At 40.6% G+C, this 288,358-nt stretch overlaps 5 protein-coding genes, 1 long non-coding RNA gene and 1 pseudogene across 16 annotated transcripts, besides 3 other annotated features; 2 read left to right on the plus strand and 5 right to left on the minus strand.

The window, feature by feature from the left end:
• Positions 1-17,978: 17,978 nt before the first annotated feature.
• On the minus strand, positions 17,979-23,612 carry RPTN (repetin). The gene is made up of 3 exons (NM_001122965.1): positions 23,568-23,612; positions 22,136-22,293; positions 17,979-21,344 (listed from the first exon to the last, which is right to left on the minus strand). Exons 2-3 carry the CDS (start codon positions 22,271-22,273, stop codon positions 19,128-19,130), a joined length of 2,355 nt encoding a protein of 784 aa, NP_001116437.1. The 5' UTR covers positions 22,274-22,293; positions 23,568-23,612; the 3' UTR covers positions 17,979-19,127.
• Positions 31,940-33,139: an enhancer, noted in NCBI's record as "P300/CBP strongly-dependent group 1 enhancer chr1:152140032-152141231 (GRCh37/hg19 assembly coordinates)". NCBI's record gives its function as "activates an origin of replication core promoter dependent on BRD2, BRD4, P300/CBP, MED14 and CDK7 cofactors, with strong dependence on P300/CBP, by STARR-seq in HCT116 cells {active_cell/tissue: HCT116}" and the evidence as "EXISTENCE:reporter gene assay evidence [ECO:0000049][PMID:35650434]".
• CCDST (cervical cancer associated DHX9 suppressive transcript) lies at positions 53,687-231,076 on the plus strand. Of its 11 annotated transcripts, none has more exons than NR_186761.1 (8): positions 53,687-54,039; positions 113,279-113,396; positions 116,037-116,142; positions 196,967-197,132; positions 199,723-199,823; positions 202,373-202,473; positions 205,471-205,594; positions 228,371-230,052. It is a non-coding gene; the product is annotated as a cervical cancer associated DHX9 suppressive transcript (long non-coding RNA). The 11 variants fall into 11 exon arrangements; NR_186764.1 differs by having other exon boundaries at positions 53,687-53,892; NR_186765.1 differs by having other exon boundaries at positions 53,687-53,865.
• Positions 60,693-61,193: an enhancer, noted in NCBI's record as "H3K27ac hESC enhancer chr1:152168785-152169285 (GRCh37/hg19 assembly coordinates)". NCBI's record gives its function as "activates a minimal SCP1, AML or CMV promoter by ChIP-STARR-seq in naive H9 embryonic stem cells {active_cell/tissue: H9 hESC(naive)}" and the evidence as "EXISTENCE:reporter gene assay evidence [ECO:0000049][PMID:30033119]".
• Positions 76,460-88,577, minus strand: HRNR (hornerin). Its single transcript, NM_001009931.3, has 3 exons — positions 88,527-88,577; positions 87,500-87,662; positions 76,460-85,874 (listed from the first exon to the last, which is right to left on the minus strand). Exons 2-3 carry the CDS (start codon positions 87,635-87,637, stop codon positions 77,460-77,462), a joined length of 8,553 nt encoding a protein of 2,850 aa, NP_001009931.1. The 5' UTR covers positions 87,638-87,662; positions 88,527-88,577; the 3' UTR covers positions 76,460-77,459.
• FLG (filaggrin) lies at positions 166,549-189,623 on the minus strand. Its single transcript, NM_002016.2, has 3 exons — positions 189,573-189,623; positions 179,703-179,861; positions 166,549-179,131 (listed from the first exon to the last, which is right to left on the minus strand). Exons 2-3 carry the CDS (start codon positions 179,838-179,840, stop codon positions 167,084-167,086), a joined length of 12,186 nt encoding a protein of 4,061 aa, NP_002007.1. The 5' UTR covers positions 179,841-179,861; positions 189,573-189,623; the 3' UTR covers positions 166,549-167,083.
• On the minus strand, positions 213,119-224,390 carry FLG2 (filaggrin 2). Its single transcript, NM_001014342.3, has 3 exons — positions 224,340-224,390; positions 223,131-223,290; positions 213,119-222,031 (listed from the first exon to the last, which is right to left on the minus strand). The coding sequence occupies exons 2-3, from the start codon at positions 223,266-223,268 to the stop codon at positions 214,994-214,996; spliced, it is 7,176 nt and encodes a 2,391-aa protein (NP_001014364.1). The 5' UTR covers positions 223,269-223,290; positions 224,340-224,390; the 3' UTR covers positions 213,119-214,993.
• Positions 242,145-242,315: a silencer, noted in NCBI's record as "fragment chr1:152350237-152350407 (GRCh37/hg19 assembly coordinates)". NCBI's record gives its function as "represses an EF-1alpha promoter that drives an FKBP-Casp9 reporter gene in an ReSE screen in phorbol 12-myristate 13-acetate-treated (for megakaryocytic differentiation) K562 erythroleukemia cells {active_cell/tissue: K562(+PMA)}" and the evidence as "EXISTENCE:reporter gene assay evidence [ECO:0000049][PMID:32094911]".
• Positions 263,847-268,067, plus strand: HMGN3P1 (high mobility group nucleosomal binding domain 3 pseudogene 1; annotated as a pseudogene).
• CRNN (cornulin) lies at positions 273,627-278,647 on the minus strand. Its single transcript, NM_016190.3, has 3 exons — positions 278,598-278,647; positions 276,480-276,630; positions 273,627-275,327 (listed from the first exon to the last, which is right to left on the minus strand). The coding sequence occupies exons 2-3, from the start codon at positions 276,615-276,617 to the stop codon at positions 273,978-273,980; spliced, it is 1,488 nt and encodes a 495-aa protein (NP_057274.1). The 5' UTR covers positions 276,618-276,630; positions 278,598-278,647; the 3' UTR covers positions 273,627-273,977.
• Positions 278,648-288,358: the final 9,711 nt, after the last annotated feature.

Consider the following 288,358-nt stretch of genomic DNA (forward strand, 5'->3'; position numbering starts at 1 on the left):
TTGAAGAAATGGATACATTTCTGAAAACACACACCAAGAAATAGAAAATCTGAACTGGTCAAGAAGTGAGGAGATTGAATCAGTAATTTAAAAAACCTAGCATAGAGAAAAGCCAAGGACCTGATTGCCTCACTGGTGAATTATAACAAACATTTAAAGAAGAATTAATGCAATCCTTCTCAAACTCTTCCCAAAAATTGAAGGAAAGGGAACACTTCCAACATCTTTTATGAGACCAGTATTATCTTAATACCAAACCGGATAAGGACACTGCAAGAAGAGAAAATTACATGCCAAAATTTCTGATGAACATAGAGGTAAAAATCCTCAAGAAAATACTAAAAACCCAAATTTGCTAACACATTAAAAGGATGATACACCATGATTAAGTGAGATTTTTCTTTGGATGTAAGGATGATTCAATATATGCAAATCAATGAATGTGATACACCAGATTAACAGAGTGAAGGAAAAAAATCACACAATCATCTCAATAGCTGCAGAAAAAGCATTTGAAAAAAATTCAACATCCTTTCATGGTAAAAACTCTCAACAAAACTAGGTATAGAAGAAATGTACCTCAACACAATAAGGACCGTATAAGACAAGCATTCAGCTAATATCATACTTAATGGTGAAAAGTTGAAAGCGTTTTCTCTCTGATCAGGAACAAGACAAATGTGCTTACTCTCGCTACTTCTATTGAACATAGTATTGGGGTCCTATCTAGATACATTAGGCAAGAAAAAGGAAATAAGAGTAATCCAAATTGGAAAGGATGAAGTAAAATTGTCTCTGCAGATGATATAATTTTATGTATAGAAAACCCAAAAGATTCCACCAAAAAAAAAAAAAAAACTGTGAGAACTAATAAATGAATTCAGTAAAGTTGCAGGATACAAAATCAACATACAAAAATCAGTTGCATCTCTGTATACTAACAATGAACTATGGGAAATGAGGAGGTATTTGTCAAAAGGTACAAAGTTTCAGTTATGCAGGATGAATAAGTTCTGAAAATCTAATGTACAGCATGGTTCGAACATAGTTAATAATACTGTATTGTATATTTAAAATTTGCTAAGAGAGTAGGTCTTAAATGTTCTCACTAGAAAAAAGGTAACTACGTGAAGTGATAGATCTATTAATTAGCTTGATGGGTGGTGACCATTTAACAAAATATACATATAACAAAACATCATGTTGTACATGTGATATTCTGTAGAGTCATGTTATTAAATTTTACACCTGTAATTGGTTGTTTGCAAGCATTCCAAAGTGTGTGTGTGTGTGTGTGTTTGTATGTGTGTATTTGTTTGATTTTTCCAATTGGATTATAAACTCCTTGAAGACAGAAATTATATTTTGTTCCTTTTCTGACCCTGTTTAGCTTAGTGGTCCCTTGTGATTCTTAGGTAGCCACATAACATTGGCTGGCTCATGCTGGTTAACCAAGTGCTGCATCCCTGATGATGTTGCTCCTAGGTGACGGGACCTCTGGACCTTTGAGCAGAACCAAGGGTCAGATGACAGCCTGCAGAGGCATGAGATGTCACTTGAGTCAGTATCAACTCGTCCAGATCTGTAGGCTTCAAACACATAAGGGAAAATCCTAGGTGCAGGAAATGGAAAAGGTTTGAGGCAAAACCACCTGATGACTTTTCCCCTTGCTTTGAGGAAAATCTGAAGCTCTTAAGCCAACCAGACCCTGAACAATTAGTGGGCCTGCAGAGTTACTTTTCTTACCTCATGTCCTGTGACTACACCCTCACTCCCTTTATATTCACTTGCCTCTTTGCTGTTCTCTGAACACATCTGGCATGCTACTGCCTTGGGGCCTTTGCAGCTGCTCTCCCTTCTCCCTGGAATGTTCTGCCAGATATTCCTTTGGTTCTTTCTCTTACCTTCTTCAGATCTTTGCTCCAATGTTACTTTCTCAGAAGACCTTCACTGGCCATCTTAAAGTTGTGACCCTCAACAGTCCTTATTTTCCTTCATTGCTTTATTATTTTTTCTGTAGCATTTATCATTATCTGACATAATATGTATTTTACTTATTTATTTCCTTCTATCTCTTCATTAGGATGTAAACTCTATATGGACCATGTTTTTTGTCTCTTTTTAAAAATTGTTGTATCCCTGGTGCCATGGTTCTTGGAACATAGTAGGCACTCAATATTTATTGAATGAATAACTTAACAAATAAATGCTGAATAAAGTATACGTATCAATGGCCAGGATATTTCAAGCTGGTAAAGACCCAGTAGGTTGTCGAGGAGTCTGACTCCTTTCCTTATACTAGTTTCCTGTTGGTTTCTTTATAGAGTTTTATTTCATCAAATTGTGGTGAAAAGTCTTCTTAATTTCCATGGAGAGATGGCTCTTCAGCTTTCTGGCTTTTTTTTTCCTCTCAAAGGAAACAAACTATAAAGAAGAGGAGTGTTTAGTAGTTCACTGAATCTTATTTCAAGCTGCTGAATGTGACTCCTAGTCTTCTGGAAATTCCTATCTTTCTTGGGAGCAAATTTTATAAAAATAGAGGACCCTTTCTTTGAACTTCAAAGACAAATGAAGGGAGAAGAATTAGACCATTTTAGCTTGTAAATGTGGGGAAATAACTCTTTGAAGAGGTTGGCAGCATTGGAAGTATAGATGTTTCCCAAAAGAGCTTGGCTGAATTTTTTCAGAGCAAGCATATGGGCAGTGGCTGCATAGACCATTGGACCTACTAGGACAGCATCCGTGGTGTGATTTACAAGCCCCTCAGTGCTCTGCTCAGACACGTGGAGGGATTAGGTATCAAGTGTGACTGCTTCTATTTCTCAACTACTCACCACAAACTCATCTGGCTATACCATAAGTGGGAGTAAGATACATAGTGAAAATATCCCATAGCTTTATTATTTTAAAACTACGTTCTGGCAGAAGCTGGCAGACCATTTGGCAATGATGTCAAGGCAGAGATTTCCTGGTTATGTGGGAGGTTGCACTAGATGACCCCTTTAAATCATTGAATCATGGAGTTGGATCATCTAGTTTAACTTAGAAATCATCTAACTCATGTGCACAACGTGCAGTTTTGTTACATATGTATACATGCTGGTGTGCTGCACCCATTAACTCGTCATTTACATTAGGTATATCTGCTAATGCTATCCTCCCCTATTCCCCCACCTCATGACGGGCCCCGGTGTGTGATGTTCCCCTTCCTGTGTCCAAGTGTTCTCATTGTTCAGTTCCCACCTATGAGTGAGAATATGTGGTGTTTGGTTTTTTGTCCTTGCGATAGTTTGCTGAGAATGATAGTTTCCAGCTTCATCCATATCCCTACAAAGGACATGAACTCATCCTTTTTTATGGCTGCATAGTATTCCATGGTGTATATATGCCACATTTTCTTAATCCAGTCTATCATTGATGGACATTTGGGTTGGTTCCAAGTCTTTGCTATTGTGAATAGTGCCACAATAAACATACGTGTGCATGTGTCTTTATAGCAGCATGATTTATAATCCTTTGGGTATACACCCAGTAATGGGATGGCTGGGTCAAATGGTATTTCTAGTTCTAGATCCTTGAGGAATCGCCACACTGTCTTCCACAATGGTTGAACTAGTTTACAGTCCCACCAACAGTGTAAAAGTGTTTCTATTTCTCCACATCCTCTCCAGCACCTGTTGTTTCCTGACTTTTTAATGATCCCCATTCTAACTGGCATGAGATGGTATCTCATTGTGGTTTTGATTTGCATTTCTCTGATGGCCAGTGATGATGAGCATTTTTTTCATGTGTCTGTTGGCTGCATAAATGTCTTCTTTTGAGAAGTGTCTGTTCATATCCTTCACCCACTTTTTGATGGGGTTGTTTGTTTTTTTCTTGCAAATTTGTTTGAGTTCTTTGTAGATTCTGGATATTAGCTCTTTGTCAGATGAATAGATTGCAAAAATTTTCTCCCATTCTGTAGGTTGCCTATTCACTCTGATGGTAGTTTCTTTTGCTGTGCAGAAGCTCTTTAGTTTAATTAGATCCCGTTTGTCAATTTTGGCTTTTGTTGCCGTTGCTTTTGGTGTTTTAGACATGAAGTCCTTGCCCATGCCTATGTCCTGAATGGCATTGCAATTATAGTTTGCTGTCTTCCTATTATGATTAGAATCAATGAAAGCCCCAGCCAAATCTCTCATACCTATTGTTGTTAAAGCTGATGACCATTTTTCCTCCTCACTCATATTTGCTTCTCTAAAGCCTATTCATTCTCAAAGGCTCAGGTCAAATTCTTCTTCCAGCAAGCGTCCCACTAGTATTCCCCAACCAGATGTAATTTTCTCTTTACCTGTGCTCCCCTGGCCCTTGTGCTTGATTATAAGCCTAGCACAGTATTCTTTGAATTAAATGTGTGATTTAAATATACTACATCTCTTAGTGGGCTGTGAACTCTGAGGGCAGGGATGGCATGATTCATGTTTGTGCATCATGTCTTATGTGTGGCTGTTCTATCAAAGACTTGGCTTGATTTAGTTACATACAAGACTCTACTCCACGGATTGCAGGACCCATCATGTAGGCTCTTTTCATTGGTTTGGGAGGCAAAGAAGGGATTTAGAAACATAGACTCCTGAAGTCAGACATGGATTTGAATGATTTTTCTCTCCACTTAGAAGATATTTGACTTTGGGTAAGTTATTAATCTCTGTAAGCCTCAGCTTTCTCATCTGTTAAATGGACATGATAAGAAGCACCTAACTTACTAGAGTTCATGAGAGGATTATATGGAATAAGGATATACCTGGCACTCAGTATTGTGCCTGCCACACACTTCGGTGCTCAGGGAAAGCTAGTAGTGGTTATTTTTTTTACTCCTATTTATAAATAATTGTTTTATTCTTTTGGATTAATCACATGGAATTGTGATTGTCTTCCTGCTCATAGATTGTGAGTCCTTGATAGAAGACATCCGGCATCTGTACCCCTAGTGCCCAGCACAGTGTCCAGAAAATTGTTGTCATCAGCGTTTGTTGAATGAATGCATGAATCTAAGGCTTTTGAACTGCAGCCCGAAGGTACATATGTAAGATGTTGCTGTTATTAGCAGGCATTGCGTTGCTGAGCCTTAAAAATGAATAAGACCAATGCTTTCCTTGGCTTTAGGGAGATTATGATCCAGTATGAAAGGCACACTGCAAGTTACTTTTTAAGAGATTGTATTTTAACACTAGTACTCAGTAAGTGCTCAATTCAAGTTAGGCTCCTACTGCCTTAGTAAGTCTTGTAATAAGTTAGCTAATAAAAATGGTGCAAATTCATTTTCTGCTTGGTTCTCAAAGAAAACAGGAGACATGTAGGTGCTAGCCTACATGTTAGGTAGTTTTGATTTGCATTTTTCTAGGAGTTCTATGGTTTCAGTCTTACATTTAAGTCTATTATCCATTTCAAGTTAATTTTTGTGAGTGGTGTGAGAGAGGGGTTTTGATATTTGTTTAATTGTTGCTTTTAGTGCATTATGAACTTTAAAATAAGCAGAATGAATTAGAATTCCACAATAGAGGATTGAGAATAATAGGAACAGAAAGGTGGAGTGGAAAAGTTGATGACTAAGGTAGGAGTAGGGAATGACTTTATGGAGATGAAGTATGAAGTGAGATTTTAAGGACAAGGACAATATTAATCTGTCTATTTAAATTCTTATCACTTATTAAAATCCTGGACAGATGCCTTCTCTACAATGAAGACACTTGTTTTGCCCCACCTCAAGTGATCTGCCCCTTTTTTGAACCTCCATGGCATTTTCTTTCTTAGGGTCTTACCATCGTCTGTTACAGCCCTGGGTGTACATGAAGTGATCAGCAAATATTGTTACATTGAATCATTGTTACATTGCATAGCTAAGCACCTGCCTCTATCCCTGCCTAATTGCAAGCTCTTTCAGGGCATGAGTTGTGTCTTCACAGTTCTCTAGTGCCTACAACACACCAGGTTCCATGCCAGGCACCCCACAAATCCTTACAGGCAATTGATAAAGAAGATATCATTGAAAATTTAAAGTCAGGAAACCAAGGCTGAAGTCACACAGGATGTTAAGTAGGTGGGCCAAGATTGGAATCTATTTCTACTGGACTCAAAACCTCTGCTAGTAACTTCGTAGCACACTACATCTGTTTGCACAGTTAGGGAATCTAGTAAAATGCTCAATAGCTATTTGGGATTGAATTTACTGAATGAACTGAATGTGTCTCATTCAGTGGCAAGCAAAACTAGAGCAAAGCCCTACAATAATTGGGCTTGGGGTAGTGATATAAAAAACCAAAAAGACAAACAAAAACAGTTGCCAGGGACACCCAATCAGGCAGCCACCAGCACGTGTCCCTTTTCACACAAATTAACTGTTTCAGCAGAAACTGGTGACCAGACTATACAACAAAAGTATTACTTGTTCACTGGGCAGAGAGTGCCAAATTGTGACCTGTTGTTTTTGCAACAGTATTTGTCACTTTGCTTAGATATCTATCTCTTAAGGAGGGAATGTCTTAAGGAATCCATTGACCAGCAGGCGGCACTAGAACTGCATGGAATAGTTTCCTCCAGTTTGCATCCAGGGTGTTTTCAGCCTCTGGAATATTTACTTAACCAGGCTAGCTGATTGATCTAGACATTTAGTTATGAAATCATAGCATTACAGTCTTGAAAGAGACATTATAGATTGCATTGTTTCAGCTCTTCATTTTAAGGATGAGAAAACTGGAGCACAGTCTGGTGACACACATGACCCAAGATTGGATGTGGTATTGGTAACAGTGCCAGAACTAGAATTCAAGTTTCCTTACTCCCAGTCCAGGGCTCTGTCTCTCTCTTTGAATGATGCTACTTAAAAAATCTTTTAAATTGTATCTTAAATTTAATTTTTCCTCCTTCACTGAAGTATAATTGATAAACAAAATTATATAAATTTAAGGTGTACAACCTGATGACTTGATATACATATGTATTGTGAAATGATTGTCATTATCAAGTTAATTAAAGCATAGTTACCTTTTTTAGAATTGGACACTGTCACTTGCAGCAACACGGATGGAACTGGAGATCACTATGTTAAGTGAAATAAGCCAGGCATATCGCATATTCTCTTATTTGTGGGATATAAAAATCAAAACGATTGAACACATCTCCATGTGTATAAGAGTATAAGGATGGTGACTAGAGGCTGAGAAGGGTAGTGGGGGGGGTTGGGGGGAGGTGGAGATGGTTAATGGGTACAAAGATATTTTAAAGAATGAATAATACCTAGTATTTTATAATACATCCAAATGACTATAGTCAAAATAATTTGATTGTACATTTAAAAATAACTAAAAGAGTATAATTAAATGGTTTGTAACACAAAGAATAAATGCCTGAGGGGATGGATACCCTATTTTCCATGATGTGATTATTAAGTGTTGCATGTCTGTACTCAAGTATTTAATGTACCGCATAAATATATATGCCTACTACGTACCCATAAATATTAGAAATAAAAATTGTTAAAAGTTATCTTTTTCTTTTGTGGTGGGAACATTTCAGATTTATTCTCTTAGCAAATTTCTTTTTTTATCAGAATATCAGCACATTTCGAGTACACAATACAGTATTGCTAAGTACAGTTGCTATGTTCTACATTTAGATCTCCAGAACTTATTAATCTTAGAACTGAAAGTTTGTATTCTTTGACCAATATCTCTCTATTTCTCCACTCCCCAGCCCCCAGCAGCCACCATTCTACTCTCTGTTTCTATGAGTCTGACTTTTTCAGATTTTACATATAAGTGAGTCATACAGTATTCGTCTTTCTCTAACTGACTTATTTCCCTTAGCATAATACCCTCAAGCTTCATCCATGTTGCTGCAAATGGCAAGATATCCTTTTTTATGGCCAATTACAGAACACACACACACACACTCTCTCTCTCTCACATACACACATACTCTCTCTCTCTCACACACACACCCCCCACAATTTTTTTTTTATCCATTCATGCATTGACTTACACTTAGATTGTTTCCATTTCTTGGCTATTGTGAATAGGGCTGCAATGAACATGAGAGGGCAGACATCTCTTGGGAGATACTGATTTCATTTCCTTGAGATATACACCCAGAAATGGTATTGCTGCAGTATGGTAGTTCTATTTTTAATTTTTGAGGAAATTCCATACTGTTTTACATAATGGCTTTACTAGTTTACATTCCCACCAACAGTGTACAAGGATTCCTTTTTGTCCATATCCTCCCCAACACTTGTTATCTCCTGTTTCTTTGACAGTAGCCATCCTAACAGGTGCTAGCTCATTGTAGTTTTGATTTGCATTCTTCTAGAAGTTCTATGGTTTCAGTCTTACATTTAAGTTTATTATCTGGTTCAAGTTAATTTTTGTGAGTGGTGTGACAGAGGGGTTTTGGTATTTGTTTAATCATTGCTTTTAGTGCCTTTTCCTCTTAGGAATGCAAGTTACTTTTTAAGATATTGTATTTTTTTTCTTTTTCTTTTTCTTTTCTTTTTTTTTTTAGTATTTATTGATCATTCTTGGGTGTTTCTCACAGAGGGGGATTTGGCAGGGTCATAGGACAATAGTGGAGGGAAGGTCAGCAGATAAACAAGTGAACAAGGGTCTCTGGTTTTCCTAGGCAGAGGACCCTGTGGCCTTCCGCAGTGTTTGTGTCCTTGGGTACTTGAGATTAGGGAGGGGTGATGACTCTTAACAAGCATGCTGCCTTCAAGCATCTGTTTAACAAAGCACATCTTGCACCGCCCTTAATCCATTTAACCCTGAGTGGACACAGCACATGTTTCAGAGAGCAGGGGGTTGGGGGTAAGGTTGTAGATTAACAGCATCCCAAGGCAGAAGAATTTCTCTTAGTACAGAACAAAATGGAGTCTCCTATGTCTACTTCTTTCTACACAGACACAGCAACAATCTGATCTCTCTATCTTTTCCCCACATTTCCCCCTTTTCTATTTGACAAAACTGCCATCGTCATCATGGCCCGTTCTCAATGAGCTGTTGGGTACACCTCCCAGACAGGGTGGTGGCTGGGCAGAGGGGCTCCTCACTTCCCAGAAGGGGCAGCCGGGCAGAGGCGCCCCCCACCTCCCTCCTGGACGGGGCGGCTGGCCGGGTGGGGGCTTCCCCCCACCTCCCTCCAGGACGGGGTGCTGGCCAGGCGGGGGCTGCCCCCCACCTCCCTCCCGGACGGGGCGGCTGGCCAGGTGGGGGCTGCCCCCAACCTCCCGGACGGGGCGGCTGCCGGGCGGAGATGCTCCTCACTTCCCAGACGGGGTGGCTGCTGGGCAGAGGGGCTCCTCACTTCCCAGACGGGGCGGCCAGACAGAGACATTCCTCACCTCCCAGATGGGGTCACGGCAGGGCAGAGGCGCTCCTCACATCCCAGACGGGGCAGCAGGGCAGAGGTGCTCCCCACATCTCAGACGATGGGTGGCTGGGCAGAGACGCTCCTCACTTCCTAGATGGGATGGCGGCTGGGAAGAGGCGCTCCTTACTTCCCAGACTGGGCAGCTGGGCAGAGGGGCTCCTTACATCCCAGATGATGGGCAGCCAGGTAGAGACGCTCCTCACTTCCCAGATGGGGTGGCGGCCGGGCAGAGGCTGCAATCTCGGCACTTTGGGAGGCCAAGGCAGGCGGCTGGGAGGTGGGGGTTGTAGCGAGCCGAGATCACGCCACTGCACTCCAGCCTGGGCAACATTGAGCACTGAGTGAACGAGACTCTGTCTGCAATCCTGGCACCTTGGGAGGCCAAGGCTGGCGGATCACTCGTGGTTAGGAGCTGGAGACCAGCCCGGCCAACACAGCGAAACCCCGTCTCCACCAAAAAAATACGAAAACCAGTCAGGCGTGGTGGCGCGCGCCTGCCATCCCAGGCACTTGGCAGGCTGAGGCAGGAGAATCAGGCAGGGAGGTTGCAGTGAGCCGAGATGGTGGCAGTACAGTCCAGCTTCGGCTGGGCATCAGAGGGAGACCGTGGAGAGAGAGGGAGAGGGAGACTGTGGAGAGAGAGGGAGAGGGAGACCGTGGGGAGACGAGGGAGACGGAGAGGAGAGGGAGAGGGAGAGGGAGAGGGAGAGGGAGAGGGAGAGGGAGAGCGAGAGCAAGAGCCAGATATTGTATTTTAACAGCAGGTACTCAGTAAATGCTCAATTCAAGTTAGGCTCCTACTGCCTTAGTAAGTCTCGTAATAAGTTACCTAATAAAAATGGTGTAAATTCGTTTTCGGCTTGGTTCTCAAAGAAATCAGGAGACATGTCAGCTTCTTAATGACCTTATAGCTTTTTTTAAGGAACAATGAAATACATAACAGGAACAACGGAAGAACACTTGTATATGCTGACATCAGCAAGCAAAATGCATACAGTTCAGCCAGTGATTCACACTGATGAAAATCAACAGTAGAAAGAAGGGTTTGTCATTGAGGGATGATTAGAGAAGATAAGTTTTAAATTGGCCTTTCAAGGAGTTGATGGTTAGGAATTGTTGGGTTTGAACTCCAAGGGAGAAGAAGAAGTAAGGAAGTGTCTAAGGAGTGAGAAAATAGAATGGTCACAACCTGGGATCCTACAATTCAGGGAGGGCATTGGTGGTGCTGAGGGGAACCTAGCTACCATTTAGGGGTGTTTAGGGGCTTGTTGGTATGCAGTGCACAGGAAATCTGAGAGAGAAAAATGTTGGGTACTGTGTTTTGGGAGAAAGTGAGGTGAATGAAAGCAACATTACCCGTAGGATATGACAATGGGCATAGAATGGTGGTGCCGGGCATGGAGGAAAAGAGTCATGATGTGATGGAGAGAGTCTGTTCAGTTGAATTTGATTTGGCAAGCATCCACCAAATATTTACCTGAAATATTCTAGGTGATACAATGAATAAGGCATGAACCTTTTCTTGAAGAAACGTGTATTAGTTTTGTGTTGCTGTAAAGGAGTGCCTGAGACTGGGTAATTCATTTTAAAAAAGAGGCTTATTTGGCTCATGGTTCTGCAGGCTGTACAAGCAGCATGGTGCCAGCATCTACTCTCTTTCTGGTGAGACCCTCAGGAAGCTTACAATCATGGCAGAAGGCAAAGGGAGAACAGGTGCACCACATAGCAAGAGAGAGAGCAAGAGAAAGAGGAGGAGGTGCCAGTCTCCTTTAAACAACAGCTCTCACATGAAGTAACAGAATGAGAACTCATTCATTACCTGGGAGGGCACCAAGCCATTTATGAAGGATATGCTCCTGTGACCCAAACACCTCCCACTAGGCTTCACCTCCAACATTGGGGATCACATTTCAGCATGAAATTTGGAGGGGACAGACATCCAAATCATACCATTTTACCCCTAGCCCACCAAATCTTGTGTTCTTCTCACATTGAAAAATATAATCTTCTCTTCCCAACAGCCCCAGAAAGTCTTAACTCATTCCAATATCAAGTCCAAAGTCCAAAGTCTCTCATGAGACTCAAGACAAGTTCGTTTCACCTATGAGCTTGTAAGATACAAAACAAGTTATTTACTTCCAAGATATAATGGTGGCATAGGCATTGGGTAAACATTCCCACTCCTTGGCTGGGTGTGGTGGCTCATGTCTGTAATCCCAGCACTTTGGGAGGCCAAGACAGGCGGATCACAAGGTCAGGAGTTTGAGACCAGCCTGGCCAACATGATGAAACTCTGTCTCTACTAAAGATATAAAAAATTAGTTGGATGTGGTAGCGCTTGCCTTTAATCCCAGCAATTCAGGAGGCTGAGGCAGGAGAATTGCTTGAACCCAGGAGGTGGAGGTTGCAGTGAGCCAAGATCATGCCACCGCACTCCAGCCTGGGTGACAGGGTGAGACTCCATCTCAAAATAAACAAATAAACAAATAAATAAATAAATAAATAAATAAATAGATAAATAAAAATTCCCACTCCAAAAGGGAGAAATTGGCCCAAAAAAGGGGCAATAGGTCCCACAAAAGTCTGAAACCCAGTAGGGCAGGCATTAAACCCTAAAACTTCAAAATAATCCTTAACTCCATGCCCTACATCCAGGGCACACTGATGCAAAGGGTAGGCTCCCAAGGCCTGGGGCAGCTCTGCACCTGTGGCTTTGCAGAGTGCAGCCCCTGTGACTGCTCTTGTGGGTTAGAATTGAGTGCCTGTGGCTTTTCCAGGCTCAGAATGGAAGCTTCTGGTGGCTCCACCACTTTCAGGTCTGGAGGACAGTGGCCCCATTTCCCACAGCTCCACTAGGCAGTGCCCCAGTGCAGACTCTATGTTGGGGATCTCCAGCCCAATATTTCTCCTTGGATATTCTCTAGTAGAGTGTCTCTGTGGGGACTCTGCACCTCTGGCAAGCTTCTGCCTGGGCACTTGGGCTTTCCCATACATCCTCTGAAATCTAGGTGGAAGCTGCCAAGCCTCCTTAATGCTTGCATTCTGTGCACCTGCAGGCTTAACACCATGTGGACACCTCCAAGACTTATGGCTTGCACTCTCGGGAGCAGGGCCCAAGCTGTACCTGGGGCCCTTAGAGCCCCAGTTGGAGCCAGAGCAGCCTGAACGCAGGGAGCAGTGTCCTGAGGCTTCATGGCACAGCAGTGTCCTGGGCCTGGCCTTTGAAACCATTCTTTCCTCCTAGGCCTCTGGGCCTGTGATGGGAGGAGCTGTCCTGAAGACTTCTCAGATGCCTTTGGGACTTTTTTTCTCATGGTGTTGACTATTAGCAATTTATTTCCATTTAGGCATTCAAATCTGTTTAGCAAGTGGTTGCTCTGCAGCCTGCTCGGATTCCTCTCCTGAAAAGCCTCTTTCCTTCTGTACTACAGGGCCAGCTAGCAAATTTTCTGATTTTTTATGCTCTGATTTCCTTTTAATTACAAGTTCCTACTTTAAGTCACTTCTTTGCTCCCATATCTGATCATAGCCTGTTAGAAGCAGCCACACCATATCTTGAATGCTTTGCTGCTTAGAAATTTCTTCTACCAGATACCCTATGTCATCACTCTTAAGTTCATGCTTCCTTAGATCCCTAGCAGCCAAGCTCTTTGTAACAGTGTAACAAGGGTGACCTTTGCTCCAGTTCCCAAAAAGTTTCTCATTTCCATCTGAGACCTCATCAGCCTGGGCTTCACTGTTCATATTTCAATCAGTATTTTGGTCACAACCACTTAGCAAGTCTTGGAGAAGTTCCAAACTTTCCCTTATCTTCCTGTCTTTTTCTGAGACCTCCAAATTCTTCCAGTATCTGCCCATTACCCAGTTCCAAAGCTGTTTCCACATCTTCAGGTATCTTTATAGCAACACCCTACTCTCAGTACCAATTTTCTGTATTAGTACATTTTGCATTGTTATAAGAAATAATAAAAGACTGGGTAATTTATAAAGAAAGGAGGTTTATTTTGGATCATAGCTCTTCAGATTGTACAAGAAGTGTGATGCCAGCATCTACTTCTGGTGAAAGCATTAGGAAGCTTTTAGTCATGGTGGAAAGTGAAGGGCAAACAGGCATGTCACATGGCAGGAGAGAGAGCAAAAGAGAGAAGGAAGAGGTCCCAGGCTCTTTTAAACAACCAGATCTCACATGACCTCATGGAGTGAGAACTCACTCATTACCACAAGGACATCACCAAGACATTCATGAAGAATCTGCCCCTATGACCCAAATACCGCCCACTAGGCCCCACCTCCAACATTGGGGATCACACTTTAATGTGAGATTTGGAAGAGACACATACCCAAATCATATCAAAATGTATTTGTTAAGCTTCTATTAAAATAATGTAGGAGAAGAAAAGATAATGCATACCAAGTAAATGAACAAGGAGAGATCAGATTATAAATCACTTTTGTATATATCATCTGTATTTATCTCTAAGAAACTTTAGAATTTTTAAACTTTGGAATTTTTTCTTCAGCTTTTATTTTTAGCTTTAGAGGGTACATGTGTAAGTTTGTTACATAGACATATTGCGTGACAGTGAGGTTTGGGGTATGAATCCCATCATCCAGGTGTTGAGCTTAGTACCCAATAGGAAGTTTTTCAATGTACACTCATTTCCCTCCTTCCCCACTCTAGTGGTCCCCAGTGTATATTGTTCCCATCTTTATGTCCATGTGTACTCAGTGTTTAGCTCCCACTTATAAGTGAGAACATGTGGTATTTTGTTTTCTGTTTCTGCATTAATTTGCTTAGAATAATGGCCTGTAGCTGCATCCATATTGCTGCAAAGGACATGATTTTGTTCGTTTTTTATGGCTGTGTAGTATTCCATGGTGTATATGTACTATATTTTCTTTATCCAATCCACCATTGATAGGAATCTAGGTTGATTCCATGTCTTTGCTATTGTGAATAATGCTGCAATAAACATATAAGTGCATGTGTCTTTTTGGTAGAAGTCTTTATTTTCTTTTGGGTATGTACCCAGTAATGGGATATAGCTCTGTTTTAAGTTCTTTGAGAAATCTTCAAACTGCTTACCATGGTGGTTGAATTAATTTATATTCCAACAACAGTGTATAAGTATTCTCTTTTCTCCACAGCCTTGCCAGCATCAGTTATTTGTTGACTTTTTAATAATAGCCATTCTGACTGGTGTGAGATTGTATCTTATTGTGGTTTTGATTTGCATTTCTCTGATGATTAATGATGAGCATTTTTTCATGTTTGTTGGCTGGCTGCTTGTATGTTTTCTTTTGAAAAGTGTTTCTCAAGTCCTTTGCCCATTTTTTAATAGGGTTATTTGTTTTTCTCTTGTTGATTTAAGTTCCTTATAGATATTGAATATTGGACCTTTGTTGGATTAATAGTTTGCAAACATTTTCTCCCATTTTGTAGGTTTTCCATTTACTCTGTCTGTGGCTTCTTTTGCTGTGCAGAAGCTCTTTAGTTTGATTAGGTTCCACTTGTTAATTTTTGTTTTTTAAACTGGATTTTTAAACCCCATTTTACAGATGCAAAAACTGAGACTTAAAGAGACAATTTTTTTTAAGATCATAAAATTGGTAAGTGGTGAAGGCAGGTTTTAAATATAAGTCTTTTAAAAATTTTAAATCTCAGCTTCATGTATGTAATTGGTCAGTCACTGTGCTCGATGTGAAATATACAACTGTGAATAAGATGCAATTTCTGACTTCTGGGACCTTACTGCTTGGTGGGAAACACATGGGTTTAAAATTTACTTCAATGCAATCTGATAAGCTGTATGCTGATGATAGGTGCAGAAGGTGGTGCCAGTCCCAAGAATGGGTAGGATTTTGGCAGACAAAGATCAGGACAGCGTTTAAGTGGAAGAAATTGTATAAGCAATGACGTGGAGGCTAGGAAGTTGTCCTGTTAAGTTGGAGTCTAGGGGCATTGTTGGAAACTGAGTTGGAAATGTACACTGAAGCCAGATCATGGAGGGCTTCTATGAGCATTCAACCAACACTTATTTATTGGATGTACATCATGACAAGCTATTGTCCGAAATGCAAGAGAACAGCAGCAAACAAGACAAACAAAATCCTTGTTCTTATGGGCCTTACATTCCAGTAGGGAGAAAAAGATAATAAATGAGTAGCATAAAAACAAGGTATCAAACATGAAAAGTGTTAAGAACATTGGCAGCACAAATGAGGAATATATGGTAGAGGCTGATTGGGGTGATACTTTTTTAAAATAAATGCCAGAGAAAGCTTCTGTCACGAGGTGACTTTTTAACTGAGACCTGAATGAAATAAGGATTGAGCCACACCAAGATCGAGAAGAAGACTATTCTGATCAAAAGAAATAGCTGGTTCAAAGGTCTCCCGGTGGGGATCAGCTTGTCCTGCTAGAATCATGGAAAGAAGGCCAGAGTGATTAGAAAACAGTGATGCAGAGGACAATGGTGAAAGATGAGACTTTGCAGGGCCCCATCCTATAGGAAGGTCCTGAGAACAAAGCTGGATTTTATTCTCAATGTGGAGGGAAACTACTGGGAATTTCATGTAGGGAGTGGCACAATGTGGTCTACCTTTTTGAAAGGGATGGGGAGTCCCATCAGGAAGCTGTGTTCTAGGAGAGGTGACCTGGACTGGGATGACAGGAGTAGAGATGAAAAGAATCATGGATTTGGGCTGTTTTGTATTTTGAGATAGAAAAAAAAAAAAAGGATTTAGCATGTAGATGATGCACTGAATGTTGAGCAGCTTCCAGATTTTGAATTCTTTCACCCTGATTCTCCACCTTCTCATTTAGTTTGCTGGAGAGAGTTTAAATTATAGAGAATATTTGTGAAGGAGACTCATCTTACACATGAACACATATGTCATATAAACAGCAGCCAACATATGGGCGTTCCTGTTGATCTTGAGGCCCAGGACAAGCCATGGCCCTTTGCATTTCTCTCTCCCCCAGGATCACAGTCCTAGCTTAGATGCCTTTCTTCTAAGTCCGTCTTAGGACTCTTTCTCAGTCCTTCTAGGTATAGCTACTTACTCCCTTGGTGTCATAACAGTAATTTTTTTGTACTTATGACTTTGTGCCTTGCATAATGGTTGTTTGCTGTATATATTTGTCTTACTGTATTTTTATTTCCTTCAGGAAAGCAGCTGTTGTTATGAGTTATTATATTCTTCCTATGGTAAATACAATCTGATGGCCCTCAGCATCCATTCCTGTCTCCTTCTATATTTCCTAGACTTCTTTGCAGCTAGAGTTCTAGATGTGAATTAAAGTTTTTCAAATTAGGCATATTTGCATGATATTTGGAAGGTGAAAGTGAGTTAGAGACAATCATACCAAGATTTTGGCTATTTTTTTTTTTTGCAGATAAGGTTATAGAGACATGTTGATAGACAATTTTGGCAGCAATGTCAGAGACTTCTGAATCACATGTTTCTGATTTTTGGATTGCAAGTCTGGTGATGTATTGAACTCAATAGTCCCAGGGATTGATTTCTAATTTCTAATAATTCAGCCCTTATTGTTCTAGGCAGTAAAGCCCTTATTGTTTAAAAGACCTAAAAATGTTACTGTTTCATTCCTTGAGCCATAACTAAATGAGGCGTTAATTCAGTCTCTCTTGTTTGTCCCTTTGTTTTATATGCAGTAGATGTCCAATTAATGTCCAGTTGAATTTATTACAAAGCCAGACTTATTTCCTCCATCTGTCCACTTATTCAAAAACAATGGGTACCACTAGACATCACTGGCTGTATTAAGTGCTGAGCAGTACAAGGTTGAGTAAGATATGGTCTTATTCCTAGTTTTCCAGGAGAGAAAATTACCATAGAGTGTGGGCCAAATGATATAACAGAAGTGAGTGTGAACTTAGAGAAAGCAGAGTTTGGAGTGTCCAGAAAGGCTGCTTAGAAGAGGTGATGTTTTAGTTGGGATCCAGAGGATGCCTAGGTTTTTGTCAGGCAGAAAACAGCGGGGAGGTATTCCATGCTGATGGGATGGCATATTCAAAGATATGAATTCATGAAAGATCAAGTGTACCAAGAAAAGGCCAAGTCCTTGGTGTGGCTGGAGCATTGGATGCTCCTGGGAGGGGCCTGTCATGTGAGTAGGCTGGGTAGGTCATCTGATCAGATAGTGAGGCCTATGTGCCACACTGAGGGATGTAAATTTTTTTCTCAAGTCACTGGGGAGCCACTGAGGAGAAGGGCCATTAAGGCAGTGGAGATGGAGACGTGAGAAGAGATTCAAAAGTTATGGGGATGTAGAGTTGGGAAGACTCAATGACAATTTGAATGTGGTGGTGAGGGAGTGGTAAAGGTAAAATATGACTCAGTAGAGGGAGGAGGAGCTGAAAATTATATTTAGATAAGTTTCATTTAGACTCTTTATTATTTGTTTTGTATTGATTCTTATTTTTTTTCAGTGCCCAGGAACTCAGGGAACAAAGACATTTTAGAAGTCAAGAAATAAGGTGTTATTTTTGGAAAATGGCTCAAAAGTGAAAATAGTACAACCCCACAGTGAAGAAAGGAGTCATGACAGTTATTGCTCATCAATTATTTATTAGATATTTTAATACAATTCATAATCTGCACATAGATTTTCTTGAGAAGAGTTTTCAGGTCTTAGGAGCTATGAATCAATAGTCTTGATCCCCTGGAATTTGCAAACATATGACATATACTTTCTCTTTATTTTATATAATCAGAAACTAGAAAGGTATTGAATTGGAATGGGTCCATTCAGCTCTAGTGATAGGCACTAATGGACAGTCCCTCTGGTGTGGAATAAGAGCCTGGCATGGGAGATGTAGTAAACATCAGAGATGCACTCTATGTTCTCGGCTCTTGTAGCAGCCTTGAACTGAGTTTCATTCTAGTCTAGACTATGAGGCTTGAAATTCCTGATGTTTTATCCACAGGAGCCAAAGCTCACCAAATCTAGGGTTCCTTGAGGAGTGGAGATGTAGTATAATCCTTGGATGTAATGTAAATCTTCAGAATATCTTTTCTGTTTCTGAACTTTAGGGAGAAGTGTTCTACCTTTCAATGATTCAACCAGGTCTCATCTACACAGAGGGCAAAGCAGGAAATGATTTAAATACCCAAACTGATCAACATTAAGATATGATTATTTCACCCAATTTACCACCTAGATTTCACTGAATCAGAAAACCCTAGAATTGCTGCTCAAAGAACCAAAAGCCCTTACGTGAATGCTAGTACTCAAAAACATCCTTGCAGGGAGATACAGCAGAGGATAGAGGGAAGAAATACATTCTCAATCTCTTAAATCGAATTAAAGGTGAACTCGACATATAGGTTTCTTTTTTGGCTTTGTGTTGCTTTACCTCTGGTGCTCACATAGCCTAGTATGGGTAGGATTTCTGCTCTTGCACATAGTCATAGGGGGGGTTGGGAACAGTAGCTCCCTTGGCAGGGTGACCACGCTGTTCTCTGGTTTGGGGCCTCCCACTGCTCTGGGTTGGATAGAAGGATGGTTCAGTGTGTCTTTTCTGTGAGCCTTGGCTCTGGTCATCCTCTTTCATGTGGAATTTTTCTCTGTTAGGACAGCTTCTGTGGGTCACTTGGGATTTTTGATTCTGAGATCCTTGATACCTCTCTTTCTCCTCATAGTTTTGTCTATTATGTTGTTGCTGATGGTTTTGATCCTCTTCATGAGTTTGCCTGTCTCATCTCTGATGGTTCTGCTCGTCTTCATGGGTTTGCCTGTCTCGTCTCTGACGGTTCTGCTTGTCTTCATGGGTTTGCCTGTCTCGTCTCTGATGGCTCTGCTCATGTTCATGGGTTTGTCTGTCTCGTCTCTGATGGTTCTGCTCATCTTTATGGGTTCGCCTGTCCTGTGTCCCACATGGACCTTCCTGACTCTCATGGCTGTGTCTATCCCAAGTTTGATGGCCCTGCTCTTCCTCTGCCCAGTGGCTCAGCCCCTCACCATGACTCTGCCTGGTCTGGGCCTGTCTGTGGCCCTGCTCACTACTGCATGATTGCCAGTCTCTCCCTTTGTGACAAAGTGGTCTTTCTTGTTGGATTTGTGCTAAGAGTTTGTGTTGGTGATGTTGGCTATCCTCTTCAGGCTCCCATACCTGGTGGCCGTTCTGCTGTGAGTCCCTAGACTGGAATCCCTGTCCCTGGTTTTGGTACCCTTCCTGTCCTGGAGTCTGTTGACTTAGCCTCCCTGATCTTCCTGATTGTTCAACATAAGAGGCTTTTCTTGTTCCTTCAGTCCCTTGGAAGTACTTATTTTGCCCTTGTATTTCCCCAGTCTGTGATTGAATATAGTGGGAACTCTGGCCTTGTCTGTCTGTCTGACCATAATGATAGCTCTGGCCTTGTCTGTCTGTCTGACCGTAGTGGGAACTCTGGCCTTGTCTGTCTGTCTGACCATAGTGGGAACTCTGGCCTTGTCTGTCCATCTGACTGTAGTGGGAACTCTGGCCTTGTCTGTCTGGCTGACCATAGTGGAAACTCTGGCCTTGTCTGTCTGTCTGACCATAGTGGGAACTTTGGCCTTGTCCGTCTGGCTGACCATAATGATAACTCTGGTCTTGTCTGTCTATCTTACCATAGTGGGAACTCTGGCCTTGTTTGTCTGGCTGACTGTAGTGGGAACTCTGGCCTTGTCTGTCTGTCTGACCATAGTGGGAACTCTGGCCTTGTCTGTCTGTCTGACCATAGTGGGAATTCTGGCCTTGTCTGTCTGGCTGACCATAGTGGGAACTCTGGCCTTGTCTGTCTGTCTGACCGTAGTGAGAACCCTGGCCTTGTCGGTCCATCTGACTGTAGTGGGAACTCTGGCCTTGTCTCTCTGTCTGACCATAGTGAGAACTTTGGTCTTGTCTGTCTGTCTGACCATAGTGAGAACTCTGATCTTGTGTGTCTGGCTGACCATAGTGGGAACTCTGACCTTGTCTGTTTGGTTGACTGTAGTGGGAACCCTGGCCTTGTCTGTTTGTCTGATCATAATGATAACACTGGCCTTTTCTGTCCATTTGACCATAGTGGGAACTCTGACCTTGTCTGTCTGGCTGACTGTAGTGGGAACTCTGGCCTTGTCTGTCCGTCTGACTGTAGTGGGAACTCTGGCCTTGTCTGTCTGTCTGACCATAATGATAACTCTGGTCTTGTCTGTCCGTCTGACCGTAGTGGGAACTCTGGCCTTGTCTGTCTGTCTGACCACAGCCTAATTCCTGACCTAGCCTCTCAGACTGTCCACAATAAGAGCCTGATTTCTGTTGATTTGTCTGGTTAAAGTGAGAGGCTTGTCCAAGTGTTTCAGATTGTTGTGTATGTCTTTCAGACTGACCATAATGAGAATCCTGAATTGGTTTTTCACACCGATTTAAGGCAAAGATATGTCCCTGCCATTTAGCCTGGCCACTGGTAGATTTGTGACTCACTTTTTTACCAGAGCTGGAGTCTTGACTTTGTCTCTCTGACTGATCAAAGCTGAAATCCTTGTCTTGTCTCTCAGACTGATTGTGGTGAGAATCTCTGTCTTGTCTCTCAGGCTGACTGTGGTGGGAATCTCTGTCTTGTTTCTCAGACTGACCATGGTGGGAATCTCTGTCTTGTCTCTCAGGCTGACCATGGTGGGAATCTCCGTCTTGTCTCTCAGGCTGACTGTGGTGGGAGTTCTGCCTTTCTTCCTCGTGCCTCTGTCTGTGTTGTCTGCCTGTGTTTCCTGGGAACTTACAGTCTTGTGCTCCTTCCTGCCCCCTTTCTTGCTGTGAGGTCCTGCCTCCATGTGACTTATTGTCTAGCTTATGATAGCAGGCTTGGACCAACTGGAACACCAACAAGAGGTACTCATGAAAATCAATATGTCCATCTCGGTCTTGATCTAAGAGGTTCAAGATGGTTTCCACAGTCTCTGGGTCATTTGGTCTCTGTTAGGAGATAAAACAAAGAGCAAAATCAGATGCTGTCTTGTGCATACTAAGATGTGTATCAGTGTTCATGCCCCAATCCATTCGGTGCTGCACGGACCTTCCTAGGTTGAAAAACCATTAATCTGAAGTGGTGTGGACTTGGCGCTAGTCTTTGATCAGCTGGTTCTCAGAACCTTGCTGGATCAATGGGAGCATGACCATAGGGAGTAGATACATTTATTTAAAATCATCTCCATTAGTAATTAATTTGATTCATTTCAAAGTTATCCCATTCCATCACAGGCTATATCCTAGTTGTTTAGCCCCTTTTGTTTTTCACTGCACTGTGAGATCCTAGAGGGAGGGGGAGCTGATTTTATTCATGTTTGTATCCCTTGTGCCTAGGGGCATAGAGCAGGTGCTCAGTGACTCTTTATTGGTTGAATGAATGAATACATGAAAAGATGTGTGGATAGCACTAAATGAATACATTAAAAGATGTGTGGATAGCACTAAATATAGAAATCAAAGTATGAATCTTAGGTTTTCTTCTGAGAAATTATTCCCTGTTACCTTGAAGTTATACTCTCTCCTGTTCAAATTCAGATACAAGGAGGTGTGTGTGTGTGTGTGTGTGTGTGTGTGTGTGTGTGTGTGTGTATGCTGGGAGAGAACTACTAAGGAGCTGCCTGAAATTCCTTTTCTTACAGGGCAGAGCAAGCCCAAATAAAACAAAGCATCCAACCCTGGTGCAGGTGTCAGAGTCATTCACACTTGATCTCATGGGGCTGTGTGTCTGTGTATCTTACCTGGAGGATGTCTCCAAACTCAGCCAAGAGCAGTTGTTTCAACTCTTCCTTGCATAGTAAGGCACAGTCCCCATTCCCTTTGGCATATTTGTGGAATACGTCAATCACACTGAGTATGCTATTCAGGAGTTGAGCCATTTTGACAAGTACGGGTGAACCTAAAAGAAGAAACAAGATTTCTCCTGCCGTTAGGATAATGACCACGAGACAGCATTTCCAGAGGGAAAGTGACCCCTCTGGATCTGGGAGAAAGTTTAAGAAGTGAGAGAGCCCCTTCTTAGCTGTACCCCTTCCTTGCCCTGACTCACAGTCGGGGACCAAATCTCATTGCTATAGTGGGAGATGGTGCAAACTTGGTTCCCTTGCTATAAAAAGAGACAATTTCTTAAAAAACAAAAAATGCATTGCAGGTGTTTTACATATCCCATCCTCTACTCCAGACAGGATTCACCTGATTGAAAATCTCATATTAGAACAAAAGGAGGGGAGGCCAGGAAGCCCAATAGAGGCAGGAATAGAAGCCAGCATAGTAGGGCATAATTTTCGACTAACAACTAGCAAACTGGAGGGGGCACTAAATAGATCCCACTGAACAGGTTTCAGTCTTGTAATGAGCCTTTCTTAAGCAAGGAAGAAGGCTGAAAGTCTCTCTTCACGGTCTAAGGAAGCTTTCTGGGAGGCTAAATTCCAGCAAATGCTTCTGGCCTGGATGGTTTTGGGACATGCTTATAAAATGAAATCAATGAATATAAAAGCTGTTACAGATAAAAATAGCAAGTGGGTACATAGCCAAATTAAGGGCACAGATTATAGGAGGTATATATAATCAGTTAGGTCCACATTGGCCATGCTGGGAGACTTGGGTCTTTTGGGATCTAAATCTCAATTACATTTTTTTTCTTGTGGAATGAAAATTCCAGTTAGTGGGTTTATAGGCCTCCAAACTGAAGCCCTATCTGCAGAGCATGTTGAATTGCCAAAAGCATACAAACAGTGATGTCTATAAGAAAATAAGTGACAAATAATGGATCACATGGGACAAGCTGAGTCCCTTGTTGTAATTCAATGCAATGAGACTTGAGCATTGCTGGGCCCATGGTCCAGAGCCTTGGCCCTAAACTATTCGGTCTTTCCTAACTTGCACAAAAAGTAAATGCTCCACTATGGGAGACTAAGCTATTCATCAATTGTTCTAGCCCTCAGTTTTGGGATGCCTAGGACACATTGAAGTGAAGGCATTTGCATTTTACAGACACAGAAGTAGTCCACCCCAGCTATTGTCATATTCTCAGATAGAGCCAGAAAAAGGAAGCAGAAGGTAACCAAAGCTGTTACCCACAGGAATTAAGTCTCAGACCTCCCCAGCCTGGTGCATTATAGGGCTCTTGAGAGCCTTGTAGATACTACCAATGCTCCCCTATGCATGTCTTACCTGCTTGAGGAGGAAGGAGCAGAAGATTCAGGAGTCAGAGAGGATACTGGGGACCTAAAAACTCATCCTATTTATAGGGGTTTTAATTATCCTACCAGGCCATCCCAGGAGACACCCATTCTGTGGCAAAGCCTGAATCACTCTGGTCCCAGCCCAGCTCAGCCCAGCTTGACCTCTCCCTCTGCAAACTGTTTGGTTTATTTACTTCCCCCACTTGCTCATGAACCTGTTTGTCACTACAGTAGGTGACGCTGTTTAAGTCCCAGTCCCATTTAATTAAGAGAATGTGTGTGTATGTGTATGTATTTGTGCTGTGAGGGTCCCAAAAGACAGAGGTGTTGGCTGAGTTCATCCTTAATATATGTCACTTGCCAATACTAATAGAGGGCAACAGTCAGCTCATACTGAAGAATGCTATCTATGTGGTCACTTACAAACATATGTCAAAGTTGGAACTAGAGATTCTATTTATTTGGCCAGAATATAGTTCCTGGAAGAGGTTTCTTTTAGACTAACCTTTTTCTTGTGCTGGTAGATATTTGGCTATTAACCTATTAACTTATTTTGAATTACTATTATTTTTTCATTTAACAGCTCCACAGGCTAGTTGGGAGAAGTAGATACATGGTCAGTTTTGGGGATGAGGGGCTCCAATGGTGCAACTTCTACCACTTAAGCCTTCTAAGACTTACTACTAAAAAGTTTGAATTGAGGGACATCATGGAAGTTTATGATATCTGTGAGAGAGAAATGCTGCTAGAGACCCCAGCTTCTGTTCACTTCCCATCTCCGTGCCCTTGGATGCCAGCACAGTGTCTTGAGCATGGGAAATTCTTAGTGAATATTTTTGGGGTAAAGGAATTATTGGATTATGGAAGCACTGAAGAATTGTATGTAAGGTGCAAAAAGCTGTAGACTCACCTGTATTTCTACGTTTGTCTCACATCTAGATCCCTGTTTGGACTTTTTCCTATGTATCCATCAGCCAATCCATTATTATTAATAACACTAACTATTACTTACTATGTGTTCAGGATTCTACAAGGGAATCACAACAGTGCAGAAAGATTTTAGTTTAGTTGGAATAAAGAAGCTTCACATAGAAAAATATTTTGAACTCCAGGGATAGGACATGCTAAGTGCTGAGTATTAGAAACCTAGGCGCATGTGGAGTCCTCATGGCTGGGCCTGGACGTCCCTTAGGAGGTGAGCTTCATGTTGTTCCTGAAAGGATTCAGGTGGGCAGAGAAGAAAGCAAAGAACTTCTGAGTGGGGAGAAGGGAAGAATCAAAGGTACTAAGGTGAGAGTTTGGATTCGAGTGAGCTGGTAAGTCTGTGTTGAGCAGAGGGATTTAAAAGAGCAGAGGGATTTAAAAGAGTAGACTTAGAAAATTTTGGAACTGAAAGGGAAATCTAGCCTCTTAATTTTACAGATGAGGAAACTGAGGTTCAGCTAGATTGACTGTATTTGCCAAGGGTTTCACGGGCTATGACTAAAGCCAGGCCTGGTTTACTTGTTTCCTCACTCCAGACCGATATGCTTTCTGAGACATTCTCTGAGGCAGATTTGGGGCCTACTTTAGGGTTTATTTTAATGAGAAAGCAGAAGTAGGGTTTTGGCTAGGAAAAGTGACATAATCAAAGCATTATTTAGAGGAAGAATCTAATGGCTCTGTTGTAGTTGGTCAGATGTCTCAGTTTGTCTGGCACTAAGGAGTTTCCCAGGACATGAGACTTTCAGTGGGATAATTCTGGGCAATCTGGACCGAGTTGGTCACCCTAAACTGTGGTGTACAAGATAAATTGGACAGAGGAGTACTGGGCAGTGAGACCAGTTAGGAGTCTATTATATGGCATGGGTGAGAAGTGACAAGGACTTCGACCTGGACGCAGTAGTTCAAAACTATAGGAAGGTAGATGGATAATAGCAGGGATAAAGGGATGAGGTCTGGGGACAGATTAGAAGAGGGGCAGGGAAAGTGGGAACATTAGGTGAGATTCCAAGTCTTTAAGTCTAGATAACTAGTAGAACTATGGTACACTGAAGAAATGTAACTTCTGAAGGGGGACTGCTGGGTCTAAGATCTAGTGCTTCTATTGGCATTTCCCAGGGTCTCTGCCTTTTGTAGTCTTGTTATCATCCCTCCAGCTTGCATCCTTGGCTGTTTGGGGTCTCCCAGCACAAGTCAGGACTTTCTTAAGTCTATTCATAAATTCTGAGGGCTGGGTCACATTAAGGTTCTCCTTATACTTTTGCATCTCTACTTAGTGCTCTTCAGTTATGTCTCTTCTCACCTGTTAGAATAAAAGACCTAGAGAAGATTTGGTTGTCCCCAGAGGCAAATAAGAGGAGTAGGGGTGGGATGGGCAGGGGTTGAAGACAATAGCCATCAGGAAACAGAACAACAATGCTGTGTCCCCTTTCTCTTGGCGTGTTCCATGGCTCTCTAGCAACTGTTTCTTTTGGTTAGACAGGCAGTTCTGTTTGTTTGATGTTGCAGTGAGAGAAAGATTATGTTCTTAAGAGTAGGATCCGCTATGTGTGCATTCATTTAACACTTAATACACTCCGATAGAATAGGCAGAGAACTATGTTGATCAGCCAATCAGTTAATCAATTAGTATTTGTGACCATACAGAGGGCGCCCTTTTGTGGGCACTGAGATAAAATGTAGTCTTTGTCCTTAAAGAACTTTCAATGCCACTGGGATTGAAATAAAACACCTTTGAAGGAATCATGAAATGTGACCTTTGTTTCTTTATCTGTAAAAGGAGAGGGTTGGAGCTTTATTTTGGTGTTGGCATTCTGAGATTCTGTCATGCCAATCTTAAGGTTAACAGTGGCTTTAGAGGTAATATTTAAACATTGCTCTATTCAGATATTCGATAAAGGCCTCAGAATTTGTGCTTCTCAGTCTTTCTCTGTGGAAAATGGAGAAGTCAATTATGGGTATCCTGTTTCTTCATTAACATTTATAAATTTCATGAGGACCTACACTATTTTAAAAAATTATTTTTCAGTGTGTTTTGCAGCTTAAATGCAGTCATGTTGTAGTGTGACCTTTGGTCTCAAAGGCAAGATGTTTTTAAGCTACAATTTATTGAAATCTTATTGTGTGCTAGGCTCTGCATTAAGCATTTTATATATATTATCTCCTTAAAAATAATTTCAATTTTTATTTCATATTCCATGGGTATATGTGAAGGTTTATTACATGGGTATACTGCTTGTCATTGAGCTTTGGGATATGAATAATCCCATTGCCCAGATAGTGAGCATAGCACCCAATAGTTTTTCAATCGTTTCTCCCCTTCTTCCCCCTTCTAGTAGTCCCCAGTGTCTATTGTTGTCATCATTATGTTCCAGAGTACCCAATGTTTAGCTCCCACTTATATGTGAGAATATGTGGTATTTGGTTTTCTGCTCCTGTACTGATTTGCTAGGATAATGGCCTCCAGCTGCATCTTATGCACCTGACAAAGGTCTAATATTCCAAATCTATAAACTTATTATCTTGTTTAATTCCCACAAAAACTCCATGAGGCAGAGAATATTGTCTTCATTTTTCAAACAAAGATACTGGGGCTCAGAAAAGGATAAATAACTTGCTCAAGGTCACACAACTTGCAACTGGCTGAGCTGAGGCTTGAACCCATGTCTTCCTGATTCCAAAGCCCTTGTTTGCAATCCCTATGTTATGTTGCCTCTTTTGGAACAGGACTGGTGATTACTCCCTCCCCAATGAGAGAAATAACTTTCCACATAGACTGAAGTGAGTAAGACCAGGGTAACTTCCTTATGACATACTGTGAAGGAATCTGACCTTGAAATGAGAATCTCCTGACCCTTAACCAGTCAAATATTTATTATTTTCTTATGCTTCTCCAGAACTTAGATGATTTCAACACTAAAGGACTTTGTAATCTATTTGGGGAGATAAGACAGATGCTTCTATTTACAGAAACAAAACCCACGGAGAAAAAAAATACCCTTCTCTCTTTACAATTGACAGCTCTGGGCACTGGTTTGACATGAGACTGAAGAAGTTCCACTTGTTGCACATTCCCTGCAGTTCTTGATCCTACTGTAAGCCTTTGCTGTCCATTTCTCTTAGGATGCAGATGTGCCTAGTGGGTGTGACAGGTACTGTTTTGAGCTAATAGAGTTTTCAGGGAGTCTCCTTGTCATATTTTGGCCAAATCATTAAGGATAATTATCATGAAACTCTCAGACTTCCTTTTTCCTTCTTTTGAGATGTTGGGTTTCTATTGAGATGAATCCTACAGGATCCAGAGGATGGCTATTTTATTATAAGGGAAGACCCCTGTGTAACGCTGGGGCAGGCACTTTTTTCTTGATTAGCCCTTTGGCATTAAGCAGGTGGATAAACTGCAGATGGGGCAAATGAACACCTTCCCCTGGAGAGGAGCACAACTAATTAATAGACATAAAACTCTTTGAGATCTCTTGATATTGAAAGGTAATTTATTATCAACTGCACAAATAAGTTCCCATTTAAAAATCTTTTCTTGTAGGTGAATTACTGCCCTGTTAATTATAGGCCATTTCGCTTTTAATAACATCTGTGGGAGTCAGTGGTTTCTGAAGGTGACGCTGATATCAGCGATATTTTTACTCCGTCAGAAAATGTGTTCTGAGCTGAAGGAAGGAAGCCTAGGTTTCCTGGGGATTGAGTGCACAGGTTTCAGCGTGGAGCTGTGCTCCCCCTCCCCAGCTTGCAGCCCAGCCTTTTCTTCTACTGTAGGCTTTTGTTTTTGGATACAAGAGCCAGCATTGCTCCTCTCCCCAACATCACAGGCCCTATCTTCCCCACGATAAAAGGAACTAGAAAATGTCAGAAATCACTGCTAACACAGCCCATGGAATTTTAGGTAATTCCTAGCACATGGTTAATAAGGCTACAGACCAAATCTGAGATCTTCAAAGTGGCTGACCATGGCAGAATTTGGATCATTCAGGTCAGGTTTCTGAGTTTCTTCTTTTACTTTTTGTTAAAGAGCTTTATTGAGATATAATTCACATACCATGCAATTCACCCATTTAAAGTGTACGATTCAATGTTATCTAGTATTGTTCAGCCATTGCCAAGATCCCCCTGTAAGAAATTCTGTCCCCATTAGCAGTAATCTGCCATTCTGCCCTCTTCCAGCCCCTGGCAGCCACTAATCTGTTTTCTGTCTCTATGGATTTACCTATTCTGGATATTTCATGCAAATGAAATCATATAATATGTGGCCTTTTTTTGGACTAGCTTATTTCACATAACATAATATTTTTAAGGTTCATATATGTTGAAGCAGGTTTTAGCACTTCTTTTCCTTTAAGTCTGAATAATAGTCCATTATAAGAATAGACAATGTGTCACATTTTGCTTATCCATTCATCCATTGGTGGCCATTTGGGCTGTTTCCTCCTTTTGGCTATTTGAATAATGCTGCTGTGAACATTCATGGACAACTTTTTGTGCGGATGTATGTTTTTAGTCCTCTGCAACTAGGCCATGCACCTAGGGGTGGAGTTGGGTCACATGGTAACTCCGTGTTTAACTTTTTGAGGAACTGCCAAACTGTTTTGAGTTTTTTTAAAAGAAATTTCTGGAGCAGGGTGGTTGGTTTAAAAGCCTTGACTTGAGGATACCAACAGGCTAAACCTGCCTGGCCAAGACACAGCTGGGCAGAGGCAAGGGCTGTGGAGTTGAACTGTGGCTCTGAATCTCCCAAAGGTCTTGCACAACCTTATGATCCAGCAGCTGCCAGAAAACCCACAGTAGTAGGCACCTGATAAAGGTTTGTTGACTAAAGGAATGCATATGTCTTGAGGTAAAGTGGGAGTGGAGGAAATGGGGTAGGGAAGATAGGTAAATAGCTTTGTAATCTGTGATGTTCCCATTGTATTTTAGGGATTCTTAGCAATTCCTTTGGGGTGCCATCAGTGTTTTCAGTTCTCTCACTGCCACCCCTCCCCTGGTCAATTCCATCAGGAAGGGAAGAGGTGAATTTAGGGATGATGGTATGTGGAAGCCAATGTTCAGGCATTTGCCTGTTCCCCTTTCAAGAACAGTCAGGTCTCCTGCTGATTTTCTTTGTAGCCCTTCCTGGCCTTTCCTCACCCTGGTGCACCAGAGATCCCTTGAATTGAGACTTGGAAGCCCTGGCTTCTCTCCAGGGCCCTGAATTCACTTTCAAGTGAACTTGGGAAAGACACTTCCACATTGTGACTTTATTTCCCCCCTTATCTATAAAATGAGGAAGAGGTTTGAAGTCACAGCTGGATGAACTGGATGACTTCCGCCTCTGAAAGTCTTTGTCTCCAGAGGTCTCTCGTGCTCTGAGATTCTGTAAAAACTTGTTTCATTTCTCTCTCCCCTCGTCATCTTTATTCCTGCCATCTCTCAGGAGAGGTCCTGGTTACTATTTGCTTGGACTTTTGTGTAAGTATCAATAGATCTTCCTGCCTCTAATCTTCCTTTCTAATTTATTTTCCACACTATTCTCAGAGGAATTCTCTCTTCTCAAGAAGGGTTATCGTGTCCTTTAAGAATAAAGGGTTATAATTTTCCATAAGAATCAAGCCCCAAAACTTTAACATGCTATTCAAGGCCTTCCATGGCAAGCAGATTTTTTTCAGTGATGTATTCTTCTTTCCAACCACACTGGACTTCTTGATGTTCTCTAAGTCAACCCTCCACTTCCTGTTTCTGTTTTTATTCACTTGGCTTCTTCTTCCTGGATCCTACTCTCCCTATCTTCTATCTAAATTCTAGCCATGTAAACACATCTAAATACTTACCTTTTCTATGAAAACACTTCTGAGTCTTCCTAGTCAGACTCTCCTCTTTCTTCCTGCATCCTCTGCAGTCATTTCATGGTGTTTATAATGCTCTATTTTGTATTCTTATAGATGGCTGGGTCTCTGCCTGTCCATCTCACTGGACTTGAGCTCTATTGTTAACAGTGGAGGGTGTCCAGGTTCTTGTCATCTTGAACAAAGAATTGGACAAAATGCACAAACAAAGCAAGGAAGGAACAAAGGGATTTATTGAAAATGAAAGAACACTCCATAGTGTGGAGCGGGCCTGAACATAGGGGCTCAAGGGCCCTGTTACAGATTTTTTGGGAGTTTAATAACCTCTACTTGGGGTACACCCTATGTAAATGAAGAGGATGAAGTAAAGTTACAAAGTCATTTACTTGGTGTATGCACTATGGAGAGAATATTTCCTCTCATAGCTGAAGTGGGAATCGGCCTTATGTTCCCTGCCTCCAGACCACATTTTTCTTCCTCACTATGAAGGAAAGATTTCTCCTCCTTTCTCTCTCTGTCTCCTATAAGCTCTCTTTGTCGTCCTCAAGGTAGGTGTTCTTTAAATGTGAGACTGACTGGCTCTCTCTAGCTCCAATGCCTGTGGTAGACTGAGATTCTAAAACATATAACTAGGCTTTTATTTCTTGTGGCTCTTTAGCACTCTCTGTTGTTGCCTATGTATAATTCTTGCCTCTGAATTAGATGACGAATTCTCTGAGGGAAGAGTCCTTGATTTCTCCTTCTGATTCTCCCATGAGCCCTGCCATAGTGCTGGGACCCCAGTAGGTGACTGAACTGGATGATGTTTCACCTCCACAAGTCCATGCCCCCTGAGCAGTATTCTTTTGGGATTTAGAACTTATTTGCAACTTGTTGGCTCTTGGAAATAAAAAAGAATAATGTGTGAAAATTCTAGAGCCTTACAGAGTATGGGGCAGGAAGATGGTGTTGGTAGATGAACCAGTGGTGGGCTGTGATAATTTCAGGAGGTTTGGGAGATGGCTGCTGGTATCTTGAAGAGTTTACATGCAGAAATAACAGAGGAACTGCTTTAGTTTCTCCAGAAATATCTGGATGCTAAAGTTTCCAGGCCAAACTGAGAGGTGGGACTTGAGGCACAGCCCAAGAGCCCCAGCTGTCACCAGCAGGGAAGCTGAATGTGGTCATGTGTACCGGGAGCAGCAGGCAAGTTGAAAGCAGTGATTGGTCAGAAGCAGATTCATCAGGGCTTCTAAAGATCATCTTGCCCTGCTTCTGACCCAGGTAGGTCAGTGCCCAGTCCATTCTTTGTAGGTGTCAATTCAAAGACTCCCCAGAGGAGCAGATGGCCCACTGTCCCCAAGAAGCTCATGCCTGTGTCTTATTCCCTTAGCTGTCAGGCATAGTAGGATGCCAGATCCAGGCATCTGGCAGGGATGAGAAAGCAGGCAGAGAGAGCAGGGAGAGAAAATCAGGTAATGCCAGGGAGCTTTCATGAGGGATTGAGTAAGGAAAGTAATCCTTCTGAGGTCTTTGCCAGTAAAGCACAGCGAGAGTAGTAGAGGCTACTAGGGGATGGTGTAAGGGCTTTGGTGGAGATTATCTGGGACTGGGGAGGGGTGCTGTCCCCAGTCCTCTGTGGTTTATTGCCTGGTCCCATAAGTGGGGGCAGTTGATGCTTGCATAATACACCTACTTGTCATGTCCACCTAGCAAAATCTTGGTGTAGTCAAGAAACAAGAAGATATGATCGAGGGGTTGGAAATCAAGTAAGAGTTTTCTCCACTGGTTGCCTAGTTCATTGATTCACTTATTCATTTATCTTCCTGACGAATGCTTAGTGAGGAAGATAGAACTGTTAACAGTCAAAAGGATTCTGGGAAGAGCTTATGGCAGAGCTGCAGCCACGTTGGAGTAAGAACAAAATTTCATCATCATCAATTCTTCTCACACAGTGGGACTAGCCCAGACAAGTGCTCTCTCTTCTGCTGCTCTTGCCCCTGATGCTTACACCACAGTGGCTTCACACCCTTCTGCATGCCTGAGCCATGACTTGGCTAAATTACCACACCACTTTGCCATGGGAATTCTGCCTAATCATCCTCCTTTAATCTTCAATCTCTTTATTGTGGTCACAAATGCTCCACATGGCCCCAGTCACCCTGCAGAAAAGAAATCATCAGCTTTCTGCAGCATCAGACTTAGCAGCATCTTCCTGTCCCAAGAGAAGAGGGGATGGGAGGATGGCATGGTTCAGGGCTTAGGGGAGGATAGGGGAGAAAAAGTGGAAGCAAAGGGAGAGGCCCAGGAAGGATTTTGTTGCGACATGTTACCTGGGCTGCACCTGCTGTATGCAAGAGAAGAGGCTGGGAGTCCCCTCTGCAGGGTGTTCATGCCCCATCTCTGTGCCACGAGGAGTTGGGCTGCTGAAGGTGAGTACAGGGAGGTTCCCTGTCATCTCAAACCTCTCAGGCTCCACAGTACTGTTTCAAGTATCCAGAGCTTTCCTGCCTTTGAAAAGCAAAAAGTTGTCTCAGGAGAGACAGTGTGATTTTTGCAAGGTCATGCAGGGTCACACAAGTTAATAGCAAAACTATAGTCAGAATTCAGACTTTCTAACACAAGCATATGACATGTATACTTGTCCCAGGACTCTATGTTCTATGTTTTCCTCTTGTCACATTTATGGATCCAGTCCAAGGCAGAGAGAACATGACTCTGAGGTCAGGCAGATCTGCAAGGGAATAGCAGTTCTTCTCAGGATTGTTGAAGAAATTAAATGAGCTCGAATATGTGAGTGCCTAGCCTAGTACCTGGCATGGGGGGTTATGCATTCAGTGTGTTGCTCTCCTTCCCTTCCAAGGTAGCCTGGCTGTTATCTCCTTTCTGGAAACTCATTGAGCATCAGAGATCTTGACCTCCTTGGGCACACTCCTGAGTTTATTTAGGCCTACATTTATAGGATGTGTCAGGAGCTCAAGTACTTTATGAACAGAGATTAATTGCTCTTATGATTTAATGCATTGGCCACCCACACTGGTGAGATGCTCCCTGAACTATGCTATTTGAGAAACAATGAAGGAACTTTGTGAGGCTAATAAGATTTGTGCTGTTAATTTAAGTCTTGAGGATGTGGACTACAGAGAGTATAACATTTTATAGAATTTGTTTAAAGCTACACTCTCATCTTTGCCATAACCTGGCCTTTCATAATACATTCCCGTGGCCACCTAGCATCATGGGTAAGGCTCTCATCAAATGCTTCTTGGAGAGCAATGCATCTTGCAGAACAGGAGGTGGGAAATTTCCACAAGGGAATGACTATGAATGGGGTGGGAGAAAGACAGGGAAGCAGGGGAAGATCATTTCCATTATTTGTTCAGTGGTGATTTTGGGTGAACATCTCTCTTTAGTCCAGAATGGGCAGGAAAATGATATGAATTGTAATTGTTGGCAAGTGCGAAATAATATATTTAGTGAGGAATGTAGTGTGAAGCACATGAAACTGCACTGTCAGGAAGAGAAGTTGAATCTGGGGTCAGAAGAACTGGTTTCCATTCCTGGTTCTGCAAACTGCCATCAAACTTGAAGGACTCATTCTGAGGCAGAGAATGAATAAATCATTACCTTTGTGAAGCATCAGAATCAGCAGCACTTTCCTGTCCCAGGAGAAGAGGGAAGGGGAGGATGGCACGTTTCAGGGCTTAGGGGAGGATAGGGGAGAAAAAGTGAGAAGGGAGGCTGACAGAAGTGTTGCAGACACTGCAACACTTGCATACTTAACACTGTATACTAAAGTAGATGTTAACCTGCGCTGCAATCTGTATATGCTGATTCAGCTGTAATCCAGTCGCTCACTTGTTACACTCTTACATTTTCACCAGTAAGTAGTCCTTGTGCCTCCTTGTATGGGTGGCCCAGTCTCTGATACTAGATCAGCAGCTTCAGCTTCATGCAGAGTCCTTCCTTTGAAAAACCAGCTTTTGCTTGATTTTATTATAGGATCTTGGTCTCATGTTAGTGTCTCTCTACCTCAGTCTTCCCAGAATGTAGGAATTCTTGCCCATAATATTAGGCCAGTACTTTTGTTCTAGGCTTATCTCAACAGACCTGATATCCACCTTTTCTCTTCCTATTACTCAGTAAGCATCCATCTTTAGATTGTGAACATACAAGACGCTGGCCTTTATAGGGCCTCTTATCTCTGTCACAGCATGGAGTTTTCATGAAAACAAGGGGCTGAGAACTCTGCTGGCACATAGTAGGCACTCAGGACAGGTTAGCTGCTTTCAATATTATTTTTCTGTTCGTAGATGTCTTAGCATGATTATTATTTTTACTGAAACCCACCCAAATTATCCATATGGAACAGTGGGCTCTGACCCAGGAAAGGGGGGCCCAGGAATTACTGTACTGCCTGTTGAGCACGTGCCTTAGTGTGTCCATCTGTCTGCTAACCTCTTGGCTGTGTCTACCGGCACTGTGTTGCCACCTCCTGTGCAGCACTCATCCTCTGTGCTGCTCTCCTGGCTTGCCTGTCCTCCATGCAGAGCTGTGGCCTTCCTAAGGGCTCCATTGATGGTTTATTCATCTTTGTTTGCCCAGCTCACAGCTCAGCTCCTAACGTACAGCATGCTCTGGGAAATGCCTTCGGGTGAATAACTTAAAAAGGAGAACCAAATGATGGATGCCACTGAACTGTGTACAGAAAATGAAACAGAAATACTCTTAGCTAACTTGGCTCTAGAGCCAGACTGCCTGGGTTTGAATGCTGGCTCTGGTGCTTATGAGCTGGATGAGCTTATACAGTGACTGGCACATAGTAAGCCCTCAATGAATGTAAACTATGATTATTTTTTATCATCATCATTATAAAAAGTCTTTAGTGGACTGGCTTCTTAAATACTGAGTGCAGTTTTGGCCTCCAAAACCCATAAGTAAGAAGTAATTTTGAAATATTAGAAAAAGTTAACTAGAAGGTGATGACAAAGAATCTCCTACTTCAAGGCCTCTGTAGTTGCTGTTTCCACAGAAATACTGTTCCCTCAGTCACATGATTTAATTCCTCATTTAATTCAAGTATTTACTCAAGTGTCACCTTATCAGAAAAATTTCTGGCCATCCTGTAAATAGCAAACTTTTCCCACTAATTCTCCATTCTACTACTCTGCTTTATTTTTCTTCTTGGCACTTATTACCGTCACTTGAATTAGTACATATTTGTTCATTTATTATCTCTCTCCCCCACTAGAAAGTAAGCACCTTGTAGCCTCAGTGCCTAGGACAGTGCCTGGCATGGTGGGTAAATGTTTGTTGATAGGATTGAGTGGTAAAAGCAAGTCTCTTCATTTAGAGAGGATGACAGCAGAGAAAAGGTTAAGTGGAAGACTATAAGATCAAGAAAGGCCTGTATTATATGAATATAGTTATAATCACAATTACCTAAAATACTAGAATAAGGAAGTCCCATCTTTTTAAGGCTTGAAAAAGGTAAGATTAAGACAAAGGGAAGGAAGTTTTATTTTACACAACAGGGCATAGTTTAGGGGAATTCCTCGATCCAAGAAGTGGTGCCTTGTGGAAAGTAAGAATCTGTTCATAGATTTCTGGAACATCTGGGTACCTTTCTAGCCATTTAGCCTTGGGGGTTTCGTTAGCTTTCTTGCATTCTGCTCCTGGGGCCTCAGTTAGAGGCAGGCTCTTGTCTGAAGACACATGGGGCTGGTGTCAAATTGGCCATTTTGGATGTTTCTATGAACCAACATAATGAGAGAGAGAAGTGAGAGGGCAAAGAACAGAGGTTGTTAAGAGCAAAGAGGAGGGATGGAGGGTTGGAAAGAGACCGAGTGGAGAATAAGGGATTGGTATTTCCCCTGGGTCTTCACAAGTGGGAGACACAGGGAAGAAACCCTGGCAGAAGTGTTTACATTTGAAAAGTTTAGAGGACTACCATAGACCTTGGGTTAGAAAGGTTCATGCATTCTATGGTTTCTTCATTTAACAAATGTTTATTGATAACCGACTATGTATCAGACACTCTTCTAGAGATGGAGTTTGCAGCAGTGAAATCCTGCCCTCATACAGCTTTTACATTCTAGGCTGGGGATACATACAATAAACAAAGAAGTAACGTGTGTATGTCAGTGCCAAGTGCTATGGTGAGAAAGATACAGGGAAGGGGACAGGAAGTGCTGGATGGTGGGTGGAATGGGGGGCAGGGACAGGTTGTGATTTGTAACTGGGCAGGTGACCAGCGAAGGCCCCTCTGAGAAGGTGACATTTGATAATGGCCTGAAGGAGGCGAAGTTTTCTCTCTGGCTTCAACCAGAGGCCTCCTTGGTCCTGGGCAGCTGGGTTATTTATGTTTAACTGTGTGCTCCTGAGTCTCATTTCCTTCCCTGGCCCAGGCTCTCTAGTTTCCTTTACCCAGTAAATATTAGGCGCTGGGGACACACCATGAACAAGACAGAGAGGCTCCATGACTCTGTGGACCTTTCAGTCCAAAAAAAGGAAATAGGTAAATGGTTATTACCCAACAGTGTGAGGGATGCTGCATTAGGACATTTCCAGCTCAGAGCAGGGCATTGTTCTTACTAGAGGGTGATTAGGAAAGGCTTCCCAGCTGAGATGGAATCTTCAGTTGGAGTTTGTCTTTTCTTCATTTCCAGTCCTTTGTCCTTGTCTTCTGTCCACTCCTTTCTTTGCTGAATATTTCCTCAGATTTCAAGTCCCATCTCACATTTCTTGTTGTGTTAGACATCATGACTGATTTTTCCTTGGCCTCTACTTCCCAGTTTAATGAAGATAATAGCTATTGCCACCCACATACTCATAAGAATGCAGAAGTGTTACAGGGGATTAATGGCATTTTAGGATTAAGGACATGATGGTAGTTTAAAAGCTTTTAGCGCCTCCTAAATTAGGAGATCTACCTGACATTGCTAAGCCTCTCAGATTTCGCTGTGGCAATAGTTCTGTTTCTCCTTAGGCTCACACTAGCTACTGTTTGGAAAATTTGGGCACAATTGTCTTGGGTGTTAAGTCCTTGTCCTTTGGACCCCACCTCTTTCCCTTATAGGACTTTGTGATAAGAGAGCTTAGTAATGTGGCACTTGATGAACTTACAAGGGATGTGACAGGTGTCAGGGAAGCTTGATGATTGTCAGCCACAGCCACAGTGGGAACTGATGCAGACTTCTCAGTAGTTCTCTTGTTCTTGTGTCACAGACCCCACTGATCTGGGTGGGGGGGGCACCAGAGGCCTTAGAAGCAGGACACCTTTCTCTATCTGGGTCTTCATAATCTGTCCTGTCTTCTATTTCTGACTCCATCTCCCCTTCAAAACTCCCCTGCTCTACTTAAAATGATCTCTTTGCCTAGCCTTGGGTGCATTTCCACATCTCCAGTAAGGTGGTAAGTCCTCTGAAGTAGGTTTCATTCTCCCCTCAATCTCTTTAAATCTACCCATCCTTCAATGTCCACTCCCAACAAAACCACTCGAGTTCTTTAATCTCTCTCCAACCTGCACTTGGGGATCACATCTTATCTCATAGAGCTTCTTTGGTTCAGATCAACATCTACCTCCATATAGAGTCGTCAAGCTGGAACAGACCAGCACTGCTTAGCTCTAATCCAGTATTTTTCAAACTGTGTTCCTTGGCACCTGTCAGGGGCTGAGCTGAGCAGACAGGATTCTGCTGTTTATCCCCATTCAACTCACTGCTTTTATCTTTAAAACATCTGAAGCTTTTCCCTGAGGAAAGGATTCTGCAGTCAAAGAGTTTGAAAACTATAATATCAAATTTGATTTGTTTGTAAAATGGAAATAGAGGCCCATGTACACAATGGCACATCGCTAGGCAGTGCTGGAATCAGCACCCCAGGATCCCAAGACCTATGCTTCCTATTAACAGAAAGTATCAGTGGAGTTGTGATGTGCTCTGTTGTACTATCTAGAGTGAATTAGAATCTCTTTGAAATCATAAAATGTCTTATATATCCTCGTTCTTTGGCACAATGCCTTGCTCATAGACGCTTAACAAATATCAGCTGCCACTGCTGATGGTGATGACAAGGGTGACACACATCTAGCAAGCCCCCTGAGAGTACCCTGGGTGGCTTTCTTGGCTTTGGCCCTTCCACTGATGTGCTTATGGCAGTGGCTGGGCCCTCAGTTCAGGCAAGGCACCTCATGGGGATCCTAACTGTGCTTTTAGTTATCTGCAAGGTCAACAGGAACCAACTCTGCCTTTATTCCTCATCCTTTCACCACTGGCCTTAAAGCTGCTTCACCAGGAAACTGGAATACTCCCTAACAAACAAAGTGTCCAAGCTTGTGTCTGGCTCCCTTGCCTGAACTCCTCTTTCTACTCTGTCTACACATGTTTTTAGTTTAGTTTAGTTTAGTTTTTTGAGACAGGGTTTGCTCTCTCCTCCAGGCTGGAGTGCAGTGGCGCCATCACGGCTCACTGAAGCCTCAACCTTCCAAGCTCAAGTGATCCTCCCACTTCAGCCTCCCATGAGTAGCTGGAACTACAGGCATGCTCCACCACACCCAATTAATTTTTGTATTTTTTGTAGACATGGGATTTTGCCATGTTGCTCAGGCTGATCTTGAACTCCTGGGCTCAGGTGACTCTCCCACCTTGGCCTCCCAAAGTAGTGGGATTATAGGCATGTGCTACAATGCCTGGCCTATACATGTTCTTTTATGATCCACCTCCTTCATGAAGCTTTCTGTAATTCCTCAGGCTCCTATTTATCTTCGTGTCTCTATTAATCACACTTTTACCAAATATTTATCGAGCTCTTTAAACTATGCTATGTACTTTACATCCATCCTCTCATTTGATGCTTACAACAAGCTTATGAGATAGATAATATTATCACTCTCATTTTATACATGAGGAAATTAAGGCTAAAAGAGATTAAATTATTTGTCCAAGGTCATAGAGGTAGAAAATAGTAGTGGTGAGATTTATATCCAGGCAGTCAGATCCCAGAACTTATGGGCCTAACAGTTGCAACCATACAGAGCTCCTATTTGGTATGGAGACAGCCACACTTTGTATCATTTACCCACAGATTCCTTCACCCAATATTTCCTAGATACTGACTATATTCAAAAGACCTTAAACAGTTTTAAAAGTTTATGTTAAAATTGCCCCATCTTCCTAGTGTCCCTGTGTGGAAATCTAATCTTGTCAACTTGACTGCAAGCTCCTTGAGGGTAGCTTCTTTATTCCTATCTCTCTTTTACCCTCTGCCCTTTTATCCTGTCCCAGTATGCTGGATGTAGATGCTCACCCAACTGATGGTCTTGATTGGATTATAGCACCTATAGTCTGTGACATGTGCAACAGATTCTCAAATTGGGGGAGAAGTTAGAAGTCTTCTGGTGAACTTCCCTGATTCCAAGTAGCCCCAACTACAGCTACAACTAAACCATTTAAGGCAACACAATAATTTAATTCAGGGGTTGGCAAATGATGGCCCATGGGACCAATCAAGCCTGCTGTTTTTGTAAGGCCCACGAGCTAAGAATGGTTTCACATTTTTCACTGATTGAAAAAAATCAAAAGAAGAATACTACTTTGTGACACTAAAAATTATATGAAATTCAAATCTTAGTGTCTATAAATAAAGTTGTATTGAAACACAGCTTTGCTTATTCATTACATAATATTGTATATGGCTGCTTTCATGGGACAACACCTGCTCAATGTTTCTGGGTGGGCTGAAAATTGCAGTACTGCTATTGTAATTTGACACCATTGGGAGTGCCACTTTATAGTTGTACCATAATGTTTTATTTTACTTTTTAATTACTAGTGCATGCCCATCATGTCAAAACAAAAAAAGAAGACAGAAATGGACTTCAAATGTCACACTTTCAAGGCAGGATTCTTTTGTTTGTAATGAATTAGATGGCAAAGCATTATGTTTATCATGCAATGACACTATAGCTGTGTTAATAGACTATATGTTGAAATGATCAGACTAAGCACTAATCACAATATTTCCAACTCACAGGAAGCAACAGTTAGAAAAATTAGGAAATTTAAAATAAAATATGTCATCATAGCAGAATTTCTTTATTAAAAAAATGAAAATGAGACTGCAACTAAAGTAAGTTTCTGAGTGGCTCATTTGTTAGCCAAACAAGTTAATCAATGGTGCATTAATTAAATCACGTTCAATTGCAGCAGCTGAAGAAATGTGTCTAGAGAAAATAAACTTGCTTAAGACAACCAGCTTTTGGGTGAAGAGTGAGGGAGGACATTGGGCTCAACATCAATAGTCAATTAAAAAATAAGGCACATGATTTTGAGTGATTTTCCTTGGTTCCTGATGAATTTACAGGATGTTTTTGACACTGTTTAGTTGTTTTTTTTAGGAATTAATGCTGAGTTTGAGATGACTAAATAATTAGCTTCCATAAAACGTTCATGTGGAACAATTATGTGCAGAGATGTTTTCAAAGTACAGAAAATACTAATTTCCTGAAGTGAAATCTAAGAAATGTTACAACTGATGCTAACATACATGTGGAGAAGAAAAAGGCTTTTGGAAAATGTTCAAAGCTTGTGAACATGCAGTGTTTAAAGCCTGTGATTGTTCATTGTACTATCCTTCAGCAGGTACTTTGCAGAAAATAGTTGAATCTTTCATATGCATTGAACCAGTGGTGTCAATGGAGAACTTCATTCACTCTTGTGACTTAACTATGGCCAGTTTTGTGATTTTGTTAATCAGATCTAGAAGCTGAATATCCTTACTTGTTGTACAGTGCAGCAGTTTCATAGCTTAGCAGTTGTAAAGTTTTACTGTGATGTTTTGAGCTCAAGGCTAAGATTGGATTTGTTTTTTGTTTTGAATGAGAAGAATCACCCTCATTCACTATTTTTTTTTTCTTAAACTTTCATTTTAAGTTCTGGGGTACATGTGTAGGATGTGCAGGTTTGTGACACAGGTAAACCTGTGCCATGGTGGTTTGCTGCACAGATCAACCCATCACCTAGGTATTAAGCCCAGCATCCATTAGCTATTCTTCTTTATGCTCTCCCTTCCCCCACCCACAAGGCGCCAGTGTGTGTGGTGCTCCCTGCCATGTGTCCATGTGTTCTCATTGTTCAGCTCCCACTTATAAGTGAGAACATGTGATGTTTGGTTTTCTGTTCCTGCATTAGTTTGCTAAGGATAACAGCTTCCAGCCCTATCTATGTCCCTGCAAAGGACATGATGTCATTCCTTTTTCTGGCTGCATAGTATTCCATGGTATATATGCACCACATTTTCTTTATCCAATCTATCATTGATGGGCATTTGGGTTGATTACATGTCTTTGCTATTGTGAATAGTGTCTGATGAACACATGTGTGCAAGTATCTTTATAATAGAATGATTATATTCCTTTGGGTATATACCTAATAATGAGATTGCTGAGTCAAATGGTATTCCTGCCTCTAGATCTTTGAGGAATTGCCACACTGTCTTCCACAATGCTTGAACTAATTTACACTTCCACCAACAGTGTAAAAGTGTTCCTTTTTTTCTGCAACCTCACCAGCATCTGTTGTTTCTGGACTTTTTAATAATCGCCATTCTGACTGGCATGAGATGGTATCTCATTGTGGTTCTGACTTACATTTCTCTAATGATAGTGATGTTGAGTTTTTTTTCATATGTTTCTTGGCTACATTCATTCACTATTTTTGCACACTAAATCGCTTTGGAAGTTAGCTTATGTGGCAGACTTAATAGTATTTCTTAATAAATTCAATCTAAAATTGCAAGGCAGAACAGTGCTTAAATGTGAAACTTATACAGTGGTAAAGTTATTTCAAAGACAACTAACATTGGTTGAGTAACAAGCAATGTTAGAGTGTTTTATATATTTCTTGTGCTGTCAAAAGTTAAAATAAAAAGTGGGGCCGGGCACGGTGGCTCACACCTGTAATCCCAGCACTTTGGGAGGCTGAGGTGGGTGGATCTTGAAGTCAAGAGATCAAGACCATCCTGGCCAACATGGTGAAACCCCATCTCTAGTAAAAATACAAAAATTAGCTGGGTCTGGTAGCGCGTGCCTGTAGTCTCAGCTACTTGGGAGGCTGAGGCAGAAGAGTCGCTTGAACCTGGGAGGTGGAGGTTGCAGTGAGCCGAGATTGTGCCACTGCACTCCAGCCTGGTGATAGAGTGAGACTCCATCTCAAAAATTAAATTAAATTAAATTAAAAAACAATAAAAAAATTAACAATAAAAAGTAGAATTTTTAAGGCTAGGCGTGGTGGCTCACACCTGTAATCCCAGCACTTTGGGAGGCCGAGGTGGGTGGATCACAAGGTCAGGAGATCGAGACCATCCTGGCTAACATGGTGAAACCCCGTCTCTACTAAAAAACAAAACAAAACAAAAAAAAGTGAAATTTTTATTCCACAGAAATTTTAGCTAATATATTTTTTGAGCTCAAATTATAGTTCCAGCAGTGTTTCTTGGACATCAATGCAAATGCAAAGCAAATTTCCATATTTCAAAATTCATTGCATTGTAATTAAAGAGCTTTCCCCCAACCTTCAATTGGAAGTGATTTGTCTTTAGTGTAATGACATGTTGTAAGGCAAATATCAAGTGATGAATCTTGTAGAGTTCTAGAAAGACCTTCAAAGTGATAAATATGCTCAAGTAAAATCAAATGTTTGTGGATATCAGTATTTGGCAGTATCTATCTGTGTGAAAAGACATTTAAAAAAATGGACTATGCGTTACTTATCAACATTAGCAGATGAACATTTGCAATAGATTTTGATAATAGGAGTTTGAGACCAGCCTGGACAACGTGGTGAAACCCTGTCTCTACTAAAAATACAAAAAATTAGGTTGCAGTGAGCTGAGATGGCGCCACTGCACTCCAGCCTGGGCAACAAGAGCAAATCTCTGTCTCAAAAAAAAAAAAAAAAAAAGATAATAGGGACAATGGCTTTGAACCCCAATTAGATGATATGTTACCCTCCCACCCCCCCAAAAACAGAATTCAATTTTTCTCATTGGTAGACCTGTATTACAAAAACATTGTATTCAATTATTATTATATTTTGGATTTTGCCAATAAAAATTGTGGAAATTTGTTTTCTCTCATCATATATAAGTACTTTTGTAATATCTTTGGTTCACAAATACTTAAAATCTTTACTATCTGGCTCTTTACAGAAAAAGTTTGCCTGCTCTGATTTATCAGAACAACAAACAAGCAGACAGACAATAACTCAAAGATTCCATTTTTTTATAGTTCACTTCTTGTCAGGAAATATATCCTTGAATCCCAGTTAAATCCTTAGTCTTGTGGTTTTAGTGATTTCTTTTTGTACTGCCATGCCATCCGTGAAAAGCAAGGTCATCACGCCATTGTGGAAATCAGTTTTAATTTGCTCTGAGTCAGTTCTATGTAACATAATAATGAAATAATGAAACCCTTTATTTGCAATAAAGATTTAGTTTCCTGAATGGGTCAAGCTGGTTCTTGATTTATGGGAACCATCTCCTCTAAAGTAGGGATGGGAAGGGTGGAGGTTGAGGATATCCGTTGTGCTTGAAGTGGTTGTGGATGGTAGTGAGTTCAGAGTCCCTTGAGCTACTGGGAGCAATGGAGTGAAGAGAACAAGAGGGAAGCCTCCCAGTGCCAGGAAGGAAGACAGGGCTCTGTGCAGGGATCAGGCATGGCCAGGACTTGGCTCAGTCCTCTTCCTGGGCCAGAGCTGCCAGTCTCTCTCTCTCTCTCTCTCTCTCTCTGCATTCCACTCCCTCCTCTTCCTATGTTCTTTTGCAAGTTTGTGTTCAGGAAGGGGAGAATAAAGAAGAGTAGCTCAGTTTAGGCCTGCCATATGGTGTGACTAAATGGTGAGCTATCTGAAGACAGAGACTTGACCTTACATTGCTTTGCATTCCCACTTATGTCTAAAAATAATAATCACAATAATGCTACATCCATAGTACTTTACATTTTACAAAACACTCTCATATTTAGTATTTCATTTGACCCTGTGAGGTACATGTGAGTTTTATAGATGAAGTTCAGAGAAGCTAAGTAATTAATCAAGATCGCATAGTCAGTATAATGCAGAGCTAGGACTTGAATCCAAAACTTCTACCTCCCAATCTGGTGCCCATTCCCCCTGCCTAGCACTATGCTGGACATAGATAGCTTCTGAGCCCTTGTTGGTTGATTGATTGGAGGACATCTAAGACTTTACTGCTCAAATGCTATTGTGCCAAAAGCCCTACCATTATATCTGCACATTGCTTTGTTGAGGCACCCTCTTTCAAAATATGGATTGACATATTAAGGCATTAACACTTTTAAAGTGAGTTCTTTTCTTTGCTTGCTTGCACCCAGAACAAGAATGTGAACTTTAGGAGTTTTGCTAGTAGAGAGAATAAGGCTTCTGAAAAGGTTAACAAGGTTGGCTGTCAGATTTTTCCTCTTTCACAGTTTTTCCTGGGGTCTTGCAAGACTTATATCACATGAAAACTTGTCCTTTTGTTCTCCTGGAGCATGGGAGAAACGAACTTGGAATCTTCCAGGTAATCTCAGTAACCGGTCTGCTGGCTGAACCTCTTGCAAGATGCAGGCCCACCTTGTCCTGCTCCTGCAGGGTGGCATCCGGCCTCTGCATGACCATTCAGTCTGATGGGAGACTGAATAAACTGTCCCACCCTGGGACAATTCTAGCCATGGGGTATATTCATCTGCTTGGAGCTACAATCTGCCTGGGACTTTTGCTTCTTGGTTCCCATTCTGCCTTCTAGAACAATGTAAATCAAGTCTCATGAATGCTTTCTCTGTGTGACATCAGGAAACAATAGGCCAGTCTCTTTCTTACACATCCTCATCTCAGTCTCTATAGCCTCTGTCATTTCAATCCTTTCTCACATAAGATCTCAAGAACATTCCCAATCCTGGCTGCCATCTCTGTATATGCTATAGCTTCTCAAATCCTCTCATAAAACATGGTACTCAGAACTGACTGGTACTCATTTGTTCATATGTTCATTTATTCAACATATATTTATGGAGCTTACTGCATCCCAAACCCTGGGCCAATTTCTATACAAGATCAGATTCAATTCCCGACTGTGGTGCTTAATTTAAGAATCAAATCATCACATGCAAAAATAATTACAAACTGTGATACATCCTGTGAAGAAGAAATGCAGCACATTTTTTTTGGGAGCTTCTTAACATTAGAAGTCAGCATTAAAGGAGAGCCTAGTGCTTCTGGCCTATGGAGACAGAACCCAGAGCTGCAGAAGCCCTAGAGGAGATTTAGGATGGCAAGTCCTGGGCTTTCAAGAGGGACCTAAGCACACTTTTTGACAACTCACTTCCAAAAAGTGAGGAGTTCCAGGTATTTTCAGATCTGGTGGATTATACCAGAGTCATTCTCTCACCTGTGGTCTCTCTGTCTCACCTCCTTTTCTTCTTATCTGTTGGGAAAGACACAGGGAGAGACAGGCCAAAGTTGCACAAGAAGTCTTGGGAAAGGTTTTGGAAGAGTTTTGAGCCATGGCTCCCTAGGTTCAGCCAGTTCTGGGGAATGCTATGTTTCGGAAAGCCTTTGTTTTTGTAGACATCAAGTGCTGATTCTCAGCAGAGGCAGGGCTACATCCCCTCTAATGTCTTTCCTTTGCCAGGATGGGCAAAGGCTGGCTCAGTCATCCCAGGCTGGCCTTCTGGCTATGCCTCCAAGCTCTGGATGTCCCCTCTGGCTGGGTGAATGGCAAAGGTCAGTGTGGCTCTTCCTGCTGGCCCTGGTGCAGCAACTGTCCTGGGTACAGGCTGGATGGCACATGCCACAGTGAAGTGAGGCCCTGCTCTGTAGAAACCTAGCCTCCTTCCCTTGTCTCATAAGTGACAAGAGACCATTCAATAGCTGCTATTGTTGCTACTCTTGTTTCTCTATTAACATCATTGCTGTCATTACTGCACACTGACTATTCTAATCACTAATAAGAGGAGTTTTATTTTACCCAGAAGCCTGATAGCTTACCCAGGTCAGAAATAGTCAGAGGCATTATAAAAGGGCTTGTCCTGATTGCTCTGCCTGTGGAGTAGTCATCGTTTTATTCCTTTACTTTCCTAAAGAACTTGTGTTCACTTTAAAAAAACAAGAAACAAACAAGGGATTGTCCTGAAGACTAAGGACCCCTCGAGTGACACAGCCAGAGCCAGTGACAGGGTTCTGACCTTCTAGAAAACGAGGCACATTGGGATGATAAGGCTGAATGGTCTCCATCATAGACTTAAATGGAGTTTAATCCCCATCCATGTGGTGGACCAGGGAGGAAGGGGCCCACTCCCAATATTCTCTTTTGCTCTAGGCACTAAAGACCAGGATTTGGAGTGTGACCTCATTATTAAAAGGCAAGGAGTATATAAGGCCCAAAGAACTTGAGATCTGGGCCAACAAAAAAAGAGGCAAAAAGTCTGGAAGAGAACACAAGAATAGGAGTCCTCTTTGAGGCTAATCTGAAGTCACACATTATGAAGGTGACTTGTTTTCCCTGCTTGCTTTACCGAAAACCTTCCAAGAAGTAATTTCTCCAGCTATGCTTTGGGGACAGTTGAATGAGTCTATAGTGCCTCCTTGAGGAAGCACCTGGAAACAACCACCCTGAAATGAAATCAGTGTAGATTCATCTGTAGGCTTGGAAATTATAGTAAGTGATAAGCACTTGTTAACATGTTGTTGGGGGATGTTGGGGTAACAAGGACTAACAAAAAAGTCACCACGCTGTTTTTCAAAAAGGAGAGTGAAACATGTTTATTTCCCTTAGCAGTATTCAGGGAAAGGACATTCTGGTTCTTTAATTTAAAATATCTCTGAAAGTGAAAAATTCTCTGTCCTGACCCTCTGTTCCCCTGTAAACTTCTGATACATGGTGTAGACATCTGCGTGATCTTGTGCATTATGACAGGCACATCACAGTGTCCCGGACGGATGATGAGGCCCAGTGTCTATTACATGTGAATATTGGTGTCTGGCTTGCCAGGGGATGCTGAGTGTGGCTAGTGTGAGTCAGCATCCTGGAGCCCTGAGTCCCCTGGGTGAACCCATGGGCTGGCTCCTCAGCAATCAGCTTACCAGTGGAATAAACTCAGGTCAGATTATTCCACTGAAATGGCAGCTAGTTTGTATGCTAGCTTTGCAGCTTTCTGGGTGAACCAACTCTAGCTTCAAGTTGCTACAAGTTCACTGTTACATTTGGCATTGTGTTAAGGAATCAGGCACCACTGAGTACTTGTAAGAGGAATGTTGTAATAAGTGTCAGAAAAACTGGGCTCACATCCCAGTCCTTTCACTGATCAGCCATATATTGTTGGGCAGATCACTTTACCTCTATATTTTCTAGTTTTCTCAAATACACAACAGCTAGGGGTGGGAAGAAAAAAAGAGGACATCGTTCCCATTCAAGTCTAACAATCTTGGCACTAAGGTGCCTTGGGCATGGTCTTGGCAGTGCCTTGGGAGTCAAAGGAGATTACCCATTTCTCCATACTAATCACAGGCTCATGGAGTTGCTCTGGAATTTGGCATTTCCAGTGTGTTTTGCTCTAGGCCCTTCCCCTGTGGTCTTCATTTTATGCCAAGTTTCATCTCCTACCATTATGACCAAAAGTGTAAATAAAAACGTATAGTTGCTCACCAGTTCCTAAAGAGACCCCTTTGCAGAGGTGTCTGAGATTTTTATTTCTCAGATCAGGGCCTAAGCTATGAAGGAAGTGAGTGGGAAGAGCCCCTATGTTAGAGACAAGGTGACAAAATAGCTGGCGAAGCTATTACCAGAGTAATTGGACCCGCAGGCTGGGTAGATTTGTGTTTGGTTGCTTTTTAGTTGTGACCTGGCATAGAAGGCAGTTCAGCACCTTGCTCAGAGCTGATACTCAGTGAAGATGTGTTGAACTGAGACCAGGGCAGCAGAATTGGCAAGATCATGTGCTCCCAGGGCATAAACCTACTTCAGGGTTGTATGTTTGTGTCTCCCCCAATGGTGGTGAAGCTGCTGTACTGTCATTGAACTGTGTATGGAGTAGGCACTTAATGGCTTCTAAAGTGGGCCTGGGGCCTGATGGTGTTCTGACTGCCTTCTATAGGAAGTGTAGGCTCCTAGGCTTTTTGACTGGACTGGCCTGAAAGTGGCAAGGTGGGAGGCAGGCTCCTATGGAACAAGATGGGACTGGTCCTGTCCTGGGAGGCTTGGTGCAAAGGACAATGGAAGCCAGCGTCTGGGAGGCCAGTGACTTATTGAATGATGTACACCAATAAGACCAGACAGAGGTACAGGAAGAATCTTCTCCAAGAGTCCTCACTGGTGCAGAGTGCTTTAGCACAGATGACTCCAGATGCCATTGCCTTTGAGCTGTCCTTGAGCTCATCTCGGGAACTCCTTTAGGAGGACTCTGAGTCTTAGGTATGAAGCTCTGTTTTTGTTCATTCAATGCAGGGAGATGGAAAAAAAGAGGAAACATGGGAACGATGGAGATGGGAGGGAAAGGGGAAGTAAGAGGAGAGAGCAAAAGGGGCAAAGAGGGGAGCAGAGAGATGGGGAGAGAGAGAGAAAGGTGGAGGGAAAGCAAGGGGAAGAGAAGAGATGAGAAGGGGATCTGATGACACCCTAGGGCAGCTATAGAGTCAGGGGAGGTCCAGGCTATGGAGGTTTCTGTACCCATGTCTCCCTTTGCTTTCTTAGTTTTGTTCAGCCTGAGCCTCATCCCAAGATCCAGGGTCCTGTGCCATGGATTATACCACCCATGTGTGTCTACACCCAGAGCCCGTATTGCCACTGAGGAGACAGACATATGCCATTTTTCAAAGTAGGAGCTCCTTAGGGTAGGGGGCAATGATCTAACATGAACATAAAATCCCACATACAGAATCCACACAAGCCTCTCAAATTTGTCACCACTGGGGCAAATTCAACAAGCATTCACTGTGTAAGCTGCCATGTGTAGTGCTGGGAGGAAAGCCAGAGTTCCTCCCTCAAGGAACTTATGATTTAGTGGTGGTGGGGTAGTGTGCCCTTGTGTAAGCAAGAGAAATACATAGGTGTAGTGCAAGTGTGAACATTCTTTGTGTCTAATGATGGACTCCATGCTATAAGTACTCAGTGTTTACCAAGAAGAAAGATGCATATAGTTACCTCTAGGTTTGTTAACAGCTAGATCTAAGACAGGGAAGAGAGGATGTTTGCATTTGGGATCCCTGCTCTGCACTGAATGCTGCCCAAACTACTTCTGTGCTCACCAGGAGAGGACCATTAAAGGCAAAGGGAAGAAATACATCTGGGCTTGCTGGTCTAAGCTGAGAATTTCAGGGCTGACATCTGAAGGCAGAGCCAAGAAAAACTTCTAAGCAGTGAAAAACGCCAAACCCTGGGCTTGAGCTTCAGGGAGACTGAGGGGCAATTTAAATCTCTTTTCTGGTGGAGTAGAGGATCCTTTTATGGTTGGGATGGCTCGTGTTATCCTTCAAGGAGGCAGAGGTATGATGGTATGTCAGGTTCCTCCTGGGCCTGATTCTTTCTTTGAAATTTGCTTCTTCTATCCCTGAGGCACTTTGGAGTTGAGACTGAATAATAACCAGCCACACAAACCTGGGTTCTACCACAGAGTTCATCGTTAACAAACCGCGTGCCCTTGGGCTGGTAACTTCTTTCTCAGTTAAAGTACCCATCTGTTGACTTAGGAGCCAGAGGGTGTGTGAGTGTCTGTAGACACCTGGTGGCAGTTTGGAGGAATTACGTTCAGTATCATCAGGGAGCAAATCCCTGTGCATGCTGTTCAGGAGTGTCCCAAGTGCCCAAAAGAGCTTCCTGGGTTTGGAAGCTGAACTAGTCAATCTGATATCAGTTTGAGGAGCTCATCCTGGGAAAAGAGTCCTGTTTTTAAAGTCATGTTTGTCCAGAAATTCGTCCTTGTTACTGGCCCAAATGTTTACATTTGATTTAATTTTACCATTCCCACGGCCTCTGCAATCAATTTCCTTTCTTGGTTCTATAGATTTTATTCTAGAGGCAAAGTCCTGGGGGATTTAGGAGTAACACAGTGTCTTACACACAATAGAAGTTTTATGGTGCTTACCAAGTGTCTTTCAAGTTCTTACTATTATCCCCATCTTGTAGATGGAAAAATTAGGGCACAGAGAGGTTAAACAACCTACCCAAGGCCACACAGCTAGTCAGGGACATCAGCAGGATTTGCACCCAGACAATTTAACTCCATAATCTCTACTTTTAACTTTCTTAACAACTGTTGACGGATGAACAGACGGGTGTAATTTGAGAGGCCCTGAAAAAGGTCTTACTCCAAAATATACTTTCCACTGAGGTAGTATAGTTATATAATGTCTACCATAAAGCACTGCCCTTTTTCTGTTTCTTATAGTGCTTTTTAAAGTATAAATAGCCTATGAAGGGTTATATTAGCCCTTTAGTGTGAATTTATTCATTAGATGTTTTATATTGTCTTGTTTAATAAGTGCTAGAAAGGGCTAGAAGGAATTACTGTGTTCTGCAAAGGGATCTCAGTAAACGGAACTGTTTTATTTCTTTGCCCTTGTTCTGAACTGTACTGAAAAATAGAAAGAAAATGTGGTGCTCAAAATGTCATCTTTTTTATTGATAGTGATTAAGTAAGACATTAGTAGCGCTAGGTCTGCTAGCTGGGGCTTGCTCATACTAGAACTGAGAATTAGGCTAACTTACCCACCTAATCATGACAGGCCTGGGCATCCTTGCCTAAGAGTAAGTCCCTATTATGCCATAGGGATCTCTGCAGTTCCCAAGTAGAAGCAGAGTAGAGCTAAGCCAATTATTCTTACAAAATTTACCAACCAGTTAAGTCCTTCTACCATCTCAGGGGCAAGGAGAAGAAAGGAGTGAAAAGAGGCCAGGAGTGGGGAAAAGGCGCTCACCTCTAGTAGAGACCTTAGACATCACCTAATCAAGCCTTCTCATCATACAGATACAATGGAATTCCAGAGAAGGGAAGGGACTTTGATAAACTAAGGTTGCGAGCTGTGAAGGGGTTGAGTCACGACACTGGATATGCTGATTTGGCTGCCAAGCTCCTTCAACATTCCACCACAATGCCCTTTTCCAGGAAGAGTGAGCAGTGGGAGTGCTTTAGAACCTGGCATCCAAGGGACCTGGTGGGAAGGGGGAGTGAAGAAGTAAAGCTACAGCAATATGCCCAGTGAATAGGTCCTAGGGTGAGCCCTCAGCACTTTGGATACTGGAGTCAAGCCCTCTTTCTTCTGCTGTCCTCCTTGAAGCTCCACTCAGTGTCAGAGAGGGAAGACTATTTAAGATCACCCACCATATTAGTAGGATTTCTCAGAAACAGAACCAACAGCATGTGTATTTATAGAAAGAGATTTATTACAAGGAATTGGCTGATGTGAATATGGAAGCTGGAGAGTCTAAAATCTGCAGTGTAGGACAGCAGGCTAGAAACTTGGGAGAGCTGATTATACACAATCCTAAGGCAGTCTGCTGGAGAATTTTCTCTTGCTCAGGGATGCTAGTCTTTTTGTTCTATTCAGGCCTTGAACTGATTGGATGAGGCCCACCCCATTAGGGAGGGCAATCTGCTTTACCCAAAGTTTACTGATTTAAATGTTAATCCCATCTAAAAATATCCTCTGAAATGTGAAAGGGAAGTTCACTATGCCAAAAGAAAAAAATTAAGCAGAAGGTAAGTCATGCAAGCAACGGCCTTTCCTTTTGTTCCTAGGCCCATAGCTACTGATAAAAGATTAAATATCTCCACTCTATGTTCACCCTACCTTGTGTAAAGCACCGATTTACTGAGCATGAGACGGAAACATAATTGACTATTCCCTTACCTTCTTCTCCTTTTATCTTGCAATATGTGGATTTAGTAATGTGACCCTACCCTCCCTATTTCTTCTCCACCCTGCTTTCACCCTTTAAATATTGAAGTCCTAAAAAATTATCATTGGGGAAAGCACAGACCTGTTTCTGGAGTGGTCCTTAACCTTGGCAAAATAAACTTCTAAGGTGATTTGAGACCCGTCTCAGATAATTTTTGGTTTACAAAATTCACACATAAAATTAACTACCACACCCGTTTTTTCCCTTGATTGACTCTGTGAGACTGAGTTTTCTCCTTTAGTCATCTGAGTACCACCTTCAAGATTTTTGCAATATCTGTGTATATATAATAATAATATTCTTATTTATTTATTTAGAGACAGAGTCTCGCTCTGTTGCCCAGGCTAGAGTGCAGTGGCGCGATCTCGGCTCACTGCAACCTCTGCCTCCAAGGTTCAGGAGATTCTCCTGCCTCAGCCTCCTTAGTAGCTGGGATTACAGGTGCGTGCCACTATGCCCGGCTAATTTTTGTATTTTTGGTAGAGACGGGGTTTCACCATGTTGGCCAGGCTGGTCTTGAACTGCTGACCTCATGTGATCCACCCACCTCGGCCTCCCAAAGTGCTGGGATTAGAGGCATGAGCCACAATGCCCGGCCTAATATTTTTGAACCAATGTTAACTACTCACTTAAGAATTTAGCCTTACACTAATATTTGAGATAACCGGTTTGTTGGGCTGGTTTTAGTATTTTCTAACACAAATAAGAATAAATACTCAAACATTCTTAAAAAGTGCATGTAGCACTTAAGACTATCTTGGTACTCCATTTGGGAAACCATGTAGCCAAGGCTGTTGGGGCGAACCAAGGTGGTGGGAGTCCGACGGGCCAGCAGGGGGCGCACTTGCAGGTCACCTGAAGTCCTTATTTACGGGATAAGGTGGAGGCTGAGGAAAGTCTTTCAGAGGCCGGACGCTGGCACTGGACGGAGTAGGGAACCCTAGCCGTTATCCCACCAAAGGGTCCCAGCGCCTAGAGGGGCTGCGGAAAGCTCCTACAATACGAGGAGCCCTTGGAGCCCAGAGCGGGATCCTGCGAGCCGAGGCCCCGTTCTCTGTTAGGATCACGGGGACTGCCCCAGGCAGCTGCTGGGCCCGGTCGCGGACCTCGGCCAGAACATCCTCCCAGAACACAGAGGAATCTGACATCAGTGGCCTCCCTTGGTAGAGGTGGGGAGCCGAGGGGCGGCAGTGTGGAAGGGCCATCGGCCTAGGTCTTTCGTATCCCCTCCGGCCTCTCGGGGCTGTGCGTTCGGAAACAGCGAAAGGAACGGCCTCAGGAATCTGGCCTCAGCCGGAGCACTGGTGAACACAGGCTCCCGTCGCGCCAAGGGAAGTAGGAAAAGCTGCTTCCGGGCGGAGGGGCTGCACTTCCGGGGCCCGCGTCCCCCGGCGGCTTCGCCGAGAAGGGGCTTTGGGAGCTTAAGGGCGCCGGCACGCGTTCCCCTGGCGCAGAGCTCGCTAGCCGGGGCGCGGGCTGCCTCCTTGTTCTGGTGTGATCCGAATGTAACGGAGCGGACTTTGGGATCCAGAACCCCGGACTGAGGTTGTGCTTGGCTTGAGGGGCGGGCTGGTAGGTCAGCCCCCTTGGGGCGTCGTTGGTCCTCTCCAGGCGTGTCACATTCTGCCCGCACATGGTGCCTTGGTACTCCCCAAAAGTCATGCCTTGATTTTTCTTACTAATAATAGTTTACACTGTTTTACCGCTTCACTGCTTCACGTAAGTAAAGTAATTATTTCAAAAGGAAATGTTGGTCATTTATAAAATGGTGGTAAAGATGGTACAGCGGATTAATGTGAGGATTAAATGAGATGATACATGAAAGTGCTTAAAACAGTACAGGGTACTTACCGTTATTATTGTTAAGTAGAAAGTGAGTTCTGGGAAACAGTGGGTGTATGGTCCTTCACAGCAGGTTTTGGAAACGTCTGATTTCCAGCCTACCCTCCTTCCTCCTGTTGCCGTCTGTTGCCTGATTGTTCTCACTGGCTGAAAGGAGATAATCCCTGCCACTCCATTCATCACTGAAAATTCTTGTCAGTTTGGTTGCTTAGGTACCTACTAAGAGTTGCCAGCAGGTGGCCCCAGAGCACGCGGTTATGTTTGTCTTTTTGGGTCCCATGTTTAATTAGTAATTTAGTAGGGACGTATTGAATACTTATTCCACACTATGGTACACTGTACCAGGGGATATAGGGATGCCTGAGGGTGTGGGAGGCCGACCCTGGTCTCAGGGAGAATATAAATGATTTATTATTCTGGTCTTTCACAAGATTTTGGCCTTTTTAAAGATCGATTCATGTATTCATTCAACAAATATTTATTGGATGTTTACTCTGTTCCAGTTTCCACTCAGAGATGTGAAGTATATCAATGAATAGAATAGACAAAGATCTTTGCCTTCATAGAGATCACATTCTAGCACACAACAATAAAGATAATAAATTATGTAAAATGTTAGAAGTGTTATGAAAAAGAAAAAATGTAGACCAGTGTTTGTGTGTGTGGGTAGGGTTGGTGGGATGGGCAGGTTGCAGTATGAAATAGAGTGGTTAGTATTAAATAGGCTTCATTAGGAAGGCAAGATTGAGCAAAGATTCAAAAGATGTGAGGAAATTAGTCAGATCTGGCGGGAAGTGTGTTCTAGATATGAAAAAATTGGAGTTATTACATTTACTCCTTTAAAGATGAGGTAATTGAGGTTCAGATAAGTAAAGTAACTTGTTTAGGGTCTCATAAGAGGTTTCTAACAAAACTGGTCTGGTTTCATGTCCTCATTTCCAGTCGTGTTCATTCACCAGATCACATTACCACTTGGTGTTTTTAGGGTGATGGAGACTTCACAATACATAACTTGCTTAAATCATGACTAAGGTTATCTTGGCATACTTCCCATCATTGGGTAATACCAAATTCTCTGTGATCTTTCTTTTTTTACATAATCAGTAAATATTTATTTTGCTAACTGGTGTGGAGGATAGAAATGAGGCATAAAGCCTGTCTCCTGCCCGTAAGGGACAAATAATCTATACATAACCATTTTGGCCTTCATCTCTTTTTCATCTACTTTCCCCATTTCCCCCAAGACAAGCCCACTGATAATCTGTACCTACAGCTTAGAATTAGGTCAGGTCCTTAAACTTGGTCACCCATTCTTGGTTTGTAGGTTCCAGAATTTCACTGGATTCCTTTTGCTGACAGTTGTTGTGCCTCTGGTTATCCCCCAAGTCTCTACTCCCTTTATCCTGTGTTGAACTTGTCTATGAGACTGAGCTTATGCTATGCTTTTCACTCCTCAATTAGATATCCCATCTGGATCCTTAGTTCCCCTCTAGAACTGCCTCCTTGTCTCTTGTAGTCTCAGTTGTTGATCTTTCCACTTGAGTGGAGACTTTGCATTGCTCCTATTTGGGAGTTGTGCCCCTTGTTCGCTGTGCTTGCTCCCCTTGAGCTGCCTCTCTGAGCCTGAGTCAGTTCTCTTCACCTCTGGCCCAGGGAACTCTGGACATGTGCCACACCCCTTTCCCTTCATGCCTACACTTGCTGGGAGGATATTGTGGTGCCTTGTGTTAAAAGTCCTGGGTTATGGCATATGTGAAACAGCCGCGAAGGACAGAAGACTATTTTTACGTAATTAATTGCCTGGGAACTAGTTGTTTAAAGGAGAAGGGTGTTCGGTAAGCCTGAGTGGGTAAGAATGAGGAAGGTGGAACTTGAGCCTGGTCTTGAGGGATGGGTAGAATTAACAGGTGTAGGGGAGAGAACAGGGTTGGGGGTGAACTTGTTATGTTGTGAGCCAGTAAGGAGATTAGCCTAAGTGGAATGGAGAAGATGTGTTTGGGAGTGGTGGTGGGAAGAGGATAGATAGGCAGGGCTGGATTGGAGCAGAGCCTGGAGCATCAGCTTGAGAAGTTTGCATTACAACATCATAAATTATTTTTAAATATTTTATGGTTCTTGGGAAGCTGGCATGAAGGCACAATGACAATGTGTCATTAAGATCTGTATATCTACCTGCCTATCTTTGATCATCTCAAATTTGCTTTGTCCCTGAATGCCCCATATGAAAGAGGTTCCCTTGGTTATTTTTTCACAGCATTGTGTTCCTTACTTATTTACTTTTTCAGTTTTTTCTAGTGTGCCCTAGAATGAATGTTGCCAGGAGGCAAGGACTTGTTCTGCCTCCTTGTTGAATGCCCAGAATGTACAACAGTTTCAGATACACATTCAATGCTTTAAAAATATTTGTTGAATGAATGAATGCCCTGAGCTAAGTTTATTTCTTTAAACCTGATCTATTCTACCTTCTGAATTCTTGAATTCTGTTAGTGCTAACACCATCCATTTGGTCTGCTAAGTTGGATACTTGGAGTCAATTTTGATGAAGACATGAGTACAGGTCTTGACCATTCTTAAACTTTACATGAGGATTGTATTCCCACTGAAGCCTTGTTTTTTACTCCATTATGCCAAGTTAACACAATGTAACGTGTTGCATTTTCAATATGAAGACAGAAAACATCAAACATGAACAGTGAGGCTAAAGGAATGAGAAGTTATTGGGAGCCAGGGCCATGGGCAAATTGTAAACTGTGTGTATCTAAATGTAACCATCATATTATCTGTTCTGTCCTCTTCCAAGGGGAAGAATCATGTAATGGTTAAGAACATGGTCCCTGGAGTTAGGCTGCCTGGGCTCAAATTCTGGCTCAGCCACTTACTAGCAGTGTACCCTTGGGAAAGCTGCTTAACTTCTCTGTTTCTCAGTTTTCTCATCTATAATATATGGGTAAGAATAATACTTACAGAGTTATTGTGAGGATTAATATGTGGGAAGTTCTTAGAGCAGTGCTAGCATATAGTAAATGCTCATCAAATGTTATTATTAGCTATATTAGCTATTATTAGCTGTTAATATTTAGTGGGCCATTGAAACAACATAGGCTCTATTGCCATTTGGGCTGCTGATCTGAAACAGGTGGCCAGACTTCATTGAGGGATGACCTTTGCAAGGTGTGATTGAGGGTATGGGATTGAAGGAAATTTGGGATTTTTTGAGTGAGGACTGAGTTCCTGCAGGAGATATAGTCACCCCAAAGGGAGTTACCAGGTCCAGATGGAATTATTTCCAGTGGAATGTGCACACAAATTCTTTGACACAAGTAAGGAAGTATTACTACTTAGTTATCTATATGTGAATCTGCACAGAAAACTGAAAGAACTCTGTTGCTACCTTGCTTTTGCTTTTTTGAGGGAGAAGACAATCAAGTGTGAAGCCAGGCAAACCTTTGAACATTGTTATTAAGGCAGAAAAAGCCTTCTTCCTCTACTTTCCCATCCTCTCCTTCCTCACTGTCTGTTTCTCCCTCTCTGTAAACACAATGGGACATTTCATTTCAAGAGTGTGTCTTGTTGAGGTGGGGCAGAAGGGTTTGGTGGTTTTATCAGACTGTTTAACCATAAAACGTTTTTCATCCCTGTGTTCCTGTGCCCCACCATTTCAGGCACTTGGTATTTTTACTGCCTCACCCCCATCAACAGAGAAAAGGTGGATTTGATGTCATTTATTATATACTTTAAAGTAATTTTATTTTGCTGAATTTGTAAATACATGCAAATGAAATATTTTAGAGCTACAAAAACAACCATGGCCAGATATGTATGAACGAGGTCTTTCCCAGTCCCCCTCTGGGTTTTGCACAGATTTATTCTGAGGGTCCCTTAGTCCAAACTGGGGGATCCGCAGACAAAGAGATCAATATTTTTCTCTTCTAAATTCAAAAGGCAAGGTGCAGGTATGAGACATTAAAGTTTGAAAGAAGACGCTACTGGGAACATTTTTTTCCTTCTACTCCACCCCTATCCAGAATAGAAAAAAGACCATCTAAACAAGAGTGGAGAGGAGTTTGGAGAAAAAGTAGAGTAGGTTGTAGTGTATGGGCTGGGCCTGTGCTCTTCCCTTGCCCCAGACTGAGTGTGAGGAGTGGTGAATAAGAACACCACAAACCTGTCTGTACGTATGGGAATCCCAGAGCTGAGAGGACACGTGTCTCCTTTTCTTAGTGTCACCAAGATGACTGCAAACCCTGTAGAGAGGCCCTTCAGTGCTGTGGAGTGGAAAACTTGGTTTCACATGTTTGGCCTTGCTTGTTGGAGAAATTCAGACCCCTGAGTTTCTCTTAGCCCTAAAATGGCATGAGAGGACATCTGAAATTATCAATTATTCTTGTTCCCTTCTTAGATTCTTGCTTGTCTTCCTTTTCATCATTCTGATCTATCTTTAAGAGAGGTCACTTTTCAAATTCTATCTTTAAGAGGTTTTAGGTCTCAATATATTGGGTTTTCCCTTCAATATGGGTCCATTTTGGACTCTAAACCTCAAGTTTCCTTTTATGTGGTTCCCTCTTTACATTTATTCCTTGATACTTTCCCAGACCTGTTTCCAGAACCAAAACCATCTCTTCATTTAAAATATTCTGAAATTTCTTTATCTACTCCCTTAAGTCATTTCACTCTTTCTGAGCCAATTTGATTTTCCAAGATTTTACTGATTGGCCCTTAGCTTTGTGATAATGTCCTTCAGCATTCCTTCCTCTTTGGTGCAGTTGGCAGTTTCATGTCCAATATATTAGGGCCCCAGTCATCACTGCCATTCTTTTCTTTTCTCTTCTCTTCTCTTTTCCCTTTCTTTTCCTTTCCTTGCCCTGCCCTCCCCCATCCCCCCTCCTCACCCCTCCCCATCCCCCTCTCCCCTCCCCACCCCCCCTTTCTTCTTTTCTTTTCTTTTCTTTTTTTTTTTTTCCTCTTTTGAATATTTAATTTGGAATGAAATTGGCAATCATACAATATAACAATTGTATATGTTCAGGTTTAAAAGATAGAGTCAAACACTTTTCCAAATTGATGGTAACAGTTTATGTTCCCAAGAGCAGTGTATGAATGTTCCAGTTGATCTACATTCATGATGTTTGTCTTTTTTATTTTAGCCATTTCAATGGATGTGTATTGGTATACTATCGTGGTGTTAATTTCCTGTTCTCAATTGACAAGTGAAATGGACTACATTTCACATGCTTCTTAGCCATTTGGATATCTTTTTTGTGAAGTGCCTGTTCAAGGTGTTTGCCCATTTTTCTTTTTTCTTTTTTTGGAAAGGAAAAAATAAATCTCTCTTTGCTAGAAGATTTATAATCACCTATATACAAAATAAAAAAACTATTTAAAACGCTACTAGAAATAATAAGTGAGTTTAGGATAATTTGAGGATAGAAACTCAATATACCAAAATCAATTATACTTCTACATACTAACAGTGAACAATCAGAAAGTTTAAAAGTTTAAATGCTATTTACAATAGCTTCCAAAATCATCAAATACATAGAAATAAATCTAACTGAATCTGTGCAAGATTTGTATAATGAAAATTACAAAACCCTGAAGAGAGAAATTAAAGAATACTTAATAGAGAGATATACTATATTATTGGATTAATATTGGGAAGATGTCAATTCTGCCCAAATTGATCTTTAGATTTCTTTCTTTCTTTTTTTTTTTATTGATCATTCTTGGGTGTTTCTCACAGAGGGGGATTTGGCAGGGTCATAGGACAATAGTGGAGGGAAGATCAGCAGATAAACAAGTGAACAAAGGTCTCTGGTTTTCCTAGGCAGAGGACCCTGCGGCCGGCCTTCCGCAGTGTTTGTGTCCCTGGGTACTTGAGATTAGGGAGTGGTGATGACTCTTAACGAGCATGCTGCCTTCAAGCAGCTGTTTAACAAAGCACATCTTGCACCGCCCTTAATCCATTTAACCCTCAGTGGACACCGCACATGCCCCAGCAAGCACAGGGCTGGGGGCAAGGTCACAGATCAACAGCATCCCAAGGCAGAAGAACCCCTCCCAGTACAGAACAAAATGAAGTCTCCCATGTCCACTTCTTTCTACACAGACACAGCAACAATCTGATCTCTCTATCTTTTCCCCACCTTTCCCACTTTTCTATTCCACAAAACCGCCATCGTCATCATGGCCCATTCTCAATGAGCTGTTGGGTACACCTCCCAGACGGGGTGGTGGCCGGGCAGAGGGGCTCCTCACTTCCCAGAAGGGGCAGCTGGGCAGAGGCGCCCCCCACCTCCCTCTTGGATGGGGTGGCTGGCCGGGCGGGGGCTGAACCCCCACCTCCCTCCCGGACGGGGCGGCTGGCGGGGCGGGGGCTGAACCCCCACCTCCCTCCCGGACGGGGCGGCTGGCGGGGCGGGGGCTGAACCCCCACCTCCCTCCCAGACGGAGTGGCTGCCAGGCGGAGACGCTCCTCACTTCCCAGACGGGGCGGCTGCCGGGCGGAGGGGCTCCTCACTTCTCAGACGGGGCGGCTGCCGGGCGGAGGGGCTCCTCACTTCTCAGACGGGGCGGCTGCCGGGCGGAGGGGCTCCTCACTTCTCAGACGGGGTGGCTGCCGGGCGGAGGGGCTCCTCACTTCTCAGACGGGGTGGCTGCTGGGCGGAGACACTCCTCACTTCCCAGATGGGGTGGCTGCCGGGCGGAGGGGCTCCTCACTTCCCAGACGGGGTGGCTGCCGGGTGGAGGGGCTCCTCACTTCTCAGACGGTGCGGCTGCCGGGTGGAGGGGCTCCTCACTTCTCAGGTGGGGCGGCTGCTGGACGGAGGGTCTCCTCACTTCTCAGACGGGGTGGCCGGGCAGAGACACTCCTCACCTCCCAGACGGGGTCGCGGCAGGGCAGAGGCGCTCCCCACATCTCAGACGATGGGCGGCCGGGCAGAGACGCTCCTCACTTCCTAGACGGGATGGCGGCCGGGCAGAGGGGCTCCTCACATCCCAGACGATGGGCAGCCAGGCAGAGACGCTCACTTCCCAGACGGGGTGGTGGTCAGGCTGAGGCTACAGTCTTGGCACTTTGGGAGGCCAAGGCAGGCGGCTGGGAGGTGGAGGTTGTAGCTAGCCGAGATCACGCCACTGCACTCCAGCCTGGGCAACATTGAGCACTGAGTGAACGAGACTCTGTCTGCAATCCTGGCACCTCAGGAGGCTGAGGCTGCTGGATCACTCGCGGTTAGGAGCTGGAGACCAGCCCGGCCAGCACAGCGAAACCCCGTCTCCACCAAAAAAATATGAAAACCAGTCAGGCGTGGCGGCACGCGCCTGCAATCGCAGGCACTCGGCAGGCTGAGGCAGGAGAATCAGGCAGGGAGGTTGCAGTGAGCCGAGATGGCAGCAGTACAGTCCAGCTTCGGCTCGGCATCAGAGGGAGACCGTGGAAAGAGAGGGAGAGGGAGACCGTGGGGAGAGGGAGAGGGAGAGGGAGAGCGAGAGCTTTTCTTTCTTTCTTTCTTTTTCTTTCCTTCCTCCCTTCTTTCTTTCCTTTTCTTTCCTTCCTCCCTTCTTTCTTTCCTTCCTTCTTTCTTTCCCCTCTCTCTTTCCTCTCTTTCTTTCTTCTTCTCCTCTTCCTCCTCCCCCTCCTCCTCCTTCCCCTTCTCCTCCTTCTCCTTCTTTCTTCTTTCTTTCCTCTTCTTCCTTCTTCTTTCTTCTTCTTTTTTCTCCCTTCCCCCTTCCTTTTTCCCCTTCCCCCTTCCTCCTTCCTTCTCTCTCCTTTCTCCCTCTTCTCTTCCTCCTTCCCCTCCTTTCTTCTCCCTTTCTTCTCTTCCTCCTCCTCCTCATCTTCTTCTCCTCCCCCCTCCTCCTTTCTTTCTTCTCCTTCTCCTCCTCCTCTTTCTTTCTCTTTCTTTCCTTTCTTTCCTTTATTTCTTCCTCCTCCTCCTTCTCCTCTTCCTTTCTCCTCTTTTCTTCTTTCTTTTTCTTTCTTCCATTTGTTCTTTCTTCCTCTCTGTCTCTCTTTCTTTCTTTTGTCTTTCATTCATTTGTTCTTTCTTTCTCTCTCTTTCTTTTTTCTCTCTCTTTTTTTTTCATTTGTTGTTTTCTTTCTCCCTTCCTTCCTTCCTCTTTTCTTTCTCCCTCCTCCTCTTCATGATCCTCCTTCTCCTTCTTGTTCTTTTGGCTTATTGGTAAAATCTACTGCTCCTTTCTGATTGAACCCATAGCTTTGGGTCAATGAATTACAAAGTTAGAGTTTCAGTAGGATTTTTGAAGTAACTACCTCCTCACCTTAACCGAAACTAGACTTTTCCTGAATGATACTACTTTTCAGCAGTTCCAAGTACAGGTTACACATTCTCCCTCTGTTGTGTTGTGGCTAGAGGTGCGTTGAACATGATTTTGTTGCTCACCACTGTGGCTTCTTTCAATAAACACTCCTTCATTGATGCACATACATTCCACCCTCTTTCCATCCTTACTTTTTCCTTGACTGATCTCCTTCCCCTATAACCACATAATCTTCAGTGAAGACTTTGGCAACTGTCTATTTCTTTCCACCCTAGCTATTATAATCATTCTGGAAAACTTCAACAGTCATGTTGGTGATGCATCTGGATCCATCATTTCTTACACTCTATTGATCTCTACCTCCACTCTACCTCAGCCAGCTATTCAAATGACCACCCCCTGGACCTTGTCATCAACCATAACTGCTCCACCTCTGAAGCTGTGAACCCTGAAATGTCACTCATTGATCACACAGAATGGCCTTTTAGCTCTCCTACTCTTAAGTTCCCACTAAGCCTGTTCTTAAAAAATAGTCTTTTTATTTTTATCTTGAGTAATTGCATGGCTACCATCTAGAGCTGACAGTAGTAAACTTTTTGTTGTATTTGCTTCAGGTCTTATTAAAATGAATAAAACATTGCAGGTAAATTTAAGTCTCCTGTGTTTCTCACCCCCAAGTTCTAATCTTTTTTTTTTCTTATCAGAAGTACCACCAAAATTAATTTGGTAAATATGTGTGATGTATGTGTATAAATATATGTGTATATATATGTATAAAATATGTAACTACATTTTAAAATTTATGTAATGTAGTGTACATATTAATAGTTTGCAACTTGATTTTCACTCAAAGTTATTATGTTTTTAAAATCTATGTGTATATATAATAGTTATTTTCTTCTAGGTGCACTGTAGCTTTCCAATATAAGAATATAGTATACTTTATCCATTTTCCAAATTCACTATTACAAACAATGCTGTATTAAACACCCTTGTAAATGTCTTCCCAAACAAAATAGGTCAGTGTAGTGCCATGGCTAAGGTAGCACCACAGCTAGACTATATGGCACCTTTGTGTGAATAAGAAAGACTTCCTCTTTTTATGGACCTAGTCCTCTGAGCTCACAGCTTGGCAAATAGAAAGTGCCTGGGGCAAAGATAAAAGTACTGAGGTGGATGTAGCTTTTAACTAGGTATGCATGGATTATTAACTGGGACATGGATTGGATTTCTGTGCCAACTTGCTTCCTCTTGGCACCACTGGGACAGTGAATGAATTGCATAGCCACATGTGGTGCCCTGGGTTAAGAACAAAAACTTTAGAGTCTCATTGCTTGGTTTCAGTAGCAGCTATGTGACCATAGCAAATTACTTAACCTCTGTGCCTCATCAGTAAAATGGTGATCTGGAATGGTCTATCTCCTAGGGTAATTGAGAGAGTTATACATAGTAGTGCTTAGTGCATAGTATGTTTTATATAACTATTAGATATTATTATCACAAATATAGATAAACCTTGGAGATATTGCAGGTTCAGTTCCAGACTACTGCATTAGAGAGAATATTGCAATAAAGTGAGTTACATGAATTGTTTGGTTTCCCAGTGTGTATAAATGTGTGTTTACACTGTAGAGTAGTCTCTATTGAGTGCTCAATAGCATTATGTCTAAAAAAGTATACATTCCTTCATTGAAAATACTTCAATGCTAAAAAATGCTAATGAACCTTCAGCAAGTTGTAATCTTTTTTCTGGTGAAGGGTCTTGCCTTGATGTTGATGGCTGCTGGCTGATGAGGGTGGTGGTTGCTGAAGGTTAGGGTGGCTGTGGCAATTTCTTAAAGGAAGACAACAGTGAAGGTTCCTGTGTTGACTGACTCTTCCTTTCACGAGAGATTTCTCTCTAACATGCAGTGCTGTTTGATACAGTTTTACCCACAGTATAATTTCTTTCAAAATTGGTCAATCCTCTCAAACCCTGCCACTGCTTTATCAACTAAGTTTATGGAATATCATAACAGTGTTCATAGCATCTTCACCAGGTGTAGATTCCATCTCAAGAAATCACTTTCTTTGCTCATTCATAACCAACTTCTCATCTGTTTAAGTTTTATCATGAGATTGTAGCAATTAAGTCTTTAGGCTCTACTTTTTAAAAAAAAATTTTTAATCAATTTGTTTTTATTGTTTTTTATTTGACTTTTAAGTTCTGGGGTATGTGTCCATGATGTGCAGTTTGTTACCTAGGTAAATATGTCAGGCTTTACTTCTAATTCTAGTTCTCTTGCTATTTCCACCACATCTGCAGTTACTTCTTCCACTGAAGTCTTGAATCTCTCAAAGTAATCTATTAGGGTTAGAATCAGCTTCTTTCAGACCCCTGTTAATATTGATATTTTGACTTCTCTGTGAATCGTGGATGTTCTTAATGACTTCTAGAATGGATAATCCTTTCCAGAAGATTTTCAATTTTCCTTACTCAGATCCATCAGAGGAATCACTATTTATGGCAGCTGTAATCTTCCAAAATGTATTTCTTAAATAAGAAGACTTGAAAATTGAAATCACTCCTTGATCCATGGGCTGCAGAATGGATGTTGTGTTAGCAGGCACAGGAAAAACATCGTTGTACATTTTTATCCGAGCTGTTGGATGACCAGGTGCATTGTCAATGAGCAGTAATATTTTGAAAGGAATCTCTTTTTTCTGAGTAGTAGGTCTCAACAGGGGGCTTAAATAGTTAGTAAACCATGCTGTAAACAGATGTGCCATCATCCAGGCTTTGCTGTTCCATTTATACAGCACAGAGTAGATTTAGCATGATTCTTAAGGGCCCTAGGATTTTCAGAATGGTAAATGAGCATCGGCTTCAACTTAAAGTCACCAACTGCATTAGTCCCTTACAAGAGAGTCAGCCTGTCCTTTGAAGCTTTGAAGCCAGAGAATTGACATCTCTGTAGCTATAAAAGTCTTAGGTGACATCTTCCTCTGATAGAATGCTGTGTTATCTACATTGAAAATCTGTTGTTTAGTGTAGCCACCTTCATCAATTATCTTAGCTAGATCTACTGGATAACTTGCTGCAGCTTCTCCATCAGCATGTGCTGCTTCACCCTGCACTTTTATATTCTGGAGATGGCTTATTTCCTTAAACCTCATGAACCAACCTCCGCTAGCTTCAAACGTTTCTTCTGTAACTTCCTTACCTCTCTCAGCTTTCATAGAATTGAAGAGAGTTAGGGCCTTACTCTAGATTAGGCTTTGGTTTAAGATAATGGTGTGGCAGGTTTGATCTATCTAGATCACTAAAACTTTCTCCAAGTCAGTGGTAAAGCTGTTTTGCTTTCTTATCATTCATGTGTTCACAGGAGTAGCACTTTTAATTTTCTTTAAGAATTTTTCATTTGCATTCACAAACTTGGCTAACTGGCACAAAAGGCCTAGCTTTTGGCCTCTCTCTGCTTTTGACATGCTTTTCTCACTAAGTTTAATCTTATTTATTTATTTATTTATTTATTTTTGAGATGGAGTCTCGCTCTGTCGCCCAGGCTGGAGTGCAGTGGCATGATCTCGGCTCACTGCAACCTCTGCCTCCCAGGTTCAATCAATTCTCCTGTGTCAGCCTCCCGAGTAGCTGGGACTACAGGTGCCTGCCACCACGCCTGGTAAATTTTTGTATTTTTAGTAGAGACAGGGTTTCACCATATTGATTAGGCTGGTCTTGAACTCCTGACCTCAGGTGATCTGCCTGCCTTGGCCTCCCAAAGTGCTGGGATTACAGGTGTGAGCCACCGTGCCCAGCTCTTATTTTTTATTTAAAGTGAGAGACATGTGGCTGTGCCTGGTGGCTCATGCCTGTAATCCCAGCACTTTGGGAGGTCGAGATAGGTGGATCACTTGAGGCCAGGAGTTCGAGACTAGCCTAGGTAACATAATGATATCCCATTTCTACAAAAAATTTAAAAATTAGAAGGGCATGGTTGTCTGTACCTGTAATCCCAGTACTTGGGAGGCTGAGGCATAAGAATCGCTTGAACCCGGGAGGCAGAGGTTGCAGTGAGCCGAGATCTTGCCACTGCACTCTATCGTGGGCAATAGAGTGATACTCTGTCTCAAATAAATAAATAAATAAATAAATAAATAAATAAATAAATAAAATAAAGTGAGAGACATGTGACTCTTCCATTCACTGAAACACTTAGAAGCCATTGTCTGGTTACTAACTGGCGTAATTTCAATATTGTATCTTAGGGAATAGATAGGCCTGACTAGAGGGAGAAAGAAAGGGGAGCAGCTGATCACTGGAGCAGTAAGAACACTCATTTATCGATTAAACTCTCTGTTTCATATAGGAAAGGTTTGTGGTGCCCTCAACAATTACAAGTGTAACAGCAAAGATCACTTATTACAGATCACCATAGCAGATATAATAATAGTGAAAAAGTTTGAAATATTGTGAGAATTACCACAATGTGACACAGAAACATGAAGGGAGCACATGCTGTTGGAAAAATGGTGCCGATGGACTTGCCAGACAGGGTTGCCTCAAACCTTCAATTTGTACAACACACAGTCTGTGAAGCACAATAAAGTGGAGCACAATAAAATGAAGTATGTCTGCATGCAAACTCCTCTGAGGTATACGAGTAGGAGTAGAACTGCTGGTAGACAGGGTATGCACATTTCAAAGAAATCTGTTCCTTATCCTGTCTCTATTTTTTCAGTCTGCCAGTCCCCTTCCTGCCTTCTTTCATATCTATCTAGGATTCCATCATCACACTTTTGAAGTTGTGGGCCTCAATCATGTTATAATGCATTGTGATTGTTGTCAGCAATTGGTAAGCATCTCAAAAAAGAACAAACCAAGTCACCCAGATCACTCCCCAAAGTGGGCAGAAGAGAAAAGGATTGGGTTAAAGGTTGCAATAACAGTGACCCCCTCCTGCCAGGCATGATGAATCTTCCTATCTAGACAAACTTGCTTTAATCTCCTTTTGTTTCCCACTCTACTTCCTTTGAGAGATGTCAGAGATAATGATGGTGAGTGGGCTAAATTCACTTTCTTCCTCTCACTTCCTTCTCCACTTGGCTCTTAGCTTCACCTCCACTACTCCCCATGCACACATGCCTTCAGATATAATATTTACAGCTACTTATTGCCTTTTATTTGCTGTGCTCTCACTGCTAATTATCCTACATTATGTTTCATTCTCTTTGGTTTTGTTGCCAAGAAATATCCCTATATCCTTACTCCCTGCCATCCCTTGCTCTTAGAAATCTGGTTTTCCTTTAATGATGCTGTTTTCCTTTTTCTGTGAAGTGGAGCCTGGCTGTTCTGGTGAAGTCACTGTGGGCTAGTAGATTGAGAATGAGTTCATAGTCACACTTGAGTTCAAATCTGAACTACATCATAGGTGAGCTGTGTGTCCTTGGATTTATAACCTCAATTTGCATACTGAGGAGAAGTTTAAGGATCTCTGCATCAAAGAGTTATTGTGAAGGCAAAAAAGGGGTAAGTAATGAGACATTGGTACATAGCTCCTAGTATATTCCATATTGTTAGTTTTATTTTACCTGAAAAGTTGCTACTGCTAACAAGGCCCATCTTTCCTACAATAATGGAGTCGAGAGTGTAAGGTCTTGCCTAGGGGAAATTTGGCTATAAAATTATCCGTCCCTTCACACACATATAGTTTGGGCCAAGGAGGGGGCCTGTAAGGGAGCAATTCCCAACCTTTTTGGCAGCAGGGACTGGTTTCATGGAAGTCAACTATTCCATGGATGGGAGAACAGTGGGGGTGGGATGGTTTAGGGATGAAACTGTTCCATCTTGGATTATCAGGCATTAGATTCTCATAAGGCACATGCAACCTAGATCCCTCCTGGTGTAGTTCACAATAGGGTTCGTGTTCCTATGAGAATCTAATGCAGCTGCTGATCTGACAGGAGGCGAAGTTCAGGCAGTAATGCACGGTGGGCTGCCACTCACCTACTGCTGTGTGGCCTGGTTACTAACAGGCCACAGACTAGTACTAGTCTGTAGCCCAGGGGTTGGGGACCCCTGCTGTAAGGGTTTCTGGTTTTTCCTCCCATACCTATAACCTTCTCTACAGACCATTATGTGTCCTTGGACCCTTCATTTTTCCTTGTACCTGCCCTGCCAGTCTCAAACCTGGGATTAACCTAATTCCATTTTTTTTTTTTTTTGGCTTCTTCTGCCAGGCTGTTAAGATGGCAAATATCACATACATGGTGCCTTAGCTTATTTCTACACATTTATTATATTAACCTTGCCCACACTCTGAATATTGCCTGGCAATCCCTTTCATCATACCTAGGTGGTTTCTTTTACCAGACCCCTCAGCTGGAATTTTCAGACCTTTCCCTTTTCAGATCTTTCTAAGCCTCCTGCTTCACTCCCTCCCCATCTTCCTTTTAGTAGATCACTTTACTTCCTTCTTTGTTAAGATTGGGAAGTGATTCAAAAAGAATGAGGAGTCAGGCTACCAAGATTACAGTTAGTCTATTCATGTGGATGAAAAAATTTCCTCCATATCATTATCATACTTGTAGGTGTCAGTGTTGCAAAAGTCAGGGATGAAGTTGTTTACATTAGAGAGTTAGCAATTTATAGGAAAGGGCTCAAGGCTTCATTGATTTGGAAGACTAGGTAGAATCTTCTTCCTCATTTTTAGCTTATCTCAGGGTTGTAAAGATTTTTGTTTTTCCTCTCCAATGGTGCGACTTTATATGCTTAGTCATAATGGTGGTTGGGCAAGGAGTCAGTTTTGTTGTCTCCATAGGGGCCAACGGATGTGAATTCTCCTAACTTTGTTTCTAAAAGGAATCAACTAGGTCATGGACCACTAACATACAGATTCCTGGGTCCCATCTACTAGAAATTTGGATTTAGTTGATCTGGGATAGAGGCCATCAGTTTGCTTTTTAAATAATTACCATAGGTGATTCTGATGCAGCTCATCCTAGGAACCTCTTTTAAAAACATGGAGGTAATTGTATTTTTGCTGAATTTTAATCTCCTTTTTGTTTCAAGAGTATATGAGGTATTCTTTTCCTTTCCAAGACTGATTTCTCTATGTGTATATTTGATTCAATTTCTGTCATTCCTTCTAGGTCCTTGATCCAACAACGATTCCTTTCTCTGTATCAACAGATTCTTACTTTCTATAAATCACCTTCCACTTGACTTAGAACTGTTATTCACATTCAGTAAATTTTTATTGCATGCTGCCTGTGTTTCCAGCATATATTTTAATTTCTTCCTTTATAAAGGATTTTTCTTTCTTCCTTGCCTACTCTCTTATTTCCTCTTTACTACAAACTTTTTAAAGAATCTTTTCACACTGATATTTAATAAGAATTATAACAACAAGTAGTAATAAAGATAGCCACTAATATTTATTAGATGATTACTGTGGACCAGACACTTTTCTAAGTACACTATATATATTAACTATGTAGCAGACAGTTCACAAATTAATTAAAAATATATATATTAGGATCTGTTTCTGGGCTATTTATTGTTATATTGATCTGTATTATCTACTCTTCTGCCAATATGCTATCTGGCAGAAGAGTATTTATAATAACTTTATAAAATGCATTTTATCTTCCATTACTTAGTGAAATTCCCTCTCTTTGGGTTCTAGAACACCATTTTCTCTGCCTCTCCTCCAACTTTGATTCATCTTTATCAGTGTCCTTCACTGACCTTTCTTCTCCGCCTCCTTCATGTGATTCTATTTAAAGCCCTTTACAGCCTGCCTCCAACTTGCTTTTCCAGCTGCAGTTCCTGATACTGGTTTTTCTACATGCTTCAGCCAAAGACATATACTCTTTGATCCCTGAGAACACTATTTCCTCAGTGTCTTTGCACATGGAGTTCACTTCTCTGCTTGTGAAGTCTATGAATATTGCATGGCTGATTTGTCACAATTTTAAGTCTTCAACATCTGGAGTGTTCTGGCAAGAATTTGTAGGTAAGGACAAACCAAGGTGGGTGGTGATGCTCAGGAGCCCTTTGTTTCTAGGGTAGAGCACACAGAGTCAGGGAGTCTGAGAGAACAGGAGGGGTAGAGGAAGAGGGCTGAGACAGGCTATTGAAGGAATTGGGTATCAGATACTTATCTTTCAAAAGATACCAGACTGTGTGTGATTGTTTATTATTAGTCCCTGGTGACCTACAAAGTAAGGCATGCATTAAGGAGGTCAAGTCAGAAAATGCCACCCTCTGGAATTGAAACTAATGAGAACTGTTAAATGTGATGAAATAAATAAAATGTGAAGAGATGAGTTATCTGCAGCAGGAGTCCACCCTTGGAAATTAAGTGCTGCTAATGAGCAGGGTGTTCCTCAAGTCTCTCTCAAGACATTAAGTTTGGTTGCATTGAAGCAGGAAAGGGGGAGTCTGAGGATGAGTACTAGTTGGTGTGTCTCCAGCAGTGTCCAGAAGAGTGGATTGCACCAGTCCTAGTTGTTTGACTGTAGTTGTTTAGAGAAAAATATTACTGAAGCACAAGACAGTGTTATGTTAGCAAACACATATGTTTTGGAGTTAGACAGATTTAGGTATAAAACCTGACTTTACTAATATAATATACTTGACCTTTTAAAGTCTCAGTTTGCTCTTCAGTAAAATAACATTTATAACCACAGGGTTGCTATGAGAATGAAATTAAACAATAAATAAATATATGTCAAGTATATAGCACATAATGTAATGTTCCCAGTTCATAAGATGTTCAATAACAATGCTGCTTTTGTATTTTTCTATCCCTTTTAGGAAAAATTTTTGAATCATCAGATTACCATAGCACAACCTTGGAGAATAAAACTCTTTTGCTCTGAAGCTCATCTAATAACCTGATATCTCTCAAATGAATCTATCCAATGACAGGGAATACCCCATGTTAAACAGCTGATTCTTGTTCTGAATACGTTTATTATCTTGTAGTTAGTAAATAAATCAATTGGACCCTTAAGACTTTGCTTAGAGTGAATCTGTCTCCCAGAGCTTGATCACATTTGAATGTACAGACAAAAACTAACAAAAGTGAGATCCATCTGGGGATGAGGTATTGGGATTCTGTAAGATCCTGCCTGAAACAGCCCACCTCTTTCTCTTTTCTTATTTTAGCTGTAACATTATGGTTCTTAAGTTTCTAGAGTCATAACAAGGAAAAGAGAAACATTGTGAAAAACTTGGCTTAACTATATAACTAAGCATTTATTGGGAATTTGTTTGCTTTCTCTTATTAGAAAAATTTTCTTGCCCCTTACCCCTTGGAAGGCAAAGAATAAGGTTGGGGTGTTGCCCAGAAAAAGGGTCAGGGTTTGGTTCTCATTCTTATATACCCAGAAATGCACTCATATCAGTGCCCCAGAGTTGATCAGACTCAGGAAAACTGTTTCATTGTAACTGAACTCATCAGGGACTGAAGTATAAAAACCAGAGTGCCATTTTATTAATTTACAGTCAGAAATGCATTATCAGAAACACTGGGTATTTATATTAATCTTGCTGATGAATGCTTTCTCCTTTTGGGAAAATTATGGAAAGCCAAATTTTCTTTTTTTAAAAAATTTTATTATTATTATACTTTAAGTTTTAGGGTCCATGTGCACAACGTGCAGGTTTGTTACATATGTATACATGTGCCATGTTACTGTGCTGCATCCATTAACTCGTCATTTAGCATTAGGTATATCTCCTAATGCTATCCCTCCCCTCTACCCCCACCCCACAGCAGTCCCCAGTGTGTGATGTTCCCCTTCCTGTGTCCAAGTGTTCTCATTGTTCAATTCCCACCTATGAGTGAGAATATGCGGTGTTTGGTTTTTTGTCCTTGCAATAGTTTGCTGAGAATGATGGTTTCCAGCTTCATCCATGTCCCTACAAAGGACATGAACTCATCATTTTTTATGGCTGCATAGTATTCCATGGTGTATATGTGCCACATTTTCTTAATCCAGTCTATCATTGATGGACATTTGGGTTGGTTCCAAGTCTTTGCTATTGTAAATAGTGCCGCAGTAAACATAATGTGTATGTGTGTCTTTATAGCAGCATGATTTATAATCCTTTGGGTATATACCCAGTAATGGGATGGCTGGGTCAAATGGTATTTCTAGTTCTAGATCCCTGAGGAATCGCCACACTGACTTCCACAATGGTTGAACTAGTTTACAGTTCCACCAGCAGTGTAAAAGTGTTCCTATTTCTCCACATCCTCTCCAGCACCTGTTGTTTCCTGACTTTTTAATGATTGCCATTCTAACTGGTGTGAGATGGTATCTCATTGTGGTTTTGATTTGCATTTCTCTGATGGCCACTGATGATGAGCATTTTTTCATGTGTTTTTTGGCTGCATAAATGTCTTCTTTTGAGAAGTGTCTGTTCATATCCTTCACCCACTTTTTGATGGGGTTGTTTTTTTTTTTCTTGTAAATTTGTTTGAGTTCATTGTAGATTCTGGATATTAGCCCTTTGTCAGATGAGTAGGTTGCAAAAATTTTCTCCCATTCTGTAGGTTGCCTATTCACTCTGATGGTAGTTTCTTTTGCTGTGCAGAAGCTCTTTAGTTTAATTAGATCCCATTTGTCAATTTTGAGAAAGCCAAATTTTCTAGAAGGCCCCTTGGTGTGTTTGAAGTCTGTGGCAGAGGGTGTGTTGTGTGGTTCAGCTGATGAATATCATTAGGCACTCATGTGGTGAGACATTTATTTAAAAGACTAGGACATGCTGGACCAGATACACCAGTGGACTAGCTTGTCAGAACACTCTCCCTTGAGCAGTCCTTGATGGGCATTCTAACATTGTTCTTTGTGTTCTCCTTTTTCTTACAAAATAATTTAAGATTTACAAGTAAGTGTAGATTTACAAGTCAGTGAATGATATAATGAATACCATCTTCTTAAGAAAACTTTTGGTATTGTTTACTCGATCTCAGTTCCATTTTCTTCCATCCTTCCAGAGGTACACACTGTCTTGAATTTGCTGTTTATCATTCCCATAAAGATTTTTACATTTACCAAATATGTATTAACCACAAACAATATATGGTATTGTTATGTATATTGTAAACCTATATAAATGGTATCACACCATGTATACTTGTTTTGCAACCTTTTCACTTGGCATTACACTTTTGGAATTTGTCCATGTTGATATATACGTACCTGTAGCTCATGAATTTTAACTGCTATATAGCATTTTAGTGTGTGGGTATATTACAATTTATCCATTCTTCTATTGAACTTTTAGGTTGTTTGTAACATTTTGCTGTTACAGACTTGTCTGTGGTTGCCAGATTTCCTCTTAATTAGGTATCAGTTCAGACTCCTGCTGCTCAGTATCCTCCCGACACTGGATATTGCCAGACTTTAGTTTTTTTCTGATCCGATGGGTATGAAATGAATTTCATTGTGTTTTAATTATCTATTTCCCTGAGCATTGTTTTAAAAATGTCACTTTGCCATTCAGATTACCTTTGGTGAATTTTCTTTTTATAAGTTTTGCTGTTTCTTTTTAATTTTTAATTTTTATAAATTTTGGTGAATTTTCTAAGTTTTGCTGTTTTTTAAATTTTTAATTTTTATAAGTTATTTACATAATCCGGCTATTGATCATCTGTTGTTTATAGGCATTTCAAAAATGTTCTTGGACTCTGTGGTTTGTCCTTTTTACTTTTTGAGATTGTCTTTGGATTTACAGACATTTGTAATTTAATTATAGTAAAAGTCATGAGTCTTTCCTTGGTGGTTTGTATATTTCTTGTTTAAAGAATCTGCACTTATTTCAAAGTCATAAAGATATTCTCCTATATTTTCTTTAAAAATTTTTAAAAGTTTGGCTTATCACAGTTAGGTTTTTATTTACTTGGAAGTGATTTTTGTAAATGGTGTGAAATAGAGATAATTTTTTTCCTATGGAAAATTTATTACCTTGGCACCATTTATTGAAAGAGTTGCCTCTCTCCACTGATAAGCAAAACCACTGCTCTTGTATATCAAGTATGCATGGATCTGTTTCTGGAGTCACATTGCTCTGTATATCTGTTCCTACAACAATACTGCACTGTTTTAAATCATATAACTTTGTAATATATTTTGATATCTGATGAGATGAAACTCCTCCCCTTCTGTATCTTGGTGGCTCACATAATGCCAGCACTTTGGGAGGCCGAGGCGGGCAGATCACCTGAGGTCAGGAGTTCGAGACCAGCCTGGCCAACATGGTGAAACCCTGCCTACTAAAAATACAAACATTAGCTGGATGTGGTGCTGCCTGCCTGTAATCCCAGGAGACTGAGGCAGGGGAATCACTTGCACCCACGAGATGGAGGTTGCAGTGAGCCGATATTGTGCCACTGTACTCCAGCCTGGGCAACAGAGTGAGACTGTCTCAAAACAAAAAACAAAAAACAAAAAACAAAAAAAATTCGTGTGTCAAGTTGCACAGAAAGCCTTTAAACAATCAACTTTATTGAGATATAATTTCCACATAATATGTACGATTATGTAAGTTTTGACAAAAGTATATATATATGTAACTACCATTATAATCTACATATAGATTTATTCCATCACCCTAGAGTGTTCCTTTGTGACTCTTCCAGACAGTTCACAAGTTCTACTCCCAGCCCTAGTCAACCACTGATCTACTTTCTATTTTTATAGATTAGGTTTGTTTTAGTAAGTTTCATATAGATGGAATCATAAATATGTACTCTTTTGTGGATGGCTTCTTTTGATCAACGTGTTTTTGAGATTCATCTGTGTTACATGTATCAGTAGTTTATTCTTTTTTTCCTTGCTAAATAGAATTCCATTGTATAGCCATACCACAATTTGTTTATCCAGTCATCTGTTCGTGGACATTTGGATTGTTTCAAGTTTGGGGCTATTATTAAAGCTGCTATAAACATTCATGTAAAAATCTTCAATGTAGACATACGTTGTCATTTCGCTTGGGAGTGGAATTGCTAGGCCCTATAGTAAAGTACACAATCGTGTTGCTTAACAATGGGGGATATGTTGTGAAAAATGCACCCTTAGGCAAACATCAGAGAGTGTACTTACACAAATATAGATGGTATAGCCAATAAACAACTAGGCTATATGGTATAGATTATTGCTCCTAGGCTACAAACCTATACAGCATGTTACTGTACTGAGTACTGTAGGCAACTAACACAATGGTAAGTGTGCATCTAAATGTATCTAAACATAAAGAAGGTACAGTAAAAATATGGCATAAAAGATAAAAAAGGTACACTTGTATAGGGCACTTACCATGAATAGAGCATGTAGGACTAGAAGTTGCTGTAGGTGTCAGTCAGTGAGTGGTGAGTGAATGGGAAGGCCTAGGACATTACTGTATACTACTGTAGAGTGTGTAAACACTATACACTTGAATTACACTAAATTTATAAAAGAATTTCTTCCTCCAGTAAAAATTAACTTTAGCTTACTGTAAATTTTTAGGTTTATAGACTTTTACATTTTTAAACTTTTTGACTCTCTTAATTAACACCTAGCTTAAAGCACGAACACATTGTATAGCTGAACACAAATATTTTTTTCTTTACATCATTATTCTGTAGGCTTTTTTCTGTTTTAAATTTTTTTAAAAAACTTTTTTTGTTAAAAATTAAAACTAACACTAAAAAGTTTTTGTTAAACCAAGACAAATATCGCCTTCTACCTCCATATGTTGTCTCCCTCTAAGGGCTTCAGGGACAATAAAATGTATGGAGCTGACAGCTCCACATTATTGTGTGTGATTTTGGTGTCATATCAAAAAAATCATTGCCAATACCAGTGTGATGGAATTTTGATCATTTTAAAATGAAGTAGTTTGTCTTATTGAGTTTTAAGAATGCTTTATCTATTCTTCATTGTGAAAAATAGAATATTGGGAAATCGCTGTTTGGTTTGGTTTCTAGGATGACCATCTGTATGTAAGAAGTGAAATGAAGCACAGATGAGAAAAGTCTTAGTATTTAATCAACATTTATTTATTGTCAATTTTAATACAATCCGGTTGTTTGAATCCAAAGACTTGAAACAAATGTGTTACAGTCAAATTAAGGAACTATGTAGCAGTGACAGATACTCTTCCTTTTCATCTGGGCATGGATGATATTTTTTCAGGTGGAAACGTTATTGAACTACAGTAGTAGGTGGAAAGCATTGTATTTCCATGGAATAACTCCTCAATATATTTCCCAATATTGAGCAGCCTCTTAGAAATAGGGAGCAAGATCTTTCTGCTGAAAACAAGCTAAAGCCCACATTTGAATGTTTTTTTTTTTCCTGAAATGATAAATCCCTATTCTTTATGAAATAATGCTCTTGCTCACTGGCTTGGGAAAAGACCCTGATGCTACTTTTTTATGCCACTAATTAACTTACTGATTAAATATATACCCAAGAAAAAGGACTTGATGGTTTTGATAAGTAAAGACACTACCGCTGCTGCATCTTTGCTTTCAGAGCCTTCACCTTCTGCCACAATACCAAAAATTGGGACACACCAAACTTGGGGCACACTAAAAATTAGGGTACACTAATTGCTGTAAAACAAAGCTTTGTATCTAGGACTGGTAATGCATTTGTAATATTTTGCTTCTAAGAAATGTAAGGTTAGCTTTGGCACCATCTATAAATGAATGATGAGCTCTCAAAAAGACAACTCCAACTAAACCCAAAGCTCTTTAAAAGCTTTTCATTATTCCTCAAAGTTTAACCCTCATTCTAACAAGTTATTCCACTCAGTATTTTCTAACAAAGTAGCACAAATGCCTAACAGTCTTTGGAAGGAACCCCATAACAAGATATATGCTACAGTTTTAGGCTCTAAAGAAAGAGACAGAAATGCATTGATTCACTTTTAGAACGAATTTCATGATGGATTGCTTGTCTTTCATGATGAATTCATAGATGACTTTCCTATTTCTTAAATTGCTACTTGAGTAAATTGCATTTATGTTTATTATTCACTGATAAAAGTAGCACCTCTGCTCTTGGACATATTCATAGGGTGAAGTGCTACTAGGAAAACTGAGAAAATATGAGCCAGAACTTCCCCCATCATGGTTACTTCCTCCTTTGCAATAAGAATACCCATCTTGCCCTGAGCCACTTCCATGCTGACTATAACCAGAGGACTGTCCTGAGCCAGACCCATGTTGGCCGTAGCTGGAAGACTGCCCTGAACCAGACCCGTGTCGGCCGTGGCTAAGAGACTGGCCAGATCCAGCCCCATGTCGGCCATAGCCAGAAGACTGACTGGAGCCAGAGCCACGGTGGCCATAGCTGGAAGACTGGCCTGTGCTAGATCCCTCCTGGTCAAAGGTTGATGACTGTCCTGATGTAGAACCATGCTGTCCTTGGCTACAGAAGTGCCCTGAGCCACTACCATGCTGACTGTAAGCAGAGGAATGTCCTGAGCCAGACTCATGTTGACCAAAGACAGAAGAGTGACCCAAGCGAGACTCATATGGGCCACGGCTGGAAGAACGACCTGAGCCAGACCCATGTTGGCCGTGGCTGGAGGAGTGCCCCAAACCGGACCCATGTCGGCCGCGGCTAGGGGACTGGCCAGATCCAGACCCTTGTCGGCCGTGGCCCGAAGACTGACGGGAGCCAGACCCATGCTGACCATAGTGGGAAGACGAACCTGAGCTAGATCCGTGTCGTTCACCCCTAGATGACTGTCCTGATCTAGAGCCGTGTTGTCCGTAGCCAGAGGAGTGACCTGAGCCAGACCCATGCTGACTGTAACTAGAGGACTGCCCTGAGCTAGACTCGTGGTGACCAAAGCCAGAAGACTCGCCTAAGCCAGACCCATGTTGGCCACTGCTGGAAGACCGACCGGAGCCAGACCCATGTCGGCCGTAGCTGGGAGACTGCCTTGACCCAGACCCACGCTGGCCGTGGCCTGGAGACTGGCCAGATCCAGAGCCCTGTCGGCCATAGCCAGAAGACTGACTTGAGCCAGAGCCATGCTGACCGTGGCTGGAAGACTGACCTGAGCTAGCTCCATGTTGGCCACAGCTCGATGACTGTCCTGATGTAGAACCATGTTGCCCATGGGTAGAGGAATGACCTGAGCTAGATCCATGTTGACCGTAGCCAGAGGACTGTCCTGAGCGAGACTCTCGGTGACCTAAGCCAGAAGAGTGACCGGAGCCAGACTCATATGGGCCACGGCTGGAAGACCACCCTGAGCCAGACCCATATGGGCTGTAGCTGGAAGACTGCCCAGAACCAGACCCATGTCGGCCACGGCTAGGGCTAGGAGACTGGCCAGATCCAGACCCATGTTGGCCGTGGCCCAAAGACTGACGGGAGCCAGACCCATGCTGACCATAGCTGGAAGATGAACCTGAGCTAGATCCGTGTCGTTCACCCCTAGATGACTGTCCTGACCTAGAGCCGTGTTGTTCGTAGCTGGAGGAGTGACCTGAGCCAGATCCATGCTGAGTGTAACCAGAGGACTGCCATGAGCTAGACTCGTGGTGACCAAATCCAGAAGACTGACCTGAGCCAGACCCATGTCGGCCACTGCTGGAAGACCAACCGGAGCCAGACCCATGTTGGCCGTAGCTGGAAGAGTGCCCGGAACCGGACCCATGTCGGCCGCGACTAGGAGACTGGCCAGATCCAGAGCCCTGTTGGCCATAGCTAGAAGACTGACTTGAGCCAGAGCCATGCTGACCGTGGCTGGAAGACTGACCTGTGCTAGATCCCTCCTGGTCAAAGGTTGATGACTGTCCTGATGTAGAACCATGCTGTCCTTGGCTACAGAAGTGCCCTGAGCCACTACCATGCTGACTGTAAGCAGAGGAATGTCCTGAGCCAGACTCATGTTGACCAAAGACAGAAGAGTGACCCGAGCGAGACTCATATGGGCCACGGCTGGAAGAACGACCTGAGCCAGACCCATGTTGGCCGTGGCTGGAGGAGTGCCCCGAACCGGACCCATGTCGGCCGCGGCTAGGGGAATGGCCAGATCCAGACCCTTGTCGGCCGTGGCCCGAAGACTGACGGGAGCCAGACCCATGCTGACCATAGCGGGAAGACGAACCTGAGCTAGATCCGTGTCGTTCACCCCTAGATGACTGTCCTGATCTAGAGCCGTGTTGTCCGTAGCCAGAGGAGTGACCTGAGCCAGACCCATGCTGACTGTAACTAGAGGACTGCCCTGAGCTAGACTCGTGGTGACCAAAGCCAGAAGACTCGCCTAAGCCAGGCCCATGTTGGCCACTGCTGGAAGACCGACCGGAGCCAGACCCATGTCGGCCATAGCTGGGAGACTGCCTTGACCCAGACCCACGCTGGCCGTGGCCTGGAGACTGGCCAGATCCAGAGCCCTGTCGGCCATAGCCAGAAGACTGACTTGAGCCAGAGCCATGCTGACCGTGGCTGGAAGACTGACCTGAGCTAGCTCCATGTTGGCCACAGCTCGATGACTGTCCTGATGCAGAACCATGTTGCCCATGGGTAGAGGAATGACCTGAGCTAGATCCATGTTGACCGTAGCCAGAGGACTGTCCTGAGCGAGACTCTCGGTGACCTAAGCCAGAAGAGTGACCGGAGCCAGACTCATATGGGCCACGGCTGGAAGACCACCCTGAGCCAGACCCATATGGGCCGTAGCTGGAAGACTGCCCAGAACCAGACCCATGTCGGCCACGGCTAGGGCTAGGAGACTGGCCAGATCCAGACCCATGTTGGCCGTGGCCCAAAGACTGACGGGAGCCAGACCCATGCTGACCATAGCTGGAAGATGAACCTGAGCTAGATCCGTGTTGTTCACCCCTAGATGACTGTCCTGACCTAGAGCCGTGTTGTTCGTAGCTGGAGGAGTGACCTGAGCCAGATCCATGCTGAGTGTAACCAGAGGACTGCCATGAGCTAGACTCATGGTGACCAAATCCAGAAGACTGACCTGAGCCAGACCCATGTCGGCCACTGCTGGAAGACCAACCGGAGCCAGACCCATGTTGGCCGTAGCTGGAAGAGTGCCCGGAACCGGACCCATGTCGGCCGCGACTAGGAGACTGGCCAGATCCAGAGCCCTGTTGGCCATAGCTAGAAGACTGACTTGAGCCAGAGCCATGCTGACCGTGGCTGGAAGACTGACCTGTGCTAGATCCCTCCTGGTCAAAGGTTGATGACTGTCCTGATGTAGAACCATGCTGTCCTTGGCTACAGAAGTGCCCTGAGCCACTACCATGCTGACTGTAAGCAGAGGAATGTCCTGAGCCAGACTCATGTTGACCAAAGACAGAAGAGTGACCCGAGCGAGACTCATATGGGCCACGGCTGGAAGAACGACCTGAGCCAGACCCATGTTGGCCGTGGCTGGAGGAGTGCCCCAAACCGGACCCATGTCGGCCGCGGCTAGGGGACTGGCCAGATCCAGACCCTTGTCGGCCGTGGCCCGAAGACTGACGGGAGCCAGACCCATGCTGACCATAGCGGGAAGACGAACGTGAGCTAGATCCGTGTCGTTCACCCCTAGATGACTGTCCTGATCTAGAGCCGTGTTGTCCGTAGCCAGAGGAGTGACCTGAGCCAGACCCATGCTGACTGTAACTAGAGGACTGCCCTGAGCTAGACTCGTGGTGACCAAAGCCAGAAGACTCGCCTAAGCCAGACCCATGTTGGCCACTGCTGGAAGACCGACCGGAGCCAGACCCATGTCGGCCGTAGCTGGGAGACTGCCTTGACCCAGACCCACGCTGGCCGTGGCCTGGAGACTGGCCAGATCCAGAGCCCTGTCGGCCATAGCCAGAAGACTGACTTGAGCCAGAGCCATGCTGACCGTGGCTGGAAGACTGACCTGAGCTAGCTCCATGTTGGCCACAGCTCGATGACTGTCCTGATGTAGAACCATGTTGCCCATGGGTAGAGGAATGACCTGAGCTAGATCCATGTTGACCGTAGCCAGAGGACTGTCCTGAGCGAGACTCTCGGTGACCTAAGCCAGAAGAGTGACTGGAGCCAGACTCATATGGGCCACGGCTGGAAGACCACCCTGAGCCAGACCCATATGGGCTGTAGCTGGAAGACTGCCCAGAACCAGACCCATGTCGGCCACGGCTAGGGCTAGGAGACTGGCCAGATCCAGACCCATGTTGGCCGTGGCCCAAAGACTGACGGGAGCCAGACCCATGCTGACCATAGCTGGAAGATGAACCTGAGCTAGATCCGTGTCGTTCACCCCTAGATGACTGTCCTGACCTAGAGCCGTGTTGTTCGTAGCTGGAGGAGTGACCTGAGCCAGATCCATGCTGAGTGCAACCAGAGGACTGCCATGAGCTAGACTCGTGGTGACCAAATCCAGAAGACTGACCTGAGCCAGACCCATGTCGGCCACTGCTGGAAGACCAACCGGAGCCAGACCCATGTTGGCCGTAGCTGGAAGAGTGCCCAGAACCGGACCCATGTCGGCCGCGACTAGGAGACTGGCCAGATCCAGCCCCATGTCGGCCATAGCCAGAAGACTGACTGGAGCCAGAGCCACGGTGGCCATAGCTGGAAGACTGGCCTGTGCTAGATCCCTCCTGGTCAAAGGTTGATGACTGTCCTGATGTAGAACCATGCTGTCCTTGGCTACAGAAGTGCCCTGAGCCACTACCATGCTGACTGTAAGCAGAGGAATGTCCTGAGCCAGACTCATGTTGACCAAAGACAGAAGAGTGACCCGAGCGAGACTCATATGGGCCACGGCTGGAAGAACGACCTGAGCCAGACCCATGTTGGCCGTGGCTGGAGGAGTGCCCCAAACCGGACCCATGTCGGCCGCGGCTAGGGGAATGGCCAGATCCAGACCCTTGTCGGCCGTGGCCCGAAGACTGACGGGAGCCAGACCCATGCTGACCATAGTGGGAAGACGAACCTGAGCTAGATCCGTGTCGTTCACCCCTAGATGACTGTCCTGATCTAGAGCCGTGTTGTCCGTAGCCAGAGGAGTGACCTGAGCCAGACCCATGCTGACTGTAACTAGAGGACTGCCCTGAGCTAGACTCGTGGTGACCAAAGCCAGAAGACTCGCCTAAGCCAGACCCATGTTGGCCACTGCTGGAAGACCGACCGGAGCCAGACCCATGTCGGCCGTAGCTGGGAGACTGCCTTGACCCAGACCCACGCTGGCCGTGGCCTGGAGACTGGCCAGATCCAGAGCCCTGTCGGCCATAGCCAGAAGACTGACTTGAGCCAGAGCCATGCTGACCGTGGCTGGAAGACTGACCTGAGCTAGCTCCATGTTGGCCACAGCTCGATGACTGTCCTGATGTAGAACCGTGTTGCCCATGGGTAGAGGAATGACCTGAGCTAGATCCATGTTGACCGTAGCCAGAGGACTGTCCTGAGCGAGACTCTCGGTGACCTAAGCCAGAAGAGTGACCGGAGCCAGACTCATATGGGCCACGGCTTGAAGACCACCCTGAGCCAGACCTATATGGGCCATAGCTGGAAGACTGCCCGGAACCAGACCCATGTCGGCCACGGCTAGGGCTAGGAGACTGGCCAGATCCAGACCCATGTTGGCCGTGGCCCAAAGACTGACGGGAGCCAGACCCATGCTGACCATAGCTGGAAGACGAACCTGAGCTAGATCCATGTTGTTCGCTCCTAGATGACTGTCCTGACCTAGAGCCGTGTTGTTCGTAGCTGGAGGAGTGACCTGAGCCAGATCCATGCTGAGTGTAACCAGAGGACTGCCCTGAGCTAGACTTGTGACCAAAGCCAGAAGACTGGCCTGAGCCAGACCCATGTCGGCCACTGCTGGAAGACCGACCGGAGCCAGACCCATGTCGGCCATAGCTGGGAGACTGCCCTGACCCAGACCCACGCTGGCCGTGGCCTGGAGACTGGCCAGATCCAGAGCCATGTCGGCCGCGGCCCGAAGCGTGATGGGAGGCAGACTCATGCTGACCATAGCTGGAAGATTGACCTGAGCTAGAGTCATGTTGGCCGGAGCTTGATGACTGCCCTGACGTAGATCCATGTCGTCCCTGGCTAGAGAAGTGACCTGAGGCAGAACCATGCTGACTATAGCCCTGTCCTGAGCCAGACTCGTGTTGCCCAAAACCAGAAGCCTGGCCTGAGCCAGACTCATAATGGCCACAGCTGGAAGAACAACTTGTGCCAGACCCGTGTTGGCCGTGGCTGGAGGAGTGCCCTGAACTGGACCCATGTCGGACACGGCTAGGAGAGTGGCCAGATCCAGACCCTTGTCGGCCGTGGCCCGAAGATTGATGGGAGCCCGACCCATGCTGACCATAGCTGGAAGACAAACCTGAGCTAGATCCGTGTTGTTCACTCCTAGATGACTGTCCTGACCTAGAGCCGTGTTTTCTGTAGCCGGAGGAGTGACTTGAGCCAGATCCATGCTGACTGTAACCAGAGGACTGCCCTGAGCCAGACTTGTGACCAAAGCCGGAAGACTGGCCTGAGACAGACCCATGTGGGCCATTGCTTGAAGACCAACCGGAGCCAGACCCATGTTGGCCGTAGCTGGAAGAGTGCCCAAAATCGGACCCATGTCGGCCGCGACTAGGAGACTGGCCAGATCCAGAGCCCTGTTGGCCATAGCGAGAAGACTGACTTGAGCCAGAGCCATGCTGACCGTGGCTGGAAGACTGACCTGAGGTAGCTCCATGTTGGCCACAGCTCGATGACTGTCCTGATGTAGAACCATGTTGCCCATGGGTAGAGGAATGACCCGAGCTAGATCCGTGTTGACCGTAGCCAGAGGACTGTCCTGAGCGAGACTCTTGGTGACCTAAGCCAGAAGAGTGACCGGAGCCAGACTCATATGGGCCACGGCTTGAAGACCTCCCTGAGCCATACCCATGTGGGCCATAGCTGGAAGACTGCCTGGAACCAGACTCATGTCGGCCACGGCTAGGGCTAGGAGACTGGCCAGATCCAGACCCATGTCGGCTGTGTCCCAAAGATTGACGGGAGCCAGACCCATGCTGACCATAGCTGGAAGATGAACCTGCACTAGATCCTTGTCGTTCACCCCTAGATGACTGTCCTGACCTAGAGCCGTGTTGTCCGTGGCCGGAGGAGTGACCTGAGCCAGATCCATGCTGAGTGTAACCAGAGGAATGCTCTGAGCTAGACTCGTGGTGACCAAAGCCAGAAGAGTAGCCTGAACCAGACACATATGGGCCACTGCTGGAAGATCGACCAAAGCCAGTCCCATGTTGGCCGGAGCTGGGAGACTGCCCTGACCCAGACCCACGCTGGCCGTGGCCTGGAGACTGGCCAGATCCAGAGCTGTGTTGGCCGCGGCCTGAAGAGTGACGGGAGGCAGACTCATGCTGACCATAGCTGGAAGACTGACGTGAGCTGGAGCCATGTTGGCCAGAGCTTGATGCCTGCCCTGACGTAGATCCATGTTGTCCCTGGCTAGAGGAGTGACCTGAGCCAGAACCATGCTTACTATAGCCAGAGGACTGTCCTGAGCCAGACTCATGTTGCCCAAAGCCAGAAGTCTGGCCTGAGCCAGACTCATAATGGCCACGGCTGTAAGAGTAACTTGAGCCAGACCCGTGTTGGCCGTGGCTGGAGGAGTGCCCCGAACCGGACCCATGTCGGACGTGGCTAGGAGACTGGCGAGATCCAGACCCTTGTCGGCCGTGGCCCAAAGACTGACGGGAACCAGACCCATGCTGACCATAGCTGGAAGACGAACCTGAGCTAGATCTGTGTCGTTCACCCCTAGATGACTGTCCTGACCTAGAGCCGTGTTGTCCGTAGCCAGAGGAGTGACCTGAGCCAGATCCATGCTGACTGTAACCAGAGGACTGCCCTGAGCTAGACTTGTGTTGACTAAAGCCAGAAGACTGGCCTGAGCCAGACCCATGTGTGTCATTGCTGGAAGACTGTCCGGAGCCAGAGCCGTGTTGGCCATAGTTGGGAGACTGCCCTGACCCAGACCCACATTGGCCGCGGCCTGAAGACTGATGGGAGTCGGAGTTTTGCTCACCATAGCTGGAAGACTGACCTGAGTAGGAGTTATGTTGGCCAGAAAAGTCTCTTTGAAAACTCAGTCTTCTGGATATGGATTCAGTCCCAGGTTTAAGACTTCCTCTGACGTTTCTGGAATAGGAATCATTCTCTCCTGCACTCCAACTTGAATGACTAAAAGAGGATTCTTGCCGTTTGTTCTCCTCTTTTTCAGTTTCTTCTTGTTCCTCTTGGTGCTGGTGAGTGTCATCTCTCAGCTTTGACCCTGAAACTTGGCAGTAATCTTTGCCAATGATTTTATTACGAGCCTGAACCAGCTTGAATATCATCAGAAGATACTCAGTAAAATCCACTTTCTTGTTATGGTCTCGATCCAGACTTTGCAAGATGATATCCACAGTATCTGGATCGTTTGGATTCTGTATAAGAGAAAGGTACAAAGAGTAGCTCTGTTAGTATGGACAATACATCTGGCTAACGAACTGAAGGAAAGATGTGAAAATGTAAATGTTTGGGTTATTTATATGGAACTCATTCACACAGTCCTTTAGGCTGCATTTCTGTATCCTGAGCAGAAAGAGAAAAAGGAATATGGAATGAATAATGTGGTGGGAAACAGCTAGAATAGGATGCAACTGGAAGATGAAAGGAAACAAGAGGGCTGATTATTTTTGGTAAAGAATGGGTCAAATATGAATGATTAGCTAATTTATAAGTAATATGTTTTTATACCTACATTAATTATATCAACTTTATTTATCCAATTAAATTAACTAGCTACTTAATTTACTCACTGAACAAAGATTTATTATTTTACTAGTTGCCTACCATTATGTCATATGAGAGTATAAAGAAGTGAACAAGTTTGCTTCCTGAAAAAAAATGGAATTTAAAGTTTAGTTGGCCAGATATACAAACTTAAAATTATAATTTATTGTGGTAAGGTTTCTACAAGAGTACATCAGAGAGGAAACATTGGGGGTCCTAGAAAGGTTAATGAGAGGAAATGATGCCTTTTGAAGGATGGATTAGGATTAGCCAAATGAAGAAGTAGGAAGAGAAAGAGAAGGGGAAAAGATTGTTCTAGGCAGAGGGAATTATATGAACAAAGGGCTAGAGGTGAGAGAAGTTATGGAGCATTCAAGGAACTGAAGGAAATTCAGGATTGCTAGATTTAGAGTTTGAAGAGTCAAGAAATGTGGATAGAGAGACAAATAGGGACTAGATTATGACTTTTAAGTTATGTTAAGGAACTTTGTACTTCATTTTAAGAGCAATTGGGAACTATTGAAGGATTTTTAGCTGAGGAGTGAAATGATTATATTTGCATCCAATGCTGAGAGTAGAAGTAGTAGGTGGCCTGAACCAGAGGACTAATAATAGTGATGAAGAGAAATGGGTTGTTTTGAGAGATTATTGATGAGTTAGATGGAGGTTAGAAGGTAGTGGTGTCTGCTGAGAGAGAGACAATAAAAAATGACACCAGGTTTTTGCTTTGGGCAAAAAGATGAAGGAAAAAGGTTAGTGGGGAAGATTATGAGATTCATAGCTGACACACTGAATATCTGACATCTGATATCTGAATATCATATCTGAAATCCACAGAAATCCAAATTTAAGGAATTGAAACTCAGGAGTCTGATATAAGGTCCCAAATATCTAAGCTATCAAATCTAGACCTGACAGTTTTAAGGTGGTGGACACATTCTTTTGTGATTCAGGAGTAAATGCCAATTTCCTGAACTCAGAAATCTACTTCACAGTTTTTCTGAGGACTGTCTGGGTTTGTAGGAATTAGTCACTTAGATAGGACATTATTTAACCTGTGGGTTTTGTTTGTTGTTTAGTAAGGTCACTTCCGTTAGTTATGCTATGGAAACCATCACGGATCTGCTTTTGACCTTATCTCAAACTTTTACCAAACCCTGTTCTCTCTCACCAAGTAAGGACAATCCTCTAGGATGTTTGACATATGTGACAAGAAGGTGGAAAGGGATAAAGAAGAAAATTCCTGCATAACTCCATCCTGGCGTGGAGTTCTTACCTTCAGAATTTGATGAAACTCATTTTCCAGAAGTTCTTTCAGCTCTGCCTTGTTCAACGTATCATACTCCCCATGCTGGGTGGCATATTGGTAGAAAACATCGATGACAGTGATGACGCCTTGTAGGAGTTTAGGCATTTTTTTTTTTGCAAGTTTGAGTAACCTAAAGGGAGGAAAAAGAGAGACCAACCCCTTACTATTCTTATTTCTTGTTTAAACACATAAATAGTTCTAATTATTTATAATAATTGTTCAGAATTAGTCAGTCATGATTAAATTCATTCTGTTGTAATCAAGAACCAATTCAGAGTTGAATGACTTGTTCAAGCCATGTAGCAAGAGAGTGATGAAATTAGGAATATAATCCATAGGTCTTATTTCCATTCCTGAATGAATGTAGGAAAAATGACTTTCTGTTTTTGGCTTCCTGCCATTACCAGGGATAATATTAGCTTTGTTCTGGAGCTGTAGAAGTCCTGAGTGTTCCACTTCATCTGCTTCCTCTTTCTAGGTTCGAAGCATACTGTGGGCATAGGTCCATCATCTACATGACATGCCTTACTCAACCTAAGGAGCATCAATGGCTGAACTGAACTCTCAAGACTTCTAGGTCAGAGAAAATAGACAATGTGAGCAAAGCCAACAAGCCTAGGTGATATGAAGCTAAGGGTAACTGCTATTAGATCCAGCTTCTGTTCTCATTCTCCAAGCAGGAAGTGACCCTCAGACCTTATTACACAATAGAGAGGAAAAGCTCAGTTGTAAAGAAGGCAACCTGCCTGTGGATAATTAGAACCCCATGATATCCATGTTATAAGGGAAGCGACCTCAAAGAAAGGAGATAATATACATAGTCCTAGTCTTTGTTTCATTTTTCTTTTCAGTAAATTTAAACTTATACCAAAGTTCCCCAGAGTATACTAAAAAGAAGCCTTGTATCTAGTGCCTCTTTGCCTTAGAGCACATCCTGGACTTTCATAATTTATAGCCCTAAGTACCCTTGAGCGGAGTTGAACTGCTCACTTACCTAGCTCACCAGAGGAACAAGTAGGGTAGAGACAGAAACAGCTTTCAGGGTGCTGCGAGTTGGGCAGAGTGGCCTTTTTATAGAGGGAATAATGGTCCCTCTTAGGGAGGAGTTGCTAATTTTGAGATGTCCTAATTTACTCCTAAACAAGCCCATCTCCACCTCTATCTCCACCTCCCAGGTGTTTACCTTCTTCCTGACTTCCTTACAGGTTCACCTAAGATTGCATTAGCAGTTCCCAAATCTGGGCTACTCTCAGCCCCACCTGCCAAAGGGTCAGGACACTGCAGAAAGGCCTGTTTTTGTATTCATCAAACTATCTAGCACAATATATTGACAACAAATTGTGTGGATTTTAATAGAAGTTGAATGGAGTGTGTGCAGGGACATCATGGCCCAAATGTCAAAAAATCATGGAAATTGATGATTAAAAGGACTGTAAAGATCATCTAGTCAAACTCTCCCATTCTAAGCTAAATGTTCTTAAATGGTATTCCAGCCAAAGTGTCATCTTTGGTATTGTTATTACCTTTTGAATTGGATAATGGCTCCAGGCCATCCTTTAACTCATTAAGTACCTCAATTTACCAGACCCCTTATTGGCCATTCATCACCATAGCTTTCATTTCAAACACCATATAACCTTAGGAAGAAATGCGTGCTTGTTAGCATGGTATCCATGGTTCCTCATGATCTGGGCTGTGGCTTTTTTCCAGCTCCATTTCTCCCCTCCATATTTCTCTTTGTACTCCAACAGTAATTAACTAGTAATATTTCAAACTTCCTCAATATACCATGGGATATGTTATTTCATATTTTTTCTTAGAATGTCTTTCCTCATTGTCTGCCTAGTGAACTAATTATTCTTCAAAATCCAATTTAGGCTTCCCATAGAAAATCTTTCCTGAATTACTCAAGAGGGAGTTGTAATTGTGTACCTTATTCATATTTATTGTTGTATCAATCATACTATATTGTAATCTTTAAAAATTGTTTTACTATACAATTATTGTTTAATATAAAAATTAGAAAATATTGATAAGCAAATAAGATAAAATCAAAATACCTTTAAAGCCACTAGCCAAAAATAACTACTGTTAGTTATTTGTTGTATATCCTTGCCTTTCACAAACACACACATTCACACACAGACACACACATTTGTCTATGGGCTTATTTCATTTCTAGGCTATGAGCTCCTTGAGAATAAGGAATGGACATTATTTATCCTTATGTCATTTGGAGACCTAGTATACTGCTTGTCACATAACGGTCTCCAATAAATGTCAGTTTGAATTCATTTGAAAGAGAAGCAAGGATCAAGACTATAGTCCTCTGCATTGGCCAACTTCCATCTTTTCACAGGAGGACTAGGGTCTGCCCTCTCTCTTGCCATCTTTGCCTCAGAGGACATGATTTTACCTGAATATAAACGGAATCTTAGCATTGAGAATCAATGAGTGGCTTTCTGCTTTTTTCTGAGGCCCTCGCTCTGCATTTCTTCCATTGTGAACATATAACACAAATTTCACTGAAGGTGTGTGAAGTTACATGGACTTAAAACTTGTGCAATATGGTCATCAGGATTTGAGAAGGTGTGGTAGCAACTGTTGGCAAGTGATAAATTACATGATTCCAAATTCAACTATTGTTAGGCTATGTGTTTTCTTTTAAGAATTGCCCAGAGGGCTGCAGAGTCAGTATCCATTCTGTAGCCGTGTTTCCTCTGGACATCTGATTGGGCCAGGTTTTCATGCTTCATCAGAACAATGACTTTTTAAAGGTGTGGCTGAGACTGTGGGAGTAAAGGGGGGTGGAATTTGCTGAGTGAAGACTGATTTCCTGCAGGAACCAGCTGTTGTCACGAAGGGAGGAGAGGGTTGTGAGAGAAGACTATTCCAGGTGAACGTGCTCTTGGGGCTAGTGTTCTCCTGAAATAGGGGCCAGCAAACTTTTTTTTTTGTAAAGGGCCAGATGGTACAAAATATTATCTCTGCAGGACAGATAGTTTTTGTTGCAACTACTCAACTCTGCTATTGTAGCATAAAAGCAGCCATAGATGATATGTAAACAAATGAGCATGGCTATGTTTCAGTAAAACTTATTTATCAATACTGATCTTTGAATGTCATATAATTTCACATATCATATATTTTTTCAACCGCTTACAAATGTAGAAAACCTTTTTATCCTGTAGGCTACACAAAAATGGATGACAAGCTAGCTATGAACTGCAGGCTGTAGTTTACCACTCTTTGCTCCTCTTCTGTATTTGCTTTTCAGGAAGATTCTCTGGGAGAGGAGGATCTGAGAGAAAAGAAGGGCTGAAAAGTGTGGGACATCAGAACCACTAACTCTTGCATGAGAGAACAAGAGTGAAGGTGAATTTGTAAATATCAGCATGTGTGGGGTGGTGGGGAAAGGGAACAGAACAAGGGACCTTTGGCTGCTCGTAAAAGGGAGATAAATTTTGATTTGATGTAAGGGAGAAATATTTAATATTTGCATTGACTGAAAATGCAGTGAGCTCTTTGTGAAGTAACTGAATTTATTGTCAAGTATCATATGAATAGTTTTTTACTATTAAAGAAAAAATTAATTCTTTCATTACGTTGTTTTCTGGATATGCTCACCAACTAGAATTTTGTTGGGCTTTTTTTCCTCGTTTGTATCATGAAAATAAGAAGCATATTACATATGCGTCTTGGTCTCTTCTCTCCCCATTGAGAATTACTTATTAAGAGTAGGACTAGATTATCACAAAAGTCACTTTCAAAACAGTTTCTTGTTTTTTTTAGAGTGTGTGCTCCATAGTAACAGAGTTGGACATGAAGATTCCTCCATCATGGGTTTGGTTAGTGGTTTTTCCACTTGGAGATGATAGGTTTCAGGAGAAAAGCTTTTCTATGGTATGTGCCATGTTCTAGGTTTTTGAGTGCCTTTCTCTGTGTGTTGGCAGAAGAATGAAAATTACATTCCTTTTTATGACAAGCACAGTGCTTTGTGTGTGGGTGTACATTGTTTCATTAATTCTTACAACAACCCTGTTATCTAGATATTATATTTCCATTTTGCAGATGAGAAAACTGAGGCTCAGATGAAATCTGTAACTTGTTTCAAGTCACTTAGCTGTTAAGTGGAGAAGACAGAATTCAAATTCAAATCTGCTTTTTCCTAGGAATAGTCAGCAAGTAGGGAAATATTCATGTCTTGGTAAAGGAAGGGTTTTGGAAACAGTTCTTCAGGAATGGAGTGTTTCACCTAGGAAAAACAAACAAACAAAACTAGCAAGGATAAACAGTGAAGTTCCAGTACCATCTGTGTGCACTCATTTTTTTCTGCCTGTCTGGAAGGCAGAGTAATGTGCCTATTGCACCATCTGCTGGGTCATAGGGAAATTCTAAAGCAGATCTTTTCTTCATTGCCTTTTCTGCCCTTTTTCCTTACAGAAATTATTTCATGGAATTTCTATAGTTCTTTGTAGCCTAGTCTCTATAAATGAGGAGACTATGTAAAAAATAGGGGTATGTATATAAGAGAAGGTTGATGGTCATGATTTTGGGTAAATGGAATCAAAAGAAGTTAGCTATAATATGAAACTGGTTAAATAGTGCTTCCTTCTATATCCTCTTTTGAGTCCTTTTTACTGTTATCTCAAAAAATAAAAAATGGATTCGATATAATTTTACAGCTTAGTATATATTCCCTGGGGATGAGACAGGCATGGTGACATATCTTTCAGCTTCAGACCCACACCCTGGAATATATTCTGCTTCAGTACTGGTCTGCCTATTGAGTTGTTTCTTTCTCCCTTAATATCCTCCATTTTCTCTTCCGAGAACTCCAAAATGCTTCAAATGCTGGGAATCCAGAGCTCATTCATACATGTATCCTTTTATTTATTCCATCAGTATCTTTCTCTAATATATATATATATATATATATATATATATATATATATATGAGAAAAAAATATATATATAGTTTTTTTTTTTGGGTCTCACTGTTGCCCAGGCTAAAGTGCAGTGGTGCAACCATGGCTCACTGCAGCTTCCAACTCCAGGGCCCAAGTGATCCTCCCACTTTAGCTTCCCGAGTAGCTGAGATTATAGGTGTATGCCACTGCATCTGTCTAATTTTTATATTTTTTTGTAGAGATGAGGTCTCACTGTGTTACTTAGGCTGTGTGTTCTTATCTTGATGTTTGATGCTCTTACTGGCTTGGTATTCATAGTCTCTATCCCTTAGTTCCTACTACCTGAAACATTCAGCATGCAGACCTGGTCCATTAAAGTGGACAAATGGAGAAGAGTGACTGGAAGCGATTCTCACAAACACTTCAAGTGTTAGAAATGGTACCAAAAAAAAAAAAAAAAAAGCTGAGATATAAGGACCTTGATTGTTGGAAATCAAATCCAGAACATTTGCCTTTCGATGTGCATGCGTGCGTGCGTGCGTGCATGTGTGTGTGGCAGGGGATAGTGGTGGGATAGCAGATAGAGAAGGGAGAGTGAGGCATTGTAGTATGAATGTAATGAGTAGCAAACTGATCAGACCTCTGTTTCCTTTCTGGCCTCATCTTTCACCACTCTCTCCCTTGTGGTACCCTGCTGAAGCCATATTAGCTTCCTTGCTATTCTCCAAAACCTCCAGGCATCCTTCTTTTTAAAAGAATTTTTGCCAGAAATGCTCTTCCCCTAAATGTCCATTTGGCTATATCACTTATCTCCTTCAAGTCTCTGCTCAAATACCACCTTCTCAATAAAGCCTACCCTGACCCTTCTATTTGATATATACTTCTAACATACCATATGGTTGGCTTATTTACTAGGTAAGGTTTTGAGCAGAGGAGTGGCATGATCTGACTCACTGCTATGTTGATACTAGACTGAGAGGTAAGATAGAATAAGGAAGATGAGTCAGAAGACAGATGAAGGAACGGAAGTAATCAAGGCTTCTGACTTGGATGGCAGTATGTATGGTGGTAACATTCACGAAGAACAGCAATACATTTTTTGCATTTTTAGTAGAGATGGGGTTTCACCATGTTGGCCAGGTTAGCAGGGCGTGGTGGCATGCTCCTGTAATCCCAGCTACTCAGGCGGCTGAGGTGGGAGAATTGCTTGAACCTGGGAGGTGGAGGCTGCAGTGAGCTGAGATTTTGCCACTGCACTCCGGCCTGGGCAATAGAGCAAGACCCCATCTCAAAGTAAATAAATAAATAAAAAGCAAAGCAATAAATGAGAAAGAGAAGGTATGAGATGAGGGGAAATAATGATGAATTATCATCTAATTTATTTCTATCATCCATTTCCATCTCTTAATAACTGAACTCCTTAAAAGAGCAGTCAGCACTCCTTGTCTCTGACTCCCGTAACTTTCACTTACTCTTCAACACTTTATAGGTTGATTTTCACAGCTTCTTTCAGGCTTTTTGAAGGGCTTTTCTTCCATGGTCTGTGCTTAAATGTTTTTACTCTCCAAAGCTCCATCCTTAGCTCTTTGCCTGTTTGGATCAGTTTCCAGTCTTACCATTTATAAAGTAGGGTAATGGAGCAGAATAGAGACAAGACACATTGTTAATTCATAAATTTTTGTTGGCAATATTTATGCAATTGGAATGTCAAAACTAGAGCGTTAGAAGCTCTGTCTATAAACTCAAGCATATTGCAGTCAGTCACAGTGATCTGATGATACTATAAGACTTAATACATTTCTGTACAAGTTATGTAAAATATAAAATTTGGCAGAAACTTCAAAACTTGAACTTTCATATTTAATGCTCTAGTTGAAACCCAACAACAAAATTTTTCTTTAATATTAAAATTTAAACTTACACCACTTACATATGCTAACTGAGGAGGGCAAGTATGCACTGTCCTTTAAAAGAAGATCAATATTAAGTAGAAGAATTAAGGTAGGATTACATTTTTAAAGAAAAGGTTAGAGCCAGATAACTTTGTCCTCAGAAAGAACTTGTCACAATAAATTCCTGTTTTTTATGTTTTTCTTCTCGTCTTGGTTTTTGAGTTAGTTCCTCTCCTGTTGGTGTCTCACTTATTAAGGTAATGGTCACATTGCTTGTCGATATATTTTTAGAGTGTAGCATTGTTATAAAAAATAGTAAAAACTTGTTTTTGCTTGCTTTCATTGTTACTTGCCACAGAGCTTTTTTTTTAAATTAGTATCTTCTGTGTACATGTCAATGTGATTTATAGATATTTAGACATTAACTGTTCAAATCCTTAGGTGAAATATTAGTATTTCTGTCTTACAGACAGTGAAATTGAGGTTTGACGATGTTAATTAACTTGCAAAATCACATCAATACTAAGTGGCAGAAGTAGAATTTGAACTCAGGTTTCTGACTTTAAATTAGGACTCTTAACTCTTAAAAGACTCAACTCTTAAAGTGACAATTACACTGGGCAAGAATATTTAACACATGCAGAATGTTAGTCTGAATCAACAGTATTGTGTATGTGGAATTGTGTAATTATACATGTCTTATAAAACTATCATAATTAATGATAATAATAGGCTTTATAATTATAATTTACTAACCTAAGTTATATAATATAAATATGGAGTTACTATTTGATTAGCAAAAATGTTAATTCCAGTTGTTTTTGCTTGCTTCTTTTTATGGTGTTGGAATTTTGCAAGGCTCTGTTTTAGATACACTTAGCTTTTTTTTAATTTTTAAAATTGATACCTAATAATTATACATATTTATTAGATACATGTGATATTTTGATACATGCATATGATGTGTAATAATCAAATTAGGGCAATCAGGGTATTTATCACCTCTAACTTTTATTATTTATTTGTGTTGGGAACATTCCAAATCTCTTCTAGCTATGTTGAAATAAATAATTAATTATTGTTAACTATACTCACCATAGGATGGTATCAAACACTAGAACTATTCCTTCTAGCTGTATTGTTGTACTCATTAACCAATCTCTCTTTATCCTTCCTCCTTTTTACCTTTCCCAGCCTTTGGTAACCATCATTCTACTCTACTTCCATGAGATAAGCTTTTTTAGCTCCCACATTTAGTAAGAACATGCAATATTTGCCTTTCTGTGCCTGGCTTATTTCACTTAACATGTCCTCCAGTTTCATCCATGTTGCTGCAAATTTCATTCTTTCTTAATGGCTAAATAATATTCCATTGTGTATATATACCACTTTTCTTTATCCATTCATCCTCTGATGGACACTTAGATTGATTCCATATTGTGACTATTGTGAACAGTGCCACAATAAATGTGGGTATGCAGATATCTCTTCAATAAATTGATTTTCTTTCTTTTGGATAAACACCCAGGAGTGGGATTGCTGGATCATATGGTAGATCTATTTTTAGTGCTTTGAGGAACTTTCATACTGTTTTCCATAGTGGCTGTACTAATATATATGCTACCAACAGTGTATAAGAGTTCTCTTTCCTCTGCATCCTTGCTAGCATCTGTTATTTTTTTCTTTTTAATAATAGACATTTTAACTGGGCTGAGATGATACCTCATTGTGGTTTTCCTTGATAATTAGTGATGTTGAGCATTTCTTCCTATGCATTTTGACCACTTAAATGTCTTTTGTGAAATATCTATTCAGCTAATTTGCTCACTTTTTAATTTTTTTCTTTGCTGTTGAGCTGTTTGGTTTCCTTATAAGTAATGGTTATTAATCCCTTGTCAGATGGATAGTTTGCAAATATTTCTTCCCATTCTGCAGGCTGTCTCTTCATTATGTTGATTGTTTCCTTTGCTGTGCAGAACTTTTTAATTCAATATAGTTCCATTTATCTATTTTTACTTTTGTTGCCTGTCCTTTTGAGGTCTTACCCCCCAAAAAATTTGCCTAGATGAATGTCTGAAAGTGTTTCCCCAATGTTTGCTGTCAGCAGTCTCCTGGTTTTAGGTATTACATTTAAGTCTTTAATCCATTTTGAGTTGACTTTTGTATATAGTGAGACATAGGGGTCTAGTTTCATTCTTCTGCATATGGATATCCAGTTTTCCCAGAACTATTTATTGAAAAAGATATTCTTTCCCCAATGTATGTTCTTGGCACATTTATGAAAATGATTTGGCTATAAATATGTGGATTTATTTCTGAGTTCTGTATTCTGTTCCACTGGTTTATGTGTCTGTTTTTGTGTCAATACCATGCTGTTTTGATTATAATAGACTTGTAGTAAATATATATTTTTAATTATACTTTAAGTTTTAGGGTACATGTGCACAATGTGCAGGTGTGTTACATATGTATAAATGTGCCATGTTGGTGTGACTTGTAGTATATTTGAAGTCAAGTAGTGTGATGCCTCCAGCTTTCTTCTTTTTGCTCAAGATTGCTTTGGCTATTTGGGGTCTTTTGTGGTTTCATACAAATTTTAGGAATGCTTTTTTCTATGTCTATGAAGGATGTCATTGGTATTTTCATAGGGATTGCATTGAATCTATAGATTTCTTGGAGTAGTATGGACATTTTAACAATATTAATTCTTCTAATCCATGAGCATGGGATATTTTCCCATTATTTGTCTCCTCTTCAGTTTCTTTCATCAGTGTTTTATAGTTTTTATTGTAGAGAACTTTCACTTCTTTGGTTAAATTAATTCCTAGACATTTAGGGTTTTTTTTGGTATTATTATAAATGGGATTATAAGATGGATTTCTTGGTTTCTTTTTCAGATTGCTTGCTGCTGGTGTATATAAATACCACTGAATTTTCATGTCGATTTTGTATCCTGCAACTTTACTGAATTTGTTTATCAGTTCTAAGAATTTTTTGGTAGAGTCTTTAAGTTTTCCTAAATACAAGATCATGTTGTCTGCAAACAAGGATAAGTTGATTTCTTCCTTTCCAGTTTGGATGCCCTCTGTTTTTTTCTCCTACCTAATTGCTCTGGCTAGGACTTCCAGTACTATGTTGAATAGGAATTGTGAAAGTGGTCATCCTTGTTTTGTTCCAGAGCTTAGAGGAAAGCCTTTATTTTTCCCCATTCATTATGATGTTAGCTGTGGATTTGTCATATATGGCCTTTATTGTTTCTTCTATACCCAGTTATTGAGAGTTTTTATCATGAAGCAGTGTTGAATTTTATCGAGTACTTTTTTTAGCATCTATTGAAATGATCATGGCTCTTGTTCTTGATTCTGTTCATGTGATGTATCACTTTTATTGATTTGCATATGTTGAAGCATATGCATAGGAAGCTTTTATTCCTAGGGTGAACCCCACTTAATCATGATAAATAATCTTTTTAATGTGTTGTTAAATTTGGTTTGCTAGTATTTTGTTCAGGATTTTTACATCTATGTTCATCAGGCATATTGGCCTGTAGTTTTCTTTTTTTGTTGTGTTTCTGTCTGGTTTGGGTATCAGAGTAATGCTGGCCTCATAGAATGAGTTAGAGAGAATTCCTTCCTCTTCAATTTTTGGGAACAGTTTTAGAAGAATTGATGTTTATACTTCTTGAAAAGTGTGGTTGAATTTGGCAGTGAAGCTGTCTGGTCCTGGACTTTTCTTTGTTGAGAAATTTGTTATTACTGATTGAATCTCATTAATCATTATTGGTCTGTTCAAATTTTCTTTTTTTTTTCCTGATTCAATATTGGTAGGTTGTATGTTTCCGGGAATTTATCTGTTTCCTCTAGGTTTTCCAATTTGTTGGCATACAGTTGTTCATTATGATCTCTAATAATCCTTTGTATGTATCTGTGGAATCAGTAATCAGTTGTAATGTCTTTTTTTCATCCTTGATTTTAACTGGGGTCTTTTCTTAGTCTAACTAATGGCTTCTTGATTTTGTTTATCTTTCCAAAAAACCAAATTATCATTTCATTGATTATATATATATAGTTATATATAGTTATATATAGTTATATATATAGTTATATATATAGTTATATATAGTTATATATAGTTATATATATATAGTTATATATATAGTTATATATATAGTTATATATAGTTATATATATAGTTATATATATAGTTTCAATGTCATTTTTCATTGATTATGTATATTATATATGCTCAATGCCATTTTTTCATTGATTATATATATAGTCTCAATGCCATTTCTTTCTGCTCTAATTTTTATTATTTCTTTTTTTCTACTAATTTTGGGTTTGGTTTGTTCTTGCTTTTCTAGTTTCTTGAAGTGCCTCATTAGATTGTTTATTTGGAGTCTTTCTACTTTTTTTGATGTAGGCCTTTATTGCTGTGACTTTACCTCTTAGAACTACTTTTGCCATATTCTATAGATTTTCATACATTGTTTATTCATTTTTTCCTCAACAAATTTCTTATTTTCTTCATTGACCTATTCATTGTTGAGGAGCATGTTGTTTAATTTCCATGATTTTGTGCAATTTCTATTGTTCCTTCTATTATTAATTTCTAGTTTTAATCCATTGTTGGAAAGATATTTGATATGATTTTGATTTTTAAAAATTTGTAAAGACTTGTTTTGTTCTTTGAAAGTTTAGTTGAATTTGTCAGTGAAGCCATCTGTCCTGGACTTTTCTTTGCTGGGAAACTTTTTATTACTGATTTAATCTCATTACTCATTAATTGACTGTTCAGGTTTTCTGTCTTCCTGATTCAATTTTGGTAAGTTGTATGTGTCCAGGAACTTACATATTTCGTCTAGGTTTTCTAGTTTGTTAGTGTATAGTTCATAATAGTCTCTGGTGAACATTTGTAATTTTGTGATATTAGTTGTAATGTCTCCTTTTTCATTTCTGATTTTACTTGAGTCTTTTTTCTTTTTTTCCTTGGTTAGTCTAGCAAGTGTTTTATTGATTTTGCTTATCTTTTCAAAAAACAACTTTTCATTTCATTGATCCTTTGTAACATTGTTTTAGTCTATATTTCATTTAGTTGTGCTCTGATCTTTACTATTTCTTTCTTTCTGCTGATTTGGGGTTTGGTTTGTTCTTACTTTTTAGTTCCCTGAGGTGCATTTTAGGATTATTTGAGATCTTTCTGTTTTTTTTTTTTTTGATGTAAGTGTTTATTGCTGTGAACTTATTTCTTATCACTGCTTTTGCTGTATCCCACAGATCTTGGTATGTTTTGTTTCACTTTTCATTTGTTTGAAGAAATTTTTTATCTCATGTTAATTTCTTTCATGACCCAGTGGTCATTCAGGAGCATGTTGTTCAGTTTCCATGTATTTGTACAGTTTCCCAAGTTCCTCTTGTTATTGATTTCTAGTTTTATTCCTTTGTAGTCTGAAAATATACTTGATATGATTTTAGTTTTTAAAAATTTATTAAGACTTGTTTTTTATCCTAACATGATCCATCCTGGAGAATGTTTCTCGTGCTGATGAGAAGAATGTGTATTCTGTAGCTATTGGATGGAATGTTCTGTAAATGTCTTTTAGGTCCATTTGATCTAGAGTGTAGCTTAACTCTGATGTTTATTGACTTTCTGTCTGCATGATCTGTCCATTGCTGAAGGTGGCATGTTTAAGCTCCCCACTATATTGTATTGCAGCGAATCTCCCTTTTAAATGTATTAATATTTGACTTATATATTTGGATGCTCTGGTGTTGGGTGCACATATATTTAAAATTGTTATATTGTTTGGTTGTATTGACTCCTTTATATCATTATGTAATGGTGTTTTTTGTCTTTTTTCAAAATCATTCGTTTTTTATTTTTTATTTTATTTTTTCACACATTTATTTCAGCAAAACATCATCCTTTGTATTAAGTTAACATTAATTTGGATTTTAGAGTTTATATGGTTTTGTTTTTATCTTTTATGTAAGTTAATTTTGGTTCTTCAGTTGTGTAAAAATTACAAGGGAAATGAATTTATATATAACTAGTTAAAACTGACACATACAGGATACACATTACAATAAAAACAATTTAAGTCAATCCTGGAAATGAAGTCTGCAAAAATATCTTCATTGGAAGGGTTAACATAATAATTATATTTGAGAAGCACCACTTTTTACTATTATCAGTAACCTTCTGCTTAAAAATTCACCAAAATACCCTATTGCATATATTCTTTATATTCAGTCCAAACAGCCCTTCCAATCCACACCCAAAGTCATCTTAGTTTTTTCTTTCCTTTCATCTACTTGCCCTCTGCTGAAGCCCCTGGATCTTCTCCCCTGTGCCCTCAGGAACTCCTACTCCTCCATAAAGACCCAGCTCAAGTGCTACTTCCTCTGTGAAGTCTTTCTGGAATCCCCACAGGATTTAATGCTCCCACAATGTATCACTCAGGGCCTTGCAGGAAACACACCACACATTCCAATGGGTAGTTGAAGGACTTTACTAGAAAGGCATTGTGACTTCTGAGAAACAGATACAGGTTGTGGAAGAGGCTGAGGATACACTCAGTATCCCACCTCACACTTTTCCTTTCCTTTTATCTGCTACCAGGGTCCCCATTGGCTGAACCTAACTAGAAGCCAAAGGGCAAAGAAATCCTGATGTTTAATTTTATGTGTCAACTTGACTGGGCTAAGGGAGTCCCACATAGCTGGTAAAACATTATTTCTCACTGTTTTACCAGAAACAGAATAAGAATGTTTCTGGAAAAGATGAGTATTTGAATCCGTAAACTGAATAGAAAAGGTCACCTTCACCAATGCAGCTGGGCATCATCCAATCTGTTGATGGCCACAATAGAACAAAAAGGCAGAGGAAGGAAGAATTTGCTTTCTGCTTGAGCTGGGACTTGCATCTTCTCTTGCCCTTGGACATTGCACTTCTGGTTCATAGGCCTTCAGAACTTGGACTAGGACTTACTCTCAGAGTTCTTAGGCCTTCGTGTATGTGTGTGCATATATATATATATATATTTATTTATTTATATTTATATATGAGAGAGAGAGAGGGATTATACATTGGTTTTTTCTGTAAAAGTTACGCTGAGTTTGTCTGCCTTCCTGCCTTTTCTTCTACCTCCTCCACCTCTTCTTCTGCCTCTGCTACCTCTGAGACATCAAGACCAGCTCTTCTTCTACCTCTTCCTCCTCAGCCTACTCAACATGAAGGCAACAAGGATAAAGACCTTTATGATGATCCACTTCCACTTGATGAATCGTATGTTTTCTCTTCCTTATTTTATTTTATTTTATTATTTATTTATTTTTTTAGGGAACAAAATATAATTATTTAATAATTAATATTAATCAGTAAAATCTTAATACATGTAACAACATGGTTGTATCTCAAAACATTAGGAGAAAAAAGTTGAACAAAAGATTGCATAATTGTATTTACATAAAATTCTAGAAAGTCACAAAACAATAGAGACTGGAAGTAGATTGGAGTGGTGTGGTGCTGGGATGGAGGGAGGGGAGGGATCTAAGGCAAATTAGAAAAATCTGCTATGGTTTGGGACTGTGTCCACCCCGCTCCCTACATCTCATGTCAAATTGTAATTCTCAGTGTTGGAGGTGGGGTCTGGTGGGAGGTGATTGGATCATGGGGGTAGAATGTCCCTCTTGCTGTTCTCATAATAGTGAGTGAGTTCTCACGAGATCTGATTGTTTAAAATTGTGTAGTACCTCCCCCCATCTCTTTCTCCTGCCCCCGCCACGTAAGACATGCCTAGTCCCCTTTACCTTCTGCCGTGATTGTAAGTTTCCTGAGGTCTCTCTAGCCAGGCTCCCTGTACAACCTGTGGAACCGTGAGTCAATTAAACCTCTTTTCTTTATAAATTACCCAGTCTTAGGTAGTTCTTTATAGCAATGTGAGAACAGACTAATACAAAAACTTTTTTAAAAAATTTATATATATGTGTTTTATATAATTATATATAATTTATATAATTTTATATATAAATATATGTGTGTATATATATATATATATACATACATTTTTTTTTTCCACAGCCAATGTCATACTGAATGGACAAAAACTGGAAGCATTCCCTTTGAAAACTGGCACAAGACAGGGATGCCCTCTCTCAACACTCCTATTCAACATAGTGTTGGGAGTTCTGGCCAGGGCAATCAGGCAGGAGAAGGAAATAAAGGGCATTCAATTAGGAAAAGAAGAAGTCAAATTGTCCCTGTTTGCAGATGACATGATTATATATCTAGAAAACCCCATCATCTCAGCCCAAAATCTCCTTAAGCTGATAAGCAACTTCAGCAAAGTCTCAGGATACAAAATCAATGTGCAAAAATCACAAGCATTCTTATACACCAATAACAGACAAACAGAGAGCCAAATCATGAGTGAGTTCCCATTCACAGTTGCTTCAAAGAGAATAAGATACCTAGGTACCTAGGAATCCAACTTACAAGGGATGTGAAGGACCTCTTCAAGGAGTGCTACAAACCACTGCTCAATGAAATAAAAGAGGATACAAACAAATGGAAGAACATTCCATGCTCATGTGTAGGAAGAATCAATATTGTCAAAATGGCCATACTGCCCAAGGTAATTTATAGATTCACTGCCATCCCCGTCAAGCTACCAGTGACTTTCTTCACAGAATTGGAAGAAACTACTTTAAAGTTCATATGGAACCAAAAAAGAGCCCACATCACCAAGTCAATCCTAAGCCAAAAGAACAAAGCTGGAGGCATCACGCTACCTGACTTCAAACTATACTACAAGGCTACAGTAACCAAAACAGCATGGTACTGGTACCAAAATAGAGATATAGACCAATGGAACAGAACAGAGCCCTCAGAAATAATGCCACATATCTACAACTATCTGATTTTGACAAACCTGAGAAAAACAAGCAATGGGGAAAGGATTCCCTATTTAATAAATGGTGCTGGGAAAACTGGCTAGCCATATGTAGAAAGCTGAAACCGGATCCCTTCCTTACACCTTATACAAAAATTAATTTAAGATGGAATAAAGACTTAAGTGTTAGAACTAAAACCATAGAAACCCTAGAAGAAAACCTAGGCAATACCATTCAGGACATAGGCATGGGCAAGGACTTCATGTCTAAAATCATTCTTAATTAAAACCTCTTTTATCTAAGCATAGCTACTCCTGCTCTCTTTTGATTTCCATTTGCATAAAGTACCTTTTTCCATCTCCTCACTTTCAGTCTGTGCATATCTTTATAGGTGAACTAAGTTTCTTATAGACAGCTTATAGTTTGGTCATTTAAAAAAATCCATTCAGCCACTCTATGTCATTTAATTTTAGAAATTAATTCATTTATATTAAAAGTTATTAATGATAGGTAAGGGTTTACTATTGGCATTTTGTTACTTATTTTCTGGTTGTTTGGCAGAGTTTTCTCTCTCTTCTTGTTTACCTTTGTAGTTAAGTGGTTTTTTCCCATAGTATGTTTTGATTTTGTGCTATTTATTTGTAGTGTATTTATGATAGGTTTTTGCTTTTTGATTACCATAAGGCCTACAAAAACATCTTATGTTATTACAGGTTATCTTAAGCTGATAATGACTTAACTTCATAGCAAAGAAAAGAAAAATAACAATAACAAAAACAACAATAAAAAACCCTCTGCAGAGGGTTTAACACTATTCTTTAACACTATTTCTTTAACACTATTTAACACTATTTTTTAACACTGTTTCCTCCCCATTTTTTGACTTTTTGATGTTTCAATTTACATTTTTATATTGCCTATCTCTTAACCAATTGTTTTAGTTATTGTTTTAATAAATTTTTCTTTTAGTCTTTATTCTTAAAATATAAGTGACTGACTGACTTCAATTACAGTTGAAGTAAGTAGACAGTCTGAGTCCACTCATGGACACGTGTGATCCAGCACAGGAGAAAATCAAGGATCCTGCCATGGGCAGTCAAGACATTTAGAGTATTCTGAATTTGTCTGTTTTTTTTTTTTTTCTTTTAGCAGTGAGTTTAATTACTTTAGATGTTTTCTTGTACATTAGCATCCATTTCTTTCAGATTGAAGAACTCCCTTTAGCATTTCCTGTAAGACAGGTCTGCTGTTAAGGAATTCTCTCAGCTTTTGTTTGTCTGGAAATTCTTTATCTCTTCTTCATGTTTGAAGGCTAACTTCGCTGGGTACAGAATTTTTGTTTGGCAATTCCTTTTTTCCTTTGTCACTTTGAATATAGCATCCTGTTCTCTCCCGGTCTGTAGAGTTTCTGCTGAGAATTCTGCTGAAAATTGTATTGGGGCTTCACTGAATATGATATATTTCTTTTCTTTTGCTGCTTTGAGTATTCTTGCTTTGTCTTTAATTTTTGGTAATTTAATTATGATATGTCTTGGGGATTTCCTCTTTGGGTTGAATTTGATTAGTGACTTCTGAGCATCTTGTACTTGGACGGCATCATCTTTCTCCAGATTTTGGAAACTTTCAGCCATTATTTCCTTAAATATGCTTTCTAGGCCCTTCTCTTTTTTGTCTCCTGGGAATTCTTGTTATATGGAGGTTAGTTCACTTGATGATGTCCCATAATTATTATAGGCCACTGATGGGCTGTAACTAATTCATGGTCTTCTACCTCTGCTAGGTCCAGACTGACAATGAATATTGACAGAGACTTTCCCCTTGACCTAACTATAACTAGTCAGGCTCTTCTGAACCCAACTAGAGCCCATTCTTGGGAATGTCCGCAAGAGTCCAGTTTTAGCAAGAATCCTGTTAAATCAGTTTAGACAGAATCCTCCACCCTTAATATCTGATCACCTTCAGTATCTGACCAAATTCTTCCTCTCTCACCATCTCCCAGGTAATATGGGATCACTGTGGCCTGTCTTCAGTAAGAATCTTGTTAGGTCAGCTTATCAAGAATTATCTTACCCTTGCAGTAGTTTTTAAACTACTGACCCTCCACATTCTTCTTCTTGGCTATAAATTTCCTCTTTTCTTTGTTGCATTAGGAATTGAGCTCCATCTCTCTCCCCACTACAAAAATCCCATTGCAGCAGTCCCTACACTTTTCAAGGTAGCCCTGAATAACACCTATCTTACCAGTTTAACAAGTGTTAGTGTATTCTTTTGCTTTAATAGTATCAAATGATTGTTTATGGCTTATTCCTGAGTATCCAAGATTAAATCTTTGCCTTTCTGTCTTACCTGTTGATTCAGACCCTGAATGATCAGGAAGATCCTGACTGCTTAAGACTAGGCTTTGGTGAAACCCCATCTCTACTAAAAACACAAAAAATTAGTCGGGTGTGGTGGTGGGCTCCTGTAGTCCCAGCTACTCGGGAGGCTGAGGCAGGAGAATGGTGTGAACCTGGGAGGCAGAGCTTGCAGGGAACTGAGATGGTGCCACTGCACTCTAGCCTGGACGACAGAGTGAGACTCTGCCTCAAAAAAAAAAAAAAAAAAAAAAAAGGACTATGCTTATTTGTGCTTTTATGTGCTTTTATCTCCAGATTTCAATGGACTGAAATCAAGGTTGAATGGTCTATTGTTTTTCAGACTATACACAGCTGTATCAGCACTTCCATAGCTGCCATGTTTACAACTATAACCTGATCCTTGCACCATTACTATCACTCTGTATATGATTAGACCCAAATTCACCTTGGGTTTGACTTGTCTGGCTTCTGAGTGTGTTATCTATCTCCTGCTTGATTATGACTATGACTTGCTTGTCACTGGAGGGAACTTCCTCTGTCCATTGTTTTACTGATCATCACTTCTCATGACTAGACCCAAACTGTCCATGAATTTATATCTGGCTAGGAAAAGACATGGATTGTCTAGAGCTGTCTCATATCTATTCATGGGCCATCTATCTGCCTTTTTCTAGTGTTGGATCCTGATTGTTCATATATAGATTCAGACTAACCATTAGTGGATGTTTGTCTGTGATAAGACTGAGCGTTTAGAGTTTATAGAAATATCTCTTATCAACCAACTGTCCATGGGCTGATTCTATCTCTGTGTCTCCAGATTGTATTTTATGGCCACTGACCTAATTGTAACTTCATCCTTGAAGTCTGCTTATTTTGGGTCCAGAATATATTAATAGTGCTCATCTGTGAATTGACCCTGAAGGTCTAGTGCTGCCTTTTGATTGTCTGTAGTGAACCAATTTCTTTTCCTTATGTTGAACACAGATTCTTCTTGGAAGACTAGATTGCCTATGAGTAGATGTCCATCCTTGATGAGTTTCTGGCTTACCTTTTGACTGTCCATGGCTAGAACTATCTCTTTTTTTTTTTCTGGATCCAGACTGCCTATGCCTATATACAACTTGACCACAGGAGAAGGGTAACTGTCTATCCCAGCCTCCTAACTATGCTTCATTACTGGAAAGAGTAAATTTAGATCTCTGCTGTTTATGCTGGATGTAGACTGTACAGGTGATGATTATCTATGAAAAGATCATGAATGTCCAGAGCTCTCTCCTTATTGACTGTAGCTGGATCCATGTCTTCTTATATTGGGTCCAGATTTTCCATGTGTAGACCCAGACTGTCCATAAATCGATGTCTGTCCTGAGCATCTAATGCTATCTTATGATTATCTGTGGTGAGAGCCTTGTTTTCCTATTTTATCAGATTTCTGTTGTTTGTGGCCATACCCAGGCTATTCATGGGTTCATGCTGACTGTCTGAGTTTTCTGATTGTCTTTCAATATCATTAGATTGACTATACCTGGGCACCTTGGTCCATTTGTACTGATTCCAGACTCTGTAGGTGATGATTGGTTATGAGATGACTTGGCACTCTCTCCTGACTGTCCATTGAATTCATGCAAACTGTCAATGACTGGTTATTTGGCCCTGCTGAGATACTGACTATCTGGAGCTTCTTCCTGTTTGACCATGACTAGGGTTTTGTTTTCCTCTTTTGCTGGATCGGTATTGCCTATGACCATATTTAGACTGGTCATGGGTAGATACTGACTGTTCTTTTGAATCTCTTGATTGTCCCTCACTGTCACTGGACTAACTATAGTTAGAACTCCTGGCATACAGATGGCATGTCAAAGAACTAGAATGAGACTCCCTATGGAAGAATGTGTAGATATATAAGAAAAAAAGCAACAGATAGAACTCTGGAGACTTTCAGTCTTTAGAAGTCAAGCAGAGGAGGCAAAGCCAGTCAAGTAGATGCAGAAGTAGTGGCCAGTAAGGTAGGAGGGAATCTAGGAACGTATAGTGTCATGGGAGCCAAGAGAAAGAAGGAAGGAGAGGTTAGCTAAATGCTAAATGCTGCCAGGGTACTAAGCAATTGAAATGACCATTGAACTTAGCCATATGGATGTTGCTTAGTGGCTTATTTGGCATTTGAGATGTTTATAGGCATTTCAAACTTGATGTGACTAAAACAGAGCTCCTGATTTCTCTATCATCAAACTATAGTGCACCCGTTGTTCTTCATCCAAATAATCATAAAAAGTATCATCGTCAACCAGCTTGGTCAGACTAAAACATCGAGTCATCTTTCATTTCTCTTTTCCTCATCTTGTAAGTACAGTCCATCAGCAAGCGCTGTCAGTTTTCTCTCAAAAAAGTTTTATTTTCTTTTTGAGACAGGGTCTCATTTTGTCACCCAGGCTGGAGTGTGGTGGCACGATCTTGGCTCACTGGAACCTCTGTCTTCCAGGCTCAAGCGATCCTCCCACCTCAGCCTCCCAAGTAGCTGAGACCACAGGTGCACGCCACCATGCCTGGCTAATTTTTGTATTTTTGGTAGAGACGGGGCTTTGCTATGTTGGCCAGGCTTGTTTTGAACTCCTAAGCTCAGGCCATCCACCTACCTTGGCCTTCCAAAGTGGTGGGATTACAGGCATGAGCCACCACACCCAGCCTCAAAATATTCTTAATCCATCTTTATTTCTATCTTTACTGCTAACAATCTAGTTCATGTTGCCATCATCTCAGCTATATTATTGCAACTAGTCTCTGCTCTTTCTTCTTGCTTCATCCCACAATCTCCTATCCACACAACAACCAGCATGAAGTTTTTAAAAATGTAAATCAGTGTTACTTCCCTGCTTAAAACACTCGAAGAACTTCTTATTATTCTTAGGATCTTAGATAAACTTTTTACTATTATTCTTTTAGTGATTTGACCCTCATCTGCCTCTCTGATCTTATTTTGTCCCTCCCTTCTCCTTCTTCTCCATGCTGTGGACTCACTGACCTTTCAGTTCAGAAGAATATGGTGTCTATTCTGCCTGTTCTTTTCTAAAGATGCTGTGCTCTGCCTTTTTTGTTGATCTCTTTTTCTCTATATAGCTGGTGTCTGTATTTCTGGTTTCTGTTCAGATGATTTCTCCTATGAGTAACTTTCCTTTCTGTCTCTGGTACATGTATTTTTCTTTATGTCATTTTATTACTGTTTGAAATTTGATTAGCTTCTGTTTCCCCCTCCAGAATGTGTAAGCTATTTGAGAGTGATGATTTTGTCTGTTTACTACTGTAAACTCAGAATCTAGAATAGGGCCTTGCTCATGGTTGGCAGGCACTTATCGATTATTGTTGTATGAATAAACAAATAAGTGTTTCCATCTGTGTAAAGTATCCTTCCTTCATTTTTCTTTAGCACATTGTTCACATTGTTTTCTTTGCATGCCTAGCACTCATTCTACATATAGCATGTAGTGTACTGAATTACAGTTGACATTTTATGGGATTGTCTCATATGATAAGTGATCTTTGTCAGGCGAGGCCAGTGATTACAGCTTATTCATGTTAGTATCCGTGTCATGTGTCAAAGTACCTACTCAGCAGTAGGACTCAGTTACATGAATCAATGGATGAATCATTCCATTAGAATTCAACCATCATGAATTCAGAAAATAGAGAATCAGAGGTTTGGTTTCCTGAAATCAGCTTCTGTCCTACTGATATTGATCTAACTGATCTTACTGATCCTGTCTAAATTATTGTATATCAAAAAGGATGCAGGATATAAGCATCCTCTGCATCTAAAGATTCAACAAGATGTATGACTCATCCAGTCCACAGTAAGAGCTGCATGATATTTAGATAAAGCCCTCTGAAAATAGTGGAGACAATCAATAATGCTGTCTTTCTTTCAGCCTACCATGTCTTAGGGCTGTACAATGCAGCAATGCAAAGAGTACTGAGTAATCTCAGAGAAAGCACATTTCAATCTTCAATTTCTTTCTCTATTAGAGAATCTTATGGTTACAGGGGACCTAAAATAACTTTTTAAGAAATCCAAGCATCCAGTAGTGTTTTGCAGAGTACGTCCCTAGATTTCCACTTTGGTTAACAATAAGTAGGAATAGTTGGATGGGTTCTCTCTTACCCAGTTCACCAACATACATGTAAGGATGTCGATTGAAGGAATGGCAGGATACTAAAGGTCAGGAGAGTGGCCTTTTATACCAGCTAAAGGTCCCTGCTCAGGAGAGGCCCCCTTTTGTGAATGGTCTGATTCATCACATTCTGATCCACCCATATGTCCACTTTTCTTTCTCTACTGTTTATTTCCTAACTTTTTCAAGTACTAGTTTCTGCTTATATTAGCAGCTTCCAGATTTAGGTTGACATTTGTCCTGGCTAGCATAAATTTTACAGAAGGATCTCTTTGGAAATAATAGCCTCCTTGTGTACATCTGTCATTATTTATACTTTGTTTTATTTCCCATATTGACCTAACAAAGGCTTGAGGCATATATGCTGAAAAGCAATGATCCTTGAGCTGAGGTAGTAGAATATGCATGTGTAAGAGGGATCTGAAATCCAAAATAGGTGAAGAGTTTTGGAGAGTTCCCAGCTAGGATTTAATCTCACCTAGTTTGTTACTGTGAATTCTATATGTGAGTATTATAGAAATATGCCTGGGAGTTAATGCACTACTAACTGTGATCTTTGATATATTGTTATAAATGGAAATGAGAGAACACTGGAGGTTGGCAGATTTAGTTGTATTATCCCAAATTGAAAAGTGAGGTCTATTTTTCTCTTTTTGTCATGGTTATTAACCTGGAATATCAGACATATGCTGCACACTCTGCCTTTGTGAACCTTGAGACAGTATGTTTACTTCTATAGTAGCACCACTAACTCTGTGCAAGAGACTCTCATAGAGATTCTCACTAACTCTGTGCAGGAGATTCTCAACCCTGGACTTTTTGTTTCTAGTCCTTTGTATCTCACTGCATATATAATCTCGCCACGTGGATACTTAGATACTTAGATATCCCCGTCATCTCATACTGGACCCATTATAATCTTTCCCCCAGGTGTGTCTTTTCTTCTATTGTCTCCTGTCACATATCAGTGACATTCTTTTGTGTCTCAGACTAAGGACTCTATAGTCATTCTTCATTTCTTCCCTTTCTTCACCTTCACACTCACATGACCACCACATTCTGTCAGTTTTACCACAGATTTATCTCCTGGATCTAAGCTTCCTCTCTGTCCTTGGCATGGCTTGTTTTATTCTGGCCCTGGCTACCTTGTATCTGGATTATTTCCAGAATCTTCTTAATTAGTCTTTTTCTACCATCAAGATATCTTCATACCAGTCCTTCTACATTGCTGCAAGATTCATATTCCTATGAACAAATATTATAACATTTTCTTGCCTTAAAGCTCCTGGTAGCTCTCCTTTGTCTATAATAAATTCCAAATTTCTTACCTTGGCATGCAAGCCTCCTGAAAATCAGGCATGAAACTTCACTTTTTTAGCCTTCTCTACTACCACTTGTCTTTTATGGGATTGTTCCTTTGAATGTTAACAACAATCCTTGATCATTTCTTATCTAATTAATGTCTTTGCACATACTATTTTCTCTGCCATTTTTCTTCTCCACCAGACAAGCTCTCTTACAAATCCTATAAGATCTGCCTGGAAATGTCATCTCCTTTATGATGCTTTCTGTGACATTCTCTGCAGTTTAAGCAATTCCTTCTAGTGAAGTTACTTGCATTGAAGTAGGGCCATCCCATAGCTCCTGTCACATTGTGTTACAATCGTTTGTTCATTTGCCTGTCGGTTACCCATCCCTATCACCTGGCCCCCATCTCTATGCCAATAGATATGGTTAATAGAGATTTTGCAAGCAATAATCTCTAGTGGTTTGGGACCTTTAGGGAAGGCATAGATGGTCCTCCTCTTGGAGCCACAATGTACATTAGCCTATTAAAGGCTCTGACTCTGAGAAGCTCTGTAGAACCCAGGACCCTGTCTGTAACCAGGGTTTCCCAAATATTTCTAATCAGGGAACTCTTCTTTTGAAGAACATCTATTATTAATCAAGGAATTCAGTAAGGGAACTGTTGTTCTGTATCAAATACTCTCTGAAGCATTAAAAAATGATAGACAAAAAGCCATGTTTTTGCTTCATTGTCAGCATTAGCATCTTTATCTCTCTTTATTTCTTCTCTTTTCCAGAGGATTTTATCACTTTATCACTCCAGCCACCTAGCTGAAAATGTATGATATGGGTAATGCCCTCAGGGGACTGGTACCCTGGTTTCTGTCCTTACAATGGATAGGCTTCCAAATCTTACTGATTCGTGGGTTGCTAACACAGCTTGCAGGGTGGTTAGCTATTATGTTGAAAGGCAATTTCTTTGAATGAATGTAGATCACCATTTTAATCAGTGACTTGAATGACAATGTGAATTGATGGCAAATATGTATAAGATTCAGGATGCATGAAGAAGATTTTATAGGCTGGGATGAAATGGTGGGAAAATCTGGAAGAAATAATTTTAACAATTGTATAAAAAAGTATCCTGAGCTGCGAACCTCTATATAACTAGAATAATCAGTGAAGTACAGTTCCAGAAGTCCTTCAAGTGTGGACTTGTGTCAGCGGTTATGCGCTTTTATGTTGAAGCCATAGATTTCTCAATCAATGCTGATCTTGTGGTGGTGAAGACTGGTTCAGTGTCTCCATCAGCATTTTAATACTTTTATTGGTGTGACCTGCTTTTACAATTTCCTATAGTTTTCCAGGAATTCATCTCTATTTTAGGATTGCCCAAACAACTTTGGGCAAAATCCTCCAAGGCTGGATCAGACATGTTAAATGCCATTCCCAGTAGTGGTAAGCATATCAGTGAAATTATGTGGAACACATACTTTTTGAGTTTTGACTGCTTCAGGGTGAATTTTTTTCTTCTCTGGCATACTTTTTAAGGGGTTAGGAGGTAGTCTTTGCTCTCTCCCTTTCTTCAAAATTTTTGATCTACATACCCTGGAATCAAACTCTTTTCCCCACTTTTTACTGTTTCTTTGTTAGAACCCATTAGTACTCATGCAAAGTGTACTCCTGTCAGTTAAAATAACTATCACTGAATTATGCATCATTCATTTGTAGTGTGGGTATATTTCAACTAATATTTGTATTCTTCTTATGCAATTTTTATTTTAAAAAAAACCTTTTAAGGTAAGTATATATGATTGGGTTGACTTAAATAACACAATGGTTTTATGCTTCTTGAGTAGAACAGGTCACAAACTAGCCTGCAACTATGTCAGCTTCAAAGGTTTTGGAGTCTGGCTCACTTGAGTTTGCCTCCTGGCGCTTCCATTTACTGTTGTATGACCTTGGGTAAATTACTTAGCCTTTCTGAGTCTGTTTCCTCATCATCAAAGTAAGGATGATAATGCCCATTTTAAAGGGCTGTTGAAGTATTAAGTAAGCTAATTATGTCAATTATACAGCACATTGTGTAACATTTTAGTTACATTAAAACTCAGCTATTATATAATTATCGCAGTTTAGTTGTTATTCTAATATTGGCTATATTAATTGTGTGAACTTTTGTACTTGTATGTATTTCCAGTAAGAGAGGATCTGGGAATGTAAATGTCTTTTTCTTTTTCCAGGATTTTTCCTCTTAGGATTTATTTCCCTGGAGACCTCATGAAGAATGATGTGGGTTCTATAGGGTACAGTGTGATCTGGGTCCTGCCTAATCTCCTTTCTAAACTTCAGAAAATCATGGTAGGTTTTCATGTCTTATAGATAAAGCAGAACTTCAGAGAAATTGTGACGTAAGAGTAGAGTTCCTTCAAATATTGTCTTTTGCCTTTTGATTTCCTCTGTATTTTTACACCTGATGAATGAGAACCTTATTGGAAAAATGTAGCAAAAGTGCCAGGAACATGGTAAGAAGAAAGTAGTTAGGAGAATGGGATAGGGATGGGGGCAAATAGTGCTACTAAATGGTTAAAAAAATGCATTTATCCCTTTCTCTTTTTGTACCCAGCTGACTTCAGGTGTACTATGTTCTGTGCTCTCTCTCCCTCAAATGAAATATAGTCTTCTATCTAATGTCACATTGTAAATATTAATATTTAATGTGACTTTGTTTGGGAGGCTTAGTTAGGGACTTAGCCAGGATTTTGGCTAGCTTGAGCCTAGGGCTTGGAGCCTCCTCTGTAGCTTGAACACTAATGTTCCTTTTTTTTCTGGCTACACTCTCTGGCAATACTCTCTGGTTCCTTTCTTTCTGGCTACACTCTCTTCCTTTTCTATCAAGACTTTCAGATGTCAAGGTTCCCAAGCTCAATTCCTAGATGCCTTTTCTTCTCTTAAGCTTTCTCACCACGCTGGACTGTTCTCTTTCACTCCTAAAATTATTTCATGATCTTGCTGGGTTAGTCTTTACTTTGTGCTCTAAACTTTCTGGCATCTTGAGGTCTTCGGCATTCAGGCACTGAAGCCTAATTTTGACATGTGGAAGTGAAAGCAGAATTAGAAAGTAATTATCAAAGAGTCCTCAAATGGTTAGAGGATGTATAGGAGAGTGAAGCATGGGGAAAAATACAAGTCAGCCTTTGGAGGGGATGGACAGTAGGACAGGGAGAGTAGGGAAGAAGCATAAGGTATTCTACTTCTGACTGGCTGTCTGCATCCTAATCTGTTTTTTTCTGAGTTTTTCATTGAAGTAATATATATATAATACTTGACATATGTATGTATATATGTATATATACAGAAAAGTGTACAAATCAGAAGTGTACAGATTGGTTAATTGTCTCAAACTGAACCATCCATGTAACCAACTCCCAGATTAAAAAAACGTAATGTTACTAGCACCCCCAGAAGCCCCCACCTCTTTTTCCATCCAGGCACTCCCCACTCTCTCAAAGAGTAATAATTATCTTGACTTCTAACATCATAAATTAGTTTTACCTATTTTTGGATTTTATATAAAAGGAATCATACAGTGCTTTTATATCTGGCTTCTTTCACCTAACACCCATGTTTATGCATGTAGCCACTTTTCATTCATTCTCATTGTTCTATTGTATTACATTATATGAGTGTGGTACAAATGATATGTTCTTTCTCCTAGTGATGGCTATTTGAGTAATTTCCAGTTTTTGACTTGTAAAAATAGTGCTGCTATGTACATTGTTTTATGTGTCTTTTGGTTAACATGTGTATGCATGTCTGTTCCCTTCTCTTTCTAGTGTGCTGACAGCTTTTAATCACAGTTCAGTAATGAATTTAGTTATAACAATGAATATTTATTTGGTTATCAGCAAGTGGCTTATTGAGTATATTTCCAAGTGAATACATGGAAAGTGTGAGGCTAAGGCAGAGAAGCAGTAAGTCATAATATTAACCATTGGTTATTTATCAGTGTTGTTAATATTAACCATTGACTGTTTATTAATGTTGTTAATATTCTTGCAAATCCAGTCATTTGAACTCCTGACAACAGAGATCATGTCAAAAAGTTCAAGTTTCTGAGTCCTGGAGGCCAGAGAATGGAGATAGTCTATATTCCTAACCAGAAATCTCTTCATCATCCGTGTATCACCTAAGGATGCAATATTTTTTAGTGGACAGGAATAGAAGCTTTGGCATTTTACTGCCTGGGAATAAAATCTGGTACTATTGGGAAAGATTACTTTATTATGCTTTAATTTTCTCATCTCTAAAATATACATAGTAACAGTATCTACCTCAACATTATTAGAAGATTAAATTAGTTAATCCATGTAAAATCCTCAGTAGAATACTTGGCATATAGTAAATAATCAACATTATATAAAACTCTATAGTGGAATGTGCTACAAGGTGTACAGCAGCAGTTTTAGGTTCCAGAATTATAAATCTAGGCCTGTAGTTTTTAATTCTTTGGAGAATTGTGGCCAGCTTTTATAAAATTAGGACACCTGAAAAAGCAAGAAATTTTAGCTCAGAAATTAAAAAAAAAACCTTTAGCTGAATCTCAAATGAAATAAGTGTATGTGCTCCTTCCAGCTTGGGAAATGGTGGGCTTGGTCAGTATTAGTTTAATCGTATTTTTTCTCTCATTTTCTTCTATATTCATCCAAGAAGCTTGGGTACTTATAAAATGCCTAATGCCAAAGAATAAAGTTTAATTTTGGAATGAGCTAAAATTCTTTTTGGAAATAGCTGCAGTTTACATAAATAAAATAAGTACTTGAATTCAGTGCAGTGCCCTGGGAGATGGCAAGCTCTTAAGCACTTTACGCTCTGTGGGATCCTGAGGTAAATCTAGGAGCTTTATTCTCAAGGATATTACTGACTCATCCCCAGTTGACTTTGTTCCAAATTGGGTATTGAGTCTCAGTATCTTATAGTTTACTGTTTTTTTCTTTGTAGTACCTTGGAGTTGTGGAGGCATGTTTATAAGCAGATCTGAGTTTTGCCACACTGGAATTTATTTATTCATTGAACAAATATTTAATACCTACTACAATTCTTAGCCGTAAGTATTTGAAATTTATGATATGAGTTTGACCCGATTCCTGGTTTGGTTGCCACTGGTGAAATTCTGATTTGTTTGTACTCTGTTTTGTCTACTTTGTTAGATATGTAGATTGGGACATTTTGTAATGTGTCTTGGTTCTGCTATTTTTATCTTGAAGAGTATCCTTATACTTCATTCTTAACTTTTTCCCTCAAAGTCTCCCAGCCAGGTCATCTGCATAATATCTTCTTTTTTCTTTCCTTCAGTAAAAAACTGAGCTATATTTTCACCAGAAGAGGTGAAGTGAGAAGAGGGGTTGAAACTTCTGCTTTAGCCTCCTGAACATTCTTGGCTGTTCTAGGATGGTCAGGAGACCCAGCAGTGCTATCTATAGACTTCCCAATCCATGGTGTTTCTTCCTTCTCTCCAAGGGAAGTTTTTTGGTTGCTGTATAACAATCCCAAAACTTAGTGGTTAGAAATTCCAGTCGTTCTACTATATTTCAGGATTCTATGGGTTAAGAATCTGGGGACAGCTCAGCTGGGTAAAACTTCTGGGTAAAACTTGGCTGGAGTCTGTAGCATTCAGCCATGGGCTAGGCTGGACTTGACTCACATACTCAGAGCTCTGGCACGATGACTAGAAGGTTGGGCTTGACTGAGTATCTCTCTTTATCTGTATATTCAGGAATTCTCCACATGATCTCTGCAGCAGGGTAGTCAGAATTTTTACGTGGCAGCTTAGGGAACCGAGAAGGCTTAAAAATAAAGACCAACCAAATGAAAATAAGCAAATGGTATTTATTCAGAGTTTGCTATAGCAAAAGAGTCAGCTACTGTGACTTTAAAAGCCCATTCCTCCATTCTGTCAATCCAGCTGTTTCAGGATGAAGGCGAACATGGTAAGACCAGTGAATTCCATGAGCATGAGCCCACTGCCACACTTCTTTAGCCATAAAGTGAGTGCCTTGGTCAGAGGCAATGCTATATGTGACACTATGAGGATGGATAAGGCATTCTGTGAGTCCACGGATGGTAGTCTTGGTGGAGGCATTGCGTGCAGGACAGGCAAACCCACATCCAGAGTGTCTGTTCTGGTGAGGAAAAACTGCTGCCCTTTCCATGATGACAGAGGTCCAATATAATCAACCTGCCACCAAGTAGCTGGCTGATAACCCCAAGGAATGGTGCCATATCGAGGGCACAGTGTTGGCAAATTGCTGCTGGCAAATTGGGCACTCAGCAGTGGCCATAGCTAGGTCAGCCTTGATGAGTGGAAGTTCATGTTGCTGAGCTCATATGTAACCTCCATCCTTGCCACCATGGACACTTTGTTCATGGGCCCACTGGGCGATGACGGGGTGTCTGGGTAAAGAGTCTGAGTGGTGTCCATAGAACGAATCATCCTATCCACTTGATTATTAAAATTCTCCTCCGCTGAGGTCGTCCTTTGGTGAGCACTCATATTAGATACAAATATCTTCGCAGTTTTGACCACTCAGAGAGGTCCATCCACATACCTCTTCCCCAGATTTCTTTGTCACCAATTTTCCAATCATGCTTCTTCCAAGTCCCTGACCATCCAGCCAAACCATTGGCTATAGTCCATGAATCAGTATATATTCATACATCTGGCCATTTATCTTTCCAGGCAAAGTATACAACCAGGTGCACTGTTTGAAATTCTGCCCACTGGGAAGATTTTCCTCACCGCTGTCCTTCAGGATGCCCTAGAAAGGGCCTGCAGTGCTACAGCTGTGTCCACTTTCAGGTAGTGCCTGCATATTGTGCAGAGCCGTCTATAAACCAGGCCCTAGTCTTCGCTTTCTCTGTCAACTCATCATAGGGAGCTCCCCATGAGGCCATCAGTGCAGGCTGGGGGAGAGAAGGCAGGGTGGCAGGATTGGGGATGAGGAAACTTAAAATCATGGCAGAAGGGGAAGCAAACGCATCCTTCTTCACATGGCAGCAGCAAGGAAAAGAATGTTTGCTTCCCCTTCCACTGTGATTGTGAGTTTCCTGGGATCTCCCCAGCCATGCTGAACTGTGAGTCAATTAAACCGCTTTCCTTTATAAATTATCCAGTCATGGGTATGTCTTTATTAGCAGCATAAGAATGGACTAATAAAACAGTAAATACTGCTCTGCTGTTTGCCTGGGTCGTGCAATGGTCTCCTACCTAGTCTTCTTGCCTCTGGTCTCATCTCCTTCCTGTCTTGCTGCCAAAATATTTATCATGTGACTTCTTATTAAAACCCTTTATTTCCTACTCTCAGATGATAGAGACCTAGCATCTTAGCATGGCTTATAAGCCTCCTTTTGATCTGGTTCTCATGTTTCTGGAATCATTTTTTGCCATGCCCCTCACACTCACCTCATATCTTGGCTATACCGAACTGCTGCTATCAGTTTCTTGAGCCCACCTTTGTTTTTCTTTGGGATTTTGCACAAGTTGTTTAATCCCCCGGAATACTTTCCTTCCCAAATCAAGCTGGCACATTTCCAGCCATTTCTAGAGTTTCCATGCCCATGTCTGTTAAACTCAGAAGTATTATTTGAGCCATCTCTTCCTTACCACTAAACATGGTTAGCTGGTACCACTATAATTTATACTACCACTGCATCTTAATAATATCTTTTTAAAATTATTTGTCACACTTTCCTCCCTGGTCAGTAAACTTCTGAAGGACAGATCTGTCTTTCCCATCTTTGTAAATTCATCTAGTGTAGAGCCTGACAATTAAATGTTCAATACTTTCCTTCTAATGAGAGAATGAAGTAATATTGCATCAAGAGCCAGATATCCACATTATTTAGATTCTTATTAGTCTAAGCCTTATTTTCAGCCTTCTATTTGAAGATATGTGGAAGTGTGTTTGGCACATAGCTAGAGCCCAGTCTCAGTCTTGTCCAGTCTTTCCTCACGTGATAGTGGATCAAGTCTTTGAAGGGAAAGAGCAATAAAAACTGATGGCAGTGTGGCCCAACTAAGAGCTAGGGACTATGTTGCTCATTTTCATATGAAACTATTTAGATTATTTGTTAAATTGTAAACCACAATCTTATTGCCAATAGCTGAGTCACTTTTGTAAGAGCATAGGTGACGATTGTAAAGTTTTTTGTTTTAATACAATTTTATTTACAAAAGCAGATAACAAGCTGGATGGGCCTTTGGGCCATAGTTTGTCAACTCCTGTTCTAATCCATAAGCATGGTATATCTCTCCATTTATTTAGGACTTCTTAATTTCTTTTAGCAATATTTTGTACTTTTTGGTGTTGTGGTCTTATACTTTTTTGGTTAAATTTATTCCTAGGAATTTTATGTTTTTTAAATTGACACATAATATTTACATATTTATAGGGTATGTGTGATATTTTGTTACATGCATAAAATGCATAAAATGTGTAATTTTCAAGTCAGGGTATTTGGGGTAGCTATTACCTTGAGTATTTATCATTTCTATGTTTTGGGGACATTTTGAGTTCTGTCTCCTAGCTACTTTAAAATATATAATTCATTATTGCTAACTATAGTCGCCCTACTCTGCTATCAAACATTAGAACTTATACATATATCTGTATATTTATACCCATTGACCAACCTCACTTCATTCCCCCTTTCATCCACGCTTTTTTCTCAGACTCTAGTATCTATCATTCTACTCTCTATCTTCATGAGGTCACTGTTTTTACCTCCTACATATGAGTAGAACTCATATTTGTCTTTCTGTGTCTGGCTTATTTAATGTAACATAATGAAGTTTATTTCTACCCATCTTGCTGCAAATGACATTATTTCATTCATTTTTTTTTTAAGATGCTCTCTTTTTTATTTATTTATTTATTTATTTATTTATTTATTTATTGATCATTCTTGGGTGTTTCTCGCAGAGGGGGATTTGGCAGGGTCATAGGACAATAGTGGAGGGAAGGTCAGCAGATAAACAAGTGAACAAAGGTCTCTGGTTTTCCTAGGCAGAGGACCCTGGGGCCCTCCGCAGTGTTTGTGTCCCTGGGTACTTGAGATTAGGGAGTGGTGATGACTCTTAACAAGCATGCTGCCTTCAAGCATCTGTTTAACAAAGTACATCTTGCACCGCCATAAATCCATTTAACCCTGAGTGGACACAGCACATGTTTCAGAGAGCACAGGGTTGGGGGTAAGGTCACAGATCAACAGGATCCCAAGGCAGAAGAATTTTTCTTAGTACAGAACCAAATGAAAAGTCTCCCATGTCTACTTCTTTCTACACAGACACGGCAACCATCCGATTTCTCAATCTTTTCCCCACCTTTCCCCCTTTTCCACTCCACAAAACAGCCATTGTCATCATGGCCCGTTCTCAATGAGCTGTTGGGTACACCTCCCAGACAGGGTGGTGGCCGGGCAGAGGGGCTCCTCACTTCCCAGTAGGGGCGGCCGGGCAGAGGCGCCCCTCACCTCCCAGACGGGGCGGCTGGCCCGGGGGGATGCTGACCCCCCCACCTCCCTCCCGGACGGGGCAGCTGGCCTGGCGGGGGCTGACCCCCACCTCCCTCCCGGACGGGGTGGCTGCCGGGCAGAGACGCTCCTCACTTCCCAGATGGGGTGGCTGCCGGGTGGAGGGGCTCCTCACTTCTCAGATGGGGCAGCTGCCGGGCGGAGGGGCTCCTCACTTCTCAGACGGGGCGGTTGCCAGGCAGAGGGTCTCCTCACTTCTCAGACGGGGCGGCTGGGCAGTGACGCTCCTCACCTCCCAGGTGGGGTCGCAGCCGGGCAGAGGCGCTCCTCACATCCCAGGGCAGAGGCGCTCCTCACATCCCAGACGGGGCGGCCGGGCAGAGACGCTCCTCACTTCCTAGATGGGATGGCGGCCGAGAAGAGGTGCTCCTCACTTCCTAGATGGGGTGGCGGCCGGACAGAGATGCTCCTCACTTTCCAGACTGGGCAGCCAGGCAGAGGGGCTCCTCACGTCCCAGACGATGGGCAGCCAGGGAGAGACACTCCTCACTTCCCAGACGGGGTGGTGGCCGAGCAGAGGCTACAATCTTGGCCTTTTGGGAGGCCAAGGCAGGCGGCTGGGAGGTGGAGGTTGTAGCGAGCCGAGATCACGCCACTGCACTCCAGCCTGGGCAACATTGAGCACTGAGTGAACCAGACTCCGTCTGCAATCCCGGCACCTCGGGAGGCCGAGGCTGGCAGATCACTCGCCGTTAGGAGCTGGAGACCAGCCCGGCCAACACAGCGAAACCCCGTCTCCACCAAAAAAATACGAAAACCAGTCAGGCGTGGCGGCATGTGCCTGCAATCGCAGGCACTCGGCAGGCTGAGGCAGGAGAATCAGGCAGGGAGGTTGCAGTGAGCCGAGATGGCAGCAGTACAGTCCAGCTTCCGCTCAGCATCAGAGGGAGACCGTGGAGAGAGAGGGAGAGGGAGACCGTGGGGAGAGGGAGAGGGAGAGCGCTATTTCATTCATTTTTATGGCTGAATAGTATTTCCTTGTATATTTATAAGTCAGATTTCTCCAGAGGAACAGAACCAATGGTATACAAACATGTATACATATGTATATGTATGTGTAGATGTATATTAGTATACATAAATATGTAAATACCTATATGTATATGTATGTATATATGTATATGTAGGTGTATATTATGTGTATATATGTATACATCTATACATATATGTATAATGTACACATATATACATATGTATATATGTATGTATGCTATTGGCTTATTACAAAGCTATAGTAATCAAAACAGTATGGCATTGGTATAAAAACAGACACATAGACCAGTGGAACAAAGTAGAGAATCTGAATATATATATATGCATGTATGTAATATATGTGTACATATATACATATATATTACTACATATATGTGTGTGTGTGTGTGTGTGTGTATATATATATATAGATGTTTATTAGAAAGAATTAGCTTATATAATTACAAAAGCAAAGTCCCATGATAGGCCATTGGCAAGCTGGGGTTGAGAAAAGCTGCCAGCGTGGCACAGTTGAACTCCCAAAAGCCTCAAAACCAGGGAAGCTGACAGTGCAGCTCCCAGTCTGAGGCTACAGGCCTGAGAGCCCCCAGACAACTGCTAGCGCAAGTTCCAGTGTCCAAAGACTGAAGAAACTGGAGTCTGATGTCCAAGGGCAGGAGGCAAAAAGGTGACTTGCTCTGCAAGAGAGAGAGAAAGATAAAGCCAAGCAAGCTGAATATCCTCCTCTTCTGCCTGCTTTGTTCTAGCCCCAACAGCAGCCAATTGGATGGTGTCTGCTCACATTAAAGGCAAGTCTTCCCTCCCAATCTACTGTCATTCTCCTGTGGAAACACCATAACACACATACCCAGAAAAAATGCTTCACCTGCCATCTAGGCATCCTTCAATTCAGTCAAGCTGACACATAATATTAACTGTCACAGTATGTATGTATATATATACCACATTTTCTTTATCCATTTGTCCATTGATGGACACTTAGGTTGGTTTCATATCTTTGCTATTACGAATAGTGCTACTATAAACATGTGAGTGCAGGCATCTCTTTGATATACTGATTTCTTTTCCCTTGGATAAATACCCAGCAGTGGAATTCCTGGATCATATGGTAGTTCTACTTTTAGTTTTTTGAGAAATGTCCATACTGTTTTCCATAGTGGCTATACTAATTTACATTTCTACCAACAGTGTGTAAGAGTTGCTTGTTTTCATCCTTGCTAGCATCTGTTATTTTTTGTCCTTTTCATAATGGTCATTCTAACTGGGGTAAAGTGATATCTCATTGTTGTTTTGAGTTGCATTTCCCTGATGGTTAGTGATGTTGAGCATTTTCTCGTATCCTTGTTGGCCATTTGTATGTCTTCTTTTGAGAAATACCTATTCATGTCTTTTGCTTACTTATTAATGAGATTATTTTTTATGTTGTTTTGTTTGAGTTTTTTGTAATTTTAGATATTAGTTCATTATCAGATGAATAGTTTGCAAATATTCTCTTTCATTCAACAGGTTGTCTCTTCACTCTGTTGTTTCCCTTGTTGTGCAGAAGGTTTTCAGTTTAACATAGTCCAATTTGTCTATTTTTGTTTTTACTGCCTGTGTTTTTGAGGTCTTAGCCATAAAATCTTTGCCTAGATCAATGTCCTGAAAGGTTTTTCCATGTGTTTTCTTCTAGCAGTTTCATAGTTTTGGGTCTTAAATTTAAGTCTCTCTCTCTCTATATATATATTACATACTTTTAAGTTCTAGGGTACATGTGCACAACGTGCAAGTTTGTTACATAGGTATACATGTGCCATGTTGGTTTGCTGCATCCATCAACTCGTCATATACATCAGGTATTTCTCCTAATGCTATCCCTCCCCTAGCCCCCAAACCCCCGACAGGCCCTGGTGTGTGTTGTTCACTGCCCTGTGTCCAAGTTTTCTCATTGTTCAGTTCCCACCTATGAGTGAGAACATGTGGTGTTTGGTTTTTCGTCCTTGTGATAGTTTGCTGAGAATGATGGTTTCCAGCTTCATCCATGTCCCTGTAAAAGACATGAACTCATCCTTTTTTATGGCTGCATAGTATTCCATGGTGTATATGGGCCACGTTTTCTTAATCCAGTCTCTCATTGATGGACATTTGGGTTGGTTCCAAGTTTTTGCTATTGTGAATAGTGCTGCGATAAACGTACGTGTTCATGTGTCTTTATAGTAGCATGATTTATAATCCTTTGGGTATACACCCAGTAATGGGATGGCTGGGTCAAATGGTATTTCTAGTTCTAGATCCTTGAGGAATCGCCACACTGTCCTCCACAATGGTTTAATTTGCACTCCCACCAACAGTGTAAAGCATTCCAATTTCTCCACATCCTCTCCAGCATCTGTTGTTTCTTGACTTTTTAATGATCGCCATTCTAAATGGTGTGAGATGGTATCTCATTGTGGTCTTGATTTGCATTTCTCTGATGACTAATGATAATGAACACTTTTTCATGTGTCTGTTGGCTGCATGAATTTTTTTTTTTTTTGAGATGGAGTCTCACTCTGTTGCCCAGGCTGGAGTGCAGTGGTGTGATCTCGGCTCACTGCAAGCTCTGCCTTCTGGGTTCACGCCATTCTCCTGCCTCAGCCTCCTGAGTAGTTGGGACTACAGGCACTCGCCAGCACATCTGGCTATTTTTTTTGTGTTTTTAGTAGAGACAGGGTTTTACCATGTTAGCCAGGATGGTCTCAGTCTCCTGACCTTGTGATCCACCGGCGTTTGCTACCCAAAGTGCTGGAATTACAGGCATGAGCCATCACGCCCAGCCCTAAATGTCTTCTTTTGAGAAGTGTCTGTTCATATCCTTTGCCCACTTGTTGATGGGGTTGTTTGTTTTTTTCTTATAAATTTGTTTAAGTTCTTTGTAGATTCTGGATATTAGCCCTTTGTCAGATGGGTAGATTGCAAAAATTTTCTCCCATTCTGTAGGTTGCCTGTTCGCTCTGATGGTAGTTCCTTTTGCCGTGTAAAAGCTCTTTAGTTTAATTAGATCCCATTTGTCTATTTGGGCTTTCGTTGCCATTGCTTTTGGTGTTTTAGTCTTGAAGCCCTTGCCCATGCCTATGTCCTGAGTGGTATTGCCTAGGTTTTCTTCTAGGGTTTTTATGGTTTTAGGTCTAACATTTAAGTCTTTAATCCATCTTGAATTAATTTTTGTATAAAGCGTAGTGAAGGGATCCAGTTTCAGCTTTCTACATATGGCTAGCCAGTTTTCCCAGCACCATTAATTAAGTAGGGAATCCTTTCCCCATTTCTTGTTTTTCTCAGGTTTGTCAAAGATCAGATGGCTGTAGAAGTGTGGTCTTATTTCTGAGGACTCTGTTCTGTTTTATTGGTCTACATCTCTGTTTTGGTACCAGTACCATGCTGTTTTGGTTGCTGTAGCCTTGTAGTATAGTTGGAAGTCATGTAGCGTGATGCCTCCAGCTTTGTTCTTTTTGCTTAGTATTGTCTTGGCAATGTGGGCTCTTTTTTGGTTCCATATGAACTTTAAAGTAGTTTTTTTCAATTCCGTGAAGAAAGTCATTGGTAGCTTGATGGGGATGACATTGAATCTATAAATTACCTTGGGCAGTGTGGCCATTTTCACGAAATGGATTCTTCCTATCCATGAGCATGGAATGTTCTTCCATTTGTTTGTGTCCTCTTTTATTTTGTTGAGCAGTGGTTTATCATTCTCCTTGAAGAGGTCCTTCACATACCTTGTAAGTTGGATTCCTAGTTATTTTATTCTCTTTGTAGCAATTGTGAATGGAAGTTCACTCATGATTTGGCTCTCTGTTTGTGTGTTACTGGTGTATAGGAATCCTTGTGATTTTTGCATATTGATTTTGTATCCTGAGATTTTGCTGAAGTTGCTTATCAGCTTAAGGAGATTTTGGGCTGAGACAATGGGGTTTTCTAAATATACAATCATGTCATCTGCAAACAGGGACAATTTGACTTCTCTTTTCCTAATTTAATACACTTTATTTCTGTCTCTTGCCTGATTTCCCTTACCAGAACTTCCAACACTATGTTGAATAGGAGTGGTGAGAGAGGGCATCCCTGTCTTATGCCAGTTTTCAAAGGGAATGCTTCCAGTTTTTGCCCATTCAGTATGATATTGGCTGTGGGTTTGTCATAAATAGCTCTTATTATTTTGAGATACATCCCATCAATACCTAGTTTATTGAGAGTTATTAGCATGAAGAGTTGTCAAATTTTGTCAAAGGCCTTTTCTGCATCTTTTGAGATAATCATGTGGTTTTTGTCATTGGTTCTGTTTATGTGATGGATTGCCTTTATTGATTTTCGTATGTTGAACCAGCCTTGCATCCCAGGGATGAAGCCAACTTGATTGTGGTGGATAAGCTTTTTGATTATCTCCTGGATTTAGTTTGCCAGTATTTTATTGAGGATTTTTGCAGGGATGTTCATCAGGGATATTGGTCTAAAATTCTCTTTTTTGTTGTGTCTCTGCCAGACTTTGGTATCAGAATGATGCTGGCCTCATAAAATGAGTTAGGGAGGATTCCCTCTTTTTCTATTTACTGGAATAGTTTCAGAAGGAATGGTGCCAGCTCCTCTTTGTACCTCTGGTAAAATTTGGCTGTGAGTCCATCTGGTCCTGGACTTTTTTTGGTTGGTAGGCTATTAATTATTGCCTCAATTTCAGAGCCTGTTATTGGTCTATTCGGAGATTCAACTTCTTCCTGGTTTAGTCTTGGGAGGGTGTATGTGTCGAGGAATTTATCTATTTCTTCTAGATTTTCTAGTTTATTTGCGTAGAGGTGTTTTTAGTAGTCTCTGATGGTAGTTTGTATTTCTGTGGGATTGGTGGTAATATCGCCTTTATCATTTTTTATTGCGTCTATTTGATTCTTCTCTCTTTTCTTCTTTATTAGTCTTGCTAGCAGTCTATCAATTTTGTTGATCCTTTCAAAAAACCAGCTCCTGGATTCAGTAATTTTTTTGAAGGGTTTTTTATGTCTCTATTTCCTTCAGTTCTGCTCTGATTTTAGTGATTTCTTGCCTTCTGCTAGCTTTTGAATGTGTTTGCTCTTGCTTTTCTAGTTCTTTTAATTGTGATGCTAGGGTGTGAATTTTAGATCTTTCCTGCTTTCTCTTGTGGACATTTAGTGCTATAAATTTCCCTCTACACACTGCTTTGAATGTGTCCCAGAGATTCTGGTATGTTGTGTCTTTGCTCTCATTGGTTTCAAAGAACATCTTTATTTCTGCCTTCATTTCGTTATGTACCCAGTAGACATTCAGGAGCAGGTAGTTCAGTTTCCATGTAGTTGATCGGTTTTGAGTAAGTTTCTTAATCCTGAGTTCTAGTTTGATTGCACTGCGATCTGAGAGATAGTTTGTTATAATTTCTGTTCTTTTGGACTTGCTGAGGAGTGCTTTACTTCCAACTATGTGGTCAATTTTGGAATAGGTGTGGTGTGGTTCTGAAAAAAAGGTATATTCTGTTGATTTGGGGTGGAGAGTTCTATAGATGTCTATTAGGTCCGCTTGGTGCAGAGCTGAGTTCAATTCCTGGGTATCCTTGTTAAGAAGGATATCCAAGTTGGAAAACACTCTGCAGGATATTATCCCAGAGAACTTCCCCAATCTAGCAAGGCAGGCCAACATTCAAATTCAGGAAATATAGAGAATGCCACAAAGATACTCCTCGAGAAGAGCAACTCCAAGACACATAATTGTCAGATTCACCAAAGTTGAAATGAAGGAAAAATATTAAGGGCAGCCAGAAAGAAAGGTAGACATACCCACAAAGGGAAGCCCATCAGACTAATAGCTGATCTTTTGGCAGAAACTCTACAAGCTAGAAGAGAGTGGGGGCCAATATTCAACATTCTTAAAGGAAAGAATTTTCAACCCAGAATTTCATATCCAGCCAAACTAAGCTTCATAAATGAAGGAGAAATAAAATACCTTACAGACAAGCAAATGCTGAGAGATTTTGTCACCACCAGGCCTGCCTTACAAGAGCTCCAGAAGGAAGCAATAAACATGGAAAGGAACAATGAGTACCAGCCACTGCAAAAACATGCCATATTGTAAGGACCATCGAGGCTTGGAAGAAACTGTGTCAACTAATGAGCAAAATAACCAGCTAATATCATAATGACAGGATCAAATTCACACATAACAATATTAAGTGTAAATGGGCTAAATGCTCCAATTAAAAGACACAGACTGGCAAATTGGATAAAGAGTCAAGACCCATCAGTGTGCTGCATTTAGGAAACCCATCTCACGTGCAGAGACACACATAGTCTCAAAATAAAGGGATGGAGGAAGATCTACCAAGCAAATGGAAAACAAAAAAAGCAGGGGTTGCAATCGTAGTCACTGATAAAACAGACTTTAAACCAACAAAGATCAAAAGAGAGAAAGAAAGCCATTACATAATGGTAAAGGGATCAATTCAACAAGAAGCGCTAACTATCCTAAATATATATGCATGCAATACAGGAGCACCCAGATTCATAAAGCAAGTCCTTAGTGACCTACAAAGAGACTTAGACTCCCACACAATAATATGGGAGACTTTAACACCCCACTGTCAACATTAGACAGATCAACGAGACAGAAAGTTAACAAGGATATCCAGGAATTGACCTCAGCTCTGCACCAAGTGGACCTAACAGACATCTACAGAACTTTCCATATCAAGTCAACAGAATATACATTCCTGTCAGCACCACACTGCACTTATTCCAAAATTGACCACATAGTTGGAAGTAAAGCACTCTTCAGCAAATGTAAAAGAACAGAAATTGTAACAAACTGTCTGTCAGACCACAGTGCAATCAAACTAGAACTCAGGATTCAGAAACTCAATCAAAACCGCTCAACTGCGTGGAAACTGAACAACCTGCTCCTGAATGACTACTGGGTACATAACGAAATGAAGGCAGACATAAAGATGTTCTTTGAAACCAACGAGAACAAAGACACAACATACCAGAATCTCTGGGATACACGTAAAGCAGTGCGTAGACGGAAATTTATAGCACTAAATGCCCACAAGAGAAAGCAGGAAAGATCTAAAATTGACACCCTAACATCACAGTTGAAAGAACTAGAGAAGCAAGAGCAAACACATTCAAAAGCTAGCAGAAGGCAAGAAATAGCTAAGATCAGAACAGAACTGAAGGAGATAGAGACACAAAAAACCCTTCAAAAAGTGAATAAACCAGGAACTGGTTTTTTGAAAAGATCAACAAAATTGACAGACCACTCGCAAGACTAATAAAGAAGAAAAGAGAGAAGAATCAAATAGACGCAATAAAAAATGACAAAGGGGATATCACCACCGATCCCACAGAAACACAAACTATCATCAGAGAATACTATAAACACCTCTACGCAAATAAACTAGAAAACCTAGAAGAAATGGATAAATTCCTCGACACATACACCCTCCCAAGACTAAACCAGGAATTTGAATCTCTGAATAGACCAATAACAGGCTCTGAAATTGAGGCAATAATTAATAGCTTACCAACCAAAAAATGTCCAGGACCAGATGGATTCACAGCCAAATTCTACCAGAGGTACAAGGAGGAGCTGGTACCATTCCTTCTGAAACTATTGAATCAATAGAAAAAGAGAGAATCCTCCCTAACTCATTTTATGAGGCCAGCATCATCCGGATACCAAAGCCTGGCAGAGACACAGCAAAAAAAAGAGAATTTTAGACCAATATCCTTGATGAACATTGATGCAAAAATCCTTGATAAAATACTGGCAGACTGAGTCCAGCAACACATCAAAAAGCTTATCCACCATGATCAAGTGGGCTTCATCCCTGGGTTGCAAGGCTGGTTGAACATACGAAAATCAATAAATCCAGCATATAAACAGAACCAAAGAAAAAAACCACATGATTATCTCAATAGATGCAGACAAGGCCTTTGACAAAATATAACAACCCTTCATGCTAAAAACTCTCAATAAATTAGGTATTGATGGGACATATCTCAAAATAATAAGAGCTATCTGTGACAAACCCACAGCCAATATCATACTGAATGGATAAAAACTGGAAGCATTCTCTTTGAAAACTGGCACAAGACAGGGATGCCCTCTCTCACCACTCCTATTCAACATAGTGTTGGAAGTTCTGGCCAGAGCAATCAGGTAGGAGAAGGAAATAAAGGGCATTCAGTTAGGAAAAGAGAAAGTCAAATTGTCCCTGTTTGCAGATGACATGATTGTATATCTAGAAAACCCCATTGTCTCAGCCCAAAATCTCCTTAAGCTGATAAGCAACTTCAGCAAAGTCTCAGGATACAAAATCAATGTGCAAAAATCACAAGCATTCTTATACACCAATAATAGATAAACACAGAGCCAAATCATGAGTGAATTCCCATTCACAATTGCTTCAAAGAGAATAAAATACCTAGGAATCCAACTTACAAGGGATGTGAAGGACCTCTTCAAGGAGAACTACAAACCACTGCTCAACGAAATAAAAGAGGATACAAACAAATGGAAGAACATTCCATGCTCATGGGTAGAAAGAATCAATATCGTGAAAATGGCCATACTGCCCAAGGTAATTTACAGATTCAATGTGATCCCCATCAAGCTACCAATGACTTTCTTCACAGAATTGGAAAAAACTACTTTAAAGTCCATATGGAACCAAAAAAGAGCACGCATTGCCAAGTCAATCCTAAGCCAAAAGAACAAAGCTGGAGGCATCACGCTACCTGACTTCAAACTATACTACAAGGCTACAGCAACCAAAACAGCATGGTACTGGTACCAAAACAGAGATATAGACCAACGGAACAGAACAGAGCCCTCAGAAATAATACCACACATCTACAACCATCTGATCTTTGACAAACATGACAAAAACAAGCAATGGGGAAAGGATTGCCTATTTAATAAATGGTGCTGGGAAAAATGGCTAGCCATATGTAGAAAGCTGAAACCGGATCCCTTCCTTACACCTTATACAAAAATTAATTCAAGATGGATTAAAGACTTACATGTTAGACCTAAAACCATAAAAACCCTAGAAGAAAACCTAAGCAATACCATTCAGGACATAGGCATGGGCAAAGACTTCATGTCTAAAACAGCAAAAGCAATGGCAACAAAAGCCAAAATTGACAAATGGGATCTAATTAAACTAAAGAGCTTCTGCACAGCAAAAGAAACCACCATCAGAGTGAACAGGCAACCTACAGAATGGAGAAAATTTTTTCAACCTACTCATCTGACAAAGGGCTAATATCCAGCATCTACAAAGAACTAAAACAAATTTACAAGAAAAAAACCAACAACCCCATCAACAAGTGGGCAAAGGATATGAACAGACACTTCTCAAAAGAAGACATTTATGCAGCCAAAAAACACATGAAAAAATGCTCATCATCACTGGCCATCAGAGAAATGCAAATCAAAACCACAATGAGATACCATCTCACACCAGTTAGAATGGCAATCATTAAAAAGTCAGGAAACAACAGGTGCTGGAGAGGATGTGGAGAAATAGGAACATTTTTACATTGTTGGTGGGACTGTAAACTAGTTCAACCATTGTGGAAGTCGGTGTGGTGATTCCTCAGGGATCTAGAACTAGAAATACCATTTGACCCAGCCATACCATTACTGGGTATATACCCAAAGGATTATAAATCATGCTTCTATAAAGACACATGCACACGTATGTTTATTGCAGCACTATTCACAATAGCAAAGACTTGGAACCAACCCAAATGTCCATCAATGATAGACTGGATTAAGAGAATGTGGCATATATACACCATGGAATACTATGCAGCCCTAAGAAATGATGAGTTCATGTCCTTTGTAGGGACATAGATGAAGCTGGAAACCATCATTGTCAGCAAAGTATCTCAAGGACAAAAAACCAAACACCGCATGTTCTCACTCATAGGTGGGAATTGAACAATGAGAACAGATGGACACAGGAAGGGGAACATCACACACCGGGGACGGTTGTGGGGTGGGGCGAGGGGGGAGGGACAGCATTAGGAGATATACCTAATGCTAAATAATGAGTTAATGGGTGCAGCACACCAACATGGCACATGTATACGTATGTAACAAACCTGCCCGTTGTGCACATGTACCCTAAAACTTAAAGTATGATAATAATAAAAAAAATGCAGTCCAAACTTTGTTTCATGCACAAAATTTTTTAAAATATTATATAAAATTACCTTCAAGGTATGCATATAATGTATATATGCAACATACATGAATTCCATGTTAGACTTGGGTCTTATCCCCAGGATATCTCATGTATATGCAAATGTTTTAAAATCCAAAATTATCCAAAATCTGAAACACTTTTGGTCCCAAGCATTTTGGATAAGGGATACTCAGTGTGTAAAAGGCAAGTGAAGCATATAGTGAGGACTTAATGTTTCTTTAACAAATAAACCATGTCCTCCAAGTCTTATATTCCTCACAACAACAGATACTGGGCTAAGAATACAGGATGTGTTTAATTTGAGGGCCAAAAATGTTTTGCTTTATTGATACAATCTCTTTATTTTCTTTGAATAAAATGTAAAAATATTAAAATATATATATATTTATATAAAGTATATATATTTTATATAAAATATAAATATTTATACCTCACATAAACTATATATATTTATACTTTGTGTAAACTATATATATATATACTTTACGTAAAGTATATATATGTATATATATACTTTACGTAAAGTATATATATGAATATATATACTTTACGTAAAGTATATATATACTTTACGTAAAGTATATATATACATATATATACTTTAAGTTCTGGGATACATGTGTAGAATGTGCAGGTTTGTTACACAGGTATCAGTCTGTGTCTTTTAACTGGGGCAATTAGCTCATTTACATTTAAGGTTAATATTGTTATGTGTGAATTTGATCCTGTCATCATGATGCTAGCTAGTTATTTTGCACATTAGTTGATGCAGTTGCTTCATAGTGTCGTTGGTCTTTATATTTTGGTATGTTTTTGCAGTAGCTGGTACCAGTTTTTCCTCTCCATATTTAGTCTTTCCTTCAGGAGCTCTTGTAAGGCAGGCCTGGTGTTGACAAAATCGCTCAACATTTGCTTGTCAGTAAAGGGTTTTATTTCTGCTTCCCTTATGAAGCTTAGATTGGCTGGATATGAAATTCTGGGTTGAAAATTCTTTAAGAATGTTGAATATTGGCCCCCTCTCTCTTCTGGCTTGTAGGGTTTCTGAAGAGATCCACTGTTAGTCTGATGTGCTTCCCTTTGTAGGTAACCTGACCCTTCTCTCTGGCTGCCCTTAACATTTTTTTCTTTATTTCAACCTTGGTGAATCTGATGATTATGTGTCTTGGGGTTGCTCTTCTTGAGGAGAATCTTAGTGGTGTTCTCTGTATTTCCTGAATTTGAATGTTGGCCTGTCTTGCTAGGTTGGGGAAGTTCTCCTGGATCATATCCTGAAGTGTGTTTTCCAGCTTGGTTCCGTTCTCCCCATCACTTTCAGGTACACCAATCAATCATAGGTTTGGTCTTTTCACATAGTCCCATATCTCTTGAAGGTTTTGTTCATTCCTTTTCATTCTTTTTTCTCTAATCTTGTCTTCATGCTTTATTTCATTCAGTTTATCTTCAATTTCTGATATCCTTCCTTCTGCTTGATCAATTTGGCTATTGATACTTGTATATGCTTCACAAAGTTCTCATGCTGTGTTTTTCAGCTCCATTAGGTCATTTATGTTGTTCTCTAAACTAGTTATTCTAGTTAGCAGTTCCTGTAACCTTTGTCAAGGTTCTTAGCTTCCTTGCATTGGGTTAGAACATGCTCCTTTAGCTCGGAGGAGTTTGTTATTACCCACCTTCTGAAGCCTACTTCTGTCAATTCGTCAAACTCATTCTGTGTCCAGTTTTGTGTCCTTGCTGGCAAGGAGTTGTGATCCTTTGGAGGAGAAAAGGCATTCTGGTTTTAGGAATTTTCAGCATTTTTGAGCTGATTTTTCCTCATCTTCATGGATTTATCTACCTTTGATCTTTGATGTTGAAGACCTTTGGATGGGGTTTTTGCACAGGCGTCCTTTTTGTTGATGTTAATGTTATTGCTTTCTGTTTGTTAGTTTTCCTTCTAACAGTCAAGTCCCTCTTCTGCAGGTCTGTTAGAGATTGCTGGAGGTCCACTACAGACACTGTTTTCCTGGATATCCCCAGCAGAGGCTACAGAACAGCAAAGATTCCTGCCTGCCCCTTCCTCTTGAAGGTTTGTTCCAGAGGGACACCTGCCAGATGCCAGCCAGAGCTCTCCTGTATGAGATATGTGTTGATCCCTGCTGGGAGGTGTCTCCAGTCAGGAGGCATGAGGGTCAGGGAACTACTTGAGGAGGCAGTCTGTCCCTTAGCAGAGCTCAAGTCCTATGCTGGGAGATCTGCTGCTCTCTTCAGAGCCAGCAGGCAGCAATGTTTAAGTCTGCTGAAGCTGCGCCCACAGCCGCCCCTTCACCCAGGTGCTCTGTCTCAGGGAGAAGGGAGTTTTATCTATAAGCCCCTGACTGGGTCTGCTGCCTTTCTTTCAGATATGCCCTGCCCAGTGAGGAGGAATGTAGAGAGGCAGTCTGGCCACAGCGGCTTTGCCATGCTGCAGTTAGTCTTGCCCAGTCCGAAATTCCTGGCAGCTTTGTTTATACTGTGAGGGGAAAACCACCTATTCAAGCCTCAGTAATGGCAGGTGCCCTTCCCCCAATGAAGTCGTATCATCCAAGGTCGACTTCAGACTGCTGTGCTGACAGCGAGAATTTCAAGCGAGTGGATCTTAGCTTGCTGGGCTCCATAGGGGTGCCACCAGTTGAACAAGACCACTTGGCTCCCTGGCTTCAGTCCCCTTTCCAGGGGAGTGAACAGTTCTGTCTTGCTGGGGTTCCAGGTACCACTGGGGTATGGAAAAAAAATCTCCTGCAGCTAGCTCAGTGTCTGCCCAAACAGCCACCCAGTTTTGTGCTTGAAACCCAGGGCCCTAGCTGTACAGGCACCCGAGGGAATCTCCTGGTCTGTGGGATGTAGAAACTATGGGAAAAGTGTAGTATCTGGGCCACAGAGCACAGTCCCTCATGACTTCCCTTGGTTGGGGAGGAAGTTCTCCAGCCCCTTGTGCTTCCTGGGTGAGGCAATGCCTCCTGCTCCCCCTCCATGGGCTGTACCCACTGTCTAACCAATCCCAATGAGAGGAACCAGGTACCTCTGTTGGAAATGCAGAAATCACCTGCCTTCTGCATTGGTCTCACTGGGAGCTGCAGACCGGAGCTGTTCTTCAGCCATCTTGCCCGCTCATCTCTAAAATTACTTTCTTGATTACTTTTTTTTCCGTAAATATTAGCTGCTTTTCCATTTATTTAGATCTTTTATTTCTTTCAAAAAAAATTTTAACTTTACAGTGGATAAATCTTAAAATTCTTTTGTTTTGCTGTTGTTGTTTACTTTTATTTTAGATACAGGGGTACATTTGCATGTTTGTTATATAGGCAAATTTGAGAATATGTAGTATTTGGTATTCCTGGTCCTGTGTTAGTTTGCTTACAATAATGGCCTCCAACTCCCTCCATGTTGCTACAAAGGACATAATATTGTTCTTTTACATGGCTGTGTAGCATACCATGCTGTACATGCATCACATTTTCTTTATCTAGTCTACCATTGGTGGACATCTAGGTTGATTCCATATATCTGCAATTGTGAATAGTGCTGCAACAAACATATGCATGCATGTGTCTTTATGGCAGAATGATTTCTATTCCTTTGGATATGTATGAATCCATTATTACATTGCTATAAAGAAATACCTGAGACTGGGTGATTTATAAAGAAAAGAAGTTTAATTGACTCATAGTTCTGCAGGGCAACATAGGAAGCATGATTCTGCCATCTGTTCAGCTTCTGAAGAGGCCTCAGGAAACTTACATTCATGGGAGAAGACAAAGGGGGAGCAAGGCATCTTACATAGCAGGAGAAAAGCAAGATAGAGAAGGGGAGGTGCTACACACTTTTAAACAAGCACATTGCACAATAACTCACTCTCTATCATGAGAACAGCACCAAGAAGATGGTGCTAAACCATTCACAAAGCATAAACTCTCATGATCCAATCACCTTGCACCAGACCCCACCTCCAACACTGGGGATTAAAATCAAACATGAGATTTGGGCAGGGACAGAGATTCAAACCATATCAGGGTATATATCTAATAATAGGATTGCTGGCAATAGAAGAAGAGGGAATCTTCCCTAACTCATTTTATGAGGCCAGCATCATCCGGATATCAAAGCCTGGCAGAGACACAACAACAAAAGAGAATTTTAGACCAATATCCCTGATGAACATCGATGCAAAAATCCTCAATAAAATACTGGCAAACTCAACCCAGCAGCACATCAAAAAGCTTATCCACCATGATCAAGTGGGCTTCGTCCCTGGGTCACAAGGCTTCTTCAACATACGAAAATCAATACACGTAATCAAGCATATAAACAGAACCAAAGACAAAAACCACATGATTATCTCAATAGATGCAGAAAAGACCTTTGACAAAATTCAACAGCCCTTCATGCTAAAAACTCTCAATAAATTAGGTATTGATGGGACATATCTCAAAATAATAAGAGCTATCTATGACAAACCCACAGCCAATATCATACTGAATGGACAAAAACTGGAAGCATTCTCTTTGAAAACTGGCACAAGACAGAGATGCCCTCTCTCACCACTCCTATTCAACATAGTGTTGGAAGTTCTGGCCAGGGCAATCAGGCAGGAGAAAGAAATAAAGGGCATTCAATTACGAAAAGAGAAAGCCAAATTGTCCCTGTTTGCAGATGACATGATTGTATATTTAGAAAACCCCATCGTCTCAGCCCAAAATCTCCTTAAGCTGATAGGCAACTTCAGCAAAGTCTCAGGATACAAAATCAATGTGCAAAAATCACAAGCATTCTTATACACCAATAACAGACAAACAGTCAAATCATGAGTGAACTCCCATTCACAATTGCTTCAAAGAGAATAAAATACCTAGGAATCCAACTAACAAGGGATGTGAAGGACTTCTTCAAGGAGAACTACAAACCACTGCTCAGTGAAATAAAAGAGGATACAAACAAATGGAAGAACATTCCATGCTCATGGGTAGGAGGAATCAATATCATGAAAATGGCCATACTGCACAAGGTAATCTATAGATTCAATGCCATCCCCATCAAGCTGCCAATGACTTTCTTCACAGAATTGGAAAAAACTACTTTAAAGTTCATATGGAACCAAAAAAGAACCTGCATTACCAACACAATACTAAGCAAAAAGAAGAAAGCTGGAGGCATCATGCTACCTGACTTCAAACTATACTACAAGGCTTCAGTAACCAAAACAGCATGTTACTGGTACCAAAACAGAGATATAGACCAATAGAACAGAACAGAGTCCTCAGAAATAAGACCACACATCTATAACCATCTGATCTTTGACAAACCTGACAAAAATAAGCACTGGGGAAAGGACTCCCTATTTAATAAATGGTGCTGGGAAAACTGGCTAGCCATATGTAGAAAGCTGAAACCGGATCCCTTCCTTACACCTTATACAAAAATTAATTCAGATGGATTAAAGACTTACATGTTAGACCTAAAACCATAAAGACTCTAGAAGAAAACCCAGGCAATACCATTCAGGACATAGGCATGGGCAAGGACTTCATGTCTAAAACAGCAAAAGCAAAGGGAACAAAAGCCAAAATTGACAAATGGGATCTAATTAAACTAAAGTGCTTCTGCACAGGAAAAGAAACTACCATCAGAGTGAACAGGCAACCTATAGAATGGGAGAAAATTTTTGCAACCTACTCCTCTGACAAAGGGCTAATATACAGAATCTACAAAGAACTCAAACAAATTTACAAGAAAAAAACAAAGAACCCCATCAAAAAGTGAGCGAAGGATATGAACAGACACTTCTCAAAAGAAGACATTTATGCAGCCAAAAAACACATGAAAAAATGCTCATCATCAGTGGCCATCAGAGAAATGCAAATCAAAACAATGAGACACCATCTCACACCAGTTAGAATGGCGATCATTAAAAAGTCAGGAAACAACAGGTGCTGGAGAGGATGTGGAGAAATAGGAACACTTTTACACTGTTGGTGGGACTGTAAACTAGTTCAACCCTTGTGGAAGTCAGTGTGGCGATTCCTGAAGGATCTAGAACTAGAAATACCATTTGACCCAGCCATCCCATTACTGGGTATATACCCAAAGGATTATAAGTCATGCTGCTATAAAGACACATGCTCACGTATGTTTATTGCGACACTATTCACAATAGCAAAGACTTGGAACCAACCCAAATGTCCAACAATGATAGACTGGATTAAGAAAATGTGGCACATATACACCGTGGAATACTATGCAGCCATAAAAAGTGATGAGTTCATGTCCTTTGTAGGGACATGGATGAAGCTGGAAACCATCATTGTCAGCAAAGTATCTCAAGGACAAAAAGCCAAACACCGCATGTTCTCACTCATAGGTCGGAATCGACCAATGAGAACACATGGACACAGGAAGGGGAACATCACACACTGGGGCCTATTGGGTGGGGGGAGGGGGGAGGGATAGCATTAGGAGATATACCTAATGCTAAATGACGAGTTAATGGGTGCAGCACAGCAACATGGCACATGTATACATATGTAACAAACCTGCACGTTGTGCACATGTACCCTAAAACTTAAAGTATAATAATAATAATAAATCATAAAAGAAATGATAAGTAAAACACAGTAAAAGTAAAAGAAAGTTTAATTCCTTCACATTCGAAATTATTACCCATATATGAAGGCCTATTTCTTTAATTTTATTGTTTTCTGATTTTTTTCTATAACCTTTGTTACCTCATTTATTGTTTAGCACTGCAGTTTCGTGGTACTCTATAGTGGTAATATTCAAGCTTTTAAGTCTTCTTTGTGTGTTTTATATGCCAGTAGTTTTTGCATTTTCATGTGTTTTCATGATGCTAGTAACTGTTCTTTCACTTCCTGGTATAGGACTCTCTTAAGTATATCTTGAAGGACTGGTCTAGTGGTGGTAAAGTTTCTCAGCTTTTGCTTGTATGGGAAAGTTTTATTTCTTCTTTACTTATGAAAAATAAGTTTTCCTGGTATAGCATCCTTGGCTGGCAGTTTTTTTTCTTTCAGCACTTTGAATATGTCATTGAATTGTCTCCTGGCCTATAAGGTTTCTACTGAGAAATCTGCTGTTAGTCTGATTTCTTTTTTAAATAAGTGATTAAACATTTCTCTTCTGCTGTTTTTAGAATTTTCTCTATATCTTTGACTTTTGATAGTTTGTAATGTGCTGTGGTTCTCTACAATTCTTTTGAAAATTGTATCTATTTCGGGATGTTTGAGAATCCTGTATCTGGCTGTCTAAATCTCTTGTTAGACTTGGGAAGTTTTCAGCTATTATTGCATTAAATGGATTTTCTAACCCTCTTGTTTTCATTTGGGAAACCTAAAATTTACAGATTTGGTTTCCTTATGATGTTCCATGTGTCATTTAGGAGTTGCTCATTCTTTTTTTTTTTTTTTTTTTTTTGAGATGGAGACTCACTCTGTCACCCAGGCTGGAATGCAGTGGCGTGATCTCGGCTCATTGCAACCTCCACCTCCTGGATTCAAGCGATTCTCCTGTCTCAGCCTCCCAAGTATCTGGGACTACAGGCACCCACCACCGCGCCCGGCTAGTTTTTGTATTTTTAGTAGAGACGGAGTTTCACCATATTGGACAGGCTGGTCTGGAATTCCTGACCTTGCGATCCGCTCGCCTCAGCTTCCCAAAGCACTGGGATTACAGGCGTAAGCCACCGTGCCCAACCCCGCTCATTCTTTTTTATTCTTTTTTCTTCATTTTTATCTGACCAACTTATTTCAAAAGATCATCTTCAGGTTCTGAGATTATTCTGCTTTTTATAGTGTATTGTTAAAGCACCTGAATGCATTTTATACTTCAGTCAATGAATTCTTCTGTTCCAGAGTTTGTATTTGGTTCTTTTCATCTTACCTCTTTGGTAAATTTCCGATTTATATCCTGAGTTATTTTTTCTTCTTTCCTTGTATTATTTTTCAGTATTCTCTTGTATCTCATTGAGCTTCTTTAGTATTGATATTTTGAATTATTCTTCTGAGATTTTATGAGTTTCTTTTTAATTGGTATCTGTTGCTGGAGAATTATTGTGTTCCTTTTGAGGTGTCATGTTTCCTGGGTCCTTACATTGATATCTGTACATTTTGTATAACAGTCAATTCTTTTAATTTTTAAATTTGCTTTTGTAGGGGAAGATATTTTCCTGAAGATTTATCTGTGGTGTTGGTTGTGTAGGGCACTTCAGTTTTCATTCTGGGTGCATGCAGTAGTGTAGTCTCTTTATAATTTCTTTGGCTGTAAACAGAATCAGTGGTATCTGTGATATCCTCAGTAGCTTAGAGTGTGGTTGTTACTGGAGGCTGTGATGTAGTTTTGCTGGAGACTGGGATACTAGGGAAGCCAGTGTTTGGGCCTTATTATTGGGATGATTATGCCTTTCTTTGGGCCTCAGAATGGCCTATGCTAGCATCACAGTTAGTCAGCTAGGTTAGGCTGATTCTTGGGCCTCCAAGTGGTTTTCTTGGGTTCTGGAAATGGCAACAGTGGCCTGGGGGATAGGCGGGTTCTCTAGCCCCTGAGCAGCAAGCATGGCATGGGTAATAGCAGCAGCATTGGTGGGAAAGCCCTCTAGAACCCAAGTAATCCATGCTGGTGTTGGCATTAGCAGCACAGGGCTAAGTGGGCCAGTGTCCAAGCTCATAGGTATCACATGTGGGTAGGTGCTAGCTATGGTAGTAGCAAGAAAAGAGATAATACAGATTAGAGCAAAAATGAATGCAGTTGATGCAAAAAAAAAAAAAGTATGAAAGATCAACACAATGAGAAGTGGATTTTTTGAAAGGGTAATAAAAATTGACATAACCAGAATAAATAAGAAAAAAGAAAGAAGACCTAAAAAAAATAAAATCAGAGATGAAAAGAAGACATTGCAACTGATACTGTGGAAATTCAAGGATCATTAGAGACTACTATGAGCAACTATGTGCCAATAAATCAGAAAAGCTATAAGAAATGGATAAATTCCTAGATGTATACAACCTGTCAAAATTGAACCATGAATAAATAAAAAACCTGAATAAATAACAAGTAACAAGATTGAAGCTGTAATAAAAAGCCTTGCAGCAATAAAAATCCCAGGCCTCGATGGCTTCACTACTCAATTTTACAAAGTTGGGGGCCTGGCACCACCCCACCAGAGTTACAGCACACAGACTAGGAGTGCTGAGCTAAGCCTCAGCTTTCTAAAATTTTCCAGAAATGAACCCAGTCAATTGAACTCACCTTATACCACAGTCAAACCCCCAAGGGCATCAAAGAAGATACCACCCCCCAAAAAAGACCCAAAGGACAACTTCGAAGATTGAAGGAACATCAGCCCACACAGATGAGAAAGAACCTGTGCAATAACTCTGGCAACTCAAAAAGTCAGAGTGTCTTTCTACCTCCAAATGACTGCACTAGTTCCCCAGCAATTGTTCTTAGCCCATGCTGGAATGGCTGAAGTGACAGAAATACAATTCAGAATATTCATAGGAATGAAGATCATCAATATTCAGGAAAAAGTTGAAACACAATCTAAGGAATCTAAGGAATACAATAAAATAATACAGCATATGAAAGACAAAATGGCCATTTTAAAAAAGAATCAACTGATCTGATGGAGCTGAAAAACTCACTTCAAGAATATCATAATACAGGAGTGTGGAGGATCATGGTGGATGGGAGGCAGGACAAGATTGCAGCTCCAGACCAAGCAAGACCTGGAGGCTTGCATTGTGAATTTTAGCTCCAGATCGACTGAAAGAACAAACCACCAATCCTGAGAGGACCCACAGACCCTCTGAAGGAAGTGGACTGCTCCTGCAGAACCTGGGAGATACCCCAAATACTGTGAGTGCCCCAACTGTGGAAGTGGGAAAGGGAGACCCTCCTATCCCAAACACACACCCCAACTAGAAAAGCTGAAAGTCTGTTTGCGGGAGAAGTTTCTGACTTTACCTGGAGCTGAGTCAAGTTAAGAGAGCTGAGCAAAATACAGGGGTAGAGGAAGCATCAGAAAGGCCCTGGGAGCTCACTGGGTCCCCAAGCAGCCCATTACTGCCTGGCACCACAAGGATCCATTGGGAGGGTGGCCAGAGGAGCAGGGGGTAAAACTCCACAGGGAGAAACAATTCTCTAGCCAAACTTTGTAACAATTTGAATGGACCAAGAAGTTTCCTGGCCAGAATTCAGGTGAGGGTGCAAATCTGGCATGCAGACTTCACCAGCTGGGGAAGAATTGAAGCCCTATTCTCTTGCAGCTATGAAGCGGATAGCCTTGGGCAAGTTTTCAAGCCCCTCTTGCCTTCCACCTGGAAACAGCCTCAGGGCAGTTGGGGAGGGCACAGTGGAAGTGAGACCAGCCCTTTGGATTCTGTGGGAGCTGGGTGAGGCCTGTGACTGCCGGCCTTCCCCGACTTTCCTGACAACCTGTATGACTCAGCAGAGGCAGCCATGATCCTCCTAGGTAGGTACGCAACTCCAGTGACCTGGGAATCTCACATGTACCCCTGACAGCAGCCACAGCAAGGCCCACCCAAGGAGATTCTGAGCTCAGGCATGCCTAGCCCTGCCCCCAACCTGATGGTCCTTCCCTGTCCACCCTGGTAGCAGAAGACAAAGGGCATGTAATATTGGGAGTTTTAGGGCCTTGCCCACTGCCCGTTCCTCTCCACACACTACAGCTGATGCTTTCTGGAAAGCACCACCTCCTGGCAGGAGGCCAACCAGCACAAAAATAGAGCATTAAAACACCAATGCTAAAGGCCTTCACAGAGTCCATTGCACCCTCCAACACCTCCACTGGAACAGTTGCTGGTAACCATGCTGAGAGACCCATAGACGATTCACATCACAGGACTCTGTGCAGACAACCCCCAATACCAGCTAGGAGCTGGGTAGACTCACTGGGTAGACCCAGAAGAGAGACAATATCACTGCAGTTTGGCTCACAGGAAGCCATATCCATAGGAAAAGGGGGAGAGTAGTACATTGAGGGAACAACCCATGGGACAAAATAATCTGAACAATAGCCTTCAGCCTTAGACCTTTCGTCCAGTAGAACCTGCCCAAATGAGAAGGAACCAGAAAACCAACTATGGTAATATAACAAAACAAGGCTCTTCAACGCACCCCCAAAAAATCACAGTAGTTCACCAGTAATAGATCCAAACAAAGGAGAAATTCCTGATTTGTCTGAAAAAGAATTCAGGAGTTTAGTTATTAAGCTAATCAGGGAGGGACCAGAGAAAGGTGAAGTGCAATGCAAAGAAATCCAAAAAATGATATAAGAAGTGAAAGGAAAAATACTCATTTAATTAGATAGGTTAAATAAAAAACAGTCAAATATTCAGGAAACATTGGACAAACTTTTAAAAATGTGAAATACTTTGGGAAGTCTCAGCAATAGAATTGAACAAATAGAAGAAAGAAATTCAGAGCTTGAAGACAAGATCTTCAAATTAACCCAATCCAACAAAGACAAAGAAAAAAGAATAAGAAAGTATGAACAAAACCTCCAAGAATCTGGGTTTATGTTAAATGACCAAACCTAAAAATAATTGGTGTTCCTGAAGAAGAAGAGAATTCTAAAAACTTAGAAAACATATTTGGGGGAAAAATCAAGGAAAAATTCCCTCGCCTAGCTACAGAGGTAGACATCCAAATACAAGAAGCACAAAGGACACCTGGGAATTCATTGCAAAAAGATCTTCACCTAGAGAGATTGTCGTCAGATTATCCAGAGTTAAGACAAAGGAAAGAATCAGGATCTGTGAGACAAAAGCACCAGGTAATCTATACAGGAAAACCTATCAGATTAATAGCAGATTTCTCAGAAGAAACTCTACAAGCTAGAAGGGATTGGGGCCCTATCTTCAGCCTCCTCAAACAAAACAATTATCAGCCAAGAATTGTGTATCCAGTGAAACTAAGCCTCATATACGAAGGGGAAGATGCAGTCGTTTTCAGACAAACAAATGCTGAGAGAATTCGCCATTGCCAAGCCGCCACCACAAGAACTGCTGAAAAGAGCTCTAAATCTTGACATGAATCCTGGAAACCCATCAAAATAAAACTTCTTTAAGCCATAAATCACACAGGACCTGTAAAACAAAAATACAAGCTAAAAAGGAAAAGCAAAACACAAACAAAAAAACCCCAAAGTACACAGGCAACAAAGAGCATTTTGAATGCAATGGTACCTCACATTTCAGTAATAACATTGAATGTAAATGGCCTAAATGCTCCACTTAAAAGATACAGAACTGCAGAATGGATAAGAACTCACCAACCAACTATCTGCAGCCTTCAGGAGACTCACCTAACACATAAGTACTCACATGAACCTAAAGTAAAGGGGTAGAAAAAGGCATTTCATGCAAATGGAGACCAAAAGTGAGTAGGGGTAGCTATTCTTATATCAGACAAAACAAACTTTAAAGCAACAGCAGTTAAAAGCAACAAAGAGGGACAGTATATAATGGCAAAAGGCCTAGTCCAACAGGAAAATATCACAGTACTAAACATATATGCACCTAACACTGGAGCTCCCAAATTTATAAAACTATTACTAATGGGCCTAAGAAATGAGAGACAGCAACACAATGATAGTGAGGGATTTCAATATTCCACTAGAGAGGTCATTAAAACAGAATGTCAACAAAGAAACATTGGATTTCAACTATACCTTGGAACCAATAGAATTAACAGATATATACAGAACATTTCATCCAACAACCCACAAAATACACATTCTATTCAACAGTATATGGAACTTTCTCAAAGATAGACCATATGATAGGCCATAACATGAGCCTCAATAAATTTTAAAAAATTGAAATTATATCAAGCATACTCTGAGACCACAGTGGAATAAACCTGGAAATCAACTCCAAAAGGAACCTTCAAAACCGTGCAAATACATGGAAATTAAATAACCTGCTTCTGAATGAGCATTGGGTCAAAAACAAAATTGAGATGGAAATTAAAAAATTCTTCAAACTGAATGACAATAATGACACAACCTGTCAAAACCTCTAAAGAGCACAATCTAAGGTCACACCTCAAAGAACTAGAGAAACAAGAACAAACCAAACCCTAACCCAGCAGAAGAAAGGAAATAACCAAGGTCAGAGTAGAACTAAATGAAATTGGCACAAACAAACAAAAAAATACAAAAGGTAAATGAAACAAAAAGCTGGCTCTTTGAGAGATAAATAAAATCGATAGACCATTAGCAAGATTAACCAAGAAAAGAAGAGAGAAAATCCAAATAACTTCACTGAGAAACAAAACAGGAGATATTACAACTGACACCTCTGAAATACAAAAGATTATTCAAGGCTATTATGAACACCTTTATGCACACAAACTAGAAAACCTAGAAGAGATGGATAAATTCCTTGAAAAACACTACCCTCCTAACTTAAATCTGGAAGAATTAGATACCCTGAACAGACCAGTAACAAGCAGTGAGATTGAAATGGTAATTTAAAAATTATCAACAACAAAAAAATCCAGGACCAGATGGATTCACGCAGAATTCTACCTGACATTCAAAGAAGAATTGCTACCAATCCTTTTGACACTATTCCACAAGATAGAGAAATGGATAGCTTAAAGAAATAGACAAGAAAGAGGGAACCCTCCCTAAATCATTCTAAGAAGCCAGTGTCACCTTAATACCAATAACAGGAAAGGACACAACCAAAAAAGAAAACTACAGACTGATATCCTTGATGAACATAGATGCTAAAGTCCTTCACAAAATACTAGTTAACTGAATCCCACAACATATAAAAAAGGTAATCCACCATGATCAAGTGGGTTTCATACCAGGGATTCAGGGGTGGTTTAGCATACGCAAGTCAATAAATGTGATACACCACATAAACAGAATTTTTTAAAAAAATCACATGATCATCTCAGTAGATGGAGAAAAAACATTCAACAAAATCCAACATCCTTTTATGATTAAAACTCCCAGCACAATCGACATACAAGGGACATACCTTAACGTAGTAAAAGCCATCTATGACAGACCCACAGTCAACATAATACTGAATGGGGAAAAGATGAAAGCATTCCTGCTGAGAACTGGAACAAGACAAGGATGCCCACTCTCACCACTCCTCTTCAACATAGTGCTGGAAGTCCTAGCCAGAGCAATTGGACAGGAGAAAGAAATAAAGGGCATCCAAATCAATAAAGAGGAAGTCAGACTGTCACTGTTTGCTGATGATATGATCATTTACCTTGAAAACCCTAAGATTCCTCCAGAATGCTCCTAGAACTAATAAAAGAATTCAGCAAAGTTTCCAGATACAAGATTAATGTACGCAAATCAGTAGCTCTTCTATACACCAACAGTGACCAAGTGGAGAACCAAATCATGAACTCAACTCGTTTTACAATAGCTTCAAAAAAAGATAATACTTAGGAATATACCTATCCAAGGAGTCAAAAGACCTCTACAAGGAAAACTACAAAACACTGCTGAAAGAAATCATATATGACACAAACAAATGGAAACACATCCATGCTCATGGATGGGTAGAATTAATATTGTGAAAATGTCCATACTGACAAAAGCAGTCTACAAATTCAATGCAATCCCCATCAAATATCCCATCATTCTTCACATAATAAAGAATGAGCCCACAAAGCTAAAGCAAAACTAAGCAAAAAGAACCAATCTGGAGGCATAAACTACCTGATTTCAAACTATACTATAAGGCCATAGTCACCAAAACAGCATGGTACTGCTATAAAAATAGGCATATAGACCAATGGAACAGAATAGAGAACCCAGAAATAAACCCAAGTACTTACAGCCAACTGATCTTTGACAAAGCAAATAAACCATAAAGTGGGGAAAGGGCAGCCTTTTCAATGAATGATGCTGGCATAATTGGCTAGCCATATGTAGGAGAATTAAACCGGATCCTCATCTCTCACTTTATACAAAAATCAACTCAGGATAGATTAAAGACTTAATCCTAAGACCTGAAACTATAAAAATTCTAGAAGATAATAACATTGGAAAAACCCTTCTAGACATTGCCTTAGTCAAGGATTTCATGACCAAGAACCCAAAAACAAATGCAATAAAAACAAAGATAAATAGCTGGGACCTAATTAAAGAGCTTTTACATGATAAAAGGAACATCAGCAGAGTAAAAAGACAACCCATAGTGTGGGAGAAAATCTTCACAACCTATACATCTGACAAAGGACTAATATCCAGAATCTGCAATGAACTCAGACAAATCGTAAGAAAAAAATATCTCATCAAAAAGTGGGCTAAGGACATGAATAGAAAATTCTCAAAAGAAGATATACAAATGGCCAAGAAACATATAAAAAAAACTCAACATCACTAATGATCAGGGAAATGCAAATCAAAACCACAATGTGATACCATCTTACTCCTGCAAGAATGGCCATAATCAAAAAATCAAAAAACAGTAGATGTTGGCATGAATGTGGTGAAGAGAGAGCACTTCTACACTACTGGTGGGAATGTAAACTAGAACACCCACTATGAAAAACAGTGTGGAGATACCTTAAAGTAAAAGTAGAACTATGATTTGATTTAGCAATCCCACCACTGGATATCTACCCAGAGGAAAAGAAGTTATTATTTGAAAAAGACACTTGCACATGCATGTTTATAGCAGCACAATTCACAATTGCAAAATCGTGGAACCAACCCAAATGCCCATCAATCAATGACTGGATAAAGAAACTGTGGTATATATATATACATATGATGAAATACTATTCAGCCATAAAAACGAATGAATTGACAGCATTTGCAGTGACCTGGTTGAGACTGGAGACTATTACTGTAAGTGAAGTAACGCAGGAATGGAAAACCAAACATTGTATGTTCTCACTGATACGTGGGAGCTAAGCTATGAGGATGCAAAGACATAAGAATGATACAATGGACTTTGGGGACTTGGTGGGAAGAGTGTGAGGTGGGCAAGGGATAAAAGACTACAAATATGGTGCAGTGTTTACTGCTTTGGGTGCACCAAAATCTCACAAATCACCACCAAAGAACCTACTCAGGTAACCAAATACCACCTGTACCCCAATAACTTATGGAAAAAAGAATATAATGCAGTCACAGGTATTACCAGCAGAATCAACCAAGCTGAGGAAAGAGTTTCAGAGCTGAAATACTGGTTGTCCAAAATAACTGAGTCAGACAAAAGTAAAGAAAAAACAATAAAGACAAATGAACCAAATATCTGAGAAATGTGGAATGAGGTAAAGAGACCAAGTCTATGATTCATTGGCAAACCTGAAAGAGAGGGAGAGAAAGCAAGCAACTTGGAAAACATATTGAGGATATCATTGACAAGAGTTTCGCCAACCTCACTAGAGAATCTGACATTCAAATTCAGGAAATGCAGAGAACTACACAAGATGACCATCCTCAAGATACATGGTCATTAGATTCTCCTAGATAGAAATGAAAGAAAAAGCATTAAAGGCAGCTAAAGAGAATGGGCAAGCAACCCAAAAAGGGAACCCCATCAGCCTAAGGTGTATGTTTCAGCAGAAACTCTATGTCAGAAGATATTGATGGCCTATATTCAGCATTATTAAAGAAAACAAATTCCAATCAATATTTTAATATCCAGCCAAAGTAAGCCTTAGAAGTGTAGAAGAAATAAGATCCTTTTCAGACAAGCAAATGCCATAGAAATTTGTTACCACCAGATCTGTCTTAAAAGAGGTCCTTAAGGGAGTGCTAAATATGGAAAGGAAAGACCATTACTGGCCACCACAAAAATATGCTTAAGTACATAGACCATTGACACTATGAAGCAACCACACAATCAAGTCTGTGTAACAACCAGCTAAGATGATGACAGGATCAAATCTGCACATATCAATATTAACCTTGAGTGCAAATGGCTAAATGTTCCAATTAAAAGTCGCAGGATGGCGAATTGGATAAAGAAGTAAGACCCAACTGGATGTTTTCTTCAACAGACCCATCTCATATGTAATGTTCGTTCATAAGCTCAAGTGAAGGGATGGAGAAAAATCTACAAAGCAAATGGAAAACAGAAAAAAGCAGGGTTTCCTATTCAAATTTCAGGCAAAACAGACTTTAAATCAACCATCAAAAAAGACAAAGAAGGGCATTACATATTGGTAAAGGGTTTAATTCAACAAGAAGTCCTGACTATCCTAAATATATATGCACCCAATACAGGAGCACTCAGATTCATAAAGCAAGTTCCTAGAGACCAACAAAGAATTAGATAACCACACAATGATAGTGGGAAACTTCAACACCCCGATGACACTATCATACAGATAACTGAGGCAGAAAACTAACAAAGATATTTGGTGGTGTGAGTTGGTTGAAGGTATTAAGAAAAATAAAGCAAAGAAAAATACAATATTATGAATAAAAAAAGATATTTGGGACTTAAACTGACACTTGACAAAAATAGGCCTAATAGACATCTACAAAACTCTCCACCCAAAACCAATAGAATATACATTCTTCTCATTTGCACATGGCACATACTCTAAAATCAACTGCACAAATGGCCATAAAACAATCCTTAGCATATTTTTTCAAAAATGAAAACATACCAAACACACCCTCGAATCACAGCACAATAAGAATAGAAGTCAGTACTTGGAAAATTGCTCAAAACTATACAATTATATGGAAATGACACAATCTGCTCTTGAGTGACTTTGGGTAAATAAAATTAAGGCAGAAATCAAGAAATTCATTGAAACTAATGAGAATAAAGGGAGAGCATACCAGAATCTCTGGGACACAGCCAAAGCAGTGTTTAGAGGGAAGATTATAGTGCTAAATGCCCACATCAAAAAGTTAGAAAGATCTCAAATTAATAAACTAACATTGCACCTTGAGGAAAGAGAGAAACAAGTGCAAACCAACATCAGTGCTAGCAGAAGACAAGAAATAACCAAAATCAGAGCTGAACTGAAGGAAATTGAGATGTGAAAAATGATACAAAAGAGCAATAAATCCTGGAGCTGTTTCACTGAAAGAATAAGCAAAACTGATAGACAGTCAGACGGATAAAGAAAAAAAGAGAGAAGATCCAAATAAACACAATCAGAAATGATAAAGGGAACGTTACCACTGACCCCACGGAAATACAAAAAACCTTCAGAGACTATCGTGAACACCTGTATACAAAGTAGAAAATCTAGAAGAAATGGATAATTTCCTGGAAACATACAACCTCCAAAGATTGAACCAAGAAGAAAAAACGGAATTCCTGGACAAACCAATAAGGAGTTCCAAAACTTAATCAGTATTAAAAAGCCTACCAACAAGGAAAAGCCCAGGACTAGATAGATTCACAGCCGAATTCTACCAGATGTGTAAAGAAGAGCTGGTATAATTTCTACTGAAACTGTTACAAAAAAATTGAAGAGGAGGACTCCTCCCTTACTCATTTTATGAGGCCAGAATCATCCTGATACCAAAACCTGGCAGAGACACAACAACAAAACAAAAGAAAACTTCAGGCAAATATACTTGATGCTAATAGATGTGAAAATTTTCAACAAAATACTAGCAAACCAAATTTAGCAGCACATCAAAAAGTTAATCCACCACAATCAAGTAGGCTTTATCCCTGGGATGAAAGGTTGTTTTAACATACACAAATCAATAAATGTGATTCATCACATGAGCAAAAACAAAAATAAAAATCACATGATTAGCCCAATCAATGGCAGAAAAGACTTTCAATAACACTTAATATCCCTTCATGTTAAAAACTAGAAACAAACTAGGCATTGGAGGAACATACCTCAAAATAATAAGAGCCACCTATGAGAAACCCACAGCCAATATAATACTGAACAGCAAAAGCTAGAAACATTCTTCTTGAGAACTGGAACAAGACAAGGATGCCCACTGTCACCACTCCTATTCAACATAGTATGGGAAGTCCTAGCCAGAACAGTTACACAAGAGAAAGAAATAAAAGGCATTCAAATAGGAAGAGAGGAAGTCAAACTATCTCTGTTTGAAGATGATATGATATTATACCCCAAAAACCTCACAGTCTCTGTGCAAAAGCTTCTAGATCGGATAAACAACTTCAATAAAGTTTGAGCATACAAAATCAGTGTACAAAAATCAGTAGCATTTCTATACATCAACAACATGCATGCTGAGAGCCAAATCAAGAAAGCAATCCCATTCACATTAGCCAGAAAAGGAATAAAATACCCAGGAATACAGCTAACAAGGGAGGTAAAAGATCTCTACGATGAGAATTATAAAATACTGCTAAAAGAAATCAGAGATGACACAAACAAATGGAAAAACATTCTATGCTCATGGATAGAAAGAATCAATATTGTTAAATGGCTATACTACCCAAAGCAATTTATAGATTCAGTGCTATTACTATCAAACTTCCAATGACATTCTTCATAGAATTAAAAAAATATTTTAAGTATTCTATGGAACCAAAAAAAGAGCCCAAATAGCCAAGGCAATACTAACCAAAAAGAATAAATGTGGAGACATCACATTAACCAACTTCAAACTATGCTACAAGGTTATCAAAATAGCATAGTGCTGATACAAAAATAGACACATAGGCCAACAAAGCAGAATACCGAGCCCAGAAATAATGCCACATACCTGCAACCATCTGATCTCTGACAAAGTCAACAAAAACAAGCAATGGGGAAAGGAGTCCCTATTCAGCTATGCTAGCTGGTGTAACTGGCTAGCCCTAAACAGAAGGTTGAAACTGGACCCTTTCCTTACACCATATACAAAAATCAACTCAAGATTGATTAAAGACTTAAATGTAACACCTGAAACTATAAAAATGTTGGAAGATAATCTAGGAAATACCATGCTGGACACATGCCCTGGCAAAGATTTTATGATGAAGACACGTAACACAGTTGCAACAAAAACAAACATTGACAAATGGGACCTAATTAAACTAAAGAGCTTCAGCAAAATAAGCTATCAACAGAATAAACAGACAACGTACAGAAGGGGAGGAAATATGTATAACCTATGCATCCAACAAAAGTCTAATATCCAGAATATATAAGGAATTTAAACAAATTAATCAGCAAGAAATAAACAACCCCATTAAAAACTGGGCAAAGGACATGAACATTTTTCCAAAGAAGACACCCACATGGCCAACAAATATATGAAAAAATGCTCACCATTACTAATCATTAGAGAAATGAAAATCAAAACCACAATGAGATACCACCTCACATCAGACAAAATGGCTATTACTAAAAAGTAAAAAAATAACAGAAGGTCGTGCGGTTGCAGAGAAAAGGGAATGCTTAAACCCTGCTAGTGGGAATGTAAATTAGTTCAGCTATTGTGCAAAGCAGAGTGGCAATTTCCCAAAGAACTCAAAACTGAATTATCACTTGACACAGCAATCCTATTTTTTAAATTATACTTTAAGTTCTAGGGTACATGTGCACAACATGGAAGTTTGTTACATATGTATACATATGCCATGTTGGTGTGCTGCACCCATTAACTCGTCATTTACATTAGGTATATCTCCTAATGCTTTCCCTCCCCCTCCCCCCACCCCACAACAATAGGGTACATGTGCACAAAGTGCAGGTTTGTTACATATGTATACATGTGCCATGTTGGTGTGCTGCACCCATTAACTCGTCATTTACATTAGGTATATCTCCTAATGCTTTCCCTCCCCCTCCCCCTACCCCACAACAGGCTCCGGTGTGTGATGTTCCCCTTCCAGTGTCCAAGTGTTCTCATTGTTCAATTCCCACCTATGAGTGAGAACATGCGGTGTATGGTTTTTTATTCTTGCGAAAGTTTGCTGAGAATGATGGTTTCCAGCTTCATCCATGTCCCTGCAAAGGACATGAATTCATCGTTTTTTTATGGCTGCATAGTATTCCATGGTGTATATCTGCCACATTTTCTTAATCCAGTCTATCATTGTTGGACATTTGGGTTGGTTCCAAGTCTTTGCTATTGCGAATAGTGCCACAATAAACATATGGTGCATGTGTCTTTATAGCAGCATGATTTATAATCCTTTGGGTATATACCCAGTAATGAGATGGCTGGGTCAAATGGTATTTCTAGTTCTAGATCCTTGAGGAATCACCACTGTCTTCCACAATGGTTGAACTAGTTTACAGTCCCACCAACAGTATAAAAGTGTTCCTATTTCTCCACATCCTCTCCAGCACCTGTTGTTTCCTGACTTCGTAATGATCGCCATTCTAACTGGTGTGAGATGGTATCTCATTGTTTTGATTTGCATTTCTCTGATGGGCAGTGATGATGAGCATTTTTTCATGTGTTTTTTGGCTGCATAAATGTCTTCTTTTGAGAAGTGTCTGTTCATATACTTTGCCCGCTTTTTGATGGGATTGATTGTTTTTTTCTTGTAAATTTGTTTGAGTTCTTTGTAGATTCTGGATATTAGCCCTTTGTCAGAGGAGTAGGTTGCAAAAATTTTCTCCCATTCTATAGGTTGCCTATTCACTCTGATGGTAGTTTCTTTTCCTGTGCAGAAGCGCTTTAGTTTAATTAGATCCCATTTGTCAATTTTGGCTTTTGTTCCCTTTGCTTTTGCTGTTTTAGACATGAGGTCCTTGCCCATGCCTATGTCCTGAATGGTATTGCCTGGGTTTTCTTCTAGGGTTTTTATGGTTTTGGGTCTAACATTTAAGTCTTTAATCCATCGGAATTAATTTTTGTATAAGGTGTAAGGAAGGGATCCGGTTTCAGCTTTCTACATATGGCTAGCCAGTTTTCCCAGCACCATTTATTAAATAGGGAGTCCTTTCCCCAGTGCTTATTTTTGTCAGGTTTGTCAAAGATCAGATGGTTATAGACGTGTAGTCTTATTTCTGAGGACTCTGTTCTGTTCTATTGGTCTATATCTCTGTTTTGGTACCAGTACCATGCTGTTTTGGTTACTGTAGCCTTGCAGTATAGTTTGAAGTCAGGTAGCATGATGCCTCCAGCTTTCTTCTTTTTGCTTAGTATTGTGTTGGTAATGCAGGTTCTTTTTTGGTTCCATATGAACTTTAAAGTAGTTTTTTCCAATTCTGTGAAGAAAGTCATTGGCAGCTTGATGGGGATGGAATTGAATCTGTAGATTACCTTGTGCAGTATGGCCATTTTCATGATATTGATTCCTCCTACCCATGAGCATGGAATGTTCTTCCATTTGTTTTTGTATCCTCTTTTATTTCACTGAGCAGTGGTTTGTAGTTCTCCTTGAAGAAGTCCTTCACATCCCTTGTTAGTTGGATTCCTAGGTATTTTATTCTCTTTGAAGCAATTGTGAATGGGAGTTCACTCATGATTTGACTGTTTGTCTGTTATTGGTGTATAAGAATGCTTGTGATTTTTGCACATTGATTTTGTATCCTGAGACTTTGCTGAAGTTGCCTATCAGCTTAAGGAGATTTTGGGCTGAGACGATGGGGTTTTCTAAATATACAATCATGTCATCTGCAAACAGGGACAATTTGGCTTTCTCTTTTCGTAATTGAATGCCCTTTATTTCTTTCTCCTGCCTGATTGCCCTGGCCAGAACTTCCAACACTATGTTGAATAGGAGTGGTGAGAGAGGGCATCTCTGTCTTGTGCCAGTTTTCAAAGAGAATGCTTCCAGTTTTTATCCATTCAGTATGATATTGGCTGTGGGTTTGTCATAGATAGCTCTTATTATTTTGAGATATGTCCCATCAATACCTAATTTATTGAGAGTTTTTAGCATGAAGGGCTGTTGAATTTTGTCAAAGGTCTTTTCTGCATCTATTGAGATAATCATGTGGTTTTTGTCTTTGGTTCTGTTTATATGCTTGATTACGTGTATTGATTTTCGTATGTTGAAGAAGCCTTGTGACCCAGGGACGAAGCCCACTTGATCATGGTGGATAAGCTTTTTGATGTGCTGCTGGGTTGAGTTTGCCAGTATTTTACTGAGGATTTTTGCATCGATGTTCATCAGGGATATTGGTCTAAAATTCTCTTTTGTTGTTGTGTCTCTGCCAGGCTTTGATATCTGGATGATGCTGGCCTCATAAAATGAGTTAGGGAAGATTCCCTCTTCTTCTATTGCCAGCAATCCTATTATTAGATATATACCCTGATATGGTTTGAATCTCTGTCCCTGCCCAAATCTCATGTTTGATTTTAATCCCCAGTGTTGGAGGTGGGGTCTGGTGCAAGGTGATTGGATCATGAGAGTTTATGCCTTGTGAATGGTTTAGCACCATCTTCTTGGTGCTGTTCTCATGATAGAGAGTGAGTTATTGTGCAATGTGCTTGTTTAAAAGTGTGTAGCACCTCCCCTTCTCTATCTTGCTTTTCTCCTGCTATGTAAGATGCCTTGCTCCCCCTTTGTCTTCTCCCATGAATGTAAGTTTCCTGAGGCCTCTTCAGAAGCTGAACAGATGGCAGAATCATGCTTCCTATGTTGCCCTGCAGAACTATGAGTCAATTAAACTTCTTTTCTTTATAAATCACCCAGTCTCAGGTATTTCTTTATAGCAATGTAATAATGGATTCATACATATCCAAAGGAATAGAAATCATTCTGCCATAAAGACACATGCATGCATATGTTTGTTGCAGCACTATTCACAATTGCAGATATATGGAATCAACCTAGATGTCCACCAACGGTAGACTAGATAAAGAAAATGTGATGCATGTACAGCATGGTATGCTACACAGCCATGTAAAAGAACAATATTATGTCCTTTGTAGCAACATGGAGGGAGTTGGAGGCCATTATTGTAAGCAAACTAACACAGGACCAGGAATACCAAATACTACATATTCTCAAATTTGCCTATATAACAAACATGCAAATGTACCCCTGTATCTAAAATAAAAGTAAACAACAACAGCAAAACAAAAGAATTTTAAGATTTATCCACTGTAAAGTTAAAATTTTTTTTGAAAGAAATAAAAGATCTAAATAAATGGAAAAGCAGCTAATATTTACGGAAAAAAAAGTAATCAAGAAAGTAATTTTAGAGATGAGCGGGCAAGATGGCTGAAGAAGAACAGCTCCGGTCTGCAGCTCCCAGTGAGACCAATGCAGAAGGCAGGTGATTTCTGCATTTCCAACAGAGGTACCTTGTTCCTCTCATTGGGATTGGTTAGACAGTGGGTACAGCCCATGGAGGGGGAGCAGGAGGCATTGCCTCACCCAGGAAGCACAAGGGGCTGGAGAACTTCCTCCCCTAGCCAAGGGAAGTCATGAGGGACTGTGCTCTGTGGCCCAGATACTACACTTTTCCCATAGTTTCTACATCCCACAGACCAGGAGATTCCCTCGGGTGCCTGTACAGCTAGGGCCCTGGGTTTCAAGCACAAAACTGGGTGGCTGTTTGGGCAGACACTGAGCTAGCTGCAGGAGATTTTTTTTCCATACCCCAGTGGTACCTGGAACCCCAGCAAGACAGAACTGTTCACTCCCCTGGAAAGGGGACTGAAGCCAGGGAGCCAAGTGGTCTTGCTCAACTGGTGGCACCCCTATGGAGCCCAGCAAGCTAAGATCCACTCGCTTGAAATTCTCGCTGTCAGCACAGCAGTCTGAAGTCGACCTTGGATGATACGACTTCATTGGGGGAAGGGCACCTGCCATTACTGAGGCTTGAATAGGTGGTTTTCCCCTCACAGTATAAACAAAGCTGCCAGGAATTTCGGACTGGGCAAGACTAACTGCAGCATGGCAAAGCCGCTGTGGCCAGACTGCCTCTCTACATTCCTCCTCACTGGGCAGGGCATATCTGAAAGAAAGGCAGCAGACCCAGTCAGGGGCTTATAGATAAAACTCCCTTCTCCCTGAGACAGAGCACCTGGGTGAAGGGGCGGCTGTGGGCGCAGCTTCAGCAGACTTAAACATTGCTGCCTGCTGGCTCTGAAGAGAGCAGCAGATCTCCCAGCATAGGACTTGAGCTCTGCTAAGGGACAGACTGCCTCCTCAAGTAGTTCCCTGACCCTCATGCCTCCTGACTGGAGACACCTCCCAGCAGGGATCAACACATATCTCATACAGGAGAGCTCTGGCTGGCATCTGGCAGGTGTCCCTCTGGAACAAACCTTCAAGAGGAAGGGGCAGGCAGGAATCTTTGCTGTTCTGTAGCCTCTGCTGGGGATATCCAGGCAAACAGTGTCTGTAGTGGACCTCCAGCAATCTCTAACAGACCTGCAGAAGAGGGGCTTGACTGTTAGAAGGAAAACTAACAAACAGAAAGCAATAACATTAACGTCAACAAAAAGGACGCCCGTGCAAAAACCCCATCCAAAGGTCTTCAACATCAAAGATCAAAGGTAGATAAATCCATGAAGATGAGGAAAAATCAGCTCAAAAATGCTGAAAATTCCTAAAACCAGAATGCCTTTTCTCCTCCAAAGGATCACAACTCCTTGCCAGCAAGGACACAAAACTGGACACAGAATGAGTTTGACGAATTGACAGAAGTAGGCTTCAGAAGGTGGGTAATAACAAACTCCTCCGAGCTAAAGGAGCATGTTCTAACCCAATGCAAGGAAGCTAAGAACCTTGACAAAGGTTACAGGAACTGCTAACTAGAATAACTAGTTTAGAGAACAACATAATTGACCTAACGGAGCTGAAAAACACAGCTTGAGAACTTTGTGAAGCATACACAAGTATCAATAGCCAAATTGATCAAGCAGAAGGAAGGATATCAGAAATTGAAGATAAACTGAATGAAATAAAGCATGAAGACAAGATTAGAGAAAAAAGAATGAAAAGGAATGAACAAAACCCCCAAGAGACATGGGACTATGTGAAAAGACCAAACCTATGATTGATTGGTGTACCTGAAAGTGATGGGGAGAACGGAACCAAGTTGGAAAGCACACTTCAGGATATGATCCAGGAGAACTTCCCCAACCTAGCAAGACAGGCCAACATTCAAATTCAGGAAATACAGAGAACACCACTAAGATTCTCCTCAAGAAGAGCAACCCCAAGACACATAATCATCAGATTCACCAAGGTTGAAATAAAGAAAAAAATGTTAAGGGCAGCCAGAGAGAAGGGTCAGGTTACCTACAAAGGGAAGCCCATCAGACTAATAGTGGATCTCTCCTCAGAAACCCAGAAGCCAGAAGAGAGAGGGGGCCAATATTCCACATTCTTAAAGGAAAGAATTTTCAACCCAGAATTTCATATCCAGCCAATCTAAGCTTCATACGGGAAGGAGAAATAAAATCCTTTACTGAGAAGCAAATGTTGAGCGATTTTGTCAACACCAGGCCTGCCTTAGAAGAGCTCCTGAAGGAAAGACAATGGGAATATGGAAATATGGAAAGGAAAAATTGGTTCCAGCTACTGCAAAAACGTACCAAAATATAAAGACCAACGACACTATGAAGTAACTGCATCAACTAATGTGCAAAATAACTAGCTAGCATCATGATGACAGGATCAAATTCACACATAACAATATTAACCTTAAATGTAAATGGGCTAATTGCCCAGGTTAATAGACACAGACTGATACCTGTGTAACAAACCTGCAGGTTCTACACATCCCAGAACTTAAAGTATAAATATATATAGTTTATGTAAAGTATAAATATATAAATATATATAGTTCATGTAAAGTATAAATATTTACATTTTATATAAAATATATATACTTTATATAAATATATATTTTTTAATATTTTTATTTTATTCAAAGAAAATAAAGAGATTGTATCAATAAAACAAAACATTTTTGGCCCTTAAATTAAACACATCCTGTATTCTTAGCCCAGTATCTGTTGTGAGGAATATAAGACTTGGAGGACATGGTTTATTTGTTAAAGAAACATTAAGTCCTCACTATATGCTTCACTTGCCTTTTACACACTGAGTATCCCTTATCCAAAATGCTTGGGACCAAAAGTGTTTCAGATTTTGGATAATTTTGGATTTTAAAACATTTGCATATACATGAGATATCCTGGGGATAAGACCCAAGTCTAACATGGAATTCATGTATGTTGCATATATACATTATATGCATACCTTGAAGGTAATTTTATATAATATTTTAAAAAATTTTGTGCATGAAACAAAGTTTGGACTGCGTTTTTTAAATTATTGTCACACTTTAAGTTTTAGGGTACATGTGCACAATGGGTAGGTTTGTTACATATGTATACATGTGCCATGTTGGTGTGGTGCACCCATTAACTCATTATTTAGCATTAGGTATATCTCCTAATGCTGTCCCTCCCCCCTCGCCCCACTCCACAACCGTCCCCGGTGTGTGATGTTCCCCTTCCTGTGTCCATCTGTTCTCATTGTTGAATTCCCACCTATGAGTGAGAACATGCGGTGTTTGGTTTTTTGTCCATGAGATACTTTGCTGACAATGATGGTTTCCAGCTTCATCTATGTCCCTACAAAGGACATGAACTCATCATTTCTTAGGGCTGCATAGTATTCCATGGTGTATATATGCCACATTCTCTTAATCCAGTCTATCATTGATGGACATTTGGGTTGGTTCCAAGTCTTTGCTATTGTGAATAGTGCTACAATAAACATAAATGTGCATGTGTCTTTATAGAAGCATGATTTATAATCCTTTGGGTATATACCCAGTAATGCGATGGCTGGGTCAAATGGTATTTCTAGTTCTAGATCCCTGAGGAATCGCCACACTGACTTCCACAAGGGTTGAACTAGTTTACGGTCCCACCAACGGTGTAAAAGTGGTCCTATTTCTCTACATCCTCTCCAGCACCTGTTGTTTCCTGACTTTTTAATGATCGCCATTCTAACTGGTGTGAGATGGTATCTCATTGTGGTTTTGATTTGCATTTCTCTGATGGCCAGTGATGATGAGCATTTTTTCATGTGTTTTTTGGCTGCATAAATGTCTTCTTTTGAGAAGTGTCTGTTCATATCCTTCACCCACTTGTTGATGGGGTTGTTCGTTTTTTCCTTGTAAATTTGTTTTAGTTCTTTGTAGATGCTGGATATTAGCCCTTTGTCAGATGAGTAGGTTGAAAAAACTTTCTCCATTCTGTAGGTTGCCTGTTCACTCTGATGGTGGTTTCTTTTGCTGTGCAGAAGCTCTTTAGTTTAATTAGATCCCATTTGTCAATTTTGGCTTTTGTTGCCATTGCTTTTGCTGTTTTAGACATGAAGTCCTCGCCCATGCCTATGTCCTGAATGGTATTGCCTAGGTTTTCTTCTAGGGTTTTTATGGTTTTAGGTCTAACATGTAAGTCTTTAATCCATCTTGAATTAATTTTTGTATAAGGTGTAAGGAAGGGATCCGGTTTCAGCTTTCTACATATGACTAGCCATTTTTCCCAGCACCATTTATTAAATAGGGAATCCTTTCCCCATTGCTTGTTTTTGTCATGTTTGTCAAAGATCAGATGGTTGTAGATGTGTGGTATTATTTCTGAGGGCTCTGTTCTGTTCCGTTGGTCTATATCTCTGTTTTGGTACCAGTACCATGCTGTTTTGGTTGCTGTAGCCTTGTAGTATAGTTTGAAGTCAGGTAGCATGGTGCCTCCAGCTTTGTTCTTTTGGCTTAGGATTGACTTGGCGATGTGGGCTCTTTTTTGGTTCCATATGGACTTTATAGTAGTTTTTTCCAATTCTGTGAAGAACGTCATTGGTAGCTTGATGGGGATCGCATTGAATCTGTAAATTACCTTGGGCAGTATGGCCATTTTCACGATATTCATTCTTCCTACCCATGAACATGGAATGTTCTTCCATTTGTTTGTATCCTCTTTTATTACATTGAGCAGTGGTTTGTAGTTTTCCTTGAAGAGGTCCTTCACATCCCTTGTAAGTTGGATTCCTAGGTATTTTATTCTCTTTGAAGCAATTGTGAATGGGGTTTGACTCATGATTTGGCCCTCTGTTTATCTGTTATTGGTGTATAAGAACGCTTGTGATTTTTGCACATTGATTTTGTATCCTGAGACTTTGCTGAAGTTGCTTATCAGCTTAAGGAGATTTTGGGCTGAGATGATCAGGTTTTCTAGATATATAATCATATCATCTGCAAACAGGGACAATTTGCCTTTCTCTTTTCCGAACTGAATGCCCTTTATTTCCTTCTCCTGCCTTATTGCTCTGGCCAGAACTTCCAACACTATGTTGAATAGGAGTGGTGCGAGAGGGCATCCCTGTCTTGTGCCAGTTTTCAAAGAGAATGCTTCCAGTTTTTGTCCATTCAGTATGATATTGGCTGTGGGTTTGTCACAGATAGCTCTTATTATTTTGAGATATGTCCCATCAATACCTAATTTATTGAGAGTTTTTAGCATGAAGGGTTGTTGAATTTTGTCAAAGGCCTTGTCTACATCTATTGAGATAATCATGTGGTTTTTGTCTTTGGTTCTGTTTATATGCTGGATTACGTTTATTGATTTTCGTATGTTGAACCAGCCTTGCATCCCAGGGATGAAGCCCACTTGATCACAATAATAAGAGCTATCTATGAGAAACCCACAGCCAATATCATACTGAATGGACAAAAACTGGAAGCATTCTCTTTGAAAACTGGCACAAGAGAGGGATGCCCTGTCTCACCACTCCTATTCAACATAGTGTTGGAAGTTCTGGCCAGGGCAATCAGTCAGGAGAAAGAAATAAACGTGTTCAAGTAGGAAAAGAGGAAGTCGAATTGTCCCTGTTTGTAAATGACATGATTGTATATCTAGAAAACCCCATCGTCTCAGCCAAAAATATCCTTAAGCTGAAAAGCTGCTTCAGTAAATTCTCAGGATACAAAAGCAATGTGCAAAAATCACAAGCACCCTTATACACCAATAACAGATAAACAGAGAGCCAAATCATGAGTGAACTCCCATTCACAGTTGTTTCAAAGAGAATAAAATACCTAGGAATCCAACTTACAAGGGATGTGAAGGACCTCTTCAAGGAGAACTACAAACCACTGCTCAGTGAAATGAAACAGGATACAAAGAAATGGAAGAACATTCCATGCTCATGGGTAGGAAGAATGAATATCGTGAAAATGGCCATACTGCCCAAGGTAATTTATAGATTCAATGCCATCCCCATCAACCTACCAATGACTTTCTTCACAGAATTAGAAAAAACTACTTTAACGTTCATATGGAACCAAAAAGAAGCCCACATCGCCAAGCAATCCTAAGCCAAAAGAACAAAGCTGGAGGCATTACGCTACCTGACTTCAAACTATACTACAAGGCTACAGTAACCAAAACAGCATGATGCTGTTACCCAATCAGAGATATAGACCAATGGAACAGGACAGATCCCTCAGAAATAATACCACACATCTACAACCATCTGATCATTGACAAACGTGACAAAAACAAGCAATGGGGAAAGGATTGCCTATTTAATAAATGGTGCTGGGAAAACTGGCTAGCGATATGTAGAAAGGTGAAACCGGATCCTTTCCTTACACCTTATACAAAAATTAATTCAAGATGGATTAAAGACTTACATGTTAGACCTAAAACTATAAAAACCCTAGAGGAAACCTAGGCAATACCATTCAGGACATAGGCATGGGCAAGGACTTCATGTCTAAAACACCAATAACAATGGCAAGAAAAGCCAAAATTGACAAATGGGATCTAATTAAACTAAAGAGCTTCTGCACAGCAAAAGGAACCACCATCAGAGTGAACAGCCAACCTACAGAATGGAGAATTTTTTTTCAACCTACTCATCTGACAAAGGTCTAATATCCAGAATCTACAAAGAACTCAAACAAATTTACAAGAAAAAACAAACAACCCCATCAACAAGTGGGTGAAGGATATGAACAGACACTTCTCAAAAGAAGACATTTATGCAGCCAAAAGACACATGAAAAAATGCTCATCATCACTGACCATGAGAGAAATGCAAATCAAAACCACAATGAGATACCATCTCACACCAGTTAGAATGGCGATCATTAAAAAGTCAGGAAACAACAGGTGCTGGAGAGGATGTGGAGTAATAGGAACACTTTTACACTGTTGGTGGGACTGTAAACTAGTTCAGCGATTGTGGAAGACCGTGTGGCAATTCCTCAGCAATCTAGAACTAGAAATACCATTTGACCCAGCCATCGCATTACTGGGTATATACCCAAAGGATTATAAATCATGCTGCTATAAAGACACATGCACACGTATATTTATTGCGGCACTATTCACAATAGCAAAGACTTGCAGCCAACCCAAATGTCCAACAATGATAGACTGGATTAAGAAAATGTGGCACATATACACCATGGAATACTATGCAGCCATTAAAAACGATGAGTTCATATCCTTTTTAGGGACATGGATGAAGCTGGAAACCATCATTCTGAGCAAACTATCACAAGAACAAAAAACCAAACACCACATGTTCTCACTCATAGGTGGGAATTGAACAATGAGAATGCTTGGACACAGGAAGGGGAACATCACACACTGGGGCTTCTTGTGGGGTGGTGGTAAGGGGGAGCAATAACATTAGGAGATACACCTAATGTAAATGATGAGTTAATGGGTGCAGCACACCAACATGGCACATGTATACATATGTAACAAAACTGCACGTTGTGCACATGTACCCTAAAACTTGAAGTATTATAAATAAAGAAAAAAAAGAAAGATTTCTGGGCAAAGATTTCTTAAGTAATACCCTAAGCACAAGCAACTGAAGCAAAAGTGGATAAATGGGATCACATCAAGTAAAAAGCTTCTGCAGCACAAAGGAAACAATCAACAAAGTTAAGAGGCAAACCACAGAATGGAAGAAAATATTTGTACTCTCCATCTGATAAGGCATTAATAACTAGAATAAGTAAATAGCTTAGACAACTTAATACGAAAAACAATCTAATAATCCAATTTAAATATGAGCAAAAGATCTGAACAGGAGTTTCTCAAAAGAAGACATACAAATGGCAAACAGATATATGAAAAGGTGCTTACCATCATTGATCATCAGATGCAAATCAAATCCAAATAAAAAATATGATAAGATATCATCTAACTTAAAATAACTTTTATCCAGAAGCTGGAAGTAACAAAAGGCAAGGATGTAGAGAAAAGGGAACAGTAGTACACTGTTGGTGGGTGTGTAAGGGCAAGATATCTGAACAGGCATTTGTCAAAAGAAGACATACACATGGCAAACAAGTATATGAAAATGTGCTTACTATCATTGATCATCTTAGAAAGGCAAATCAAAAATGTAATGAGATATCATCTCACTGAGTTAAAATAGCTTTTATCCAAAAGCAGGAAATAACAAAAAAAGGCAAGGATGTAGAGAAAAGGGAACAGTAGTACACTTTTGGTGGGAATGTAAATTACAACTACTGTGGAGAGCAGCATGAAAGTTTCTCAAAAAACTAAAAATAGAGCTACTATATGATCCAGTAATCCCACTGCTAGGTACATACCCAAAAGAAAGTAAGTCGTTATAATGAAGAGATATCTGCACTCCAATGTTTATTGCAGCAGTATTCACAATAGCCAAATTTGGAAGCAATCTAAGTGTCCATTAAGAGATGAATGGATAAAGAAAGTGTACCTACACACAATGGAGTGATAGAAAAGAATGAGATCCTGTAATTTGCAACAACATGGATGGAACTGGAGGACATCATATTAAGTAAAGTAAGTGAGGCAGAGAAAGATAATCTTCACGTGTTCTCATTCATTTGTGAGATCTAAAAATTAAAACAATTGAACTCAAGGAGATAGAAAGTAGAATGATGGTTACCAGAGGCTGGGAAGGGTAATGAAAGGTAGGGGGTAAGTGGAGATGGTTAATGGGTACAAAAATATAGTTAAATAGAGTGAATAAGATTTAGTATTTGATAGCACAACAGGGCAACTGCAGTCGACAGTAATTTATTGTACATTGAAAAATAAGTAAAATAGTATAATTGGATTGCATGTAACACAAATGATGAATGCTTGAGGTGATGGATACCTCATTTATTTTGATATGATTATCATACACTGTATGTCTGTATCAAAATATCTCATGTATCCCATAAATATATGTATACCTACTATGTACCCACAAAAATTTTAAAAACGATTGTCCCAAAGAAAAACTTAGAAACCTGTAGTTATCTTGCAGGAAAATTGTTGACTTATATGTGAGAGAATTGGTCGAACAAGTTAAGGAAAAATGTAAAAAACAAATTTTATAAAGGAAGGAGAGAGGACAGAGAAAAATTGATGTTCCAAGTGAATCTTGTTAGCATCTTTTTGGGTAAACTGATTTTCTCTCAACAAAAAGGAGCATCTGGTAATTTTATCCTTGAGTGGGCAGGGATATGAAAGAAAACAGTTCCAGTTGTTTATGGGTTCTTCAGAAAACTTGAGAATTTAGCTCTCTAAACGTCTGGCTAAAACTACTTTAAGGTCTGTCTGTCCTTCTGTCAGTACCTCTCCCATAGTTAGACTAGGTCTGCACTGTTTCCTCATTATATATTGTTTTCTTAGCCAGTTAGTTATGCCTGGCTTCTTTAGACAGGAGCTACAGGAGGTAGCCACATAAGCTGGTTGTGAGACTGGGGGCAAGGTAGCAAAGTGTATCAGAGAAATGGACAAAGGCATCCTCTCTAGGTATGTCTGTGGAAGTTCAATGAGGTCTGAAGGTATGATATCTTATGGAGTTTGCAGCTTTGTAGGGGCATTTGGGGACAACACTTCAAGCAGGGAGGGATGACACTGGTGGGAAGGAAATGCCATCTTCAAGTGGCTTGTGGAGAACACATATAGACTATTGTTTGAGGCTAATTAGAAAAACGAGCTTGTTTGTTGCTTTTCATTCAGTCCCTGCACCTATTGGGTATTATTGTAACTTTGACAATCAGTGTCACTTTATCTTGGTTTACTCAAGTGTAAGTTCAATAAAGGCAGCTTTTTGGAAGTGCTTTTATAAAACCACTAAAAGCAGATTTGGAGACTTGAGATCTAAGTGCTACTTTGGTGTGGATTATTTGTGTAATAGACTCATCTGCAAAATGTGATCGCTGACCTACATATCACTTCTAGTCTGATATTATGGGAATGAAAATTTGGGTAGGATTCTTACAGAAGCATATTCCTTCTACTGGTAGAACTTCATTCATATTTTTACTATTCTTTTTTCAGCATTTTCATCTACTTGCTTAAATTACAAAGATACAAATATTTTCCTTCCAGGTCAGGAGGACACTTCTTTTTAATTCTTTTCCCTTTTTCAGGATATATCAGCACAACTTCTCTGCTCCAACTAGTCTACATTGCAAAGCATCTCCTAGTGTCTTTGGAAGAAGGATCTATGGTCAGTAATTCCTGTTTCGTGATCTGCCTTTGACATGGCTTAATCACCACCTAAGTTGATAATTCCATATTAATAATAGTGATATTCATGATTGAGCAGAGCATGTTTTTTTTTTTCCTGCATGTGATTGTGGGACAGTGATTATGTTGGAGAAAAATATAGGCCTTGATTAAATTTTGTCTTTCATTATTAATTACTTGTTATTTTGAATGTAATGTATCTGCTTTATGGTCATATAGCTTTCCAATGATATAGAAGACATCTAATTCTGGCCATGGGGAAGTATGTAATTTGTGTTTATGACAAATAAGAATACAAGAGACAAACAGTATTATATGATGAATAGTTTATTTTTAATTTAGATGCAGCTTACTATAATATTAATTATGTCCAAGATGATTTTTTGAATACAGAATACTAGAATTCCAATAGAAGGATAATAGAGAAAGATGTGCTAGCCCTGATGTTGATATAGCCACTTTGGTATACAGAACTGTTTTATATTTTTGGCTCCTTCGATATTTCTGAAAAAGATTAATTTAGAAATTTGGGGAGTGTCTAAAACTTAAACTTTCAAAAACATAAAACATTACTTGACCCAGAATCTCCTAAAATACTCCAGCTAGTTTTCTAAAGTTAGCTCTCCATGATATTGATTTCTTCCATTTAATATTTCTGAAATATAGCGTTTAAAGATCATTACACAATAAAAATAAGCTACCACCAAACTAATGAAATACTATAGCATATTTTAAACAGATTGACAGGAAAAGATAACTTCCCTGAAAGTATTATGAAGTTTCTTGATTGAAAGTGAACTTGCTTCATTCTTCTATTCTTGGATTAATTCCTTTGCCATTAATTTCTTACTCATAGTAATAGTATCTCTGTGACTGACTAAATCCCAGTTGTTTCGATATATCACTAGAATGGCCACATAAACCTGGGTCCTTATTAATATACGTTGCATAATACCTTGGATGATCTTTACCAAACGCACTTGCTTTACAGATATCAGATCTTTCCTTGAAAACAACAGGATTGGAATTGTAACTAACACTTCCGTGCTGAGAGTGTCTAAACCCGGATTCACCATAATCATAATCTGCACTACCATAGCTGCCATGTCTCCAAACTAAACCTGATTGACCTTTTTGCCTTTCAGTGCCCTCAGATTGATAATGATAAGAACTAGAACTGTGAGGACTGCCACGTGACTGTATTCCTGAGTGATACGCAGAATCTTGTGAAAGACTACTAAAGTGACCATGTTCCTTAGCGGTACTAGAGTCTGACTGTACAGGTGAAGACTGTACATGACTGGCTGTATCGCGGTGAGAGGATCCGGGGTGTCTGGAGCCATCTCTTGACTGCTCCCGAGAAGATCCATGATGGTTTCTGGAAGCAGACTCAGATCGCCTCTCAGAGTCCTCTGGGTATGCCTCACTGTCACTGTCCTGGCTAACACTGGATCCCTGGCGCCTGCTTCTCCTGGACCCCGCTGATTCACCCTGGCCGGACTGTGAGTGTCTAGAGCTGTCAGCCTGAGTGGAAGCTTCATGGTGACGCGACCCTGAGTGCCTGGAGCCGTCTCCTGACTGTTCCTCATTACGTGTTTCTCTGCTTGCACTTCTGGATCCTGACTGCCCATGGGAGGCATCAGACCTTCCCTGGGATGTGGTGTGGCTGTGATGGGACCCTGAGTGTCCAGACCTATCTACCGATTGCTCGTGGTAGGATCCCTGTCTTCCTCCTCTCCTTGACCCCGGGTGTCCACGAATGGTGTCCTGACCCTCTTGGGACGCTGAGTGCCTGGAGCTGTCTCGTGCCTGCTCGTGGCGGGATCCTTGTCTTCCTCCAGTACTGGGCCCAGCCCGTCCATGGGCAGACTCAGACTGTTCATGAGTGCTCACCTGGTAGAGGAAAGACCCTGAACGTCCAGACCTTCCTGCTGACCGGCCACGTGTGGACTCTTGGTGGCTCTGCTGATGGGGCCCAGCCTGTCCGTGGGCTGACACTGACTGTGTGTCTGAGTCTTCTGAATGTCCCTCACTGTCACTGGCCTGACTACCACTGGACCCTCGGTGTCCACTGTCTCTGACTGCAGATGAAGCTTGTCCGTGCCCAATGCCTGAGTGTCTGGAGCTGTCTGCTGACTGCTGGTGGTGGGATCCATGTCTCTCTCCTGCACTTGATCTTGCCTGTTCATGGGATGATGCAGCCTGTCCACCAGAGGAATTCTCTGCATGATGAGTGCCTGATTGTCTGGAGCTCTCTGCAGAGTGCCCGTGACCGGCTCTGTCTTCGTGATGGGACGTGGGGTGTCTGGAGCCATCTCTTGACTGCTCCTGAGCAGATCCACGATGGTTTCTGGAAGCAGACCCAGACCACCTCTCAGAGTCTTCTGAGTGTCCCTGACTGTCACTGTCCTGGCTAACACTGGATCCCTGGTTCCTGCTTGTCCTGGGCCCCGCTGATTGTCCCTGGCCGGACTGTGAGTGTCTAGAGCTGTCCGCCTGAGTGGAAGCTTCATGGTGATGCGACCATGAGTGCCTGGAGCCATCTCCTGATTGTTCGTCATTACGAGTTTGTCTGCTGGCACTTCTGGATCCTGACTGCCCACGGGAGGCATCAGACCTTCCCTGGGATGTGGTGTGGCTGTGATGGGACCCTGAGTGTCCAGACCTATCTACCGATTGCTCGTAGTGGGATCCCTGCCTTCCTCTTCTGCTTGACCCCGGGTGTCCACGAATGGTGTCCTGACCCTCTTGGGACGCTGAGTGCCTGGAGCTGTCTCGTGCCTGCTCGTGGTGGGATCCTTGTCTTCGTCCAGTGCTGGTCCTGGTCCGCCCATGGGCAGACTCAGACTGTTCATGAGTGCTCACCTGGTAGAGGAAAGACCCTGAACGTCCAGACCTTCCCCCTGACCGGTCACGTGCGGACTCTTGGTGGCTCTGCTGATGGGGCCCAGCCTGTCCATGGCCTGACACTGACTGTGTGTCTGACTCTTCTGAATGTCCCTCACTATCACTGGCCTGACTACCACTGGACCCCCAGTGTCTACTGTCTCTGACTGCAGATGAAGCTTGTCCACGCGGAATGCCTGAGTGTCTGGAGCTGTCTGCTGACTGCTGGTGGCGGGATCCGTGTCTCTCTCCTGGACTTGATCTTGCCTGTTCATGGGATGATGCAGCCTGTCCACCAGAGGAAGTCTCTGCGTGACGAGTGCCTGATTGTCTGGAGCGGTCTGCAGAGTGCCCGTGACCGGCTCTGTCTTCGTGATGGGACCTGGGGTGTCTGGAGCCGTGCCTTGACTGCTCCTGAACAGATCCACGATGGTTTCTGGAAGCAGACCCAGACCACCTCTCAGAGTCTTCTGAATGTCCCTCACTGTCACTGTCCTGGCTCACACTGGATCCCTGGCGCCTGCTTCTCCTGGACCCCTCTGATTGTCCCTGGACTGCCTGTGAGTGTCTAGAGATGTCGGCATGAGTGGAAGCTTCATGGTGACGTGACACTGAGTGCCTGGAGCTGTCTCCTGATTGTTCCTCATTACGTGTTGTTCTGCTTGCACTTCTGGATCCTGACTGCCCACGGGAGGCATCAGACCTTCCCTGGGATGTGGTGTGGCTGTGATGGGACCCTGAGTGTCCAGAGCTATCTACCGAATGCTCGTGGTGGTACCCCTGCCTTCCTCCTCTGCTTGACCCCGGGTGTCCACGAATGGTGTCCTGACCGTATTGGGATGCTGAGTGCCTGGAGCTGTCTTGTGCCTGCTCATGGCGGGATCCTTGTCTTCCTCTAGTGCTGGGCCCCGTCCATCCATGGGAGGACTCAGACTGTTCATGAGTGCTCACCTGGTAGAGGAAAGATCCTGAATGTCCAGACGTTTCCCCTGACCGGCCACGTGCGGACTCTTGGTGGCTCTGCTGATGGGACCCAGCCTGTCCGTGGGCTGACACTGACTGTGTGTCTGAGTCTTCTGAATGTCCCTCATTGTCACTGGCCTGACTACCACTGTACCCTCGGTGTCCACTGTCTCTGACTGCAGATGAAGCTTGTCCGTGCCCAATGCCTGAGTGTCTGGAGCTGTCTGCTGACTGCTGGTGGTGGGATCCATGTCTTTCTCCTGCACTTGATCTTGCCTGTTCATGGGATGATGCAGCCTGTCCACCAGAGGAAGTCTGTGTGTGACGAGTGCCTGATTGTCTGGAGCTGTCTGCAGAGTGCCCATGACCAGCTCTGTCTTCTTGATGGGACCTGGGGTGTCTGGAGCCATCTCTTAGCTGCTCCTGAGCAGATCCATGATGGTTTCTGGAAGCAGACCCAGACCACCTCTCAGAGTCTTCTGAATGTCCCTCACTGTCACTGTCCTGGCTCACACTGGATCCCTGGCGCCTGCTTCTCCTGGACCCCTCTGATTGTCCCTGGACTGCCTGTGAGTGTCTAGAGATGTCGGCATGAGTGGAAGCTTCATGGTGACGCGACCCTGAGTGCCTGGAGCCGTCTCCTGATTGTTCCTCATTACGTGTTGTTCTGCTTGCACTTCTGGATCCTGACTGCCCACGGGAGGCATCAGACCTTCCCTGGGATGTGGTGTGGCTGTGATGGGACCCTGAGTGTCCAGAGCTATCTACCGAATGCTCGTGGTGGTACCCCTGCCTTCCTCCTCTGCTTGACCCCGGGTGTCCACGAATGGTGTCCTGACCGTCTTGGGATGCTGAGTGCCTGGAGCTGTCTTGTGCCTGCTCATGGCGGGATCCTTGTCTTCCTCTAGTGCTGGGCCCCGTCCATCCATGGGAGGACTCAGACTGTTCATGAGTGCTCACCTGGTAGAGGAAAGATCCTGAATGTCCAGACGTTTCCCCTGACCGGCCACGTGCGGACTCTTGGTGGCTCTGCTGATGGGACCCAGCCTGTCCGTGGGCTGACACTGACTGTGTGTCTGAGTCTTCTGAATGTCCCTCATTGTCACTGGCCTGACTACCACTGTACCCTCGGTGTCCACTGTCTCTGACTGCAGATGAAGCTTGTCCGTGCCCAATGCCTGAGTGTCTGGAGCTGTCTGCTGACTGCTGGTGGTGGGATCCATGTCTTTCTCCTGCACTTGATCTTGCCTGTTCATGGGATGATGCAGCCTGTCCACCAGAGGAAGTCTGTGTGTGACGAGTGCCTGATTGTCTGGAGCTGTCTGCAGAGTGCCCATGACCAGCTCTGTCTTCTTGATGGGACCTGGGGTGTCTGGAGCCATCTCTTAGCTGCTCCTGAGCAGATCCATGATGGTTTCTGGAAGCAGACCCAGACCACCTCTCAGAGTCTTCTGAGTGTCCCTGACTGTCACTGTCCTGGCTAAAACTGGATCCCCAGTTCCTGCTTGTCCTGGGCCCCTCTGATTGTCCCTGGCCCACCTGCGAGTGTCCAGAGCTGTCGGCCCGAGAGGAAGCTTCATGGTGACGCGACCCTGAGTGCCTGGAGCCGTCTCCTGATTGTTCATCGTTACGAGTTTGTCTGCTTGCACTTCTGGATCCTGAGTGCCCATGGGAGGCATCAGACCTTCCCTGGGATGTGGTGTGGCTGTGATGAGACCCTGAGTGTCCAGATCTATCTACCAATTGCTCGTAGTGGGATCCCTGCCTTCCTCCACTGCTTGACCCCGGGTGTCCATGAATGGTGTCCTGACCCTCTTGGGACGTTGAGTGCCTGGAGCTGTCTCGTGCCTGCTTGTGGTGGGATCCTTGTCTTCCTCCAGTGCTGGTCCCGGTCCGTCCATGGGCGGACTCAGACTGTTCATGAGTGCTCACCTGGTAGAGGAAAGACCCTGAACGTCCAGACCTTCCTGCTGACCGGCCACGTGTGGACTCTTGGTGGCTCTGCTGATGGGGCCCAGCCTGTCCGTGGGCTGACACTGACTGTGTGTCTGAGTCTTCTGAATGTCCCTCACTGTCACTGGCCTGACTACCACTGGACCCTCGGTGTCCACTGTCTCTGACTGCAGATGAAGCTTGTCCGTGCCCAATGCCTGAGTGTCTGGAGCTGTCTGCTGACTGCTGGTGGTGGGATCCGTGTCTCTCTCCTGCACTTGATCTTGCCTGTTCATGGGATGATGCAGCCTGTCCACCAGAGGAATTCTCTGCATGATGAGTGCCTGATTGTCTGGAGCTCTCTGCAGAGTGCCCATGACCGGCTCTGTCTTCGTGATGGGACCTGGGGTGTCTGGAGCCATCTCTTGACTGCTCCTGAGCAGATCCATGATGGTTTCTGGACGCAGACCCAGACCGCCTCTCAGAATCTTCTGAGTGTCCCTCACTGTCACTGTCCTGGCTAACACTGGATCCCCGGGGCCTGCTTGTCCTGGGCCCTGATGATTGTCCCTGGCCCACCAGTGAGTGTCTAGAGCTGTCGGCCCAAGAGGAAGCTTCATGATGATGCGACCCTGAGTGCCTAGAGCCATCTCCTGATTGTTCCTTGTCATATGTTTTTCTGCTTGCACTTCTGGATCCTGACTGCCCACGGGAGGCATCAGACCTTCCCTGGGATGTGGTGTGGCTGTGATGAGACCCTGAGTGTCCAGACCTATCTACCGATTGCTCTTGGTGGGACCCCTGTCTTCCTCCTCTGCTTGGCCCCGGGTGTCCACGAATGGTGTCCTGACCCTCTTGGGATGCTGAGTGCCTGGAGCTGTCTTGTGCCTGATCATAATGGGATCCTTGTCTTCCTCCAGTGCTGGGCGCAGACTGTCCATGGGTGGACTCAGACTGTTCATGAGTGCTCACCTGGTAGAGGAAAGACCCTGAACGTCCAGAGCTTTCCCCTGACTGGCCACGTGCGGACTCTTTGTGGCTCTGCTGATGGGGCCCAGCTTTTCCCTGTGCTGACACTGACTGTGTGTCTGAGTCTTCTGAATGTCCCTCACTGTCACTGGCCTGACTACCACTGTACCCTCGGTGTCCACTGTCTCTGACTGCAGATGAAGCTTGTCCATGCCCAATGCCTGAGTGTCTGGAGCTGTCTGCTGACTGGAGCTGGTGGTGGGATCCATGTCTTTCTCCTGCACTTGATCTTGCCTGTTCATGGGATGACGCAGCCTGTCCACGAGAGGAAGACTCTGTGTGACGAGTGCCTGATTGTCTGGAGCTGTCTGCAGAGTGCCCGTGACCGGCTCTGTCTTCGTGATGGGACCCAGGGTGTCTGGAGCCATCTCTTGACTGCTCCCAAGCAGATCCAAGATGGTTTCTGGAAGCAGACCCAGACCACCTCTCAGAGTCTTCTGAGTGTCCCTGACTGTCACTGTCCTGGCTAACACTGGATCCCTGGTTCCTGCTTGTCCTGGGCCCTGATGATTGTCCCTGGCCCACCTGCGAGTGTCTAGAGCTGTCGGCCCGAGAGGAAGCTTCATGGTGACGCGACCCTGAGTGCCTGGAGCCGTCTCCTGATTGTTTCTCATTACGTGTTTGTCTGCTGACACTTCTGGATCCTGACTGCCCACGGGAGACATCAGACCTTTCCTGGGACGTGGTGTGGCTGTGATGAGACCCTGAGTGTCCAGAACTATCTACCGATTGCTCATAGTGGGATCCCTGCCTTCCTCCTCTGCTTGACCCTGGGTGTCCACGAATGGTGTCCTGACCCTCTTGGGACGCTGAGTGCCTGGAGCTGTCTCGTGCCTGCTCGTGGCGGGATCTTTGTCTTCCTCCAGTGCTGGGCCCTGTGCGTCCATGGGCGGACTCAGACTGTTCATGAGTGCTCACCTGGTAGAGGAAAGACCCTGAACGTCCAGACCTTTCCCCTGACTGGCCACGTGTGGACTCTTGGTGGCTCTGCTGATGGGGCCCAGCCTGTCCGTGGGCTGACACTGACTGTGTGTCTGACTCTTCTGAGTGTCCCTCGCTGTCACTGGCCTGGCTACCACTGGACCCTCGGTTTCCACTGTCTCCGACTACAGATGAATCTTGTCTGCGCCCAGTGCCTGAGTCTGTGGAGCTGTCTGCTGACTGCTGGTGGCGGGATCCATGTCTTTCTCCTGGACTTGACCTTGCCTGTTCCTGGGATGATGCAGCCTGTCCACCAGAGGAAGTCTCTGCATGACGAGTGCCTGATTGTCTGGAGCTCTCTGCAGAGTGCCCATGACTGGCTCTATCTTCTTGATGGGACCTGGGGTTCCTGGAGCCATGTCTTGACTGCTCCCGAGCAGATCCATAATGGTTTCTGGAAGCCGACTCAGACCGCCTCTCAGAGTCTTCTGAGTGTCCCTCACTGTCCCTGTCCTGACTAACACTGGATCCCTGGCGCCTGCTTGTCTTGGACCCCGCTGATTCTCCCTGGCCCACCTGTGAGTGTCTAGAGCTGCCGGCCCGAGTGGAAGGTTCATGGTGACGTGACCCTGAGTGCCTGGAGCCGTCTCCTGATTGTTCCTCATTTCTTGTTTGCCTGCTTGCACTTCTGGGTCCTGACTGCCCATGGGAGGCATCAGACCTTCCCTGGGGTGTGGTGTGGCTGTGATGGTACCCTGAGTGTCCAGACCTATCTACTGATTGCTCGTGGTAGGATCCCTGCCTTCCTCCTCTGCTTGACCCCGGGTGTCCACGAATGGTGTCCTGACCGTCTTGGGATGCTGAGTGCCTAGAGCTGTTTCGTGCCTGCTCATGGCGGGATCCTTGTCTTCCTCCAGTGCTGGGTGCAGTCTGTCCGTGTGTGGACTCAGACTGTTCATGAGAGCTCACCTGGTAGAGGAAAGACCTTGAACGTCCAGAGCTTTCCCCTGACTGGCCACGTGCGGACTCTTTGTGGCTCTGCTGATGGGGCCCAGCTTGTCCGTGGGCTGACACTGACTGTGTGTCTGAGTCTTCTGAATGTCCCTCACTGTTAGTGACCTGACTACCACTGGACCCTCGGTGTCCACTGTCTCTGACTGCAGATGAAGCTTGTCTGTGCCCAATGCCTGAGTGTCTGGAGCTGTCTGCTGACTGCTGGTGGCGGGATCCATGTCTTTCTCCTGGACTTGATCTTGCCTGTTCATGGGATGACACAGCCTGTCCATGAGAGGAAGACTCTGTGTGATGAGTGCCTGATTGTCTGGAGCTGTCTGCAGAGTGCCCGTGACTGGCTCTGTCTTCTTGATGGAACCCAGGGTGTCTGGAGCCATCTCTTGACTGCTCCCGAGAAGATCCATGATGGTTTCTGGAAGCAGACCCAGACAACCTCTCGGAGTCGTCTGAGTGTCTCTCACTGTCACTGTCCTGGCTAACACTGGATCCCTGGTGCCTGCTTGTCCTGGACCCCGATGATTGTTCCTGTCCCACCTGTGAGTGTCTAGAGCTGTCAGCCCAAGAGGCAGCTTCATGGTGACGTGACCCTGAGTGCCTGGAGCCGTCTCCTGATTGTTTGTCCTTACGAGTTTGTCTGCTTGCACTTCTGGATCCTGACTGCCCATGGGAGGCATCAGACCTTCCCTGGGATGTGGTGTGGCTGTGATGGGACCCTGAGTGTCCAGATCTATCTACCGATTGCTCATGGTGGGATCCCTGCCTTCCTCCTCTCCTTGACCCCGGGTGTGCACGAATGGTGTCCTGACCCTCTTGGGACGCTGAGTGCCTGGAGCTGTCTCGTGCCTGCTCGTGGTGGGATCCTTGTCTTCGTCCAGTGCTGGTCCTGGTCCGCCCATGGGCAGACTCAGACTGTTCATGAGTGCTCACCTGGTAGATGAAAGACCCTGAACGTCCAGACCTTCCCCCTGACCAGTCACGTGCGGACTCTTGGTGGCTCTGCTGATGGGGCCCATCCTGTCCATGGCCTGACACTGACTGTGTGTCTGACTCCTCTGAATGTCCCTCACTATCACTGGCCTGACTACCACTGGACCCCCAGTGTCCACTGTCTCTGACTGCAGATGAAGCTTGTCTGCGCGGAATGCCTGAGTGTCTGGAGCTGTCTGCTGACTGCTGGTGGCGGGATCCGTGTCTTTCTCCTGGACTTGATCTTGCCTGTTCATGGGATGACGCAGCCTGTCCACCAGAGGAAGTCTCTGCGTGAGGAGTTCCTGATTGTCTGGAGCTGTCTGCAGAGTGCCCGTGACCGGCTCTGTCTTCGTGATGGGACCTGGGGTGTCTGGAGCCATGTCTTGACTGCTCCTGAGCAGATCCACGATGGTTTCTGGAAGCAGACCCAGACCACCTCTCAGAGTCTTCTGAATGTCCCTCACTGTCACTGTCCTGGCTAACACTGGATCCCTGGCGCCTGCTTGTCCTGGACCCCTCTGATTGTCCCTGGCCTGCCTGTGAGTGTCTAGAGATGTCGGCATGAGAGGAAGCTTCATGGTGACGTGACCCTGAGTGCCTGGAGCCGTCTCTTGATTGTTCCTCATTACGTGTTGTTCTGCTTGCACTTCTGGATCCTGACTGCCCACGGGAGGCATCAGACCTTCCCTGGGATGTGGTGTGGCTGTGATGGGACCCTGAGTGTCCAGACCTATCTACCGATTGCTCGTGGTGGGACCCCTGCCTTCCTCTTCTGCTTGACCCCGGGTGTCCACGAATGGTGTCCTGACCATCTTGGGATGCTGAGTGCCTGGAGTTGTCTCGTGCCTGCTCATGGTGGGATCCTTGTCTTACTCCAGTGCTGGGCCCTGTCCATCCATGGGAGGACTCAGACTGTTTATGAGTGCTCACCTGGTAGAGGAAAGACCCTGAACGTCGAGACCTTTCCCCTGACCGGTCACGTGCGGACTCTTGGTGGCTCTGCTGATGGTGACCAGCCTGTCCATGGCCTGACACTGACTGTGTGTCTGAGTCTTCTGAATGTCCCTCACTGTCAGTGGCCTGACTACCACTGGACCCTCGGTGTCCACTGTCTCTGACTGCAGATGAAGCTTGTCCGTGCCCAGTGCCTGAGTGTCTGGAGCTGTCTGCTGACTGGAGCTGGTGGCGGGATCCATGTCTTTCTCCTGCACTTGATCTTGCCTGTTCATGGGATGACGCAGCCTGTCCACTAGAGGAATTCTGTGTGTGACGAGTGCCTGATTTTCTGGAGCTGTCTGCAGAGTGCCCATGACCAGCTCTGTCTTCGTGATGGGACCTGGGGTGTCTGGAGCCATCTCTTGACTGCTCCTGAGCAGATCCATGATGGTTTCTGGAAGCAGACCCAGACCACCTCTCAGAGTCTTCTGAGTGTCCCTGACTGTCACTGTCCTGGCTAACACTGGATCCCTGGTTCCTACTTGTCCTGGGCCCCGATGATTGTCCCTGGCCCACCTGTGAGTGTCTAGAGCTGTCAGCCTGAGAGGAAGCTTCATGATGACGTGACCCTGAGTGCCTGGTGCCGTCTCCTGATTGTTCCTCATTTCGTGTTTGTCTGCTTGCACTTCTGGATCCTGACTGCCCATGGGAGGCATCAGACCTTCCCTGGGATGTGGTGTGGCTGTGATGGGAACCTGAGTGTCCAGACCTATTTACCGATTGCTCGTGGTGGGATCCCTGCCTTCCTCCTCTGCTTGACCCCGGGTGTCCACGAATGGTGTCCTGACCCTCTTGGGACGCTGAATGCCTGGAGCTGTCTCGTGCCTGCTCGTGGTGCGATCCTTGTCTTCCTCCAGTGCTGGTCCCGGTCCGTCCATGGGCAGAGTCAGGCTGTTCATGAGTGCTCACCTGGTAGAGGGAAGACCCTGAACGTCCAGACCGTTCCCCTGACCGGCCACGTGTGGACTCTTGGTGGCTCTGCTGTCTCAGCCCAGCCTTTCCGTGGCCTGACACTGATTGTGTGTCTGAGTTTTCTGAATGTCCCTCACTGTCACTGGCCTGACTACCGCTAGACCCCCGGTGTCCACGATCGCTGACTGCAGATGAAGCTTGCCCGCGCCCAGTGGCTGAGTGTCTGGAGCTGTCTGCTGACTGCTGGTGGCCGGATCCATGTCTTTCTCCTGGACTTGATCTTGCCTGTTCATGGGATGATGCAGTCTGTCCACGAGAGGAAGTCTCTGCGTGACGAGTGCCTGATTGTCTGGAGCTGTCTGCAGAGTGCCCATGACTGGCTCTGTCTTCATCATGGGACCTGGGGTGTCTGGAGCCATCTCTTGACTGCTCCCACGCAGATCCATGATGGTTTCTGGAAGCCGACCCAGAGTGCCTCTCAGAGTCTTCTGAGTGTCCCTCACTGTCCCTGTCCTGGCTAACTCTGGATCCCCTACGCTTTCTTGTCCTGGACTCCTGCAATGGTACCTGGCTTGTATTTTCATGTCTTGACCTGTTCACTTGAGATGATGATTTGCCATCAGATGACCTTGATCTTTCATATATTTTGTTTTCTTCTAATAGACTATCAGTGGTGTCATAGGCTTCATCCTGGATTGTGTAATATGTGGCAATATGGCCTGATTGTATCCATTTTTGAGTCATTCTTCCTGTATTTTCATAATCATATACTCCTTCTTCATTGTCTTCTTTCTCTTCAAGTCTTTCACTTAGCCTCTTCCTATTGTCTCCTAATCTAGTATTTTCAGTCTTGTTTTTCTCTTTTTTACTTGAGTTATGATGGTTTTTTCCATATTCTTCTTCTCTATGAGTAGGTGAATATCCTTTTCTTTCTTTTTTTTCAGAACTAGATTCATGCCTTTTCCCCCCTGTTTCTCTTGGGCTCTTGGATCTTCCCTTATTCCCTTTTCTATTGTTTCTTCTTTCCAGACTTGAGGGTCTTTTTCTGTTTTCTTTGTTTTCTTCCTGTTTATTATCTTCATGTTTATCATGATGACTGTGCTTTCTGTGCTTGTGTCCTGATATCGGTAAATTCTCTTTTCTGGTAGACTCATAATATGCTTGAGCCAACTTGAATACCATCAGAAGAAACTCAGTGAAGTCAATTTTCTTGTTGTGGTCTATATCCAAGTGATCCATGAAGACATCAACCATATCTGGGTCATCTGGATTCTGTACAGAGGGAAGTCACAGAGGGAGACTGCATCAGACAGAATCACATTATCAGCCAATTAATTCAAAGTTAATTTAAGGAACCTGATCTTTGAGTATTAAAAAGTGGGACAAAATCTTTTTTTTTTTTAAGACTTTTTTGTCTCATCCTCATTCAGGTGTTATATGTGAACAAAGATGTAGACTAGTAAGGTATCAAGATTTGATGGGGTAAGTGACTCTTTTTCTTATTTTAAAAGTCAGAAGTGTATATAATTCATTACTTAGTTGTCTTTAACAAAAATCCCCTTAGTAATGTTGATGTTTGGGAGAATATTATAAATACCAAAATACTAAGAACTAATTTACATTAATTTTTAAATATTTATATTTTTTTCTCTGAGGGTGTCTTTATGTTTATAATATACATCCAGGTATAGGGGAAGAAAATAAAATCTATCTCTTTTGAGACAAGATTAACTCTTTTCCTATTTTAAGAGAAATAGTTCACAAAGAGCTCAAAATAACCCTTGCTTAGATTATTGATGAGAAAAACAAATGCTCTATCTTTGGTCTTGTCAGAGACTCTTACCTTCAGGATTTGCCGAAATTCCTTTTCCAGAAGTTCCTTCAGCTCTTTTTTACTCAATGTGTCAGTGTTTTTATCTTTTTTTGAATATTGCTTGAAAAGATTAATTATGGCAAAGATGTTTTCCAGGAGAGTAGACATCTTTTGGCAATAAATGTGAACCTAGAAAGAAGAAATGAAAATGCACTTTTTTATACATCTTTTTTTCTAGGTTATATTATTACAATCATTTTCCACATTTTAAACCTACATTTTCCTCTAAGTAATCCATCTTTAAGAATGGAAGATGGACATGAGAAACTTTTCTCTACCATCTACATAAAACAAATGAATAGAGTTTTCCTGACTTAAATAAAATTGCCCATTTTTTGGCCTTGTGCCCACTTACAGCTGGACTTAGTAGTCTCACAGACCTCAGTGTGCTCTAGGTAAGATCATCCCTCTTGCTGATCTTGCCATTGCTAGCAACAAGAATTTAGAAAGGCTGACTGGTTTTAAGCAGTAAAATTTACTTATACAAATTTACTGAAAATTACTTCCCCAAAAGCTAACTTAATAAATGATTAATTTGCTAAGACACAATTCTCTGAAAGCCAGTTAGCCATATGACAAGATACTCAATGAAAGTTCATTCAATTTTTTATTTGTTTTTTAAACATTTCATGAAGTTTATAATATTTCATTGTATAGGATGGATTTAATAGCTCTTCAATATTTAAAGAGAAAGGTTTTTCTGACTGGGTTTCATTTTGCCATTTAAGGAATGTTCAGTTTATCTCATTGGTGAAGAAATTAGTAAGCATGTCAATAAATCTAAGTGTGTATTATATAAAGAATTATAACTTTATTAGGACTTACAAAACCAGGTGAAACTAAAATACTGTAGAAAACAATGTGAAGGAGATTACTGTAGCAGTCACAACTAAAACATTTTTGGACCTTGGTTTGTTTGGTAAGAGGAATTAGATATTAATGAATTTTGCTGTGGTTAAGTGATATATGTATTTGGGTAAGTTTATGGGTATTTACTAAAATAATAGAATTTATAATTTCTAAACCATTAGAGATGAAAAAGGGGAATTAAGAAACTTTAATAATTCAACAGAAGCCAGGAAAGAAGAAAATAAGAAGCATAGAAAAAGAAGGGTAAACAGAAAGCATAAAATAAATTAATAGAATTACAAATAATTTTATTATTACTAATTACAATACATGTAAAATAGACCATATCTTGCCAGTTAAAATATAGATTGTAAAGATTGAATTTAAAAAATTACAGGTATATGCTTCTTACAAATGCATTTTAAAGTTTATGATTATTTTCAGCCAGTCTTATTTATGATGATATTGTATTCTCTGAACTTATCGTTACTTGCAACATATGCAAAATCTCTTTCTGAAGGATCTCACTCTTTGACCTTCTCTTGTACGCTGATGTCAATAATTCTTTAACCTCTCTATTTACTGCTTTATGTACTCACTTCCCTTTTTACCTTGGTTAGACATTATGTTTAATCTCCCCAAATGCCCCTTGGATACATCCACTTGTCCTACTTTTTCTTATACCCACTGGCCAAAGCTTCAACAACTTCTTCTTTCCTTTATCTCTGATGTCCTTGATTTTGATTCCTGAGAACTTGGAAGCCATTGGAAAAGAGTTTCCTCATTCTCCTAATATCTGATCTCCCAACCTACTACATTTCTATCCATATACCTTGCCTTCACTTTATTTAGGGTAATAAACAGTCTGTGCTCCTCCTGTCCTTTACTTTGGCACTGAGCCCCACTCTCTCTTGCCTACCCAAACACTTTGCTTTTGCAGTTGCCTACTTTCTCATATGCATCATTAATTCTTCTTTGTCTACTGGATCATTCCCTTCAATATATATTCATGCTGAAATATCTATCTAACACTTACCTTCCCATCTCCACCCCACCCTCAATCTCACATCTGCCTTTAGGTACCATCTGATTTATCTGTTCCCTTTTATAGCAAAATTCCTCAAAAGATATGCCTATACATTCTGTCTTTACTTCCTCATTCTTGTTTTCCTTTACTCAAGGTATTTTTCTTTCTAAAAAATGTATTAAAACTCTCACCAAGTAAAAAATATCCTTCATATTTCCAAATCCACATATCCATTTTTATTTTACATATTACTTGACATATCAGCAGCATTTGATGCAACTGGCTTCATCCTTCTTCAGAGACCTGGCACTCTCAAGTTTCTCCTCCAACCTCAATGGCCACTTTTTTCTTAGCCTCCTCGTTCAGCTCCTAATGTTGCTATGCCCTATGATTCACTCCTTAGCTTCTTTTCTTTATTATACTCCCTCGGGTCATCTCATCTAGTTCTATATAACTTTTTAAATAAGTTGGCAACTCACAAGTTTATACCCCCAGTCACTGACTGTCCCCTAAACTTGAGATGTGTATGTCTAAATGCCTATCCAGTATTTCTACTTGAGTCTTGTAGAGATCTTAAATCTATTATGTTCAAAACAGAAGTCTTGATTTTCAACTGCTTTACCCTAAAAATGTCGCACACCCGTTATCCTCATCAGTTATTCCTGTCTTCCTGATGGCTCAAGTCGTAAACCTGAAAATTAGTTGATTCTCCTTTTCTTACATCCAATATCTATTCCATCAACATGTTTTATTGATCCTACTTTCAAAATATCCCTAAAATTAGTCAGTTTTCCCTACTTCACTCTGTTTCCTTCTCTAGTAGTTTATTTTTATCACCACAGAAACATGCTGGAGTATCTTCCATCTTAAAACCCTTCCCTCGAACCATTATTCCACCCTCCCCCAACATTTCTCCTAACATCTTACTAGCCTAATTAACTGCTTCATTTCACAGGAGTCTTGGAGAAGTTTTCTCTGCTTTCTCTCTTAAAATGTTTACCACCCACTTTCTTTTTAACCTGCTTCTCTCAATTTTCTATCACCAAACTCTACTGAAACTGCTTTGTGTCAAATCATCTGTGATCTCCAAGTTGTTGAATACAGTGTCATTTCTCCATCATTACCTCATCATCATCATCTTACTTAATCTCTTGGTATGTGAAATAGAATTAACCATTCCTTTCTTAATGGAGTCTTTTTTTCTTGGATCTCATGACACCATATTCTTCTGATATTCCTCTTACCCATTGAATGCTGTTGTCTCTCAGTATTCTTTACTAACCTCTCTTCTACTCAATCTCAAAAGGTTGGAAATATCTGTGGCTGTGTCTTAGACCTTCTTTTTAAAAAAAATCTACACTCCTTTCTGAGGCAATGTCATTGGATCCCATCACTTCAGATACCATCTATCTGATGACTTCAAAATTGATACCTCTAGGCATAACCTTTTCTCAGAGCTTACATTCATTCATTCATTCCTTCATTTATTTAACAAGTATTGAACAGCTACTAAAGGGTTAGGCACTGTTTCATGCTTTGGAGATATAGTAGTGAACAAGATAGATGAGGTGCCTGCCTACTTTTGTGAAGACAATAAACAAACAATAAATTAATTCAACAATTAGATATTGATAAGTGATATGTACATAACTAAAATAAGAGTGCTATTATACAGAATATTTGGGGGTACTTTAAGGAAAGGAGGTTTTGTGGTAGAGGGGACATTTGAACTTAAAATGGAAAAATAAGAAGGAAGTAGCCTTGTTAATTAGAGAATTTTAGCACAAGGAACAGTGCAAAGATTCCAAGATGAAAATCAGCTTGTCATGTTAGAGATATAGAAAAAGACCAACTCAGTTAGAAAATTGTGGACAAAGCAGGAGTAATACAACATAAAGTCAGAGATACAGACGGGTCAGATAATGATCTTCTAAATAAGGTGACATTTGTGCATTTTATTTTAGGTGTGATGAGACTAGATGATATTTTTTGGTAAGAGAGTGATCTAATATGGTTTGATTTTTAAAGATTGCTTTGTGCAATTGTTTATTAGTTTCAGACTAACTCTGAATACAACTAGAAAATGTGTGTGTGTGTGTGTGTGTGTGTGTGTGTGTTTGAAGGTATCACAGAGCTATCAAGATTGTGACAATTTATTGGGGCTTACATTCAGATTTAGAGGGAAATATAGTATTTGGGGAATTAAAAGACAAAATTTTCTAAAACTGATGAAAGATATCAAGGTACAGGTTCAAAACGATATTATAAACTCCAAGCAGGAGATATAAAAGAAAACCAAAGCAAGACATATAATAATAAAACTGCTGAACATTTGAGGCAATGAGGAAATCCTAAGAGCAGACAGAGAAACACTTGTATTACCTTCAAAGGAGCGACAATAAGATTGATACTTGTCTTTTCAAAAGAAACAATGGAAGCTAAAAGACGATGAAATGTTATATTCATCTTTCTGAAGCAAAATAAGTTATATGTTAACAGTGAAAATATCCACCAAAAAGAAAACATGTAAAGATATTTTCAAGCAAAGAAAAACAGAGCTAATCACCAGAGACCTACTGTAAAGGAAATATTAAAGGATAATTCTAGTTGGAAGCACAGAGGAGCAAGAAAGAATAAGAACAATGGAAAGAGCATATGTGTGGAAAAATATAGCTAGATATTGATTGCATAAAATAATAATAGTAATCTTTCAGGATTTAAGATAAATAGAATTAAAATACATAACAATCCCAGATAAGGCAGTGAGAAAATGGAGTTAAGTATTGTAGGATACTTGTATTATTTGGGTAGGGGTTAAAGTATTTTTTTCTTAATAATATACCCTAACAAATCAAGGATGCATGCTATAATTTTTAGGGCAAGGATGCAGATAATAATAAAAGAGTGTATAATTAATAAGCTTTTGTATAAAGATAATTAACTGGTAAATATTAACTTAATCCAAAAAAGTCAAGAATAGAAAAAGAAATACAGAACAGGTGAGATAGTAGAAACCAAGTAGTAATATTGTAGAGATGTAAACCAAATAGTTCCATAATAACTCTGAATATAAATAGAGTAAATATGCTAATTAAGGGACAAGGCTGTCAGACTGGATTAAAAAAAACCAACTGTATTCTGCTTATAAGAGACACACATAAAATGTGATTAAAATGATTGTAAATGAAAGGGTGGAAGAAAGAGATACCATTCAAACACTAAAAGAAAGCTGTTATTATTATATTCATATCTGTCAAGCAGACTTTAAGGCAAAAAATATTGCTAGAAGGAAATTTTATAATAATAAAAGATCAATTCTCCAGGAAGCCTCAAAATACATAAATAAAAATCGACAGAAGTATAAGGAGGACCAGGCAATCTACAATCATAGTGGGGTATTTAAATACACTTCTCTCAGCAACTGATAGAAGAAGTAAAAAATATGTAAGAATGTAGAATATTTCTACAAAATTATTAATAAAACATCAACATACATTGAACACTACACCTAACAACTGCAGAATATCCATTCTTTTGAAATTGACCATATACTGGGCCATAAAGCAAGTTTCAATAAATTTTAAAGGGTTGAAATCATAGAGTTTGTTCTCTAACACAGTGGAATGAAGCAAGCATTAAATAATAGGAAGATAACTAGAAAAATCTTTAAGTGTTTGAAAATTAATGACTTCTAAATAATCAATGGGTCATTGAATAAATTACAATGCAAAATTAGAAAATATTTTGAACTAAATGAAAATGAGAAAAATATGAAATAGCATAACTTGTGGAATACATTAATTCCATGCCTAATAGATATTTATAGCCTATATATATATACACACACACATATATACATATATACACTCACATATATATGTATATAAACACATACATATATATATGAATGATATCTCTTTTTCCCATCCTTTCATTTTCAATCACTGTTATCATTTTTTATGTGTGAATCTTATAAGCAGCATACAGTTGTGTGTGTATATATATGTATATGAAAGACTGAAAAATTAATTACCTAAGCATATATTTCAAGAAGTTTTAAAAAGAACAAATTAAGCCCTAAGAAAGTATAATGAAGGAAATAATAAAGATAACTAAAATTAATAAAAGAGAAAGAAAATTTAGAGAACCAACAGTGCCAAGATTCAGCCTTTGAAAAATCTAATAAAACTGATAACCCCTGCAAGATTAATCAAGGAAAGAAGAGTAAGTACCAATATCAGGAAAGTAAAAGGGGACATTGCTATCGAGGTTTTAGACATTAGAAAGATGACAAGAGCATATTATAAAAAACATTATACCAGCTAATTTGAAAATTTAGATGACATAGAAGAAATGTCTAGAAAAACACTTGTTACCAAAACTGAACCAACAATAAATAGAAAACCTAAATAGTACTATGTTTATTAAAGAAATTGAATCTTAAATGCATTCATTTCCAGTGGGGGAGAAACTGCAGGTCAGATGGCTTTACTGAATTCTATTCAAAGTGAAAGAAAGAAATAACTATAACATCACATAGATTATTTCAGAGAAATGAAAAACAGGAAACACCCATTTTATTAATCCAAACTGGCCTCAGTACCATAACCTGACAACGATATAAGAATCAAAATTTTCAGGACAATTCCTTTCATATAGATGCAAAACTCTGAAAGAATATAATAGCAGACTGAATTCAGTAGTATATAAAAAGAATATATGTTATTCCTAACTACATTTTATTCCAAAATTCATTTTTGGATTAACATTTGAAAACCAACCAATTAAGTACTGAAATAGAATAATGGGGAAAATTATATGAACCTCTCAATAGATGAAAAATTGATAAAATCCAATATTAATTCTGATTAATAAATAAAAGATTATGTCTTTGAAAAATGTCATAGCAAAAATTATATTTAATGGTGAAATGAAAGCTTTCATCTCCAAGTTTGGGAATGAAACTAGTATGCCTGCATCATCCTATTGATATATACTATGTATAGTATCATCCTATTTAACATTGTACTAAAAGTCCTAGCTAGAGCAATACGTTAGGAAAAGGAATTAAAAGCAGAGTAATTGGAAAAGAAGTAATAAAACTGTTATTACTCACAGAATGATATAACTTTTGTATGTGGAAAATCCAAAAGAATGTATAGCTAAACTATTAGAATAAATAAACTAAACATGCTTCTGGTTATAAGTATACAAAAATCAATTGTATTTCTATATAACAGCAATAAACACTTAGAAAATGAAATAAGAAAAGATGCTATTTACAAAAGCATAAAAAAATCAGAAAAATTTTAGGAATAAATCTAATTAAAGATATGAAATGGCTGTACTCAGAATATTATAAAAGTTGAGATTATAAGTGCTGAGAAAATGAAATAGGAAAGGAGGCTATTCATAAAAGCATAAAAAAAGAGGAAATTTTTAGGAATAAATCTAAGAAAACATGAAAGAGCTATACTCAGAAAATTATAAATATTGAGATAAAGATTTAAATAAATGGACAATATATAGCTTGTTTATGAACTGAAAGTCTAAATAGCATTAAGATATCAAATCTCCTTAAATTCATTTATAGATGCAATGAAATCCCATTCTGAATATCTGAAGTTTTTTTAAAAAATAAAGATTAATAAGGTGATTTCTAAAATTTATATGAAAATGTAGAGGGCTAAGATTAGGTAAGACCATCTTTAAGAAGACTAAGTTGGAAGACATACCAGATAGCAAGGTGTGTTATAAAGGAAGAAAATATGGCATGATGCAAGGCTAAACAAATGGAATGATAAAAGATAATAGTATAAAGTCAGTCTTATATCACTCTGGACATTTGGTTAATGGCAAAGATGGTAGTGTAGGTCAGTAGAGAAAGAATAGTCTTGAATAAATGGTGCTGGGTTAATTGAATTTTCAAATGGAAAAAAAATAGTTTCCAGGTTGATTTTACATGTAAGAGATAAACGAAGATAACATTGGAGAATATCTTCAGGACCTCGGGGTGGGGAAATACTTAAATAAAATTCAAAAAGTACTAATTAATAAGAAAAAGACTGATAAATTGTACTGCATTAAAAGTAGGAATGTTTATTCTTTTAAAGATAGCATTAGAAGAGAGATGTACAAGCCACACAGTGGGAGGATATACAAAACACATTTAACCAATAAAGGAATCTGTCCTGAATATAAAAATAGCTTCTATAAATCAATAAAAAATACAGTTAACTCAATGGAAAAATGAATACCTTAGGAACGTTACAGAAAAGGATATCCAAATGGCCAATAAACATATCAAAACTTCTCAACCTTGTTATGCACTAGGGAAATGCAAATTGAAATAACGTGTGAGACCTCAATACACCCACCAAAGTGACTAAAAAGATAAGAAAGAAAAAAATCCTTGACAATACCAAATATTGGTGAGAATGTGGAGAATTGAGATTTTTTTTTTTTTTATGTACTGCTGGAGGCACATAAAGTGACAGAAGCACTTTGGAAAATTGTTTGACAGTATCTAAGTCCTAGCGATTTACTCTTAGGAATATTCCCAACTGAAATATGTACATATGTGTAACCAAAAGTAGTACACAAAAAAGTGCATAGCCCTATTATTTATAATACCCCCCAAAATGGAAGAGACCCAAGTATCTACCCATAGACAAATGGATGAATAAATTGTTATATTTTCAGATAACATAATAGTCAGTGTTGGGAGATGAAGGTAGACTGGACTAGGATGATAATGGCAGAGAGGGGGATAAATGGATAGATTTGGCAGGTTTGTAGGCAGAGTTGACTGGACGTGGTGATGAATCAGTGTGATGAGAAAACAGGAATCATGGATAACTTCTAGATTTTGGTATGAGCAAACAGTTATTTCTCGTTATTTCTATTATTTCCATCATCTTTCACATAAAAGAATGCAGTCTCTCCCTGCTCCTGCTCTTGCCTTCCTATATTCCTGTTTTCCACGTAGCAGCCCAGAGTGGTCTTTTAAAAACATAGATTATCTTACTCCTCCTGCTTAATACCCCTTTAAGTACATGCTAAAATCTAACATGTACTGTTTTAATTCTACTGTGCCCCTCTTTACATGAGCTACGCTGTCTAGCTCTCTGACATCACCATATACCACTGGTCCTCTTTTTAACTATGTATGCTCTAAGGCACACTAGCTTCTTTTTGCTCTTTGGGACAAGTTTACTCTTGCTTAGAATCTTGCCCTTTGCCTTGGCTAGTTTCTTTTGTGTTTAAGATCTCAACTCAAAGATAATTCCCTAGAGAGGTCTTCCCCTGGCCATCTAATTTAAAGCACTTTCCTCCTCCCTCCCATCACTTTACTACAAGCTTGTCCAATCTGTGGCCCAGGACAGCTTTGAATGTGGCCCAACACAAATTTGTAAACTTTCTTAAAACATTACGAGTTTTTTTTTAAGCTTATCAGCTATTATTAGTGTCAGTGTGTTTTATGTGTGGCCCAAGACAATTCTTTTTCCATTATGACCCAGGGAAGCCAAAAGACGGGACACCCCTGCTCTACTACATCACTCTTTTATTTTCTTCATTGTTCTTATCACTATTTAAAATTATCTTATTTGTTTATTGTTGTTTACTAAATGTTTCCCCCTATTAAAGGTAAGCTGCTAGGAGTTTATATAGTTCACTGCTGCATAGATAGAGCCAAGACCAAGTAGAAGGTAGTTAATACATATTTGTTAAGTAAATGAATAAATGGACAATCTAACAATACAGAGTATTGAGTAGCTCCATGGAAAGCAAATTTATGCCCTCATTTTCCTTCTATATAGAAATAAACCTTTTAGTGACAGTGCCACTAAAAAGAAAGAGAAAAACCCTAAACTTCCAGAACCTTTTGCCTTACAGTACACATACATTCAGATTTCCACCTTGGTTAATAGTAAGTAGACAAAATTAAATGTATTCCTTCTTACCTTGTTCACCAAAAGAGCAAATAGAATGTAGCCTGAAGGAGCCTGCTGGGTACTGAAGGCTGAGATAATGGCCCTTTTATAGCAGGCCCCATGCAGGGAGGAGCCACCCTCTGTGGGATGGTCTGATTCATTCCTAACCAAACCTAGATCCACCCATATCTCCACCTCTATTTCTCCAGCAACCTGTGTTTACTTCCCAGCTTCCTCACGTACTCATCTGTACTTGTTTCAGCAAGTTCCAAATTTGGGTTTACATATTGGAAATTTTATGGAAGGGTCCCTTTGGCTAATACAGGTTGTTTGTGTGCAGGGCCCATACCTACTTTTCTGTAACCCCACTTTGGCTTGACAGGTGCTTGGTAAATATCTATTGATAAATACACTTCCTGATCCTTGTCTCTAGAAGAGTAGGACATATTAATACGTTTATAAGAACTTGAAATTCAATTTATGATAGGAAAACATCACAAGCATCTACATATATGTTCTTTTTTAATCTATGTATTCCATCTTTGGGTACTGAAGAACTTGCCATGAGATGAATGCCGTCTTCTAGAAATTATGGTCAGTAGAGGATAGGCAAATTTAATTTTAATTTTTCAAAGCAGAGCAAGAATGTGAACAATTGAACTAGAAGTGGTGATCACTAGGAGCATGAGTTTAATTAGGCAAGACTCATTAGTGTAATTTTACTTTGTTTTCAAGGTTATTACATCGTGGCATCAGAGACATGTTCCACATACTCTTCCTTCTTAAACCATGAATTTTCTTTTATTGCCATAAATATACAGGGGACTCCTATCCCTGGTCTGTCTTATGATATACACACTGTTATGTTGAGCAGATTGCATCTCCATATGGATGTCCCATGGTTATCTCAATCCATAGTGTTGAAAACTGAACTTACATTGTGCCTCCTACCAAAATGTACTATCCTCCAGAAGCCCATATATTGGTAATGATGCCCCCACACACTGGGTGTCTCAAGCTAGACAAAGTCATTTTCATTTCTCCTTTTCCTTAACCCCTCATGCTCATGTCACATCGTATCAATTATACTCAGGCTTAGATTTTGTTATGTAGGCCTATTCTCTACCTCCAGTGCTATAATTTTAGTTCTGGACCTGACCATCTTTCAATTGGGTATTGGTAAAGAAAAAAAAGTGTCGTAACTAGCCTCTCTCTCTACTATTAAGCTGGCTTACCATCTTATGTCATTCGCTGTGCTGGTTTCTTCTTGCCTGCAGAATTTCAGACTTTTTTACCTGACGTACAAGCCCCTTTACAATAGGCATGAATCTGTATCTTTTCAATTGTCCCTCTTATTACCTGTATCTCATGGAAAAGTCACTCTAGAATGAGCAATATTTCTTGGACGAGCCCATATTGGTCCACTACTGTTCAAAATCTTTGCGTGCTATCCTCCACTACCTTGACTTGAGAGACCCTCATCCTTAACTTCTCTTTATCTTTTAAGATTCTTCAAAATTACCACCTCCTGCATAAAGCCTTACCTGACATCTCCAGATTTATCAGTGTTCCCTCACATACTCTGTATTTACCTCTCAATAGCACTGGTGATATTTTATATTAATTACTTATTTATATGTGTGCCCCCTGCCCCCTGGTGCCTTGAATCCTGTGTTTCTTCTCACCCTAGCATTGACTGGGTCTGAGTCATCCTTTGTGTCCTTGGGCCCTACAGCAATGCCTGGGACATGATCAAATAAGGGATGCAAGGGTGTGCCAATCTTGTTCAGAGTCAAAGAGATAAAAATATGCCCGAGTTTTTAAAACTGTGTTTAATGTCCTCGTTCTTAACCTTATTAGACCATTGATTCTTTCTTTTGTGGAGTATTGGTTAACATCTGTAGAACACAGATATTCATTTTCTCCTTTTTTCTTCTTGGGTCTAATTTTTTTATGCCAGTAGTTATTGCATTTTTGTCTCTACCATGATGTAATAATGATAGTAATCTATATTGTATACCCATTATGTGCTAGGAATGTGCTAAGATTTTGCGTGTATTAATTTTAATCATCAGGACAACCCTTTGAGGTCATTATTATTCCTCTATTTTAGAGATGAGGGAACTGATACTGATAAGGCACCCAAGGTCACCAAGCAAGTAAGTTACAGAACTAGGATTTAATCTGAGGTTATTCAGACTCCAACTCCCACATTATTTCCACCATGGCATATTGTTCTGGGTGTGAACTTTTATCCTTTTTTTGTTAACCTTATTTATATTTTTAATGTTTTAAACAGTGATTTCTCTCAAAGTACCTATGTCTGGGTGAACTTAACTGTGGAAATCATTGCAGGATCAGCAGAAAGACTAGACCATGGACTATGAGTGAGTGAAGAAGGTAGCATTGAGAGAGTGTCAAGAATGAGGCAATCTTGGATATGACCTTCTTTGGGGCCAAAAGACCCCAAATCTTGCAGAATTATGTCAATATGGAGGGTATTGTTTAGTGGTCTGCTCTAGGACTTTTTTCCTGACCATGTTGTGCTCATTGTATTTTATCAATAACTTAGGTGAAAATTTGGATAGATGGCAAATATTTTTAGGATAGACTGAGGATTCAAGAAGATTTTATCATGTTGCACCAATGGCTCAAATCTGATAAATGAATATTATTGAAAAAGTAAAATTCTGACTCCAGTTCCAAATTACACTTTACAAGGATAGGGTAGAAGACATGAGTAAAAAAAGCAATATTGTGGCAGTGGCAGAGTGATGCCATAGCCAAAAAGATAATGTGATATTAGGCTGCATTAAAATAAACACATTAGCTGGAACAAAATAGGTGGTGAGGTACTTGGCTCAGCATTTATCAAACTATTTCTGTAGCTCTTTGTTCAGTTCTGATGACCATTTTTCAGTAAGGATATGGACAAATTGGTATGTGTTCTGAGTAAAGTAGATAGAATGATTGTCTAGATGAGTGGCAAACAGAACTCAGTGGGATGGATGGATGGATGGATGGATGGATAGATGGATGGGAGATGCAATATCTGTCTTTGGCTATATGAGTGGCTGTTATATAGAAGAGGGATTATACTTGGACTATATAATCTCAAGGCAGGTAGAACTCAGATAAATATGTAGAAACTATAAGAAACCATGTTTTGGCTTTATGTAAGTGACGACTTTTTAATAGAATTGTCCAAACATGCAAATAATTATTTTTGGAGATAGTGAGTTCCCTATTATTGCCTAGAGAATTTTGAACTGGATGGAATCTTGGCATCAACTAGTTTAATCTGCTCACATTGTAGCTGAAGACTAGAAGGACCAATGTGGTATGGCTAGTAAATTAAAAAGTCAAGGCCCAGGCCTCCAACTCAGGGCTTTTCACTCCAAATCCTCTTTATGTTGCATCAGGTTGCATCAATTACAGGGAGATGAACATGAGACAGGGATAATTAGGATGGGAGTTAGGTAGAGGAACATTGGGTAGATGTCTGATAGATGCCCTTTTCAACCTGACAGCTACTATTCTATGATTGAAGTACATTTCTTTGCTTGACTCAGCTCAGCTCAGTTCAAATAGTTATTTGATCTGTGCAGTTTAATAACTGCAGGGGTAACATTATACTGCAAACAGGAGGATAGTTCTTGGGTTTTCATGCCCCACTTCCTGCCAGTCTGGCTGATCCCACTTGCATGCTAGCTTTTTACCCTCAGAATCTCAGGAATTTTTCCCCCTAAGTCTAAGGAATTTTTCCCCCTATTCAAATTCTTTGCTGTTGAATAGTGAACTCTGAGATGTGGCATGTCTTCTTATCTCCAGAGAGATCTTATTCTCCATATCATTGTTGCCACATAATGAAATGCTTTCAGTGGTGTTTTAGGTGTCTGTGGTCACATATTGCGGCTGCCAGCATTTGCTAAGGAGTGAAGGGAACTCCCCCAAGGCAGGAGTTATTGACAAATAATAAATTACAGGATTTCAATTATAATCATTCAATTGCTTGTCCCTCCCTTTTCCTACCCAGTAGGCTGGAAAGGCATTGTGTTGCCATCTGGCCTCTGGGCTGCTGATGTGGGTCAGGTTGTCACAATTCAAGGATCAGCCCTTTGAGATGTGTGACTGAGGCTGTAGGAGTGAAGGGGAGTTGGAATTTGTGGTTAAATGATTTCCTACAGGAGCTGTAGTCATCTTTTGGGAGGTGCTGTTTGGGGTTAGAATTTTTCCAGGTTGAATATTCTCTTGAATTCCATGGCATAGTTGAAGCTGATATTCCTGCTTAGTTAGCCATAGAGTGGTGGAGCAGTATCTGGCTAAAACACTTCCACTTGCAGCTTATATTTGCCAGGACAATGGTGATGGAAAGGAATCTTGATCCCAAGCAAACAAAATGTTCGAATTACCATTGATGCCCTCAGATGCTGCTTTCTTTATAGCCAGTCTCTCTTTCTCTCTCTCTCTCTCTCTCTCTCCCTCTCTCTCTCTCTGTGTGTGTTGTGTGTGTGTGTGTGATAGAGACAGAATGAGAGACAGACAGAAAGACAAAGAGAAGGAGGTAAAGGATGTAGAAGGAATGAGTGTGAGTGATAATAAGGCTTTTCCAGATAAAAGCAGGCCATTTTATGGCAATATGGATTGTCTTTCAGTTTTTCCATATGCCCAACATTTTCATTCTCGGGTACTCATTAACAGTTTCTTTGAGGTTTGGAGAAGAGGAAATCAAGATGGCTGACAAGGTTGGAAATTGAGAATAGAATTGAACGAAGCCCGTGGCAGAGGTGTGTGTGTGTGTGTGTGTGTGGTGGGGGTACATGTGACACACATGTTATTCCAGCTACTACAGATGCAGAAGTCACTGGGGACACACACACACACACAGGCACTCAGAATGTATGTGAGAGAGATAGACAGATATAGAGAAAACAATGATCAAATATGAGCTTTTTGTATAGTGAAGAAATATTCTCCAGGAAGTGCTTATATCAATAAAGCTAATTTTCCCAAACTTATGGTACTTTATTAAACCTCTCAAGTACAACTACAGAGATGGCCAGAGGCATTCTAAGATGTGAAGGGAGGGGGCATTTATGTAGTAACTGTGTTATATGAAAGTTTTCTCTAACAATTAAGGACAAAAGTAATAACAGAAAAAATAACAGATAAAACAACTGATCATCCCATGTAGTTAAGGGAGAAAGCCTTCATGACTTGACTCTTAAATGTTTATAAACAGAGAGACTGTGAGATCTTTAGGGTGGCTGTTTCAGCAATGACTAGTATCAGCAGTAAAGGATGGACCATTCACCATTTCATGTTCCATAGAAACGAACAGTGAGGACTGGTGACAGAGTGATGCAGCATCATGAAACTGGAAAAAAAAAAATCCAGGAGCAAGCCAGAACAGAGACATGATAGCTATTCATGATCAAGGGCATCACCAATATTTTCTGTTCAGACATGGTAACATAGGCTAATAATTACAGGAGAATGTAGATCAGGAGGGACTGGAACTTGAAATAAGCTTCTACTCTCCTTTCTCACCTGTTTCCTTTGTATATAGGGAGATTATAGATAGATAGAATAGACAGACAGACAGACAGGTAGACAGATAGATAAACAAGAATATATTCCAGAGGGAAAATTTCTGCAGGTAACTGAGGGAAATTCAGACTAAGAGATAGGTCACAGTATTTAGGGATCATTTATTCATTCAAGAAACATTTCTTGCCAGTGACTACTTGCCAGTCACCATGCTTGTCACAGAACTGTAAATGAAGAAGGCATGCTCCTTGTCCTCCAAGAGTTTATAATCTAATGAAGAAAGCATACATATAAACAGTATGATATGTGTTATAATAAAGGTATTTGTAAATACCTTTAGGAATACCTTAGGTATTAGTAAATAGCTTTACTTGAGGAAGCAAGCTGTTTTCTTTTAGAGAGGTCAAGGGGAGGTAATATTTGAGCTGAACATTAAAGGACATTAAAGAACATTAAAGAACAATAAAAGCACTTATTGGATTGTATGGGAAAGATCAGGGAGAGGCAGGCCTGAAAGGTCATATGGAAAGGGCTTGGAAGCCTTGGAAGCCTCTAAGTGATGTATATATTATTTATATTGGGTGGCAACTGAAGGGTTTTTAAGTGGAAAAGTGACAGGACCAGATTTTCATTCAGTAAATGTAACTACTGGAAGTATGGATGGCGGATTGAGCTGGATACAGGCAATTTATATAAAAGAAGGAAGAGATAGTAAAATCTCAAACTAAGGCATTGGCAGTGGGATTGAAGAGAAGATACATTTTAGAGGCAGATCTTGGTGATGCATTGGAAGTGGACTATGAGAGAAGGTGCAGAACAAGAGGGAATAGGTTAGCGGCCTGGCAAGCAGTTGGTGTTGGGCAGGTTAGGGAGGGCAACCCAATGAAGTAGACTCTGACAGGTGGACAGAACTCAATGATGGAGAAGGCAGGAATAGGAGATTTCAGTAGGCAGTGGGTAATGGAGAGTTGGTATCAACAATATCATGTCACTAGGTAGCAGGACCTTAGGGCTCATATTTTAGGCCAGGACTTTAATCTTGTAAGTAGGGAAGACTAAAGAACAAAGAAGGTTTATATCATGACCAGGCAGAGACTTTTATCATAACTGAGAAAGATCAAAATCAGATTACCAGCATAATTGAACTGATACTAATTCATGAGCTTTAGGTAACTTCTATTCTTAAATTCTTCCTGCTGAAGACCAGTACTTATTCTGGATGATGGGGACCCTCACCAAGCTTCCAATTCCTGAAGACCCCTCTATCTACTCAGCACTAACTTTTTATCAACTTAGACTTTATTCTCTCATCGTAAGTCTCCTGGTTACTCATTCTTCATAATTCACCACCTACACCTTGTAGATTAGGCAGATGTTTGATTGATATCTCCATGACTATTGGTATAGCACAACACCAGACTACACCACACTCCTCTTACCCAGGTGTAGTTAGGGGAGGGCTCAGAATAGTATATGTGGTTTAGCTGTAGGAGCACAAGGGTTGCATAATCTAGTAGTTTGAGAACTAGATGAGTTCAGAAGGTGAACATCAGAACCACTCTGGAGTTGTATTTACATGTTATTTACAATTTCTGCTCATAACAAAAGTTAAAAAAATTATTAAAGACCCTAAACTACCATATTTCCAGAAGAATCACTGAGACCCAAGGCTCCAAAGTCCTTCAAGTGTTAATTTATGAGACTAATGATGCTCGTTTTTGTTAACCTCATGGATTCTCACATCAGTGGTGACCTTGTTGAGGTAGAGGTGGACTCACACCACCAACATTTCCACTCATTTTATCAGCATTCCCTAAAGTATGGCTTCCTCCATTTCTTAGAGCACTTGTTTCAAGGGATTTATATTATTTTAGGATATCCAGACAACTTGGAGCCAAGTCCCCACAGCTGGATCAGACAACTTTTGGTGACATCTCACAGTGTGGATTATCAAGCCAGTGTATCAGTCTGGAGCCTAGGTTTTTTGCCTTTAGCTTTGCTCAGGATGACTTCTGCTCTTCTATGGCAATACTTGAGAAGGTAAGGTAGTTTTTTTCTCATTTTTTGTTTCATCATTTTAATCCATATTTCCCAGAATCTACCTCTTTCTTTACCTCATTCTATCATTTTTCTAATCAGGCCATCAGTTAGTTACTCTTGCAACGTGTACTCTAACAGCATTTCATGTATATGCTTAAACTAATTCATAGAACATGGTTACTATTAATATTTGCATTTCTTTTCACAGTATGCATCTAGAAATCCTCAGCTATTTTTTGTTTTCTTCATGAAATTTTTAATTCTAGGAACTTTTCATATGAGATATGAAAAATGGTTAAATTCAAATAACACCATGTCCACCATATTGGCCCCCTAATTAGAGCCAAGATCACAAAATCCATGGTGTAGTGTTGAGAGCACAATCTCACACACCTCACAGACTTGCCTTTGACTACTGGCTCCTCCAGTTGCCAGCTCTATGACTTTGAGCAAATTTCTTAACCTTTCTGGGTCTGTTTCCTCATCTATAGAGTAAAGATAATAATACTTCATTTTGATAGTTCTTCAGTATATTAAATGAATTATATGTCAATGGTCTGACACTTTGCCTAGCATGATAGCAAGGTATTCAGTAAATGGTAATTATTAGTTTTATATAACTATGAAGTCTTACAGAATTGGTAAACTCAATATGAGACACTTATTGCAATTGAATTTTTGCATGTGTGTTTGTTTCCATCAAGAGAGAAGAGCAAGAAACATACATCTTTTCCTTTTTCTTTTCCAAGAATTTTTTTTAATTGAGTCCCTCTCTGTGTGATTATGGAGGTTTTTAAATGTCCTTTAGGGTTCAGTGTGATCATCTCTAGAAGATCGGGGAGAAGGTTTTCATCTGTTTTAGGAAAAGAGTAGCTTCAGGAGAATATTGAATGTTGAATACAAATACTACAAAAAAAGTAGCAAAAATTGCTCTAGTACATTTATTGTTTTCCTCCATTGTATACATTCCACTTTTTTTTTTTTCTGGCAACAGTCCCTGATTTTCATTTAAGAATCCAACCATTGCCCATTCTTACTCCTTGTGGTCAGGGTGAGGGGGTGAGTTTATCTTTGACTTATGAGGGTGAAGATGTTGCTTGGATGTTAGTGGACAGGGATGGGTAAGCATGTGACCTGGGATGTCTAAGGCAGAGTGAATCTCAGGACTATTGTGTGAACTACCAATAAAGACATAGCATTCCTCCTCCACCTCTCCCCCCAACCCCTTGGCCCCTGCACCTTGAGATTTGAACAGGGAAGAATGTAGGCCAAGCTGCTGCAGCCATCTCATGACTACATGTCAAAACTGTAGTCAACAGAGGGAAAAGCAGAGCTGAGAGATTGAGAGACTCACCCAATCTTGATGATATACTTTGAGCCTTGGAGTGAGTACAGCCTGCTAGCCCCATTTCAAGACTTTTCAATTACGTGAACCAATACATTCTCCCTTTAATTTAATAAGCTTTGAGTTGTTCTATTACTTGAAGCAGAATTAGAACTGATATAATTGCTATTTACTTTTTGCTGTGTTCTGCATTCATAATAAATATAAAAAACATAGCAAGATAACCAGGGGCATGTTAATGCAAGGGTGGTAATAGAGAAAGGGGAGGAAGAGGAATAACAAGCCCTCCCCTCAGTTCTTTCATGTCTCCTCTTTTCCTTCGGATTAAAGATCAGATCCCTGAACCAGTATCATCACATTATACTTTTCTAAGTTTTATTTTGTTTTTAACTGACATCTAGTAATTGTGCATGTTTATATTTAAGTGATGTTTCTATACATGTTTACATTATGTAATGATCAAATCAGGGTAATTAGCATATCAATCACTTCAAACATTTGTCATTTCTTTATGGTGAGAATATTCAAAATTCTCTCTTCTATTAATAGCTATTTTGAAATATAGTATATGATATTGTTAACTGTGGTTACCCCACTGTGCAGTAGAACAGTCAGATAAGAGGAATATTATACTTTTAAAAGGATAAATTCCTTTGGGGGCAAGAGCAGGGTCCTGGCTAAGTACATGAGGCCTGCCTGAGGAATTTCTATGGAAACAGGAGTGTGTGTCTGTGGCCCTAGCCCTGCTCAGCATTGGAAACTATTTGGTAGTCTGAACATGGTTCCTCCTGTAAACTAAAAATAAATCTTAAAGCCCTCAACTGACTGAACAGACCCTCCCCACCCCAATCTTGGCCAAATGGACCCTAGATAAATCTTAAAAACTGAGTTCCCAGCCATGATGGCTCAGGAAGTCAGACATATCTTGTTATATACCCTCCCTTTTGCAGTGTTTAGACACAACTGGCCAGCATTGATGTGAAAATAGAGAATGTAAGACTGATAGAACAGACTCTTTGTGGCAGTAAGATACCAAATTGTAAACAGGAGCTAAGACCATGCCAGTCAAGGGTTAAGTCACACACTTCTGCACTTAAAGAATAAACTATGTTCTAAATGCCATAAGGTTTCTATTTTTCTTCAGCAGCTAAACAAGCACTGGCCTTCAGGTAAGCAATATGAAAACAATTTGTAGCTCATTCACTGCCAGACACTGACTCCATCCCCCTGTTTCACAAACTATAGCTACAGCTTTGATTAGACGAGAGGCTATTTCAATAACTTTCTCCTGATAAGAAGACCACCGACCGTGGACGGATTCTGGCCAGTTTACAAAGGCTGCATACGTGAGTGCGTTTGTGTCCTGAAACGACCTTATAAAGCCTTATTATAATATATTTAAATGTTAAGTCTCCACCCCAAGGTGAACATTGGTCAGATGTAATATGTACATTTATTCAGTATGTGTGCATTAGGAGGACCACGAATATTCATGGCTCCTTCTGTAATCCATTGAATATGTTTAGTCAACCCATTCAGCATAAAGTTCCTATCCCAATCCCTCCTCTTTTGAAGTACCTGCCTTTCTGGCGTCAGCCAGAGGCCAGGCTTCCCAGCTTGTCAGAATTTGCCTGTCAACTTTGCAACTGTAACCCTCTATGAGAAATATAACTTTCCTTTCAAAATTTATAAATTGTGTAATTTTTAAGTTAACACCCCTCTAGAAAATGATTCAATTTTCCTTGTCTTTCTTTTCCTTTGTCTTCTGAAGTCAGAAATCCAGAATCTGTTTGTTCTTAGGTCTCAGCCCTTTTATTCTCTCCTATGCTTTCACCAAGGATATTCTATTGTAGCAGACAGTTATGTGAGCTTGCAAAATTAACCATTCATAGACTTTGGCCCCAGAGTTTTTGCTGACTTGAGACCATCAGCACTCAGGATATCAATTTTTTTTTTAAATCCTAGGTATAGAGATGTGAGTTAATCATATTCCTTATTTCATGGCACATTGTAATTATTGAGCTATGCAGACTCTTCTGTGGAAGAGTTGGTTAACTTTCATCCCCATTCTTTATTCCCAGTCCTCTCCTCCTCCCTCAACAGATAAATTATTCTAATGAGTTTACTGTATATGGCTTAACTTGTACAGGTGTTTGTAAAGTATCTATTGTTACTTTTATGTTCATAGAGTTTTACTTTTATGTAAGTGCTATTTTTTTTAGATCTCATTCTTTTTTTTACCTTTTTTTTTCATTTAGTATCCATGTTGCAGTATGTAAGTCTAGTCCATTGCTTCTAATTGTGCTGTTGTTTTGCATCTACTCAGTATACCTCTGCACTTCCCTGGTGATGAACACTCAAATTGCTTCTAATTAATTCCTCAGCACTAAAAATAATGCTGCGACGAACATCCTCTTACATATGTCCATTATGGATCTCTGGGAGACATTTTTGGGGGTCATAAACACAGAAGTAGAATTTCTGGGTGGTAGGCTATATGTATACTTGATATTGACTAGATACTGTCAGATAACTCTCCAGAACAGCTTTACTTTCTTACCAGGAGTACATGAGATTTCCTAAACCCACATCCCAGCCAACACCTAGCAATATCTAGTTTCCTAACTTTTTCCAGCTCATTTCACTGTTATTTTGATTTTGATTTCCCTTATCCATGAGTTTGAACATCTTTATGTATATTTGTAAGCCATTTTGATTACCCTATTCTATACATTGCCTGTTCAAATACTTTGTCCATTTTTCTGTTAATTTTCTTTTTTACTTTAAGAAGTTCATTGTATGTTCTAGACGTTAGTACATTGTTATTTTTAGACACTGCAAATAATTTCAATGTGTCTTCTCTCTGTTAACTTTGTTCGTGGTGTCTTTCACTGAACAGAAATCTTTAATTATGATGTAATAAAAGTCATCACTAGTTTTGTATTATGTGTGCCTGTAAAGTTCTATCTACAATGTTCTTTCCTGTGCTGAGATTACTAAGGTATTTTCCCATATTTTCTTCTCTTTACTTTGTTGTTTTAAGCTTCACATTCAGATATTTATTTCATTTGCAGTCTATCTTTGTATGTGACTTTAGGTAAATATCCAATTTTGTTTTTATCTATGGCATGAGCCAGGTTTGCAACTCCTTCTATTAATCTGCCCTTTTCCCATTGATATATGGTACCCACTTTACTATATATTAAGTTCCCATATAAACATACTTAATTTCTAAGCTCCTTATCATGTTTCACTGATCTTTTTGTCATTGCAATAATATCACATTGTTATTATTACTTGACTGTGTAGTATGTCTTAATACTTGGAAGGGCAAGTACCCATTCTTTGCCTTTTTCTTGAAATGTTGACTTACCTGTTCGTGGATCTTTATTCTTCCATAAAAACTTGAGGTTATTGAACTTCTCAAGAAATTCAACACAAATATTTTGAAGTATTTGTGATTGTGTTGAATGTATAGATTAATATGAACTGACATGTTTATAATATTAAGTCATCTCCCCCAAGATATGGAATGTCACTCCATTTATTCAGATAATCTTCTATGTCATTTATTAGATTTAAAAATTTTCTCCATGGAAGTATTATATGTTGTCATTATTTTCTAGTTATTTAACATTTTTTGTTGCTGTTCTGAATGATATCTTATTTTTAAATACATTTTGTAATTGGTTATTGTTGGAGAGAAAAGTGCTTTTAATTTTTGTAACTTGATTGTTTCTGATAAACTTGCTGAATTATCTTATTAGTTGTAATACTTTGTTGATTAGGTGCTTTTTTCTAGCTAGAGAGTCATATTATCTTACCTGCAAATAATGTCATTTGTTTTCTTTTTTTTTTTCTACCAATGTATTTATTTCTCTTTCTTTCCTTATAGCATAGGGCAGGGCACCCCACTATGGCAAACACTAATAATGATATTGCTCCTGATTTTGTTTCTGAAGGGAATGCCTCTAAGATTTCTTCATTAATTATAAGGTATACTGTATTTTTTGATATATTAATAAATTTCCATTTATTTCTAGTATGAGTTTTTATCTTTGATATGCATTGAGATTTGTCAAATGTATTTCCTGCATTGAGATGAACATGTTATTTTAATTTTTTTAGTATATTAATGTGACAAATTTTAAAGATAGGTTATGTGATTTTTAATAGTTTTTGCATCCTGTTATCAATCTGAATTAATTATATATGATTATATATGTAATTATATATAATATGTATATAATTATTAAGCATGTATTTTGTAGACAACATGTTGAATCTTTTTTGTAGTTTTTATCAACTATAAATGTCTCTGTTATTTCATTAGTTTAGGCTATTTACATTTTTGAAATTATGTTATTTTAATTATGTTCATTTAACTAACATAGTATTTCTGCCATCCTGTTTCATACTTTGCCTTTTCTATAGGTTGTTTAAATTTTTTTTAAAGGCAATGATTGGCTGATTTTTTCTATTAACAGATAAACTCCAATTAAATAAATAAACAACCCATATTTGACTATATATTGTTTATTAAAAACACACCTAAAACAAATGACAAAGTAAAGATTAAAAGAGAAGGATGTAAAAGATATGGCAGGCAAACACTAATGCAGTTAACAGCAGATTAAAATAGAATTAAAGGTAAAGTGTTTTGGTAATTAAAGGCATAATATATTTTGCAACCTTTTGCAAAGGGTTAAAGAGCAGTAAAAAGTAACAAAAATAACTACAGATAAACTAATGATTTAAAAATAGAATATTATTGTCAGTTATCCCTTCAAAAAGCTGAAAAAATTGAATATTATAAACAACTAAGTACCAGTAATGTTGAAATCAACACAAAATGGATAAGTTAGTAAGAAAATGTCAATTGCCAAGGAATCTATATCTGACTTTCTATTTTCAACCATGAAAGACTGACTGTTTCAAACTCCAAAGTCAGGAGGCCCACCCACTAGTTTTAGCTAGATCTACCAAACCTTTAAGAAATCCACATTTTGCATGAACTATTCCAGTGCACAGAAAAGAATGAAAATTTCCCAACCAATTTTGTCAGGTACAAAAATTAGATAGTGAAAGCCCAAGAACATAAAACTATAGATTAATTTCACTTATGAACACAGAATGCAAATATCCTAATAAAATATTAGCATATCAATTCCAGGAGTGTCCCAAATTTATTTCCCAAATAGAGTTTACCAAAAGATTCCAAGATCTGTTTAACTTTTGAAAATCAATTAATATCATTTAAAAATAAGTGAAAAAAACATATAATCCTTTCAGTAGATTGAACAAGACATTTGATAAAATTTTAAACTCATTTGTAGTAGAACTTTTCAGCAAATTAGGAATAGAAGGGAACTTTCTTAATCTGATATTGGCTATCTAACAGAAATCTATAGCAAACATTATACTCTACTTCAAATACTGAAACATTAGAACAATGTCATTGAAGTCAGAAAGAAGACAAGGATGCCTACTATGAGTACTAATATTTAGATAGTCCTAATCAATAAGAAATGAGGTAGCAATTCCACTTCTGGGTAGTTATCCAAAACAATTGAAAGCAGGGATTTGGACAGATACTTTTTGACCCACGTTCATAGCAGTGTTATCGACAATAGCCAAAAGGTGGAAACAGCCTAAATGTCCGTTTTGTTAATGGATAAACAAAATGTGGTATTTACATACAATGAAATATTATCCAACCTTAAAAAGGAATGGCATTCCAATACATGCTACAACACAGTTGGGTCTTGAAGAAATTATGCCAAGCAAAAGAAGCCAGACACAAAAGGACAAATGTTGTATGACTTCACTTAGATAAGGTACCTAGAGTAGTCAAATTCATTGAAACAGAAAAGAAAATGATGGCTGCTGATGGAAAGGGAGAATGGAGGATTATTGTTGAATGGATACAGAGTTTCAGCTTGGGAAGATGTAAAATTTCTGGAAATGGAAGGTTTTGACTGTTACACAACAATATGTATGTACTAATGCTACTTAATGGTACACCAAGAATGATTAAAATGATAAATTTTATATTATGTGTATCTTACCGCAATAAATAATTTAGAAATGTGGAATCAATGTTGAAAGAAAGATAATTTGTTCATCAGTTTCAGACAAAATGAACCCCCCAAAATTAATTGACAAACATTCAAAGATAATAAGAGTGCAGCAAGATAGTCAAATACACAATCAGAATGAATACGTTCACAGCTTCCTATACAATAGAAATCACCAATTCAAAAATATGATAGAAAAATTCCATTTGTATTAACAACAAAAATAAACCCCCAAATAAACCTAATGAAAAAGTGAAATACTTTTATAGGAAAAAAACTTACAAAAGGATATAAAAGAAAATCTGAATAAATTGTGAAATACAGCATGTTAAGATGACCAGTTGTCTGAGTCAGTTTGGAAAATGTATGGGGGTCTTTAAAAAAAAATGGAATTACAATATGAGCCATCAACTTCACTTCTGAGTGTATAGCCAAAGGAATTAAAATTGGTGTTGAAGAGATATCTGCATTCTCACTTAAACATACCACTTAAAAATGTACACTAAATGTTAGGTGTTTTCTGTGTGTACACACATGTCTATAAAAATATCTTTAAGTTTTCTGGAAAGAATCAAGCCCTATTCCTCAGTGATTATTCCTGGGTACAGAAAAGAAGTTATTGGATTTGGGATGAAGGTCAGAGGAGGCTGTAGCATATATCTACAAATATTCTAATTTTTCAAAGGAAGAATATATTTCTGTATCATTTCATAATTAAAATCAATTTTTAAAACGTTTTTTATTTGCGGCATGTTTTTGTTGAATGAATGCATGGTATGAACTAATAATGATGTGTTCAGTAATTTTCATGCATATAATTAATAGGAGAATAGTTTTGATGACAATTTTATTTATTTACAGTAATATATTGGCTTATTTTACTAGCAGGCTTGCATGTCTGTTTGTTTGTATTTAGAGACTGGGTCTCACTCTGTTGCCCAAGCTGGAGAACAGTGGCACCATCATAGCTCACTGCAGCCTTCAACTTCTGGGCTCAAGTGCTTCTCCCACCTCAGCCTCCCAAGTAGCTGGGACAACAGGTACAGTCCACCAAACCCAGCTAATTTTTTTATTTTTTTGTGTGTGTATAGACAGGTTCTCACTTCATTGCCCAGACTGGTCTCAAACTCCTGCCCTCAAGGAATCCTTCTGCCATGGCCTCTGAGCCACCATACCTGGTGCATGTTTATGTAACGTGTCTATATTAAAAAATAAGAAAAAACATTGATAACACTTAAAAAGATGGGCTCTCATATTAAGTCCTCCTTTAACTTCCGCTACACCTACACTAACCCATTTCCCTTTGGTTCTATTTCCAAAAGACAACATGAGGTGGTAGGAAAAGCCCTGGTCTGGGATATGGTATGCAGTGTTGTTCTGATTAACAGTTGACATCTATTGGTTGTGTGACACTGGAATTCACTTTTTTCAGATGAAATATAAAGGGAATATCATGGGGTTCCTAACCTGGCAATATCTATGAGTGTACTTTGAAAGGTCTGTAAAGTCCCTGAAATTATAAGGAAACATTTGTAAGTGGGTCTCCGCATTTTTTTGAGGGGAAGGGCATTTAGGAGAGGGATGCTCAAATAGTTCCGGAACAAGAAAACAGCAAAAGGTTAAGAGCCATTGACCTAGATGATCTTCAGTGACCTTTCAGCTGTGAACTTCTGTTAAAAGTAATCCTTGAGGCTTGAGGCTCTTTTTTTGCCCTGTCCTGTTTCTCTTTCCATTTATCAAACTCCTAAACACAAAACAAAAAACAGTTATCAAGTTTCATCAACTATAAAATATATATTTGATTACCAAAGTTAATATGATTATTAAATGGAATAATTCATGTAAAGCCCTTTACCACTGTCTGGCACAGAGTAAACAAACAACAGATAATTTTTTAAAAAAAGAGCTGAGGTGGAATTTATTGGTGTTACAACAGCAAGTTTAAATCCCTAAGCCAGTAGGCTAGGCCTGTGATTTTTTTAGCTCATTGGAGGAAGGTGATAAACTTTGAAATAGTCAGTGATTAAGGCTGGAAAATTCTTTGAGTTCTGAGAAAACCAGTAGAAACTCAGCTTTGTCCAAAACCTGGAAAATGATAGGCATTCAATCAATGTTAGTTTCTTCCAAAATTTGGCCTCATATTCCTCACTTTTTATCTTTTTTTCTCACCTAGAGGGTCCAAGGCCTAGAATGCTTATTAAAGACCTTGCAAAAAATAATAGAGTTACACTTTTTAAAGGTCTTACTAGAATTTTCTATAGCCATGGTTCTCAATATGTAGTCTTGGGGTGCATGTGAAGTAAAAACTACTTTCATCATAATACTAAGATATTATTTGTCTTTTTAATTTTCATTCTCTTACAAGTATCCAGTAGAGTTTTCTAGATGTGTGATGTCACAACAGCTGGAAGGCAGAACTAGGTACTATAATCCAGTTGTCTTCTATTAAGCTAGACATCAATGAGATTTTCAAAAGTGTAAAACAATGCCACTCTTCTCATTAATTGTTTTCTAAAAATAGTTACATTTTAATAAAAATATGGTATGTTAATATGTAATGGACTTGTTAAATGAATAAATACTTTAAAAACTTCTCAGTTTTAGTTTCTAATATGGAAAATATTGGTAGACATAATCCCCATAAACAAAAGCTCTTCATGTTTCTCAGTAATTTTTAAGAGCAAAAAGGGGACTTGAGGCAGAAATCCTCAAGAATCACTTCTGCTGATTCTACTGAGAATTACTTCTCTGTAGAAATAATTGTTCATTAAATGGATAAAAAATACGGAGAAAACTATGGTTTACCTTCATCCTGGACATTGTCATCATGCTCAATCTCTTGTTTTTATGAATAACTTTTAACTTTTTTCTCTAAGTGAAATGGACTTTTTTGCAATCATATTTTTTAGCTAGAAGGCTGACAAGAGCCAAATTCATAATAGAAAACTGATCCTATATGCCAGAAATGCTGACCAAAGCTTGGAGATCTGCCACACAAAATAATTCCATTTGGGAGTTTTTCATAAAAATGCTTGGATCTCCACCCCAGTTAGATCTTCTTTTTAACTGTACTCTCTGATCGTGTTAACACTTTGCCTCCTTCCAGCAGAATAACCTAAGCTTAAGTCTCGCTCTATTGTATGACTTTGACGACACATTTCTTCTTGATCTGACCTCTCTTTGTTTGCCTGAATGACCTTGTTTTCCCAGTTCCCTGGAGCAGGAATTATTCTTTGTCTATCTGGATCATGTTCTTTTGCTCCGAAGTCTCTCTGTCTATACTTTGTGTGAGTGTAAACATATGCGTTCGTTTATATTTTATTTTAGTGACTTTTTAAATTTGAAAGAATGAATGCTCCTTAATTATAAAATAGTCAAGCAATACAGAAAATTGTAATAGAAGACAGCAACAAATCATCACGGATTCCATCATATAGAAATAATCAGTGTTAACTTCTGGAAAACATTATTTCAGATTTCTTTGTATGCAGCTGGATGGAGAGTTAGACAAAATTTATTTAACACAATGGAATCATACCATTTATGCAATTTTAAATAAAAAGTTAACAATTTTCCATAGTATCTTAATTTTTATTCATATTTAACTTGCTACAAAAGATTCCAAAGAAACTTATCTTTATTTTCATTTTACAGTCTTCCCATGCCTATTACTCCAACATCATTTCTTGCTATGCTTCCACATACAACCTATGTCTTAGCTATGCTGGATTATTTTCAGGTTCCCTGAGCTCACTATGGTCTTTCTTACTTTAAGACTTTACGTACACTTAACAAAAGCCTGGAGTAGTTAGTCTCCTCAGATAAACCTGAATAACTCCTGACCATCTCTGGAGACCCACTGCAAATTCTCCTCTTTCCTTAAGATTTCTCTGAATCCTTTCTTCACCTTTAATCAGGGTTAGTTGATCACTTTACTGAAAACAGAGGATCACCCTCTGGTTCCAAATTACTTAGATGTGTTTCTGGCTTTACCAAATTTTTCTAGAATTAAACAGAATTGGCAAATTTTCAGTTCTTAATTAGAACATAGAAATGAAGTGTGGGAGAGGCAGTTTCGCATACTGATCATACTGTGGCAAGTGCTATAATTGACGTGATCAATAATAGTTCCTTGATTATGTCTTATTTGATCATGTCTATTATAGTACTTGCCACAGCATTCATATCTGTTGTTTTCTCATATGTTGGTCTCCTTGATGAACATATAAAGAAAGGAACAGGGACAATGTCTTCTATTTCTAATTTCAGTATCAAGTACATTATCTGTCATTTAAGTTGTTATTAACTTCCCTCCAATGAATAGATGAGTGAAAGAGTGACCCTAATGTTGCACTGACAACACCCATATTATCTGCATCATCTGGATTCTGTCATTAAAATAATCATAGAGAGATTACTAATCAGCCTAGCCCACATTCTTGGATTATATGTTGCAGGAGAGCTGTAGAAATATGAATGTTTGGTCACACATAGGTGGAGCTCAACCATCTGTTCTTTCAGCCCTGACAAAACTAGTCAGGAAAGGTATTAGGAAGAATGGGGCAAGTATTGTAAAGAAAAGAGCAGTAGGAACTGGCAGTAGGAACTAGTAATGTTGCTGGAAAATGAAGCCTATTGGGTATTCCCCTAATCTGCAAATATTCAAATCTAGAGCCTATGTGGTACACTTTGGGAGAAAACATAACCCTTGTCTAGCCTCTGAAATTGCACCAAATGGAAACAATTGCAGGCTCTAATACATTTTTTAATGCTACCTGAAAAAAATTAGTTTGGATGAGACATGATTTTATTTGTTTACTGGTTGATTGGTTTTTAAGACATTCAGCTAGCCTAGCAAGGCAACAAACAACATCAGAGCTGACAAAATGTCATCTTGAGAATTTAAGGAAGAAGAAGGGTTGAACTACTGTCCTATTAAAGCCCTCTTGACAAAAAATAAAGAATGATACTACTGAGTGAGGTATGGAGAATATTTTAACATTTAAAAATTTTAAAAATATATTTGAAGTCTATTATCTATCTATTAGTCTATCTGTCATCTATCTATCTCTATCACCTATCATCGATCTACCTATCTAGTCTATTGATTCTAAAAGAGGAAGCATAAAGTGATTTTTAGAGGAAAGAAAGTGAGGGAAAGTAACATTTGATGTGTATTCTCTGTTAGGATTTTTTTTTAACCTCCATGATCCTCAATTTTGTCTGTAAGGTATGGTTAATTTTTTACTTGCAAGGTTGTTTTAGAGCAAGTGTCTGAAACATAGTGAGTAGGCATTCAGTAAATTTTAATTTTCTTTTTTTAATCCAGAGTGGAATAAATAACACAAATATTGAATATTTTGTACCAAGTTTTAGAAAGCAGCAACCAGTAGATTTGATACAGATTTTTTTGTTTGTTGTTGTTTCTTAATCAGCCTCAGAGGAATCTTGAAGTAATGACTTTAAGCTAGGGATAATCTGTCTGTACTTGTATGTAAGTTCTTGAGCTCCTTAAATTTTGTTCTTGTAGCCAAAGCAGATCACCCTATTTGTGAATTTTAGGGTCTCTCTATATTTCCTCTTCTCTAATAGCCTCAGTATAGGAAACTGCCTCTCCCACCCTTCATTTCTATGTTCTAATTAAAAACGGATAACCTGCCAATTCTTAAAACTTTAATTCTAGAGAAAGTGGTAAAGCCAGAAACACATCTAAGTGATTTGGAACCAGAGGCTGTTCCTCCATTTCATCCTTTTCCTAATTACTGCACTTTATTTGTAGAAAGTAAGACAACATAAGATTTTTATTAATTGTACATTGTGGGGAAATGAAAAGAATAATATGAGACAACTTAACATATCTAAACAATCTTTAGAAAATGAACATGTTTTTCCTTGCAAATTTCATACTTCTTTGTGTTAGATGGCTTTATAATGCAAAAAATATACTTGTGAACTTCTACTGGTAATTCTATGCACTTTTAAGGAGAGTTTCACTCACTTTCACTTACCATGTTTTCCAAAGATTCAGTAAGATGTTGCTTAAAACCAGTTTCAAAGCCTGAGTTAGTGGCCTTTTAATTGTGTCAAATCATTATTAGAGAGGAAGCTTCTGTCTGCTCGCTTGATTAATTTCCAACCAAATCCAGAATTGCCTCAATCTTTACTTTTTAAAGATTTTCTACTTTTTCTTGCTCATTTCCCCACAGTTTACATACCCACCTTTGATTGTGTTAGAGTGCTCCACAAAGGTTGTACTCAGCATGTAGTATTAGAAAGTCTTCTCTGGTTATCAAGGACTCTTGGAACACAGGGACTATGTATTACACTCTAACAGAACAGCAAGTGCATGCAGTGTGTCTGCTACAAACTGACCTTCAATTTCCCTCATCCAAAGGTCATCTTTATCTAGAAAGTTTGTAAGAAGAGGAATTTTATCTTTCTTTCCTCCCATTTTGGCCACCCAGAGTTCCTCTTCAGTGCCATGTACTCTCCATGACAGTCTCAGCCATGGTTTGACATCACTGGGTATTTCTTGGCACAGAAATGCTTTACCTACAGGTTGCTAGCACACAGATGGTAGTAGAGGGGAAATATCTAACGGTATGTACCTATGACACTTCTCTTTCTAGCATCTAAGAAATTCAACTGTTCACAGAGGTTTCACATGGGGGCACCCCAGTTTTGAACTTTTTCTTTGTAGACCATACCTGATGTCTCATTTTTATCTTTCCTTTTATCTTAGAAGGGAGATGTGTAACTCTTTTTGAGTTATTTAATACTTCTGGTGTAATTTATAAGGAACAATTGCCCCCTATTTGATTAAAACATATTATTGAGAGTTTTAGCAATGTGGAATATATTACATTTAAATTTCAAATGGGTGTGGTTAAGGGATTATGGGGGTCATTTATGTACATAACCTATATATTTATATATACACATATACATATTTACACACACATACAATAAAGGCACATTAACGTTTATTCAGGATACCAGTGAAACTTTAGACATTTGTAAACGTATACTTAGAGAATAAAGCCTTTCTTTCTTGTAAATGCTTTAGACAGTGATTAGATTGAGGGAAAGATCAGATGTTGAGTTTTACCTTCTTTGGACTCATCATTAGTATCTGAGTGTTTCACCGCCGTCTAGCGGTAGAATATGGAATTACAGATGTATGGAATGAGTGCAGACGCCCTGACACGAGAGAGAGCTTTGGCTTGAGAATCAGAAACCTATACCTTGGTCATAGCAGCACTTCCAATTAGCAAGTTAATCTCTTCTATTGTAAATAAAGTAAATCCATAGATTTACTTTACTGCCATCTAGCTGTGCAGAGGTAGGATAAAAATCTATGGATTTCTCTTTTTATTATAGGTATAGACTTACTTTATCTATAATAGAAAGAGATTAAATATCAAATTTAAATTTCTAATTGTTCTTTGATAATTAGTATTTATATTCAGTGAATAAATGGTGATAGATAGATTGGTATGAATTGGTTACTAGCGTTAACTCCTATATACACAGTAATTTTGCTGAGTATCATTAATAGTATAACAGTAGCTTTTTCACTAGCAAACTAACAGACTAGTGTTATGTTGATTACATAGTACGATTTAAAGTTCATAAAGTACAAGTCCTTCTTAATATTACAATTTAAAAACTAGATTAGATAGATATATTCTGAGTCTAATCAGAAGAATGAGCCTGTTTGTTGTTGTTGTTGTTTTCATGTAACTTCTGCTTCTAATAGGGACTTGTGATTTTGAACACTCACTGATGAATTTCAGTTTAGTTTGAATTCCAAAAGTGAAGGTGGAGGAAAAGTAGCTTGATTTTTGAGTGAAAAGAGGATAAATTTGGATAGCACCAAATTTAATGGTGAGAATTATCACTCTTTTAATTAAATGCGGTGTGCTTGGCTTTTTTATTTTAACTTCCAAATTAAGGAAGTAATCTTTAAAGTTCTTACTAGTTCTGACAGTCTGCACATTTTCTTTGGGTTTTATAGTAGTAAACTTTCTACTGAGGATAGTGCATTTTGTACATAATTCTTCTACTCATCATTACTTCTCTCACTATTCATAATAAATTCATGTATTTTCTCCTTATAGGCAGGAATAATATATTTTTAACTGTTTTTCTTCTACTGGAAACCTCTGGACCCAATTAGCTTCTATTGATAGTGATTCTTCCATTAATATCTTTGACAGAGAAAATCCATGGTGTATAATTCTTATTTCCAGAGCTTGGGTTGTCTTAGAAAGTAGCTTCTTGGGATTATGTTTGATAATAATTGCTGTGATGATCATGATTAACCAGAACATCTGAGGTCAACTCATCAGTATAAAGCCTTTCTGTAAATGCTTTACAGAAGCATTGGACAGCGATTAGATTGAGGAAAAGATCAGATATGGTTGAGTTTTGTCTTCTTTGGAGTCCTTATTATTAGTACCTGAGTGCTTCACTGCCATCTAGCTGTGTGGAGGTGGAAGAAAACTGCATCTGATCCCATGGCAGGAAACTATGTGTTTGTGGAGATGAAAGAGAAGAGAAACTATAACTTGATGAAATGTTTATTGCCAATTTTTATGAAGTACAATTTTCTGGATCCTATATCCAGAAGGCCATGACAATAAATTTAAATATAATTGTACAGAATTCCAGTAGTGACACAAAAAGATGCAAATATTCTGAATATTCATGTGGGAAACTATGACAACATTCTTTGTTCAGGATGGGATGTGTTATAATGTTTCTAGAGACGTTTTGGCTCCTAAACCACGTCATTTAGCTCCTTGGATAGGTTTGTCAATAATTAATTAAAACAAAATCTGGAAAATCCAAATTTTGAAATTCGGAAATTTTTTTAAAACCTAATTTTATTCCCAACCACACAAATCTCTCTTTATTATATAGTTCTGAATATAGCCCCAAATGGTGTTTATCTTTTTCTTCCATTCACTATTTTCTTTCTTTCTTTTTTTCAAGGTGGAGTCTTGCTCAGTCACCCAGGCTGGAGTGCAGTGGTGCGATCTCGGCTCACTGCAACCTCTGCCTCCCGGGTTCAACCAATTCTCCTGCCTCAGCCTCCTGAGTAGCTAGGATTACAGGTGCCCGCTACTGCACCCAGCTAATTTTTGTATTTTTAGTAGAGACGGGATTTCACTATGTTGGCCAGGCTGGTCTCGAACTCCTGACTTCGTGATCCACCCATCTTGGCCTCCCAAAGTGCTGGGATTACAGGCGTGAGCCACCGCGCCCGGCCTCATTCACTATTTTCTAACCAAGGAGTTCAATGAATGTGGAGCCTTACAAAAACACCTGGCACCAAACAAAAGTAATATAGTACAGAACTATAGTTAAAATGAAAGAACAGACATATACCCTTACTACCAAAAGAGGAGATCATGTTAAATACCTTAATTTCATGTATGTGTCTCATTTCTTCTCTGGGTTAGTTCTTATCTTGGGCTAGTTTATGTTGGCTTCTTATTCAAAGTAATAACTCCTTTGTTCTTGGACATATTCATAGAGTGGGGTGTTGCTATCTAAGCAGAAGGAACCAGAGCCTGTTCTTTCCTTTGTATGGTAACCGCTGGCCTCAGAGCCTCTTTGTTTTTTGCCCACATCCTCACCGTATATTCTGATACCTCCTGACAGACTTGACTCTGACTCTTGCCTTTGTCTCCCCCACTGCATATGGTTGCACTGCTTGATGAATATCTATACCTATACTCTTCAATTCCTGCAGGGTCTTGGCTGTCAAGAAAGTGACTGAAAATGTATCTTTGACTTTTGCTGTCATTTGACTACTCATAACTATCATTTGATTGGCCATGGCTGTATACTTGTCTTTCATTGGTACTGAATCCAGACTGACCCTAGGCATCTCTTGATGGCCCATGACTTAATACCTATCTGGCAAAACCTGTGCTGGATCTTACCTGCCCATGAAAAGTTGTATCTCCGAAATGTTGCTGGCTAGATCCATGTATACCTATTGTATTGAACTCTAACTTCCCATGCCTAGATCCTAATTGCTCATGAGTGTCTTTCTCCCAATCTTCTGAATGCTTTTTGTTATCAGTATGGGATTCCTGTTTTCTGATTGAACTAGATTTTGAATGGCCATGAACTGATATGGATTGTCCATGGCCAAATCCAAGGTGGTCATTTGACTGGCTATGTGTACATCCCTCCCTTCTGGCTGTGTTATATCCAGGTTGAACATAGGTGTTGTTTGACTGTTTATGAGTTACTATAGAATGTCCATGACTAGATTCCTGACTTCTTATAATAATAGGTCGAGACTGATACTGAGAATCAACTGAATGTTCATAACTTACCATTGACTGTTCATGATTTAAACTGTGTCTTCCTGTTCTTTTAGTTGCTTTGGATACTATAAGGTCAGAACTAGAAAATAACTGTCAATGTCTAGACAGTTGCTTGTTTGCAGTGCTGTCTGTTGACCATGAAAGGTGAGAATTACTGATGCTTTTTCTGCTGCCACCAGAAGGCCCATACCCAGTGTGCCCATAGTCATATTCTGCAGGTCCATAGCTGCCATGTTTCCAAACCTGACTTGATCCATGCCTTTGCCTTTCACTACTATGTGACTGAAAATGACTTGCTCTACTAGATCTGGAACCTGTCTGTGTGGATTGTCCATAACCAGAATGGCCATGTCTAGTGGTATCTCCTGTCTGTCCATGAGTAGTTTCCAGTCTCCCATGAACTGTGGATCCTGGCTGTCTTTGTTGAGATCCAGCTTGGCCCTGAATGTGTCCTGAATGTGTGTGTGAGCCCCATGAGTGCACTTCACTGTCACTGGACTCACTGTGGCCAGATCCCCTTCTTCCAGTTGTCCTGGACCCTCTCTGTGTGGATTGTCCATAACCATAGTGGGCATGTCTAGTGGTATCTCCTGTCTGTCCATGAGTAGTTCCCTGTCTCCCATGACCTGAGGATCCTGACTGTCCATGTCGAGATCCGGCTTGGCTGTGAGTGTGTCCTGAATGTGTGGGTGAGGCCTCTGAGTGCACTTCACTATCACTGGACTCACTGTGACTAGATCTTTGTCTTCCAGTTGTCCTGGAACCTGTCTGTGTGGACTGTCCATGACCAGACTGGCCATGTCTAGTGGTATCTCCTGTCTGTCCATGTATAGTTCCCTGTCTCCCGTGAATGGCAGATCCTGACTCTCCATGTTGAGATCTGGCTTGGCCATAAGTGTGTCCTGAATGTGTGTGTGAGACCCCTGAGTGCACTTCACTGTCACTGGACTCACTGTGGCCAGATCCCCTTCTTCCAGCTGTCCTTGACCCTCTCTGTGTGGACTGTCCATGACCAGAGTGAGCATGTCTAGTGGTATCTCCTGTCTGTCCATGAGTAGTTCCGTGTCTCTCATGAACTGAGGATCCTGACTCTCCATGTTGAGATCCGGCTTGGCCATGAGCGTGTCCTGAATGTGTGTGTGAGACCCCTGAGTGCCCTTCACTGTCACTGTACTCACTGTGGCCAGATGCCCTTCTTCCAGTTGTCCTGGACCCTCTCTGTGTGGACTGTCCATGACCAGAGTGGCCATGTCTAGTGGTATCTGCTGTTTGTCCATGAGTAGTTCCGTGTCTCTCATGAACTGAGGATCCTGACTCTGGATAGTGAGATCCAGCTTGACCGTGAGTGTGTCCTGAATGTGTGTGTGAGACCCCTGAGGGCCCTTCACTGTCACTGTACTCACTGTGGCCAGATCCCCTTCTTCCAGTTGTCCTGGACCCTGTCTGTATGGTTTGTCCATGACTAGGGTGGCCATGTTCAGTGGTATCTCCTGTCTGTCCATGAGTAGTTTGGTGTCTCTTGTGAACTGTGGATTCTGACTCTCCATGTTGAGACCTGGCTTGGCTGTGTGTGTGTCCTGAATGTGTATGTGAGCCCCCTGAGTGCACTTCACTGTCACTGGACTCACTGTGGCCAGATCTCCTTCTTCCAGTTGTACTGGATCCTGACTGTGTGGACTGTCCATGACCAGATTGAGAATGTCCACTGGTATCTCCTGTCTGTCCATGAGTAGTTCCATGTCTCTCGTCAACTATGGATTCTGACTCTCCATGTTGAGATCCAGCCTGGCCGTGAGTGTGTCCTCGTGAGTGTGGTCTTTGTGAGAACCCTGAGTGCCCTTCACTGTCACTGTACTCACTGTGGCCAGATGACCTTCTTCCAGTGGTCCTGGACCCTGTCTGTGTGGACTGTCCATGACCAGAGTGGGCATGTCTGGTGGTATCGCCTGTCTGTCCATGTATAGTTCCATGTCTCTCATGAACTATGGATTCTGACTCTCCATGTTGAGATCTGGCTTGGCCATGAGTGTGTCCTGAATGTGTATGTGAGACTCCTGAGTACCCTTCACTGTCACTGTACTCACTGTGGCCAGATCCCCTTCTTCCAGTAGTCCTGGACCCTGTCTGTGTGGTTAATCCATGATGATAGTGGGCATGTCTAGTGGTATCTCCTGTCTGTCCATGAGTAGTTCCATGTCTCTCAGGAACTATGGATTCTGACTGTCCATGTTGAGATCCAGCTTGACCATGAGTGTGTCCTGTATGTGTGTGTGAGACCCCTGAGTGCACTTCACTGTCACTGGACTCACTGTGGCTAGATCTCTGTCTTCCAGTTGTCCTGGACCCTCTCTGTGTGGACTGTCCATGACCAGAGTGGGAATGTCCAGTGGTATCTCCTATCTGTCCATGAGTAGTTCCGTGTCTCTCATGAACTGTGAATTCTGGCTCTTCATGTTGAGATCCGGCTTGGCCGTAAGTGTGTTCTCGTGAGTGTGGTCTGTGTGAGCCCCCTGAGTGCACTTCACTGTCAGTGGACTCACTGTGGCTAGTTCTCTGTCTTCCAGTTGTCCTGGACCCTGTCTGTGTGGTTTGTTCATGACCAGAGTAGGAATGTCTAGTGGTATCTCCTGTCTGTCCATGAGTAATTCTGTGTCTGTCATGAATTATGGATTCTGACTCTCCATGTTGAGATCCACTTTGGCCGTGAGTGTGTCCTGAATGTGTGTGCGAGCCCCCTGAGTGCACTTCACTGTCACTGGACTCACTGTGGCCAGATCCCCTTCTTCCAGTTGTACTGGACCCTCTCTGTGTGGATTTTCCATGATGATAGTGGGCATGTCTAGTGGTATCTCCTGTCTGTCCATGAGTAGTTCCGTGTCTCCCATGAACTGTGGATCCTGACTCTCCATGTTGAGATCCGGCTTGGCCATGAGTTTGTTCTTGTGATTGTGGTCTGTGTGAGCCCCCTGAGTGCACTTCACTGTCACTGGACTCACTATGGCCAGATCCCCTTCTTCCAGTTGTCCTGGACCCTCTCTGTGTGGACTGTCCATGACCAGAGTGGCCATGTCCAGTGGCCTCTCCTGTCTGTCCATAAGTAGTTTCATGTCTCTCATGAACTGTGGATTCTGACTCTCCATGTTGAGATCCAGCTTGGCTGTGAGTTTGTTCTTGTGAGTGTGGTCTATGTGAGACCCCTGAGTGCACTTCACTGTCAGTGGCATCACTGTGGCTAAATCTCTGTCTTCCAGATGTTCTGGAACCTGTCTGTGTAGACTGTCCATGACCAGAATGGCCATGTCTAGTGGTATCTCCTCTCTGTCCATGAGTAGTTCCTTGTCTTCTGCGAACTGTGGATCCTGACTTTGGGTAGTGAGATCCAGCTTGTGTGTGAATGTGTTCTGAATGTCTGTGTGAGACCTTTGAGTGCACTTCACTGTCACTGTTCTCACTTTGGCTAGATCTTCGTCTTCTAGTTACCCTGGACCCTGTCTGTGTGGATTGTCCTTGACCAGACTGGCTATGTCTAGTGGTATTTATTGTCTGACCATGAGTAGTTTCCTGTCTCCCATGAACTGTGGATCCTGACTCTACTTGTTGAGATTCACCCTGGCCCAAGCCAGTTGATTGACCTGAGCCTGAACCATATTGGCCAAATCCAGTGGACTGACCTGAGTCAGATATATGTTGTCCAGAACTAGAGAAATTGTCTGAGCCAGACACATGCTGTCCAAAACTTGTGGTTGGACCTGAGCCAGACTCATGTTGGCCACAGCCAGATGATTGACTGGAGCCAGTACCATGTTGGCCATAGCTAGACTGACCTGATCTGTACTCATGCTGTGCAAAGCCAGAGGATTTACCTGTGCCTGACCCATGTTGTCCAAAGCCAGAAGACTGACCTGAGCCCGATCCATATTGGCCAAAGCCAGAGGACTGACCTGAGCCTGGCCTGTGTTGTCCAAATCCAGATGTCTGTCCTGAATTTGACCCATGTTGACCATAGCCAGATGATTGACTTGAGCCAGAACCATGTTGGCCATAGCTAGACTGACGTGATCTAGACTCATATTGTCCAAAACCAGAGGATTGTCCTGAACCAGTCCCATGTTGTCCAAAGCCAGAGGACTGATCTGAGCCTGATCCATGTTGTCCAAAGCCTGAGTATTGGCCTGAGCTTGACCTGTGTTGTCCAAAGCCAGTTGTCTGTCCTGAACTAGACCCATGTTGACCATAGCCAGATGACTGACTTGAGCCAGAACCATGTTGGCCATAATTAGACTGACTTGATCTAGACTCATGCTGTCCAAAGCCAGAGGATTTTCCTGAGCCTGACTCATGTTGTCCAAAGCCAGAGGACTGACCTGAGCCTGATCCATGTTGGCCAAAGCCAGAGGATTGACCTGAGCCTGACCTGTGTTGTCCAAATCCAAAAGTCTGTCCTGAACTTGACCCATGTTGACCATAGCCAGATGACTGACTTGAGCCAGAACCATGTTGGCCATAGCTAGACTGATGTGATCTAGACTCATGTTGTCCAAAACCAGAGTATTGTCCTGAGCCAGTCCCATGTTGTCCAAAGCCACTGGACTGACCTGAGCCTGATCCATGTTGTCCAAAGCCAGAGTATTGACCTGAGCTTGACCTGTGTTGTCCAAAGCCAGATGTCTGTCCCGAACTTGACCCATGTTGACCATAGCCAGATGATTGACTTGAGCCAGAACCATGTTGGCCATAGCTGGACTGATGTGATCTAGACTCATGCTGTCCAAAGCCAGAGGATTGTCCTGAGCCAGACCCATGTTGTCCAAAGCCAGCGGACTGACCTGAGCCTGATCCATATTGGCCAAAGCCAGTGGATTGACTTGAGCCTGACCCATGTTGTCCAAAGCCAGATGTCTGTCTAGACCCATGTTGGCCATAGCCAGATGACTGACTTGAGCCAGAACTGTGTTGGCCATAGCTAGACTGACCTGATCTAGACTCATGTTGTCCAAAGCCAGAGGATTGTCCTGAGCCAGACCCATGTTGTCCAAAGCCAGAGGACTGACCTGAGCCTGATCCATGTTGGCCAAAGCTGGAAGACTGACCTGAGCTTAACTCGTGTTGTCCAAATCCAGATGTCTGTCCTGAACTTGACCCATGTTGACCATAGCCAGATGATTGACTTGAGCCAAAACCATGTTGGCCATAGCTAGAATGACCTGATCTAGACTCATGTTGTCCAAAACCAGAGGATTGTCCTGAGCCAGAAACATGTTGTCCAAAGCCAGAGGACTGACCTGAGCCTGATCCATATTGGCCAAAGCCAGTGGATTGACTTGAGCCTGACCCATGTTGTCCAAAGCCAGATGTCTGTCTAGACCCATGTTGGCCATAGCCAGATGACTGACTTGAGCCAGAACTGTGTTGGCCATAACTAGACTGACCTGATCTAGACTCATGTTGTCCAAAGCCAGAGGATTGTCCTGAGCCAGACCCATGTTGTCCAAAGCCAGAGGACTGACCTGAGCCCGATCCATATTGGCCAAAGCCAGTGGATTGACCTGAGCCCAACCCATGTTGTCCAAAGCCAGATGTCTCTCTAGACCCATATTGGCCATAGCCAGATGATTGACTTGAGCCAGAACCATGTTGGCCATAGCTAGACTGACGTGATCTAGACTCATGTTGTCCAAAACCAGAGGATTGTCCTGAGACAGACCCATGCTGTCCAAAACCAGAGGATTGTCCTGAGACAGACCCATGCTGTCCAAAGCCAGAGGACTGACCTGAGCCTGACCCACATTGTCCAAAGCCAGAGGACTGACCTGAGCCAGACCCATGTTGTCCAAAGCCAGATGTCTTACCTGAGCTAGACCCATGCTGGTCATAGCCCAAGGATTGACTTGATGTAGACTCATGCTGGCCACAAGTTTGACCTGAGCCACATACATGTTGTTCGAACCCAGAGGACTGACTCAAGCCTGTTCCATGTTGTTCAAAGCTAGTAGACTGACTTGAACCAGACCCATATTGATCACATTTGGAAAATTCATTTGAACTAGAAGAGTTTGAAAAGCGGCCACAGGAACCATATTCATGTTGACCATTACTACAAGACTGGCTACCTCCAGACCCATATTGTCCACAGCAAGAGGACTGACTTGAGCCTGTTCTCCATTGTCCTCCACAGTTCTGTGGTTGACCATTTTCTCTAGCTCCATATCCTCTCTGACTATAGGACTGACTACAGGGGTTAGACTCAGGTTGACCACATCCAGAGGGCTGACCTCCTGAGACACAGCCATGGCCTTGTCCTCCCTTAATTCCTGACTGACAGCCTGACTGAATATAGCTAAATTGATTTCCTTGCCCTCCAAATCTATGTGACTGACAAGAACTTGAAGCATTTTGTGGCCTTCCACACCCACTTGAATTGCTATAACCACATGCATGACTTCGCCTCCCACTGTCTCCTGAACCTGAACAGCTAGACCCAAGCTTTTGTTCTCTAATTCTTGACTGAGTAGAGTTTGATTCATGCCCACTAGTCTCCAATCCACATGACAGACCACCATGACCTTTCCTTTCCCAACTGTTTGATCCAGATCCAGATTCATACTCCTCCCCAGATTCCCTAGAAGGGCTAATGTGTGACTTGTTTATTCTTTCTCTCAGTTCTACAGAGCTGGAACCATGTCTGTCTTTGCCACCACTCCATGAATGACCACAGCTGGACCTGTGGTATCTTTTCTGAGATCCCTCTTGGTTCCCAGAGCTGGATAAATTACCTTGTCTTCCTAGCCTCCTGGAGTTGGACCCATGTCTACATTTCACAGTTCCCCTTGAGTGCCCAGAACTATATCCATGCTCCTCTCCCTCACTCCAACTTGAATGTCTGTAACCTGATTTATGTCCTGGTGTATCCTCTTCATCCTCTTCTGTTTCACTTTCTTCTTCTTGGTGTCGGTGACCACGCCTATGCTTCTTTGACCCTGAAGCTTTGCAGTATTCTTTGCTGAGGACCTTGTTGCAGGCCATAGTCAGCTTGAATATCATCAAAAGAAACTCAGTAAAGTCCAATCTTCTGTCATGATCTCGATCCAGCATATGCATGATGACATCCACTGTGTCTGGATCATCTGGGTTCTGTATATGAGTGACACACCAAGGGAGACCTGGTCAGCCTAACCTGCATACTCAACTAACACATTTAAATAGCGCTGTGAAATTATGGATGTTTGACATGATGTAGTTTTAGTCCAATAAAGGATTACTTTAGGTTAATAGAACCCAGTAAATGTTAAGGGTTAATAGAAAATAAAGACTACTGGGATCCTCAGAAGAAGACATTTCAAGGATTTAGGCTAAAGGATTAAGTGCTTAGGTAAGGCCTACAGGAAGGAGTGGAATAAACTAAGTTCAGTAACTGGTATTTCTAAGTTTTACATAAATTGTAACTATTACATGTTAATATCTTCCATGTTGGAATTTATCATCTATTATTTTGAAGTTAATAACTGAGTCTTTTTTTTTTTTTTGAGATGGAGTCTTGCTCTGTAGCCCAGGCTGGAGTGCAGTGGTGCGATCTCTGCTCACTGCAAGCTCTGCCTCCCAGGTTCACGCCATTCTCCTGCCTCAGCCTCCCGAGTAGCTGGGACTACAGGGGCATGCAACCACGCCCGGCTAATTTTTTGTATTTTTAGTAGAGATGGGGTTTCACCGTATTAGCCAGGATGGTCTTGATCTCCTTACCTTGTGATTCACCCACTTCGGCCTCCCAAAGTGCTGGGATTACAGGCATGAGCCACCGCGCCTAGCTGAGTCCTTTTTAAGTAGATGGAATAAAATGCTGGCATTTTATTTTTGATTCTTAATCATGGCTATTTTGTCAACTCCCTATGTAGATGATTTCCCTTTCTATACTTTTTTTTCCATTTGATAGGATAATTTATTAATTCGTGTCCTAGTATAATTTTATTTTCTGCTTTTTCTAAGGAAAAGCCTGGGTGTATGAGAAAGTCTGAGAGTCTATGAGGTAGGAGTGCATAGGTGGAAAAGTGAGGACGAAACATTCACTTTCTTTAAAATATCTGCTGCTTTAACAGACTTTCTGGCATCCCCAAAATACCACTCATAGAGTTTGCTTAGAGTTCACTGGGGCTGTGCACTTTTTAGCTGATCTGGGTCATACAACAGAGCTTGTACAGGACTCCAGCAGCCTTCAGTTCTGGCACATGGCTCTCACCTTCAGAACTGGATGAAGCTCTTTCTCCAGAAGTTCCTTTAGTTCACCCTTGCTCAGTGTGCCACACTCCCCATCTTGCTTGGTGTATTTGTAGAAAACATCAATTACGGTGACAACACTTCTCAAGAGGTCGGTCATCTTTTTGCAAGTTTAAGTGAACCTGGACACAGAAAAACAAAGAACCCTATTATTCATATTCTCTCCTTTTATCAGCAATTTTCATTTTAATAATAACCAGCATGATTTTTTTAACCTCTTGTTTTTTAAATCTCAAAACGTAAGAATGGGCCAGGGATGATACAACCCCGTTTAACACAATGAAAATTAACTTTGTTAACTTTGAGTTACTTTTCTGTGATCAAGTCTTGGCATGTTACTGGTTCAACTGAGAATAGACCTCAAGTCTCTATATTTCCTGTCATGGGTAAGTATAGTCTCTACATAGTATCTCTACACTTTGAGTGTGTTGGCATTCTGGGTGTTGTTCTAAGGCTTCCAAAATTTCCAGAACCAGCCAGACACCATTGCCTCAATCTCTCTTTCTAGTTTCACTGCTTTTCTTGAGTCAAAAGTGACAGACCTTCCACCATGCACATCTGTTTATCCTCTGGGCACCAGAAGCTAAACTGGACCCTTAAGGCCTTCAGCAAATTAAAAATGGGCAAAGGGGCTCAAAATAGCTTGGTGTTTCATAGGCATGAGACAGTAGAACTCAGTAGAGCTTAGGAACTCTCTTAATGTCAAGCACTTGACCAAACACTGTTTTCTTTAATTAATCAAGAAGAAGAGCTCAGCAATGCAGGCAGCAGTTTAACTAGTGGATAATTAGATCTTGGAGCTCTGGGAACCAACACTGAATAAGGAAGGGACTCTGCAACAGACCCAGCTGCCTCCCAGTTTGAGCTGGACAGCCCAGAAAAGAGGGCATGGAAAAAGACTCGGAACAGACTGTGGAATGGCCTAGAGGAAGGTGAACTTTTACTTGCATTATTCTTCTCCATAAAAATGAACTTAACTACAAAAAGGCCCCAGAATAAACTAAACTAACCAAACAAATAAGCAAACAAAAAGAAAAGAAAATGAAAGAAAGAAACAAAAAAGAAAAGAAAGGCAAAATATACATGAACTCTGCCTTAGCTTATATCCCTAGACTTCTACTATGGACAACACCAAATATTCATAAATGTAGCTGGATGAATTTTCTCTCACCTGGTTCACCAAAGGAACAAGTAGGATAAAGCCTGATGCAGCTTGCAGGGTGACGATGGATTGGGATAATGACCCTTATATAGCTTATAGTGATTATAGTGAATGAGGTGATTCATTTTCCATCAAACCTAACTCCACCTCTACATATTTACCTTCCTCCTTCACATTGTTATCTACAGATGATTGCAGAAAGGCTAGTACCAGCCCCACCTTCCAGTACGAGGACATGGTTGCAAGATACCTTTTTTTTCAGGGTCATATACATGTGAAAAGCACAGACTTTGTTTTAGAGGACTCATGTTATACATTTCTTTTAACTAGTACCCACAGAAAGTAGCAGAGTGTAAGATACTTGGAAGGTGCACAATAAATGCTTATTTAATTGAAAATGAACCTGAGCCACTAGGTTCATCTAATTCATGTCTTTTTTGTAATAATAAAAAGTGACATTTATTGAGAATTTACTATGTGCTAAATACTTTAAACAAACCATCTCAATCTTTAAAAAATCTGCACTTTTAGTTATGGGTACATAGTTGTATATAATTGTTGGGTACATGTGATGTTTTGATATGGGCATACCATGTGTAATGATCAAATTACAGTAATTGGGGTATCCAGCACCTCAAGCATTTCTTTGTAGTAGGAACATTCTAATTCTACTATTTTAGTTATTTAAAAATATACAATAAATAGTTAACTATAGTTACCATATTATGTTACCAAATACTAGATCTTATCACCTCATTTAATCTTCACAACCTTCATACGAGATATGTATTTATTATCCCATTTTATAGAGACAGGTTCTGGAAGCATAAGGATCTTCTCCAAGGTCATAGCTAGTAGGCAGAGAAACCAGAAGTTGAACCTGTATCTACCTTATTGCAATTGCTGTTTACCATTATACTAACTTACCTCTGTGTATTTATCATATATAACTATCATGCAAAAATTATGCACCATTTTAGGAGTGTAAGGCCCACTCAAACGCAAATAATATAAAAAAGTAACATACAGAGTGCTGTTAGGAAGAGAGGAAACATTCTCTGACCTTGTGAAGGCTCATTTCTAGGCTAGAAAAGTGTAATTGGCTATATATAAAAATAATGTTTTCAGATATGTTCAGGGTGAATTTAGAGTGAGCTTTCTTCCAGCACTCTGCGATCCACTGGTAGTCTGGCATGTTTAGGGCCTGGACCCTTGGGAAAATGTTCACTTATGTACAGAAAGTATATCAAATACACTTGAGGGTAACAAAAATAATCAGAGAGCTGTAAGTCTTAAGCATGGAGAGCCAATTCTGCTGTACTTTGCTACCAGGTGATAATGATGATGATGAGGAGGATAGCAGCTACCATTAAGTGCTAAGTGCTTACTATCTTCTATACATGGTAGGTTTACATGCTTATCTATTTATTCCTCAAAATAACCCCATTTTATAGATAAGGTAATAAAAGCATAGAGCAATGTAAACATTTGTTACAAATCGCAGCTAGTTAGTAGCAGCACTAGAACAGATACACATGCTAGCCGATGCTAAAGCCTAGCACTTAACCATATATATTCTACATATATGGAGTCAATAAACTCCTATCTGGGCATTGCTTTGGGCCAGTCATCATATCTTATTCATTCCACCATCTAGGCAGCACCTAGAGCTTGGTAAACACTAAGAATGAGTGTCTGTTCATAAAATGTTAATGAATAGGCCCTTGAAATATGTCAATTGCTCACATAGCCAAGGAATCCTAGACCAAAACAACCACACAGAAAGTTATGGTTGCTGTTGGATACTATGGTCATTTTCAATCATATGCATCTTTTGGAAGTGCATTTTTGTTAAGATGGCTGCTGTGTCAGAAAGACTTTCAGGCCCCAGACTCCACACTGAGACAGAATTTTAAAGCATTTTTGCACTGTCACTCCAGCATTATAGTTGAGAACTCTGAAACTCCTCCATAGTTCAGAACTCCATTATTCAGTCTTTTGTATTCTTTGCATTTAGGTCTCTCTTCCTCTTCTACTTGCTTAGCATAATGGATAAAATTATAGTCAGAAAGACCTAAGTTCTAATCTCAATTTTGCCTCTTACTGCATTTCTTGTACAATTATCTAATCTTCTCAGCCTCAGTCTCCCAAATTATAGAATGGGAACAATAACACTTACCTAACAGGTGGCAATTACTTAACATATGAAATTGCTTAGTACCTGCCTGGCATATAATACATTCTTAGTACACTATATAATTACTGCAAACTTATTTTGATAAATATTTCATACAATCTATCACAGCATTTTACACAAAGAAAGTACTTGATAATGTTTGATAAAAATGAGTTAGAAGCCACTTACTAGTGGCTTTTAAAGGTAGAAATACTACACCTCTGTCAAAAGCATTGCCTAGAAGGTAAGTCATGGTTCTGAAAATAAACCACCTTTTTTGGGATATAATTCACATATCATAAATTTCAACCTTTTAATCTGTTTTGTGTTTGCCCCCAGAATACTGTGCTGGCAGTGAGCTGCACTTTTTTTCCCTAATTGGGAAATGGGTTAAAGTATACAGTTCGTTGTGTGTGTGTGTGTGTGTACAGAGTATGTGCAATTGAGTTATTGTTCTTATGATGTCTATGTCCTTAAGTGAGTTTCCTCACTTCTTAATGCCTTAGTTTACCCTCTGTAATAATCATAGGTGTTATTAGTATCAGGGTCCAAGTGGACAGATAGCAGGTCGTTTCAGCTGCGATTTTGGAGAACAATTATTGTCCCCATTTCACAGACACCTATGCACACTTTGGAAAGAAATCCAAGTGCTGGTTTTAAGAATTGAGTTGATACCTGCAGAAACTTTTGCCCTCCTGGGTTCTGAAAGATTATTTAGCTCAACAAAGCAGAGGCCTGAAGTCCAGAGGTAGGGCACAGTCAGTTACACCATTTCTCTGTGTCTGGGCCTCCTTCCTGCCTTGTTCTACTCATCTCATCACCTTCTGCTCATTCCATGTCTACATTGCTCAGGCTCTAGGCACTACCAGACTCTTTGATTTTAGGCCCATTTGGTGAAGCTTATGCACCGTTGGCCACTGGATTCTTGAAGAGGAAGCTATACCTTAGAATGTTAAAAGTAACTTTAATTGGACCTGTGAAAGTTCCAGATTTTGGCTTTTCCACTGCATGCCAGATAAGTTTTGTTTCTACATCTCATCCTTTTTTTAATTTTAATTTTATTTTTTTAATTTTTTATTTATTTATTTATTTATTTTGAGGCAGCATATCACTTTGTCACCCAGGCTGGAGTGCAGTGGTATGATCATGACTCAACACAGCCTCGATTTCCCAGGCTCAAGTGATCCTTCTGCCTCAGCCTCCCAAGTAGGTAGGACTATAGATACGTGCCACCATGCGTGCTAATTTTTTTTCATCCTATTTAAGGTGGTGGAGGTTCTCCAAGTTAAAATAGTCTGTTTTACTTCTTGTCATGTTCAAATTAAGAACTTGCCTTAGGGCCCAAGTGGGTCTTTGTCTATCATAAGAACCAAACATTTTCTCTATGTTGTAACTATTTGGAACTCCTATTTGGGGGGTTTTCAATGAACTCAACTTACAGCTGATACCTGAGAACTGATTCAGGGACACTGATGTGTATTAAATGTCTGTTTTCTGTAAGAGCAGTTTAGGGAGATGTTCTTGGCTTGTAGTATGATGTGGTAGAAGAAACATTGACTTTGCAGTAAGACAGATAGATTAATTTGTATTATAGCTCCAACATACACTACCTGTAATATCTTGGGAACATTTCTAAGTCTGTCTCTGTTTTCACACCTGTGAAATAGGGACAATTACAGACATCTTAGAATTTGGTAACATTAGGATAATGCTTAGCACATAATAAGACTTCAATATATTTTCCTGTCTTTTCTTCATACTGTCAAGTTTAATCTGACTTAGAAAATTATCAATAAGTTTTGGGAATGATGGTTCATGGAGATGATTCTTAACTCCATTCCCTCCTTGTGGTCTCTCTTCTTAGGTGAAATTGAAGGCCAGCTTTTGGAACTCAACCTTCAAAGGAACTTAAAATTTCCATTATGTAGAGTCCCTGAGGAAACTGGATCCACTAGCTACACTGGCTGAGAATGCTCTCACCCCAGGATTTCATTTTTATTTTACCACATCATTGTTGGTATCTTAAGATCAATGTACTGGAGCAGCGGGGTCTCACAAAGAGGATACCTGGTGACACGCCCAGGCTTTCAGAATGCACTATAGGGCTTTAGTGACTTGTCCAGGTTCAGCTGAAATGTGCCATCTGGGACCTACTAATGCTTGTTGAACTTTACTGGATCTCAGAAGCTGGGTCTCAGAAGCTCAGATGTTCCTCAGAGCTACGATATCAACAACCTGTGATGACAGAGAGAAGGTTGCTCCATGATGGATTTGGAAACTTACTGGCTAGCTAAACCTGACTGAATGGGAAGGAATGTGGATAGCTTTGGAACTCTAGTTTCACTAGATGAGCTGGAATTTGTATTTTGACAAATTGCACGTTATGATTATTAAGTAATGCAACTGATTTTTTTTTCCCTTAAAACAAACAATCTAGAATCTGTGTAATCAAAATAATTTCTCTAAAAGGCTGCAAGTATATGCTTAAAGTGTTGGGGCATTCAGAGCATTTGGAACATTACATTCTTTTGAATGTCAATTGGTAGATGAAAATACCAGCTTTTAAGTCATACATTTGATTTTTTGAAACAATATGCATTTAGAGTTTGTAAGTCAAGTGAATAACTGATAAGGTAAAAAAAAGGGGGAGTTCATTGTTGAGTATGAATTTAAAGTAACCAGACTGCCTTTTGTCCAGTGGCTGTCAGTAATTTACTTCAGCAGGCATTTTTTTTTTTTTGAGGCTGTTCTATGATATCATGACCCTTCTTGTAGGAATGTGCTTCCAGTGGTGAGGCAGTCTGAGAATGTGTGAAGCAGTATAATGAAGCCAGACCAAGATGGAAGCTTGGCCTGGGATTTGAGCATCAGGAAAACTGTTGAAGGGTTATGTATACATCACACACACACACACACACACACACACACACACACACACACACACACTCTCTTCCATACTCCTATAACAACGTATAGTATTTACTATACCTGGTGACAGGTATTTACTATACATTGTTGAAGATCTATAACATGGAATGCCTAGTGCTAAGTGCAGTGTCCTTAGTGAAATTGTATTGGTTTGGAATTATTTATGAGTTTGGGATTATTTGTCACTACCCTTAAATGATCTTGACACTCACCTATTTGAAAAGATATTGAGGATTTGCCATTTGATATTGACCAGGGTGTATTGTGCACAAATATTGTGAATATACATCTGTCTGTCCTTAAATCACTGTAAGTTTTAACTGGAATAGATTTGCTCCACATTACTCGGTAGGGCTGATATTTCATGCCTCATGGATGAGAAAAGAATAGGCAAAAATTATATCTCGGGCTGCCTCACACATCTTTTAACAGGATAAGGGAAAAATAAATATAAGACCTATGAGTTATGGCATCAGGCTTGAACTTTAATTTATGAATTAAACCAACAATATTATTGATTATTGCAATTATCTATCTTAATTTCATTTGTTCTCCTTTTAAAAATTAATTATGTTTATTTTACCTATTGTGAATAAAGTCACTCCTCCCATGTGCTTATTTCTTGACTCTGGCACTAATTATTCTTCAGTGCCTAGATTTCCTGGGACTGCTCAGTTTAAGTAACTTCTGAACATTGGTCTCTGAGAGAAAAGACAGTGAAGTGGGATCTGTGGAAAAACACATCTGCAAATGTCTCATTTTTTTCTTCAGGGGTAAGTTTTCTTCCTTGGAGACTCTTGTCTTGAAAAAGTGATACTAGATCACCATTTGGCAAGATAATTACAAAAGGCAGATAGAGTAATTATTTTACATAGCTGTTATAGGGTGACTAAGATCTCAGGGAATGACTGTGTTCTGTAATCCACTTGCCCCACTCAATACCCCAAGTTTTATACAAGCCAAAGATGCTTGGAGCAGAATCTGCTACCTGAGGCTCCAGGGCCTTGGCCTAGGGAAACTAATACTTAACTTTTTAAGTGGTCATTGATGACATCCCACTCCTTTCTGAGATGGGTATGATTTGAAAGGCAGGTGTATTCATGGAGAGCAGGGCTTGGGACCTTTGCTGCAAGAGGAGGAACTATTAGCCTAGACTTTTCTAATAAGGACTTTCTCATACCTGTTTCCTAGATCTGGTCCACATAGAAGAAATCAGGGAACACACAGGGTAGGACTCTTAAAGGAGTATGTTTCTTGGCTTTTTCCTAAAAACTAAAACAAAAACATTCATAGCAAAGCAGTTTAGCCCAGTGACTAAGAGTATAGACATTGGAATCTGAAAGATCTGGGTTGGAATTCTGCTTCAGCCATTTACTAATTATGTAACTTCACATCTCTGAGAATGGGGGAAATTTTCTTTGCAGGGTTGTTACAAAGCTTAAAAGAGTTAAGTCAAGTGCCTGGAACAGAACAGCCATTCAATAAATCATAGAAATTTTTGTTTTTACACAAATTTTTAAAAAGTAATATTTTTTGCATTTGTTAGAAAGACTATATTTTCTGTTTAGTGGATGACATCATCATCATAAAAATCACTGTTACAAGTTTTGTTTTGAGAATTAAAATCATATATTAATCCCAATCACATTGTGTTGGGATTAATCAACATCTCTGGGCATCTAATACTGTAAAAACATGGCCTGTGATTGGTCTGCTTGGAAGTGCATCTTGGTTCTGGCTCAGTTGGCTAGTGGGCCACATTGATTAAAGATGAATACAATGCCAATAATCTTGATATTGTTTATGATGCTAATGATAATGATGCAAACTCTGCCTATGATGAAGATAGAATCCTCAGATCACACCCACTTACTTTTAGGGCAGCAGGTCAAAGCATAGTCCCTGAATTTGCCTGCGGGATACATAGATTCTCTCCTTCTTTCTAGTTCACTTAGTCTATGACTGATTCTCTGGGAGCAGGGGATTTATAGTATATTTATCCGGTTCTCCAATCCATAATCTTATTTGCTCTGGTTGCACTAGCCACTGTAAGCCTCTTCTTGGTTGTCTGTGGTTCTTAGTCACTTGATCCTCACTAGGAAGACTTACTTGTCTCAGATCTTAAATCTATGGAATCTTTTGGAGTTTTATAGATAGAATACATTTTCTGTTCCTTCTCTTTTATAAGGAGCCAGATTCCCAGTAGTTTTCAATGGATTGTAGATCTCCTGACTTCTCTACTTCCTGGCTCTTGCCTTCCTATCCTATAGAATTCCAACAGGGAGTAATAAATGGTTCCAGCTTGGTCTAAGTAGCAGGGAGACATTTGTTGACTGAAGGTCTTCTGTGAGTGGATACTCTGCAGCTTTAAAGCTTTCCTCTGCCTAAATGTAAAGTTGACATATTAATTTCAGCTGTTTCTTTCTCCAGCCAGCTTCTCAAGGCTACTAGGAGCTGCAGTTCACCTGAAGCAAAGCCCAACCAAATTAGGTCTTTGTGTAAAGCCAGAGGCAAGTTGAGGCAGGTACATACCAGCCAAGTTTAGGACTTGCTTGCTGTAGGACTGGTTCCCTCACCTATTAGTTCCACAACCCAGCAATCTGGAGTCTAAGCTGAGCTGCTTGTCAAATGGGGTTGTGAGTCATAAGGCAGGCTGGATCTCTATTTTGAGAATGGTAGTTAAGGGAAGGCCCTTTAGATGTTAATTTAAATATAGATTCCGTGGCCCCTATCCTAAGAAACACAGAGGTTAGCTGTGGTTTGATCCACATCTCCACCAAACCCACTTTTCAACTTGAAAAGGGAGTCTCATATGCTTTAATTCTTACACCCAATAAATTTTCACAGGAGCTAATATGTGTTGGATCATTGGGAAAGGAGTAGGAGAAAAAGCATTAAATATACAAGTGCTCATTCTGTAGCAGCAATAATAGGAGAGATAACCCCCAGACCTTTTTGCTAAACACAAAAGATAAATAGTATGGTATAATGCAAAGGACACTAGATATTTCTTAACTTCTTTTTTTCCCCTCATCCTCACAGGCAAACTGTTAGTAAATCCTACCAATTTTATCTTCAGATTATAATAAGAGTCTGCATACTTTATCATCTCCACTGCTACTATCCTGGTCAAACTGCCATCATTTGTTGCTGGTAGTACTAGCCTCCTGACTGACACAACTGCTTCTACTCTTAATACCCCACAGCAGGGTGTCTAATCTTTTGGTTTCCCTGGGCCACGTTTGAAGAAGAATTGTCTTGGGCCACACATCAAATACACTAACCTTAAAGATAGCTTATGAGCTAAAAAAAAATAGCAAAAAAAAATCTTATATGGTTTTAAGAAAGTTTACGAATTTGTGTTGGGCTGCATTCAAAGCCATCCTAGGCTGCATGTGGCCTATGGGCTGCAGGTTGGACAAGCTTGTTCTACAGTCTATTGTCAACTCAGTAGACAGTGAACATTTTAAAACAGGAGTCTGAGTCTGAGCATGTCACTCCTCTTCTTAACACCCTATAGTGGCTCCCATCTTGCTCAGAGTAAGCCACAGGCCAGAGAGGGACTAAATGATCTCTGATCTCATCTCTTGCTATTCCCCTTACTCTCTCTGCTCTAGCCACACTGGCCTCCTTGATGTTCCACAAGCTTGCCAGATACATACTCACCTCAGAGTTTCCTCTCTCTGGAGTGTGCTGTCCCAGATATTGCTTCCTTATCTCTTTTCAGTCTATACTCAGTTATTGCCTTCATGATTCTCTGGCCAAGATGGAGTAACGTGGATTGGATTTACCCTCCCACTTTTGTCACTTAAAATAAATAAAAAAAAGGTTTCCATCCACTGCACTACAGGAAAGATAAATGAAGGAAGCAATACAATTTTCCTAACTTAAAGCCTGGGGAAAGTTTCCAGGTCACAGCAGAGTAGAGGGAATCCAGGCAAGGTCACCTTATCAAGAGGACATTACAATTCTAAGAAAAACTGATAAAACTTCAAGAAGAAATAGTCAATTATCATCAGAGATTTTAAAATCCATTTCTCAGTAATTGATAAAACAGAGATGGAAAATCAGTAATTATATAGAAGCATGAAGAACACTATCAACTAATTTGACTTAATTGATATTTATAGAACACTCCACTCAACAACAGTGGAATATACTTCCTTTCAAGTGCACATGGAAGATTTATCAAGAAAAATTCTGAACCATAAAACAAGTATCAATAAATTAAAATTATTCAAATCCTACAAAGTATATTCTCTGATCACAATGAAATTATATTAGAAACAATAGAAGGGAATGTGGAAGCTAAAATATTTGGAAACCAAAACACACCTAAAAATGACTTATGGGCCAAAGAACAAATGAAAGAGGAAATTAGAAAGTATTTTGACTGAATAAAAATGAAAAAATGAACATATCAAAATTTGTGAGTTGCAGCTACAGCAATACTTAGAGGAAAATTTATAGCACTAAAATGTCTATATTAGAAAAGAAGAAAAGTCTTAAATCAATGAACTAAGCTCCTGTCATAAAAACCAGAAATAAATATGAGCAAATTTTGTCAAAAGTAAGAAGAAAAGAGATAATAAAGATAACAGAATAAATCAGTGAAATAGGAAACAGAAAAATAATAGAAAACCAATTAAGGCAGAATGTGGTTCTTGGAGAAGATCCATAAAATTGAAAAACATTTAGATAGAGAGAGAGATGATACAAATTTCCAATATCAGGAATGAGAGAAGAAAAATCACAGTCTGCAGATTAAAAGGATAATGAGGGAATATTGTGAATAACTTTAGGCTGGTAATTTCAACAATTTAGATGACATGAACAAATTCCATGAAAGACACTAACTAGTAAAGCTTACTGAAAAAGAAACAGCTAACCTGAATAGCCTTATATCTAATAAATAAGTTAAATGTGTAATTAAAAACTTTCTCACAAAGAAAACTCTAGGCCCAGATGGCTTCACTGGTGAATTTTACTAAACATTTAAGGAAGAAATGATACCAATTATACAGAAACTCTTCCAGAAAACTGAAGACGAGGGAATACTTCCCAACTCATTCTGAGAGCAACATTACCCTGATACTAAAATCAGACAGAGATTATAAGAAAACTATAGACCAATATTCCTCATGAAAATAGATACAAAAATTCTTAAAAAATTTTAGCAAACCACATTGAACAATGTATGAAAAACATATGTTATGACAAATGGGGTCTATCCTGGGAATGGCAGGTTGGAACCAACCCAAATGTCCAACAATGATAGACTGGATTAAGAAAATGTGGCACATAGACACCATGGAATACTATGCAGCCATAAAAAATGATGAGTTATGCAGCCATAAAAAATCATGTCCTTTGTAGGAACATGGATGAAGCTGGAAACCATCATTCTCAGCAAACTATCGCAAGGACAAAAAACCAAACACCACATGTTCTCACTCATAGGTGGAGATTGAACAATGAGAACACATGGACACAGGAAGGGGAACATCACACACCGGGGCCTGTTGCGGGGTGGGGGGAGGGAGGAGGGATAGCATTAGGAGATATACCTAATGTTAAATGACGAGTTAATGGGTGCAGCACACCAACATGGCACATGTATACATATGTAACAAACCTGCACGTTGGGCACATGTACCCTAAAAATTAAAGTAAAAAAAAAATCATCATATCAAACTAAAGAAGACAAACTCTACTATCATCTCGATAGATGCAGAAAAGGCATTTGATAAATGTCAACATCCATTTGTAGTAACAGAATCTCTTAGCTAAATAGAAATTAAAGGGAACTTTCTCAACCTGATAATGGGCATCGACAAAATTCCTATAGCTAGCATCTTATCTAATGTTGAAAGACTGAATGGTTTACCTCTAAAATTAGGAGCATGGACCAGGTGCAATGGCTTACGCGTGTAGTCAGCATTTTGGGAGGCTGAGGCAGGAGATCACTTGAGGTCAGGAGTTTGAGACCAGCCTGGGTAACACAGCAAGACCCTGCCTCTACAAAAAATAAATGGATTAGTCAGGTGTGGTGGCATGTGCCTGTAGCTACTCAGGAGGCTGATGTGGGAGGATCGCTTGAGCCCCAGAGGGGCCAAGGCTACAGTGAGCCATGATTGCACCACTACACTCCAGCCTGGGAAACAGAGTGAGACCCTGTCTCAAAAATAAATAAATAAATAAAATAAAATAAAATAAAATAAAATAAAAAAGATTGGGAACATAAATTTCCTTGCTCATACTCAGCATCATAGTGGAGATCCTAGTCAGTGCAATGAGACTATAGGTTAGAAAGGAAGAGGTAAAACTCTCTTTATTTGCAGGTGACATAATTGTCAATGTAGAAAATAACAAAGAAATGTAATAAACACATGCAAAAACTGCTAGAACTAATAAGCGAGTTTATTTAAGTCACAGTACATAAGGTCAGCATACAAAAGAATTAATAATATTTCCATATACGATCAATAAACAATTGGAAATTAAAAGTACTATGTATAATAACATCCAAACCATAAAGTATTTAGGTATAATTCTTAGAAACATATGCAATATATATGTACTGAAAACTACAAAGCACTGATGTGAGAAACCAAAGAAAAAAACTGAATAAATGAAGAGTCATCCTTGTTCATGGACTAGAAGACTTAATATAATTAAGTTGTCAATTTCCCCCAATTATTAGAAATGCAACAACATCCTAATAAAAATTCTAATGGTCTTTTTCTTTAATGGTCTGTTTTATATTAATGGGCAAACTGATTCTAAGATTTAAAGGGAAAGGGAAAGGAACTGGAATAGCCAAAACAACATAAGAAAACAGAATCGGAAGACTCACACTGGTTGTCTTTAAGACTTAGTATAAAGCTGCAGTAATCGAGAAAGTGTTTCATTAGCAAAGTTTAGTCACTTAGAACAATGGAATAAAGTTCATAAATAGACCCATGCTGATATGTTCAGGTAATTTTCAACAGATGTACAAAGGCACTAATTGGGGAATGATAATCTTTTCAACATACGGAACTGGAACAATTGGATAGCCATATGCCAGAAAGAGAGAGAGAGAGGGAGACAGAAGGAGAGAGAGAGAGAGAACAAAAAGAATGAAAAAGAGCTTTGTTCCATATTTTGCACCGTATACAAAAATTACCTTAAAATGAATCGTAGACCTAAATGTCAAACCTCAATGAATAAAATATGATTAGAAGAAAACATAGGAAAAAATCTTTGGGACCTTGAGCTATACAAGGTTTCTGAGATTGATTTCTTAGATTTGACATTGAAAGCACAATTCATAAAAGAATAAAAAATTGAAAAATCGAACATCATAAAAATTTAGAATTTCTTTGAAAGATACTATTATGAGGATGATAAAATAAGCCACAGATTGGGATATTTGCAAATCACGTATCTGTTAAAAGGCTTGTATCCAGAATATATTAAGAACTCTTAAAACTCAATAACGAGAAAATAAACAACTCAATGAATAAATGGGCAAAAAATTCGAATAGACATTTCACCAAAGAAGATATATTAATGTTAAATGTGCATGTTCAACATCACTGGTCCTTAGGAAAATGAAAATTAAAACTGCAATGAGATGCCACTACATACCTATTAGGATAACTCTTAAAAAGTTATTGCACTAGCAAAATTAAGTGCTGGCTAGGATGCAGAGCAATGGAAATCTGGGAATGAAAAATGGTACAGTTACTTTGGAAAACTGACAGTTTTCTTATAAAAGTAAATATACACTTACCATCTGACCTAGCAATCTCACTCCTAGATGTTTACCCAAGTGCAGTGAAAACATATTCACAAAAAAATCTGCATGCAAATATTTATAGAAGCTTTACTTACATAACTGGAAACAACCCACATGTTCTTCGCCTGGTAAATGGAGAAACAAAAATTGTAGTATATTCATAGTTACATGCAACAAAATTGATGAACCTCAAATGCATTATGCTAAGTGAAGAGTCAGGCTTACAAGGTGCATTTTGCACAATTCCACTTCTACAACATTCTGGAAAAGGCAAAGCTACAGGGACAGAAAACAGGTCAGTGGTTACCAGAACCTGGGACTGAGGAAAGAATTTGGCTATGAAGGAACATTGTGGCAGTTTTGGGGGTTATAGAACTGTTCTATATCTTGATATGGCTCTTCGCATTTGTCAAAGCTTGCAGAACTGTACACCAGAGATAAAATTTAATCTGTGTAAATGCCATCTTAGTAAAAACTTAAAGGTAAATTTAAAAATATTACTTTTATAACTAGCATATACATTCTATGAGGCTTGGTCTGTTTCATTTACTGCTATATTCCAAATACCTAGAGCAGTGCCTGGCACAATGTAGATACTCAAAATATGTGTTGAATAAGTGAATAAATAAATGACTGATTGATTTGTTATCAGGAGATCTAAGTTTTACTTCTACCCCTTTTTGGTTGTCTTCCCTGGATAAATCACATAACTGTCTTCACTCAGCTACCTCATCTGTAAAATGAGATGGTAATATCTCTCTCACTTATCGCAAAGGGCTATTGTGAAGATAAAATGAGAACAAAATTATAAAACCTTGTTATAAACTCTATAGTACTATATGAATTAATATTATCACCCTTATTGTTATTTTGTTAAAATTCCCACAATCTTTGATTTTTTTTGACTTCACAATTCTTTTTTCTCCACTTATGTAATATTTATGGTCCCACACATATGATTTAGCTTCTAGCCTTAGATTGATTTAATTATTTAAAACGTGAAATGTTTTGTCAACCTAACTGGACTTTAATTTGAGAGACAAGAAACTAGAATTCTATATTGTATTCCTTAAATTCTTCCTAATAAATGATTTTATTCTTTTGTTCATTCAATGAACAGATCAGTCTACGCAAATGTGTTTGGGTGCAATGTACCTGGCAATTTCATGGGGCAGTCGGGAGGACAGTGTGGCTGAAGCACAGTGAGTGAGAGGGTGAGTACTTAAAACGTGTGGTCCAGATCCTTAGGCCTTCTGATTTGGGCTTTTACCTTAAGGGAGGTGGAGAGTCACTGTCAGGATTAGAATAGGGGAGTGCTCTGATTTCCTTTTCAAAAGTTCCACTCTACCCTCATGTTGAGAATAGACTGAGAAGGGTCAAGAGAAGAATTGCAGAGATCAATTATGAAGCTTTGCAATAATGCATACAAGAGATGATTTGCTAAATATATAGTTATGATCAAATTTATTCTTATTTACATAAAGAAAGATAGTAGGAAAAATCTTCTGTTAAAGCATATGTTCTTAGGCTTTGAAAATATGGTCATTTTACCACATCACCTACATATCTAACATGGTAGATATATAATAAATGCTGAAGCGATGATTATTAGTTGCTAGATTTGAAATCTTGTATTAAGGGGATTAAAAGTTGTACAATCCTTCTCAAAGAGTCTAAGATCATCTAGTTTTGCTCTTTGGGCCTGTTGGTAGGGACACACCTGGGACCTTTTCCAGCTGGAAGTTTTCATTGTGATATGGTCAAGTCATGTGACATAACTGCCTAGGGCTGCTGTAGCACAAATGCCTTCCCCGCGTTCTAGTTTTGCTATGTTGCATGTTACTAACACCAGTCATGAGCACTCGGCTCAGCACACAGCCAAGAGCTGGCCTCCAGACACTTCTGTGGATGTGCCAGTATTCATTCTGGCTATCAGCACAGGGCAGGCCCCTGTAGGGTAGGATACAACAGGATTGGATTCTCCACTATCAATTGCTTTTAGTGTCTGGGAAATATTATTTATTAAGAAAATTCAGGCTTTTAGGGTGGGAGGGAGGGCTTCACCAGAATTGAGTTTTCCTTAGTTAAGAGCAAAAGTTCTCAAGTGGACTAGATTTGGATTTGATTCTCCTTTTTACTACCCAGCTGTGTCTCCTTGGGAAAGTGATTGAGTCTCCCTGACCCCAACTTTCCTCAAGTGTAAAATTGAGGTTGATTCATTCAATTACTCACAGAAAATGTATTTATTAAACATGAGCTAGGCATTGTGCTAGGTGCTGGGAATAGTGTGGTGAGCAAGTTGATAGGATCTTTGCCTTAAGAGCATTTATCATCTAAGGGATAGTAATAATAAATACCTTCTAGTGTTATCCTAAAGGTTAAATAAGAACATACGTGCGTAGTGGATACCTTGGGTCATTTTCCCTACTATCTTTTCTGGGGACTACTGTTCCCTTCCAAGCCCTCACTACAATTATTTGGTCCAGGTTATTCAAGCTAGGGCACCTGATTCAAGCTGGATAATGAATACCTTCCCTTAGAATTCAGAATTAGCACTAAGTGATTCCCCCTCTTAATCTCTGCCTGGTGCCTTGAATGGAGGAGATACTACTCCGGAAGTAGTAACACCTATGTGAATGGGCATGTGGATTGAGAGGGAGGAAGAAGCAATCTTTCACAAGGGAGAATAAGGAAGAAGGAAATGAGGCAAAGAGAAGACTGGAGCCAAGTGTCCTTATGGCATGGTCCTCCCTGGCTCTAGTCCCCTGCTTAAACACACTTGCATCCCTGCACTTGAGTTTTGTGAGATACCCCTGTGTCCTTATCTATGTAGTAGTTATGCTTAAATGAACTCAAACTAGTATCTGTTATACAAAACCAAAATCTCCAACATCAAGGCTCTCAATAAGTAAGAGCTATTATAATTATTGTGAATAAACATACAACTTTCATATTTCTTTCATCTCCATAGAATATGGAGAAAGTAACTATCTGACTATCTCTCCATTATGATATGACCCCAAGTTTTGGACCATGCCTTGGAGAGCTCCATCTGGATATTTCATGGAAATATCAAATCTATCAAAATATCAAAAAATCTAGCATGTCCCAAACTGAAATTTCCTATCTTAGTCAACTCACTTAGCTTCCTGTAATTTTATCTTCAGGCATTAAAACTACTCAACCAGTTGCTCCAAATTCTGGGAGGTAGCTTAGATTTCTTCTGCTTCTTTTTTTCCCACATTAAGCCGTTCAACAAATTGTGTAGATTTTGCGTTGTGAACACTTTGTGAACTCTTCCTCCTGACTTTATTCCTATAGTTTAGGTCCTCATCATCTCTCTCTGAACCTATTTCCCCTGGTTTCTTATCAATTGCTTTTCTTTCATAAGCTATGATTATTAAATGATTTCTCACTACATGCAGAGTTGAATTTTTAAAATAAAGTAGCATAGAAAACATTTCATCTAGCCTCAGTTTTCTACTCTGATATTGTCTTACTCAACTCCCAGATCCCTGTCTTGGAAGATACACTAGTATCACACCCCTTTATAATTCTCTAAATGCACAGTGCAGTTTCACACCTTTGCACTTTTGTATGGCTGTTTTTTTTTTTTTGCCTAAAATAATCTCCTTCTTCTATCTATCTGAAAACTTATTTATCTAAGTCCTGTTCAAATTGCCAATTGCTCTGTGAAGCCTTTCTTGATGCCTTCTCTTTCTCAGAGAAACTGCTCTTTTCTTTATCTGCTCACCTTGTGCATACTCATATTGTTTCTCTAATCACACTAAAGTGTAATATTTTTCATTTCATGTCCTCTAGACTATTTCTTTACAGTAGGGACATGTCTTATTTTTCATGGCATTTCAACACATAAATGTACCTGACAAGCCTACATTAAAATATTCTTATTAGCCCATTTTTTGAAGAAAATAGATGGAATGACAATAAGAGAACAACTGGGGGGAGAAGTCAGATTTTAGTGATGAGACAATAAAGTTATTGTTACAGATAAACCTTGATTTATTGTACTGTATTGTGCTTCACAGATATTGCATTTTTTGCAAATGGAAGGTTTGTAGCAACCTTGTGTTGAGCAAGTCTGTCAGCACCATGTTTTCCAAAAGCATGCACTCACTTTGTGTCTCTGTGTTACATTTTGGTAATTCTTTCAATATTTCAAACTTTTTCATTATTATTGTATCTGTTATGATGATCTGTAATGAGTGGCCTTTGATGTTACTATTGTAATTGTTTTGGAGTGCCACAAACCACACCCATACAAGATGGCAAAATTAATAAATGCTGGTTGTGTTCTGACTGTTCCTCCAACTGGCCAGTCCCCCATCTCTCCCTCTCATCAGGACTCCTTATTCTCTGAGACACCATAATATTGAAATTATGCCAATTAATAACTTGGAAAATGGCCTGTAAGTGTTCAAGTGAAAGGAACAATCTCACATCCCTCATTTTAAATGAAAAGCTAGAGATGATTAAGTTTAGTGAAGAAGGCACATCAAAAGCCAAGATAGGCCAAAAGCTAGGCCTCTTGTGCCAGACAGTTTGCCAAGCTGTGAATGCAAAGAAAAAGTTCTTGAAGGACATTAAAAAGTGTAACTCCAGTGAACACATGAACAATAAGAAAGTGAAACAGCCTTATTGCTGCTATAGAGAAAGTTTTAGTGGTCTGAATAGAAGATCAAATCAGCCACAACATTCCCTTAAGCCAAAGCCTAATCCAGAACAAGGCCCTAAATCTCTTCAATTCTGTGAAGGTTGAGAGGGATGAGAAAGCTGCAGAAGAAAACTTTGAAGCTAGCAGAGGATGGTTCATGAGGTTTAGGGACTTTCATAGCTAAAGCGGAGAAGTCAATGCCTGGCTTCAAAGTTTCAAAGTACAGGCTGACTCTCTCATTAGGTACTAATGCAGCTGGTGACTTTAAGTAGAGGCCGATGCTCATTTACCATTTTGAATATCCTAGTGAAATGGGAAAGGTTCCCTTGTCCCCCTTGCAGGGCATGTGATGGGGGTGTGGCTCACTTCTTCAGTGCCCCACTGCTCAAACCTCTAGGGGAGCATACAGAAGGGCAGTCTGTGGGGCTCCGACCCCATGACTAGGGGTGAATATTTACAGCTCCTAAGCCCCAGTGGGCATGTGTTACAGGGTGCCCTTTTAGTTTGCCATCTATAGGCAGCTTGTGTTAACCAGCTCAATCAGACCCCCTTCCTTATCATAAGACAGAGTGATTTCTATATCCTGGGGTTTCTTGCCTTGGTGTACCGGAAGAATTTGGTCATACATGGGTTTGGGGAGGGACTGCAAAGTTTTATTGGGTGGAAGTAGCTCTCAGCTGATGTGGGAGCCAGAAGAAGGATGATTTTCCCCTGGAGTTGGGCTGCTTGTTGGCCCTGGCACTCCTCTGACTGCCCCGGCCAAACTCCATCTCATTCTGACAGTCAATGGCCTGCCAGTGTGCTCTTCTGCTGGCATGCTCCTCTCAATGTCCTCTCAATGACCAGCTGCTTGCATCTTCTTCTGTCTGATGTGCTCCTCTTCACATCTGTCCACCTGTGTGTCATCTGCCCGCTAGGGTCTTGGGTTTTTACAGCCCCAGGATGGGGGCGTAGCTGGCCAGGGTGGTCTTGGGAAATGCAACATTTGGGCAGGAAATGCCTGTCCTCACCTAGGTCCGTGGTGGTGGAAGTCTAGCCAGGGACCACACCCTCCTCTACCCAGAACTTTTCTTCCCCGCTTCCATATTATTTAAAGGGATCACACTCTTCCCTTCCTAGCACTCCCGTATCATTTCCCCCTCTGAAGAGATACATCTAACTGCCATTAGAATATGGATGATGACAGGTCTTAGCTGCTTCCTGATGACAGGGGGCATTGTTTTGGGGGAAAATGGCAGTCAGATTCCTCCCAGAGGTCTATCAAAGGGTTCCTAGCAAAGGGTAGCCATTGTCCGAGGCTCTGGTTGCCTGACCATTTGGAATTTGATGCCTTCTAGGCATGAGAGAAAAAAAGAAGTTTTTTAAGTATGCATAGATTAAACCTGTGTATTATACAAGGAAAGAGTTTAGTGCCAAAGATTACAGAGATAAGAAATGAAATATACTAACAACAACATTGTACCCTGAGCTGTTTCACCCTGGTGAAAGAAATTAAACCGTATATGGGAACGGATAAACTTTAGAAGAGATTAATATTCTTGCCATATCTTTAGCAGTTAACAGGTGTACCCTGGGAATACCTGTATCTCCTCTCTCTTTCCTGGGCCTCCCTTTCTCTTATATTATAAAAGACCAAGGTAGTCACTTTCAGGAGGTCCTCTAATGTACTATCTGGTCCTAGGGACTGTTTTTGTAGCTTCCTCCTGATGTCAGGAGCTGCCTGGGTAATAAATTTATCTTTTAGGATTAGTTATCCCTCAACTGAATCAGGAGATAGAGAGGTGTGCTTTACCAAGGCCTCTCTTAGCCTTTCCAGGAAGGCAGTGGGATTTTTATCAAATTCTTGATCAGTCATGGACAACTTAGTATAATTGAGAGGCTTGGTCCTAGTCCTACGTAAGCCTTCCATTATGCACACCTGAAAGTGTCTCCTTTTCCAGTCTTCTATCTAGTCATTGGGATCCCATTTAGCGTCATTCACTGGTACTACTTTTCTTCTGGTTGGATAATGTTCGCCCCCTTCCCTGACGCTATATGTGATGCAAAGCTCATTCCCAAATCTCTCTGCTGCTTGCAGAGCGGGCTGCTTCTCAGTGTCCGACAGGGTCTGATTCAAAAGTAACATGATGTCTCTGCAGGAGAATTCAAATATTTGGACGAAAATCTGTAAAGTGTGTATATATCTATCAGGGTTGTTTGAAAACTTGCCCAGGTCCCCTTTAATTTGCTTTAAGTCCTGTAGGGAGAAGGAGACCTGGACCTTACTGGGCCCAAATTCACTGGGCATTTGTTGGAGGGGCAAGAGTGAGACTGGGGCTTGTTTAGGGTGAGGATTTTTAGGAGAGGCAAGTGAGAGGCTGAAGCAGTATCGGGAAGTTGGGGTGGACCTGGAGGAGCAGGACTAGAGGGAGCTGTCTTCTCTGCTGGGGGTGCCTCTGGGACTTGTATCTTTACTTTCCTGAGCCTGCTCCTTGCAGCCTCCCCTGAGATGGCAAACAGGAGGGCTGAATCAATCCTGCATTGTTGCAACGGTCTGGATTGCCTTCCGAGTTATAAAAAGCCTGCACATACGGAGCCTCAGACCATCTGTCCTCACATCTACAGAAAAGTTCCAATTGCCAGATGGTATAAAAATGGATAGTTCCTTCCTGAGGCCAAGCCAGTCCTTCCTATAAATCATAATTTGGCCAAACCTTTTTGCAGAGGGCTATGAGGCATTTTCCCTCCAGATTCTGAGGGTCAAAGCAGTCCCAGTTGTTCAGGATACATTCCAGAGAAGTATAAGCTGGGGGTGGTGAAGAGAACTGATTGCCATTCTGAAAGACAGGGAATAGAGGCATCCCTCAATCCCTTCCTTCTTTCAGTGAAAACTCAGGGTATGAAGGAGAGAGAAAGCGAGCATCCTCCTTTCACTCTCTCCCCCTTATCCCTGAGCCCCGATGACCTTGGCAGGAGCCGGCCATAGGTACCAATGTGGTATGTACCCATGAAGCAGGGAAAACCTGGAGAATAGGAATTAACCGCCCTCACCTATGTATCCGTTTCTCCCTGCTGTCAGGGCAAACTTTGAGTTCCCTGAGACTGTTTATGCCAGGAAGCATGGCCTTCTTCCATGGGGTGGGGGATTCAGTTGGCAGGAATTGGTCCTGCCCATTTACATTGTACCTGTTGCCTGGCTTTGGATCCCCCAGACCTGGTTTTTATGTCTAGGGCCTCAGCTTGAAACTTGGAGTCAAATTTGGGACTGAAAAGGTATTTTAGAGGCTGTTTGCATCCGTTTAGAGTGTCTCAAATGTGTGCTGCTGAATTTGTAGTTCTCAGCCAACAGGGATTATTCCACTGTTAACTTCCATATCAGAAACAGAGTAGGGGGTAGGCCTCTCACTTAGAAAAGGAAAAAGGGGAAAAACAGTTTGGGGGGAAAAATGGGGAGATTTTGGGGGAAGAACCCCTTGCTTAGTGCAACTGGGCCCCCCTAATCTCTTATATCTTCAGACCGGGTTGAATTTATTGACCAAAGGATGAAAGGTTCCATTGGCCCGGCAGGCGAGAAGCGCCTGTCCATTGGCCCTGTGGGGTCGCGAATACCACCGCGGCTTTCTCCCGCCTCCCACCTCGTGGCTGCTGAGGTCCGCCTTTGCCTGCTGTGGGCACACCTAGGCGCCCAAGCTGGGAGGCGAAAAGGTAACAGGAGGTGCCCTGAGCTGTGCATGCCTGCAGCTGTCGAGGTGGAGGCATACATGACACCTGTAGGAACAACTGCTCTGATTTGCACCTTTGGCGACTGAGACAAATGCTCATTTTACTTAGTAACATTGCGACAGCCTGTAGCAAAACTCTTAACATTATAAAGGAAGAGATAGGCATTTCAAACTGTGTAAGAGAAAAGACACAAACTCTAGGGGTTTTGACTGGCCCAGTTAGGGCAGAGTTTTTAAAACTCAGAGCCTCTTACCTGCAGGAAAGAGAGAGAGGAGGCAGGGTTTTGGAAGAGAGGCAGACCCACAGTTTTGCATCGCTCGCACTCGCCTTCCAGGATCCCGGGGGAGGACCCATTTGAAATGGGAAAGGTTCTCTTGCCCCCCTCGCAGGGCATGCGGTAGGAGTGTGGCTCGCTTCTTCAGAGCCCCGCTGCTTCAAAGTATTGGCTGACCCACTTGTTAGGTACTAATGCAGCTGGTCACTTTAAGTTGAAGCCGATGCTCATTTACCATTCTGAAAATCCTGGGTCCCTTAAGAATTGTGCCAAATCTCCTCTGTTTGTGCTCTGTAAATGGAACAGTAAAGCTTGGATGAGGTGCATCTGTTTACAGCATGGTTTACTGACTATTTTAAGTCCACTGTTGAGAGCTACTACTCAGAAAACAGATTCCTTTCAAAATATTACTGCTCATTGACAATAAACCTGGTAATTCAACAACTCTGATGAAAATGTACAAGGATGTTGTTTCCATGCCTAACTAACACAACATCCATTCTGCAGCCCACGGATCAAGGAGTAATTATTAAGAAATAAATTTTGGAAGATTACAGCTGCCATAAATGATTCCTCTGATGGATATGGGCAAAATAATTAAATTAATTAAAATAATTAAAAACATTCTGGAAAGGATTCACCATTCCAGAGGCCATTATCAGCATTTATAATTCGTGAGAGGAGGTCAAAATATCAACTTTAACAGGAGTTTGGAAGAAGAAGTTGATTCCAGCCTTCATAGATGACTTTGAGGGGTTCAAGACTCCAGTGGAAGAAGTCACTGTAGATGTGATGGAAATAGCAAGATAAATAGAAGTGGAGCCTCAAGATGTGACTGAATTGCTGTAATCTCATGATGAAAATTGAATGGATGAGAAGTCACTTCTTCTGGATGGACAATAAAGGTGGTTTCTTAAGATGGAATCTACTTCTGGTGAAGATGCTGTGAACATTGTTGAAATGACAACAAAGGATTTACAATATTCCATAAACTTAGTTGATGAAGCAGTGGTGGGGTTTGAAAAGATGGACTCCAATTTTCAAAGCAGTTCTACTGTGGGTAAAATGCTATTAAACAACATCACATGCTACGGAGAGAAATCTTATGAAAGGAAGAGGCAATTGATGAGGCAAACTTCTCTGTTGTCTTCTTTTAAGAAATTGCCATAGCTACCCCAACCTTCAGGGACCATCACCCTAATCCAACAGCAGCCATCAACATTGAGGTGATACCCTCCAAGAGCAGAAAGATTATGACTCACTGAAGCCTCAGACAATTTTTAGCATTTTTAAGCAATAAAGTATTCTAATTGATACATAATAATTGTACATATTTATGGGGTACATGTGATATTTTGATACAGGCATACAGTGTGCAATGGTAAATCAAGGTATTTAGGATCCCTGTCACTTCAAACATTTATCATTTCTTTGTGTTTGGAATATTTCAAATCTTTTCTAGCTATTTTGAAATATACAATAATTATTAACTATACTGTGCTATCAAACATTAGAACTTATTTCTTTTATGTAACTGTATGTTTGTACTCATTAACCAACGTCTCTTTATCCCCTCTGCCCTTTTCCCAGCCTCTGGTAACCATCATTCTACTCTCTACCCCCATGAGGTCAACTTTTTAAACTCACATATATGAACAAGAACGTGCAATATTTGTCTTTCTGTGCCTGGCTTATTTTATTTAATGTAATGACCTCCAGTTTCATTCATATTGCTGCAAATTACATTCTTTCATTCCTTTTTTTGCCAAATAGTGTTGCATTATCTATATATACCACATTTTCTTTTTTCATTCATTCATTGATGGACATTTAGGTTGATTCTATATCTTGGCTATTGTGAATAGTGTTGCAATCAACATAGGTTTGCAGGTATCCCTTTGAGATATTGATTTATAGTAGTGGGAATTCTGGATCATATAGTAGTTCTAGTTTTAGTTTTTTGAGAAACCTCCATATTGTTTTTTATAATGGCTACACCAATTTACAACATTGTGTAAGCGATCCCTTTTCTATGCATCCTCACCAGCATTTGTTGTTTTGTTCTTATTGTAATAATTGCAATTCTAAATAGGATGAGATGATACCTCACTGTGATTTTGATTTGCATTTCCCTAATGATTAGTGATGTTGAACATTTTTTCATATACTTGTTGATCGTCTGTATGTTTTTTTTTTTTGAGAAATGTCTATTCAAATCCTTTGCCTACTTTTTAATGGGATTATTATTATTATTATTATCATCATTATTGTTTTGCTGTTGAGTTGTTTGAGTTCCTCGTATATTCTGGATAGTAGTTTCTTGTTGGATGAATAATTTGCAAATATTTTCTCCCCTTTTACAGGTTGTTTTTCACCCTTTTGACTTTTCCCTTGCTGTGCAGGAGCTTTTTAGTTTAATACAGTCCCATTGGTTTATTTCTTTTTTAAAGTTGTCTGTGCTTTCTAAGTCTTAGCCACAAAAATCTTTGCCTAGACTAATGTCCTGACATATTTTCCCTGTGTGTTCTTCTAGTAGCTTTATGGATTTGGGTATTACATCTAAGTCTTTAATCCAGTTAGAGTTGATTTTTGCATATGATGAGAAATGGTGGTTTTGTTACATTTTTCTGCAAATGGATATCCAGTTTTCCCAGCACCATTTATTGAAGAGGGTGTTCTTTCCCCAGTAAATGTTCTTGGCATATTTGTAAAAAATCAATTGGTTGTAAATATGTGGATTTATTTCTGGTTCTCTATTCTGTTCTATTGGTCTGTATTGCTTTTTTTATATCAATGCCGTGTTGTTTTGGTTACTATGACTTTGTAGATTTTGAAGTCAGGTCATGTGATGCCTTGAGCTTTGTTCTTTTTGCTAAGTATTACTTTGGCTATTCAGTGTCTTCTATGGTTCCATATGAATTTTAGGATTGTTTTTTCTGTTTCTGTGAAGAATGTCGTTGGTATTTTTATAGGGATTGCATCGAATCTGTAGATTGCTTTGGGTAGTATGGTTATTTTAACAATATTAATTCTTCTGATCCATGAGCATTAGATATCTTTCAATTTGTTTGTATTCTCTCTGATTTCTTTCAACAATGTTTTGCAGTTTTTATTATAGAGGTCTTTCATCTCCTTGATTAAATTTAATCCTCAGCATTTTTATTTTTATTTTTATTTTTGTAGCCATTGTGAATGGAATTGCTATCTTGATTTTTCAGTTAGTTTGTTGTTGGTGTATAGAAACATGACTAATTTTTGTATGTTGATTTTGTATCCTGCAACTTTATTGAATTCATTTATCATATCTGAGTTTTTTGGTGGAGTCTTTAGGTTTTTCTATATTTAAGATCACATCATCTGAAAAGAGGGACAATTTGACTTCCTGTTTCCCAATTTGTATGCCATTTATTTCCTTCTCTTGCCTGATTGTTCTAGCTAGTACTTTCAGTACTATGTTGAATAAGAGTGATAAAAGTAGGCATCCTTGTCTTGTTCCAGTTCTTAGAGGAAAAGCTTTTAGCTTTTAAAAATCAAAAGCTATTAGCCTTTCCTCATTCAGTATTATGTTAGCTGTGGGTTTGCCATAAACGGCCTTTTTCTTGTTGAGGTATGTTCTTTCTATGTGTAATTTTTTTGAGAATTTTTACCATGAAGGGATGTTGAATTTCATCAAGCACTTTTTATGCATCTATTGAGATCATCATATGGTTTTTGTCCTCCATTCTGTTGACATAATGTATTAGATTTGCTGATTTGTACATATCAAATCATCCTTGCGTCTCTGAGATAAATCCCACTTAATCATGGTGTATCATCTTTTTGATGTGCTGTCGGATTTGGTTTGCTAGTATTTTGTTAAGAATTTTTGCATGGGCCGGGCGCGGTGGCTCACGCCTGTAATCCCAGCACTTTGGGAGGCCGAGGCGGGCGGATCACGAGGTCAGGAGATCGAGACCATCCCGGCTAAAACGGTGAAACCCCGTCTCTACTAAAAATACAAAAAATTAGCCGGGCGTAGTGGCGGGCGCCTGTAGTCCCAGCTACTTGGGAGGCTGAGGCAGGAGAATGGCGTGAACCCGGGAGGCGGAGCTTGCAGTGAGCCGAGATCCCGCCACTGCACTCCAGCCTGGGCAACAGAGCGAGACTCCGTCTCAAAAAAAAAAAAAAAAAAAAAAAAAAAAGAATTTTTGCATGTATGTTCATCAGGGATAATGGCCGATAGTTTCCTTTTTTTGTTGTGCCCTTGTCTGGTTCTGGTGTCAGAGTAATGCTGACCTTGTAGAATGAATTAGGAAGAATTCCCTTCTCTTAAATTTTTTTGGAACAGTGTGAGACAAATTAGTGTTAATCCTTCTTTATGAGCTTGGTAAAATTTACCAGTAAAGCCATTCAGTTCTCAGCTTTTCTCTGTTGGGAGAATTTTTGTTACTGATTTCATCTCATTACTTGTTATTGGTCTGTTCAAATTTTCTGTTTCGTTCTGGTTCAATCTTGGTAGGTTGCACGTGTCCAGGAATTAACCCATTTCTTCCAGGTTTCTCAATTTGTTAATGTACAATTGTTCATAATTGTCTCTAATGATCCTTTGTATTTTTGTGGTTTTAGTTGTATTATCTTCTTTTTCATCTCCAATTTTATTTATTTGGGTCTTTTTTTTCTTAGTGAGTTTAACTAATGGCGGTTGAATTTTTCTTTTCAGAAAAAACAGGTTTTTATTTCATTGATCTTATGTATTTTGTAGTCTTTATTTCATGTAGTTCTGCTCTGATCTTTATTATTTTTCTTTCTACTAATTTTGGATTTGGTTTGTTCTTTCTTTTCTAGTCCCTTGAGGTACGTTGTTAGGTTATTTGAAATATTTCTACTTTTCAATGTAGGTATTTTGCTATAAAATTTCTTCTTAGCACTGCTTTTGCCATATCCTATACATTTTGGTAAGTTGTATTTCCATTTTCATTTGTTTCAAAAAGTATTTATATTTCTCCATTAATATCTTCATTGACCCAACATTTTAAAATATTTCTACATTTTTTAGACATAATGCTATTACACACCTAATAGATTACAGTATAGTATAAACATAGCTTTTTATATACACTGAGAAACCAAAAAATTTATGTGACTTGCTTTATTGCAATATTTGCTTTATTACAGTAGTCTGGGACCAAAGCCACAATAACTCCAGCGTCTGTTTATATAATTATTATCATACTCAAAATGTATGAAGTACTTTAAATGCATTATTTCTTTAATCCTTATTTTATTATCCCTATTTAATAGATAAGTTACAGAGAAGTTAAACAGTTTTTCCCAAATCAAGCCAGGATTTAATCTCAGGCAGTCTGACTACAGAATCTATACTCTTGATCACAACAGTTGGCTGCCAGAGAGGATTCAGAAACCCAGGTTCTGTACAATCTAAGTAAATTAGGTCACTACTGTGTGCCCAGAACTAAGTAGGACTTATCTTTTAAGCTGGACAAAGTTGTTGGCTCTTTAAACTCTGTCACATCCTACTAATGTGCCAAATTGTGTATATAGCTGGCTTTGGAGCCTGCACTACCTGAGGCATGACATTCCGAGCAGTCTAATAAAGAACCTTCTTGCTGTCTAAACACCTGAGTATGATCATGGTGAATCACTACTTAGGAAGGGGTTAGGAGGAGCCAGGGTGAACCCCATGATATATCCACATCCGGTATTCATTGGTGGACTCCTATTCAAAAGTGCTGCCAAGAAAGCTGAGGTTCTGTCTGAGATGATAGTATCCAGTTATGTGGGAGCACTGTGGGAATGAAGGAACCCAAGAAGAAGCCTGCTCCTAAGAATGAAGGAAGTATTTTTGGGTGATGAAATCCAAGAACCCAAGGCAATAGTGTCTGAGGTATTTCCAGATGTTTTTCCAAACAACATTGCCAAGAAAAATAGAGTTGACTGAAGGTCAGAATAATTAGATTTTGTTTTTTCTTTGCTTTCAAAGAGGGTGAGGACAGCCACATCAACACTAGGCCCGACATACATATCTGGTTTTGGTCAGGAGAAGACAGCCACCATGACTACTATGGGAATAAGAGATTTCATGTAGAAATTAGAGATTATGTGAATGTGGGAGGGGCAGAGAGATAGGTTTGTAGGCCTCCAGATTCTATAGAAAAAGTTACTGTGGAGGATTTCTAGAAGCTACCACTTCTGCCCTCCTTGACCTCCTAAGAATAATAGCTTCTTCTTTGCTCCCACCTTCTAAATATGACACAAGTTTTTTCCCCCCTCACTGGCAAATTCAAATCCAGAACAATATAGGAAGGCTTTTGGGGAAATCTATCTCCCAGACTTAGAAAGGTGTTATGATGGTGATGGCACAAGTTTGTCACAGATAATATGGCAGACCTGGTATAATATCTCTATGAACACAAGGATCAAAGTGATGAAAAAAGAAATCCTCCATCTGCTCTCACCAATATCCTTTACTTTTTAACCTGCATCTTTATATGATACTGGCTGCACAGAGTACCCATTTTGGATCAGTATTACCATCTAACCACCACTACTGACTACACACAGAGGAAGTCATTCAACACTAGCTTCTCCGCAACATGTTTTTTCACCCTCAGTAACTGTTCTAAACTATTATCACTTTCCATGAGCTATAAGTCCAACGCCAACCTCATTCTACTTTTAGAGAAAATAATGATCATTTTTTAGCTTCTTGTGATATTTTTAGAAACTTTCCTTTTTCTGCATGCCTCCTGACATTGAAGGCAACTCCATCTGCCTTCAATGTCCTTTTTCTCTTCTCTTTCTCCTATTAGACTCAATTAGTTCAGATACTATTATTTCAAATATTCCTTGTCTTGAAGGAGTGTGTACATACATTGACTGAAAATGTCTCCTGACATTTTCTTGCTGTGTGCAAAACTTTCCATCTCTGGTTCATGGCTAATCCTTCATGTTCTGGGCTCCATATTCTCATGGAACTTGTTTCCTTGACAGCTTCCTTTGATAGCTGTGTCCTTGATACTAACTCCTGTATTGACTGCTGTAATGCTGCCTATCCTCTAATTCTCTTATTATTCTTTCTATACTTCAATGTGATATCCTCTTCTTTCCTCTATGCACACTTTACAGATTGTATTCCTTTGTGTTCCATCTGAAGTCTTTTTCTTTTCTTTCTTTATATATTTTTTTTACGAGAGACTTATTCATATCCATGGCTTTGATGTTAACCCAATTTAATTATAACTGATAAATTTACCTCTTTCTTGAACTTCAGACTAGTGTAGTCAACTGTCCATATCTCCATTTAGATGCTGTATGAGGCAGGCTAAGCTACTTTTACAAAAATGCTCTAAAATTAATAGTGTAAAGAACAATATGCCTATTTCTCTATCATGTGAACAGCCCAAGATAAATGTTTGAGATGAGCAGACAGCTCTGATATATGCAGAAACCTAGGTTAATGTAGGCTCTGCTATCCTCAACTTGAGACTTCTTAGGTCATTTAAGTTATCATCATCCCAAACAGTAGAAGGGAGAAGGAGCAGAAATCCAGGGACAGGGATTTATTCTTAAGCAAGTGAGAAAGAAGTTGCGCAATTTGCTCTTGGTCACGTTCTACCGGCAAGGTCTTAACCACATGGCCACCACCCCACTGCAAAGAGTGCCTGCAAAATATAGTACCAAAGGAAGGCTGGGCATCCACATCCTAGCTACCATTATGTGGAAAAAGGAGAAAATGGATTCGGGTAGGTGACTAGCAATGTCTTCCACAGGTATCAACATGTACAAAATGGACTTCACAATTTTCCCCATTTCAATTTTCTCTTCATCCTATAGTGGTTTTCTGTGTTCATCATAGTCACCCCACTGCACGCAACAAAATCCCAAGAATTATCTTAACTTAGCTCTTTCTCATTTCCCAAAGCCAATGCATCATCAAATTCTGTCAATTTTGTATCTAAATATTTCCTTGAACCATGTCCTTTTTGCTCCCACTCCTGCTGTTTTTTGTTTAAACCTAGATTTCTGAAACAGCTTCTTAAGTGATCTCTAATTGCCTCCAGTCTTGCCATTCTCTAAATAATCCACTGCTTAACCTCCAGAACGAACTTTCTAAAATACAAATTGAACTGTAGGACTTTCAAGTCCTTCAGTAGTTACTTAATACTGTTTGGTTAAAACCCAAACTTCTTAACATGGATTAGTAAGTTCTTTGTGAGTAGGTATATCAACAAATACATATTTATTGAGTGAACAAATGATCAAGCCCTTGCCTACCTCTCTGTCTTGTCAGCCACTACTCCTTTACACCTGCCTATGTACAACTATGTGGAAGTTCTCTAAGTTCTTTGTACCCACTGTGTTGTTTCATGACCCAGTGCTTCCATTGGAGCTGCTCCATCTGCCTTCAATGTCCTTTTTCTCTTTTCTTTCTCCCATTAGATTCGATTAGTTCAAATACTATTAGTTCAGATATTCCTTGTCTCTGAAGGAATGTGTACATACAGTATAGTGCATTTCATACTCTTTTTTAAAAAAATTAATTTTTTTAGAGAAGGTCTTGCTCTGTCACTCAGGCTAGAGTGCTGTGGCACTATCTTAGCTCACTGCAGCCTCAAACTCCTGCCTCAAGCCATCCTCCTGCCTCAGCATCACAAAGCACTGAGATTACAGGTGCAAATCACCATGCCAGCCCCAATGGTTGTTACAATCATATATCCTCAGATTTTTTGCCTTCAAAGGATCAGAAAAGTGATCCTGAAGTTAAAGCTAAAAAGTTAAAATTTCCCTTAAGTTATAGTTAGAATTGTGTGCCCTTTAACACCTTTGGCATTAAAAAATTAAATTTTCCTTAAGTTACAGTTAAAATTTTATGCCCTTTAACACCTGTGAGTTGTGGGGAAAATGGATAAAAAGCAAGAAATTTGGGGCAGAGGAGCTTTCTTGATACATACTCTCGTATCACACCGTGTAAACTGCAGCGACACTGCACTGTACTGGGTGCATTTCCATACCTGAAATTTGGCTTCAGGGTGACCATTGTAATGACAGACTCCATGATGATCCATTATTCCATTAAAAATTTTATTTCCCTAGGTTTTTGGGGAACAGGTGGCATTTGGTTACATGAGTAAGTTCTTTAGTTGTGATTTGTGAGACTTTTGGTGCGCCCATCACCCGGGCAGTGTACACTGAACCCAATTTGTAGTCTTTTATCCCTTACCCCCCTCCCACCCTTTTCCCATGAGTACCCAAAGTCCATTGTGTCATTTTTGTGTCTTTACATCCTCATAGCTCAGTTCCCACTTATAAGTGAGAACATCTGATGTTTGATTTTCCATTCCTGTGTTACTTCACTTAGAATAATAGTCTCCAATATCATCCAGATTGCTGTGACTGACATTAATTCCATTAGTTTTTATAGCTGCATAGTATTCCATCATATATATGTGTATGTGTATGTGTGTGTGTTTATATATATTATATATATATGTATATGTATGTCACAGTTTCTTTATCCACTCGTTTAGTGCATTTCATACTGTGGTACACATGATATCCACATGAGGACCTATCCTATACTTCCTGCATTCTACTACTGTCCTGCCCCCTTTGAATCTTGCAAATCATTTGTTCAGTCTAAATATCACTGCTTCCTTCAAACCTTCCTCTTATGACATGGTTTATAATCCCAGTGCTTTCTTTTAAAATGCATTTCAGCCTACTAATATCTTTCTTTATATGTCACCCTTAGCTGAATCCAATTTTAAAGGTGTGATTTAGCTGCATGACGTAGAAGAAGACCATTTCCTCCTTTATTCATTGTGCAACCATGACCACCATCTATCTCCAGAAATATTTTATCTTTCCAAACTAACATCCTATTCCTCCCTCCTCCCAGGCTCTGGAAATCACAGTTCTACTTTCTGTATGAATTTGATGGCTCTAGGTGCTTTACATAAGTGAAATTATACATGCAGTATTTGTCCTTTTGTGATTGGCTTACATCATTTAGCATAATGTTCTCAAGGGTCATCCAGGTTGTAGCATGTGTCAGAATTTCCTTCCTTTTTAAGTCTGAACAATACTCCATTGTATGTGTTTACAACACATTTTGCTTATCTTTTCACTCATTTGATAGACATCAGGGCTGCTTCCACCTTTTGGTTGTTATGAATATTGTTGCCATGAATGTTGGCATACAAATATCTATTCTATTGCCAAATATGTACAACTAATATGTATCAATAAAACACTTTAAAAAAAAAGAAAAAAAAACTGTTCTAGTTCTTGCTTTCACTTCTTTTGAGTATATAACCCGAAGTGAAATTGCTAGATTATATATCACAATTTTATGTTTTTATAATATAGTGTTAAAATTGATGATAAACTCATAATTTTGTGTCAAATTGTAAGCATTTTCCAATGTCATTATAGACTCTTAAATGATGGTTTTTAATGATGGCCTAGTATTTACTCCAGTATTTCAGTATTCTGTTCTTGGATATTTTGATTGCTTCCAAATTTTCACTATTACAATACTGTAATGAACATCATATACACAAATCTTTGAATATTTATCTGATAATTTCCTTAATATGATAAACTCCTAGAGGTAAGATTACTGAGTCAGAGCTATGAACATTTTAAAAACCCTTGTTGTATATTCATAATTTTTATAAGGTTTGCTCCAATTTAGTACCCCTCCAGTAGTGTCGAGCCCATCTCACTCCACATTTCTCAAAAAATAATTCATTCTTTTTGCGATATGTTGTCCCAGGTAACTGAGCCACCAACAATACATTTGTGGTCCTGGCTTCCCAAGAACTTTGGAGGTTGTAGGTAAAAGGGGCAGGTTAAAAGGAGGATTTGGGAAGGCTTATTGGAGGAAAATAATAGAAACTGGCAATTTCTTGTGTGAGAAAATAGGAGAGTACGTTGGTGAGTGTGGGAAGATGTGGTGCAGATGGGAGAAGGGAGAGAATGGGGCACCAATATTTGTGGAACATCTCTGCGTGAAAGTTGCTTGACATATACTAGTAATACCCCAACCTTTCTTGAGGGAAATATTATAATTCTCATTTTCTAGTGAGGAAACCAAAGCTCAGAAAGAGCCTTAGATCCAAAGCCACACAGATGGTAGGTGGCAGAGCCAGGATTGAACCCAGGTCTATCTGTCCCTCTGACACTGGCATCTTTCTACTACACCATGATGCTCTCAGGAGATGATCAGCACTCTGAGATAGAAGAGGGGAGATAAATTTCAAATTCAAAACTGAAAAAGCTTGGCATATCCAAATTTTATTATTAGTTCTTGGGTCTTGGGAGAGGTTAGGGTTGCCATTCTGTGTAGGGGGAATGAAAGGTGCCTCCATTTGATGGCCAAATTTTCCTCTGAAGAAGTGTGGGCTTAGCACTTGTGGTATGCCACCAAGCTGGATAAACTGATTGGTTTCAACAGATACCACAAATAACAGCAGAGCCACCTGCAGGCCCACATCCACCTAGGTGCTTATGTAAGTGTGTAGAGCAGAGAAATCAACAGATTAATCTGATAGCAAAACCCTAGAGGAGAGGCAGAATGCCAGAACCAGTTAAGTGAGAAAGATCAGGTCATGGCTTAAAAAAATATGTCTGTGGTTTACCACACATTCCTGCATTGCTGTTTAATTTTGAGATAAACAACGCCCTTTGTTAAGTGAAGGTGTGACTGAATTTTTTATTGATTGTGGGTAAGGTGGTGTAATTGAATTTTACGACATTTATTTATAAGACAAACAGACACTTCAACAGTAGGTATGGCTTTTAATCTTATCATGAAATTGATGGTAATTAGAAGAGTGAGTTCCTGGCTGGTGTATCATGGAACACAGAAGTGGATTTTAGTTGTCTGTTTTATGAGGGCAACTATGTGTTTGTTGTGAGTAGCAGGCAGTGGAAAAAGATCCCTGATGAAATGAGAGAGGTTGCTTTGGGAGAGGGAGGTTATGGTTATGAAGAGTAGAGTTCCTTTACAAATATATTTCTCTGCACCTGAAAATGTGGCCCAAAAAGCCATTTGCAGAATTGATGATGGCTGTAATAGAGCTATCTGGAACTATATAAAGGCTAAGATTAGTTTGGGAGTTCACAGGTAGAGGGCATGGGTTTTTGCACTCTGAGCTAAGATTCCTTGGTTATTTCAATATATTTCTCATCTATTAACTTCATGCTAGCTCCTTGACTAGAGCTCCTTAGGCTAGAGCCTAAGTCTGGTTCATTTTACATTATGGCTAGCACAAATCTGGTGTTCACAAATTCATAGTAATATACAAATCAGCATATAACATAGCATTCTGTATTATTTGTGACTATTTATATATGGGATTAGTGTTGAAAAATGAGGTAGATTTCAGCCTGCATATGGGATTTTTCCTCTGCAGATAGTGACTTCCTCTTGAAATAAAAATAAAAAGAACCTAAATGATGAGTATGTCATGATACATGATGAAATGTATCATAAAACAACAAAAAGGTTTTTCTTGTCAATGTGGCTCCAATTGTTTTAGTTTGTTAAATGTTCCTCTCTAAGTCAGATGCAATAATTGGAAATGGTTGACTATGCCCTCTCCAGTGACACATGCCCTCCCTTCCTCTGCCTGAATCCTGTGGGAAAATAAGCCAATTAGAGATCGATTTCATATCCTCTTATCTAGCAGCTTAGTTTTGAGTGGGAGAGAAATGGAACAGTGAGAAGCTGATGGACAGGACAGGGGCTTGGGAGAGAAGGCAGGAGGGTTGGTGTTACATTGGTACATTTAGAATAATACATGGATTTAGCCCTAGTCCTTAGGTTTTCTTTGAGATGGAAATCCCCAGGTTGAGCTGTGGTCTAGAACACCTGCTAGAAGCCACAATTATATTCATAGAATGAAAGTCTAGCCCATGAGAATCTTCTATATTGGGTGATGGTCTGTCTGATTAGGACCATTTGTATCTTTTTCTCTTTCTTTAAACATTCTTTGCTTTATAAATGGCCTTAAAAATGCTTCACTTAAAACTTATTTTCTGTATCCAGTCTATAGCTGATGGGCATTTGGGTTGATTCCATGTCCTTGCTATTGTGAATAGAGCTGCAATGAACAAACAAGTGCATGTATCCTCATAATAGAATGATTTATATTCCTTTGAGTATATACCCAGTAATGGGATTGCTAGGTCAAATGGAAGTTCTTCTTCTAGATCTTTGAGGAATCACCACACTGCCTTCTGCAATGTTTGGACTAATTTACACTCCCACCAACAGCGTAAAAGCGTTCCTTTTTCTCCACAACCTCGCCAATATCTGTTGTTTCTTGATTTTTTCATAATTGTCATTCTGACTGGAGTGAGATGATTGGTATCTCATTGTGGTTTTGATTTGCATTTCTTTAATGATCAGTGATGTTGATCCTGTTTTCATGTTTGTTTGTTGGCTGCATGAATGTCTTATTTTGAGAAGTGTCTGTTCATGTCCTTTGTCCACTTTTTAGTGGGGTTGTTTGTTTTCTTCTAGTAAGTATGTTTAAGTTCCCTGTAGACTCTGGATATTAGACCTTTGTCAGATGGATAGATTGCAAAATTTTTCACCCCCTCTGTAGGTTTTCTATTCACTCCGATGATAGTTTCTTTGATAGACTGGATAAAGAAAATGTTAGTACATAACACCCTGGAATATTATGCAGTCATAAGATGGAAGGAAGGAGATCATGTCCTTTGCAGGGACATGGATGGAGCAGGAAGCCATTATCCTCAGCAAACTGATGCAGGAACAGAAAATCAAATGCCACATGTTCTCACTTATAAGTGGGAGCTAAATGATGAGAACACATGGACACATAGAGGGGAACAACACACACTGGGGTCTGGCAGAGCAGGGAGGGATAGCATCAGGAAGAATTACTAATGGATGCTGGGGTTTAATACCTAGGTGATGGGTTGATCTGTGCAGCAAATCACCATGGCACATGCTTACCTGTGTAACAAATCTGCACATCCTGCACATGTACCCCAGGAAATGAAAGTTGATGAAAAAAAAAAAGACTTGTTGAGGGCTTACCCTGCCATGTGTCAGGCACTTTTAAATAAATATATGGATTTAGCTATTCTCACAACTACCTGTGAGGAAATACCATTATTTTCTCCACTTTAGAGATGAGATAATTAACGCATGTGCCTTGATCAAGGACACATCTCTTCTAAGGTACACAGCCGAGGTTTGAACTTAGGTAAACTTGCTCCCAAGCACACAGTCCTAACCACCAAACTTTACTAACATGGGCTGCCCTAAATCACTGAAAATAGTCCATAGAAGCTATTCCACAATCATACATATTTGTATAGTATATAGGTGTATATGCATATATAGTTTGCAAAAGGTCTATATTGTGTATGTTTTGCATATAGATATACAATTTATAGATATAATTTACATATAAATTTGCACATATAGACATACACTTTCATATAGATGTCTGTATGGTAATTTGCCTATAGAAGAGGGTCTAGAGGAATTAAATAACAGTGGTTATTTCTGGTATTGGTTTTTTAAAATATTAATCTCTTTGCTTGTGTCTTTTTTGATTTCTCTGTGATAAATATATGATGGTTCATAGCTAATTTTTCTTACTTTAAAAAAGGATTTGTATTTCTTTATTTAGGAAATTTAAAAATATGCATTGACTGAGTTCCTGCTTGCTCAGTACAAAATTATACAAAGCCTGAGAAAACCTTGGGTTGGACATAGACCAATGGAATAGAACAGTGAACTCAGAGATAAGTTTACATATTTACAGCCAGTTGATTTTTCAGCAAAGTTACCAAGAACATACACTAGGGAAAGGACACCCTCTTCCATAAATAGTGCTGGGAAACCTGGATAACCATTTACAGAAGACTGAAACTAGACCCCTATCTTTTACCGTATATGAAAATCAACTCAAACTGGATTAAAGACTTAAACATAAAACTCAAAGCTATAAAACTACTGAAAGAAAACAGGGAAAATATTTCAGGACATTGGTCTGAACAAAGATTTTATGGCTAAGACTTCAAAAGGACAAGCAACTAAATCAAAAATAGGCAAATGGCACTATGTTAAACTAAAAAGCTTCCGCGCAGCAAAGGAAACAAAAGAGTAAAAAGACAACGTGTAGAAGGGGAGAAAATATTTGCAAACTATTCACTGATAGGGGACTAATATCCAAAGCATACAAGGAACTCAACTCAACAACAAATAATCCTATTAAAAATGGGCAAAGGATCTGAATAGACATTCCTCAAAAGGAGACAGACAAATGGCTAACAGCTATATGAAAAAATGCCCAACATCACTAGTCATTAGGGAAATGAAAATCAAAACCACAATGAGATATCATTTTACCCCAGTTAAAAGGACTGTTAGACAAAAAATAACAAGTGCTGGTGAGGATGTGGAAAAAAGGGAACTCTTATACACTGTTGGTGGGAATGTAAATTAGTACAACCATTATGTAAAACAGTACGAAGTTTTCTCAAAAAACTAAAAATAGAACTACCATATAATTCAGCAGTCCCACTACCCGGGATGTATCTAAAGAAAAGGAAATCAGTATATCAAAGGGATACCTGCAACTGCATGTTTTTTGCCACACTATTCACAGTAGCCAAGACATGGAATCAACCTAAATGTCCATCAACAAATGAATGGATAATGACCATGTGTGTATATACAAAATGAAATACTATTCAGTCTAAAAAAGAATGAAATCCTGTCATTCACAGCAACATGGATGAGCCTGGAGGACATTACATTAAGTGAAATGTCAGGAACAGAAAGATAAAGACCACGTGTTCTTTTTCGCATGTGGGGGTAAAAATAAATTGATCCCATGGAAGTAGAGAGTAGAATTGGGGGCATTAGAGGTTGGAAAGAGTAGAGGGGAGGGGAGGATTGGGAGAGGTTGCCTAACAGATACAAAATTACAGCTAGATAGGAGGAGTGAATTCTAATGTTCCACAGTAGCAGGCTCCGGCATTTTGGCACCAGGGACTGGTTTGTGGAAGACAATTTTTCCAAGGTCCCCAAGGGCTGAGGGGATGGTTTAGGGATGAAACTGTTCCACCTCAGATCATCAGGTCTTAGCTTCTCATAAGGATCATGCAAACTAGATCCCTTGCATGTGCAGTTCACAATAGTGTTCGACAGGAGGCAGAGCTCTGGCGGTAATGCTCACTCTGCTGCCGCTCACCTCCTGCTGTGTGGCCTGTTTCCTAACAAACCATGGACTTGGGTACCCTTGTTCTATAGCATTGTATGGTGAATATAGTCAACGATAATTTATTGTCTATGTTCTAAAAGCTAGAAGGGAGGATTCTGAATGTTCCTAACACAAATAAGTGACAATTGTTTGAGGTGATGGATATGCTAATTACCCTAATTTGATCATTATGCATTGTGTATATGTATCAGAATATTACTCTATACCCCATAAATATGTACAATTATTATGTATCAACTAAAAATAAGAGGAAAAAAAATCCAAAACAAACACAAAAATCCTGGGTCTGGTACACCACCTGGCTCTCTGGTTACCTAACTGATTTACTTTTCTTTTCTAAACAGAACACCAGAGAATTCCAAAAGTACATGTTACTATGTTGCCACCCAGGACACCTCTCCAAAAAGTATTCCTCTTTTTGTCACTTTCTAGTATCAGCTCTTTTCCAGAGAATCCCTAGATAAACCAGAACCAGTGTCTTCTCTGCATTTCACCCAGAGCCATGGGCTCATAACCACCCGATAGTACCATGGAATGGGGAGCCTCTCCCCTGGAGGGTGTTTAGTGCTGTGAAAAGAAGGTCCAGAGGCCCCTTTCAGCCATGATGGATAGGAGGTGATGCTGCCTTGAAAGTTTAGCCTTGTCTGTTCCAACAGGCCCACACCCTCACCCTCATCCCCTCTAAAAGAACTGGGCCTTGTGGATCTGTAAGCCTCTCACCACTCATGCAGACCCTAGGGGCAAAGCCATTCGGCTGCTTTAGTTTCTTAGCTTTTTTTCCCTCCATTGAATGGAAGTAGGTAAGAATAGGATGTGCTCATTCCAGCCCGAACTCTGCTTACTTTCTAAAGATGTGGCCAAGGGAATCATCATTTATTAATTATTTGTAGCTCGTGGATAAATGGGGAACACTGAGGACGTGTCACACAGAGCTGAGTGGTGGCCTACATCAGTCCTGGGAGTTGAATCCACAGCCTTCTGTGAGTGACCAGGACAACAGCAGGCTATAGCCTTGGTCTCAGGGCTCCTAGGAGAAGTGCACAGACCATCACTTTCTGCCTTGAGGAGGGAGAGCCACAGGATGTTGACCTCCCTGCCTCTCTGTAGGGACTGCTCCAGAAATGTGCTTTCCCAGGTGGGATAATCAGGACATCCTCACACAGTGTGCCAAGGCCCTGGAAATGATGTAGATGTATAGTTGCTGGAAGACAGTTGCCAGTAGGAGTGGCTCCATGAAGGGCACTCCTTAAACACACACACACACACGCATGCACACACACACACACTCAGCCCCAAGGCTCAGAGCAGCCTGGGGCTGCTCTCACTACTGGTAGCTTCACTAGTGAGGGTTCAGGGCCACTTACTCTGGGTGCTGCTGTGCCCAAGACCACACCACTGAGCCCATTCCCACGTCTGATGCCACCTTCCTTCCTATTCCAGCAAAATCACATTTACTACCAGAGCTCCTTTACAGGTATTAGTCGTAACTGCCACCAGGGGACAGCAGCACAGTATACTTGCTGTCTATGCAGACTGGGAAGCTACCTGGTGAAAGAGGTTTTCTGGGCCTTTGTAGTGAGTCTTCAGCCCTGAGTGTCCCTGAGGACAGGGCCATTTTACACACTATGACCAATCCAATGTGACTGGGACTTATGAGCTCTGCAAGAGCCAACAAAAATATTTGAATCAAAAATAAATAGATAGGGGCTATGCCATGCCCTGTGCGTGAGCAGCTGCAGCGGCAGAGGCAGCATCCAGAGGTGGCGCCAGCAGTTCCAGCCCGTTGCTTTACTTTTTGCTACACCGACATAGCCACTATGCAGAAGAGAAAGTCTCCAGAGAATACAGAGGGCAAAGATGGCTCCAAAGTAACTAAACAGGAGCCCACAAGATGGTCTCCCAGATTGTCAGCAAAACCTCCTCCACCAAAACCTGGACCCAAACCAAGAAAAACATCTGCTAAGAAAGAACCTGGAGCAAAGGTTAGCAGAGGTGCTAAAGAGAAGAAAGGAAAAGTAGGAAGCTGGAAAGGAAGGTACTGCACCAGCTGAAAATGATGAAACTAAAGCTGAAGAGGCACAGAAAACTGAATCTGGAGATAACCAGGGAGAATAAATTGTCATGAAAAACAGGTTAATTTTATGTATCTCTTAGGTGAACTTTTAAAAGCTGTTTTTACTAAGTATTTTCTAAATGCTAATTTTTTAGGACTCTACTAGTTGGCATACAAAAATATGTAAGGATGGACATTTTACCCTCTCATAATCATGCTTTTTGGACATTTCCATCATCCTCAAGTAAAATAAATATCAGTTTAATATTGGAAACTGTGTGTAAGATTGATTCAGCATTCCATGCACTTGCTTTAAAATTTAGTCCTGTGTATACTGTGGTGTTTTTACTGTGCATATTTGAGTTTTTCATGCAGTTTTTCTTTTTCTTTTATTTTATTATTATTATACTTTAAGTTTTAGGGTACATGTGCACAATGTGCAGGTTAGTTACATATGTATACATGTGCCATGCTGGTGTGCTGCACCCATTAACTCGTCATTTAGCATTAGGTATATCTCCTAAAGCTATCCCTCCCCACTCCCCCCACCCCACAACAGTCCCCAGAGTGTGATGTTCCCCTTCCTGTGTCCATGTGTTCTCATTGTTCAGTTCCCACCTATGAGTGAGAATATGCGGTGTTTGGTTTTTTGTTCTTGAGATAGTTTACTGAGAATGATGATTTCCAATTTCACCCATGTCCCTACAAAGGACATGAACTCATCATTTTTTATGGCTGCATAGTATTCCATGGTGTATATGTGCCACATTTTCTTAATCTAGTCTATCATTGTTGGACATTTGGGTTGGTTCCAAGTCTTTGCTATTGTGAATAGTGCCGCAATAAATATACGTGTGCATGTATCTTTACAGCAGCATGATTTATAGTCCTTTGGGTATATACCCAGTAATGGGATGGCTGGGTCAAACGGTATTTCTAGTTCTAGATCCCTGAGGAATCGCCACACTGACTTCCACAATGGTTGAACTAGTTTACAGTCCCACCAGCAGTGTAAAAGTGTTCCTATTTCTCCACATCCTCTCCAGCACCTGTTGTTTCCTGACTTTTTAATGATTGCCATTCTAACTGGTGTGAGATGGTATCTCATTGTGGTTTTGATCTGCATTTCTCTGATGGCCTGTGATGGTGAGCATTTTTTCATGTGTTTTTTGGCTCATAAATGTCTTCTTTTGAGAAGTGTCTGTTCATGTCCTTCGCCCACTTTTTGATGGGGTCATTTTTTTTTCTTGTAAATTTGTTTGAGTTCATTGTAGATTCTGGATATTAGCCCTTTGTCAGATGAGTAGGTTGTGAAAATTTTCTCCCATTTTGTAGGTTGCCTGTTCACTCTGATGGTAGTTTCTTTTGCTGTGCAGAAGCTCTTTAGTTTAATTAGATCCCATTTGTCAATGTTGGCTTTTGTTGCCATTGCTTTTGGTGTTTTAGACATGAAGTCCTTGCCCATGCCTATGTCCTGAATGGTAATGCCTAGGTTTTCTTCTAGGGTTTTTATGGTTGTAGGTCTAACGTTTAAGTTTTTAATCCATCTTGAATTAATTTTTGTATAAGGTATAAGGAAGGGATCCAGTTTCAGCTTTCTACTTATGGCTAGCCAGTTTTCCCAGCACCATTTATTAAATAGGGAATCCTTTCCCCATTGCTTGTTTTTCTCAGCTTTGTCAAAGATCATATAGTTGTAGATATGTGGTGTTATTTCTGAGGGCTCTGTTCTGTTCCATTGATCTATATCTCTGTTTTGTTACCAGTACCATGCTGTTTTGGTTACTGTAGCCTTGTAGTAGAGTTTGAAGTCAGGTAGCATGATGCCTCCAGCTTTGTTCTTTTGGCTTAGGATTGACTTGGCGATGCGGGCTCTTTTTTGGTTCCATATGAACTTTAAAGTAGTTTTTTCCAATTCTGTGAAGAAAGTCATTGGTAGCTTGATGGGGATGGCATTGAATGTATAAATTACCTTGGGCAGTATGGCCATTTTCACGATATTCATTCTTCCTACCCATGAGCATGGAATATTCTTCCATTTGTTTGTATCCTCTTTTATTTCATTGAGCAGTTGTTTGTAGTTCTCCTTGAAGAGGCCCTTCACGTCCCTTGTGAATTGGATTCCTAGGTATTTTATTCTCTTTGAAGCAATTGTGAATGAGAGTTCACTCATGATTTGGCTCTCTGTTTGTCTGTTATTGGTATATAAGAACGCTTGTGATTTTTGTACATTGATTTTGTATCCTGAGACTTTGCTGAAGTTGCTTATCAGCTTAAGGAGATTTTGGGCTGAGACAATGGGGTTTTCTAGATATACAGTCATGTCATCTGCAAACAGGGTCAATTTGACTTCCTCTTTTCCTAATTGAATACCCTTTATTTCCTTCTCTTGCCTAATTGCCCTGGCCAGAACTTCCAACACTATGTTGAATAGGAGTGATGAGAGAGGGCATCCCTGTCTTGTGCCAGTTTTCAAAGGGAATGCTTCCAGTTTTTGCCCATTTGGTATGATATTGGCTGTGGGTTTGTCATAGATAGCTCTTATTATTTTGAGATATCCATCAATACCTAATTTATTGAGAGTTTCTAGCATGAAGGGTTGTTGAATTTTGTTCAAAGGCCTTTTCTGCATCTATTGAGATAATCATGTGGTTTTTGTCTGTTTATATGATGCTGGATTACATTTATTGATTTGCGTATATTGAACCAGCCTTGCATCCCAGGGATGAAGCCCACTTGATCATGGTGGATAAGCTTTTTGATGCTCTGCTGGATTCGGTTTGCCAGTATTTTATTGAGGATTTTTGCATCAATGTTCATCAAGGATATTGGTCTAAAATTCTCTTTTTTGGTTGTGTCTCTGCCTGGCTTTGGTATCAGGATGATGCTGGCCTCATAAAATGAGTTAGGGAGGATTCTCTCTTTTTCTATTGATTAGAATAGTTTCAGAAGGAATGGTACCAGTTCCTTCTTGTACCTCTGGTAGAATTCGGCTGTGAATCCATCTGGTCCTGGACTCTTTTTGGTAAGCTATTGATTATTGCCACAATTTCAGAGCCTGTTATTGGTCTATTTAGAGATTCAACTTCTTCCTGGTTTAGTCTTGGGAGGGTGTATGTGTCGAGGAATTTATCCATTTCTTCTAGATTGTCTAATTTATTTGCATAGAGGTGTTTGTAGTATTCTCTGATGGTAGTTTGTATTTCTGTGGGATTGGTGGTGATATCCCCTTTATCATTTCTTATTGCATCTATTTGATTCTTCTCTCTTTTCTTCTTTATTAGTCTTGCTGGTGGTCTATCGATTTTGCTGATCCTTTCAAAAAACCGGCTCCTGAATTCATTAATTTTTTGAAGGGTTTTTTGTGTCTCTATTTCCTTCAGTTCTGCTCTGATTTTAGTTATTTCTTGCCTTCTGCTAGCTTTTGAATGTGTTTGCTCTTGCTTTTCTAGTTCTTTTAATTGTGATGTTAGTGTGTCAATTTTGGATCTTTCCTGCTTTCTCTTGTGGGCATTTAGTGCTATAAATTTCCCTCTACACACTGCTTTGAATGTGTCCCAGAGATTCTGGTATGTTGTGTCTTTGTTCTTATTGGTTTCAAAGAACATCTTTATTTCTGCCTTCATTTTGTTATGTACCCAGTAGTCATTCAGGAGCAGGTTGTTCAGTTTCCATGTAGTTGAGCGGTTTTGAGTGAGATTCTTAATCCTGAGTTCTAGTTTGATTGCACTGTGGTCTGAGAGACAGTTTGTTATAATTCATGCAGTTTTTCTAGATCAATAATCAGTGGTGCTTTTGTACCTAGGTTTTATGTGATTTTAATAAAACATGGATAGTTATGGCCACCTGCTGACAATTTGAGGTTTAAAATATTTAAAATGTAGATATCTTTCCATAGGTATACCTGTGTGTCAGCTCCAAAATAAATGTGCAATGGAAATCTATAAACATTTAAATTTAAATGTCTAGATATAAAGCTCTGTGAATCTCATTTATTGTTAAATTTAGTAGTAATAAAAAATTCTTACTTGTTAAGCAATTTTAATGTATATATTTTTTCAAAAACGTGCTCTGTAGTTGCAAAGAAGTCATAGCTAAAATGAGGCAAATGTACAACTTATGTCCTAATTCCAAAAACAAAACTATAAAATTTTTTTCAAAAAATTGTCAGCAAAAATTGTATTTAAGTGGTCTGTGTGTACATTTTAATGTGTTTGATATGATTTGGAAGGATGATTACTCTATCCTTTGAACAAAATAGAGTCTGTCTCAGAAAGTGTAAATACTTCATTCCCATCAAGTCTCTGTATTTTCCACAAATTTTCCCTCTTGTCTAAAATAACGTGCACATTTTTTGAAAGAAGCCTCTATGTGCAAACTTTAAAAGTCAAGGATGGCCAGTAAGTCCCTACAGGAGATGGAGGGGGTGGGCCTGAGATGGAGCAGCCTAGTTGCCTTGAATGTTACATGAATGCTTAAACAGGGGTTTAGGGCCCCTCTCTTAGGCCTCTGGGCTCTGAACTACTTTGAGAGAACATCCTTCTTGAGTCATAGACACATCTGTCAAACCTTAACTGTTGAAAGGAATGGTCACTCATAATCTTCCTATTCTTGCAAGGTCCTAGGAACATGGATGCTGAGATGGTGTCTTCTCCATATTTTCATGGCCAGACTTCCTGTTAAGGCTGGAGGTGAGAAGTGGAAGGACCACTTTCTACGGCTTCCTCCCCAGCCCCTTTGGATGGATCTTCATACACTCTGGTGCCCTTTCTTATCTGTGAGGTTTGACCTGACACTGAGTTGAGAGTCCGAGGACCTGGGTTTAGTCCTATTTCTGCCTCTTTCTTTCTAACTGCATAACTTTTGACAACACTAAAGAAACTCCATTTTCTTATTTGCTATGAGCTTGATTATGTCTATGTTTCCACAGTCACATGTCTGTGTAGGGATTATGTTAATTTATGTATGTGACAGGAAAGATTAGGATATTCAATTCCTTTAACAAATAATTATTGAATGCTAGGCACTACTTCAGACACCAAAGCAACAGCAGGAACAAAACAGGCACATGTAGTATTGCTGAACTGTACCAAATTCCTCTCCACTGAGGCTCATTTTGCATTCCCACCAGAAGGTGTGAAAATGCCTGCTTTACCTCATCATCATCTATTCTCAAACTTGTAGATTTTTGTCAAGCTGATAGTGAGAATGGTATCTCAAACTAGTATAGTTTTGGTTTATGCTTCTAGTATTACAAACAAGCTTTAGCATCTTTTCATATATTTAAGCATCATTTGTATTTTTTGTGAGCTATCTGTTTGTATCTTTTGCCCATTCTTATTTCTTATTTTGTGTGTTTGTGCCTTCTTACCCCACCTTTTTCACTCTTTTCAAAATTAGGTTGGTTTTTCTACTTGTTGATTCCAAAAAAAAAAAAAAAGAGGATTATCTATTCATTTACTTACTTATTTAGTTGTTGACTGTTTTGTGAACTTATACTTTTATTAATTTTTATGGGGAATTCATGTAGCTGTGTTCTACAGATCCTTATATGTCTAGTTTAATTATCATTTTCTAAAAATTCTGCAATTTCATTTTATTTTCAGTTCCTTTTATTCAACAGTTTTAAAATAATATGTGTGTGTGTGTTTATATATATGTTTTTAATTTCCAACAACAACACAGATTTGGTAAAATCCATCACTATTACATGTTCTTTTAAGAATGCTATTTGTGGCCAGGGGCAATGGTTCATGCCTTTAGTCTCAGCACTTTGGGAGGCTCAGGAGGGCGGATCACTTGAGCTCAGGAGTTTGAGACCAGCCTGGGAAACATGGCAAAACTCCCTCTCCACAAAAAATACAAAAATTAGCCAGGTGTGGTGGCAAGGGCCTGTAATCCCAGCTACTCGGGAGGCTGAGGCAGGAGAATTGCTTGAACCTGGGAGCTGGAGGCAGCAGTGAGCTGAGATCATACCACTGCACTCCAGCCTGGGTGACAGAGTGAGACCCTGTCTCAAAAAGAAAAGAAAGAGAGAGAGAGAGAGAGAGAAAAAGAGAGAGTGAGAGAAAGAGAGAGAGAGCGAGAGAGACACAAGCAAGCAAGCAAGAAAGAAAGAAAGAAAGAAAGGAAGAAAAGAAGGAAAAGAAAAAGAAAGAAAGAAATAATTCTATTATTATTATTATTATTATTGAGACAGGGTCTCCATCTGTCACCTAGGCTGGAATGCAGTAGCACAATCTCAGCTCACTGCAACCTCTGCCTCCTGGGCTCAAGCGATTCTCTTTCCTTAGCCTCCTGAGTATCTGGGACTATAGGCATGTGCCATCATGCCCAACTAATTTTTGTATTTTTCTTTTTGTTGAAATGGTATCTCATTATGTTGCCCAGGCTGGTCTTGAACTCCTGAGCTCAAGCAATCTGCCCGCCTCAGCCTCCCAAAGTGCTGGGATTACAGGCATGAGCCACCACACCTGGGCCTATTTCTATTTTTGAATAATGCATTGAAGTTTTCTTTGTGACCTGATATTGAATATTTCATGTGTAGACGGTATAGTTTTTTCTTGTTAGGTTAATACATTGCTGGACTATATGTCTGTAGAGTTCTTTATATCTTATTGAATGTACTGTTTCTTCTCTACACTTACTGTCTTGAGCTGAGAGAGATGATTAAAGTGCCCTATTATTACTATGTTATTTTCTTTAAGTTTTTCCTTGTATCTCTTATAGTTTCTGTGTCATCAGAGTTGTGCTACATTATTGAATGCATAGATATTAAAAACCATTATATCTTCATTGTGAAATTATAGCATTTGGCATTTTAAAGCTTCCTTCTTAGTCTTATTTAATGCCTTTTGATCTAATCTGGGATCAAGATCATGACTCCTGATTTCTAAATTTTGTTTTAACCTGCATTTTCCTGATATATATTAACTCAACCACCCTGTTTACAAATTGTTTTCTGACTCTCTTTGATTTGCACACCTCTTGTAAGGAGCATAGACTTGTATAGAGCTAATATGCAACTTGTTCATCTAGTAGTGAGTTAAGCTCTTGACATTATTGTTATAAATATGTTTGACCTCAGTCTATCACGCTCTTTTATGTCCTATTTATGAAAATATGTATCTTTTACATAAATAACATCATCCACTCTGTTATCTGTGTTATTTGCTTTTTTCTAGAATGTCTTTTGGTGTTGAGGAAGGTTTGTATTTGTGTTGTTATCTTATAGTACATCTTTATGTAATATGTATTCTGTATTCCCCCTTCCCTTTAATAAATGGCATATTCACTCTCCACTCTAAGTAATGATGGAATTTTCTGGAAATTTTCACCTTACCCTCCTTCTTCCTTTCTCAGTATCTAATGTGAAGTGATATCCTTTCACTCCCAGTTTTTCCTTGTAAGCATATGCTTATATTAAGACAATCAGGGAGCTCATTCTACTTTCTGTATGCTTTCTCTTTCTCCCTTCATTTTTTTGTTAGCTGTATTGTATTTAAATTTTCAGTGCATATAACATGAAATGCTATTCTGTCACCTTTATCCACATTATGTAGTCTTAGTTCTACAGTGGAATATATTTAAATGTGCATCATCAGATTGTATGCCAAACAGTTCTGTGATTCTGGGTTTAGTGTGTATGTATGTGCGCTGATTCTCTAGTAGATTCCCCAGAAAGGGCTTATGGGAGCAATATTCCCTGAGTCTTTGCATTTTCTTTGCTGTTTTTCTTTGGCCTTTATGCTTATAAGCCAGCATGAATTGATATAAAATCAATTTGTCCTCAGAAGAACAACCTTGCCTTTCACACATTCACCCTTTACTACTCTGGCTCCAGCTCTAGGTTTTTGCTTGGTGTGTTAGTTTTCTATCACTACTGTAGCAGTTTACCATAAACTTAATGCCTTAAAATGACAAAAATTTTATTCTCTTACAGGCCTGAAGGTCAGGAGTCTAAAACTGAGGTGGCAGAAGGGCTATGTTACTTCTGAAGGCTCTAGAGGAAAGTGTCTTGCATTTCCAGATTCTATTCTCCACACATTCTTTGGCTCATAGCACATGGCTACAGCCGCTGGTTTCATCACCACACTTCCTTTTACTGACTTTGATCCTCTTGTCTCACTCTTGTAAGGAACCTTGTGATTATATTGGACTCACCCAGATAATCCAGAATAACCCCCCACCATCTCAAGATTCCTAACTTAATCACATCTGTGAAGTCCCTTTCTTGCCATATAAAGTGACATATTCACAGGTTTCTGAGATTAAGTCCCGGACGTCTTTGGAGGTTGTTATTTAGCCTACGTGTTGTTTTTGTTTGGTTGTTGTTTATTCCACATTTTGTTTTTTCCTTAGCGATTTCCCTTACTTCCTGTAAACCAGTAACACAGTGAAAAAAATGCTTTATGCAGGATCTAGTTATTTTGTCTTGGGAAATCTTTCAGATTATCTAGTCTTCTGTACTGACAAAAGCACAAGACCCCCAAGAAGTTTCTAAACAATATTAATTGGCTCCAAACCTTAGAACCAGCATCTGTAGGGTTAGGTTTATACATTTTTTTTTTTTTGAGATGGAGTCTTGCTCTGTTGCCCAGGCTGGAGTGCAGTGGCACAATCTCGGCTCACTACAACCTCTGCCTCCTGGGTTCAAGCAATTCTCCTGCCTCAGCCTCCTGAGTAACTGGGATTACAGGCATGTGCCACCATGCCCAGCTAATTTTTATATTTTTAGTGGAGGTGGGGTTTCACCTTGTTGGCCAGGCTGGTCTTGAACTCCTGGCCTCAGGTGATCCGCCCACCTAGGCCTCCCAAAATGCAGGGATTACAGGTGTGAGCCACCACGCCCGTCCCTATAAATCTTTATTTTAAAACTGTTCTTCTGGTCACTCTTAAAATAAACCAGAATTGATAGTCTCTACCCCATAACATGGTTTATATCTGGTGGGTGAGACATCATGAGAGGTCAGAGCTGACACTGAGGGGGAGGTAGGAAGGGAAGCACAAAATTCTGGCCCCTGGCTCAGTACCTGGTAACACAAGCTTTCTCGCTCTTTCCCTACACAGCCACTGGGGGCCTTCTTCCATTTCTTGGTAATCTTAAATCAGCTTTCCTGTGTGACCTTACAGGTGAATAGCGGTTTAACGCTATAGAATTAGAGGTAGTGAAAGACCAAGAGGAATTTTGCCTATCTATCTAAATACTAATTGTCTTTTCAGGGCCATCATAAAGAAAGCGCCTTTTGTATGAAACCTTTGCTGGTCCATCTCTGCCAAGTATTAAGTATGATATATAGCAGGAATCTCATATAATATTTTCTCAACTAGTTGCTCTTCAAAGGTAGGGACTATGTCCAGTTCATCATCTCATAACTCTACAGCCTTTGGCCTGTAATATCAATAGAAGGTGGTTGAATGAGACACAGAGGCCAGTGGCTTAAGGTTTTATTGATGCATTAGGGTAGATGGGGCAATAGAGAGATGTCAGAGATAAAAATAGTCCTGAAACCCCCCACAAGATGAGGACAATTCAGTACAAAGGGGTGACTTGCTCTGAGTCTTCCTGCTCCTGAGAGGGTCTGCACCGCAAAGCAGGTAAGAAAGAAGAGTTCAGGATAGAAAGCTCCTTGCAGAAATTATCTCATTGAGAAAGACCTAAAAGGGAAGCTGCATAATGAAGAGCTGATGTCCAGGGATGCACCCACTGGATTGGCCATGCAGGACAAGCCAAACTCTCTCCAGCTGTCTTCTTCCAGTACTGGACATTGGAGTCGGGGAAGTCATGGCTTGGTGCTTCTCAAGTAGGAATACAGCTCTCTAGCTGTGATGCCTCGCTTCTCTTCTGACTGGGCTGCATCCTGGCCCTGTGCTGAGGAAACACTGGTATGCAAGTTGCCCTGGTCCAGCCTGAGGATCACTGTCTCCCTTGAGTGGTCATCAACCCATTCCTCACCAACCACTGTGGGCTGTCTGTCTCCCTGCCCTTCTGTCACACAGCGCCTTGGGTGAGTGCTGCTCCACTCCTGCCTTCCTGACTCAGTGCTTGCCCCAGTCTGGGCCTGTCCTCCCGGTACTGTCTCTCCTGCCTCAGGGTTGCTCACTTGCATCCATCTTTGACCACTGCCTGGCTGCGTCTGGGTCTGTCCCTGTTCTCTAGCCCCTCCGTGGCTTACAGTTTGGCTTCTGTCCTGCTCCACAGTCTCGGTGTGTGACCCTGCCTGTATCTGAGTGTGTCCTCCTGTCACAGCCTGGCTGGTCTGGCTCCTGCCTTGACCGTGGATCTCAGTCCCTCTGTTCTGGCCATTGGTGGACTCCTGTGTCTGGGTGCTGGTGCTTCCTGTCTGGTGGCTGCTGTCCTGCTCCACGGTCTGGGTGGGTGTCTGGGTGTGTGTCCCTGCCTGTATCTGAGCATGTCCTCCTGTCACAGCCTGGCTGGTCTGGCTCCTGCCTTGACCGTGGGTCTCAGTCCCTCTGTTCTGGTCATTGGTGGCCTCCTGTGTCTGCTTGCTGGTTCTTCCTGTCTGGTGGCTGCTGTCCTGCTCCACAGTCTGGGTGGCACCTGCCTGGGTCTGAGTTCCAGATCCAGTCACAGTCTCACCTGTCTGGTGGGCTCTGTCCTGTTCCCTGGTCTGTGGCTGTCTCTCTGGCCTCATCTCTGTTGTCTGATTCCTCTTGCCTTCTCCAGCTTTCTGGGTCTGCTCTGTCTGCCCAGAGAGTTGTATCTGCGGGCTTATTCTTTCCTGGCTCTGGGACTCAGCTTGCCTGTCATAGCTGCTGACCCACGCAGAGCCAGTGGCCTGACCCTGGGTCTGAACCCCAGGCCTGTTCTGCCCTCTGGAACCCTGCTGGCTCTGTCTGTGGCTGCTCCCCTCATAATGCTGCCCTTTCCCCGCCCTTCCCACTTCAGTGCCACTTCTCTGTCCTTCGCCCAGCTCCTGCGAGGCCCCAGAGTGGAGGCTTCCAGACTCTTGAGAGCCGCAGGCTCCCTCAGCACTCTCGCTCAGTGTCTTGAAACAGGCCTGGGCAACTTTAAACACTAAGACCAGGAATTCCTTGAATTCCACAGTCCCTGTGTGGTCTTCATCCAGCAGACGCAGGACCTCATCCACAGTTGCTGGATCGTGGGGTTTCTGAGGAGAAGATGAGGTGGAGTCAGCATCCCTCCCCTGAGGAGGACATGGGCAGGTCCCTTCCAATCTGCTGCCAGCTTCCCCTGCCTCAGACCCCACACTACACACACATACGGCTAGAGCAGCAGCAAGACTTAATTGCCTTTATTTTTTTTTAGTCCCGTCTCTCTCCCTCAAGTGTAGAGAGCATTTTTTGTTTGGTAGCCTCTATTTGGCACAATTTCTGGGCTACAGGAAAATTAGATAAAGATTTATTGAAGAGTTAATAAATTATTGAATTCACAATGCAACTGTTTGGGCTCTCAAGTTGACTGTCTGGGCTGCCCTTGGCACCTTGCCCCTGGCACTGAGGCCTTAGTCTCTTCAGCAGGCCCAGCACAAAGAGCAGCAGGTTGGGAACACAGCCCCATGGGAATTCTGTGCGCTCCTCATTGAGGCCCAGATGTTTCCCCATGATAAAGAGGGAGGGAAGCAGTGGGCCCCTGCAGCGCTGCCCTGAGCATGTGGATGCAGCATCCTTCTGTGCCCATATGTCCTTGTCCCTAAGGCCATCATCATCCTGGTTGCTTTAGATGCAAACCAAAGACAGGAAAGTGCATCAAGGCCTTGGTTCTGGTTTGCCAGGTGGGGTGGGGTGAGGCTCCAAAGTCTCCCCCTAGCTATTAACAACCTGCTCTTCAAAATTTCATTTCTGATGTGATCAGTCTGCTAATATTTTTGAGTAACTGCTTCGTGCAAGCCCAGAGCTATGCTTCTAATGAATGTCTATGAATGGATGATTACATTTCAGATAGACGTGGGAAATATTTACTGTATCAAATTTAAGAGGCGGCAGAAAGCAGCAATTATTTTCATTTTGAAATATTCCAAGGCTCTGCTCCTGTCTGAGTTGTCCTTTTAGAGCCCTTTTACCTTGTCTTTAAGTTAGAATTAATTAAAACCAAGGTTTTAATCTAAAGAGCCAGGACTTGCCAACTCCCATGACCATCTCTGGTTCTTTCACCTTTTTTTCTGCCTGCACAGCTGCCATCTGTCCCGGCAGGCCTGGGTTTAGCTGCTGCCTCCTCAAATTCCCCAGGCAAGGCCTCTGCAGGCAAACCAGGTTTCACTCTCCTGCTATGTCCCCTCTCCACCCGGCTCAGCACACCGTACCACAATCACATCGGCAAACTCTTGCTCCAAGAGTCTTTTCAGCTCCCCTCGGGTGAGCGCTGTGCAGTTGCCCTCCGTCCTTGCATAGCGCCTGAAGGCCTCGATGATCCCATTAATGTTTTGCAGTAACTGAGGCATCTTTGAAGTCAACCTGGAAAAGATGAAAAGTTCCCTTGGAGGCTCCATAATCAACCTCAGCTATTTCCTTTATAGCACGTCTGCTGCTAGGTCTTTCCTTGCACGTTCAGCTCTGTTTTTAGTTTTCCTTTGTCCTTTCCTACATAATGCATCTTATGTATGGGAAGGAGGAGCACACAGGATGGAGGCAGGTTCCTGAGTCAGGATTAAATGCTGGCCCCACCACTTAAGTATGGTGTGAGCTGGGACAAGTTGCTTTGCCTCTCCATGCCTCAGTTTACTACTCATTGTAATTGAAGGTGATATTAGTACTCTGTGGGATTATTGTGAAGATTTAAAGACATAATTCATAAAAAGCACTTGGCAGATGCCTGGCTTATATTAAGTGCTCCTTATTAAATATAATTATTATGCTATTATATACATATACACACATATAATTTTTGTACACCTATATAATCACTTTCCTGTACATCATCTCTTCTAATCCTTATTATTTCCACTTTTTTTTATAGGTGAGGAAACAGGCTCAGAGAAGTTAGGCCACACAATTTTTAAGGAGCCAAGAAATCCTAGGATCCATTTTTCCTTAACCCAAATGCAATGGGCTTTCTAGAATGTACCCTGTGGACAGGATTTATTTATTTATCACAAGGGTGTTAGGGTCCCATCGGGAACACCAAAAGGAAGTAAATACATCTGTGAGTCAACCCCTGTCTTGGATGGGAGCCAAGCAGAAATTCCAGGGACACAGCCCTCCCTTCTTGTTTTTTTTGGGAAAGTGGGAAGAAACTGGGCTACCACCTGCTGGGAATGCTCAGGAGGGGGGAACCTTCTTTGGGTGGGAGGCCTTCCAGTTCTGAGGGTCCAAGTTTCTCTGCATGTCGCCTCTGTCCACAGCCCTGAGACTTATCAGAGAAGTCAGCTTGCCCAACAGGCACGTGGCTCCATCAGGCCCAGATTTCTGGTGACCTATGAGTTGGTTCCTAATCAAAGGGAAAGCTTTTCTTTTTCATTAGCCAGAAATCTAGAGGTAGGTTGAGGTGAGGCCTGGGTTTGGTTGCATGAGCAAAAGGAAAAGAGACTTGAAGATTCATTAAGCAGAAGCCTTGGAGAGACCCAAAGGAGGAGATGGTATCAAAGATGACAAGTCTCAAATGCAAGGGGAGATGGAGCCTGTAGCAGCTGGAAAGCCAGAGAGAGGATGGGACGAGGCAGATATAGGTAGGAGAAGAAAGAGAAAAAAGGAAGGAAGGAGACTTGAGTTCTAGAAAAAGCAGATTAGTGTGGCCATGAGGACTCAGTAAGTCATAGCAAAAGGTGGGCTGTTCAGGAGAAACCCTTTCTAGGACCTGGTAACCAACAATTTCAGGCAAACTTTTCATCAAGGTAAAAAACTGGGGATGTTTTCCTCAACATAGATGAAAAATATCTTTCTTTTTTTTTAAAACCATGTAGCAGACTTTAACCACTGACCTTTAGATAATAAAATAATAAGATGACCTTTTAGTTACATTTTAGATTCCTTAGAAAAATCTACACATATTTTGCCTAAATATCACCCTGGTGTAGGAGAGGGGAATCATGTAAACCCCTTCATCCATGACACAGTTTGATCTTATTGTCTAGGTTGGCATAAGTAAACTGATTCTGATCCCATAGACTCTCAGCACTGCAAAGAAGCTTCCAGAGCCTTAGAAAAAAGAAACCTTTGCTGATCCAGGAAGGCACATGGGTGGCCCCATAGCCGCTGCCCACACAGTTTCCCAGTGAGAGGAGCTGCTCCCAGGCCAGCCTCAGGGAGGAGGAGAAAGCCTGATTGCTTCAGGAGAGCATGTTTCCCAACGGTAGCGTTGGTTTGCCCAGTGCTCACAGCTAGCTCTGAAGGATGCATAGTCCATACCTGACTGCCCCAGTTTTATGAGCTCAGATCACCAAGACACTGAGAATGAGAAAGAGGTTTCTTATGAGGGGACTTACCTAATGCCCAGGTGGGATGAAACAAGTGGCTGTTAAGTGGTGTGAGGAGTACCAGGTCAGTGTGATGAGAACCTTTTATAGGGGTTTTAACCAAGGCTCTTGTTTTAGACAGGATATCCTGCCCTATGGGAAGGCTTGATTCATCCAAGATCCAGCCCAGCCCAGCCACACCTCCTCTTGTCTCTGTTTTACCTGCTGATGTGTGACTGCCTTGGTCTAATTAACAGGCCCCTCCTACCACATTTGGTACCTTCTGTAGCTGAGTCCTCTTGACAGGGAAGCTTCTTTCCATTGTGATGGGCTCAGCAGTGCTTGGTACAGGCTGGGGTCCTGGTGAACATTCTTTGTCTCTATGAGCCTACAAAGTTATGGGACTCTTTCCTTTTTTTTTTTTTTTTTTTTTTGAGATGGAGTCCTGCTCTGTCGCCCAGGCTGGAGTGCAGTGGTGCGATCTTGGCTCACTGCAACCTCCGCCTCCTGGGTTCAAGCAATTCCCTGCCTCAGACTCCTGAGTAGCTGGGATTACAGGTGCCTGCCACCATGCCCAGTTAATTTTTGTATTTTTAGTAGAGACAGGGTTTCACCATGTTGAACAGGCTGATCTTGAACTCCTGACCTCATGATTCACCTGCCTCTGCCTCCCAAAGTGCTGGGATTATAGGTGTGAGCCACCGTGCCTGGCCACTGTTTCCTTTTTTAATATAAATGTTCAAGAATATATCTATTGAGGTTAACTTTTACAAAGTAGCCACTCTGAGAGGGCACACATGTTTTTGTGGTGATGTTACTTAGAACTGTTATTACTTAGAACATTTTTTGAATTCTTGTTTTGTAAGTGCCTTTCACACCTAGTGTATGAGACACAAGAAAGCCAGTTTCATCTCTTTAAAGTTGGTCTCATTTTTAATTAAAACAAAAAAAGTTAATACCTTCCCCACCCCATGCTATGGGTAGGTAGCATTTTGTAGCTGATGAGAAAAAAGGCTTACCATGATCATGTGGTAACTCCTCATTGCAAGGACAGGAAACTCAACTGGTGGCTAATCAGCAAATATTTATGGAAAGCTTGCTCCATTTCAGGCAGAGGGCTAAGGCCCTAGGAATACAGTGTTGAATACGATGGCAGCAGTTTCAACTCTCATGAAGTCTATAGCCTGGCCATCCCAGGGGTAAGTCCCCAAGAGGTTAATGATAATGGTATTGCCATTTCATTTCATTTGATTTTATTCCATTTTCATTACCATCTCATCTTATTTGATCTCCCTAGCAATCCTCTGAGGTGGTATGGCTAAGCCCAATTCATAAATGAGAACACTGAGAAATCCTCAGAGAAGTAGCCACTCTGTGAAGCGGAGACGGTGCTGGACTAGAGCCCCTCAGACTCCAGGCCTGTGTTCTCTCTGTTGCACCATGCTGCCATTTATTCTTCTCTCATTGAGTTTTGGCACCTTATGAACATCACACTTATCCTCAATGCATGAAGAACCATTCCTGAGGAGGAAGTTTTCTGAGCTCAGAAGCCAAGTCCCAAAGAGTGCTCTTGAGTGGCACTTTGCAGATAATATATACTGTGTAGCTTCCTGAGTGACTCTGGAAGGGAAAGCCATCTTTACCATCCTCACTTATAGATCAGCATGCAACAGACAGGAAAGGGAACAACAGGATAGGAAGGCATGGTAAGGGCCTTGGTTGAAGAGACTGGTGTATTGAGGGCAGCCCTGTAGCAACAGCACAGCCTCCAGCACTTCCCCTCAGGGCACAGAGCACTGGGGAGTTCCAGACTGCAGGAGGGCAGGATGCAGGCTTTGTGTTTGGAGAGATCTGTCTACATGGGGACAGGTTGGCTCCAGTCCTGGGGTGAAGGTGGGGTAGGCATACCAGCCAGGGAAAAGCAGAGTAGGGGCTTCAACCTTTGGGAGCAAGAGGGGGCTGAGGTTGCTTCTGCCTGATCAGAGTTAGAAGAAGGCCAGTATGAGAGGGTGAAGTTGGAGAACAAGAGGGAGAGCCGATTAGACCTTCTTCTGTGGTGGTGTTTGAAGCTTTTTCTGATGGGGCTTAGAACTTCCAGAAAGGTTTGGGAACTGAGGGTAAGTTAGGGAAGTAACAAGCCAGAGGCTGTATCTAGAAGATGAATATTTGGTAGGTATTATTAACCCAATTTATAGATGAAGAAACCAAGGCACAGAGAGTAAGTAAGTAAACTTAAGTAAACTACCTAAGGTCACATAGCTAGGAAGTTAGACCTGAATTTGAACTTAGGTCTGCCTGCCTCCAAAGCCTAATAGGTCTTTATGTGTGCCTGGGGCAGGACTGAGCTGTGAGGAGCTGGGGCACCATAGAAGTAGAGGTTAAAGAACTGTATGTGTGTGCTGGGCCAGTGGAGGTGGGTTGAAGTGTGCAGGTGGGGCTGGGGGAGATGAGTTGGCAGAGATTGGGACTGAGCCTGTAATTGACTGTGTAAGTTTGTTAGTTTATAAAGTTGGTGAGGAGATGTTATAAGTTAGTGTGCAAGTTGTCAGAATCAAAATGGAGTCACTTGTCTTCAAAAAAATCCTTGACAAATATAGAGCTAAGGAAGGCTGCGAAGAGAGAGTTCTCATGCTTGTACACCTGATAACACAACTATCACAAAAGACTGCAAAAACCACAACCTTACACAAAGGCCATAATAGCCTTACACAACAAACACTTCTGTGAGGACATCAGTCCAGCAGCTGCCTGTCCAACTTCATATTAGCATCACCATTGTTATTGATCTTTGTAGCCAAGAATACACATTTCAATAAAATTATGTAATTTTCATTGTTTTTCCTGTAAGAACTTTTGTTTTCCTTTACCTCCTGAATATGCACGTAGTTTACTATGGCACATGTATTCCCATTGCAATGCCCTATTCTCAAATAGGTAACTTTTTTTTTAAGAGAGATTCACTGTGGTTATTATTTAAGTTGACATTAGTGAGTCTACTTAGCAGTTACATTTTACGGGTATGCTGGAGGGCAGTGAGACCAGGTGCTGGATCAGCAACTCAGCAATGAAAACCCAGTTTTGCACTTTGACTCCTTCTTATACACTTACTCAACAATGTATTGCTGACCTCTACTTGATTTATTTCTACAAGATACAAGCAGTATTTGCCACACTTAGTGGGCTATAAATTAAGATTGCTTTCCAGAAAATTAGCCCAATTGGGCAAACAGGCTTTACACACCAAAAATAGTTATTTTAAAATGAAAAGTAGAAATTTTTAGAATGCTAACTAAAAAATATTGTCAAATATCACAAGGTCTGGGGTAAAGAATCACTGCTCAGGAATATGAGAGATCAGGGTCTATGTCAGCAACACCCCCTACCTGTGCTTGTTTTGGTTTGCTAGTTTTATTTTACTTTATTTTATTTGCTAAGTGCCTACTATGTACAGACACTGTGCTAAAAACTTACACATATCATTTTATTTAACCCTCACAACAACCCTATGGTAGCAAAGATATTATCCCAATTTCATAGATGAAGAAATTATCATTAACTAACTTAATTTTCCAAAGACAGAAAATAAATGGTAAAGGCAGGATTTGAACCCAAACCTGTTCAACTTCAGAGCCCAGCATCTTAACCTCTCTGCTTTGCATCTTGGCTGAAGTTTCTTATCTGAAGTCTGGAAAATTCCCTTTGACTTAAACCCAGCTCAACATGGTATGTTCCAGCTTAAACACTACGTGAACTAGCTATGGGACCACAGAGAGTAACAAACAGGGCAAGTTCTCAAATCCAGAGGCCCTGTGAGATGCCGGGGACAAAGCCCAAGGAAATAATCTCTCTTCATACTGACAGTTCTCCTTCTTCCCCCTTCCCCTTTGTTCAGTGGCAAAATCCAGAATGTTTGGCAAAAGCCTCTATAAGTTCAGCCAGGGGGAACAGCTGGGCTTTCATGCAGGTGGTGCTTTTCTTTGGGTTCCCTCCAGTCCTACATCATGATCGTTATCTCCTGACTGCCCCAAACAGCTATGTACTTACCACACACACACATACACACACTCGCGCGCGCATACACACACTCGCGCGCACGCGCGCGCGCACACACACACACACACACACACACACACATACACACACAGAGGCCGAGGCAGACTGCTCAGCAGGCTAAACTCCGTCTGTCTAATGAAGTGTCTCTTCCAGTGCAGCTTCATCAGTGTCTGCTGTCAGGTCCTGATTGGCTGGTGGATGAAGGGGACAGGGAGACACCATGGTAAGCTACATGGATCCTCTTGGGTCAGGTGGCAGGTAACTGTTAACCCTGACATGGCTGCCTTTAAATTTCTGCCATTACAAATGCAGCCAAAAACCCAACCCTTAAAGAATGCTGCTCACCAGACATCTTCACCTTCACCCAGGAGCACACAACGGTAATATGGGACAATGAATGGCTACAGGGTGGCCACTCACATCTCTCTCAAAAAGTAGCAGATGAGCAAATTCCATGATCTTGGTCTTTACCTTCAGAAAAGAACAAAACCAAATCTGAAAGCTGGAGAGATGTTTTCTAGAGTTGCTTGGGTTATGAGAGAATTTGCTGGTTCATGTTGCCCACGTATCCTTACTGAAAGACAGGGTTGTGGGGGAATGGTTCTTAGAGGAAAAAAGAACAGTGAGAAGTTCTGGGCCTTCTTACTTTCTCTCTGCCTAACTTGGAATCTCTTTCCTCAAACCCGCTCCACATAGCCCCTGATCATAAAATCCCGGAAGCCCAGATGCTCAAGTTTTGCCCTGGAAATGCCAGGGAGGATTAAGCAGACATTGGAGACGCACCTGTTGACACAATTTCCAGTGGCTTAGTGAATATCTCTCAGGCTATCTGGGCCTAATCCCTGAACAGACAGGTTGTGTTGGCCCTGCAGTTTCTCTGAGTTCTGATCTAGGCAGCAGGCACATGGCTAACATGATTGTTAGTATTCTTGGTTTTGCCAGAAGAGCTGGAATCTGCCATTTAGTAGGGACTCTGCATATCCTATATCTAGGTGTTCAATCCATAGGCAGAACTCCTAGAACCTGCAAACTGGAAGGTTCCAAGCTCTTTTTTTTCCCAAGGGGAAAAGAAGAAAAATCATGGCAGGAGCGGTGAGCTCCTTTTCCTACTTCACCACTGCTCCTTCTCAGAACCCTACAAAGTCCTGGTGGTGCCAAAAGTTTATTAACTTAAATGTAAAGGAAACAGACTAATTTTCTCACTATGTCCTTATTCCTATCATAATCTCTGGTCAAAGTATGGGCCTATTATTCCCTGCAAAACCCCAACTCTGGCTGCCTTCTTGACTTCCTGCAACCCTTCTTCCAGCCTTGCATGCTTCCTCTCCATCTCCTCCATGCAAAAGCCCCCCATTCATTCAGAACAGCTCAAATAGCACTGCCTCCATAATATATTTTCAGATCAACCCACTCCGATGAAGTCTCCTGCAAACATATTCACTTGCTCCAAATATTCTTTTGTTGGTACATTTCACAGCATCTATTTTACTCTACCATCATTACCATTGATTGTCTATTTGCTTTATCATCTTTTCTAGATCATCTCCCTTTTTGAGGACAAGGCTGTTTTGCAGTAAATGTGTAATGACTTGATATGAAAGCATCGCCCATTTCTCAGGAGAGCACAGCTTTCTCCAGAAAACATAAGGGCTGGGTGCTATGTCACTTAAGTCATGCCTGGCCCCATATTTCCACCCCTTTAGAGCTCTTGGGCTTCATTCCTATGCTCATGAGTATAGAGTGGATACCTCCACATCCAAAGCCAAAAGGGGATCCCAGGAACAAGTTGGTAAAAAAAAACTCGAATGCAGCTCTAATCAGGATGGACTGGATTTGTGCTGGCTTTAACCCTACAAACCTGTTGGTACAGGTCTCCACTGGGGTTGGTCAGTTTTTACCTAGTTCTTTCTCCATTAATCAAAGCACCCATCCCTTCCAGGGAGTTGTGGTATCCAAGATTAAAAGATGATGACAGGGTGTTCTCAGCAAACTGAGTAACAAACAAACACCAAAGGCTTGCAAAGGTGAAAGCCATTAAATAGGAAGTTACTTTGGGGGGTTGGAAATATAGTTCTTATTTAACAGGAAGAGAGTTGGGTGCTGAGTACTAAGGGCCTATGAGGTCATTCTGGAGGCCACTGGCTATTGTTAAACATGAGCATTCATTTTCTTCAGACCACCTTGATGAAGCCAGTTTTGGGAAGATTAGAAAGGCACACAGGCATGGTTCTCATCTCCAGAAGTGCAGAGACCAACACGGCTCCACAGTGTAACTGGCTGCATGACTTGGGAAGCTCTGAGTTTCCTTATCTATAAAATAGTGAGCCTGAGTTTCTTTATCTATAAAATAGTGGTAACCTTTGTTTACACCAAATGGTTATTGTGAGATTAAAAACATACCCTGTGTGTAAAAGTGCATTGTAAACTGATGAACACTAAAACATTATTGCTGTTGTTATTTAAAGTAGTATTAACTTTATTTAAAGTAGTGTTACTTTAGTAACACTAAAACATTATTGCTGTTGTTATTTAAAGTAGTAGTGAATAATCCTTTTGAAGACCAAAAAGAGGAATGGGCATGACATTAATATTCCAATGGATCACTCATTCTATCATTTAAGAGGCATAATCTATGAATAATAACACACACCTTGGAAAATCCAAAAATAGAATTAGAAAATACAAAGCAATATTTCACTAACTGTCCTTTTTCCCCCCAAAAGGATTTACTAAAGACTTTCTTCAGTTACTTTTGTATTAGTTTATATATCCTCACTATTTCAGAACAAAGGAATATAAAGCTGATGTTAGGAGCCATTGTTTTCAGATCATTCCAAAGTGAAAATATAGTTCTCCATGGAACATAAAGAAGTAATATTCAACTCATACAACTTTTGTGTTGCTGAAAGCTAGACACAGCCTTGCAGTCAGCCTTGCTGTAAGTAGTTATTGGCATGTAGAGCTGTATGGGACTCTCTGAGGCGGTGGCTTGCCGAGACCAGCTCGGTCGGGGAGACCCTAACCCAGTAGTGCCAGAGAATTAAAGACACATATACAGAAATATAGAGGTGTGGAGTGGGAAACCAGGGGTCTCACAGCCTTCAGAGCTGAGAGCCTCGAACAAAGATTTACCCACATATTTACTAACAGCAAGCCAGTGGTAAGCATTGTTTCTATAGATAATAGATTAACTAAAAATATTCCTTATGGGAAATAAAGGGATGGGCTGAAATAAAGGGATGGGTCTGGCTAGTTATCTGCAGCAAGAGCATGTCCTTAAGGCACAGATCACTTATGCTATTGTTTGTGGTTTAAGAATGCCTTTAAGCAGTTTTCCGCACTGGGTGGGCCAGGTGTTCCTTGCGCTCATTCCGGTAAACCCACAACCTTCCAGTGTGGGCATCATGGACATCATGAACACGTCACAGTGCTGCAGAGATTTTGTTTATGGCCAGTTTTGAGGCCAGTGTATGGCCAGATTTTGGGGTCCTATTCCCAATGTGTCCCCCTTCTTCAATTTGCAAAGTGATAAAAGCAAAGGCAGCTTTGTCATGGTGAGCTACTTCTTGCAGGAGTCTGGATCTGCATCTGCAGACTATACAAAGACAAACAACACAGATTAAAAGCACAATCATCATTGAAATCACAGCACTTCCAAATGTTTTTATCAATTTTAATGGGTTACTAGCTACTAATCTGTCTGCAGCTCCTTCAAGCACTCCAGTTCCTGGCATTAAGGTCCAGTGTGCCTAGGATGCTTTAAATATTTTTTCTTTTAATTTTGCAAAATCCAAACACAAGTTTGTAGAGTATTCTTCTAGATGCTTATTTTTTCCTAAATTTTGATCTTATTAAGAGCTATTAATAGTTTCCACAAATTCTTATGTTTAGTTCCCACAACGGGCCATATCATTTGAGGTTGAGGTGCCACTATACCACCATGTTTCCAGATAGTAGGAACTCTTGCCATACTTCTTACCGTTTCTACCATCTGACCATTTTGTTCAGACCAGCTGAACATAGTGTGGCTATGGCACGCAGACTGAGAGGTGCAATTCAAGCTAAACATCCCCTTAGGGGACCAATTAATAATGATTCCATAGGAATTGTTGTGCAGCACCTCTGCCGGTTCTGCAATGCAATCTTCCTAAACAAGTACGTTCATTTTTTTCTAACTGGGTCCAACCCTGTTTACAAATAGGTTTCTGAGGGTGGTATGCCTCAATTAGAGGAGCAGATTTATTATGGTAAATATTGAGACAAGAAAGCATGTGTAACTGCATCATAGAGTGATTACATCCAGGCATTATTGCCAGCCAAGATAGATAAAAATGCCCAATAAGTATAATTGTTCTCTGGGCCAGCCCTTATTGAAGGAATACTCACAGAAATGGTGATCACCACTATCACAGCTACCATTAAATTACTTATTGTGACTGGTTGTCCCACTTTCCTCAGGTTTTCTTCCACCATCTATGACAGCATCTTGATCTGTCCCCAGGTGGGTGGCTGTGTTCAACAGGTGTTGCTCGTGACAGTTGGGGTCCTCCTCAGAGTCAGTCTTGACATGGCTGCAACCAGGTGTTCCTCGGGAACCTCCCAGAATATCTTCCTCAAATAATTCACCTTTTAATCTTGGATACCAAAACTCCCTGGAAGGGATGGGTGCTTTGATTAATGGAGAAAGAACTAGGTAAAAACTGACCAACCCCAGTGGAGACCTGTGCCAACAAAGTAGCTTTATGCAGATTACCTACAATACCGTCACAGGCCTTGATATAATCAACTAAATGTGCTTTCCCTCTAATAAGTTGCAGAGCAGCCTGGCAATCAGGATTAGCATTGTTGAACGCTAATAACCATAACACTATATCCAGAGCAGCCGAATCTGCAATCACCTTTTTAAGAGACTCCTGTAACTGAGCTATAAAATCCACACATGGCGTTATTTTGGTCCCTGTTTTACAGCACTAAAGGAAGGGTATTTTTCTCCACCAGAAGTTATTTTTTCCCAAGCTCTAATGCACACTCCTCTAAGCTGTTCTATGGCATCATCCTGCATGACCACTTGTGCATCTAAACCAGCCCAGCCACCAACCCCCAAAAGTTGGTCTGCAGTTATATTAATTTGAGGTTGGGCCTGGGTGTTGTGAGCAGCCTGAATGGAAGCTTCATCTGCCCACCAAGTTTTAAATTGTAAGAACTGAGCAGGAGTTAGATAAGCTCGAGTAAGAGTGTCCAAGTCAGTAGGAATCATCTGACTAGAAACAGCAACATTCTTTAAAAGTCCCATTACAAAAGGAGAACCTGGTGCATATTGAATAATAACTTGTTTAAATTCTTTGAGTAATTTAAAAGGAAAAGGTTCAAATGTAGCAGGAGCATGTCCTTAAGGTACAGATCTGGGGGGTGTATTCTAACAGGGAATTGTCAAGCCTCTAAATCACCTTCTCGTCTAGCTTGCTGAATTCCTGCCTGAATAGAACTGAGAACGGTTGCTCGAGGCGCTGCTCGAACAGTCACTGGGGCAACTACTTTTTGCCTAGTGTCCTCCAGAAAAGAAAGATCTGGAGGGTCAGGCCACTCTTTTTCTTCAAAATAATAATGAGGGGGCGCAAAAGGGTAGGGCTGAACCTCTCTCTCCTTTGCTGCTTTAGCTTTAGCTGGCAAACAAACCTGCTCTGTAACCTCTTCTGTTACTTCGTTATACTCTCCTTCCTCCTCATCTTTAGTGTGAA

This window comes from Homo sapiens, chromosome 1, assembly GCF_000001405.40.
Source record: "Homo sapiens chromosome 1, GRCh38.p14 Primary Assembly".
Taxonomy (NCBI): domain Eukaryota; kingdom Metazoa; phylum Chordata; class Mammalia; order Primates; family Hominidae; genus Homo; species Homo sapiens.

Coding starts and splice junctions, on each gene's coding strand:
- RPTN (NM_001122965.1), bottom strand. CDS start 22,273: ATGGCTCAACTCCTGAATAGCATACTCAGTGTGATTGACGTATTCCAC. Junction 21,345..22,135: donor AGTTTGGAGACATCCTCCAG/GTAAGATACACA, acceptor ATCTCCTAACAG/AGACCAAATGACCCAGAGAC.
- HRNR (NM_001009931.3), bottom strand. CDS start 87,637: ATGCCTAAACTCCTACAAGGCGTCATCACTGTCATCGATGTTTTCTAC. Junction 85,875..87,499: donor AGTTTCATCAAATTCTGAAG/GTAAGAACTCCA, acceptor TCTCTTATACAG/AATCCAAACGATCCAGATAC.
- FLG (NM_002016.2), bottom strand. CDS start 179,840: ATGTCTACTCTCCTGGAAAACATCTTTGCCATAATTAATCTTTTCAAG. Junction 179,132..179,702: donor AATTTCGGCAAATCCTGAAG/GTAAGAGTCTCT, acceptor CCCTCTGTACAG/AATCCAGATGACCCAGATAT.
- FLG2 (NM_001014342.3), bottom strand. CDS start 223,268: ATGACCGACCTCTTGAGAAGTGTTGTCACCGTAATTGATGTTTTCTAC. Junction 222,032..223,130: donor AGCTTCATCCAGTTCTGAAG/GTGAGAGCCATG, acceptor ACTCATATACAG/AACCCAGATGATCCAGACAC.
- CRNN (NM_016190.3), bottom strand. CDS start 276,617: ATGCCTCAGTTACTGCAAAACATTAATGGGATCATCGAGGCCTTCAGG. Junction 275,328..276,479: donor AGTTTGCCGATGTGATTGTG/GTACGGTGTGCT, acceptor TCTTCTCCTCAG/AAACCCCACGATCCAGCAAC.